Raw genomic sequence first — 248,175 nt, forward strand, 5'->3', positions numbered from 1 at the left:
AAAGCTGCCCCAATTGCAGAGATCGCTCCAAGTCTGAATTTGTCCAGCGTGGGCGCAGAGGCTGTGTACAGCACCTCACCCACTCAAGCCCCGGGTGAATTGAGTCTTATTCATTTGGTGAAACAAGAGATGTCCAGAATGGATTACTTCCCCTTCCCCCTGCAAGAAAACTGACCCATTTCCATGAGTAATTCCCTCTGCTAATTGCCAAGGAAAAGTCTGGTTACAGATACTTTGCATTTTTGACAGTTCAGAGGCTCCCCTAAACAAAGTTGTTGTTTTATGTTTTGTAATGGCTCATTTTCACATCTGGGGACATCAATCTAGTAACAGGCAAATTCCAGACTGGATGAAACTGTGGGAAGTTGCCATTTCTAATTAAGTTGCTGCTCCAGAAAAATGAATTTATCTTTACAGACGCACTAAGAAGAAGAAATCTTTATCTGCATCTTATAAAGGGTAGTATAGTCCCATGCCTCCGGTAAACTTCATCTGTACCGATGTCCACAGAGTTACATCCACTGACTTTAGCTGTGAATCTGGCCCTTTAAGTAGGGAACTGCTTGATGACTTGCAAGAGCCCTGAGTTATCTTTGGGATAAGGAGTGTCCCACTTTCATGGCTGTCAAAGTCCACCCAAGCCCTGATGTATTGATAAGTGAAGTGTTCAAAAATTATGGTCCCCGGGAGATGATCATTAACTTCTGAGAAATTCTGAACATAAATGTAGTTTATAAATAGTCACTTTCGGGCCTATGAACAATCCCAAGAGAAGATGCATTTCTCAGGTTCTTTTCCAGGTGCTAAAGAAATGGAGAGGATCAGATTTTCCAAGCCATATTCAAAACCCCTCTATGCTGTTATCTAAATCCCTTTGAGAATTGGCCTTTAAAAATGGCCTGCCTGTTCGTGTGTTGGGTGTCCTGATTTGGGGGCATCACCCTTGAGATACTATAGCTGAGGTCCAGCCCCTACGGCCTGGTTGTTTCTGTGCTTTAAAACCAGCAGCTGTCTAAAGATCAGGGGCTGGAGCATGCTTCCCCCTCCTCCCTGGGTTGCAGTCCCACTCCCTCTTGCTTGCTCGGTCTTCTTCCAGCTCATGATCCTGGTTGGTTAGCACATCAGCCTCAGCGTGAGGTGAGGGTAAGCACGGACTAGTCCATGGCCTGGCTATTAAGAAACCCCCCCTAGGAAATGGGAGATATGGGTTTGGGCCCCTTGAGATTAGGAGGGCTTGGCACCCAGGTCTCCCCCTTCTTTGACAACGTTTGAACCCCCAGGCTATTGGGGAAAAATGCCGTTCGCATCAATGCGGGGTGCTGTGTTTCCTATTGAACTCCACGCCGCTGCCCATGCAGTGCCTCCCCCTTGTGTCCTCGGGTTTTTAAGAGGGGACAAAGGTCCCCCCACACTACATGCTTTGGATTTCAAATGACGGCCTGTCCCTCACAGCCCTGAGTCAGGCACATGCGGTGCATGGAGGAGCACAAGTCAGACGCGCTCCCACACTCGGTGCTTCCGATCGGCTACTTGTAAATGCTTCGCAGCTGAGCACCGGGTTAATCTGGGATTACCCACAGGAGGCATCTAGGTTTTCCCAGTCATTTCATAGGAAGCCTCGGTGCCTCACCCTGTTAAATTGGATCATACGGCTGACAAAGGTGCCCACAAGGTTGATTTGCATCGCGTGCAAAACAACAGTTATTTTCAGATCTTAAAAGGAAAATGGGGTGAGCAACAGGGAGTCTGGTAGGCAGTTCTATACCAAATGCAGGCAAGGTTAGATTACCAGGGAAAGAATTAAATGCAATTATGATTCGATTCACCTCAGTCCCTTCAAAGAAAGGGACGCGGTGAAATCCCTAAAGAAATCAAAAGCAAACATCTCACTGACATCAGTATAACCCGGATTTCGTCCATAGCGCAGAGGCCTGAACACGGGCCTCTCATCTGAGGAACCAGGTGTTAGCGACTCTAGAACAGGAGAAAATCATAATCTGCTGCTTGCCATTCAAGCAGCCGCTGAACACAACGTTCCCTGCAAAAACAAGTTACTGCACCCTGAGCTGTCCTTCTGATTTACAACCATGTTGATTTGCACGCCCTGACTCAAAAGTCATATAGCATGACAATACTGTAGTAGTTCAAGGAAAAGAAGCCATAACCTTTTATATGTACCAGGATGATTAGATGTACATGACTTACTCTAATTTCTGTTTCTCATAAATCAAATGCTTAGAGCTGAGTAAGGGCACAGGATACATTTCACAATTTAAAAAAAACAACTACCTTCTGTCCAAATTTGTGATCTACCAGATCTGCCTGGTTTTAATGAATGCACTAGGGCAAGTTGTATATTCAGGTGAGTAGAAATTCAATATTATCTAAATCAAGTTGCGATATTTCTCCTGGATCCTAATTTGTCATCCTAAACTCAGTTTATTTATAGCTAACATTTCCAAATGTCATGCTCTGGGGGCAGGAACAATAATTGTATTGGCTATTAAGCATGGTCATAGGTACTGCAGTGTATAGAAGCTACTTATTAAACCTTGTGTTTTCACATGACAAACATTGTGGGGATGTCTCCTGCCCATTTCTCTTATTCCACCATACCAGTCTTTTCAATCCATCCTTGAGGTTGGTTAACTTACAATGTAGATCTCACTACGAGTCGCCATTGTCATTGTCACCATCATGTCCCCAACCCCGCTATTGCAGTCACAATTCAGGAAAACACAACAATTTCAAGAGGCACACTAAAGCATAAGCTTAACTTTATTTATCTGACATCAGTGGGATGTAAGCATGACAGAAAGGGAACGCCTTACTATTAATCCATGGCTAGGCATATTGTAGCCCCTTCAGAAAGACACCCAGCAGGGAGAGGTGAATTGTGGGGAATGAAATTGCTGACTGCCATCCCCATGTTCCTTAAACTGAAGCCTGAAAAAGCCTGGTCTCTTTTCCCCAACCTCTTGCCAAAAACTCTGTATTTCTGATATCGGCTAAGACCAGAATCAGGGCTGCAGAAATGCCAAGTACATGGCCCATCTGAGACATAAGCAAAACTACATGCTTTTGCTCTTAAAAGGCACAAGATTTTTTCAACCCAAGAGAGGTTCAAATAAACGTTCGAGACGAGACTTTCAGAACCACATAGGGAACCTAAAGAAACTGCAGTTAAGTTCCAGGAGGAACTGAGCATCCAAATCAGATGCTCAAAATGTAGGACTAAGTGCCCCAAGATTTACAGAAAACAATAATTTCCTAATGTTTCGTTAAAGCCTTCCATCACTTCCCACCCTTCCCTTTTAACAGGCGGTCTACTGAACAGCTCTCGGTTTTAGGGTATTTGAAATTGTCGGTCATGCCCTTTTCTGTTAATACTGAACATGTTGTAACTTATGTCTCATAATGTACCTTCTACCCCTTTTGCTAATAAAGAAAATAATGTTCCCTCCTATTGACATGAGAAGAACCACTGCACCTTGTTTGCGAATGCACAGAAAACTGTTTAATTTACAGCCACATCGGGGAAATAAACGATTCAAAAGCATGGAAATGGAAAGTTAAGTCTGACACTCGCACTTAAAGCCACTTCTTTTGCTCGAGCATTATGGGGCACATAGTACAGTAACGATGTACCAAGATCTGAGCTCCCTGCTTTATGGATAGGGGACCAGACCACCAGGTGATGTAAACAGGCATACTTCCATTTAAATCACCGGAGTTTATTGATTTATCCCAGTTAAGGATCTAGCCCTCCGAATGTCCAACTTAACTTTGAATTGCTGTTTTGGGTTACACGCCGTCAGGTTACAGTACAGAAGTGTACGAGGACTAATACACCTGGACTGTAAATGCCTTCACGTACACTTCAACTAGAGTAGAGTCAATGGCAGGAAGGCCGTGAAGCTGTTCAGCATATTTTAAAGACTGCGAGTGAGAGCTTCAGCTGATGTAAACTGGCATGGGACCAGTGGAGTCACTGGAGAGTGTCAGTTTATACCGGCTGAAATTCTGCCTCTAAGATTTTGATGTTTGCTACTATATACCATATAAACACTGGGCTTCAGAACAAAGATGTATATACTCCCAATTCCCGGTAATGAAATCAGCTACAGACTTCAAGTCTCAAACAAATGATTACTGGAAAAGTCTTCATTCTCTCCTCCTTTCAAGTGTGGCGTAACACAATTATATGCAACTAAAACGCATGCCTTCAGCTGTGTTTTCTTCAGACAAGACCAGACCCTGCAGTGGTGTACATCAGCATTGCTCCATAGCATTCACCGGGGTTGTCCCAGATGAGGCTATATGAGATTCCAGCCCATGTGAATGATTTGAGGGAAATTCTTGTGTGGCAGTACAACCATAGCCGTCTTGAAAAGTTTCCTCACAAAATGTTCCACGGAAGTGTCTTTGGCATCCTTTCAAACCTGCACAGTGTCTGAATGGGTCACATCGTATTTTTTTTTTCCATCTACATCATTTTAATGGATATATGAATTCTTTTTCATTAGATATTTTTAGACAAAAAAAAGGAACTGAGCAACATTATTGGCATCCCACTGAAACATAAATATATAAATTACATTTTATACACTTTTTTTTTTTTTTAAACGCAGACACATACATTCATGTGCATAACATTGTGAACAGTACACTTAGTGGAGAACAAGCACAGACAGGTTTAGTAAATGTATTTCCAGTTTTGGTGCTTAATGTAACACACTGAGAGAATGATCACAAAATAGAACTGTGACTAACGCTATCTTTGCATTAGCATCCAAAGCCAATAATGCCTGTTAGTTAAAATTGCTTTGTTTGGTTGAAACTGGACATAGCAATAGGAGGAGGTCGGGGGGGGGGGGAATGTTTGAACCATATCTAAAAGAAGTGGAAAAGTTTTTAAAAAATCTCTCTCTCTCTCTCTCTCGTTTTTTCCTTACATTTTAAAGCTCTGCAGTTCATTCACTTTTGGAGACATTTAAACTGGGTGGAAACATGATTCTCAAGCCATGCTCTTTTGTCATTACATACAAAGGAGAGAGAAATCTTTCATCTCTTTGGAGATGTTTCATAAAGTAAAAAGAATCCAGTAGTTTATTTTACATGTCCAATGTGATAATCGAAATAAAACAAAGGGCATATAATCTAAACCACTGGGGAAGGGCAGTGTTTTGGCCAAGAGGATAGCCAAGAATATCTGGCACAACACTTAATTTCCAAAGCAGCAGACAAGGATTTACCATTACAAGCCATGGGAAAGCTGAACAGTTAAATCCTTCAGCACTTTGCAAATGTAGGAACTGGTGCCTGGAGACTTTATCTGCCCTGCTATAGTTAAAATATATTTTGAAGATATTTGGGCTATTCTACTACAAAAATATGACCACAAAATGCTTTTTTTTTTTTTCCGCTTTTTTTTTTCTTTTTGTTTTTTTTTTTGGTTCAAGAAAACATAGCAGGCTTTCTCAGGTATATAAAACTGTTAATTTTAGATAAAAATACAAACTTCACCTTTACAAAAACACATATTTCTGTTGAATACACGTAAAGCATAACATTTTACCAAAAATAAAGAATTTTTAGGTTTTGTTCAAATATATGCAGCAAGGAATTTCCCATGCCACAATGACATTGTACAATGCGGATACAAGAAGAATTTTTGTACATTTCACACAGCTCCAACATGTGAAATAAACGTAGTTGTATACTGATAAGAATGACAATTGCTAACACAATATCACTATTAGGCAACTGGCATAACTTTCAAAGGGAAACAAAGGATGTTTGCATGGGTATCCTATGATTTGTTTAAGCACATTGCTTCTTTTTTTTTTTTTTAATGCTTTAAATTACAGGGCAGAGGGGGGCAGAGTGGGGAACATAAACCAAAAACGTCTAGAAAATTATGCATAGGTATACCATTTTTATTTTAATACATCTCATTAGTTTGCATCCCACTAGGAGAAAGACCATAATGTTTGTGTTCTGCTTACTGTTACACCAGTCTTCTATACGTGTTATCGGTAAATGTAGTCCAAGAGATAATAAAAAGCTAGGCAAAGAGTAAAAAGAAAGCTTAATAATCACTTTATGGTGTAAAAAAAATCCACTTAAGGCTCCCCAGAAGGTTTGTTGTTGTTGTTGTTGTTGTTGTTGTTCTTTTTTCTTATTTTTGTATAGACTTTAAAACACTACCAAGCAAGGATGTATTGTTTCTATAGTGTTTGCGTGGCATTTGATCACTTGATACATTCCTGCTTTTGTGTGTGTGTGTGCCTGAAGTCCATCAGTGTCCATCCATCTTCATCAAGAAAGCAGGCACATTTCTTGACATAAAGCACCGTTGACTGCTCTGACAGAAATCCACTATTCACTGAGATTTTTGTCATTTATTTGAGTACTTTTGGTATCCTCCATTCATTCAACTGTCTTTTTTTCTTTAGTTGTTCCTTGACTTTTCTCTTTTTTTTCCCGTTTTTTAGATAGGGAAGCTTCCTATTGTTTCACAGAGTGCTACAATACTTGCTTTGATGTCACATTAAACAAATGTACATTGTCTCTTTGTTCTCATTAAGTGTCCTTTAGAGCCAGTTTTTTTTTTCCACATGGGAGAACAAATAAAGTATACAGTCAATAAAGCACCATACATAGTAGGTTCAGGAATGTAACAAACCATGTACATCCATGTCCCAGAGAGAAGTTTGTTTGTTTTTCTAGCTTATTTTCACCTTACATCTGCAGGAGAGAAAAAAGATACAATAACTCCATGGTTAGAATCCAAGGGCCTATCCTCCAAGTAGATGTCTTCAAAAAAAAAACTATTCTGCATGAAGAGTCACTAACCTGGGACAAGAAGCTCTAAATGCTGTTTTGATTGAGTTTACATGCTCACTTTTAAAGATGAATTTTACAAAATCTGTGCTTCTATCATACTACTCCCAATAAATACCTGTTAATCTGAAACAGGATATCAAGTTTAGCATTCTTTAAAAATGATACATTGGTATAAATGAAATCGGACATTGGGAGTTCAAGTGCAAAAAAAAATAAAAAGTGTAAAAGTGTTTCAATTAAATTCATCATCGCCCAGCAGTTAGGTACATTTACTGCAAAATCCAAATAATTCCCACTCAAAACATGAGAATCCGCTGCAAATGCTGTGGTTCATATGGCTTCCAGTATTTTAGAAAGGCAAAAGTCTGCATTCAATTTGGGAATTTTACAGCTGACATCACACTTTGCCGCTGTTGATCAAAGAATTTCAACCAAGCTTTAAAGTAAGAGCGGTTTTTTGTTCCGCACTGTGCACGTCATGAGTTTTGACGATATCCTGCTCTTGAGTCATTGTGATCATACATCCCTGGGAAGCCATCAGACCAATAAAGGTTCTTAGCTCTTTGGTACAAATAGTACAGGGCCTCATCACAAAAAACCGGGTGTCTTCCTGGGTTTTACTAAAGCAAGCAGCGATTCAGAACATTTCAGCACATGTATAATCAGGCCCAGTTCATGCCCCCAAAAAAGGTCGATGATCATGCATGTAATTAGATTTATCATACATATACTCAATGTTTTCACAACCGACTGCTTGGAACGCAAACCGTTTGCAACCTGACAATTCATTCATGCATTATTATGTGATGCTTTGAACCCAGGAATCAATAATAATGAAACAAAAGCAAAGGAAATGCAACTTGAGATTTTGGAAGTTTAGGCATTAGCACCCTCGGAAAAAAAAAGTAAAACAAAAAGCAAGAAAAGGAAGGAGCTCAAGAATGTAAGATGCTTATGGTGATGTGTAGCTTAAAGGGAAAATACCAGCAGGTAGAATTATTAAAGCCAATCATATCTAATCTCTTTGCAGCCTTGAGGTAGCAAGTGTCAAGATTTGGAATAGTGATTAAGTTGAAGTGATGGTATTTGATTAAGTTTTCCATTACTTGTGCTATTAGGGTGTTCAGCATATAGGTCCTACCTGATTATCAAATAGTTCCAGTAGTTTTTAGGTTGGTTTTAACTTTTTTCGTTTCCGTTTTTTACCTGTTTCCCTAGGCCTTCCTGTTAACATAAGGGCAGGGCTGGTAAAAAGCCCTAAGGTAATGCATTTTGTTGAAAACTGAAGTAATAAAAACTCAAGATGTTTATCTTTCAAAGCAAACTCATTATCCTTTGCATTAAAGGTATAACATTATAGCTGCTGATTTTGCAATGCTGTTTATCAAGGTTTAGATAGTAATTAGACAAAAACAAGCAACCAGTAATCCAAGATGGCCTTATAAGAGATTCGGCTATAACTACTGTTACAAGTGTGTCTTCAATATTGGCTCTTGACCCCTGCTTTTCCCATTGCCACCCTCTTGCTAATGCAAATGTTATTTTGCCTACAACTGTGGACGTAAGTAAATGATTTCTTCTGTTGTGACTATTCCCATCAGGAAGCTGGTTTTGAACTGTTCTCCCAGGGGGGTTTTTTCATACATGCAAAAAAAAAAATGCTGTAAACTTAAAATTTCACCTGCTTTGTCTCTGCCCAAGACGAACATTTGGGAAAACTGAATTTGATCAGATATGAGTTTCAGGTATGGGACATTAAACAATTTGCAAACCAGGGAAGATGCTGAGTTTTTATGTATGGATTAACAAGCAAAACAAACACATACAGCCTGGTTTATAAATTGCAGTTTAATGGGAACAGTTCCTAGTTTCTCTGCTTGTAGAGGATCATTTATAGGACCAGACACTTTCCCAGGGTTTCAGCAGCTTTGTGCCTATGGGGCAGCACAGGACACCAGAATCTGCCCTTATTTGCTGAGCTGTGTCTGCCACCACCATAGAGAAGCTTGCAGATGGCATGAAACAGCATTTCCAGCCCTGGTCAAGGGGGCGCCTGCACTCCCCTAGTTCTGAAAGTGGCAGGGTCCCTCGTGAGCTCACATAAGTTAAATCAAAACTCCTAGGCTACTCAAAGTTATCAGGGAGGGGATGCGACCTGGGCAGCTTGCATTGTAACCAGCTTCCTGAATACCTCTCACCCCTTGCGTTTAGCATATTTTAGCACAGGAGAGAATCCAGACAGTTTTTTATAAAAACCACACAGACAGCAAGTATTCTTCCCATGAAACCTTTTCCTATACCTAATGAAGCAGCTTTACGTTCAACGTGATGACTTAACAACAATCTCTGGAGCATATATAAAAGTGGGTACAGAAATGGCAGCAGAGTTAATGCTGTTGTCGGATTTCAAAATGCCTTTCTTTCGAACATACAAATTCTTTCTAAATAAAATTTTTGGTCACTTCAAACATGGCCTTCCCCCAAGGGAAATAAATTCCCAGGCTACCTTCCTCCATAAAGTCCAAAGTCACTTTTGGATAGAACTGATAGAAGTTACCAAAAAGCTACGCGGTGAAACCTTCCAGTTAGGCAAGGTTTCTACGTTATGCACCGTACGACTCCTTTAGAGGGCACACTAAGAAAACTGCTGCAGTTTAACCTTTTAATTCAAAATCTTTTATCCAATACATATCCTAGTTTAATTCCATACCTTCAATACACAGAGGAGTGTCAACTCAATAGGAGTTTTCTCTTTGAGTTCAATGAGTGTACATTTTGACCTACATTCTTTTACAGGCACAAGGGACAAGTATAAGTTTTCATCTGAAAAAAAAGCATACATGCATAAAAATAAAAGGAAGACATACCAGTTTCTTCTTCTCGATAATCTGAATTAGAATTTGATGATGTACAGGTGCATTCCATATGCTCTTCTAACCTCACCAGAACTTCTTTTAATTTTGGCTTTTTTCTAACATATTCCACTTTTGCCACCTATGAAAAATGATAGTGTATATTCTATTAACACATAACAGGATTGAAGATACACAGCTGAACATAGGTATTTTAATGCAGTCAGTCTCACTGAGATCTATAACAGACATTTTTAATCTTAGTAGAGAATTACCTATTTTAGTGCACAGAAAGTATCCTTTTCAATGAGTTTAGCAATTTTAAACAGACTAGGGTATCCCCGCCCCCCAAGAGGCAGAAGTACAACATCTCTGATACTGACTTCTCTCTCAGTTTGAAGTCACAAGCAATTCAGGGTTTTTCTAAGGCAAGGTACATTTTTCTGTACAGATCCAGACATCTCCCCATATTCTGAATTATCCGCTTCTAATATATTTCTCTCTCCACCACATTTTACTGATGCTGCATTGATTACCAACTGATTTGAAGACCAACACAAACAGTGATGTTGAAATCACCAGCAAATAATCAGAAATCTGAGGAAACAAATAGCTCCACAAATGGAAGCTGTTTTGAAACCCAAGATGTGAATGACATCTCAGTAAGGGACAGTCTTGATCCCAGAGAATTCCTGGAGTAACCTGGGACAACCTTCAAATGAACGAGAGCTCACTTAAATTTAAAGGACAATCCCCTACTTGGGGGGCAGTCATAAAGGAGATCAAAAGCTTTTAAAAAGTCTCTGTTGATATGATACCCACCACACTCAAAAAAGAGTCCCTGTCTAACAGGGAGCTAGCATCTGTGCAGAATGCATGTAATTTTACTAGTATTTGCACCGAAGGTCCAGACTGGTCTAGGTTTGAGTGAGCTATTGTGGTTAACCAGAGTTTAAGCCGATTGTGACAGAGTTTGGCTGGCTAGTATAGACCGTGACAGAATACCAACTAAGCAATGTTTTGATGTGAACTGGCATCAGTCACGTTGACAAACCCAACCTTCCTAGCACCCCACACAGCTACAGCTGAATTAACTCTAAGTGGAACTAAGATGAACAGGGCCGCTCTGGTTTGCACGTCTAATTTGCAATGATGTGACATCAAGTACTCCATTTGACAGTTGGGGGTTGTGTGGGTTGTCACATAAAACTGCGTAATTCTGATATTGCATTGCAGCGCACTCCGCTCCGACACACGCTGAATTACACGCTTACCTGCCTAACGATACTGGTCCCAATTTTTTGCCTATTATCTGCATTAGAACAAACTCTGGTTTTCTGCATATTGGCTAAGGGCATGCATGACTTCAGCGCACAGGAGCTCTGGACCCCGCCTACTTCGTGATGCAACTGTACTCTGCTTAACTGCATAACCGGTGAAACCGACTAGAAGCCGTCAATTGCAAGGCCTGCGCAACCCTGAACTGACTAGGTCCTGTCAATTTCAAGACAGCCATTAAAGGAACATGGCCCTCGGGGGAACAATGTAACAGCCCTTCATGTAATGCAAAACGCATGGAGCATGCTGTAGCTGTAGCTGTGGAGCATGGTTTATGATGAGTGAATACTCCCAGTAAATGCATAGTCTTTTCTCAGACCCAAGGTCTCACTGTATCTTACACAAAATAAAAAAAAGGAGTGTCTCTGGGTCAGTGGCACCTTGCACAATTAACATTATTGTGGGGTGCTGATATCTCACTGTCAGCCAAGCTCTTTAACAACATCACAGATGCGGTTGTTCAAAATTACCACAGTATTTACAGTCTGCACCAGACTCTTCTAGTAATGGTGTGCTGATGTCCTAATTGGGTTTCTAACACACCTACTAGCCTTGACATTGAGAAACCAGTCCTTCCAAACTACAAAAGCGTTCTTAAAAATGAACATGATGATTGAAGAAAGTTACATTTCCCAAGTCCCAGAAGCCTGGCTTCAGCTTTCTGAGGACACACTACCAGTGGCATCTGAATGAATGTGGCAGGAGCAAGATTAGTCCTGGCACCATTAAAGTCAATGGGACTTTTGCCATTGACTTCAAGGGAGCCAAGATTTCAAACTTACATTTCAGTCACTGTCTCTTTTGTCAACAAGACCTGGAGCCTATTTTGATTTGCTCAGTAAACAAAAGTTCTGCAGAGACAGATGCAGTAGCTAAAATATCCATATTAAAGACATTTTCCAAGGCTGTCAGACTTCCATACAGATTTAGAGCTGGCTGCAACATGTAAAAATACTTTTACTGAAAGGTCAACCATGGGTCAAAGCAATATGCTTCAAAATCTTCTATCAGAGTCTAACTCCACCAAGGCTTTGAATGCAAAGATTTGAAAATGTATGGTACATTTGAGTCATCCAGCATCAAAGGATGACTAATCCTCACAATTTACAATAACAAACAGTGATTAGGTTCTCCATAACCAGAGACACAGAAAGAGACCCAGCAATCACGAAAGAGCTTTGATATCTGCCATGCTTATTCCAATTGTTGGAATTAACTGGCAGCATTGAAAATTACATGCAACCAGAATAAACTATAATCAAACTCTTTTTTAGTCCTTCCCTGATCTTTTTTTCCTCCAAAAAGACATAACTATATATACACCCCTTCCACTATTGACTTTATATTACATGCACTGAAGAATATAAGTGGAGATATTTAAAGACTAGGAACATAGGAAAGCAGGGCTGCAAGGGATCTCATGAGCCTGTTCCAGTGCTTGACCACCTTCATACTCACAAAGTTGTTCTTAATCTCCAACCTAAATTTCCTGTGCTGATGTCTGAGACCACTGCCCCTGGATCTGTCTCCTACAGCCACAGAAAAAAGCCCATCTCTTTCCTCTCTCTAATTGCCCTTCAGGTACTTGAAGACTTATCAAATGCCCCCTCGGTCTTCTCTTCTACAGCCTAAATAATCGAGCTTTTTCAGCCTTTCCTCACAAATCTGGCTTCCCAGGTCTCTCATCATTTCTGTTGCTTTCCACTGGATTCTTTCCAACCTGTCCACATCTGTTTTTATGGACACACTACTCCAGGTGAGGCCCCACCAGTCCTGAGCACAGCAGAAGACTCAGTTCTTTTGATTTATAAGAGACACTTCTATTAATGCAACACAGTAACCTGTTGGGGGGTTTTTGTGCAAGAACACATTGCTGACCCATATTCAGCTTATGGTCCACTATAATAGATGATAACCTACTTCACTGACCATTCACAATGTGAGGCTTTCACTGAAGTACATCTGTAAATTTAAACAGACCCCTCACTTCATTCCCTCTTCCTGCCTCAGGCAATACCAGTTACAAGAATGAAGATTAATAAGATGCTGTAAACATTCATTTTTGCAAGTTAAAGCAACGCAGAATACAATTAAATTGCAAAGCCTGTGTCATCTCATAACACCTGCTGCCACCATGGGATCTATAATTAATGCTAACTCAAACTGATAAAGGCTCAGCGCCAGATTTGCAGCTGGTGTAAATTGACAGCCATGCCAACATAAGAGAATATGGCCCTAGATTAGCATCTTTTGGCTTCATATTTTCATCATTTCCTCCATCCCCCTCATCCTGCCATGGTGTTTAACATTCTCCTTGGAGCAACAAGTTAATCACATACTATTGCGCACTACCCAGTGTTTTGAAGTGGTTAGCCATAAGCAAACCACTCATTCCACATGATCCCCTTTAACCTTTGTTCAGTGCAACAAAAACCAAGAGCCTTGATAAAAAAAATTAAAAAAAATCAAGGAAATATTATTTTATCTAAGGGGGAGATCACTTCTATTTGTGCCTTTGAAAATCTATCCATGGTATAATAAACCACATCCTATGACTTGGGGTACAGTGTTTCTGTCCCTATGATCTTTGATCACACACCTGTTGTATCAATGGGTGCTGTGTAGCAGTTATAAATATTTGGTCTGGTGGAAACATACGTGTGATATTGCCAGGCCCAAGATGAAGGAAGTGCTTTAGGTTATTCAGAAGTATTACTAATGAATGGCAGTAATGGCTTTTCTGCACAGAGTCTGAGCTTGGAAACCCTGAAAGCATGTGAGCATAAAAATAACATTAATTCTGGTCAGAAACTTACAGGAAAGTCCCCATCATGGAAGACCACTTTTATACCAATTGCATGTAGGCATGAAAAACTCAGAGCTTGCCCAAATTAGGATGTGGATTAGAAATGGAACGACTAAACCAGGCATCTCTGCTCCACTTCAAAATACATTAGCAATGGAGGAAAGGAATGAGGCTCTGGACTTTGGCAACCCTAAAGGACGCAATTATGAGGTGAAGATAAAAAGACAAGATGGGGTATAAAACTGGGATCTTTATAGACAAGAAGTCACCTGGGATCAAACTACAGCGGAGGCAAAGTGTGTTTGCCTACAACAGCTAAAAAACTCCATGGCACATGAATTCCCTGATGGGATGAAGGCAAAGAAAGATACAGAACAGGATAGAAGATGGCCAGGAGAGAACACCAGGGAGAAGGGAAGTAATAGATAAAAGGAGTTACTACAAGATGCAATGCATGCAAAGAAGATGGAAGTGTGCATTCATTCCCTTCATTGCTCATAAAAGCTATTTACATTGACCATTTTCTGATTTGTAGAAGGGCTAGTCAATATGTTGGGGAGGGAGTGTGCTTAAATCAGAAAAACGGCCTCTTCAAAAAAGAAACAAGTCATTAAAAAATCTTTGCATTTTTCTGATTTTTCAAAAATTTTTTAAGACTTGTTCAGCCGATTTTTTTGTAAAACAGTTACCAAAATAGCTTGTTTGCTAACATGATAATCTAGTAATTTTAGGGAACGGAAATAAAATGTTATAACCATTCTGTAAGTGATACAATTTCACCAAAAATGAAAGATGCAAGTCTCTCTCAAACACCAAAAACTGGAAAGCATGGTTTTTTTATATCATGAATTTTACCTGGATTGGTGCAAATTTTCAGACCCACGTGCGTATTGCTTTGTTCTACTATCCCAGCAGTGTTCCTTATCTTGGAGGGGACAAGGATGCATCGCTTTCTTATAAGCGTATAAAAATAAACATAGTTCTTACTGCCCATCCACTACCTTGTGATGTGTTGGAAACAATGAGACTATGAAAAAGGGAATCAGTAACCTGGTTGTACTCAAGCTCTTGCTACATTTAACACTTACTAAAGAAAAAATCAGAGAACTTCACTCAGCCCCAAACAGCAATCCAAGTAAAAGGTATGGCTATGGATGATTAATTATTATGCAATTTAATTTCATTTGCTTTGGCCCTGTAAAGGAGGCTATAGGTCAGGTGTGGTCATGACAAAGGATCCTGGGAAATGTAGTCCCCTGGGGGATCCTGGGACTTGCATGCTGCTGGGAATGATGGGAAGGCATCCCAGGGCATATAAGGAGCAGCCTTAAGCAAGCAGAAGCTAGAAAACAGATGGGGTGAATGGGAGGGGGTTGCTGCTGCAGCAAGAGGAGCAAAGAAACAGGCCTGGAAGGGTTTGTGGTTAAGAAGTTAGGAGGAAGCCTAAAGAAATGCAGGAAGGAACCCAGGGAAGTAACAAGCACGTGAAGGGAAAGACCTAGAGCAGTGACTGGAAACCAGGGTGCCGTGCATTGTTAGCCCTGAGGTGTGCAAACGCGATTCACAGAATAAACTCAGAGATTTCAAATAGGAATCTACAGTGTTAAAAATATTTTGACTTGTTGTGCCCTTTCTGAGCTCTTTACAACTCAGAAGAATAGCTCTATTATTTTTCTGTAGTCAAAACATGAGTGACAACTAAGAGCAGGCATTTTCTCGACATCAGGAGGAGAGCCTGCAGCCTAACTGCTGATGTGGAGAACTGAGTAGTGCTGAGTGTTTGTAGCTCCTGTGCTTGCTTAAGATACGTGTGCTGAGGTGTCCAGAAGGACAAACCATGGACCAGGGAAGGAGTCATTGAGGAAGTGAAACTAAGGCAGGGATAATGAAATGATAAAAACCTGTGAGTCAGCAAGAAGTGTTTTTGTGGGTGGGTATGAACATACCGGTGTCCCTAGGCAGTGACATGTTCCCCTAAGTAGTACTTAGCAGTCCAGGTAAAATGTTCATAATTCATACAGAGGAGCCACTGTAACATGGTGTGGGGAAAGCAAGATACAGAAACCAAGTGAGGTCTTCAGGTGTGGATGTGTCGAGTTACTGCTGTAGGGACTAAGCAGCGATAGACTCTTGTAGGTGCCCGAGACAGAGCGGTGAGAGCGGCTGTCATTGTGATGGGCCTAGTTTTATCTGGGCTCTGAGAAACCCCCTTCAGGTGTTAGCCCTTTTGCCTTGACCTTCCCGGTGTGACCTTCTCCAGTGTCTCCATTTGCAGGCTGGACCCTGAGCTCGGCTGTGTTTGCCCAGTGTGTCTGAGTTTGGGTACCTGCGATCCTTCTCCTTGGGGTTCCCGTAGTCGGACAGCCATTCTTTAACAGGAGGAAAAGAGGATTTCAAAACCATTGCCTCTGTCTGTCCCTCTTACCCACAGGCTTATCACTCCTTCACTATAACCCAGGAAGGCCTGATGTCCTTCAGACATCTCATCAAGTCCTGGTGCCCCAGTCTGGTTTCCTCCAAACAACTGCCTTGGTGCTTTCCATCTGCCTTCATATCTCTGAGAAGTAGCTTATCCTTGGGCTACTCTTTCCCTTCCTGCCTGTTTTTGGGGGGGTTTTTTCATGCCTCCCTATTAAATGAAAACTGAATGTTTTTGGAGTAAACATCCTGATCAATGCAGTGTTTAGAAATCACAACAGAGCAGTCTCATGCCCATCTCGGATATGACGAGTGGAGCGGGATCGTGGAAAAGTAAGTGGAACGATGCTACTATTGTTCCACAGCGTGAAAAGGAGGGTTGTTTTTCCTGATGTCCCTGGCACTAAGATCAGCTGCTTAGGGTTGGCTCTGCAGATAGGACTTCCTCTATAATGTTCACCAGATCCGTTCTCGTAGCTAGGAGGACACAGCCTGAGTGGGGGAATGACCAGGTGCTTCTCATGACTATTATTAACTACATTAGCAATAGTCAGGAGAAGCAATTGCAATCAAAGGGATACATCAGGTCCATGATATGCAAGATGGAGAGAGCATTTAACATATTTCTGGGATTAGGGTAAAACTAATGGGACCTCTCATCTTTACCAGTTCCAGAGGTACCAGACACAGTCAAGGGAAATACTGCCACAGACAAACCACAGCCCCACACCGCTCCTCAGGCACAGCTCGGGAAGATGAGCTGCTTTGCCACAGGGATCCCCCAAGACCCTATTCCATTCGCGCTGTGGACTGAGCAATTGGCTTTTGCCTTCTGGCTTAGAGTTTGCAACCTAAAAATGACACATGGATTTGATAGCAAAAACCTGCCAACCTTTCAAGTCCGAGTCAATGACTGGGTTCTTCCATATTGTGGTATAACGGTATAAGTACGGGCCATAAGACCACGAGCGTCACCAGCGAAGGGAACTTTCAAGCAACCATTTCATTTGAATCAAAGACAAGTTATTTTATGCTAGGTACAAATAGACTGTTTGCTGAAAGCAGCTTGCTTTATAATCTGGGATTATAAAACATTCATAGACATTAGGGCTGAAAGGGACCTTGTAAGATCATCGGGTCCAGCCGCCTGCCCCAGGGGCAGGAAGACAGCAGGGGTCAAAGGACCCCAGCAAGATAAACATCCAGATGTTTCTTAAAAGTGTCCAGAGTAGGTGCTTGCACCACCTCTGGAGGGAGTCTATTCCAGACCTTGGGGGCTCGCACAGTAAAGAAGTTTTTCCTTATGTCCAGTCTAAAATGGCCTTCCAGCAGTTCATGACCCTTGGACCTTGTCATCCCATGGGGCGCTCTAGTGAACAGGCATTCCCCACGATCCTGATGCACACCCCAGATGTATTTATAGGCTGCCACCACGTCCCCCCGAGCCCTCGCTTCCCCAGGCTGAAGAGTCCCATGGCTCTCAGCCTGTCTTCATAAGGCCTCTTCTCCTGCCCTCTGATCATGCGCGTAGCTCTCCCCCGGACTCTTTCCAGGGGACATGTGTCCAGCGTAGGTGTTCTGTTGTCATACAGGCAACAGTGCTTCTCACACCCTTTCTCTCCCTGACCTGCCTCTTACAGGGCCCTGTGTAGTGGTGCCGTGGTAAACTTGCTACCCTCCACAGCAGGGGTTCAAGACCCTGGTCTGGCTTGGTTGTGTCCCCTTCCCTAATCTGCCTGTTAGAGAAGGAACTTACCATGGTCTTTCATCAAACCCAGACTAAAGGGCCATATGGCAAATATTAAAGCCATCAGCTGCAGGAGCACCCCAAGTGCAATAGGAGCCTGCATCACCTTTTTGAGAAGGCGCAGCTTATGCCCTGCTATACTGATGCTGTGCAAGGTCAACTGGTTCATACAAGGGTGGACAAAGGTCATAGCACCCAATTAGCCCCCTAGCTAGCATCACCAGAAGCACTGGCTAAGAGCTCCAGCTCAGCCCTGCTGCCTGGTGCACTTGTGATCTGATCCGAGGCTCGCTGGAGTTTGCAGGAGTCTTTCCATTGGGTTCAACAGTCTTTGCATCGAGATCAAGAGGAAAGGGATGTCCCTGACCCTGTACCCACCTGCACTGCGGCTACATTAGGTCCTCCACATTCTACTGCTAACTTTTGATATTTGGGTAAGATATCACGGTGTCCGCGGCGGCCCCCAGGGGTGTCCAGAACCATCCTCTGCTTTGCCTTGTTAGATGACATGCCTGCAAACCCACTGCCTGACTTTTCTGGGCAGACATGTTGGCAGTGTGAATAGGCTATGCTATGATCTCACCACCCTGTAAATTAAAAGAGGGTGGGCGGGGGGGAAGCCTTTTCAATGTTAATCAAAAGAGAGCTTTTATATAGTCTGACATGATGGAAAAACCAAGAGCACTCCAATGCATTCCAGGAATATCCCAGACGGCCCCTCAGACCAATTCCTCCTACCTTTCCTGTGACCCTCACACTGGGCTTGCTCAAGCATCACACACACACATGCACACACGCACACAAAGTCATTCAGCTCTCAATGTGTTCTTGCCAAAAGGCTCATAAAACAATTAATTATATCAAAGGCTACAAGAGGATCTGACTCTGAAGGAAATAAATATGGATTTTGTTCAAGGATCTCTGGTGTGATGGCAGGGTCAGCCTGCAACCTCTACAATAAGCATCCTGTTCCTGTTTGACCTCTTGTCCTTTCTATTTAATTACTGTCCGGAGCAGGGGAACTGTCTTGAAGTTTTCTGAACCACTGGCCGATGGGCGTATCTGTCACTGGCACTTACGCAGCCCTAGAAATCAACTTCTCAGATGATCGTCTTTATAGTTTGCATGCTAATAAATGAGTGCAAGTCCAAAAAGGCCACTGCTGTACCACTGAATGAGATGCCAAGTTACATGGGGGCAGCAAGACGGGTAACATCCGACAGTAACACGAAAACATCCTAACAGAAGCATCAAATTCTGCCACTGGCTTAAGATCCTATGCAAGAGGAGAGTGGCTGTAGCAAATGCCACTCAACTTCTTCCGCACCCTGTATATTGGAAAGGCAAAAGACAAGAGCCAGGCTGTGGTGTAGACAAGCTACTTGGAGTGCTCATCAGGCAGCACACTTCTTTGTTGAGCATTTGCATTTACATTACTATCCCTTTGCACCAAATTAATGCATTAGCGGAAGAATCTGAGCCTACAAAGCTAGTGGAAGCAGGACTAGGCCCACAGATCATAGCACTGGGCTTGCTAGTGGTGGTGTTTTACTCCTGGTTCAGGAGGTAGTTTCATTTTAGGCCACTATTTTAAATGACTTACATTGATCACTGGGCTGACAACCAGCTGGAGAAATTTAACAGCCCCATGTTTTTCTTTTTCTAACTTAATTATGTCTGCAACCTGTTTCAGGATCCACAAGTGAATAGCATGCAAGTGTAATCGGGTAATTATTTTTGGAAAAGCTGAGAAAATCTCTTCAGATATCTGCCATCTTATCAGAGCCGGAAGGGTTTTTCAGCCATTAAGAAAATAAATAAAACTGCCCACATTTTTGGGTGTGTTCAGATACCTTTTAACTGGCACAGACATCACACTTTGCATTTGGAAGGCATGTCGGTTAAATAAATGAGTCTGCAGCACCTCTTAAGACTCCTCAGCAAGATACAGTGCCTGCTACAGTCCGTTCATTTTACTGGGCAAATTCACTTAGAAGGATGTTTATTAAAAATAGAAGTCAACTTTAATATTTGCAAGAAATGGGGCCAACAGGTTAATAATGGGGCCAATAAATGGGATTCTGTTGTCCCTTATACTGGTGCAAATCTACTGACTTAATCAGGTCCCCTGCTTTACACCGATATGAAAGCAACATGCCTATAATAAATACTTCATGAAATATTTAATGGAAAACTGTGGCAACGAGAAAAGCATTTTGCCTAATGAGTTAGAGCATGATGCCCTCGAGTCTCTTGCCCCCAGAGATAAGATCATTTGAAACACATTTTTTTCAGCTCAAAAGTGTTATGTTGTCACATATAAAAGCCCCAGTTTTAAGCTGCATAATATTAATTAAGGAAATAATATTCTGTACAGTGGATTGTACAATCCCATGCCCCTTGAGTCGGCCTCTCTTCTGAAATGCTAGTTCTGTGCTGTGACAGATCCTGGGAAAGCTCCAATGAGAACTATTTTTGCTAAGATTTTTTTTTTTTTTTGGTTAAAAACCACCCAAAAACAAAATGGTGTCCACGACAATCAACTCTACAAGCAATATTTTCTGTTAAACAGATATGAAGAAAAGTATCTGCTAATAGCAGAGGAGAACATATTGGATTGACTGTCTGAAGCACCAATCTTCTTACAGCAAGAGATGCCCTCTGCACCTGTGCAGTCACCATGTCCTCACCTTGACACTTCTGTGATGTATCCGTGATGGCTGGCATTTCACACTGCTGGTGTTGCAACAGCCAGTGCAACGTTTCACCTCCACGCATGGTGGCCATATCAGGAAATTGGCAGAGGTGGGATCAATCTGACTCCGAGGTATCTCGTATATAACAGTTCTTGTTTTGCAGACAGCAGGGATGGCTTCCTCTACAAACACAAGAATTCACACCTCCAGGTGAACAGCTGCTCTCGCTTTAGAGCACAGATACTTTTGCTATGAACATATGAGAATGCATCCCAACCAGGTGGCCTGCTTTAATGATCAACCTTGGTGCTGGGCTTGGGGAGGCTGCCACCATTGACTTCCTATCATACTGAGCACGTTACCCCAGGGTAAAGCCTGAGCGGCTCTACACAACCAGACCACGAAATAGGGACCTACCGGCTCAAGTTCCCATGCAGTTCAGAGCATCCGCAATTAAATGGAAAGTCTTGGCTATTAAAAAGTGGCAGTAGGCAAGGGCAGTCTGAAACCTTCCCATTGCTGTACCAGTTCCCGAGCAATAGGGATTGGTCTGTTTTGCAGAATCTGGGCCGTAACCGGCATGTATACATCATGCAACCGCACACAAATTGTCTCTATGACTTCTATGATAAACCTGATTTATGAAGCAATCTTTCAGTCCCGCGGCTTCAGCTCCAGTAACTGCCAAAAGTTAAGATACCTCCTTTGTCCATCATCACAAGTGTCATCGTTTCTCAATAAAGCTGATGAACCGGTACACAAGTGGATGTGAACAAACCATTGGAAAAGTAAGAGCTAACCAGCTACTCCGTTCTGTGTTCAGCTAAGTTCGTCATTCTGCCAGATCTCAATCTACAGCGGCTAACTACTTCCTGAGAAAGGAGAAGTGCTGAGAGACAAGTGTACATTTCAGACTCTCCCGGGCTCAGAGTCTCAGCTCTATCTATTTGCTGTGCACTGAGCAATGGGCTGCACAACAGCACACTAAAAGCCTCGTTGCAGTTCACTAGCTACTCTCTGAAGAGTCTAGGTGTCTCTTGCACCCTGGGGAGCGCAAAGGTAGGACTTCTTGAGAAGTGAGATTCTCAACTGCAGGACAAGAGGGTCCAGGAAGAAAATATTTTGTTTCTTTCATGGCAGTCCCTACTGGGCAATCTGGGCAGCAAGACGTTCTCTGAAGGCAGCATGGTTTTTTACCCTTCTATTGAAGAAGCTATAACAGTTGGGGTCTGGTGAGGAAGGGAAGGAGTCAATGCTTGTACCTCTTCACTATCTTCAGGAGAAGTCTAAGGCAAAGGAAAGGTAGCTTGCTTTGAACCTGTAGCTTGAAAGCCTAGAATCCCATCTGCAGTTGGCTTGATTTTGGACACGTTCCATTTTGGTGAGCAAGACACTTCCAAACATCTCTGTAGAGTGGGTGGGTATGACAACAACGGAGGATTTTTCTTCTTGGTCTCCAACGTTGCTGTTAGCCTATGATAATAGAGGGCCTGATACTGCAAGGTATTTGGCAATTCCTACAAGCTGTTGAGCACACTCAGTTCCCATTGACTTTTAATGTGAAGAATCCAGCACCTTGCGGAAACGGGTGCCAAGTGCAGCAGACTGTTTCTAAACCACTGTTCTCTAGAGGCAGTCAGGGCGACAGGTGCGCGTGCCAATTTGCACTGCAAATCCAGGTGGACAGCATGTACTGTGCTATATATTGCATGTGGTCTCAGTCTAGAGTTAAAGTATGCTGACTCCAAATTACCTACAGCACATAAGAATATGTAGAGTTTCACAGATAACTAGAACAGTCAAGCAAGTTGAATCTAATCAGATGCAACAAGAGCTGTTTGCATAAAAATTCCATTTTCAAGGGAATTAACACCTGTTTCACTTTCCCTCTGTAAATTAGCATAGATTCCACTTGACATGCAGGTTTCTGTTTTGACTCCATCATTATTAGGGGAAAAGAATGCCTTGTAAACATGCCTGGCCCTCTATGTGGCAATGGAAATTAATGTCAAAGCACTTTGCTCTCTCGATCTTTTGGATAAACTGTTTTTGAAATAAAAAGTCAAGCTGTTTCCTTTTTCTAGAGCTTCTGTACTGAAAACTCCACCAACTGTTGTTGTTTTTTTTTCTAAAGCCAGTTGCTGTAGTTGTTCCCGACACTATGAATTATACATTGAACGTTGCCACATTTGCTAATAAGGGTCTGGCTTCTAACATGTCACAACTGGAAGGTGAATGTAAACCATTTATTCATGCATGTCTCTCTAGGATGGATTACCAACCAGAAAGTGATTCAGATGCAACAAGTGATGAGGTCAATAGAAAAAGCAGAAACTATACACGGTCTTTTCCTTTGGATATATTAGTTTTTCACAACAGTGCCCTACATGACTGACCGAAGGAGCCCCCATTATCCGGGTCTATAAGGACAACTAGCATGTTCTTACCGATACTTCTTTTTCTGCGAACAGGTACAGGGCGATTCTCTTGCGCATGTTTTGCTGCGTGAACGCTATGAGACCTCAAATTTGTTTCTGAAACTTCGTCATATCCTACAGCGGGGAACAAAATATTAAATCTTAACTGTGCCGTCAGTACGACAGTCTCTTTTATTCTGCTCCACAAACGTGAGGATAACGCTGTGTCATACACACACTCTGAACCAACTCCTGCCTTTAATTACAATCCCATTAACTCATGCCAATAGAGCTGCCAAGACATACGTCAGGGCAGAATTTCATATGCAATTTTGCTTATGAAGCAACATAATCTTATATTCAAACCTTCATTTTATTGAAAAAAGTAAATCTTGTACGTTGCATGGGAAAGCTGACCCTGAAGCGAAACAGTTGCATTGTTCTTATGAAAGGCCTCAAAAACTTTTTCAAGCTGAAGGTCAGTGTAGAAATAAGAACAACATTTCAGTTCAGCTACACAGATAAATGTTTGCTTAAAAGTTACTCCTAGAGCCCTGGCAGAATATGCCACTGTACGTCTACAATGCTGACTGCACCGCCATAAGCCCCATAGTAAAATTACCACGTCTATAAACACGCTCTTGTCTGGCTTACGGGAAAGTGCATGGGCTAAGCTGAGAACAAACAGTAACTAGCCTGAGTTTCCTTTTAGTCTCTGCTGCAGAACAAATCCCTAGTGAAGTATCCTAACCTTTGGAGGGGCATCTGAAGCTACTGCAGACTCTGGGACTGCATCCAGGCTTGTCTTGTTCCCTAAATAAGCCTACCACATGGGTTCAAGGGCCATGAGAAAAAGCATAGATGGAAAACTTGGCATTTCGTTTATCATAAAAAAACACGAGAACGCCTGCTCTGCTGTTTGGTTTTGTTAAGCGAATCACTCCCGGTCAGGTCACATGCAGCGGGCTTTGGAAAGCTCTCTTGAGCACACACTGCAAGTGGGGGGGGCGGGAAGGCATAAACAAAATACAGACTGAAAGGGAACTAGATCCCAACACTTCAAAGCTCAGCTCCCAGCGCTCCACTTCTTGCAGTGCCCTCTGTGTCGTAACGGGATGTTTTATAGATTTTTACGGATGGCTCCCAGGAAAAATGCAACGTGCATAAATATGCCGAAGCATGGCACAGGCAAATCGGCTGCACTTTCTGCTTGCTAAGAGTATGCAACGGTCTGCCATCTCCCACGGGTCTGCAGTCCTTTCTGCTTCCGCGTTTCGGGATGCATCCAGACGACAGTGGGACCTGTTTAACACTTGGCTATGTGAGCAGTTACGACTCGCACACGGCTGCTCTACAAATAAACCAACTCCCTCCCCGCCCGTCTGAGGAATCACACTCAGCTCAGCACCTGCCTGCCACTTCGGGTGCAGGGCGAGACAGAAACCCAGAGGCCAGGTGCTGACTTAGAAGAACCACATGCTCTTGGGGATGTAATTTCCCACCTGCCTTGCCCTTTTAAATGGCATTGCCTTTAAAAGCAGAAAAAAGATTCTGCAGATAGTCCAAATGCAACCTCCAATGCACATTTCACTATAGCCAATCCTGCCTGTTTTCTGAATCAGGGGGACAGGTCCTTGCCTGCTGTTCTCAGCCTTGGAGTCTGTCTGTCTGTCTAGGAATTTGTGTCCCCTATCTAAGCACCTTGCAATACTGAATGGATTTTATCCTCGCAACACTCCTTCCCAGTGAAAAAATCCTAACCTCGTTTTATAGACAGGAAACTGGCGGATTGGGTAAAGGAAGTGACTGACCCCAAATGACCTCAGATGTTGGGACTAAGCTAGGAATTCGGCTTGGGTCGCCTGACTCCCACTCTGGTGCCACCAGGCCATCCCTCCCAGCCTAAGTCAATTAGGTTAAGCTGATTTTCAGCACCCCCCCTGCCTGTCAGTGGACCCTCAAGAGCTCTGCAGAATCCAACCCTTATCGCCGATCTCCCTTGCAGAGCCTTAGTCTGTGCTACTCCTCTTGACTTCAAGCAATACACTGGTTTTCAAAGAAAGCGACACAAACTTTGCTCAGGCCAAGAGCTTGAGTGCAGGTACGCCTGCTTACCTGCAAACCGTGTCTGTAAGGCTGCAAAACTGATAATCTGAGCCTCACTTCTTGGTGGGGGGCAGCTGCCTGGGCTGAAAAGAGCAATCAGTCCTGATACCCTGAGTCACAGGAGCTGATTGATGGTGAATTGGCTACCTAAGCAAAACCCCCACAGAAGATAACTGATTTCAGGTTCTATGAAGGAAGTAAGATTGAGGAAAGTAACCTGATACTGAATTAACAAGGAGCAATGGTCTTAAGCTGCAGCAAGAGAAGTTTAGATTTGATATTAGGAAAAAACTCCCATGAGGAGGGTGGTGGAGCACTGGAACAGGTTACCCAGAGAGGTGGTGGACTCTCCATCCGTGGAGGTTGTTAAGACCCAGCTAGACAACACTTTGGTGGGATGATCTAGTTGGGGCTGGTCCTGCTTGGAGCAGGGGGTTGGACTACATGTGACCTCCTGAGGTCCCTTCCCACCCCAGTTTTCTGTGATTCTGCCACCCATCTCTTTAAACCAGGTGCATGAATGACACATGCCCCCGGAGGCTGGGGAGGCACAGTGACCGCCCACAAGTGGTGATGGCGAGCACTGACCAGCAATCAGCGACCACCCACAAACGTCACCGGCAGTGGCCAGAGGCAATTGGTGACTACCCACAAATGCCGCCAGTGAGCGGTGACCGCCCGCAGGCACCACCGGCACATCTCCTGGGGGTGCACCGCCAATCTCAGGGGGTGCACGTGCACCCCCTACGCATTGCCAATGACCAGGTGCTTGAGACTCCTTTAGCCTTACTGCAGCATCATGTTCTAAGCAAAACAGGCCAGGACCAAGGTGCCACTTGCAAGAAAAGTGCAGGGCTCCACGCTTTAAGGATGTTGGGAAGACAGAGTGTCCAGAGGTAGGCAAGAGCAATGATAAAGCGGGGGCAGGCAAGTCAAATGAAGGAAGGTTGAGGGAACTAAGTATGTTTGGCTTGGAGGAAAAGGTGATTAAGGGGAGACATGACCACAGTCTGCAAATATCCGAAAGCTTTCCATAGACAGGGAGGACACTTTCTGTCCTGCTGCAGAGGGCTGAATGAGAAGCAGTGGCTTTAAACTGTGGCCAAGCAGATTTCAATCAGATATCAGGGAAAACGTCCCTGCTGCTAGAACAGTGAGGCAGCGGAACAGCCTGCCCCGAGAAGCTGTGCTGTCTCCTTCGCTGGAGGTGTCTAAAAAGGCTGGATGAGCCTGGGCCACGGATGATTTGGAAGCAGTATTCCTGCATTCGTCCGGGGTTGAGCCAAAAGACCACCGAGCTGCCTTTGGTGTACTGAGACAGATCACAGAGAATCATGAGACGGGCAGGCCATTATTTCACTAGCCCCTGACCTATCGGATGCGATGCCATAAGAGTTGCTAAGAAGAGAATCGCCATGTTTCTCTGTCCTCCTAGGAGAAGGGACTGTAACATAAGCTCCAAAAAAAAAAAAGCACTATGAAACGTGGGTATAAGTTCCGTCAATGACTCAACATCATCAGTGTCTTTTCATAGGCATGTGTGTATTGTAAGATCACTTTTGCAGTGCTGCAAGCACTTGGCCCCATCCTGTATCCATTTCGGAACTTGGAACTTATTCCTTTGCCCGCTGAAGCCAATGGAAAAATTCTCAGCCCTTTACACAGGATGCTGGATCAAGCCCTGAAATCAATAGGAGCTTTGTCTGCAAAGGACTCACAGAATCTGACCCCAACTAGTCTTGAGTCCTTATTTATAACCAGAGGAAAAGATTTTTGACTGATTCAATGGAGAAAACAATGGTGCTTTAACAATCAGGAAAAAAAGAATCCTCCTGTTTGTTAAAGCAGTATGGAAACTAACACTGGATCTGCCAAAAGGTCTCCCAAACCAATGATGTCAGAAATTAAGACTATTTTCCCACTAGATATTAACCAACGGGGTAGAATTGAGGCTCTCCAAAAGAGGCAGTGCCCTCGACTCTCGGGACAGTCAGGTGGAGTTAATGGGTTCCACCACCTTACGGGGTCACTCCCTATGAGCAAACAAAGTTTTACAGGGAAAGGAACGATTCTCGGTTTATTGATGCTGAAAAAATGTGTGTCACTAAGTGACTGCTGAGGGCGCTGTGCTGAGCAAAATGAAGGCAGCTTTCTTCTTGGAGCTGGGATAGGTCATTTAATTAAAAAAAAAAATGTCTTCATGGCAGCTGATCAAGTAATTTCTCTTTAATCTTTTATGCCCTGATGCACTGACAACATTTCGATGATGGGTAGAAAAACTCTAGCAATTAGCCTTGGTCAGTCCATTAATGTGGCTGAAATAGTTCTTTTTGTCCAACTGGCATCCTTCCATGGAGGTCAGGGAGTAGCTCGCATACAACTCACAGAGCTCCTATGACACTGCCAATATGCGATTGCTGCTCTCCTAAAAAAAACTAGATGGAAAGTATCCTCAAAGAAAGACTACTGTTAGCTAGTTCTAACATTACTATGACATCATCTTCCCATGCAGTTGTTGCTCAGGAGGTACAGTCCCAAACATATGCGCTATATACTTCCATTCTGCCAACTGGGTGCCATTTTGATGTATATCCCAGACGTAGAGGTCCAAAATCCTGGGTATCCTGAACAGTTTACGAAATCCCCAATGCCTCTCTCTTTTCAGGAGTCGAAAATAGTATGCAATAGCCATTACAGTCTCTCTTACAAATCAGACAAGCTCAAGGCAACGTCAATCTGTTTGATCATTTTTCTAGCCAATGCAAAATGCTTGTAATATTCAGACTCAGAGATCAATGGCATTACATTTGAAAGCTTGGACCAACTGAAGATTTGAAATAGCACTGTGCAAGAGGTCCTTTTACCTATGTGTAACTGAGAAGAACAGCATTATAAAACTTTCTCAAGCCACATTTCTCGCATCATTTGGGGGGAAAAGGAAAAGAGCAAAATACAGAGGGCCGCATGTCAAAAGCCCACCTGCTTCGCTGCTTCCAGGTGGCCTAACAGAAGGTAACGCTTGCACCCTCATCCATTTTTAATTTGGGACATTATCCAAAGGCCAGTGAAGTCAACAGGAGAGTTTAGTGGATTAGCTTGTTTGTGTTTGAATGACCCAACACATCTGGAAAGAGCAGGAGTTGTGTTATTTTGCAATATACTGTGTATATTGCAAAGCTGCTTCTGCTGGTTCATAGGCAAAGGCTATTCAATTCACAAGTCTAAAGTGCTCCTCGTGGCGGCAGGACCAGAATGGCTTGGTTGGTGCTTTTGCTCCAAGTAAAACACACGCTGGCACGCATGTGCACAGGGAAGCAGCAGCCTTTCCAGTACAGGGGAAAGACTGTGCGATCGGGAGTCTCACTGTAGTCCAAGCAGCAGCAGGAGACAAGTCGAATATGTGATGAAGTGAACTCTACCTCCCACGGGACGGAAGGGAGGGGAAAATGCGGAGAGCAAGACCCGCTCCGCTAGCCAAGGAAATCTGAAAGGCAGCAAAAAGGAATTGCCTCTGTTTCAATGATTCATTCTCTTCACTGTTAGTAGTGAAGTCGTGGACTTTGAGTGCTAGAGCTGTTTACTTCCTGGGATCATGCCGGCTTTATATCTTAAATAGGTAAGGTCAGTCTTTTCTCTTTCACGCTGTGAAACTCCACTCAGATCCAATGGATTTATACCATTGCAACTTACAGGCCTGATCCTGTATCTGGCAGCACTCCTATTGCCCTCACTAGTTTGATTTTTGAGTAGGGAGTGCAGGATTGTGCTCTAAAAGAAGCAGCTTGGCCTGGATTTTCTCTATTGAATAAATTGATAAGCATCATGTTGGATGCTGGTTTTCTTTAAGTAATACACCAGATGGTCTGGGGGTGTGGTTTCTAATTTTATGAAGGGGGTTATCCATCATCCTTGCACTACAATATAGAGTCAAAATCTGTCAGGATGCAGGAGCTGCCCACCCCGACTTAACGAGACTTGGTTTGAAAGCATGTATATTTGCTTTGCTGCCAGCGACACACAGAAATCGGCTGCTCCTCCCTTTGCTTCCCACCAATTCTGCCCCACTTCTCAGGAAAAGCAGAGATTTGCTGCATGAATGATCCTACAAACTCTTGCTCGGAAGAGTAATCCACGGTACTTGAGTTCCCCCACTGAGTTTACGAGCCCTACTCACTCAGGAAAGGACTGGCACGAACATGCACTACAATGAGAAGTAGTAAAAACAACAAAAAATGGAAACGGTCTTGTACAAATCCGTTAAAACTGCAGTTGTCACCTAACAGATGCACTGCACTGCAAGAAAGGTAATCCTCCGCTTTCTGAAATATTTTCTTTGCAGCACTAGCTATCAGATATCTGATTTTTTTTCCTCTAGCTCGAGCTAATCTTACAATTCACTAAACAGGCCCAAGCCTTTACTGCCAAAGGAGACTAGCTGAATCCAGTTTTTTAATTGATTGTAGGTTTTTCTATATGGCAATAAGAAGTCAGGGGAGTACGGATTACTTCAGAAAGTAGAGCTTGCCAGACTGATATATTTAAACATAAATCGAGATAGTCAATGACTATGTTCCCAGTAGGGATCAATATTGGAACGACTACTTAGAAGAGGGCTTTGCAAGGACTACTCGCATAAGGAACATGGCAAGACTGGACCTTTCCACTGTTTTTTTAATTCTATAAAATAATCATTTTTCGCTTGCAGATTTTAAAGGACATTTGTTTCCTGCTTCTCTGCTTCCTTACTTCTGTTGCAGTAAAGGGGCAGAATGAAATAACGGTTTACCTCGTGGCAAATAGCAAACATGAACAAAATTCAGTTCGTTTCCTACAGTAATCTTCTCTGATCTGCCACCTTCTCTAATTTATTCAGCTGGCACACCATTACTTGTCAGTTTGCCTCTAGACATGGAACCGTGTGAACTTTTGCTTTCGTCGTAAGTGGTATTTGAAAATGAAGTGCTCGTTTGTTATGCTGAAGTATCCGGACATACTATATTCTGGGAGGTAAAAATACTGCCTCAAAGATACCGGAAATAGAGAACAGGGAAAATTCACCCGCCCTTATTTCCCCAGCAGCCAACATACAAATTTCGTGGGCCCTGGTGCACGTGCACGGTACAGACTGCAGTTTAGAGCAGGCTAATATGCATTACGCACATTCAATTCAGGGTTTTGTCCCTGCCTGAAAGCTTCCTTAATCCCAACTTCTGTTTCTAAAAGTATCAACCCAATGCAAATCAAGCTAGTAATTAGTAAGGAGCCTTTATGGCAAAGTACCCTGAAAGAGAGGAGCGGCTGAATTTTCACTGTAACGAGACACCAGTTACAACCTAATTACGTAAAAATTAAGAGCTCTCTCAGTAAGCTACGGTCCCCATACATGCCTGTTCACTAAAACTTCATCTAAAAAGACGGCAAGCGAGTCAATCAAGACTTGGTAGCACTGGCTGATAGTGATTTAAACAGCACATATTTCAGGGGGGGAAAAAATGCATAGCATAAGATCATATTTTTGTAAAGGAGATGCCCCATACCACTGTGAGCAAGTCTCCTTGCTTTTTCGCACAAAAGACACGGCTCTCCCAGAGATGCTGTTTCCTGCTTCCACAGACTAACAGAAGGGACCCTCAAAAGCAGAGGGCAGCAACCCAACCTTAAATGACAACCAGTCGCTGCTGCCATGATGCTGAGATCTTTATACCGCGGGGTAGCGCACTGGTGAAGCGCAGGTTCTCCCTCCATTGCTTTGCATGCTTAACCAGGCAGAAAATAACCTTGTGCTATTTTCCTTTGAATAAGGGCGGTATTTGTCGAGGGTAAGCACCCGAGGAAGGGTCCTGGTTAAGATCAGCGTGGACAGTTTATTTTCCTTTGAATAAACCCCAGGTCTTGGAAGAGACATGACTTCATTCATAAACATTGTTTCAAATATCTCAAATGCCTCCAGGACAGTAGTTCAGAGGGAGCCAGGCCCGGGGAAGAGCAACAAGAAAGGTTGGGGAAATTCTTCTGTGCTGGGAAATGAAGAGGGCTGGAGCTAGAAAGGTCAGGGAGTTAAAACTCAGAGACCATCTGCTCCCCCCTGAGCCTGAGCTTGTCTGGAGGGTGCTGGGGGGGGCACCCTGCTCGGGGCTAGATCCCGCAGCCCCGGCGACACGTGCGGAGCGGCGCGGCGCGGCCCCGGGTGCCAGCCGCGGTACCAGGCGAGGAAGGAAGGAAAGAGAATAATTTACCTACGGAATCAATCTCCAGGAGGCGCTGCAAGTCGCGGATGCTGTGGATCTCGCTGTGCGCCAGCCTCTCGATGAGCTCCTGGGGGATCTCAGCCTCCTTCAAACAGACCAGACACCCCGTCACGGTCCCGGGCCAGCACCTGCGGAGCCCCGGCCCCGCACGCCCGCCGCCCGCCCCGGAGTAAATGCACGCCCCCCCCGGCGGCACGTACCTCCGAGAAGGCGACGGCCAGGTAGGCACACCCGAGCAGCAAGGCGCCCGCCCAGGTCCTCATCGCGCGGCGGCGGCGGCGGCTCCAGCCGCGGCGGGGCTCAGCACCATGCCTCGGCGCCCGGGCGGCTGCGTTTGTACGGTCCCTAGTGCGGGCTGGTCCCGCCGCGTGCGGGCGGCGCCCGGGGGCAGCCCATCACCTGCGCGGCCGCCGGCGGCGAGACCTTCCGGGGGGGCCGGAGCCAGGCGGCCGCGTCTCCACCGCGCACCGGGCTGGGGGGGGTTGCTCCGGAGTGGAGTGGGAAATAATCCCGAGGAGGGGAATATAGCGGCGCCTCCCCCTGCGCCTCCCCCCGGCACGCCCGCCCGCCCTCCCCCGCGCGGCCGGCGCTCCCGGCCCGCCGCAAGCTGCGCGCCGCGCCGCGTCGCGGGGGGCTGGCTTCTTCCTGCGGCAGCGCGGGGCGGGAGCGGGAGCGGGAGCGGCCGCCGGGCCCGGCACCTCTGCGGCACGGCCGGGGGGGCGTCTGCGCAGATCAGGCCGCGACCTGAAGGCATCCACCTTGCCTCGCCGGCGGGGCACCGGGCATCGCCATGATCTGGGCGAGTCCCGGCCGGCCCGGGGGGGCGGGCACACACGCAGCCCAGGGCCGTCTCGGGCGGGGGGAGCGCTTGGTTTTTCTCTTTCCAACAAGTGCGATGGCGAGGTCCCGGGCACGAGGTGCGGCCGCCGCCTCCCCTCCAGACAAAGCGCCTCAATCGCGGGAGCGAAAGCAGCCAGCTCCGCGGCAAATCCGGGGGCATTTAAGTGGATTAACTGCGATAACACAAGCGAGGAGGGAGAACTCTCCTGCGGGGAGGACAATAGCCTGTAAATGCACAGCCAGGGAGCCTTAGCCTTTCATCTCCCAGCCCCGCATTTCAAAGGGGAAGGCTTGCGAGAAGCCCCGAAGGGCTTCACGAGCTCCCGGCTCGGGCAGGCGTCGGGGAAACAACCTGCGCTTTAATGGGCGCTTTGCAGTTGCAGCGAAGTTTCCCAGCGAAAGGCAGAGCGGGTTACTGCTCTCTCCCCTGTCACGCAGGCCTGCAGGGTGGTCTGGGGGAAGAGGGGAAGGAGCTGCAACGACCGGGGCTTTGAAGAGACCGGAGTGGAAGCCCCCGGGCAGGGTGCCCCGCTCCGAAGGGCCGCAGCTGCTGGCCGGGCAGAGGCGGGGCGGCTGGGTGGGTACCATCCCTCCTGGGGGGCCGGGCAGAGAAGGGGGATATCACACGGGCAAGGAAGTGGTGACTTCAGTCTGAAACCCTCTGACCTGTTCTAATCAGTCTCTGGGGTTAACCCCCCCCCCCACCACCACCCAAAAGGCACCTCTGGTCAAGGTTGCCATAGCAATAATAATAAAAAACAAAGATGCCCCGAAGAAGGTTATGCTGTTCCTGACAATACAAATCTCATTGAGTAATTATTCCTCCCACTCATTGGTGCATTGGCTAATGTTTATCTGGAAGCAGACTTGGCTGGCTACTCGGGGGTAACTCCTTCAAGGAGAGCCGGCTAGTCAAACCGACAGTCAGGACCATTTTCGCTGCTATCTCTTAAGAGGGAACCTTCGCTTGGTTTTGCCTCTACTTCGTTCTAGGAGGAACAGACTGCGTCGGCATGTTTTTTACATCTATCATTGCTGCCATCAGCTGGGCATCTCTCCTCTGGATCACGTTACACTTGGAGCAGTCTTTAACAGGAGACTGTTTATATCATTCCTTGCAAAATAGTTGATAATGAGGCAAACTATGTAAGAGTCCAAAGATCAGAGCGACTGAATTAAATTCACACCAAACTCCTGCCTATAGCTGTGTTCTCTGCGATGGTTTGTTTCCCTGCTTGCAAAACAAATGTTGTATTTGGAAAGCTTTCCCTATAAGATCCTTTTGTTTCACAGAGAAAAAAACTTCTACCAACACACCGGGATGCTTTCATATGACGAATGCCATGCAAGCGCAATAAACGGGATTGCGCGTCTGCCTGGTATCTCCCGTGCCGTATACAAGCGTATGAAACACTGGCTATTTATGCAATACCTGTATTCGCTTATACAAAGGAAGGAAGGCGAAGAAGTTTAAATATTGGAAGTTTAATCTTTTAGTTGGAAAGTTTAGGGAGAAAGACAAGACACTGGTGAATTAAGGAGAACACATTTGTGCCTGGGCAATTAAAAAGCTGCTGTATGTCCTTAAGCAAACATGAGCGTTATGGATGCTACTTGGGAATGAAGATCGTCTTGAGAGTGTGTATAACACCTTGCTCCATAAAGTCCTGGTTCATGCCTGGGCTCAGTACAAATAATAAAGTGAAATCATCCTTAGATAACAGCATCATTTGCCAAAGGAGCTGTAGGTGAAGTCCTAGGCCTACAGTGGCCCAAATTAGCACCTTTCCAGTCCAGCACCATTTGCAAGCATCCTTTTAGATCCGCTCCAGCTCAGCTGGCATAAACAAGGTTAGATCAGGCAGTATAATGGGACCAACTCAAGTTTCAAAAGAGTGGGCCCTAACATAGTGAGGGAGGGCAAGCAGCTGGGAAGGTGTCTGGAAAGGAGGTAGTCTCAGGGGACTGGGGGGGGCAGCAGGAAAAGCTGCAGTGGGTAGGAGGAGTGGGAAGGAAAGCATCGCTGGGGTCAGAAAAAGTTAGCAAGAGAAGAGAAAAACGAAGCCCTGGAGTCAGGGGAGGGGACCAGGCCAGTTTGACATGGTCCCTCCAATTGGCAGCCACTGTTCTCATAATCTGATTTGGATGCTGGCATTTCTGAGTCCCCGGCAGGCATTAACAAATGACTGCTAAGTGTCCAGTGCACGTCTCCGGGTTTGTAATGCAGTTTGCGTGAAACGGGATCCTGCAGAACTTTGCCGGGCGGTTGATTTCGGTTGGGGATTTGCTTCTTCCCTAACCACGTGACAGTGACTCCAAGCAGAATTCCCAGGTGCTTCCTTTTTGTGACTCGCCTGTTTGCTTTCCTGGGCCCTTGATCCTACCAAAGGCGGCTGGTACATAGCAGGTGCAAATGCCCGTGCAGCAGAAAGCATGGTAGTTCCAGGAATCAACTGCGCAAAGCGCTTTCAGGGACTGGCCTCTCATGCCTTTCAGTCACCAATATTAATGACAGGGTGAGAGAATCTGAAAAATTAAATCTAGGAAGTCACACCGGCGAGTGACTCTAAGCAAAGGGTACATTTTAAAAGACACTCATCCGCTTCTTCAAGGTCAGACGTCTTCCCTTTAACACTCACTTCTTTGGCCTGTATTTGTTCATGTCTCTACCTATGGGTTCGTAGCTTGTATCTTCCAAATCAGCACCTGTAGATTTTGGCCTGCAGAAATGAACTGCAGGTGGGGATCAGCTTATCATTTTGCCCTGTTAACTACCCGACTGGTATCTGCAGTCAGATAGAGAAAGGTACAAGCACACCCTATTTGTGAACTCACATGCGGACAAAAAAATCAATTATTACGTCTGGAAATAGCCATTCTTCTGCTCTCAGCCCTTCCTTTTGGATTCTTTTTTGGTTTTTTTCTTTCTTTTTTTGGCTCATTCAGTCTGAGCTAAGTAAGCTCTGTTCTCTTTATAATTTTTTGCACAGCTCCCCAGGTACGTTCCTAGGAAACTGGTACCTAGAACAATCATAGACACAAATCAATTAAAACGCTTTGGGTAGGTAAAGTGATCAGAAAGCAGTCCCTTGCCCTCCCCAGTAACCTGTGCAATGAGCAAATAGAGCAGCAGACCTGGAAAACCTGTTCCTGCTTGCTCTTTAAGGCAGAGCCTTTATGGAGACAGATTGCTGTCTTTTCCAATGGACTGGGATGAGTGTTGAGAGCCCGGTCCTGTTCCCATTAAAATCAGGGGGTGTTTTGGCGTAGACTTCAATATATACAAAATCACACCCTCCTTGCACAGAATCTCGGGGGCGGAGTTCATAGAAAGGGAATTAATAATAGATCAACATTTCCACCCTGCAGAAAGATTTAAGGCATTCTTACCAATGTTTTCCTTCATTTTCCCTCTAAGCTGCCCCTTAGACACTGGCTTCAGCAAGACAGCCTGAAATGAGGGGTGTTTGACCTTCACTATTTCTAAACTGGCTGGGAGGAGGCACGACAGGGTGACACAAAGTTCACCTTCAGGACAGAGCGTATGAACTGGCAGCGCTGCCAACCTGGATACCATGTTTAGGCATTAAACCAAGGCACTTGCATACCAGGAGAGAACGCTATTTAGTGGTATATTAAGCTGCTCCCTTCTCTCCTCCTCCGTGGAACAATGGAATGGCAGCAAGTCGCGATAATTTAGGCCTATCAAAGAGATCTGTTAAAAGTGGATGGTGCTTTGTCATTAATAGGCAGTGCATTTCGCCGCACGAGACGTGTGACAGCACCAACTCGGCTTAAGATGGACAATGTAGCTATATTTTGCTAACCACAATTTATACCCTGGAAAGACTCTTTGTTTTTTTTCCATGGTGATGAGAAGTATCTGGACAGTAGTACCTAAACATCCATGTCATGCTTCAGGGAATGTTTGTGCCTTGGAGAAAATGGGTGGTCAGTTGAAATCCCGTTCTGTACAAATAATCCACATTTGGGTAATCCTATTGCAAGATGATGGCCAGGATGGTCTGCAGGACCAGACCCTTCCACATTAGGGCAACCAGCTCTCTTAGTGGAAGTGGCTGACCTGTCCCGAGTTGTAGACACTTACCACGACTGCAAAATTACCGGATTGGATTTCTGCCCCTTTGTTCCACCGACACCAAGTTAAACCGCACTGAGATGGAGGGACACAGTGGTTAGCAGGACACAGTTATAAACACCAGTGCCTGGCCAACACTGGGAGGGTGGGCTTCACGCTACCATTCTGGGAGGACTTTTGTGATCTCTTATTAATGCACAAACTGATAGGCAGTTGGTGTAAATCAGTGGGGTTTCACAGAATTCGATGGAGCCGAGCTAGTTTGCTGTGGCTGAGAATCTAGCCCAAAGGCTCCAATCCAAACCCTTCCTGCACAAAATGCATTTATCTTTAACTAGCAGCGTGGTCTCATTGAACCCCTTTCTTCCCCACACCCTTTTTTTTTTTTTACATTCAGCTGTACATCTGCATATAGCTCCCAGCTCCTCCAGAAATTAACCTTCTCTGTAACCATCATCTGGTCTGCTTTGGAGACATTCTGGGCATGTCTACATGTGCGCTTTAATGTGCAGTAGCCTATTCTACTGCACGTTAAAGGATCACATCAAAACAGTGCTAATATGCAAATGCACAGTATAAATAGGTTACTGTGCATGAGCGTCATTAAAACAGAGTGCACTTTTGCTACTGTGCATTAGGGCAGCCTAATACAAATTTATGTGTACCTCATATTAGCGGTACTAAGCGTAATGTGCAGTAGCGGAAGCACATTAATGCATGTGTAGATGCACCCTCTGTCTCTTCATAGTTGCATAGTTGGTTGGGTTGGAAGGGACCTAATCAAATCATCTAGTCCGACTCCCTGCCATGGGCAGGAAAGGATGCTGGGGTCAAATGACCCCAGGTGGTGGGGTGGGTGTCAAGCCTCCTTTTGAAGACCCCCAGGGTAGGGGCGAGCACCACTTCCCTTGGAAGTTGGTTCTAGCTCCTAGCCGCCCTGACAGTGAAGTAGTGCCTCTTGAAGTCCAGCCTGAATCTACCCTCAGTCGACTTATGGCCGTTGTTCCTTGTTACCCCCCGGCAGTGCTCGGGGGAACAGGGTCTCTCCCATTGCCTGCTGGTCCGCCTTGGCAAGTTTATAGGGGGCCACCAGATCCCCTCTCAGCCTTCTCTTGTGGAGGCTGAACAGGTTCAGGTCCTGTAGCCTCTCCTCGTAGGGCCTGCCCTGCTGCCCCTGGATCATGCAAGTGGCCTCCTCTGGACCCTCTCCGTGTTGTCCACATCCCTCCTGAAGTGGGGCGCCCAGAACTGGACACAGTACTCCAGCTGCGGCCTGACCGGTGCCGCATAGAGGGGGAGGATCACCTCCTTGGACCTGCTTGAGATGCATCTGTGGATACATGAAAAAGTGCGGTTAGCCTTCCTGACTGGCTAGATTATATTTTGAGTTTTAAAAAAAAACACAAGCAAGGCTAAAGGAGTCAAAACATATTGTGTCATTAGTCCTATAGTTATCATAGTTAAATGTATGTTTCTTATTCAGAGCCGTAAAACAAAATTCGGCTTCTTGAGCATCTTGACAAGGCCTCCAACATTTCACTGTCAGTCATTTTTACACCTGAGTTAATGTTACTACACCTGAATTAAGACTTTATTTAGAGCTGAGAAGTCTGCAGGTCTGTGAAACACAAGAGAGAGGTTACCAGGAATGGCTAACAGACAATAATGTTGCAGAAGAAAGGAGAGTTTAAATAGTGGAACATCAAGACCATTACAAAAGGAAAGAGGGCCCTTAGCACCTGTGAAGTGGAGAGAGATTAGCAGGAATCGGGGATAATAAGCAGTGCGGTCAAATGACTCTCAGTGCTGCCTGAATAGAAATGCTGCTCCTCCTCCCAGGGAGTTGGTTTTAAAGTTTGGGTGAAGCATGAATCAAAGGGGAGGAGGGTGCAATTGCACCACTGCAAGCCCCGCTTCCCTCCCCCACCTCGGATTTGCCCCTGGGCCTTTGCACTCTCTAGACTACCCACACTTCCATTTTGCAGAGAACTGAATATTCTTGCTGAGTGCTGTTTCTCTCCTTGCTCCCCTGCTCAGGGGGTGGAAGGTACCTGTCAATTAAGTAAGCAGGAGCATGGTTGAAATGTGAGCTATAAAAAGGGAGAGAGATGCTCTTACTCTGACTTTCCCCAAAAATGGATTCTGTATTTTGTGCAAAAGATAAGCCACAGCAGGATCCTGTGGGTTCTGTACAACGCTGCATTCGTTTGCCTTTAAATGGCTGATATTTAGCTAGAGGATCCTGCCTTCAGTATTAGCTACTTGAACTGCCTTCCTATTGGAAATCAATGCACAGTGCTGTGTAAAAACCAATGCTAGAGGATATGGCCCTTTAAGCATTGTCTGTATTTAACTGTAGTATGCTCTTTCATGCAGCTGAGTGCTTTTCAGAAATAGCAAGTCATTCTGGAAAGGGAGAGAATGATAAATAATGCTGCTGTTCATGCAACTTGAGTTCTTGCATGGCACTGAAGGAGGCAAGTAAAGTGATAACTCTGCAAGGTAGAGGGGAAGAAGTCTAAGAGCAAAGATGTGATGAAAGCTAAGATGCTAGTCATCTTGAGCTAAAAGAGAAAGTGATCTTCAAAGAGAAAAGTTAAGGTATCAAGAAGAAAGCAAAGAGACAAGGGTTAAAGGGAAAAAAAAACCCTGCTCTGTATTTCTGCCAACCACCTAGGACAGTGGTGGGCAATTATTTGGGCTGTTGAGCCACCTAATGAGTTTGGGTGGCCTGTCAAGGGCGGCACCTGTCTCTTCCCCCACCCCACCCCATCCTCTCCTGGGGCTGTGATGAGCGTAAAAGCCTGAACCCTCAACTTTTACCGCACCCCACCTTCTGCCCACCCAGAGTCCACCCTCCTGTATCTTTAGCGTACCCTGTCTGGACTTAGCACCTACCAGCCATGTCTGCAGCTGCCCAAAACATGGTCATAGCTGCGGGCTATGACCAACACAGAAGCCTGAGCCTGCCTGCAGCTGTAGCTCACCCTGCCCCTCCACCCTGCACTCCTGAAGCCCTGACGCAGCCACATTTGGATAGCTATGGATGCAACAGGTTTACGCTTCCATGCTGGTGGCAGCCCCAGTCCAGAGAGAGAGTGCCTGGCATGCTGGACGCAGCCCCGGCTGCCCAGCACCACATGGCTACCAGAGCCTCTGCCTGCCCACAGGCTGGATCTGTTCATTTGGCAGGCACCCACCCACAGGCCATATTTTGCCCACCTCTGACCTAGGACCACATCCTTATTCTGGCTGTGTGTCCATACAGGGGAGTTAAGGGACATAAAGCCCCTTCGTTTCCTGCATTAGTTGCCCGCGGTGCAATAGAAGGAAGAAGCACGAGGAGTTTGCCAGTTCTCAGACCATGTGCAATGTCAGTCGGTGAGGTGCACAGAGCTGTAGGGCTGGCCAGCAGAGCTGAGGCTGCGCAGAGCAGGAAGTATGACACACCTGGGAAGAAAGTGTCACTACTTACTTTCCCAATGGAGCATGCAAGAAGCAGGGGGCGCATCTACACGTGACGCTGCGTTGCTGTAGCAACATGCTATAGCAAAGTAGCATCCGCAGGCAAAAACTGTGATGCTGCAGCTACGTCGCCATAGCAACTCCCCCGTAGCAACTATGTCACACTCCCCTGTTATAGCGCATCACTACGGAGACATGCTGCCTAAAAATAACCGTACATGGCACAGTACGGGTTGTTACTGCGCTGTCTTTTGGAACTTGCAAAAGGAAACGTACTAAATGACGGTGCAGTAACAGTGACGCCATAGCGGCACGGGTGGCCTTGCCCAGGGGGAAAACCCTTAAATCACACTCTGTTTCTAGGGCAGCAGCACACATGTGATCCCTTCCTATGGCTGGATTGCAAGGTGCTCTAACCTAGTTTTTAATCTGTAGACACCTATGTTGTCCTGCTTGTATATGAAATGTCTCAGCGCTTTGAGGTGACGAGCCATTAATTGTGATGCACACCAGTTTTATTGGTATGATATCTGCAACGGGAAAATGACAGCATAGTATTAACCTTCTTTTCCCCTCCATCAGTCAGAAAGGGAGTTGAATGCAGTCCTATTGCTCCCTTGGTTTCTATGGTCAGGTATTCTGCCATGACACTTTGGCTTGTATCGGCAGCGCCTGTGGGATTCCAAAACGGTCTCCTGTCCACGTTCTAGCCAGGCCCAGTGTTGCTTAACTTCCAAAAATCAGACAAGTTCAGGCGCATTCAGTCCAGCACCTCTGCATAGCATCCTGTTATGTGCTCCAAAAGATGCCCAATAGCAAAATCTCCTGGGCTTATTCTTCTTTCCCATGACCTCACTGCCATTAGCCCAAGTTTACCCCAGCACAAGCAAGGAGCCCTTGGTTATCTGTCCTACAGTGTCAGAATCCCTCTCAATATTTTGCCTAGAACAGGGAGAGAGCAGAGAATATTTAGAGGTCTACTTCTAAGCCCGTTAACTTCATTTGTACCCTTCATGCATGTAACTCTCATTAAGGTAAACAGGAACGACATGTGGTGAGTTGATGGAGCAATAGACACCCTACTAAATACTGCAGTCATGTGAGCCATATGCACCTTTCCTGGGACATCATGCCAAACTGCAGATGGTTTTTACATTGGGCCTTATATTAACACAAGGTAGGCCGTCTCTCCCTGCATCTCCTGCATTAATGGTCATATGGTACATAACGGTGAGTGTAGTTTGTGAAGCTAAATACTGTGAGCAACAGACCAGCTACCACGTGTACCAATTGCAGCTGACTAGCTGCACATCGGTTCAGTTTATAGCTCCCATTCTTCTCTTCCACTCATTTCCCATTCTGTTTCTTCCTTTTTGTTACCTTCTCTCAAAGCATTTTTAAATTTGTCCGTCATCATTTGTCTTCCTTGCTCACCACTCCCAAATTTTGATAAACCTATTTGTCTTCTCTGCCGTTTTCTCCACCTCTTTCCGGCCTCAGTTCATTCCTGTGAGTGCCATTTGAGTTGAAGCCTGCCAACTCAAACAACTCCAGTATACCCAACAGCACTTGGCGGAAACCAGTAGCTGCATGTCTGTTCTGGATTCCTAGAGTGAAATGAGATCTGCTCATTGGAAACCAATCTTACCTGCTTCTCTTTTCTCAGAGATGCCAGTCAACCATCAGCTCTGGTCATGCCAATCTTTTGACAACCAACTTGACCATTCAGCTTCCTAATGAATGCTGTTCAGCTCAAGAGCTTTCACCCGTGGTATTTGTGTCGAATCCTGGGGATCAAATGGGAGGACTGCTGGACCAGCGCAAGCATCCTCCATGAGGCTGCATCCCCCAGCATTGAAGCCTTGCTCTTGAGAAATCAACTCCAATAGACAGACCACTGCATCCGGCTGTCCAAGAACCACCTCCCTTGCCAGATCCTCTTTTCACATCTCTCCGTTGGCCAACGGTCAAAGGGCGGCCAAGGGAAACGGTACAAAGACACACTCAGTGTCACCCTCAAACATGGAGACAATGACACCAACGGCAGGCAGGAACAAACTACTGACCGTTCAGTGTGGTGCCACCTTGTCCACCAAGGCCGCACCACTTCGAGGCCCAACGGCTCGTTGCTGAGGTAGAACGGCAACAGTGGAGGAAGGAGAAGGAGACCAACCCAGGGCTGCAAATCCCACTCCCCCACGCAACGACATGCCTCCATTGCTGAAGAACGTGTGTTTCCAGAATTGGGCTCCTCAGTCACCTGAGGACCCACCAAGCCTGATGGACGTCATCCTTGACGCCGAGAGACTGCTGACGACGGATGCTGTTCAGAAGTGCTACTGTGACACTGTGGGAAGAGGGGCAAAACTAAATCTGCTGTTATAGGCTGGCAGCCAAATCCCTTACTCGTGGCTTTGATCACTTGCCTCTTGACTCTTATGGTGTCATGTCCTCCTGTGGTCTCCTGATTCCCTGAAGGAGAGGGCAACAAAATGTTCAGCTCAAAGTCAGTCCCCAGCGTAGCTCCGCTTCAGAAAGGATGTTAATCACATGCCTGATGTCAGGCATATGAATAGGTCTATTGACTTCAGTGGGGTGAGACTAGTCCTGTTCCTAAAATGAGGCATATGTTTAAGTACCTGGCTCAGCTGGGACCTGTATTATCACACCCCCTGAATGTCACTCTCACTATCTCACAATCACATTTACCCTCACAGTTTACATTTACCTAACAGTTACCCTCCAGGTTTCCAAACGTGTGTGTGAACTCTCTCTAGCCTGTCTCTGAACTCATAACCACATATTCCCCAGTTGCTCACTGTATTCCCCCAGATCTGGGTCTCGCCCTGCAGTGGGGAGTTTGCTATTTCACTTCTGCTTTCCATCTCGTTCTAAGTCCCTGAGTCATCCCCTCACTCTCTTGCTAGGACAGGCTCCCCATATCACTTCTTGTTGGGGTTTTTTTTTATATATTGTGATTTCATAACTCAGAAGTGGCTGCAAATTTCATTTGTAAAGCCATTACTTCACAACAGGGCCTCATCACTTTCGGCAGAGAAAAGATAAAGTAAAATGGTTGAGATGAGGGACCAGATGGCTCGAGAGACTGGTAATAAGATAGAGAGTCTTGTCCCTCTACGTCACTGCTTCAAAAAGCAGCTCTGCTCTGCAGCGAACTCTGTGGTCTCGATCCAATTTCTAGTGTACATGTGTTAATGGCAGAAAAACCACCCCTATAAAATAACACCTGTTTTGGGCTGAGGGGCCAAAGACTAAAGGTCACAAATTCCCTGCTCAGCCCTAGTGGTGGTCTCCCCAAAGACCACCGAAGAGCAGTACCAGGGTAGAGCTCATGGGCAGAGGCGATGTGGAGACAGACATTCACAGTGCCACTGTCTATTCTGTGCATGCTCTGTGGTAGGGGAAATTCAATTTTCCAGTGCTGTCAGGCTGGCCAGCTTCTGCATTTCACTTTTTTCCAAGTTAACCTTCTCAGCCATTTTTTGAAGCAGGCCAGCAGCTAATTCTCATTCCGGCTGTACATCTACGTCCTCCAAGGATACGTCCCCATGAGTGCACACACGTGGTGCCCCGCTTTTTTCTGGTGTGGTTTTTTTTTTTTAACACTGGGATCTCCCAGTGTCAAAAAATAAACGCACCAGGAAAAGGCTGAGCAGTGCACATGGCTGCAGCGTGTGCTGCCTGAAACCAGAGCCCAGTCAGCCAAAGGCAGGCTCCAGCTGTCAGCCAGCCTCTGCATGCCTGGATCGCTGCCACTGTAGCCCCAGGAGGCCCCCAGGATCCCAGGTAAAACTGCTGGGGCCAACCCAGGTGCCCAGACCCCACCCAGGGCAACTTGCCATGCACCAGAGTGTGTATGCAGGGGTGTTCTCCACGGACAACTAGCAGCGGCACAAATATGGACCACTGCTATTTGTCCCCAGGGATATGCACATTCCCACTCGTGGGGATGCGCCCCAAGGAACTAACTTTGATCCCACTGAAACCAGTGTAAGGGCCTGCTTAAAGCCCTACTGACATCTATGTAGAGCCTTTCCATTGACTTTGATAGGTTTGCAGCGGCCTAAATTCCACTGAAGTCGGTGGAGTTACCCTACCATAAAACAAGCGCGTGGTGAGAATTTGCCCCTGTGTTCAGGATCAGAGGCAGCAGTGGATCCAAAGTTACAACTTACAGAGGTAAATCCTCACTCCCATAGAAGGTTTGTCTTTCTGAGCTCAGTAAATTAGCTGTGACTTGAGAAGGAAGATCCAGACATGAGTGAAAGGTCTCCATTAAACGGGTGACTAAAACATCTGTCATAGTCAATGCAAAACTGGAAACTTGGACTTCACCCTGAGGCTTGGCTTATTAAGTTTCTTTGTGTCAGCCGTACAGGATGTAACATCTCTCATCATGGAGGGTCCCTGCAGCACATAGGTACAGCTGAACACAAGGGCTTGTCAGTGATTTCCTCATTCAGTTCCTTAGCTGCCATTGCTCTTCCTTGAAGAATCAAGTCATATCCATTAACTCTTCCCATCACATTTTCCCCAGTCTTTCCCATTCCTTAAAGCGCTGTGCCTCATAGTGATCTCTTCTGCTGAGGAGTTGTCTTTTTGATGGAAGACTTGAAGGACTTGCTAGAAAGCCACCCCGGTGCTCTCTTACCCTCCTAAGGGCCATGTCTGCTCCTTGAGCTAGGAAGGCCAGATCAGATAACCTATTACCTTTGGGAGCATGCACAAATTCCTGTTACAGGTCCATTTCCTTCCCTTTGCGTTGCTCTTGATGCCCAAACAGGTTCCCTTAGCTCGATAACAGCCGTTACATACCCGCAGTTCCTTTTATTGCCTGAGAGTGTGTTCATGCCATCTATCATGTGAGAGCTTCAGATTGGGAGTTCTGCTCTTAGGAATTGTGCTGGGTTTATATGCATGTACCGGGCTGTGACTCCAAGCTGCCCTCGAGGTTACATCCACTCAGCGCTGCCCACACTTGCACAAAGTTAAATGAAACTTGAAGAAAATTTCTGCAAGGCAAAATGTCCTCCTCTCCGAGGCAGCTCTACAAGGGTGTGGGTTCCCAAAAACACCTTCAGGGCCTGGAAACAGACCCAAATAATTCAGCTTCATCCTCCCAGCCCAAGAGAGATCCGTGAACAAGCAGCTCACTTCCTTTGTGTCTCCTATCGTGAGGAAAGAGATACAGTATTTGCTGCCTCTCCGAGAACTCAACAGAAAGGGGGTCCCTGTTCTGCTCTCTATTATATTATAAAACCTGTGGGTCCCAGGCATTCACTGTTATCCTGGGACCACTTCTCCACTTCTTCTCCTGCTCATATTGTCTTTGTCAGTCTCCAAGTCCAGACTACCAAACAGAGAACAGGGCAGACTGGCTCACAAGTCTTCTTTTTCTGGTCTTGGAGCCAATATAACCTTTTGTAATCCCCTTTCCTTCTTTTGTGTGTGTGTACAGGTGTGTATATCTATAGATATAGGTAGATAGGTTTATATCTATCTATCTATCTATCTATATATATGCACATGCATATAGTGATGCATTCTTGCAATGAGAGTTGCATGGAAATCTGCATAAATGTATACCTATACATATATGTATACCTGTTTCATGTGTGTATGCACACACCTGTGTAGGTAAAGACATCATTTGCACTTGCCTTCACTTGATTTAGTATCCATCACATTGAAAGTTCAGCAAGTTTACTTGATCTCACTCTCCATCATTCATTCAGAACAAAGATAAGGGTTTTCATATGACCCCTGCCTCCTACCATCTCCCCAGCAGGCTGCACAGTTAACTTTTCTCTCCTGCTTAGTTTTCTATTTTAAACCCTATATTTTTATCGTTCCCATGTCCTGCCCTCAATTCTGAAAAATCAGACTTCCAGCTGCAGGCAAGGCTTTCTACAAGATCCAAATAAATTGTGTCACAAGTGCTGGTGTTATCAGCCTTTCCTATAGCTTCCATGTTTTGGCAGTTATTTTTGGATGATCCAGTCGCTTAAAGTGAGGCACAGCAAAGCAATGGTTAAAGAGCACTGTAGATCTCGTTTAAAAGCCTTCTAGACAGGTCCAGTTTTAGAAAGTTTTTAAGTGCTATTTTTTCTGTAGGGAAGGAGTAGAGATTTTTTTTAAGTGTTGTGAGAACAGGAATGTTTCTTTTTTAGCCAATTCCACATATTTTTGTTATAGGAGAAGATGTGGTCTGAGGGTTTTAGCAGAGGCTAAAACAGGGGAGGACTGGCTCTATTTTGGTAGTGTATCAAGTGCATAGGAAATAATCAAAAATGCTACATAAAAATGAGTTTAACAGCAGCTCGAGGGAAAGGCAGCTCCACAGCAAACACACTCATTACCTGAGCTGCTCTGAGTGGCAGGCGGCTGGGTGTAGATACACCAGTCTGATCCACATTATCTTGCTGGATGGAACGCATGCCTTTAATCGCGTTCTCCTGGGGACACAGCTTCCATTTGCAAATTTTTCTAACATTAAAAATGCAAAAGTTTTTGGCTCCTCCAGGTTGCTGCTGTACTGCTCACAACATCATACCATGTATCCTGTGTCACAGGTCAGCAGACCTGGCGCACATGGGACTCAGTTGGGGCTTGATCACAAGCCCTACAGAAGAGGCTGCCTGTGGCTGGCACTGTCTGTGTAGCAGGGTAAGTTCCCCTTGCTCCAGAAGAGAAGGAATCAGAACAGACTTTATCTAGCACAGATTCAAGCATGTCTTTACTTGGTCTGCTGTTTTGGCTGGAGCAGTGAGGTAGAGTTACTCTACTCCAGTCATTCCCAGTCACTCCACTTGCTAAGTCATTTTCTGCTTTCACCCCTTGCCCTGCTACCAACAGCACAGACCTCAAACCTGACCTGCTGGTGTGGCTACGGAGGCCAGCTGACAATCCCCACTCTCCTCCTCCAACAGCAATGAAGGTGGGATGGGAGACAACAGCAATTAAAACCAGTGGCCAGAAACCTTGCGACTGATCCATCAAACAGAAGGCAGAGTAGATTTGCACCTCATGGTCTAACCAAAGTTGATAGATGTATATAGCACAAGTTTTCACGGGCTGAAGTTCACTTTGCCAGATCCCCTGATCGAGCCAACCCAGAGGTTTATGTTTTGCCATGGTAGAAGTATAGTCCCTGCTTCCTGCGAATATTCTGCTGCTTCTTCCCCTTAGTTAGGGGGATCTATTCACTGAGCAGTGCAAGTATTGCCCCGCTCCTGCACAACTGGAGTCAGAGGTGCAACTGGGCAGGTCTGTGCCCAGGGAGGCAGTAGCTGCCAGCCTTGGTGACCTCTCCAGCAGAACAGCGGCTGCTAATTTTGTGCCCCCCACCACATCGGTGCTCAGGGCTGGTGGCCTGGTCATCCCCTCGTTGGCTTAGTTATGCTAATGGTGGGAGCGTTCCTGTTGAACAGCGCATTGAGATGCTCTGGCGTAGCTTTACTTTGTGATCCCTCCTTTTGACTCATTATATGCTGTGTAATAGTCTACAAAGCACCCAGTGATTCTGGTGAAAGCTAATTGGGAAATGTATTGTATTTTCGAATCACGTGTTTTTAACAAAGATTGTAGAGTCATAGAGAAGTCAGGCTGCAAGGGACCTCCACAGGTCATCTAGTCCAACCCCGTGCCAGAGGTTGGCATCCAATCATAGTCTAAACTCTACATAAGACTACCCTCAACCCTGACACAACATAGACCTACCATCCTAACTTGCCCACAGATAAACCAGGGAAAGCACAGCAGCCAATGTCCTACTTCTATAAAATGTTTTCAATATACACTCAAGAGGTCCCAGGTAGAGGGACCCCCACTACAGAGGAAGACAAAACCCCCACTGTCCATACCAATCTACCATGGGGTAAAATTCATTCCTGGCCCCAAATATGGTGATCAGTCTGACCCTAAGCAGAGAGGCAAGACTCTCTAGCCAGGAACCTCTGGCTTTGCTCCTAGCAGGAGAATTGGTACACCCCAGTTGAAGTCCGCGGCGTAGCCGTAGCCAACACCCAGTGTATCTGAGGCGGCTTAAAAGCACCCTGACACATATAGAAGAAAAAAAGGGCAGGGAGCAAAAAGCAAAGCCCGGGAGCATGGGAAATACCCATGATCGAAAATAGGCATAGCTACGCCTAGTAGTCACCCCCCAACAGTGGCTGTCCACTCTCCTCTGGAACACCTCCAGTGATGGAGAGTCCGTCCACAACGTCCCTAGGCAGTCTGCTCCACTGCCTGTTCTCACAAGGAAGAAGCATATCCAGCTAGCCAATCTAAATTTACTTTGCTGCAACTTCAAGCCACTGGTCTGCATCCTCCTCTCTGCAGCAGGAGAGAAAAGTTGCTTTCCCTCTTCCTTATGGCAACCCTTCAAGTATTTGAGTACCCTCTTAAGCGCTTTTTCTGCAAACAGAACATACCTAGCTCCTTCAGCCTCTCCTCCTATGACTTGCCTTCCAAGTCCTTAATCATCTTTGTTGCCTCCTCTGGACCCTCTCTAACTTCTCTACATCCTTTTAAAAATGTGGAGCTCAGAGCTGCACACTGTACTTCAGATGAGGCCTAACCAGGGCCAAGTAGAGAGGCACTATCACTTTCCATGTCTTTCTATGACTCTATTGATGCAGCCCAAATCCACGTTTGCCTTTTGTGTGGCTGCATTACACTGCAGGCTCATAGACTCCCAAATCTTTTTCCATAGAGCTCCCATCCAGCCAGGCATCCCCCATTTTGTATCTGTGCTTTTGATTATTCCTCCCAGGATGCAGCAGCTTGCAGTTGTCCTCGTCGAACGGCATCCTGTTAGCTGTAGCCCAATTTTCCAATCTGTCGATATCCTTCTGAATTGTGCTCGCATCCTCCAATGTGTTCACAGTCCTTCTCAGTTAAATGTCATCTGTAAACTTGCTCAAGAAGCTCTTTATGCCAGCGTGCAGCCCATTAATAAGCGCGTTGAACAGCACCGGGCCCAGGACAGACCCCTGTGGGACTCCACTCAAAACCTCCTGCCATTCTGACAAGGACCCATTAATAATTACCCTTTGTTTACAGCCATTGGGCCAGTTTCTCCAATTTGTTCATGGGAAGGTCATGTGGGGCTTGTCAAAAGCCTTGCTGAAGTCCAAATTCTTTATATCCACAGCATTCTCTTCATCCATCCAAGCAGTTATTTTGTCAAAAAAGGATATCAGGTTTGTTTAACATGATTTGTTTTTCATAAATCCATTCTGGCTGCTTGTGATCAGCTGTTCCTCTTCCAGCTGATTGCAAATGGCTCCACCACTCTCCCTGCTGCCTTGGCTGAGCCCCGTGACCTGCGATGCTGGCTTCACTGCACAGGACACGGGCATGTGAGCCCTGTGTGCTGGAGCCAGCTGGGGGGCTCCGCCTGCTGCTGCTGATGGTGGCAGGGGCTCTACTCAATGGAAGGGGTGCTTGTATGGGGGGCCCACACACACCTCAGCATACACACGCACCTACACCCATCAACACAGACATACCCAGCTACCCTCCCACTCCACACACCCCACAACCCCCCACACATCCACAGCACCCCAGAAACCCCATACCCCCACACCCCCACATCCACACACCCCACCTACTCCTCCACACCCCACTTACACACACACTGCCACATCCTCCCCCACACCCCATATACACACACACCCACAGCCCCCACAATCCCCATTCCTACCCACCCACACCCACAAAACCCCACACATACCCCCATCCTCCCCCATACCACACATACCCAGATACCCACAGCCCCCCACAAACCCAATACCCACTCACCCATACCCCTGCCACACACCCTTCTACACCTCCCCCACAATATACAAGAGTAAGACTTCATTTTGAGCTATTATGCAATCACCTCTATACATTGGCGATGTATAGAGGGTGCACACGGGTGCACATGCATCCCCTGAGCATGGCAGTGCACCCCCTATGAAAAGGCGCTGTAGGCAGTTGCTGCTCACCACCTCCCCGCTTGCTGCCAACACTGCCAGTAGTGTCTAAGTGCAGTCAGTGATTGCCATTGGCTGCTGCCAACACTGCTGGAGCTCACTGCTCACCACTGCCGCATTGCCACTGCCATTGCTGCTGCACTCCCACCCCCACCAGCACCGCTGTGCCCCCTGAGCCCTCAGAGGCTCGCGTCATTCATGGCTCTTTATACACTACATGAACACACAAATCAGGAGAAAAATATTTTTTGAAATAAAATTAAAATATGACATTGTAGATGTTTGATTTTTAGTATATAATTTAGTTTTTTTCAGGTTCCAAGATGGCAACCCCTCCCCCTCCCAAAAGGAGTATTTCTGGGGGGCAAGGGGAGGAACTTACAGTTGCAAAGGTCAGGGGTTAGGGGTGGGATTCCAATCCCAAAACAGCGACCAGGGTGTGGGGCACCTGTAAAGGGGCAGGACTACCCTTGATGCCCTTGACAGCTCACCCAAACTTGTTAAGCAGCCCTCCAGCCAAAATAATTGCCCACCTCTGCCTGAAATGCTCCCAGCCCTCCTGGACACACCTTTATCCTTCAATCTATCTTCCCATGACACCGTGCCTATTTAGCTCCTTGAGTTGGATGAAATCTGCCTTTATGAAATCTAGTGTCCTAATTTTGCTGACCTCATACTTTCTCTGACTCAGGATCTGGAATTCTAGCATATCGTGATCACCTCCTCCCAAGTTACTCATCACTTCCACATCCTCCACCAGTTCTTCCCTGTTGGTCAGGATGAGATTCAAGATAGACAATCCCTTGTTGTATCCTCCACTTTCTGGAAGAGAAAGTTGTCTTCCGCACAAGTTAAGAACTGGCTGGACATTTTACATTTGGCTGAAAAATTTTTGCCTGGAAAATTGAAGCCTCCCATCAGTACCATCCATGAGTGACTGGTGCCTCCTGAATCTCGGGGGGGCACCCGCGGAAGTCCCAGATGGCGGCAGCCCTGTCGAGGGGGGGCAAGAGCCCTGCTGACAATATCAGTGTCGGCCGTCCGGGGGGGTACTGACCCAATCGAGGGAGGCGTGTGCACCCCCATGCACCCTCTACCAGTTGCCTGTGGTACCATCCCATAGTTTTTGGATTGATTTTTCACCTGCTTGAAGAGTGACTTCCTGATTAGGTGGCCTATAATAAGCCTCTGCCATTGTACTGGTGTCATGTCTTTCTCCTTTCATCTTCACCCAAATGCAGTCTGCATTGCTGTCGTCTGCCTCCTGAACTAGGGAACGAGTGTATGTGTTTTTGACATACACCACCGCCTTTTCTCCCAACCCTGTCCTGTCCCACCAGGTCTCGGTGATGCCAGTCAGATTGTAGCTCTTTTCACAGGCTGCGGCTTCCAACTCATCTTGTTTACTCCCCATACTGCTCTCATTTGTATACATGCATCAGATGTATTTTGCATTTTGACCTCCTCACTTCATTTCTTTGTGTCACGTTTTGCAGTCCTGTAGCTCTCTGGCCCTTTCCCAGAATTCAGCTGCTTTTTTAAGTCCTTTCCCCTCTGGACTGCATTCTCTGTTGCTGGAGGGTTTTGATCACCATCCCTTATGAAACCTAGTTTAAAGCCCTCCTTACTAGGGTGGCCAGACAACACCCAAAAATACTCTTCCCCATTCTTGACAGATGGATCCCATCTCTTGATAGCAGCCTTCCTCCCAAGAACATCTGCCCATTGTTGAAGAAGGTGAAGCCTCCACTGTCTCAGCCATGAGTCATGGGATCATGGGAAAGTAGGGCTGGGAGGGAACGCACAAAGTCATTTAGTTCAGGCCCTGCCCACAACTTCTCTAGGTAGCCTGTTCCAATGCCTGATCATCTTCATAGTCAATCACAAGGTTTCTTTGGTTCATAACAAACTTCTGTAGTTTTTCAGGTTCTAATTGAAAATCTTATACCTGGTTTGTTGGTGGGGGGGTTCCTTTGTTTTTTTGTTTTAAAGTCAGATTTTAAAACCCAACATTTGTGATTACCAAAACCCGAAAATTGTCAATTGAAAGGTGGGGGGCGGGAGTTCTCCCAAAAACTTTCACCAAAATTGGCAATTTTTCTCACTACATTTTCCATCTAGGCAAAAGGGCGTTTTTGTACTGAAAAACAAATGTTGCTGAAAATTTTTGCATCAGCTCTTTCTATCATAGTAGAAGGTCTGAGGAGAAATTAGTTTCTCATGGCTTATAATCTGTATTCACAGCAGTGAAGAGGAAAGGCCTAAGGAGAAGCCTTGGAGGTATATGAGATCTTTAAAGGAGCTGCTTGACTCCAGTTTGAGATACAAATGGAGTCAAAAAGCAGAAACCAGGGGCCACGTTCAGTGAGGATCTGACGTCTTTGAAAATCAGTGGAGTTTGAAGCTAAAATGGAACCTGGCCCTAGAGGATCCAATGTGAAGGAGCAGATTAGCTTGTTGGAAACTCAGGCTGAGTGAAATATGGAAATTAATTGATTGCTAATACTAGCGATTAAATCATGAGTCAGTTGTAGAGGAAGGTGGACACATTTCTGAAGAGCTCAGGCTAGAGCCATTAACTAGATTTATGGGGCTAAGGTGATGAGATAGAGGTCGATTAGTAACCTTTACAATCATCAAGGCAGACCAAATATGCTCTGCAATCTTCCCCTAGCCCTTCAGCGTGTGCATGTACTGTTTGAGAAAACAAGGCCCTTTCTGTCCCGGCAGACGCAGAAGCAATCAAATAGCGTTGCCTAAGAGGGAAATGCCAAAACATAAAGAGATAATTGAAACATTCAGGTTAGCAATAAAAGGGGAGAAAGGCAATAAAGTTTTGACAACACAGACTATTTAAAGAGGGCATTTCTAGCACTGTTGGAAAAGGCTTCATGGGGTTCTTTCGGCTAAAAGGGCAGGACACCTTGTTTTAATTTTTATCCTGGATGCTGGCATTCATCCAGTCCTACATGCTCACCGAGGTTTGTTGTCATAGTGTATAGGACTCAAGTGGTAAACCTTCCTTATTGCCAAGGGTTGAGTCTTTACTCTTTATGTAATCTAAAGTTGGGTTCAGAATAGTAATGGTTACTCACTGCATACAAACGTACAAGGTCTAGCTACATGTAGGCTGCTGCTCTGGTTTAGGCAATAAAAGACAGGCCCCTTAAGGCTCACCCAATGCCTAGTAATCAGTAGTTACCTACTGAGACGCCGACTTACTGGTAAATTTAACAAACACAAACTCAATGATCGACAATATCCCACATCAACTCCATCATGAACTTTGGGGAGACGATGTGAAAACTGGTTATGCTTCTATATGTAGGCAAAATGCACGAGCAGAAGAGCCAAGAAAAATCCACTTAGGCATTTTGAGGCAGCTCGCCCATTATACAAGAAAAGACCACTGGAAAAAGCATAAGCAGGATTTTCAGAAACGTTTGCCATTAGCCTAACTCTGCTCCCACTGATGTAAGTGGGTGTTTTGGAAAATCCCACCCTAAATGTCACACTGAAAGAATCTCACATTTTCCAACATCGCACAAAGGAAGGAATTCAGTGCTTTGGATCTGCGTATCCCTCAGCAACAAGACCTCAGGAACGGCTTAAGCAGAGTTGATCCTAAGGAGAGGAATGGACTACAGTACTTTCTTTCTTGAAGTGACTTTTCACCCCTGTCGTCTACGACTCTGTACGAGGTTGTTCTTCGTGGTATGTTTGTCACTATAGGCAGCATTTTCACACTGATGCTCATGCTGATGCTCAGACACTTTTGTCCATATTTAGGCCTAATTCTTTTGTGTGGCCCCGCTCCCATCACATCTGAGAATGCGGCCGATGTTATTACTCAGAGCCTGATGCCGGGATGACTTGTGGAGGGTCAGCAGTTGCTGGTGTGCGATGTGTGAGGACGGTTTCTCAATCACATCTCCTACTGAGATCATACCATTAGCCGGTGAGGGTTGTGAAAGGTTTCTGTGGAAGTCAGCTTGGCTCCTAGTGATCTCCAGCTTCAGACAGGGAGGGAAATTAATAAATAAAGCCAGGCACCAGCTATTCAGGCTGCAAGTAGGAGGTCTTCCCTCCACAACAAAGTTCACCTGTCCAGACAGGGGCTCTCCTGAACCACATCAAAGACTGAGGACCGCAATCATTTTCTTAAGGGCAAATCTCCTTTCAGGACTGCCAGGGAGGTTTCTGAGACCACCCACTGCCCCTGTGTTTGATTTACATCCTTCAGATGTCGAGAGGGTTTCAGCATGTTTGACCATAGGCAAAAATGGAGAGGAGTCTGGTTTTGTTCCCCTCTCTGTTAAAGGAAAAGGGCACGACCCTACACATCTTACTCAGGCAAAACTCCCGCGAAAGTTGGTGGGTCTTAGGCCTCCTTTTCAAGCATAGAAGATGCAATCTTAAGCTGGGCCATAAATACACAGAGGCAAATTATTTATAGGTAAGAAGCAGCGCACGCCCATGTGTCCATAAAACACTGTTCTCAACAAATTATTGTCACTGCTGTGGGGAGTCTGGGCTTTCTTACAGAGCCCAGAGCTGTGGGGTGCAGGCCTCCATGCATAATCCTAGCAAACTGGCAGTTTTAATGCCGCTGCGGTGATAGCCAGGGCTGCTACAAAGCACGACCCTTTTCTTTTCCACATAGTAGTAATTTTGCTGCACTTAGAAATGACTCCTGAATGTTTTAAGCTCCCAGCATGAACAAGAGTGCAGAACAGAGCAATCTCCTTTCCTCTTATGTTCAGGTGGACAAAATCTATTGCATGGCAGCTGGATGATCTGAACATGAATCACTGCCTCTGGAACCAAGGCCGCCCAAGCCTAATCGATCAAAGAGAACACAAACCACATCAGAAGTCAGTGAACAAATGAGTGTATTTGAGAAGACTCTGGAAAGCTCTTATGTTAAACAGATTGCCTCTTTAATAAGAGTATGAAAGTTTGCTAATTATACTCTGGGTGGCAAGGGCTGCTTTCCATCTGGGAAGATTTGTTTCACTTTTCTGAGCTTCCTAAAAGCTATTTGCATTGTAAACGAAGCATTCCTCTGATAGCCCCAGAGACACAACAGCCTCGGTGGAACAACTGGAAGCTGCTCGAGCCCCGCTTCGCCCTCGGAGAAGAAGCAGTACAAGGGAAAGGGGTAAGCAGTAAGCAAGCCTGCCTTGGACAAAGCCACTACAATCAAAGGTCCATGGCTTGCTGGCAGCTGCAAGTCCTCTGAATACTGCTGGGCCTTCACTGAGGGATGCCGGGGTGGACTCAGAGGCTGCCTTCTGCGCATTGGGAATAGAAGTGCAAGCTTTGCTCCCAACACCTCCTGCAGCTGACCTTGGTTCCTTGCGGCTCTCCCCACCCGCCGTACAGGGGCTGCAGATCAAGTGAGATTCAGCTCAGAAGTGTGTGTGGCAGTAAGAGAATTTGACTATGCGATCTTTTAACCCCCTCCACTCCTGAGACTGTCACGCAGGGATATTCCTCCCTCTCTCCAAGTCGGTCTAGTATTTGAAATAAAGCACAGGCAGGAACTTCCATAGAGAGAAGTTATAGGTATATGCAGTTCCCACCGAGGTCAACTTCAGGGTCTTAACCTTTCACCTCTGTAGAGCTGGAGGTTTGGTGAAAATCCGAAACTCATTGGAAAAGGCACCACTTTGCTACAAGGGTTTCTACATTTTCTTCCTTCTGAATACACATCTTGCCAATGACTGGATGAAACGCAGTCTGTCAGACTCCCAGGTTGGGGAAGTTCCTGAATACAGAATATTTCTTATTAAGTCCCCATCACTTTCACATCACTCACAAACTTTTTATGGATCGGAAGAAAACAGGTTTGAATGGGCAAAATCACATCCACCCACTAGCAAAATGTATGGCTGGCTGCTTTGACAGTCCTAAGGCTCAGTCCTGCCTCCTGGTGCCCTTGTCCTGTCATCATGCAAATGACCTGTCTGTAAAGCACAGCCCTGACATACAGGCACCGACGATGGAAACTCAGTAGCGTGCGCTGCTTGGCAAATTATTGGAGAGACCTGCGAACTAATAGTGCAGGGGTGAGGAAATGCAATGCTGGTAGCCAGTTGAGGGTCCTTGCTCTGTTTTGGTAGGTCAATGGATAAAAAAAAGGAGGAGCTAGGAAGTGACTGGTGCTTTCACACTGGTCACAGCATGACCCAAAGTACCGTGAGGATCAGAGACGGATCTATATGGACATTACAAATCTATGAGCTCTGAATCTGTTTAGCTGTTCTTCAGCTAAAAATAGTTCAAAGTGATGCTATCTGGCAATATCTTCCCCCTAGCTATATCAGATCTGATCTCTGGCCTGGAGGGCAGAAGGTATGAGTGAACTCCAGGCAAGCAAAATAACTAACTAAATAAAAAATAAATAGGTAATGTTGTAACAAAGCTTCTCAGAACGAATTTAAAACGGCAAGATGATCAGCCATGAGAACCTGCTAATTTCTTGCCACTAACTCTCAAGAAATAGACAGTCTTAAGAGATGTTGCTCAATGCGTCTGATTAGGAGAAAATAATCTGAACCAGCAGCAAGGCTCTGAGAGAGCAGTAATTTGGTGATTCTGCTTAGGAAACAGGTGGCATGATTTAGTGAAGCATTTTACTGATTGCGGATGAGATTTTCAAAAATACTTAATATTGGCCTAGCTGATCCCATCACAATTTAGGACGAGTGCCCACTGACATCAGTGAGAATACTTAAACTAATGCTTAAAAGTCACTGAAACTCACACACCGCATGCTTATCCCTAATGCTGCATATTACATGCATAGTTTGCATTGATACCATCATTCACTAACTTGAAGTTAAAGTTAAACCTATGGTTTAGGGTTGATTTTAAAAATGTGTGGTGATAATCCTAGTCATTTGTATTTGATACCAAGCAGGCAACTTTTTTCCTCTCTCAGTAACAGTGACTTGTGTTTCGGGCTGTTTACCGCGTTCCAACTGTCTTGCACTGCCGCACAATTCATCTGCCTAAATGTCATGCTTTCCTGAGGATACACTCCTTTCAGAAGGTTTTATATTACCCAATGTAGCAAATCACAAAGTAAAACCATTGTTGCAAATATCAGTTGAAGTTAATTTGAATATAATCCACGGTAAATATTTATGCACAATCGCAAAGTGGCTGGATTTGTTTACATTTTGAAAGCGCTGGCGAGGGGATTCTGTGCAGATTAACTGGCTAATCTGCGGTAATCTGCTTTGAGAGCAGTCGCATTTGAATATTCTTTCACTGAATCATTTCAATCCTACCTACTCAATGACTTCAAATATGACATGAATTCAAATACAAAAGGTTACTTACCCCATAAGCTGTAATAGGACATTGTTTGCCTTGGAGGAGAGCCATAAATCCCTTTATCTCTACTGTGAAGAACAGAGAGCAAGGATGCCTAGATGTAGTCAGAAACGTATATGCAGATGCCAGGCTCTTCTTTCTTTTGCCTGGTGGTGCTGTATGAACTGGAGAAAAACTGCTCGTGAATGAGGCATTTGCAACATAATATTCCATTCTAATTTCTTCCATCTTAATTTGCCTTTTGCTCGGGAAGTCCTACAACGACCCTCTCCACAGAGACGCCCTTGGGTTTGCCTTGGGGTCCTTATCTTTAGAGTTCCAAAAGTCTGGGCTATAGGGTGTTACGGTCTCACGTGTGCCATATGTGCACCATCAGTTTGGATCTAGTCTCAAGGAAATTTATAAAGGAGGAGAAAAAATAAGCTTTTGTATAACCAGGGCTGACACTGGGAGGTGTGGGGTCCCCTTAACATAGTGCAGGGCCCATTGGATCCCCACAAAGGCAGGGCATGGGCTGGGGTCTCTCCCGCATCTGGGGGGGGTCCTCTGTGCTCCTTCTGCAGCGCAAGGCAGAACCGTCAGCACCAGGTGGGCCCCATGGATGTGTGATGTGAAACCTGTGACGTCCCTGGTTTGGTAACATGCAATATTGCACGCTTTCAATCTGGAGGGATACAGAGAAACATGGTGCTTAATAATAGAAAGACTCCCACCAGTCCTTATGGGGTGCACATCAGAGGACCCATAGTTGTTGGGGTTTAGCATAAGCATGGGCTCAACTGGAGTTAAGCACAAGCTGGCTGCAGTCAGTCTCAAGTCCTATGAGTAACTACTCCCTGGCCGTGTCTCTATGAGACGCTGACTGCGCAGTCGTTACTGTGCGCTCCTTTAATACCTGTATAAAGCAGCTAAAGGACTGCGCAGTAGCTGGAGTTACTGCGCAGTCATGCTGAGGAACCGCAGTTTCGTGACACTGACTGCACGGTAGCTTGTGACTACTGGGCAGTAGCGTCGCAGCGTGCTTCCTGCCACGTGACGCTACTGCGCAGCAGTCGGCTACCGCGCAGTCAGTGTCTCACGTAGATGCAGCCCCTTACTCTGAAGACTGCAGCGGGAAAGGAACCTATTGTAGAGACCAGGCTGTTTTTGAGGAGACCTGGGTGTAAATGTGGACCTCATCTAGATGATTGCCAGCAAAGCTCACATTCATGGAGGGCGAGATTATCCTCTTATATCCTTACCTCCTCACTACCTTTAACCTTCTGCTTCTATACCCAGTACCTTGCACTGGGGCTATGCAGAATAAGTCCCAAACCAGCTGCCATATATATTTCAGTGAGGGCCTAATCCATATCTCCCAACCCAGCTCTGCTCCCTGGGCTCCAGGCTGGGAACTCTTCAGGGGATGAGAAGAAAAAAAATCCGGCCTCCTCTTAACACAAAAAACCCCCGCTCTGATACTTTCAGGATTCGGATCCTTCGGTCTGCTCTGCCTAATCACCTGCATTGCTCTTCAGCCGGCTCTTAGGCGTTGGCCTTTTCCATACCACTCTCTCTGAATGCTGGCACTTCATTTCAGCATGGGTCTCTGAATAATACACTCATCTCTGTGCCTTCCCTGACCCCATCCTCAAGGAAGCCTTCATTAGTTGAATGCAGTGGCTCAGCTCCAGCAGTCACAGCTGCTGTCACTGCTGCAATTCTTTAGCCTTGAGAAAAAGCATATACAATTTAATATGCTCCTGGCATCGCAGCTTTTCTGTAGCAGAGGAGGCAGACTGTTTATGGCTATTCTGATGGGGCAGCTTTTATCCAAGCACAGGTTCCGCTACATTTCGGCAGCCCTCACAAATATGCCTTTGTTGTGCCAGTTCTCATGCTCCGAAAGAGCTGATGGCAACTTTGATACTTCAAAAAAAAAAAATCCTCAGTTAATATTGTACTTTCTTACTTCATTAAGAGCTAATTCCTGGGCGCTGAGCCAAAAACTCAAGCAACAATGGAGGGTGCGGTGCTGGGTTGGCTATGTGTGTAGGACGCAAAACATCCTGCCATCTAATGGTAGATTATCCCCCGCTGGACCATCGGGACATGTGCTGGGCACATCTGACTACTCTTGTCAACAGCAGCAGCACGTGTGGGGCTGCTGGTGGTGGATATACTGGCAGCTGGTAGTAATCTGAAGTCTGCTAGGGAGCGGAGCCTCTACCTCTTTTCCCACATCCCCAGCCTTACCGGTTGCTTGGCAGGCTCATTAACACATACTCTGTTGCCGCTTGCCTGACTATTAGTTGACTATTAGTCCTAGATTATGCTGTAGGCAGGTGGAGGATGATAACAGGTATGGATTTGTGTATCAAGACTACAGCGAGTGAAAGAAAACTGCTTTTTGAATGAAGACCGCGAGTGTGCATCGGCACTCAGGTGAAATTGGAGGGGTGAAGCATCTAAGCTTCTCTTCCGTTACAAAACACTGCCCAGTTCAGTCGAGGAATAGTGGGGGGACACAGCAGATTTATGAAATAATGGAATGGCTTGATAAGGTCATCTATAGTCTACAAGCAATGCCCAGTCCTTAGCTTGGCAAGCAGCTAGGAGCTCTTGAGGATGAAGGGGAGAAGGTTCGCTTCATTCTTTAAGTGTGAGCCTGTTTTCTTCCTCCTCTAGGTGAGAATGAACGTGGCATTGCAACAGGAGTTAGCAAAAATCAGACTTCAGACAGGTTTGATCTGAGGACTGTGCCATTCTGTCTTTGGACCACAACTATGACTTAGAAGATAAAAAATGTAAGAAACCACTAGAAAGACAGCTAATCATCCAATTATCTTAAATGCATGGTCAGAACAGTCATTCCACAGGACACAGAAATTCCACACGTATGAAATACTGTAAAGCAGCTTTTGTGCCCAAATCTTGACAGATTCACTTCACCATTTTCCCAATTTATCTGGAAAATACATACTGCATGGTACTGTACGTCGTATTTCACTGCTATGCACCATGATGTCTTCCAGTTGAACAATCGCCATGCTTGTAGTCTAAGGGCAATACAAAAGTTCTTTCAAATAATAACAATACATTTGCTGTATAAAGAGGATAGGGAGTAGCCACTTCCCAGAAAGGCATTCAGCTTGATTTCCCTAGAGCCAGCAGCATGAACATCCATTGAGCCAGCTACAGCAGGCAGCAGTGAGAAAATCTCTATCTCATCATCAGTCTACACTTTCCATGTGTGCAAGTTCTTGCAAAAGACAGGAAACTGTTAGCACCCGTGAAGGACAATGTTAATACAATCATAAAGTCCTCTCAATGTTAGGCTGAATGGAATAATATTTGGTTTTTCTTTTTGCAAAGAAGGTACTTTTGCATTTCAACCAAAAGAGCCAGTGGAAAGCATAAATAATAAGGCAGCAGTCTAACAGCGCACTTACTAGAAATTATGTCGAAGCACGATGTCTGCCAATTCATTTAGTGTTGTTGGCCCGTGCAACAAAATGGCACGCTGTCGCTCCATGTTTGGATACGTTCTGCTCTGGGATATGAGCAGTCTTCCTGGGCAATGTGATTATTTATTTCCCCTGTGAAAATCCCTGTCTTTTTTTAAAAAGAGAAACCTGCAACTTTAGTTTAAACTTGAATAAGTCCAGGATTGTGGATTACTTGGGTTTCCATTTATATTGAATATTGAGTTTCCCTTGGTTCACCCATTTTTTTCAATTCTCTTCTCGTGATTTAAAACATGGCTGGGGAGGAGCTAGAGAATGGTGAGGACTATAAAACCAAAATCTATGCAGTTCTAGGTGACCCTGGCAGATCTGATGAAGCAGGCATGCTCTGCTTTGCTTTCCCAGGTTATAAGGTAGCATGCAGACTGCTAGCTCTAAAAAGTTGATTCCAGATTTTCAGATTCTGATCCTGGAGTCTGAACAAGCACAAAACATCCTCAGCTTTCCAAGAAATGCCAGATGGCTGCAGATGCCAGCTCTGTGACTAGCCAGCTTTTTCAGAAAAGGCCAGCTTGTCATGTAAGCCCTATGTTCCATATAAAACTCTACAGGAAGGAGATGTGCAACAGGCCTGGAGGTGGAGAGCTCAAGCAGATGCATTCCTGTGACTCCAACATTTTATAGCTGAATTCTCAAACATGTACACACACACACACACACACACACACACACACACACACACACACACGTACACACACACACACACACACACGTCCTTTCTTCCCTTCTTGAAAGCCCAGCAGGCATGCAGGTAACATCCTTGCGAGTTTGTGGGTGGGTGTGTATACTGCAGGTAGGGAAAAGGAATAGACAGATACAGGATTGCTAGGATCATAGATCAACAAAATGTGTCTGGGTGCTAAAGGTAGATACTGCTGTCCCTAAAGGAATAAGCTGACTGGTGAAAATATATACAAGAGGTGAGCTCATGTAAAACCAATTAGCTTGAATCAGATCAATGTACAGTGATCAATTCCTCCTACTACTCTTCTATCCAGCCCTTCACAATAGTAATTTAGTAAAGTAGTAATACAACCACTGAAATAAAACAATGGCAATAAGATCAATGGTTATTTTTAAAATGAATATCTTGGGTCTGCCTCTGTAGTTATAGCAAGAGATGATATTCTGTCTCTCTGATAGGATATGATAAATAAGCACAAGGAGGAAAACTCACCGCTGCAACAAGGAGATGAGCACAAGGTTTCCTGTACCACTGAAGAGCTCAATATAGGCCTTAGGTGATCTCAAGTGATGCTTTGCCCCTGTGCTAACACTTTCCATGGGGAGAAATTTCACCCTCTGCTTATTATACTTGTTGCAAACAAACCAGACAGAAAACTAATCAAACCTTCTTATTATCCTCAATAAATTCTAGTTTGTCTAGTTATGCACCCAGGGATTCTACAGTGTTAGACTCGGTTGGGGAGAAAAAAGAAACTGAAGATTGAAGGGGGTGGCACAGTTGTATGCTTTTAGCTGCCTCATCTGCAAATCTGTAGAAAGTAGCATAAACCTCTGAGTCTACATGCATAGGTCATATGGCGTCCATGGATGAAACCATGGTCAATCATATGTGTCTCTTAAAACAATTCTCAGGCTACAATTCATTCCATAAACCAACCTTCTTCTGCATGAACAGGGCTCCAGGCATGTTCTTCTGCATGAAACGGCTGTGGCACAATTAAACCCAACCGAAACAAGCACGCTGGGAGTGACAATGAGAAGTGGTCAGATACTCTTTGGAGGAGCGTGGGATAGTCATGCCATTCTGGAAGGACCTCAGAGAAAGTGGTCACTTTTGATTACTGCATGAAGTGAGTAATGCTCAGGAAAGACGAATCCTTACAGCCTGAATCATAGCAAAAGGGGAAAAATAACAGATTCCAAAAATGGAAAGCTGGACAGACTTAGACAAAGGAACCACCCAAGATTGCACTGCGTGGAGGATACCACAGAGCGATCTTGTTGAGTGACCGCAACTCCTGCAGCCTGCTCCAGGCATTAGTGGCAGGCTGGGAGAGGGACCATGGAGGCTATACAGGACACAAAGGACTTCAGTTATAGCGTTAGCAGTGTGGCAACTGAATGGCTGCTTCTCAACAAAAAACCAGGCCACAGGATCAGCACAAGGTGTCCTTTTATTTCATGGCCTTCTGATGGGTCTCTAAAACCAGTGAGAATGCTCACCTGCTCCAAGCTGCTTAAGCTGAATGGTGGTCTACATGACAACATGGAGGTACTAGGGGCTTCCACAGTGCCATGGTATCCTTAGACAGACAGAGAGATTAAGTAGATGGTTACATTTAAACACCAAAGGGTTTTTCTCCTTACAAGCTCCTCAGACAAAATATCTCAGTATCCATTTCTGAGGCACTGAAATTATTTTCCTCTCCCTTTCAGTCTCGTTCTTTTTAACAGAGCTTAAGTTTGTATTATAGTATTCAGATGTTTAAATAGAAAATGACTTCTGTTTTATCCTATTCCAGCTATTAATTCTCCTAATAATGACTGCCACTATTAATAAACCCACAAGCACCACATATAATGTAGAAGAATTTTATTCATACCATAATTCTGTTCCATCACCCATTTCAAATCTTACAATTATCTTTAAAATGTAATAGAATGCCACTTATTTCACTTAGAGCAAAAAAAGGATGATATTAAATGGTTCCGCTTCTCTTAGGATTGTTTTAAAACAGAACCATAATTTAAATGTGGTTTCTATGATCTTTAAAGATTTATAGTAAAGAATCTGCTCTGTGTGTGTGTGGGGTTAACTCTTTGAACAGCGAGATTAATACTCAGTGTTTTAGTAATGGTTAAACGTTTCCTGCATATTACACCAAACACTCTCAAGTTTTTACCAATACAGCAACTGAAATGCAATAGGTAAAACAACGTATAGGAGTGAATGGTACTCTTTTAAAATTCATTTTTAAAAATTACACAAGAAATACAAAAAACAGTTAAGCAAATAATAAGTTTTGCATATACATATATATAGTGGGTTTTTGTTTATATAAATGTTTTCCATAAAATTGCAAATTGCAAAATTAAATGTCTGAATAATCACATTTAAAAAATACATGCAGGAAGCATAACATAATCATAATAAATAATGGTCATAATAATAGATTACTAGGATCACTGAAAATATGATGAAATAAATTAAATGTTTTGAAATAATGAGAGGACCGGCTCATGAGATCAACAGGATCATGTATTTTCATAAGGACTGAAGTACTGAGACCCACCAGATGAGAACTGGTGGGAAAATAGAACCAAATCCAGAAGTTTCTGTTCAATTTGGTAAAAAGAGTCTACTCAACTTTTCCAGTCTTTGCTAAATTCAGTCTTAATTAATGCCTCTGATTTAACAATGATTATATCTGCTTCATTTATCTACATAATTTCAGTATGGAAGGGCATGGAAAGTTCTTCCTGTGTTCCAACAAGAAGATGCTGTGATGGAAATACGGGTTTGCCATAATCAACATGTGGAAATGACGTTTGTGGTTATAGCCATACAGAACTTTACTACTGTCATGGTGAAGAGTTTTCCTCCAGTGGGAAGTCAATTACTGAATTTTGTTCTCTTGGATGGTGACTCAGAAGACTAAGGACTAGCCCTACAAGAGGCTCCATCCAAAAGGACCCCTGTACCTGTATGGACCTATGGGGTGACCTACATAGATAGCTCACTGAAGCATCCTGGTCCCCTTACTTATGTAGTACAAGCCTTTTTGCAGACAGGCAACATAAGAAGCACACACAATTTAGTGATGGTTCAGTTTGAAGTGTGTATTTAGCTTTCAGAAAATCGTATTAATTATGAATTAAAGGGGCCATGTGTAAAATAATCATGTTGAATCACTGTTGAAAAGGCTAAGGCATTCTTTCATTCTTTCTCAAGCTGTGTGTATAATATCCATAAAAGCTGCTGAAGATTTCAGCCCAAGTGTACAACGCGATGCTTCATATGTCTGAGGACCTGATCCAAAGCCTGTTGATTCCAATGAAGAAGCTCCTATTGACTTCCATGGGTATTAGCTCAGCCTAGTTAAAAAGGCTAAACTCCTTTGGGAATTAATGGCTACACTTAAACACAGCAAGCCTTGGAGTTTTCACATCTGAAAAAAAACTGGATTAGAGAGCAGAGAGTTAGCCAGAATAATCCCTGGTGTAATTCTACTGACTCCAAGGTGCTTGCATCAGGGACAGATCTAGCTTAGGATACTGAAATCACAGAGTGATCAAAGCTCCTTGTTTTCCTTGTTACATTGGAATGATGAAAAGCTTTGCCTTCTCCCTTCAAATGTGCAACTGTCATTTATCATGTGGAGCTTTATAAACCTTTAGGCCATTAGCAGCGAAGGGTATATGAAACCACCAGGCTGAGGGATATAACCTCATTAAAAAAAAGTTTGACAAAAGATAGAAGGCGCTAACTTGAAAGAGAAAGAGCTACAATAAAGTGAGAAATGGAGATTCATGTGCATTTTAAATAGTTAAAAACACACTGTTAATATATTTCACCTGGCAACCTGTCGCCATCTTGCCTGTAAGCCGAAAGTCATGATTTATCAAGGCTCCTCAACGCTAGTCTCATTCCAACAGTTGTCTCCCTACTTTAATGATACAGAACATATGGATTTGTATCCAGTGCCTCGGACATAAACAGAAAAATACACATAAAATGCACACTTGTTGTTTCATCATCATAAAGCTATGGAGCTGCACAGATCAAATTTAAGTGCACAAGGTAGCACAAAGGCATGTTTCCAGTGGAATCATTTAGACAGTAAGAGAAATGAAACTGTTGTATCTCTGGATGTTTCTCTTGAGGATTTCGGAACAAGGACCAAGCACGCGTTCAAAGCGAGGACGATCCAGCTTTACGCACTTCAGCGGCCCACGTGCCACCACCGTTGCCGCCCGGGGCCGATTGAGCAGTAGCGCTATCTCCCCTAAAAACAGGAAGAAATACCATGTTAAGCCATTCTAAATAGCGTTGAAGCCTAACGCCTTCCTAATGTTTTAACCATTCTGGGCCCCTCTCTTCTTATTACCCCAGTGTAAATGTGGAACAACTAGGGAAGTTGTTCATTGGGGGGACTGCAGATTCTTATCCTGTTTGTCCCCATTGTCGTTTAAAACACAGAAAACTATTTCAGAAGGAGATCAGTTATGTTCTTCCACCTTCCCTTTGCGTGCTTTTTATGGAATCAAATTTTTCTTACCAAAATAATCTGATGGGCCAAGTCGTCCGACTTCTACGTATTCCTCATTATCCGACCTGCGCTGAAGAACAGAAGCTGTGCCCTAGAAAAGAGAAGTTGGAACGGTTTCATCATGGTGCTGAAATATGACATGCTATACATGTAAACTAAGAATCCAGAGTGTTTCCCTGTGCAGCGTATTAGCCATGTTCTTAGAACGGGAAATAACAGGATGAGGAGCTCAATCTGAGTTGAACAGAAGTAATCAAAAGGAAAAATCAATAGCTTGGCTGAATGCATTTTTACAAATATAGTTCATGTCAATGGGGCTGGGTCCCCCCTGACTGAAATCAAGAGCAGCAGGACTGGATCCTGCAATGCTGTCCTCACACACGACACCAACAATATACATAAATGTATCATTTATTCTTCAGAAATCATTGTAGGGTAAGCACAGGGCCCTCTGAAAGCTGCTGGCTTGACAGGCTTAGAGAGTACAATTCTCTCTCAATTCACAGAAACTTTTCTATCATAAGCAGCCAAAGGGAAAGTTTCCTAATCACTTCCTCAGCTCCACTGTAAAAAGTGCATCTCTAGCGATGAGAAGGGGTTCATCACACACTTTGTTCATCACTGGTTGTCTACTGAGACTGTCAATAAAGGGACCACTTAATGTAGCTATAGTAAAGAGATTTTCTATTATGCGACTTTGCGCACTAGAAATTAAATGAGGCCTCCCCAACATCCATCAAATTATAATCATTTGACCACTAATAGCCCAGAGCACAGATAAGCTAGCACTTTGAAAGGTGAAAATCTCTATAGCATGTTAACAAGCACTGAGGCATCCAATTATCCTAAAAACTACAAATCTGAATAAAAATTGGCCAAAGGTGAAACATTTCAAGTGGAAAATCTGCACCTGAAATGCCACAAAAATTCAGACGAGAAACTAGATTTAATCATACCAAATGGTTCTCTTGGGGCTCATCTGCATTATAGTTGTAGAATCGTAATTGCCACAGGCTTAAACATGACAAGTAAAACAGTTCCTTATCTATGTTACAATTACTGATTGCATTAATTAAAGCGTGTTAACATATGTTAAAACTCAATTGCACTCTTGGTATAGACCAGGTTCCAGTGAGGTGCTTAGCATAAAGGAATTCTCTTTCCCAGGGGAGATTTTCTATTGTTTTCAATGCACAGCCTAAAGTTCTCCAAGGTTATCTATGGCTGCAAGTCTTCTATTAATCTGTAAGGGCCATATATATGTATTTATTTTCAATTGATACGGAAACTATTTTTTTTAAACCTGATAAACGATTTGAAGAGATGTTATTTAAAACAGGTACAATATTGATTTTATAAAGGGCACTTCATGGAACAGGGCATTTTAAAACCAAGTCTTGTGCCATCCATAATAGGGGATGCCTCTTAAATCTGCATTTTCCATTCTTTCCAAGTAATCCACCAAAGACAACAATGGGGCTTACTGTAAGAGAGAGCAGGCATAAAGCTAGGTTTCCATCTCTCGAAAAATATTCTTTTGAGCCCAATCCTTCCCTCGCCTGGCCAGGCCTGGGAAAGTGGGGCTGGTCGGACAAGGGCATATCTTCTCCCAGAAGGATTGTAAGGCTGAGGAAGATCCCACAAGGCACCACCCAGCTCAACACATTTTACTGCTACCTACATTAACACCCTGAGAGCGTATTAGTGTGTAAAGCATTGTTGTAAATTGAAGTGCAGATACTTTCAAAACCATTTCCCCTAGGGAGCATGCTAATCAATGCAGAGCTCCTTCCTAGCTCTGCTAGCACCCTCTTAACTATCGGGCCAGGCACCTCTGATCTTGCTCTCCCTACACCACGGGTAGGATTTGAGCCTTGATTGTGCTATCTTCTGAGCACCCTCAATTTTATTGCCTTCATTGTGGGGGCTAAAGGCATTTTGCACCTTGCAGGACTGGACCTTAAGCCCTTGTGCCAGAGTGAAACAGAGCCTTATAAAATACATAACATAGCAGTTCAAATACAGACCTGAATAGAACGATAAGGCGAGTTAAAAGTCTTTGATTCCCTAGCCTGCAAAGGCACAGTCACAACAAATAGCAGCGGGATATTTAGCGTTAGGTTAAGATTATCAAAATTTACTTTCCTCTGAACAGGTGCTACATAGATAAAACTGTGTATGTGACATTTCCTTATTATTATATCAGGCCTCATTTCACAATGGTTTTCTTTTAGAAACACTGGCATGTTTTATGAAATGCTGGGCAACTCACTTGGTTAATTGGTAACTTTCACTTTTATACAGTATACAAATCAAAAGGCAAGGCTTGTTTCTGACCATATCAGGAACAAGAAACAAAATAAATATGGTTTCTGACATTACTACACAAGTCCCCGCACATGTTGCCGTGTCGCTCCAGTTTGCAAGTTATCATATCAATCTGTCACATGAAAAGTTGTTGTTTCTCTTGTTATCTCCCTATCAGGACCCTGTGCTTGACAGAGACTCCCAGAGAGCAGAAGACTGTCAACACGTCCTAGTTGGTCACTACAATTTACCATGCCACCGTATTGACTACATGCTTCACCCATATGTCGAGAAAGCATACGCTCCGAGGCTGAAGATATCGGTCTGCCGAAGTCAACAGCAAGATGCCTATTGGCTTCACAAGGGCCGGGATTTCACCCCGACGGGCTCCAGCGGTAGACAGAATTCACCCCACGATTCACCTGATTAAGGCCAAGTGACCTGAGCTAGACCGCTCAGAAGACTGGGCTCTGCATTGTTTTTAAACAAGCAACGCTTACGTTATTCACAGCCATGCACATAAACCTGTCTGCAGCAAACTGCGGAATACCCCCGGCAGTAACTAAGCAGGAGGCCTGAATATATGAAAATGATTTGGTGCTTGTCAGGTTTCCAGCAAGAATTCCTTATCCTTGATCTAACTAAATTGTTTAGCCAACACTGCCGTTTTCCAAGCCTTTCACGAAAAACCTGCAAGAGGTTGAAAGTGCAAAGAGCATGTGAGCGTGTACGGCAATAGTAGCACTTTAGTGCAATGCTGACAGCGATAGTTCACAAAACACACACCCATGCAAGCCACACGCTTCAGAGCAACACATACAGAGAAAGGGCTCTAATAACTAAGCATCACCCTCCCAGTAAACTCCAGCTCAGGCATAGCTTATAGGCCCAAGTCTGCCTGCCTTCAGCACCCACACGGCTGTGCAGGATACGCAGCATCAGGTCATGATAACTTCCAGCCTCTGTGCTCCTCCATCTCACCCAGCCCCTGGGTGAGGACCGCAAGCTCCCAGCCCCTCAGCTAGAGCGGCTGTCAGCAACTGAAGTCTCCGTTCTCTCTTCCAAAGCAATTTTTTCCCCAATTTTTATTGCAAATGAAAACCTTGGGGGTGGGGAGGGAATAAAAGTGGAGCATTGACCTTCCAGGTTCAAAAAAGAAGTAACCAACTCCCAGCTACTCATCCTGGGCAGGATTTCTCTGAGGCAATTACAATATCAAGCAAGACTGTTTTCATCTCTCCTAGTGCCACCTTTAAAGGGCCTCTTTTTTTATTGTTAGCATTTCTTGACAGGGTCCATATGATATAAGACTTCAATAAGTCAGAGTTTTCTGAAGCAATTTCTTCCACCGTTCCACTGCAGTCTGCCTTTTTAATCCAAGAAACACCGTGATATCTGTTGGAGAAGGACAGATGTGTCTGGCCTCCACAATAAACACTCAGCTTGGCAGGATAAAGCAATGCATATTCCAGATACATATTTTTCCACTCTTGTTTTAACAGTCACATGCACTCTTCCCGCTGCTCAGTGAGAACAGGTCTACGACCGAGTAACAAAAAGAAGTTTCCTGAACCCCTGACAACAGCACCCAGATGTAAGAACGGATTATACTGCAGAGCCTCAGAGCAAGTCACACACAGCGCAAGTACATCCTGGGGTATTGTCAGAGTGACCTTCCCAGGAAGGCAGCCCACACCACAGCACAAAGAAGGTGTTTATATTATCCATCCTTATCGCTTCAATGTTATGTTATGCATAAATATCCTAGTCTCTTTTGTCTCCAGGAACCCACGCTGTTCTGACCGAGAGGAGAAAGTCCATGTCTACCTGTTTGGTTGGCTTATGGAAGTACCTTTGCTATCTATAACATACTATTAATTAAGTTAATCATGCCCAAATGAGCTGGTTATTGCTCCCTGCCCCAACCCTAACCCTAACCCTAACCCTAACCTTCCCCCACAGCATTGCGTGGCCAGTCTGCATCCTAGTATGCTTTTCAGATCAATGCAGTGTAGTCACCAGTCAGGTCTCCGCGTGCGCTGCGCTCCGCCTTGCCAACTTTGACTCGCATGCAATACCCTCATCTGCACGAATCCCTGCCCTGGTCCCAGTCCTGTGCGGTAGGTGCACTTCCTCAGGAGAGTTCAAAGGTTGTGACCCCCTCAGCTCCCAAAAGCATTTGAGCACAGTGGGAAACACTTATTCCCTTGCCGTATGGCACTTGGCGCCCTTCAGTGTTGTTTAGGATACAAGACTGTCTTGGACACTGATAGTTATTTCAGTCTCCTCCACTGTGGAACAAAACCTGCAGAGCATCCACTGCAAACATTACAAGGGAGTTTGACACTGTTTAATAAATCAGTACACTGCGATGGTGCAAAGCTACGAGCAGACAAGCATGTCTTCTGGCCAGCAGAACTATGGCAGGGAAAGGATAAATCTTCAGGGGATCTGGGAATCTTCCTGTTCAGGTCCTGAGAGAGGTCCCGGTCTTCCCAGTAACCGATATCAATAACCTCCTCTCCTCTCCTCTCTTCCAAGTAAATACAGGCATCATCTTGCAAAGACAACAGGAGTAGCAGTTTGAAAAGCAATGTGCCATCACCTACTATCAGCCATCCTTACCCCACGCACCTGTTCGCTCCCTCTGCAACTGTTCGGTAGCAGCAGTGAGAAGTATTTTCTGAATGTCTTTCAGACGCATCACCCAACTGTTTTGTAAACATGTATGGCTGAGATACGGCACCATCGGTTTAGATGTAAAAATGAATGAAATGGTATTTAAATTAGCTCCCACCCCCCTCCAAAGCAATGCCCCTCTGAGAGGTGGTTTACTTTGCAGCTATCTGCTCATATAGGTGCTTAGACGTCCCACAAAGTTGGGCCATCTAGATCAAGGGATCCCTATTAACTTGCTGGGGCCAGATCCAGCACGTACTATATATATGCGAATCTCTGCATTCACACAAGCAATCCCTCTGGTTTGATCAGAACTATTTGCAATAGCAAAGTGCTTCACATATAAACAATGGCGCGTGTCTCCTGTTCCTATTGGGTTTGATTCAACGTCTGAAGTCTGTAAGCATCCTACAATCCTCTGTGGAATTGGTACTGCATCAACAATGGAGTTTACTGAAAATCACTAGGATTATTTTTTTTCTTCCAGATAAAGCTGAGGTATGATCCGGAGGACAAGAACAGTTCAAGACCAACTGTTTTGTTACACGTATGAAAGAGGGGACACAGATGAACTGTAATAAAGTTGGTCGTTCCAGGATGGGAAAAACAGTTAAGAATGTGTTGCGAGTTTTGTCGGGGTTCAGTCCTGGCCCCTGACTCAGTCTTGAGGAGGGTGAACTTCGCTCCACCTTCTTAAAACCCAGGTTGGATGCAAGGGAAGTGCAGGTAACAGAACCCACCGTGCACACCCTAACCCCACACCAGGCGGTGGCCGCCGGAGAAGACAGTCTGCCGCTTCTCTGCGCCTCTTGCATGGAAGCTCTAGGGTCGCTGGCTTTGCAGAAGCGTGGGCTCCTCACGATGCCTGGTCCATCACTGCCCTTCTTACCAGCCTATGCAGCGGGGGTATGGACATACTCTCATTGAAATCCCTAGGCATTTACTACAGTTAACTGGGTCAAGAGCTCAAGATTTGCCCCACCGGGAAAAAACCCTGTGCCCAGCAGCTTTTCCGTATCCCAGCCATGCTTGGCATATGTTCAGGAAGATGGGGAGGAAAGGCATTTTCCCCACTAGGGCAAGAAGCAGCTATAGGTCTCTCTATGGAGACTTCTCTGATGAAGTACTGTAGCTTCTTCAGTGTCTTACATTTCCTTGCAGGGTGGGGGATGGAAGCACTGACTGGGCAGGGAGCCAGCAAGGCAGGGCAGGGCATGGTTCCCGGTGATACATCTGTGTGACTTATATCTGACTGCTGTAAACTACAATGCCGAGTTTACTTTGGGAGAGTAAGGGGGAGGGAGGTTGCAAACTGGGATTTTCAAGTAACAAAAGCTGAGTTCAACATAAATTATAGTCACGGCTAACTGAATTTTATTAGATGGATCTGAATGGATTGGTGGCATACTGTCATTTTTTATAAGAGTCAAAACAATGGGGGGGGAGTTTAAAACAATTCCTACCCACGCCTTGCAGGGTTATGACAATGCAAATATCCTGTACTTGGAGGTGGTGATAGACCATACTGGGTCATATCACAGAAACTATTAACCTGCTATGGGATGGCATCTGGGAATAGGGGTCAAAGTCACGTCACTTTGGGGCAGATGTTGCAAATCCATCCTGCAAGCATCTTTACTCACACAGGTAAGGGATTGCAACACTGAGCCCTTTCACAAAAACATTCAGGCCATATCATATTGCCTGCCTTTGACAAAGAATATGGGCTTTACATATGCGATGTATGCCTAAAAAGTCCACTTTTTTCAGCCGAGTCAATGACAAATGCCCATGACGAGTGCTATTCTAAAAATGTACCCAGTTGCAATGTTTATTATTATGCGAATGATGTTCTCAGTGCAAAAAGTTGTGATGGCATAGCAAGCATAAGTAGGGCTTTAGCAAAACGTGAGACGAATATCAGCTCCATTGCATCCCGCCACCTACATTCATCTGGAAATGAGTATAAGACCTACTACTGCACTTGGCGGTGCATAACCTTTTTTTATAACTGTTTTTAATGTTCTGTCTCTTTCCCTTCCCCTCACCTCGCTAATACTGAATGGCCTGATTCACGGAAGAAGCTTCTGAATGGGATAGTCATCTCTTGTGAATTTAAGAGTCCCCCGTGAAGCATATTTCCACTTACTGATTACTAACAAGGACTGTAAGAGAGCAGACAATAGACCGCACAAGCAAGAAAGCTTAAGCTCATTTTTGTAATGATTTAACTACTTCAAGTAAGGATGTGGTTTTCAGTCAAAATTGTTACATTGGTAGAACCTGTATAGTGCATGCAATGATATCAGTATAAAAGGGTGCTGGATACCTCTGCAACTTGTTCACCTTCCCTTATAGAAATAAACTATTCCAGGGTAAGTGTCTTTATATGCTTCAGGTTAACTGAATTTGCATGAGACACATGTGACCCTTGAACTATATTGGTATATCAGAAAGGAAATTATGTGGGTTTAGATAAATCTTCAAGTAAGGGTTGCATCTCTGGCCTGACAATTCCTATCTCACTCGTGCCGTTGTCCTGAGACAACGTAGCTCTTTCATGCCCTGTTCGGAGACTCCTCAACCACCGAGACACAACAGGAGCCTGCACGGTCGGAGCTGAAACCTTAGGTTTTGAGCTGAAAGATGTAGTCTGCCTCTCTGCTACTGCTCTTGACTCTGAGCCCCTTGCTGTTTCACACTTTGCTAAACAACTCACTCCATAACTCACAACTTCACAAGGTAAGCCCCTGAGAGTCCTTTTTATGGTATTGCTATTAAATCTTTAAGTTACTATAAGCTACTGAACATTTACCAGTATGCTAGGAAGTAGCAGCAAAAACAACTGGAGATGTGCAAATAATAGTTCCTTCAAATCGCAAGTGAGTCAGTGTAAAGACACACATTGGTTTCAATGGAAGTAGGATTGGTCCTGAAACAACCAAAAATATTTACGACGCAGTATGTGGAAAGGATTTACCTAATCACACTTACTAATTCACAAAATGAAATGATTCCCCTTGCATCTCTAAGATTAAAGACATTCAGAAATGGTAACTCCAGTGCAAAAACATGCTAGAAATACGGACAGTCTGATTACTACAAGAGACCTACTGAGATTTATTAGCAAAGCTCTAGTTTAAAAAACAGTAGAGAGTCCATTATCCAGAAGTCAATTATCCAGAAAACAATTAACCAGAAGGGTTTCTATTAACAAAACTATCGGCCCGCAGTTGTGTTTTGCTTGTTGGTTAGACAACTGTGCGTTGTTTATTCACTAGTGCTTTGAGATTTTAAAATGTTATACAGAACCATATGTTTATTGCTTGTTATTAATATTTGCCGTACAGCACAGTAATTTAGGTATTTCACGTCATACTGTGATGTTTGGTTATCTGGAAAAACCTGATGATCTAGAATGACGGTGACACTAATTATTACGGATAACTAACTTTCTATACTAATGATAATTGAAATGAGTTCAGCTATTGAGCCACACAGTACACTCCAACAACTTTTGGTCCCATTTTGACCTACATAACCATCCTCACCGCTTGTCTGCTCTCATGATTACTTATGTCCACGAGAGCTATAGAAACAGGCCTTAGGTCTATATTAAAAAGGATTTTTAGAGCTATGTCCCTCGACATCATTCTCCTTTTCTTTCTCTGTTAACTGGAGATTATGGAGATTCTCCATATGCAGAAAAGGCCATATCTAAGCAGCAGTAGCAACTACTCCCATTTTGAAACACATTCTGCTATTTCATTCAGTAGGCACCTAAAGCATGAATGAAGTTTTGTAAATTAATAGACCTTACTCTGAGAGGAACTGATTCCCACTGATTTCAATGGGATTTAAAGGCATCCAGCACCTGGTAAGATTGAGTCCTAAAGATGCCGCTAGTTATCGAGCAAGCTCAGAAGATGACATTATAGTAATAATGGGAGCACTGTGCTTCCCATGCACTTGTCTTGCCAGCAAGAGGGATCAGAAAAGGCCTTTATATTATTAACACAATCACACTGCTATTACAGAAGTTCGGTAATGCTAACACTCGATATTCCCACTATCCAAACTCCTCAGAAACATGACTGCATACTACACTCTAGAGGGGACAAGAGAGAGCAAACTCTGCTACCTGACTGGCCCAAGTCCTAGAAATCAGCTCAACTGCTATGCCGGATGCTATCCAATATGCACTGCACTATGTGCCAGCAATGTCACACGTGCATACAATTATGATGTGTTTCTAAGCTCCCGCCACCGTAAGCTACAGTTATATACATTTAAAAGTTACATCCACTCCTTTTAGTGAGGGAGGAACAAAGCCATCCACTGCAAGCACCAGAACAGAGCATGGAGAGAGAGGTGCTTTTAAAAATGTCAATCAGCCATAAACCATGTGTGGCTCAGAACAGCAAAATAACTGAGCCCCACAGGGCACTTCCTAGGGATATACAAGAGGCCAGGGTTAAGGCCCAGACAGGACTACACCCAGCCAGCCATTAATCACCAGGAAATGCCTTTGCCTTGATCATTTACTATTTTAAACCATAGACATTCGAGAAGGAAAGACTTTTAGATCATTTCGTCCAACCCCTTGTCATAGACTCGAGGACAATCTTGCTCTGACAGCATTTCTGAGATTGAGTTTGCCTTAAACCGGCACTGAGTCCTGTCACTGAAACCAACAGCGCTTTGGTATTGACCGCAGTGGGAGCCGGAGCCGGGCCACAGAAGACAGAGCCCTAATGCAGTACAGAAGGAACGGCGCATGCTGCATCAATTCAAATGGGTCTAGAGACGGTGTAGAGATCTCTGGAATGGGGATGTGAAACTATAAACTAAGGAGTCTCTGCTCCATGGGTGATCTTCCCATTTCCAACCCTCACCATGGGGTAAGTTTCACACTAATGGAAGTGCGCTCAGGATCAGTGCCTCTAGGTGCATAGTCCACCGACTCTGAAATGTTATTTTAGAAGTATACCAGTTCGATTCAGATCGAGTGCAATACAGAGGGGCATGATACAGGTAGATCCACATGATGTAACTGCTCAGGGCTTCACCTAACACCAAAAAGCCACTAAGACGTGTCACAGAAGGAGGGCACCTCTCTGACTCTGAGCCAGCTGTGTGACAAGCTGCTACAAAGACTGTTTTAAGTTACATCCCCAAGTGACAGTGCAGCTAGAGACCACTAGGATACTGGAAGTTGTGCTCATGCTCCCTGCACTGGCTGCAAGGAGGGTAGCTGGCATCAGTACCAAGTTTCAGTCCTGGGAGGATCCTCTTATTCTAAGGTGTGATCATCTCTGCTGGTTCTGATGGTTTCATGCCCAGATTGTGTTGACAGCACAGTGCCAATCCAGGATCTGTGCCTACCTGTTTGGTTTTTTTCCACTTAGTTATAACTTTATTTTTTTTCAGTTATTTATTTTTCTTGCCAGCTCTGTAATCACGCTGGCAACAGAAAACTGCACTGTCCCAGAGGTATCTGGTAAAGGTACGTTAAGATGCAGTTTTTAAGGAATTGTCTACAAGATACTTGGCCTTGACTAATCAGTAGCTTCTGTGGGAAAACAACTGAATTAATATTCATCCTAATGGCAGATTTTAACGACAGTCTGTGCCAAGCACCATGGATTACTGCCAACAATGCACTGTTTTCCTCCTTCAGACATGTCAGCCTACAAGGCAATAAAAGTCACAAAGAAAAAAAAATGTTGCATTTTAAAGATTCTTTCCCTGTACAAAGCTAGCCTTTATCTTTACTCTCTCTGAAGCCAGGAAATGTCCACTGAGTCAACATAAAAGTGACTCTATAATGGGTTATTCATCAACTGTTCGTATTTGTGACTGACCTTAATAGTTATCATGTCTTGGGAGCAGACACGATTGAATGCTACCACCTACAGCACAGGCAATATTGAATGCAAAAGACAGAAAACAAGAAAACAGTTTTGAACCCCCCCTCTCACCCCACCACAACCTTCTTTCTGGTGAAAATCATTTTTAGCTGTTAATGTTGTTTTATGGCCCAATTACTCCTACCACCATCTGCTACTTTGTGAAAACATTCTGTAGATACTGAAGTACCCAGACCAAGCAAAAGCCTGAGACAGACATCATAATTAAAGTCTCATAGCTAATGCTGTGACCAGGGCTGGGTGAGCAGCTGCAGCCAGCAAGGGCAATAGTTTCCAAGCAACAAACAAACTGTAGATTTTGCTGTAGGAGTGGGATAAACACTTGCAGTGGGGCTTGCAGAGATCCTTCCCTGGGGAATTTAATTTTTCTTTGTAAATTCTTTGCATGGCTTTCCAATACTTTTTTGAACCTGGTGTAATGGAAAGAGACAGTTTTTGGGATCCAGAGAAAAGCAGCCCCCAAAATAATCTTTGCCTGCAGAATCCGGCAGAAAGAGCTTTGTACGTCCTAAGGCAATCTACACTATAAAGCAACTAGTTTTGCCCTAAGGGGCTGGCAGACTCTTACAGCCCATCTTTAGCTATCTCAATATCATCTTTATGGGCCCGGGATAAAAGGCATCCCTTTAAGGGATGGTTTTAAATGTATGTAGAGACATGGATGAGCTCCACCACAGACTGGCCCCCACCCCCTTCCCACCTGTTTGAACATTGTTTATAAAGGTGTATCTCCAATTCTTTTATCATTGATGTGTATGGAGGCAACACGGTGCGGTAAAAACAGAATTATTACTCCTGGGACCGCAATTATTATTCCTGGGACTTTAGTTTAAATGTAGATTTGAAGCACACTGGCCATGTTGACTAAATAGCTTGAGCCACAGTCTGTAAGCTACAGCTTCAATCCCAGAAGGCTTTACACACATCCTGAGAGGGTCCTGAAAGCCTTCAAAAGCAAACTATCTGATCTGGCCATCCTTACTCACAGTAAAGGGAACTTTATGACTTAGTGTGACTTGATCCCTCTGATTTCAGGGAGACGTCTTGTGTAATACAGCAATATCCTATAAGAGCATGAGTAACATACTCAAAAGTACTCAATGAGTAACATACTCAATAAACAGTTAGGCCAGGCATTAACTACACATAAAGTCAGGGCCATGCTGAAAATGAAGAGAAAATTATGACATATTTTATCTTTGTGAAAAACGAATGGTGTGTGCATACGGAGCTATCAGGGAAGGAATCTCCAACAACTAACATGGGATTTGCAATCTTTGCACCAGATTTTCCCCCAAGTTTTCTCAAAATATTTTCTGGAGTGCCTACAGCAAAGCTACTAGCATCGCAGTGTGTTGGTATTTCCAGTATACACCACAACTCTCTACAGATTTGATTATTGGATATTTTAAACACCAGAAATGAACTAAGAAAACATTAAGGCAAACATGGTGTCCTGTGTTTAGCGTATGCAAAAGAGTTTGCTCGTTAAGTCTTATGGAATATTTCAAATTCAATCTTCCAGTGCAATGCAGCTACTTTTTGTTTCATAGCTGCAAGAACTTGGTGATAAAGCAAGAATACCCTGTGGGGGACACAGATGCAGTGTAAAGGTTCCCATATATAACCCCCAGTGCTGGCAGAAGTCACATCTGCAAAGGTAAGTAAAAGCAACTAGGCTACCTCTGCACCGATTCCTAGCTGCCATTTTTGTTGTCTGGGACCATCTGTAACATGGGGATCATGGCACCTTTCCAGTTTGTTGTGAAGATCAACATAGTAAAGACTGAGAAATGCTCACAAAATACAGTAACAAGCTTCATAAAGACAGCCAAGCAGCTAACAAAATCTGTTAGTAAAAGTACTTCTTCATATTTATACACCTTTCATTTTAATATCCCATTTTGTCTCAGAGTTACCATACAATTACCGCTTGTGCTGGAGGCCCGGGATATACAGCAGCTTATGGAACTTAAATACAGCTGTCAGGATTTCTACCGCGCACCAACAATGAAATCTGAAACGTACTGACTTTCTGTAATAATCAAGCAATGTCCACACAATCGGCAGTTGTAGCAAATTATTAAGACAACCCATTCAGCACTGTTGCTCAGGTTTCAGATGGTTGCAGAATTCGCCCGACGTAACTGCACTGCGGTGGTCAACAGCACGGGAGGAGTGAGGAGAGGAGGCGGAAAGAGGGGAAGTCTGGAGGAAAAGCCAAAAGCTGTGGCAGCTGATAGGGAAGATTCAAGGCCTTTGTCTCTGGGCCTTCTGGCAGGACAGGAGAAGGAGCAGCCAGTGGCTTTAAACCAACCCCCTGGCACTTTCTTGCATAGGCCCCGGTTGAGGGAACACCCCTTTCTTTCTCTTGTTCACTGGGGGCAAATGATCCTGATAATGGGGATAATGGAGCTTGGTTGTCAATCAGACGGCTAGGTGGGGTACTCTGATGGCCTAAAACCGTGGACAGCTGGACTACGCAGAGCCTTCCAGCATACATAGTTGCATATTCAGATTCTGACCCAATATTCATGGAAACCAATGGAAAGATTCCCATTGACTTCAACAGGCCCTGGTTCACACCTGGTTTTGCTGGGTTGCACTGCAGAGCCCAGCAACACATTTTGGCACCTACTTAAATACAGGTCTCTTCAAGACAGCACCTAAGCTCCTGCCTAGCTTGAAGTGCTCCGACAGGACATATGACATAAAATTAAAATTAAGCATGTGCTTATGTGCTGTCTCAGCTAGGGATGGAACCTAACTGGGTCATACCAGATGGAAATAAAATCACCCCTTCCTGCGAGGGCCCGTCAAACAATTCCCTTGCTAAAAGTACCTAAAGCCCAAGAAATTCAGGCACGTAATGTTATTTTAATTCCTCTCATTTACTGTATTAGGTAGACTAGGAATTGGTGCACTGAAGAGCCCTTGACAAACACATTCAGTATCAACAAAGTCCGGGTGACACTAAGCAGTTCAGATTGCAGCCTTTGAAACTCCTTTTTGAGACAACATTCATCTTCCTAATTAATAATTAATCATACTATGTTTTTAAAGAGATTATCAGGTGTGATAGCAGAGTGTGCCTAAGGCAGTGACTTCATTAACCATACGGAAGAAGTTTACTTTGTAGTTCTCCTGCTTGTTGGAGGGGTATGTGCCAAAGGGGTCTCTCTCAGGTTAGAAAGTCAAAGAGCAACGATTTAAAGCAGGAAACAATTGGACCATTATTTTTCTTTTCTTTTTTAAACAGCTTTTCCCCCATAAATTTTCAGAAGCTTGTTTTGCAATAATACCCAAGGTTCCCTTTACAACACAAATGCCTAATCTTGAAAGAAAGTGGCCACTTTTAATCCTTACCTCTCATGGCTACACGCCACACTGGCACTTGTTACCATGGTGCAAATGGTTTACTAACACCCTTCTACCAAACTAGGATTTAAACAGGAAGAGACCAGCCCGCCCCCCCTTTCCCCGTAGTGTCAAGAATGTCCCGGCTGTTTTAGAAAAACACTGCTTTCACCCGACAGGCCTGTAATCTCAAGTGTGTTTTCAGCAATCACAATGCTTTGCAACGGTTCCCTGCTCAGATTGCAGCATCAAACAATAGGCCTGATTTTAAAAAGTTGAAGTCAACAAGGTGATCGTTACAAATGTTTTGAAATGAACTGTCCAAGCAGAGCTCTGAGTATCCATGTGAATTAATTTCCACCAAGCAGAGGCCTGTCTGTCTTCATTCTAAAATGTCTTTTTTCTTTAGACAAGTAATTGCTGCTAATTCTTACAACTGCACCATTTTCTCGCGTGTCTGGTGATAGCAAGAATAAACATATAAAAATGCTTTAGACTAGACCCTATTCCATCTCCTGGGTGTCTAAATGAATCTAAGATTATACCTATAGCCCAGTGGCTGTGCTGGCCTAGCAAGGATGTTCCTCAACATGCCTCTCCCACCTGTTCCCAGCCATGTACCCCTTCCAAGTATCTTTGCAGACACTGGTCTCCAGCATGTTGGAGAGCAGTCACTGGGATGATCCCAGAGCAACTTCACTGGTATGTTTTACATGTCTGAAGCTCTGTGAGAAGGATGTGGACAGGGAGTGCTCAGAAATATGATGCTGGGATACGCTGCCACCATGCTGCAGACACACCCTGAGCACATCCCAACGAGTGCACACATACAGTACGGTGCCTCAAACCCATTTGAGGTGCCGCAAACTGCACATGGTGCATATGCACCCATTCACCATGCTGCTAATTTGCATCGTGGAGATATTTTTTTTAACTGAGAGATCCCGGGGTAAAAAAACCTGCCACTAAAACAAGCAGTACCTTGCACATGCCAGCAGCGTGCACTGCCAGAAACTGGAGCCTAGCAGGCCAGTCACACTCTGGCTGGCAGCCAGGCTCCAAGGGGCCAGCTCAGCACTGCTGTTGTCTCACGAAGTCCTCAGGACCCCAGGTAAGGCTGCTGGGTTCAGCACATGCACTGTCCCCAGCACCCCCTACCCCACCTACGTTACTCTGCTGCATGCCAGAGGACATGACACCAGAGGCAAGTATGTAACGCTGCTGTTTGTCCCACAGAAAATTCACACCCCTGGATGTACATACTCATGGGGATGGGGCTTATGTGTCTAAGTGCAATCCTATTCTACCCTGCTCAAGTGCCTAGAAAACTCCTAGCATGTCTACTTTTACAATGCACCTTCATTTTAGTCTTAGTGAAAAAGGATGACATTCAGGCGCTCAAATGTAAGTTCTACTTAAATACCTAGCAAGTGTAACAGAATCTGTCTCTTAGTATGTATAGAGCATATTTCATGTGAGGCTTTCACTCAACACTGGATAGTATTGTTCAAATTCTTATCCCCATTACTGATGAGAGAACTGTAATTAAAATGTTGCCTTTTTAGTGAATCGACAGTAGAGGTAAGCACAGAATCCTAAATCCAGATGTTGCGACTTCTTTTCTACCCACTAAGACAATTCTGAGTAAGAGTAAGAACTCTAGCTCTAACCCAGTAATTTTCATCAGTAGATCTCAAAGTACTTTACAAAGGAGGTTTGTATCATGCTTGCTCTGGGTGTGTCTACACATGCGTTTGATGTGGGAACAGTTTACTCGTGAGTAAACTACTTGTGAGTAAATGCTCCTGGACAGGTGTCTACATGTGCAGGAAACTGGAAGCAGATTTGCTGCTAATGGCAGCAAATTGTTCCTGCTTCCTGGGACCCTGCAGTGGGCCCCTGATGCCAATGGGGAGAGCTCTAGGCTCCACCTGGGTGTTAGCCCAGCGGCTAGCAAGGAGCACTGGGCCTGTCTTCTGGCCAGGGCTTGGACATTGCACCCTGACCCCTGGAGGGGGGAGGTGGGGAAGGGGGCGGTTTCCTGCTGCCAGGGCAGGAAAATGTTCCCCTGCCCCAGCAGGAGTTAGCTCCTGGCCCTGGCTCCCTATTTAGAGGCAGGGGGCTTGGAACGAGCTGCAGGGGAGGGGCAGGTCACAGCACCCTGCCCTGATTCACCAGTGGGGCAGCTAGCAGCTAGCTCACTACTAGCTGCCTGAATGGCAGATCAGGACAGGGGGCTGGGACCTATCCGACCCCCATAACTCTTCCCAAGCCCCGTGCCTCGATCCCCTGATTGGGGCACGAGGCTGGGACCTGCCCCAACCAGATCATTTCCTGGCCCCGGCTCCGCAATCATGGGGTGAAGCTGGGGAGCCTGTTCCCCACTCAGCTCCACAATCGCAGAACTGGATGGGGAACAAGCTGAGGAACTGAGTGAGGAACAGGCTGAGAAACCTGTTCACTATCTAGCTCCATGCTCACAAAGCTAGGCAGGGAACAGGCTTCTCACCCCCTGCCAGCAGGGAGCTCTCAGTACCAGCTCTGCAGTCACAGGTCCAGTGCTGGGAGATCCTGGACCTGGTGTTGGGAGATAAGCAATTGCCAGCCTGGGGCACTCCCTGATCACAATGACAAAGCAGGGGGTTGGGAGATAAGGATCTCCCAGTCCCTGCTCCTCAATCACAATCTTGGAGCAGCGGGCTTGGAGCTCCCTGCTGCTGGGGACAGTCCCTAACAGGGCTCTGATGGCAGAGCCTGCCCTGGCAGCCGGCAGCTCCCAGGGCAGGGAGCAATCTCCCGTCCCCAGTGGCCAACTGATCCGAAGCAAAATTGCTCCCACTCAAGTGCCTACACGAGCACTACTGTGCAGTAAGAATCACAAGTAAATCTGCTACTTGCATTTGCAGGTAGCAAATTTACTCACAATTAACGAGGTTTACTGCACAGTAAGCATGTGCATGTGTAGACACACGCTGGTTATGCTACTGCACAGTAAAGCATCTAATAGAGATGCACCCTCTGGAACTAAACCCAAACATTTTTACAACAGAATGGTATTGTAGACTTCCATCCCATTTGACGCTGCCCATTACATATATATCTAATACAGTTTCCAGTTTTCCCTGAATTTTTTCCATTTTTATATCAAGCTGCCTGCCCTTGATGCTGGGCTTGTAGATGAGCTATATTTATTAGGATCTCATCCATATCATGCAGTTCCATGTCCTTGGTTTATGCCCAGCTATGCTTCAAAGTACTCAGCAGGGTTGGGGGGTAGTAAAAAGCCCATACAAAAAGCTTCAGTAAGTTGTCCAGCCTGACTCCAGCTTGGCAGTACTCTCAACTTTTTACTTCTCTTGCTGCCTCCTTTTTCCTTTGAGCGTGTGTTTCTTAAGCTGCTCCAAGCTTTGCAGGCAACCATGGGTAGATGGCAGCAGTTCAGTTACCAATCAGCCATGGTCAGCTCTCAAATGAACTGATATTGGATGCCTCACTGAGCATTCTCAGTGGAGTTCCATGACATAAGTCCATGCCATATATGGTGCTTAGTAATAAGTAAATCCAAAGGATCTGACATGGGGAAGGGTGGGAGCTGAGAAGCCCAGCATGGCACTTCCCAGCTGTGGAGCCCACCTTTTCTGCCAGCTGAATCAGACAGCTTTCTTCTGGCCCCATTTGGGGCTGGATTCACAGTGTATGAAAACTACTTCCTCTGTTACTACTACGGTCTATTAACTTTCGCAGTAGCCTGGATGGCAGACAATGATAGCCATTCTTTCCTCCTTGTATCCTAGCCCTGATCCTGAACCAACTAAGATTAATGGCAAAACACTCATTGAATTCAAGGGGAGGAGAACCAGGCCCCATTTGAATAACATTTTATTTAAGATGTTTTCCCAATTCTTTAACTTGGCAAAACCCACATGCCTGTGCAGGTTACCAGTTTAAGAGGCAGCTGAAAATATTTGCTTTATCTGAAGTCAGATGAATAAAACCTCCCTAGTGCTGGGTACACAGTGTAGCAGTGTAAGATATCCCTACAAATTTATTTGTTAGAAACTGTACATCTGTTATGATTTATGCTTGCCAAACTATAATTCTTTATGGCAACAATTGTTGCATGGTGCTTAAACTTTTTCACCTCTGTGCCAGGAATCTCATATGGGATAATTCCGTGACCTTGGAATCCAGCAGATACATTCCACATCTGTCTAGTCTGGGAAAGCCAGAGTTTGTTGTGTGAAAAGCATAATGAGAAACAAGATCTGGAAATGTCTGAAAATACAGAAACTTCAGGGGATTTGTACTTTTTTTACTAAATCGTTTCAATCTAGTTGTAAATAAATTTAGGACTAGCGGTTAATCTTTCCTTAAGGATGTTTACCATTGTTTGTTGTATTCTAAATGAGGGAGTATGGTCTGAAAATTTTTACAAAATATTCACCTTTTTTCATAGCAATTAAATATTAAAATTATATTTCCAAAAATGCTGATGGAGCCTGTTGGTTGTAGATTTAAATGGAAAATGATGCGGCCATGTAATACAAGCAGTGCAGTCACTACATGTTCAAGATGAAAACAAAGTTAGCTGTCCTGGTATTGTTGGAGACATACTTCTACCATTATATTTAAAATAAAGAAAACAACCCACCACCCTGTTCTGCTTCCCATATGTAAATGTGGTTAATGATACCTCTCCTGCCTACAGTACATGTGGCTCTGGGCATTTTAAATACCATGGTTTCAAATTTTGTTTCTGGTAAGTGCCATTGGGAGAAGTGGGCCCTGTTCTGCTAGGCATGGGTCAGGTTTCTCATCTCAGCTGTGACTTTCATTCACTCTGAGCATGTATACATGTGTATTTACGTGCGCCTAAATTTAATGTGCCTTTGCTTAAGGCTCATTAAAGCGATTTAGGCAGGTGTCTACACGTGGACAATTTAGGTGTGAATAGCTAAGTCACATTAGCTCACGTGCAGACATGCTAATGTCCGTTAACACAACATGTGTCCATTGACACACTCTGAGTTAATGTGCATTAGCGTGTCTACACATGCGTTAAAGCAACTTAGCTATTTGCACCTAAATTTGATACCTGCTTTATACAGGTGTGAAAGAGGATAAGAGAGAGAGTAAGACGACCAGCATCTGGGAGACATCCAGATGCTTCTGGAGTAGCCTGAGGCTCCAGGCTGGTGGGGAGAATGCCGGGGAAAGTATTTCCGGCCCCAGATAGGGACATAGTGGCAGCAGTGTGCAGCGGAGAGAGCAGGCTGAGCAGTTCCCAGGCAGGGAGCAGCCAGCCACTGAAGCAAAGCAGCTAGCCCCAAAGGGCACGGAGCTCGGAAGAGCACCAATTACAGGAACCAGCAACCACTGGACCAGGGAGCAATGCTTGCAGACAAATGAGTGGAGACACAACAACTCTCAGGTCAGAGGAATCCTGGCTGGAAAAAGACTGGCTAGAAAAACCCAAAGCTGGGACACTATTAGCTTCTCAAGGGTTAGGGTCTGACCCAGAGGTCAGAGCTCAGCTTGGGGCAGATCCCTACACCCTGGCTTTGTAGCATACTGAAAGAAGAGGTGCTATCAGCAGCCCCAGAGTAGTTATTTCAGATCCCTGACCAAGGACTAAGGGTCACCAGAGCTTAGTTGAACTGAGGTAAGGAAGTCTCAAGCAGCAGGAATAAGGCCTGTGAAGCCCATGGCCCAAAAGGACCCCTGGTGGGAAGGGCATGTTTTGATGATATTGACGTAAGGCATTAGTAGATCCACGAAGGGCCAGCAGGGGACTGCATGCTTAGGGGCAATCAACATGGGTTCATCAGTGGCAGGTCCTGTCAGACCAATCTGGTGGCCTTTTACAATCAGATCACCAAATCATTAGATGCAGGGGTAGCAGTGGACATCGTCTTCCTGGACTTCCGGAAGGCTTTTGACACCGTCTCTCACCCCGTTCTCATTAAGAAACTGGGTGACTGCGGAGTCGACACCCACACAGTCAAATGGGTCGCCAACTGGCTGGAGGGCCGCACCCAGAGGGTGGTGGTGGATGGGTCCTTCTCAACCTGGAAGGACATGGGCAGTGGGGTTCTGCAGGGCTCGGTCCTCAGGCCTGCACTGTTCAACATCTTCATCAGTGACTTGGACGAGGGGGTAAAAAGCACCCTGTTCAAATCTGTTGACAACACTAAGATGTGGGGGGATGTGGGCACACTAGAAGGAAGCAATGGGCTACAATCGGACCTAGACAGGTTACAAGGGTGGGAGGATGAGAATAGGATGGGATTCAACACAGATAAGTGCAAGGTGATGCACCTGGGGAGGAACAACCGGCACCATACCTACAGGTTGGGGAACTCCCCTCTTGTCAGCACGGAGGCAGAAAAGGATCTTGGAGTCGTCATTGACTCCAAGATGAACATGGGCCGGCAGTGTGGGGAGGCAGTCAGGAAGGCCAACTGTACCTTGTCATGCATCCACAGATGCATCTCGAGCAGGTCCAAAGAGGTGATCCTCCCCCTCTATGCGGCACTGGTCAGGCCGCAGCTGGAGTACTGCGTCCAGTTCTGGGCGCCGCACTTCAAGAGGGATGTGGACAACATGGAGAGGGTCCAGAGGAGGGCCACTCGTATGATCAGGGGGCAGCAGAGCAGGCCCTATGAGGAGAGGCTACGGGACCTGAACCTGTTCAGCCTCCAAAAGAGAAGGCTGAGGGGGGATCTAGTGGCCTGTTATAAACTAGTTAGGGGGGGATCAGCAGGCATTGGGAGAGTCCCTGTTCCCCTGAGCACTGCCAGGAGTGACCAGGAATAGCGGTCACAAGCTGACAGAGGGTAGGTTTAGGCTAGATATCAGGAGGCGCTACTTCACAGTCAGGGCGGCTAGGATCTGGAACCAAATTCCAAGAGAAATGGTGCAGGCTCCTACCCTGGGGTTTTTTAAGAGGAGGTTAGATGAACACCTTGCTGGGGTCGTTTGACCCCAGTACTCTTTCCTGCCATGGCAGGGGGTCAGACCAGATGATCTACTCAGGTCCCTTCCAACCCTAGAAACTATGAAACTAGATACTGATCTCTGTTTTGAGTACCAAGTCAATTCAGTCAAGCAGCTGTGGATTACTGACTGTTCGGAGACCAAAAAGGGGTCACCCCGGTAAATCCCCTACTACAATGGCTGCTTAGGACAGTATGCATTATTAGGGTCATCTGGTAGTTTCAACAATGTTCATCCTTGTCTGAGACAGGACATGTCCAGGGTAGAGTACAGGGGAGGCTTGGAGCCCCACAAAGAGAACAGGGTAAGGGATCTAAAAGGTCGTCTGCATAGAACTGCCTCCTAAAAGATTTTACATCAAACTCATGGTGGGCAAAAAATACAACACTCCAAAGGCGAACTGAATGGCCGAACCTAGGTCCCGACCTTGTCAACACCAGTAGGTCGGCAATCCCTGGGGAGGGGTCATAAGCCATACAACACCTACAGCTGGCACAGCAGGTATCAAATTTAGGCTCAAATAGCCTGAAATCACCATTTTTAAGGTGCATTAAGGGCACACGTGTGTGGATATACACCCTTAATGCACTTTAAAAATGGCAATTTTAGGTTAAGCCCACTTAAAAGAGGCACATGTAGACACACCCTCTATAACTGTGTGCAATGAGTCACTTGAACCCCACGTTGATCTAAGGACAGTCATTTACAACTCATTTGTATAATGCTTAACACAAGAGCCCCCAACAGCTTGAAGCTTTTAGGTCCTACCTAAACATCCATGATTAATAACGCACCTCAGTTCCCACTCCAGTAAAGTTTGGGTAGATAATGATGGGCTGTTTCCTAGCACTCCTTTTCCCAAGATCTCACAGCCATTTACTAAGAAGGATAAGCTTTATTCCTGCTTACAATATAACAAGAGCTTGTCTTACTTTTGTCACATACATGTAATCTCACTGGCCAATGAGAGTGCACAAGTATAAATAAGGACAGAAATGGACCTTGTGTCTTCCCTGTTGAAATGGGTGTGACAAATATGCCAGTGAAAAAAAGACCAAGGCCTTGTTCTGGAAAAGTACCATGGTGCCTCATTATTCCATTTGTATTCAGAAATACCCTTAGAGATGGGATCCCTGATAACATTAAGGAGCCTAAATGTGTTCTTAGTATCGCATAATATAGATAGCACTGCATCACCAAGATGCTTTCCTGAATGCGGGCCCAACTGTTGAAAGTGCCATGAAACAAACCAAAAAAAAGCCTGAAGATTAACAGCTGCAATTCAACAAGAGTGAATGAACAATGGAAGAGCCAGAACACCATCAACAGAACAAGAACATTACTGATGGATATAAATCCTGTAGATATAGCCTAACTAGAGAACACCATATTTTCTTGTATACAACATGCTCCGGAAAATAATATATACCTGGTTTTTAGAAGGCAGAATGCAGAAAAAAAGATTTTTTTTCCCGGAGTTAGGGCTACCTATAGCAGAGACAGAGCCTAATCTTCAGCTGAATCATCCTCCCTTTCCTAATAAACTAAAGCTAAAATCCTACCTAATGCTGAAGACTGGTCTCCATGGGTATATCTATGATTCTAAAAACAGCTAAAGTGTCTCCAAGGCTGTGAAATAGGAAGAAAGAGATGAGGGACAGCAGCAAAATTGCCCTAAGAAAGACTGCTGGAACATCAAGACCATTAAAAAAGAGAGAATGGTTGTTAACAACTTTGTGAAGTGAAGAACATTGAGGCATTAAGTGAACTGACTGCCTCAGCTGCCTGAATAGTAATGCAGCAGCTGCTGCCCTTTGAAGCAGGAATCAAAGCAGGTTGCTTCTACTGTGGGCAGAAAATCAGCTTCTTGTTTAATAGTTGCACCCCAATACCAGGTGGTGATCTGGGGGGGGAAAAGTGTATGTAGTTTGCAACAAAATATGGTACTATTCTCGGTTAAATTTGTAGCAGGCTTTCAGATTTTCCTGCAGAGTGAAAATTTGATTGCACCACTATTGGTAGTGGGACTTAAGCACTGCTGAATATATATGTTTCATCAGGCATAGTAGCACCAGTCAGTTACCATTCCTGGGGCACGTCTACATGTGCCCCTAAACTGCACAATTGTTACTGCACAGTAATTTAGTACTTACTAAATCAAGTACTTACTGAAGTAAGTACTAAACAACTGCGTAGTAACCACTGTTGCTTCACAGTCCTGGCAGCATACAGGTCACTTCTGACCCCAACTGTTCGTTGCTACTGTGCAGTAGTGTCAGCATCACAGTTCGTCCTCACCAATGCTACATCACCATAGCAACAAGCTACGTCGCCATACCTCATTGCTATGGCAACATATCGTTTCTCATAGATGCACCCATGGAGTATGTTGGCTTTTCCATCTGAAGAGCCAACATACTTGGAATGCTAGCACATCAAAACCATACTAGAGAATGAAACATGGCTGATGAATTCAGTGGGTTAACAAAAACCACAATGCTAATTATTTAAAATGCAAGTATTAGGGTGAGAGAACTGGGAAATGTTGTACAATATGAGCCTGCCTTTTGGGACTTAAGTCTCTGAAAAAGAAAGCCCCTATTATTTCAAAGGCTCAGTGGCTACTGCCTTTTCTAAGGTATGCCATGTGTACCTATGATGCATAATAATAAGGAATTAATATCAGGTCCAAAATTGCTGTGAATGGTTGAAACTGCTATATCTCATGCTCAGGTGGCTCCATTTCAGCAGCAGGTAAAATGATCCCTGGATTAATAGCACACAAATCAACTGGTAACATTCGCAGTGTGCTTTGAGATAAAAGTCCACGTACATAAAAAATCCTGTAATTTTTTGGATATAAGTAACAACAAACCAGCCAAGCCGCTTTCAATCAAAGTTTGAAAACTATTTTTTTCCTCATAGTTCTGATCACAGCTCCTGAAGAAAAGTTTTGTATCTAAGCCCAAAATCCCTGTAAAATGAAGGTGAGAACAAAGAGCGAACCATCTCAGAAGAAGCAAGTATGCATGTTACAGTTGTATATGAAATAACTAGTGCAACACTTTCATTTTTGAATGCACAAAAAACCAGAGGTGGCTTCCAAAGGAAAAAACATGTAGACTTTGAGGAGGGCATGGATGAATCAACGGAGGGAGTGATGAAGAGAGATAAGTATACAGCACTAATACTTTACTACTCATTCAAGTCGTAGCAGCTGTTCAGTAAAGAGAAGGAAAATAAAGACCTTTGGTGATTCTTAAGCACGCTGCCAATTTTCCACATGGGATCTGATGGCTCAGGAAATCAGTTTACGCTGTATAGCCCCGTGGAGCTACAGAAATGTTAGTAAGACTTGCTGGAATGTACATGCTGCCATTCTAAAAAGAAACTGAGTTCTTGCTGTTCTTTATTAGGTAAAAATAAGTTCCCTGACAAATTTCTGTCCCCAGCCCTTTTTTTTTTATCCACGGCTGTTGTTCAGCCTTGTCTTTTGGGCGTAATTAATGTCACTTAGCTACTGATTTGACATGCAAGTGCTATTGACACTGACAATTTGGCAGGCACCATAAGAGAAGTCAGATTGAAAACTGGGCCCACAATGACATGAGTTCTTCTGCACCCTCATATAAACCCCGCACAGCATTTCATACACAGTATCCTGCTTATGAGTCAAATACTGGCCCTCTTGCACACAGGCACCTGCCCCAAAATCCACAAGTACCCAAAACTCCTGCTTCCAGATCTGTGAAGCTGGATTTTCTTATATAGTAAGAATATAGTCACATCCTAAACTTGCTTTGCTATCTTTAGTACAATCCTCTCCAAAATCTTTCTGCAGTTATCTCCTCAAAATAGAAGTAGTGAGAGGAAGACAGAGAGAGAGAGAGAGAGAGAGAGACAGAGACAGTATATCAAAATATTTCTTTCAGGAGAGCATGGAAGAACATCTGTTTGCTCGGAAGGCAAAAGAGAGAAAAAGTAGCTGAAAAGGAAGTATCAGATGATTTCCCAAAGGATGTCAGTATTTTCAACCACCTTATTAGTCTGCCAGTCCATGTGAGAAAGTGTTTCAGCCCTTCAGATTTGGTTTTGGACAAAGTAAAGGAATAAGTGACCGTGATCACCTGTCCTACTTTCTGGTCTGTCTCCCTGACCAATCGTGGTGCCCTCGATTACCTCCTCCCCAACTTAGATCTCAAGCTGTCACTTCTCTCAAACGAATCACGTGATTCTGCTACTTAGACCAGGCCTTGGGCTGCAGCCTCCAGGCATGAACTGGAGGCCCAAGTCTGATCAGTGCCTGCAGTTCCCTCTAAGAGAGATGCCCAGCGGTAACCAGTGACCAGACTGCTTTCTTAAAGCCAACTATGTTTTATTTAGAACGGAAGCATTCCAGAGAAAATTATCTTAAACAAATACACATCTATTTATATATACCTGCCTATCTTTCTCTTACCACTCCATGGAAAGCTCCTCCTGTTTCAGACCACTCCTGCCAGACCTTCTGTCATACTTCCTCCTACACTTCCTCTCTCAGTCCTTTTCAACATTTAGGGTAAGCTTTGAGCTGTAGGGTTCCCAGCTTTGGCAAAGCAGCTGTGTAACTTTGGGGTTTGGAGATGAGAAGTCATCTTTATAGCTAACAGCTCACCCTTTATAACATTCTCTCCAAAATGTTTGTTGGAAGGTGGCTGGTTGTGTTTTAAAGAGATCTTAGTGACGGCGCAGGAACAACCCACCCCAGTGTGCAAAAAGAATAGCAAATATGGCAGGCAACCAGGTTGGCTTAGCAGAGAACTCTTCAATAAGCTTAAAGACAAAAAGGAAGCTTACAGGAAGTGAAAGCTTGGACAGATGACTAGGGAGGAGTATAAGAATATTGCTCGGGCATGCAGGGATGAAATCACGAAGGCCAGTACCTTAGCATAGGAAGGTCTAAAATCCAAATACAGCTATACAATAACTCTCCTCACTGACCAGGTTGCAGATAGTAATTGTGAAATTATTTCATGTTGGTATTCTTAGGTTATTACACAGCTGCTCCAGATCTGCAACTACAAAGCCAGTGACCCTAGTTCTCATCATCGCTGCACCTGGCATAACTCTGCAGCTTTTAGTGGTTATTCCAGCTTTATGATGGAATAACTGAGATTAAATTTGGCCCTGCTTTTTTCTATACAGTAGCATGATCATTCCCACACAAAGGAAAATTCTATCTTGAGGCCAGACTTACCTCTGTAATGATGAAAAAGTCATCACCTGGCTCCCCCTGCACCACGATTTTTTCTCCGTCTTCAAACTGGACAGGTTCTAAAGCATCCGCTACTGTCAGTCGTTCCCATTTGTCCAGCGATTCTAAAATAGTGAAGATCATAGATATCTATGGTTAAAATATCTACCTTCGCCACAAGATTTGTGCCTAACACAAGGGCTCTGATACTTCTGCTGGTGTTTTAAAAGAAATAGTAGATAGAAAAATAAAAACAAATGCTGCTGGCTTGCTTGCTTTCATCCATGCATTCTTCCTGAGCCTTTCCTCAGGACACATGAGGATATTTAATATCTGTGTGATTACTAATGGCCAAGATACAATAAATCATAAAAAAAGTTGTAAAAGATGGTTATGGCTGCCCAATTCTGTGGTGTGGTCTGTGCTACCTCTGACCCTGCAGTGAATCAGAGCAGCCTGGGACTTGTTTTAAGATCCCCTTGCTGTAGATGAGCCCCACATATTGGCTTAAGAACAAGTAGGATGGAGATCCCCTTTCTTCTGATTTAGCTGCCAGCACCAGACTGGGCATGACGTTTGGTACAAGGGTAACCCCTGATATCTTAACATAATGTGGGAGCTAGTCCCTGCTGGGGGGCTTTGTAGGGGGTTAGTTATAGCCTCCTTCTTCACCAGTTCAAATGAGCCGCTGTGAGATGAAAATTTGGTTCACGGGTGATATTACTCTCCCATTTAAGCCAATGACAAACTCACATCACTATGAATGGTAGCAGGATTGGGCTCCTAGGTACTATATCAAGATTACAACCCAATACTGGAAGCAATTTTGACCAATGGGAAAGATCTCTTATTCACCTCGGCTTGACTAAAATTGTTCTACATCCTCAAAGCAAAATTTGCCAGTAAAACATTAAAATGGCTTATAACGCAACGTTATTCATTCATGCTAATTAGAGTTAGTAGGGTCATAGTCTGAATTACTTGAAGTCATACCTGCTAAGGTCTGGACTGAATCTGGCCTAGTCTTGATAAATTCTACCAGACACTATTTAGAAATATTATAGAAAAGACAGTTTTGTTGCTGTCCTTGATCATTTCAAATGAAATAAAGTGAGACCTGAATCAGAGGTATGCATTGGGTCTAATAAAATCATGTGGCCAAAATAGTTGTCAATACTTTGGAGATACCTGGCACTTGTAACTCTTAGTATTTTTAAGTAATACATTTCCTCATCCTTGTGTGAAAAATAATGGTTCCATTTCTTTCTGCCATGGTCACTTAATAATACACTTTTCCAGAACATTTATAGCCTTTATTATGAAAACATCAGTTTAAGCCCTTTTAAAAAAATAATGCTCGTATGATATTCAAAAAGTGTACTTACTGCTTGATTACAAGTATGCATAAAACCCTTTTGTAAAGAGTGGAAGAACTGGCTTTCTGATTTAAAAAAAAGGAATTCAGTAATTAACAAAGAAAAGAAAGAGTCCTTTAAACTTTTTCTTCAGTTGGCTTTATGAAAAATTCAAAGCTAATTGTAGCTCTAGTCACGAAGTCTCTCTCTTGTCTAAAGGGACTGTACTACTACAAATGCATTATTTAATGTTACCCACAAATCAAAAGTTTACAGAGGCACTGAAACTCTTTACAGCTCTTTCAGTTCCAGAGTTATACTCAAACATGCAGCTAAAGCAGATTTTAGGCAAATTTTATAATCTCTAAATATTTTTAATCAAATTATCATTTTATATTTCAACAGTCTGAGAGGAAAGAATTCAAAGTCATAATTTGCTCATCTCTTGCTCTATGTACCAAAACAGCTACTCATAATCTAAATAAACTTGAATGCAAATGATGAGGGCTATTTTTCTTTTTTTTAAACATTGCTTCTAAAATGTCATAGATGACTAGTTAGAGCAAGTACTCAAACCTGGAAAAGTTATATTTAAAATCCAAGCTAAGTGTTTACTTCAAGAAATTACTGAGTTCTGACCAGATTAAGGTAGAAGATTGGGTTGATTTGTTGGTGCTCTTAGCCGAGATTACTAAAATAACTGCTGAGTTTGCCAGCTGTCACTTACTGTTTAGATACATGAAATATTCTTAGACATTTCAGCTAAATCCTCAACACTCCCACAATAATGCATTATGTTGCTTACTGACTTTTTGAATTTATAAAAGAAAAAGTTCCAAAACCTGAAGTTTCTACTTAGTCCTTCCTAGGGTAAAATGCATATTGTAATCCCAAACACATTTCAAGAAGTGGCTGACTGAAGTCAATGGGAGGTTTGTGAAGCGCTGGCGCACTTCGGGTACACTGCCAACCTCCATCCTTAAGAGAATTCATCGTTCAATAATGTCACTCTGAAATTGATTTTTAATGTCTTCTTGATATAATTGTACCTCATTAATGCAGGTGCAGGGCTTATTTGCTTGGAACATTTATCTAATTTGGCATAATTTGTACTGTTAATTGAAGAAGATTTAAGTTGGTTAATGAAGAAGGGTACTTTTGCATTCTGCTGTGGAAGAGGTGAAAACTATATAGTTAAGTGAATGATTTACCTGACCTTATTCTAAGAATATAAGTGTAATTTCTTGCAAATTTCTGGCATGAGATCTATTGAAAAGTTCAAGTACGTTTTCAAAAAGTGTTCCTTCTTTTCAAGTTTCTGAGAGATAGCTAAAATGGCAGAAGAATAACTAAATGCACAAACATCAAAGTTTTAAATAGAAATCATGATGAGTTTTACTGAATTATACAATATATTGATTTAACTTTCTTAAAAAAGTAGCCATAGATGGACTTCAAGGACCTGATGTGTTTTCTACAGAATTGACATTTCATTTTACCATCTGTTAGACTCTAAAACCATTGTCCTTATTAGAAGTTTTTATTCTCCTAATGGTGATAAACTGGACAGACATTAGAGATTTGCTGTTTGTCCTACTGAAGGCCATTGAGAACACGTCCATATTTCGTGGCTATCATATTAATCAAAGGGAAACAAAATCCTATGGCAAGAAGCTAAACAGATGTTTTAAGAATGTGAGACAGAGGCTATAAAAGACATGGAAGAAAAAAGTTCGACCCATTTAGATTCCTGGTGTTAGTTTGCTAGCCCACATAAATACATATACAGGACTACATCGTTCTTGTAAGAAGTTTCTCACCTGTTAGCTGGAAGGACTTTATGACACATTCATATTACTACACTCCTTCCTCAACTGCCCACATGTGACATTTACTGCAACTTTATTTAGCAGAAAGTCACTTGCATTTGTCTATAAATTTTTCCAGGAATGACTTTACCCATCAAGCTTTGGTCTACAGTTAGGATTAAAAAAATGAGTCCTAGTGCAAGCCCTTTCAATTTCCTCCAAGCCTGATTCTAGCTGGAGATGCTATTTTGAGGCCTTTTTGACCACTGCAGTTTTCATCATCTCATGCAAGACCAAAATGTATAGCGACAGCACATGTAACAAAGAAACTAGCATTGAAGCCCAAAAGGCAACAGACCCAAAATGGAGACCTTGCTCAGGAATTCTTCATACATCTTCCGTTTTCTCAGCGTGCTACCCTGTTATTAGAGAGAGAAGATTATATTACACAGAGTACTTTTGTGGCTTGTTCCTATACCTGTTCTTTCTGATTTCTCTTCGCCTGAATTGTAAACACAGCCAGCATAAACAGCCTAGGGCTTCCTCATAAAGTCTCTGACTAAGTGGTATTCCTGATAAGTAAAGGCAGCAGGTATCAGATTCATCCCAGGTGTCATTCCGCTCACTTCAGTGTAGCTACTGGATGCCAAGGATGAATTTAATTCATTCTTTTCAGCTACTAACTTTACAACTGAAACATTTATCAATTATCCGTTAGGCCTACAAACAGTGGGGTTATCATCAAAATATGGAGAAAAACCCACTATAGATACAGTTGGACCTCCTTGCTCAGACTTCCCCTGGCTTCAGTGGAGCTCAGCAAGGGTCCATCTGCATGCATCTGATTGTAGGATTTCCAGAGTGTCAGACCTGGTATAAACATCATTCTCTTCAGTTATGGACTGTTGAAGGCAGGGGGGATATGCTGTTTTGTGTATTGCGGAGTATTTTATGATTTAAACAGCTTGGAGAAAAGACTACCCACCCTTACTATGTGGCTGTACAGACACTACTACAATAATGTTCCAGCCTCATTAGAGACCATACAGCCAATGGTAATATAAATATACATAATTATTATTCGTGAAAAAAGTTATGATAAGAAAGTATTTTCTCTGGTTAGAAAGTATTTAAATATACCCATCCTTGATTAGTATTTTCAAAATATCAGAATAGGATTCAGACACTACGAAGACCATGCAAGACGCATTGCATCCATACTGCTCTTTGCATAAGAAAAGAGGTCCTACTTTGGAAAACTTTTCCAACCCCACAAAAGTCATCTCCCCTCCATCCTCAACCCTTACCGCATAGCTGTAAGTGATTTAAACCGTTCTATTCCTGGTAACCAAGAGAAACAAAGGAAAAGCTTATTCTTGCTACTGTTACATACATGCTTGGTTGACAAATATTCACTATGCAGAGCTGTACAAAAGGCAAAGATCTCAGGAGAGGAAGCTCTACATAGCCACGCCTGGGAAGACAGACCCTTGATGGGGGATGACATGATGATCTTTGTCAGAAAGGGGAAATGCAGGCCACATTTACTCACAGCCTGGGCGGATAAGTCAAAAACAAATATTAGTGTTTGCTGTAGAAAAAGCCACTTGTCTTGTTCTTTCAGCAGGATAGAGTGTTGATAAGTGCAGAGAAGAGAGAAGGAAACGGGCAATATTGAAAAAACAAGGGGAAAGAAGGGAATTTTTACTCCCAAAACATTCAACATGGAAGAATATATAAATTTGGGAAAGAGGAAACAGGGTATCCCTATGCAGTTGTATAAATAGATAGATTTTCTTTTCTTCCCCCAAACGTACTGTTCACTAGGGGGTTGAGCCAAAGCCAATGAAATCAATGGGAGTTTTTCCACTGAATTCAGCAGGCTTTGAATCAGGCCTCAAAATAACATCTACGGCAACAGCTGCCAACATCTTCTTTCTTCACCTGATGCAGCACTGGAAAATGACCACCAGAGTCAGTGCTGGCTAAAGTAACTTTCCTGAAGGGTTCACTCTATATAGAACTATAGCAGCACCATGAGTTTTGCTCTGGTTGCCATCCTTTCCCAAGTGGTCTTTGCACCGGAGCAGAAACAGCAGCAGCCACCCAGATTTCCTCTCTGAGTCGTCCTAATTTTCTAATCTGGTGAAAACACTTTGCCTGCTAGGATCTTCCGTTGTCTGTTGGGTTAGTACTGGTAACCCTCGTCTGACCTCTCCATCTGACAAACCAGGTTCTCAACCTCAATGGCCCCTAGAGCACTGGAAATGCCAAAAGGAAAAAACAAACTTCAAACGGAGGAGTTTCTGCAAGCTATGCCAAGCCCTGACAGCTCACTATGAGACAATGAATGGAAAACTGGATATTGTGCAGTTATTGCTCTCCTCCCTACAATCCAGAGTGGAAACTAGACCAGCAAAATTGACAGCTTTGGAAAACCAGATTGGTGGTTTAGTTCAACAGGCTAGGGCATGTAGAGACAGATGTGGAAAATGCTTTAAAATTACTGTGGACGCAGATGAATTTTAAGAAGCAGTAATCAGGAGCCATAAGCACTGCCTTGACCACAGCCTTTTGAGTATTTAGAGAACTAGACAAGAGCTAGAAAGGTAACAAACTCTGAGCATCTTGGTTGACACTGGGGAGACAGAGCCCATCACTTCCTACACAGTAAATGGGTGTGTTTAAGCTTGATTTTGCAAGACACTAACCAATGCACTATTATATAATTCTCAGCCAAAGCCTGCCATAAGGGAATAATAGAAGTGTGAAGAACTAAATAAAAGTTGCTGGTGTTATTTTTTATTATTTGCAATGCAATAGCTCCCAATGGCCTCAATGAGGACCAGCACTTTGTCATAATAGGCAATGTAAGCATATACACATTGTGGGAAACAGTCCCTATTTCAAAGATCCTATAGTTTGATTAGACACCACAAGCATAGATAAGAGAGGAAATAAAGGAGACCTGTACTGCCCAAGATTACATATAAAGCCAGTGGGAGAGTTAGGAATGGAGATAGCAGTTTTCTTGACTCCCACTGCAGCGCCCTATCCATTACACCAGGGACAGCACTTATCAAAGGAAGAGAAAAGTTTAATTCTGGCAATGCAAATAAGGTGACTTCCCACAGACTCCGACCTAAAAGCACAGGAAGGGAGAAAGACTGCTGGAGATATAAAAGATGCCAAGGTTGCCAGCTGCCAAGGTATTAAAGAGACTGCCCCGTTCTACAATACAGCTTGTAATACCAGTAATAGCTTACAGCCTCAACAAAGCTGCACACCCAGTAAACATGATCATAATATTTTTCTAGTGTGAACAGGGCCTAGCTCACATGGTTAAGAAGAAAACTATGAGCCAAATATGAGCTGATGTCCACCTGAGCCTGCAGACAACATCAAATTAAATAAATGGAACAGTTCTTGCCTCTTAGTGCTAAGTGAGGTGTTAACCTTGAAATCTGATGCCATGGGCTAAGTACAGACAGACAAAAAAGCTAGAGGCTGAACTGATTCAGTCTTCGCAGGTTAGTCTAACATGCAAAGATTGAATCAATAAGCAAATGAACAAACATTCACTTTTGATACAGGAAATGCAGCCATGTGCCTGCAGTGGCTCAAGCCAGAAGCTGGGGGGCACTAGAGCCCGGCTCTCTGGATAGCCAGCATGGGCTGCATGTTTACTTCCTCTTCCTGCTGTCTCCCAGGTCTCTGGGATTTGCAGTCCACAATCATAGCAGCAGGACTCTACAGGGTTGCTCATCACCTCTTCTTCCTGCTTCCAGGTGCCTCTGGGATTTGTAGTCCACAGTCACAGCCAGCACTTACTAAGCCAGCAAGGCAGGTCAGCTCTGTACTCGGGGAAAGTGAGGTGAGTTTAACCCCCCTCCCTGGCCCCAGACCTCAGCCAAGGTTTGCCTGGGGAGGTGGGGGAGGGAGCAGTGAGCCAGCAAGCCAGCCCTTACTGCTCTGGCTAGGGAACAGAGGGGTGACACCAGCCTTTTTCTCTGGAGCAGACAGCACAGCCCAGGACTGCAAAGCATGCTGAGATGCTGGGGGGACTCTGATTTAACTTTAACCAGGAAGGGGTCTGGGACAGAAGTTTCTCAAACTGGTTTGACCTAAATCAGTTAAGTCTGATATTACATTCAACCAGGTTTATCTTAAACCAGTTTCAGCCATTTTGGTTTATGTGCACTTAACTTCTGTTCTATTACAAGTTTAAAGCAGTTTCTGATCATTTAAACCAGTTTATGTGTAACTTCTGCCCCTAGCCATGGCGTTAAATATGGATTAGCTTCAATATAGCCAAGGACTATGGCTGAACAGTTCTTGTTCCGGGCTGTTTTAGAAACACAGTTAAAGCCTTCTCTGAGCAGTGCAGCCTGGAGGCATTATGCCTTGGAAGAGCTCTGATGGGAGTGTGCTGAAAGGATATACAAGAGTCAGTACTCCTCCCAGCTCTCTCTCTCCAGCAGAGTTGGATGAGGCCTTCACTGACAGCTTGAGCACTACAGGCAATGCAGCTGCCCATCACCCTTTGCAGTCTCATTACAGCTATCTCTGGTATGATGTCCCTTCCCTCGTGCTTCCTAGGCACCCACACAGGCGTAACTCAGCCCAGACTGTTGCTTGGTTAATGCTACTCCTGCCTTGTGAATGCCTCTAGGATAGAGCAGAGAGAGGGTGCTCTAGAAACAGCATTGCTACACTAAAATGCAAGCACTTTGTTATTCCCTCCTGCATTCTGATCACTAGTATCAACCTTTCCAGCACATGGAACATGGGGAAAAGGGAAATTTTTTACCCTGCTTCCCTTCCTGCCTTCAATCTCTGCCTCCAATCTTCTCATGTGCTCTCCCATCTGCTTTTTTAAAAGTGGCTCATTTATTATACTGCCTACCCCAACTAAGTGACAATGTTTCATAAGAGATAAGAGTTGCAAAACCTTGCAGAAAAACGGTGCAAGTCATCCGCAGAGATATTAAGAAAGTGATAGATAGACTTTCTCATAAAACCTTACCCAGAGAACTGGCTAGAATATAAACACTCTCATAATCCTTTGCACAAACCCTTCTGTTAGCTTCAGAAAAGTGTCAAGTGGAGTGCTGCACGGAAATGCTTTACGTCTGGGTCTTATATATGATCTTCACTAATGGTCTAGAAGAAGAGTTACTAACACATTAATGAAATCTGCAGGTTGGGATTTGTGAAAACCTGGAAAGATGGAGAAATAATACAAAGGGGCCTGGCAAGATTAGAAACAGGAGTAGAAAATTTAACAAAATGCGGTCCAGTTTGGAAAATACAGCTAAGAGATCTAAAGACAAATAATCCAAAGCACAAATATGCTGTGGGTGGGAGAAACCTGGAATATAGTAACACTGAAGGAAATTTATGGACCTTAGGTTAAAAAAAAGTTTGCAATGTGATACTGCAGCAAAAAAATGCAAGGCAATTTTGATCTGTCTTCACAAAGCCATCATCTCCCAGGGCAGGGAGATAACAGTCTTAATCTATACAGCTTTGGTGTAACTGCACCTGGAATTTTGTACTCCATCTGGGTATCTCATTTACCAGAAAGATACTGACAAACTGGAGGGAGTTCAGAAAATTACTGAAACCTTCAGGAAAGGCCTCTGAAGAAAGATTAATAGTTTAAATATGCATAGTTTTATTAAGCAAAAAATAAGAATATTTAAGGAGAGGGACTGATTATATTCTACAAATATTGGAGGAGAGAAGCTCTAGGAAGATACAGGATAATTTGGAACAGCACAAGGCAGCATAACTAGGAGTGATGGGAGGACATTAAGAAAGGAGTTATTTATGATCAGAAAATCTCCCTGATGTGAAGTTGATTAGCCTGAACAGTAAGTCCCCAAGAGAGGTGATGGATATCTGTCTGTGCAGAACACTTAAATCTGGGCTGGATAAAACCAATGATAAATACGCATGAGGGAATAATTCTGCACTGCCAAGGCGAATCTCTGCTTCCTCTGATCCTTTCAGTACTTCATTCTTTTCTGCTTCTCTTCTTTCTGCTTCTCTTTCCCCCACCCTCTAAATCTACCTTCTCTTGGTACCACTCAGTATGGGGAACAAGCTCAAATCATTTTGCCACCTCCAGCCTTAGCTTAAGCAGCATACAGGCTGTGAAAATGAAATGCTACAGAGATTGCAAACAAATCCCACTGGAGAGGGCTGGCCACTTTCCCACATACATTAGGGGAAAAAGGGGTGTTTTGTGCTCCAAACATGTTGTCTAGCTGCCCATCCTTCTCCTCCTGCTTTCTTCTATTCTCTCTCTCCTCTCTTCCAATCTGCAGTCTTTCTTCTCCCCTGCTCACCTCTTCACTTTGTCTCTCAGGCACCTTTTATTTCATTTCCCCCCCCCAGAGTACAGATGGGCTGGCCAGAGGTGATTGGGTAGCTCCTAAAGAGCCCACCTTAAATGAGGAGCTTTACAAATAGCTACCAAATGATAGAGCAAGACTCAGGTTTCAAATAAAAGAGTTAAGCTGGCAGGTATGCAGCTGGCAGGAGATGCCGGAATGACGTTCTGGACTGCTCCAGCTTAGCTTAATCCCTGTGTAAACCTGATATTGAATTATGCTTAAAATGTACATTCTTACCAGAGAATGAAAAAAAAAAGCACTGGAACAATGCATACTAGCCATGAAAACAAAATACTCTGCAAGACCCCAGTACTATATTGCACAGATATTAAATGGAATGTAGGCTTTGGGTTTGCTTTACATTTTGGCCACCATGCAATCTGCATTTTATGGAAATGTGCAGCAAATCTGACTTCATATTCCTGAGTGGTAACAGGCATTGTCAGAGAACAATGTTCTCTGATTCCAAGCCGTGTGAAAGTGTTGCTGGTAAAACCAGGTCAAAATAACACAAATAAAGTCAGACATTACAAGAGGGACTGACTAACCTTGGTTAGTCATTAGTTGCGTTCCAATATTATAGCTCGCTCGATATCATCAGGGCTGGTTTGTCATGCCACATGCAGAACCTGCCACATGCAGAACTCACCAAGGATGGCAGGACTAAGAGGCAAGTGGAGCTGGCAGACACTGAGGGCACAACTGCCAGATAGCCAGTGGAGTAGCCACTGACACTATGTCAGCGAGGCTGTGGCTGATTAAGCCAAATTTGTATATCCCAGCTATAGCTCCCCTATTACAACCCTCTGGGTCAAATGAGTCAGAGGGTGGGCTTGGCCCTTCATCTTTCTGAAAGGAGGTATGGCAATACCTTTTAAACAAATTTATACTTGAAGGATCGAATTGCCAGGTGAACGGATGGGATGTCATGGTACAGAGGCACCATCAGAAAATTGATACTAGGTTCCCTTTATCTTGGTATCTGTGACATTCCCTGTTTCTAGAATGAAACCTTGTGCAACCCCATGACGGTCTTCAACACAAGAGGCAAGAAAGTCAGCAGCTCAGCTGAGCTATATGAAAACCCTCACTATAGACTCCTTACCACCCTCACCAAAGGAGATATAAACATAAAAACAAAGATACCGTAAATGTGTTACAGAGGTAAAACACGTTGCAGACTCACAAGCAAGTTGCCTAAAGAGAAGGAACCCGTACAAAGGAAGATAACTGCCTGCTGCACAGAGGAGATTGAAATCAAATGTCAAGATGTAATGCTTTGTGAAGGACTGTAATGAATGCCATGCAATTTCTCTGTAAACCTTAACGAAGAGAATGGACCTAAGGTTTGCAATCATCACTGCTGATTTATGAACTAAGATTTGACTCTCAAAAACCAGGATACCAAAGCAGAAGCAAAGACATATGCAAAAATGCATCTGTTGTAATATAGCACTTTTCAGACAGTAATAAAATATCAGTAAATTAAACTAACAGATAAATGGGCTGTTTGCATTGTTAATACAGTACCAAGAAAAAACAGTTACATTTTAAGGCTACAGTAAGTCAGTAGGTAGTATTGAGATATTTAAGTGAAAAAAAATGGTAATGAGCAGAAATAATAGCTAGAATAAACTATGGGGGACAAAAAGCATCAACATGGAGGCCAAGAGGAGGAAAGAGACCCAGAGTCAAATTCCTAATGGGAAGATTAGACAGAAACATTTGTTTGAACAAAGCAGATCTGAAGGTCTCCACATGCAACTAAATGGATACAGCTTTAGCCAGTCAGCTTAAAGTCTAGAGACAGACATTACACATAAACTGGTTTAAGTGATCAGAAACTGGTCTAAACCTGTAACGGAACAGATGTTCAGTGCACATAAACTGGCTTGAAAATGGCTGAAACCAGTCTGAAATAAACCTGGTTGAATGTAATATCAGAGTTAACTGATTTGGGACAAACCGGTTTATGCAATGTCTGTTCCAGACCCCTTCCTGGTTTAAGTTAAATCAGAGTCCCCCAGCATGTTCGCTGGGCTGGGCTGGGCAAGGCTCTCTGCTCCAGAGAACTGGGCTGGTCACTTTCCCTCTTTTCCCTGGCAGCAGTTTTGGTTGAGACTGCAGGTACAGAGCATCTGCCTGGCTTCCTCCTGCTCCCCTCCCCTTCACCACTCCTTACTCAACCACAGATTCCCCCCTCCCCTCTGCCTTACACAGTCTCCTCTCAGTATTAGCTAGCATACCACATGCTGATTATGGCCCATGGTATGAGAGGACAAAGGCAAACAGGACAGTGCCGCTTAGGGCTTTTTCAAGCTAATTAACAGGTAGCTCCATTCCTTCTTTGGAACAAGTTATTTAAGAAGAGCTTGAACTAATGAGAGATCCTTTTGTTTTGCTGATTGGCTGATAAATGTTCCCTGCTGTGTAAATCCCTGCTGCCTCCCTCACTGACAAGCGGGGGGAGGGGGGGGGAAGAGGCTCCCTAATCAGAGCGTCCTGCTGGGGCCTGGCCATGTCCCTCCTCAGCTCAGCATTGTGGAAGGGAAGGGAGGGCTGCTCTAGCACCCCCTGGCTTCTAGTCTAAGCCACTGCAGGCCTACATTTTTTCAGTCCAGAGGGAATGTCTATACGGTTACAAACTGATTCAGTCTAGACAGGTTACACTAACCTGAAAAGATTGAACCAATTTAGGTTCAGGCTTTTTGAATGTTTGTCCCTAGCCCAAAAGTCGTCCTGAATCTAGCAGACTATTGGGCTAGTGTTGTGAAGTCACTGCAATTTATGTTGCCAGTGTCACATCAGGAATAGACATATGGAACCACTATAGTTAAATGGCTGTCAAAGTTTCCGTAAGTCTGACAGCTACTCCACAACTCCATGTGGTTGGAATGCAAGTTGAACTTCTCTGTAGATAATCTGGATGAAAGGAGTCATTCCCTCAAGCAGCAGAGGCTCCCTGCAGCTGCTAATATAGTCTGAAGGCTACTGTATTATTTATCTACATTATGCCATGGCAAGTGTGTAGCACTTGGGGGGAGAAGCAGGGATAGGAGATTGAATCCGGGCTCCACTGAGGTCAATCTGAATTTTCCCATTGCTTTGAGTGGGATCAGGATGTCATCCTGTTGTTCTGCCAAGAAGATTTTACACTGTAAGTATAAAGTATGCACACAGAAATATTCAGGGGATGGTACAGGAGAATAGTTGTACCTGACAACAATAATGGGTATGGGTGGCAGCTCAGGTGACTGATGGGGGGGCTCTTGAGGATTCTAGAATCTTAAATAATTATTGATACATTCTTATTTCTGATAGTGTCCCTAACTCAAAGTCCCAAGTTACTTCTGTTTTGTGCTCTTTGCCTTTATCTTTTATGAGCTTAATTCAGTCCCATACTGTTGTCTGAACGTGAACTTTGTTTTGTTTCAGAACTTTTAGCACTGGTATAACTCAAATAAAGAATATGAATGCTGTGAGAATGCTCACAGCTACCCAATGCTTACTAGGCCCTTACATTTAAAACTTACCATTAAAATGCGTCTGTAGCTGTCCCTGTCGATGCCCCAAAGTTTGAGATCTGTCTTGGCCTTGACGGTAGCAGCTCTTGGTGTTCCATAGATCAATGCAAGCTCCCCAAAGCTACCTCCTTCTCCAATGCTGGTAACCCATTCTCCATTTACATAAACCTAGCGGTGCACAAAAAGAGAAGGAGAAAAGAAATACTTTGGAAACTTATTTGTGGTTCTCCTTCTCCTGCCAGTTACCTAAAAACCCATTAATAATTTCCTTTCTAATGGTCAATGCTGGGAGGCACAAAAAGAAGATAATAGTCTAACAGTTTCCTTGCTCAGTCACAAAAGAGGGCAACAACCTGCTTTGTGAACAGAATGTCAAGTTTTCTTGCTTTAGCACAATGACTGTATTTACTCTCTGAATTTTCAGCTCCTGTGGTTAATTGGCATCAGGTTTATTTCTTGTGTTCAGTGCTCACACAGTCCAAAAAGCAGAACTGTCACAACTTTGGCTTTCTATTAACACTGTCAAACTAGAATGGAAGGAGATTGGCCGATAAGTGTAACAAGGCTTGTTGGAAAACACCACAGCTGTGAACTGAAAAAAAAAATCAAAACAAGGAAAACATCTTCTGAAAAGGGAGATCTTTTTTTCTGCAAGCATGTTATCTCCAAACCTTAATTCAGGGAGTTATCAACTCTCCTTCTTCCCCACTCCCCCCAGTACACCTAGTTGTTACCAGATAGTTTGGATTCGATAAGCTGTAAATATAATTATCCTTCTGCTTCCCTTTATGCATCAGCTAGATGTGTATTCAGAAGATCTCATTGTTGAATTAACAACCATTACGACACTGCTTATACCAATAATATATATCAGAGCCATAACTCCTTCAGATAAAATTTCAAATCAAACCTTCTATAGATCATTATAAATCTGGATTAGTTAGCTAGGTAGACAGAGTGAGAGATGTTATATCATGCACTTACTGTACAGTATTTTGCTGGATGACGTATAATTTGGTGCAGAGGGTGTATGCCTAGTTTTACACACAATGTAAAACGTTTGCTGCAGTTGAGGGGCCTTCTGTGGATTCTCTACGCTGGGTTGAATTTCCCCCACTATGCACTGACAGTACAGCTTCTGAGGCATTATAATGCATGCTAAGAATATTATGAATTGTGTATTATGCAACTTGCATGCAGTCTTGTCACTATAAACTGCCACAATGGACCCTTTTTATTCCGTTAGGGTGTCAATGAGTTTAAAGCCTGGTAGACACTGCAGGCATACATCAAGTGAAGAATATATCCCAATGTATTATGAAGCAGTAACAATAGAAATCAATGAGAATGAATATTGTCTCTGTAACAGCTCTGCCAAGAAAAACATAGTAAAGTGAACATGTAATTATTCTATTTTTATAGGAAAAAAAGCAAAAATGAAAACCTAAAGTAACACATAACCTATTACAAACGATGATGTAAAGGAACTTCAAAAAATATATTAGCATCTCATATTAGCTAGGAATGAAAAAAAATCACATATTTGACACTGCCAAAATATATGTTTTTGGAAAAAAAATATATGCTTTTCTCTAAAACGTAAATAATTTTCAACTGATTTATTCTATACACACCTTTGTTGTGTGCTGAAAAGATCTATACTGAGCTATAGCACAAATCAATCCTAGTGTGTGTTGCCCGGTGACAATTTAAGGCCTGATCCAGCTCCCAGTGAGGTCAACAAGAGACTTTACATTGCCTTCACCAATAACTGATCAGGCCTACAGGGCATGGGACAGGTGAGCTGATGAAAAACTTTGAATAAATAAAAGTACTACAAGAGAGTTGTATAAGTACCCGTGCAAGTGCAAGTGCTGAGCAGCAGAGGAAGTGCCAATAGTATAGGCCTCTGTGTTCCTGGCACATCCCAGAAACCAAGAGACAGAAGCAAAGGGTAAAACTAAACCAAAACAGCCAAGCAGCAGCCATCCAGGCTGCCAAAAAAGGAATACAAACCACCAGATGAATTTCTGCCTTACTACAGGGAAATGTCCCGTCAAACAGTAGCAACATTTCCTATCAAGCTGCTACATAAACTATGAAAGGAAAACCAAACGGAGCACTGAGCAACTGCTAATTCTTCTCATGACGAGAAACTTAGACATGAGAGTGTTTTTAAAAAGGAATGAAAAATCCAAGTACTTTGCACACACAAAAAATCCCCAGCTTTAGACAGCTAAGTAGCATGGTGAATCTGGAGCACTCAGTCTGGCCAAAGTGGGAAAGGTAGATGAATAAAAATGAGGCACCTGCAAAATCTGGTAACTAAGTGGGAATAAATATTTAGAAAAAAAACCCAACAAAAAACCACCCTTGTAATATTTAATCATTGCAGAACTGGCCAGATTCATCTTCTGTTCCCTCTCACTGAAGCATTAGGAAAAGACAACCAGCTGAAAGTAGAATTATGCACTAGGTGCACCCCTGGTGGTTTGATCCAAAGAGGCGACCCATGTCCTCACTGAAGATCTGATCCAAAGCCCGCTGGAATCAATGGGAAAATTCACTGGATCTTGCCCTGAATACCAAATGACACTACATCCTTAGTTTGATGTGTATGATGGCTGGCTGCTGAAGAGAATTTGTGTTATTGCCTAAAAAGCACCATGCGGTAAAATGACTCGCTAATGCAAGAACTATTTCTTTAGGGCAGAAATGACAGATTTTGAATTATACATGGGAAATGTAGCATCCACAATTCTGAGCAGCAAGGTGTAACTTCTTGTTAAGTCAGTAAGTGCCATGTGGCTGCAAACCAGAGAAGAAATTAAGCTGGTGAAACTCAATGCACAGTGAAGGAAGTACTGACATATATAATAGCTGTACTGCTCATCCACTCCCAGCCATCCTTAATGTTGCGATCTCACTTGACAAGATTCAGCAAAACATGTTTGATGTGCAGCTTGTAAACAGTTTGTGAAAACAGTCACCCTCACCAAGCATATCAAATTTAAAGTATTCTGAAATAAAATCAAATCTTGGATCTGACGGCACTGTCTTTGGGAGCAGCACTCTCTTCTCCAATAAAAATACCTGGTGCCTCAATCTCTTGAAGACAAAACAGCATTAAGAGCACCTGCTGTATTTTAAGAGGAAATTATACTTCATTCTCCAGAGCTGGCCCAGATTAACAATAAACTTCTGCCTTCAAGATGCTGCTGAAATTCACTGATGATGTATGACATGGTCATCCTTTCTTTTAGCAAAGAGTTCAACCACATTAAGGGGTTCCCCTCCTCCCCCTCCACAAAATTTAGTTTAAAAAAAAGGAGGAAACTGGGAAAGCTCTTGCTGCAAGATATAAAATAAGGCCTGATTAGCAGGTCTGTGCTAAGCTTCGGTTGCTGATTCGATTCGGTGGAAATTTGGCCCAATTCGGTGGCCGAATCACCGAATCCAAATCGAATCAGGAGGCCCTTTAATCTCTCTGAATCAAATCAGAACCCTCCGAATCGATTCGGAGAGATTCAGAAAGATTTGGCAATTCAGACATAGACCCAGTTTTAAACAGATTTTTCTACATATCTCAAGGTACCAGGTAGCTCATGAACACTGAAATGCTGGGGTGGATGGAGCGTCCCAAGGGAGTGTGTGGGGGGGTCCCCAATGCGCTCAGCAGCAAACCTGGGAGTGGACCAGCACTTCCAGTCCACTTCCGCATCTGCCAGGGAGTGTGCAGGGAGGCCCCCCGTCTCTCCCCAGCTCAGCGGCTGGTGCCTCCTGGGTCTGGGGGGCACCTGGGGTCCCCCCGTGGCTGATCACCAAGCCAGCAGGGTGCAGGGCGGCCACCCGTGCGCATGGAGGCAGACCTGATAGTGGACTGGAAGTACTTCTGCTCCACTTCCAGGTTCACTGCTGAGCATGTGGGGGGAGTCCCCCCAATGCTCCTGTGGGCAAGCCATGCCTGGTACCTCAAGGTATGTAGAAAAAACATTTAAACCTGTGTCTATGGCTGAATCACTGATTCTCTGAATTGGCATCACATCTTCAGATTTGGATTCGTCCGAACTGAATTGGGACAGTGATCCAAATCAACGAATCAAATAACTGTCCCCAATTCGGGCCAAATCCAAATCGAATACAGCCTGTTTCGTACATCCCTACTGATTAGGTCCTTCTCTTTAGAAAACTGAAGTATGATGTGGCAGCAGTCCAAAATTTCTCCTTTTTCCCTTTCCCAAACTGCCTGAGGATCTGGCTCATGCATTTTTAAGTATGCATAAACCCTAACCCATGTAGACACTACAAACATTGTGGCTTGTTACTCGAACAGCTGATCCCAGCTGTATGACAGTAAGAACTTATTGCTTTCATGTAGCTGTAAAGGAATGCATAGCTACAGATGTCCAAGTATGAAAAGCAATCAGCCTGCTATATTCCAATGATCAAAGGCATTCTGGATTTCTATTGTTTTCCATCCCTTTGGTATGAACACTGCCATTTTTGTGGGCTAGAAAATCAGCAAATGAGTTAATTTTGTACTTTTTCCTTTAGGAGGCTAATGGGATGACTGTTTTGCTATTGTACCCATCTATTCCTTTTCTCACTGGCTGTGATATGCAGTGGGCACTAACTATGAAAGGCAAATCCAAGTGACGCCTCACATAATAAACAATACAGTAGGAAAGCATCAGCCTTTGCACCTTTTAGATCTCAAACTCCCCTTAGGTTCTGCCTTCAGTAATTCCAAAGCCCTGCATCTTGTTTGTAGAAGGCAGGCTGATATTTTTTCTCCCCAAGGTGGAAAGGAGGCTCATTACTTCTCTCAAAAGCTAGTTCTGTCTTTTCAGACGTTGGGACCATCTAAAAAATCCCCCAAAACTCCAAATGACATGTTGAAAATGAGAAAGCGGAGATTGTGCTCTATATATTTTTTTTAATTATTCACTGGAAAATACCAAGCTGTATTTGTAACAGGGGAACTATTAGTACTGGAGACATTTGAGGGGTCATAGGTATTTTTTAAATATACAGAAAGGATACTGAAGCTCTTCAGAAAAAAGCAACCTTAGATGATCTCATTAAACATCAGGGTTAATATAAAGTCCAACTAGTTCTTAACACCCAGTATCATTCATGCACTGGCTCTTTCATGGCTGCCGTTTATGGTGTTTTCTTTGCAGAAATAATTATGACCTTTAAAAACTATCCACTTTCCCCTAAAAAGAACAAAGAAGATGGTCTATTGCCTAAAATTGTTCCTTATACTTTTCCCTTACATTTGCTATAGAAGATACTCGAGTGTGATAAATAAGGAGGTTATAAAAGCACAAATACTCTCCAACTAGGCAGTTGGCAAGGTTTGTACTTGATCTTTCACTGTGGTGCATTTGGTTGCTGTTGCTTTACTAGAAGAAAACACCTGCTCATGATGGCATGGAGAGCTACAGTACTAAATAGAATAGGAAGTTGGGTTTTTTTAAAATACTGGTTTAAAAGGAAAGTTGGCAGTGCTTTTTTAAGTAAAAAATGTGAGGTTGTAAGATTAAAATAATAAACAGGAAGACATTTTTATATTTAGAAATATGGATTAGAGATTTTTGCAAGACAGACATACTTTAACAGGTACTTTCAACATCTTTACTGGAAACTATAATTTAAGCCTCACCAGATACTTTTTGGCACACATCCACCTTTCTCCAAATAGTAAAGCTTCCGGTAGACAATTGACTCCTGAGACTTAAAGCCTCAAGCCATTATCTACCTAGTAGAAAGTTTTTCTTTATACAGGGCCAGACTGGGAGTTAATGATCTTTCCTGAATAAGAGGCAATGCATTATTGTGCTGCTGCTGAAGCCCCTCCAGGAAGAGAGATTTCGGCTTGCTGAGTCTTCTTTCCAGTCTCATTGCTGCTGTGGTGAGGGAATAGTAACTGTGCCAGCCCCACACTGCCGTGGGCACTGGTGGCACAGACAAGGTCCTGCCATTGCCGTCTCTTCCTGTTTCCTCTCCTTTATGACTGCTGTGCAAGTGAGGAAGGCGGTACTTACCCTCCTCCGTCTCTTTACTACCTTGCAGGGCTAGAGATACCAGACCACAATACTGCGCACAGTAAATTACCTTGATCAACAACAGAGCACCACTACTGCCTAGTCTCTTCAGATCGATACGTTGCTTGACTAACGATGTGATTTCCCTGAAATTCAAGCAGCGGGAACAGAACCACTTCCTTAGATGTCTGCTTTTATTGCCTTAATGCTGCTAGTTTTATACTTAAATCATCAGCTCTGTCAAAGAAAGGATAATAAAAAGCCTCATGTGCTTGATATGAAACTTTCTCGGACAATCCCCCTGGCCCGTTGTTTGTTTCAAACTGGCAAATGTATTCATAAACTGCGTGATACTGCAATGTATTTTATTCCATCACAACACCTCCAGTGCTTATAGACAGAAAATATGCAGGTTTATAACACTGCTTATAAATTAAAGTTATTAATTTATCTCCTGGCAGGTGCAGAGGTGGGGATTATCCTTTTAATTTGGTCCTCATAAATTTTCAAAATTATCCATAGGGAGATTCATCATAATTCTTGGACTTATTAATTGGAGCCTCTTATTCTATCTTCACCCCTAATAAAAGGGAATTCTGTCCCTTTTATTCTACCTACATACTGCCTGTGATCTAATAAGTCTCTTTCCTCAAAAATCTGCAGATCATTTCTGCAAGTAATTTCTGGTATGGCTTGGTTTTCGTTTCCATGATGGAAACTGCTAGCTCAGTCACTGTGCTTCTTTCCGTTGGCATGGACAATCATGTGTCCTATCATTCTTTGACACGTTCAGAGCATATTGTTTCTTGGATCACAGGCTTGGGGTCACAGACCTATCTGTGCTTTGCAGACTCTGGAAACACAACTTCAGTGAGCCCAGCCAGGGGTCATAAACCTCACTGCATATACCCCATATCCACTGTCTACTCCTTGTTGCATAATTTCCACAAGAATGTTTCACCAGAACTCATTAATGATATTTTCCACCATTTTATGTGTTTTCCACTGCCCTCTGAGCCCAAAGCATACACCCTATGGTGCACAGAAGTTGTGTGTGAAGGAGGTGGGTCCTAGCCACCTCCAAAACTTGATCTCTCTTTGGAATAAAGGAACTCTGAAAGAACCAGGAAGAGAGGATGCCAATGGAGATGCAGCGACAAGACATTCAGAGAACCCCACTTCCGTGGCAGTCAGCAATTTAGTTTATTCCCTCAAAAAACTGCCACTATACTCTGCTAGCAAGGAACAATACATTCCTGAGTAAAAAGGAAGTATCAAGAGAGGTCTGCATGTGAGTGAGACAGAGACTGCAAAGCCTCCAAGCACAAAGGAAATTTTAGAAGTAAACTTTGACAGCAATGCAGGAGAAAACTGTTCACTGTGGCTTCACTTTAGCAAAACACTTAAGCATGTGCTTAAGTCTATCTCTGTTCAAGAAAGTTTTCATGCATTTTTCCACTGACGTCAATATGGTCAGCATGTCAAAGCAAGACAAGAATTGGGGCTGTAGGCCTGGGATAAACAATGTCTAAATGAACTCACTTCATTCCCATTTTCAAAAGTGACTTAGGAATGAATATAAGAGCCTGAGTCTCACCAACTCTCAATGTCCCTTTGCAGAAGCTTCACCAGCTCTCAAAACCTTCTGGTAATCTGCCTAGGATGAGTTTACCTGTACTCAGTAATCAGCCATTCATTCAAAATGCTCTTGGCACTTTAGTCCTACCCTGGGCCACATACAGTCATGATTTTGTTGAAGAAGGTGCATCACTCTCTCAGGAAACAAAAAGCCCCAACTTTGTGCAACAGAGTTGTTCTCTGTGTGGGGAGTCACTGAAGAAGCAAAAGCCATTTTGACTGACAGAAAATACTGCAAAAGGTGCCTTATGCTTCCAAGGAAGTGTCAGTAATTTTTGAAAGACTGCCCTCAGCTGCTAGTACTTAGATATCTGCTGCTGATCATGATGGTCCTAAAACAAAGCCCCTGAAGTCAATGAGTTTGGGGCCATGCCTGAAGTGAATCATTTAAAAATAAATTTTACCACGTTTCTATAAATATCGTACTTGTTATTTTCTGGCACTGCAGATGTGGCAGTGTTTGATAGGAACAGTGAGTCACATGGATTTCCTGAGAAGTAACTCCAGAGGCAGAGTGTGAGGTTTCTGAATTCCCAACAATACCAATTAGATGGTCTCCTGACACAAACAAAAGCCTAAAAAAAATGACTTTCACTAAAATAGCCACATGCCTGCTGCCTAGATTTAAAATAAATCACTGCCTTCTTTAAATAATCCAAGCAAAACTCATCTAGGAGTCTGCATAGCAACACTGCTAATGAGACAGCCTGTCCAATCTAACAACTGTTGAGAAGTAAGATGTGGCTCCCAAAGAATGCATTCGGATGAGAGGCCCATACTGATGAAAGTTGCAAAGGGGTCGGTTTTCATAACGCTCCCTAGGGTAAAACTGATAAAAGGTGCATAGTTTAGAAACTGGATTCAGTGTTTCTTCCCAGTTCTTCCTGATAAAACTTCAGCAAACTCTGGTAGGCACTTAAGAACTGATTGGATGCTTTTAAGATTCTGCTTTTTATTAATAAAGTCTGTTGTTTGGTTACACAGAGCTCATTTAAAAAGAAAATTAAGGAGCCTCAGATGGAACTGGAGGCCTGAGGCACTCTTTCAATTTGAGGAGAAATGCACAAGTACGAGGCTAGGTGATTAAAGGAAATATTTTCCTCCTAGTTCATATGGACCCTCAGGTACATTCCAGCATGGTGGCCTGCTCTGCCAAAGGCTGTACATGCACAGGTGTGGCTATTGCTCTATAGATAAAGTCATTCACTTGGTTTTGATCCCATATTCTCTGCTCTGAATGGACAAATAAATTTGGCTGTAAAATATACCATTTATTAAGCCAAAATGACTTAACTACAGCAAAAACTGACTAATGAAGAGACCAATCCCGGGAGGTGACAAGATCCTTCATTTCAGTGGCAGCAGACGCACGATCTCAGAAACGCGGATGGATCAAGCCACAGGCAAGTACCATAAGCACAAGTTTACTATGTAAACTTAAAAGCAGCGTTGTTGTAACAGCCTGGCTTAAAAACAGAAAGGAAAGAAACTGTTTCCAAATGGGAGGTTATTAAAACTTACATCCACTTCTCCTTGATCAATGACATAGAAGTTGTCTCCTTCGTCACCTGGAAACAAGAATATAAATGATGACTGTTTGCAGAACGCCTGCTGAGTGGTTACGCAAATAATTGCCAATCTCCATATTGGAGTTGAAGCATATTTGCACAGTTTGCACAGTTGATTATATAATAAGAGGATCATTTCCTTAAACGTCTGAGCCTATTTCCATTCATGAACAAAAATATTATGGAGTAATTATTTATAATTTGTCTCATAAATATGTTAGAGACATAAGCTCCCTCAGGTCCTGCTCAACTTGTCCAAAACTTGCAAGCAAGTTACCAAGCCTGTGGGCATGACACAATAAGGTGCTAAGCACGTGTAAGTCCCAGTGAACTATTTCCTTTTTTAATTATTCTGAGCCAAATTCTGCCAACCTTACTCAGATTGAGCAGTCCTTTACTTAGGGAGTAGCCCCACTGAAATCAGTGGGGATCCTTTTTAGTGATAGTATAATGGATGGTTTGTATCATAAACACACTAGGGAACTCGTGTCATGGACCAGGCCCTAAGCATGGTATGCATAATAAAAAAGGGTCTGCCTCGAAGAGCTTAAATCTAAATAAATACTTGGGCACTTGTGGAACAAGATCTCCTTCACGTAAGCAAGGATGATAACATCTCTAGCCCCATTATTTCCTGATATATCAGACAGTCATAAATTATATCTTAGGAAATTTGTAAAGAAAAAAAGGGTGAGAAATTACCTTGCTGAATGACGGTTTCTCCAGCAATGTGTGTAACTGGGAACATGGCATCAAATATATCACTACAAAAGAAAATAAACACACACATAACTGAGTCAAATCTATTCCTTACTTAGGCTAAAGCCCTGAAGTCATTAAGTTGCACTAATCCTTCATTAACAGATTTTGCAGGAAAAAAAGAGAAAAAATGTTGTTTGTGACAGTATGTGGAGTACCCAATTGGCAAAAAATTGAGAGAACTAGTTCTGAAAGAACTGTGATTAAAACCAAGTTAGATAGTGATTTAACACGCTCACCTAAAGGAACATCTAAAAATTATGCCTACTGATCCACTCTTCGCAGCATTTTTTAAGCCAGTTTATTCTCTATGTGGCCAGACGCATTTCAGAAGAATCCAGTATGTGTCAGTGAAAGCTGTTGGGGGCCTAAATGGGAGCTCAGAGTTCTTTTGAAAACTAGGCCCCAGGTTTACAAGCAAAATCTATTCCATAAAGCAGGATGCATTTGGAAGTGTAGATGATGCTAAACTAATGTAGCATAAGAGCTGGCAAGAAACAACTTTTACCTTGCAGAGATAAAGATACGAGGCCAAATTCTGATTTTAGTTACAGTCACAGTCTTTAGTGGATCTTACTGTGAGAAGAGAATTTGAATGATGCTATGGAAATGCTCTAGGGCCTTTGTACACACCACAAAATTGGCATTTAAAGAGGCTTAAAAGCCCTTCTGCATCACTTTAATGGCGTTGCTGCTTGCACGCTCAGTAGCATATTCCGCTTTAAATTACTTTGGTATGTAGCAAGATAAAACACCTCCGAGGTGCTTTGGTTTGCTACCTAACAAAGTGCAACAGTGCATGGGATGCTGGAAGCCTACATACTCAGGGCTTGGGGGGCCCTGCACAGCTCAGGGGCTGTGGGACCCAGCGGCAGCCTGTGCAGGCAGGTTCCACTGAAGAAAAAAGAAAAACAGGGGGCCTGATGGTTTTTTTTTTCTCCCTGGAGCCTGCCAGCCTGCCTGAGTTGTGCGGGAAGGTGCTTCTCTCCACAGCTGCAGTGTCCCCTGGGACCACTCTGGTCAGGTGCCAGCGGGCGGGTGCCACCTGGAGGGCTCTCGTGCAGCTCAGGGACCTCTTGGTCTGCCAGCAGCTCACCCTCCCCGCAAAGAGGCAGGTAAGGATTGGGCCTCCACCCTGGTGTACAGACCACAGGGGTTTAGTTTGGTTTGATTCTCCCTAAATTGAAGCAGTGTTTTAAAAAAATCCAGCGTTTCAATTTAGGGAGAATGAAACCAGATTAAACCCCTGTGGCATGTACAAGCAGCCCTAGTTACCCAAGTTCACTGTACCAATTAATAACTCTTGGACTTACCATGATCTTAAGGCAAGATTCTCACTGCCCTTACAAGGCCAGGCAGAAGACTCAGGGCCATAACCTTCCCTCCTCCCCATCACCTTAGGCAGCCTGCCCAGATCATCCCTTTGTAAGCTGGGGAAGAGGCAAGGCTCTACTGCTTCCCCTCCCTCCAGGGAGCTGGGAAAGATGGTGAGAGGCAGGGGCTGGGCAGAGCAGGGCTTTGCAACCCACTACTGCATCCATGTAAAGAGCTGAAGGGAATCGGTACCCACCACCAAAATGCGGAGCAAGAACAAATTGGGACTAGTCCTTCCTTGGACTTCTGGAGTTGTCCACATACATGTTGCTCATCATACACACAGTGAGATATAGTCTCAGTCTGGCCATAAATAAGATGAAGCAAATTCCTATCAACCATGAGTGCGTGAAAACAAGAAAGGAATTGAAATGTTTCATCAATAGCCAGAAGGTCAGCAACAAACCTGTATTAAATTTCAATCCCTTATATGGGTAATGCATGCTGTAAAATCCCATTATTAGCTTATTTCCTGTCCAATGGTTTCAGAATTTACTCAGGAAATGTTCACTCATAAGATCAAACTGGGCATCTCTTTCCTCTCCGGCAAGCAGAATGTTTCCACCGCTAGGGCTTAGATAGTGTGATATTGCCCAGTGTCAGGGCCAGTGTGGTGCTCTACAAGGCTAGGAGTGAAGGGATAGTCTTCATTTCTTGAAGTGCCAAACCACACCAGATGTTGTGTCCTCTGTGCCATCCATTAAGATGGTACAGACTGCCCCTGCCATTGCACCAGGACCACTCAGCAGGCTGATGCCCAGGACAAGCCCATAACACTGCCTTATCTCTGTCCAATTTCAGGAGACCTGTTCACCAAGCATACAAAGACTGTTCAGAAGGCCTAAGCTGATGGCTGTCCATAGCATGAACAGTGCAGAAATAGGACACTTCTTGGTCTCCCCATCAGGGGCACCCATGTATGAGTCTACAATAGACTGGTCTCTACAGTATGAACTGCATTCTCTGATCTTTTCAAACAACTCTGCCCAACAAAGTAGATTTAAATGGCCATAAATGGCCATGGTATATTCCCTCCAAACATAAGGCAACAGCTGGTGTAGGTTACAAAGCTGGCTCCTCTGCCAGCCACCCCCACCCCGATGATAATATGAGAGGACATGTGTGGCTGGAGCTGGCTGGAATGAGATAGAGCAAAGTCTCACTGTGCTCAGTCCTGCTTAGGAGCCACTACAAGTCAAAGCTGCTCCTCCATAGCTTTAGAGCCAGGATTTAATGGCCCCAATTTGCTTGCCTGTGCCCAGCATAAGTTCTCAGTGCCCTGTTCTGCAATGCACAGAGCAGACAGAGCAAACTCCCGGGAACTGAAGGCACTGTGCCCATCAGAGGAGCAGACCCAAAAAGATCAAGCAGCCAAAAATAGAAATGGGATTGTGAACACCAATAATCCAAAACAAAATGTGACTGTTCAAGCAAGTTTGGAACCTATTTTGGGCTAAATGCAGAGGAAATTACCAAGCCTTTTATCTCGGTTTTAAAGTTGTATTTTATTTAGAACTTAACAATTGACTGAACAAAGAGTGCTTGATTAATTATGTATAGCACTGCACCCTCTCTAAATGTTTCCTATCTGATTTCTGTAACACCTCTTTTATCAAAAAATGTTTTAAAACTCATCAGCTAACACATTCAGCTGAAAGGATTGCCAAAGGTGGAATGGAACAGACTATGTTCAGAAATAACAGTTTTGTACTACCAAACTCACACTGTACTGCCTAAGTGCAAAACAATATGTTGTATATTTTAATGCGATCTTCACTTTTATGACCAAATTTAATATTTAAGGGGAAGCTTAAAGAAAGACATGACTGTAGGCTATCAAAAATCAAGTAAATGGGGGTTGACATTGATTAATATTAATATATAGCTATACGAAGGTACAACTGATGCCCAAATTTAGGTGAGCAACAATTATGTGTAAGTGACAGAGAACAGGTATTTATGCATTTATCCTACTGTGGGACTATGGTTCTTAGTATAAGAAAATAAATTAAGATTTTCAAAAGTTATTAGCATTTTTTTTAAGATTTCCATTTTTGGACCCCTAGACCAAGTACAGACAGTCAAAAAGCCCAAGGCTGAATCATTTCAATCTTTGCAGGTTAGTCTAAGCTGCATCGACTGAACCGATAAGCAAGTAATCAGACATTGACTTTTTTCTGGAAATGCAGCCACCTGCCTACAGTGGCCCAGGCCAGAAGCAGAGGGGTACTAGAGTATGCCTTCCTCCCCAGCTTGGGTGAAGGCTAGACCACTCACCTTGAAAAGGGGGGAGGGGGCATTGCAGGGGAGGTGCAAAGCATCCTGGGATTCTGTAGGACTGTGAGTTAACTTAAATATGGAGAGATCTGGGACAGAAGTTCAATAAATTGATTTAACCTAAAGCAGTTAAGTCTAATATTACATCCATCCAGGTTTATCTTAAACTGGTTTTGGCCATTTTGAAAGCAGTTTATGTGCACTGATCTTCTGTTGTGTTACAGATTTGAACCAGCTTCCAGTCACTTGTACCAGTTTACATGTAATTTCAGTTCCTATTCCTAATGTGCAAAGCATTAAATAGACAGACATGGTTTTCAGAAATGCTGAATATCTACCCACCAAAAACCAGACTTCTTTAAAGTGTCCCACCTACAGGATTGGCTACCAACAACTAAAGCGCTTTGTGAATCTACCAGTCTTGTCACATGATTGCACCAGACCTGAACTTTAATTTAATTCAGGTTACTATGCAATCAGTGTTGACTTATTTTTTAATTTTGTATTCACAAAGTACAGAATAAATCAAAAAACAAATATGTAGTGCATACTATATGATTTTCAGAAAGAGTTTGAAAGTTTGGCCACAATCTTTTCAAGCTGGCATTGAAAATACAATAAGCAGACACATAAATAGTTTACCAGCATACATTTTTATGTTCTATATACAATTTCATGCTGGAAGACCTGTCCTTGCACTATGTGTAGAAAACGTATCTGGTTTTTAAAAAATAAATGAAGTAAAACAAGTGGAGCTCACTAATAGGATAATATAGTCAAGGCCCAAAATTTGACCTACTTTTTGCTGCAAGGTGTATAATGTTTATAAAACCGTTCCAAATAATCTTTTATCCATGAACAGAAGACAAACCTGCAAGTCCCAAGTGCTGCAAACAACCCTACCAGAAAAACCAGGTGTGTAGCAGAGGTAGATAAGAGGTGCTTGTATGATCAGGAAGTAAAATTTCTTGTTTCCAAAGCACTGTTATTTATATATAGGCCGAGGAAACAATTCCTCCAAACAAAAAAGATGGGCATAAAACCAGACAAATGTCATCAAGTTCATAAAGCCCCAACACAGTAACATAGTGATATAAAAAAGGGGGAAATCATTAGTTAGCTCTTAGCCCAAATGTCAAACCGCTATGATTTCATTTTCGTTGTTATCTTTCTATACAAAAGATCCCAAGTGTATTGTTGGGTGACCGCAGTGCTTTGCGGTTTCCGGGAGGTAGGACTGCATGTTGTCAGACAGATGCTACCAGGGAACTGGATCCAAAGACTCTGGTGCCTGCCAATTACCTTCCCTACACATGTTGCTTACAAGCTTCTGCCTTCCAACCCTACACCAAATATGGAACTACTGACCCCAAACATGTGGTTCTTTTCTAAATACTTGGTAACTTGCCCATCAAGTGGAAATATATGGTTCATGTGCATGGGGTGGACTGTTATGAGAAAGGACGATACGTAGCCTGATGGCTAAGGGAACTGCTCCTTTCTAAAGTGGCAATGCTTTGTGCGTCATGTTCATGGGCGTGTTATTCAGAGGATAGAGTGAAGACTCCAGGTGCTTTGGTTTTCAATAATGGAGGCCTAAATCTGGAGGTGAGAGGTGTAAGGAGGGCACCCTGTGCCTCTGGGCCTTGGCAGCTGCACTCGGGGAGCACCCTCAGCACAGCTGCCTCTGCTCCCTGGTAAATGTTCCTCTCAAAGTTTCTTAGCTGAAACTGTTTTTGATGTCAGTACTGACTCTCCTCAACCATCTCCTTTTGCTCTCCAGGAGCAAAGCCTCTGCCACATTCTGCAGCTCTTCCACAGCCTTCACTGATTACTTCTCCTGGGGAGATGGCTTCTCATTGCTACGGTAGCTGGAGCCAAACCAGCATTTGAGGGCACTGGCAGAAGTCATATTTTGTTGCACAATCGGCCCCTTGAAAGCACTCTACAGCTCTGTCCTAACAAGTGTACGGCTGCACAGCTCTTTAGAAGTGCCCAACTGCACAACAAATGAACCCTCGTTACATGAGGGTTCGGATGACAGCGCTCCAAAGCAAAGCACCTTCATTAACTTCTGTCAGTGAGTCCTGGGAGCAGAGCTGGGCTGCTGCCCCGATGCTGTCTTCAGGATGGAAGGGGGGAAAGGGGTGGAGGGAGCTCCATCTGGGGTTTGCCCACCTGCACTGGAGGGTGCAGCAGGTGGAGTGAAGGGGGGCTCCATGTGGGGGGCTCCAATCCACCCGCCCCACCCTGCAGCACAGGCAGACAAGCCCCAGACAGATCTCCCTCTCCTCCCTTCAAACCCCTTCTCATTCTGAAGACAGCACCAGAGCTGGGAAGGGGGGGTGAGGATGAGACTAGGGGAAAGAGGCTGCAGACACGCAGCCAGCTTCAAACCAGAGCTCCATCTCCCAGCCCCCTGGACCTCAAAATGAGTATCTGCTGGGTCGGGGGGGATCACTGTAATTCATAGATTCATAAACGTTAAATGTTAGGGTCAGAAGGGACCTCAAGTCTGACCCCCTGCTCTGGGCATGAAAGAGCAGTGGGGTCACATGACCCCAGCTATGTGCTTGTCCAGTCTCCTCTTGAAGACCCCCAGGGTAGGGGAGAGCACCATCTCCCTTGGAAGCCCATTCCAGATTTTGGCAACCCTTACTGTGAAGAAGTTCTTTCTAATGTCCAACCTAAATCTCCTCTCCGTCAACATGTGGCCCTTGTTCCTTGTTACTCCAGGGGTGCTCTAGTAAATAGAGCATCTCCTATTCCCTGCTGCCCTCCCCTGATGAATTTATAGGCAGCCACAAGATCACCTCTCAGCCTTCTCTTGCGAAGGCTGAAGAGATCTAGGTCCCTCAGTATCTTCTCATAGGACCTTGCCTGCAGGCCTCTGACCATACAAGTGGCCTCCTCTGGACCCTCTCAAGATTTTCTGCATCCTTCTTGAAGTGTGGTGCCCAAAACTGGACACAGTACTCCACCTATGGCCTGATCAGTGCCGCATCACCTCCCAGGACCTGTTCATCATGCATCTGTTAATGCATGATAAAGTGTAGTTAGCCATCACATTGACGACTCATGTTCATCTTGGAATCAACTATGACTCCAAGATCCCTTTTTGCTGCTGTACTGCTGACAGGGTCATCCCCCAGCCTGTAAGTGTGTAGATGGTTCATTTTGCCCAGGTGCAGCACTTTGCATTTGTCTTTGTTGAACTGCATCCTATTTCGTTCTACCTATTTTTCCAATCTGTCCAGATCCGCCTGGATCCATTCCCTACCCTCTGGTGTGTTAACCTTTGCCCCATAATTTGGTATCATCTGCGAACTTGGACAGGGTGCTCTCCATGCCCTCATCCTGATGAAGACATTGAAGAGCACCAGTCCAAGGACCGAGCCTTGAGGGACCCCACTGCCCGCATCTTTCTAGGTCAATAATGACCCATCCACCACCACTCTCTGGGTGCGACCCCCTACACCAGTTTGCCACCCACCTGACCGTGTAATCATGTGCATCACAGCCTGTCAGTTTATTTACGAGAACAGAATGAGATACCGTAATGAAGGCCTTCTTAAAGTCTAGGTAGATGACATCTACCTCGACTCCTGCATCTAAGCATTTTGTGACCTGGTCATAAAAAGAAACAAGGTTAGTTAGGAAGGATCTACCTGCAATGAACCCATGCTGATTTCCTTTCAGCATTATTTCCCCTGCAGGGCTCCCCCAAATGTGATCCTTAATGATAGTTTCACCTCCATCCTTGGGAAAACTCTGGAAAAAAACTGGCCTATAGTTTCCTGCTTCCTCCCTCCTCCCCTTCTTGAAAAAAGGCCACATTGGCCTTTTTCCAGTCCTCTGGGACCTGACCAGAGCACCTGACCAGACCACCAATTCATGGTGCCGCCTATAAAGTGCCATGAGTTACAGCGGGGAGTGCACATCTGTCAGTGCCATGAGTAAGAAGACTTTGAGGCAGTAGTTTTTGACTTGGCACCATTGTGGGACCATATGTAACTTTGTCCTTCAACTCTATAAAGAAACACCAGCAGGATTCAGACACCAATAATAATCTCTGCAGGGAATTCTGCATATTTAATTTTGGGTAATTTTCTGATAATATACTTTAAACCAAAAAAAAAAAAGAAAGAAAAGAGAGCTGCACAAAATGCACATAACATGAAGCTCAGGTAACTAGTCCAACATAAAGCCAGGGAATATGTTTAGACATGAAATCTCTATCTATTCAATCAAAAATACCATCTGTCTTCTCAGGGAATATCAAAATTTAAAGGATTTTTAAAAGGTCACAGATATCAAAGGCTCACAGCAAGTTTTAACATGAAGACTGTTTTCTAAAGGCACTACAAGAAGATTGCAACTAAAATCATATCTGAAGCTAAGGGGCCAAATTCTTTGTTGACTTCCACCTATATTTATTTGCACCTGTGCAAATTCTGTACTGTCGGCAAACTCCATTGAAGTGAAGGCAACTGCACCCATTCATAGCAACAGAGAATTTGACTCAGTGAAAGCAAAGTAATGGCAAATGTTCCCTCATTTTGATGTGGTAGGTGTTCATCCCCTGGTTGCCCAATATAATTATTAGACAAAGAACAAAAAAGTAGGCAGGGAGATGTAAGAGGGTCTGTCTTGTGAGAAAGAGTGAGTAGAAAAATTAAATACCTCATTTGCTACTATAATGACACTACTGGGCTCAACAGAGAAAGTGAGAAAAAAAATGAGGCAAACTGTAGGTAATACAGTCTTTGCCGACGGACATCTGAGGACAAGTTTGTTACAACAAAGTGAGAGAAGAGGGATTACAAATACTTTCAGAACCAGACCATGGTAATGGCCAAAATAGGGAAACTATGTGAGACAATTTATCAGGTTCAAAATCAGATTTCTTTGCAATCCTTGCTGTGCTGAATGGATTGCAGGAAAAGAAAATGAGACAGATAAAAAGCATACGTGTTAGTCGCTTCTTTGACACAAATGGAAAATCCTTGTTATAGCTGCAGGTGATAATTTGTCAAACTTCAATCAAAATGATTTCATTGTGCAGGCAAACACAGAAAGCATTCCATGTGTGTGTGATACTACCTTTTCTTCCTTTGTTACCTCTTTACCGGAAAAAAAAATCAATATTGTTGGGAGTAGGTTTGACAAATATGTAACTTATCTGGCATAATGCCACAAAACCAGTACAACACTTTCTCAGAGTAAGACTTCTAAAAACCAGGATCTCTTCATATTAAGAGGACTGTACTGTGTTAAGCCTCTCTTATTTGCATACACTGAAAAGTTGAGCAAACATATTCAATAGTAAGCAAGTCACAATAGCAACCCTACTTTTCAAAAGCATTCTGTGCTCCTATTCCCTTGCATCCAGATAATAAAGGTTTTTTGTTTATGTGCTTTTAGAGTTTTTTCCCCATGTATATTTAATTTCCTTAAAAGATAAACATTGTATCTCTAACAACCATCCTTGTTCTTTTCGCTAGTAGTACAGAAGGCAGAATTTAAAACAGAAGTGCTGGGTTCATATAATCCAGGTGTGCATAGAAACTTGGAAGCAAATAAAAAATGTTGTAGTCCTTGCCCTGCACAGCATCTAAATGTAAGACTCGCATTTCTGCTTTTCCTGAAATATGTTGCATATGGTTTTTGACAAACAGTATCAACAATAAACACTGAATATTGCTATTATTTATGGAAAGTAGCTAGTACAAACAGTGGTTTACACTCTAACACAGGGGTTTTCAACCTTAAGGAGTACCCTTCTGGGTACACTACTGGTGGAGTGAAGGGGGTGGCGATGGCCATACGCAGAGAAGGGGTAGGCCTGCTTGCATGTGGTGATGCAGGGTGGCGGATGGCAGCAGCAGCCACCCAGTGTAAGCTCCACCCCCGACCCCTTTCCATGGCCAGGAGGCATCTGCGCAGCCCACAGAGGGGACCTGCTGCCCTCGTCCCCCTTCCCTCCCAGGTCCTGCTCCTAGGAGGTGGTGGCATGGGGTAGTGGGTGGGCAGCACTCTGTCCCCGCCTGCCTCTGCGTACCCCCTAGCCCCTTTCCAAGTACCCCTGGGGGTATGCATACCCCCAGTTGACAACCACTGCTCTAACAGATGGACAAGTCACTTCCGAAAAGTGTTTAAACCTTAAAGGCCATATCCCCCAAGATCTTTATTCAACCATATAGTCATAAAGGGCTGCAACAAAGTAAGGGCTGCAAGACTGAACCCTAACTGAATATCTTATGCAGATGGTTGCATAAATAAATTTTGCCAGGAGTGAACTTTTTCTTTAGGAGAACAGCAAAAACCATAATAACAAGTATGAAACACTATTAAAAACTGAGTGTTTCATTGCCCTGTTACAGCTGCAAATGTTTATTATTTCAACAAATAAACACATTAATTTTATTTTAACAATCAGATAAGTCTTTGAAATCTAACACAAGCCACTCCCTAGACGGCAGGCAAAAGCTAAAGTCCGTGTCTAATTCCATAGCATTTGTTCACTCATGAAATTCAAGTCCACATAACTCATTTGGATATAAAATGGTAAGAAATAAAAGCATGACGACCCCTTTTATTTTTGTGAAATCTTCAGATTTTAATGTTTTTAAAATCCTTTTTACAATGGGTTTATTAATTATTGCATTGAATTAACTAAATTAAACTCAACAGCCCTGATTCTCAGTTACACTAATAGACTGAGTTACACCCCCTTTTCATTGTGAAAATGACACAGAGTGGGCATACATAAATTTACGCTATCATGTAGGGTTCTTTTTGTGGCTGGAGTGGCAGCAAAGGAAAATAATACAAATGAGAATCCGGTCTAGCACGTTCTATAAAACCTGGCAATGTACCTATTTGCCATTATATATCCATCACCCACCTCCACGTCTGGCCTGCCTAAACCCCACATCTTCTCCTAGTGGAAATCCTACATTGCATAGCCTGAGACCATCAACCCTGCACATGGGGAGGGTCCCTTCCTTGGATGGACTTTCACAGATTCATAGATTATAGAGCTGGAAGGGACCCAATGGATCATCATGTCCGACTCCCTGCCCCTGGCAGGAAAGAGGACCGAGGTCAGGCGACCCCAGCCAGGTGACTGTCAAGCTTCCTCCTGAAGACCTCCAAGTTAGGTGATAGCACCACCTCTCTTGGAAGCCCATTCCAGATTCTGGCCACCCTTATTGTAAAAAATCGCTTCCTAATGTCTAACCAAAATCTACTCTCCACTAGTTTGCACCCATTATTCCTAGTTACTGTCCTCCCCTAATAAATTTATAGGACTTAAGGGGGTCTAAATGGCTCTAACTGGTTCTCAGCTTTTTTGGACTTGACACCCACTCCATAACTTTTGTGAACTGGCTCCAACCCCATTTCAAAAACTAATTTATATATTACTGTGCTTACCTCCTGGCGGAGGAGCCAGGCCAGTGAGGGATTGGCCACTAAGCCTACGCTTATCTACTTATTTCCTCATGCCCCACTTATCTCCTCCCACCTCGTGGCACCCTTCAAAGGATCTGCCTGCAGTCCAGGGTGCCACAGCATCCTGGTTGAGAATCACTGGTCTAAATGGCTAAAAATACAGTAAAGTCACAAGCCAACACTGTTACAGTCTGACAAATTCTTTTTCCTAAGGTATGGACACAGAAACAACCTACTATGGAATAAAAAGGGGGGAGAGGTTTACCATGCAACACACTACCACTGGCACAGTTCTACCTCACCATAATCCAAGATGCAATAACTAAGCTTTAAATGAAAGAAGGGCAAGTTACTATGAGAAGACTTTCAGTTACAACAGGACAGGATACGCGCCAGCACATAGGCAGTTAACATAGAGCAGCTGACACATGGTAAAATCCTGTTCCCTTTTGAAGCAGGTTGAGGGGAAAAAAAATCACGATTTCCCAAATTTTCTTGGAATGGGAAAAACATTTGCCATGGGTACTATACAGAATCACAGGGACTGATGGAGATACCAGTATTGATTGAAGTTACATACTGTAAGAATGCAACATTGCTGCTTTTTAGCTGCAGGCATATTATACTAGAGCTTGTATTTAGAGAAGGCTCCCAACACATTATTATTAGAGACATAGAAGGGCATTGTAACAAAGTCAAAGCCACTGTTTGTGTGCATCAGCATTCAGTAATTGACCTGGAGAAATGTTATCAGAATGAAAAATCGTGTACTTTAAACCAAGTGGACCAAATTCATCTCTAGTTTTACTAGAATGAGGTCAATAGTTTTGACTTAACCAAAGATTAATATGTTCCCATGAGTCATCTGTATGTATGGGACAGGGGGGTTTAGATTTGACATCCACCATGCATTTCTTAAATTCCTTGTTTCTTTGTCAACCCAACTAGAAATAAATGCTCGGTACTGTGATAAAAAAAAATAATATTTAGATTCAATATCTAATGAAAAAACTGCTTCAGAAATAGGACAGAAAGACAATATAAAAATACAATAGCCTCCTGAGGGCAAATCTCTTTTATACTTAATATAAAACATAGTTTCACTGATGGTAAGCAGCAACCATAAGAGAGTTACCATATTTGTACAATTTATTCTTCATTTACTTTTTAAGCATATTCACTCTTCAATTCCAAGCTCCCTCTTCTGGACTGTACCAATGAAGTCGGTGGAGCTACTATTCATCCTATGTAGTTCAGTACTCAAATGGTACAGCTAAACCCGCTTATTAATAGCATACTTATGGATGGCTAAATGGCTAATGTCATTTTGCCAATTTCATTCCATTACTGTGCTTAAAAATTTTTGAAAAAATATTCAAACATCCTGTGATTTAATATATTCCCAACGTTTTGCAATTCAAGTTTTAAGTACACACTGTACTACTAGCCACTTACATAAACTAAATAGTCCACATGATAAAAAAGCAATAGGAATCTGAGACGTTATTTTAAATAATTAATCGGGAGAAATTATACTTTACCTGGATATTAATATTCCTGTACTATGTACATTTCCTTTGTATTTATGGCATGGGTTATAAAAGATATATAGCTAGAACTCATTCGATCGCTGCTTCTGTTTTGTTAACACTTCCCTTTTCTGAGCCAGACAGCTTGACATTAGGCTACTGCAAGACTAACTAACTAAATACAGAGTTTAAATTCAATTTTCTCTCATTTTCTGTTTGCAGGTTCATATAACATTCCTATGATAGTTATTAATGATAGGTGTTATCATTCATGCAGTATTACCACCAGAGTGCTTGGCTTTGTCAACAAGTAAAGGGAATTATACATCTGTATAATAAGATCTCTCTGTACAGCAAAGGCATTATGCGGCATGTCTCATGCCCGTCAGAGTAAAGCATGCTGTAACTGATCAGCCAGTGTTTGACATGAATTTCCCTTTGCTGACAAGCATATCGCATATGGCTGCAACCAACTCCCACATTTTGTTTTGTGAATTTCCCGTCTGCTGTGTTCCACCACACCTGGAGATAGCAAACTGCTGAGTACAATAAACACAGTTTGCAACCTCCACTGGTAGCTGGGATTCAATTTAAATTATGCTTGGATCAAATAACAAAATTAAACCATCTGATAAAAGTTATCTATCATATCTGTCAATGTTTTTGTCTTTAAAATTGGATGAGTCTAATTTATCTGTTGGTATGAGAAGCCTGAGTCCTTTTATGACTGGCGCAAAACCACATGATCCCAACCACTTGATTTCATATTTACATATACAACATAGGTTGCAGATGTATGCAAGCTCATTCGCTCACACATTTTTCTTAGGTTTTCCCAACAGTTCCTTACTGTTCCCCTTCAGTCCCCCCCATTCATAGGACTCTGAGGACAGATTATTTTGCTATCAGAAAATGAACCAGAGATCCATTTTTTAAAGATGGTAAATACATCTTTGGAGAAGGAAGGTTATTTTGTTGTGTTTTTCTGCAATATCAACTTTTGAGTTAAAAAGCTCTCCTTTAGGAGGCTCTAGTAATTCAATGATATAGGAAACATTAATGAGATCAGACGATAAGTGTAATTTTTTGTCAGGGGATCAGTCTTCAAAAAGATTGGGGTTTGTTTGTTAAGCACACAGCAGCTGCAGAACACAGGCCAATCCACTTTATAGCATGCAACTGTAAAGAGCTCCTGGCATCATTCATCCTGAGTATGCATATAAATTCAGACACAGAGCATGTTACTTTGTTCCACCATCCTTAGTCACTTTCTGTCAGAATCTTCCCTAACCACTAAAATGCACATCAAAGAAATCTTAGACATCCAATAATATGATGGGAAGAACGCTTGCCACTTCTAACCTTAGAGCTCTGATTTACAATGATTTTGTGGTGTTTTAAAAATCTGCCTATTAAACATGTCAATTCTCTAATTGTGCTGTTTCGACATCCTGCTTTACACATTAAAGAATAAAACATGCTCATATTGTAGATTGTGTCTTTTGTATGTTTCCACCGATCAACGGAGCTGGAATTATTCCGATTCAGATTTCTACAGTGCCTTTAAGTCTCCAATACGCTGGACTTCTATTAACGTTGCTGGGAGAAGGGGTAGGAAGCAGGGAAACAATACTACATATGTCTTACCAAGCATTTGTAGGACATTTGGAGAAATGGCATATGGAGAACTCTTGAAGGTCATTCAGTACACTAATATTATCAATATGGTAATGTTTAAGCTGACAGCGAGAATGATTTGATACCTATTATGAAGAGCTAACACCTTCTTGCCTCTCTTTGCTAACTATGTGTCCTTCTTCATGCAGTTATCAGATTTACAGCAATTTAAATAGCAGGCAGAGTGGTATTTTATTGGGTTAAAAAAGACTAAAAATGGATGCAAATAAATTGCAAAAACCTGCAGAAATGTGTTATCATTCAATTCATGTTGTTTCCCCACAACTAAAAACCATCCCAGTTCATAGATTTCTGTTTAATTTGGCCTCTGGCATGACAGAAAGGAATTTTTCCCCATTTACACAACTCTATGAATCAAACGTTGACAACAGTAAGCTGCTCTTCAATCTGACTTAAAGGTATGCATCACAGAAAAATAGCCAAGTGCTGTGCTTGCTCTATCAGGCCTCACACACATGCCAGCTATAATATGGCCTGTAGCATACAAATCCCTCTTAAAAGTTAACTTAGGGAGAAAAAAAATGCTTAACAAGTCCTTCCCCCAACAACATGATATAATGCTGAGCCAAATTATCTCAACAGAAACACAGCTTTGACATTTATCTCTGAATAAACTGCAACAATGGAAAAAAATCACCCAGGATAATTCCCTCTACCAGGACCCTAAATCCAAACTAGTTACATTACTACAGACTGATTAAGCAAAGCTTAAAATACTGTGTCTGCCAAATAAATAGGGGACTTGTAAACACTAAGGTAAAGAAAAAAATGCTGAGAATAGATTTTTGTCCATTGTTTAAGTAGGAGGGAGTGATCACTGATTTAAATGCTCATTTTTTAAAGTGGAAGTCAACAGATTTCATTTGTGCCACAATGAAATTCCAGAATATAATAAAGTAATGCAAGATACATTTCTATCTTTAAAATAAATCCTGTTTAAAACAAATCCAACTGAGGCAAATAAAGAGGAAAAGAAAACAGCAAACTCTTTCTAGTTGGTTCCCCACAAATAATAGCCATATAAAGCCATATTCCTTGGTCTATGCTTTTCAGGGATCAGAGTTCCCTATAGCATAACATAGTGAAAACAGTGAACCAGAGGAGCCAGACCCTGAAAACCTTCAGAATGGAGAACCTAAACCTTACATTCATACTTTCAATGGGGCTGCAAAAGGTTTTACCCTCCATACCTTTATTTTGGTGATTACTTCACATCAGTGCTGTAAGGACAAATCTGTAACAGTTAGGTGGTAAAGGTGGTTAGACGGGATGTCTTAGTTTCTTCCAGTCCAAAGGTTACCACAGAGATTACTCATACGAGGAATCTAGCAAGTCTTAAGAGGAAGGCATTTGTGCCTGTCTTTAAGAAAAGAACCAGATGTCAAAGTAACCACTATGCTCCAGTAATAGACAAGTACAAGATGATTTAATAGTCATTTCGATAGTATTGTACTTGGGGTATTTTGCTACCTGTTGCGTACAGGACCACAAGTTCAAATGCCAAGAAAGTTCCCCTTTCAAAAAAGTACTGTATATTCCCCACATTAACCGAAAAGAGATCGCAGATTGTATAAGAAATACTGAAAGGAATAAACCTACCTAAAAAATGAAGCACCCTTGTGCCAACAGATTTACAAGATTAAGTTGTCTTAAAGAATAAACTAATACATATAAAGGTCACCAAAATATATTAATAATGACATGGAACACTAAACAGATACTGACTTCTGTTAAGGTGAACCTCAAGAGGTATTCACCTAAGAGGTAAACTGTGAGAGAGATAAATCCAAGGTCAATATTTACCGCCAAGAACAATCACCAGCAATTATGCCTGATGGCCAGTGAAACACAAAGTCAATTTTTATGCACTAATGTATGCATTCTTACTTTATGAAAAAGCTTACTGAATTCTTCCTTTTGGTTCTGAATTTCTAATACGTAACTCTTGTAATGAAAGGAGCAGTTTCAGAAAAACCTGATGATCACTGATAAGCTAATACGGGATGGAGTCAATTGTATATGTGAGCATTACTGACCTCTGTGGTCAACAGCACTGATTCATCACATGACTGTCTTCATTCACTGAGACAGCGTAGATTTTTCTATAGCACAAAGGATGGACAGACCCCTAACTCGGTGGGCATAACTGGGTGTTTCGTTCCAATTTCTGCTCCAGAAGAATCCTCCCAGGTTTTTTCCCCTGTTTGTAAAGCCAATAAATGCATGCCTTTTAAAAGATTTTTTTTGTTAGATAAGTTACCTGTAGCTCACAGGAATAAAGGCAGCTGGAGATTTGTTCTATACTTTACATTATATATACATTGAGAGGCTCTTGGTGTTTACAATGAAAACTGAAAAACTCCTAGGAATCAAAGAAAAGCTATTGAGTGATTACTAGCTTTACTTTCGTTCCATTGGAAAACAAAAAGCAAACTGACCGAGCTGTATTCCAGGTTTATGCTATAGCAAAACTCCATGGAAAGCAAAACATTCACTGATGCCTTATGCTGCCTTTGGATTTGTGTTTTAATTTTTTTTTTCAAATTAGCTGGAAAGCCAAATTAAATATATTATTTGGTCCGGTCTTGCAAATCCTCGCTCATTCATCAGGACTTCAGAATATGTTTATCCCCATTCATTCAACAGGACTTAATATGTTTAAGAACTTTCCTGAATAGAGATGAATTTAAGCACATGCTCAAGCACTTGCTGAAATGGACCCTATTAGTGATGTATTTTAAGATGTAATTTATGTTTATGTGTAATTGCCCAGCTACAAAAAACAGCCCAATTTCTTGTACAGGAACGAGGAGAAAAACTTAAGAGCTTTAGCTTTTGATCCTGCAAAAAACTATAATATATGGTTGCACCGAGCTTTTTCCCTTTTACTGCTCAGCTCCTAGAGGATAAGTGCAGATTCAGACCTTCATGAATATTTTGAGAGGTCTTCGTTAGAGAGGTATTTCCCATTTTACTGGGGTCTTACAAATTTGGTATATGTGGCTTGAGAACAAACGATGATTGTGTTTCCAGGAACCAAAATAAATGAATAAATGAACTGAAAGAAATTAATAAATGAATGAAGAAATAAAAGGGCAATGTGACCTTTGGAGTCATACCCATGTCTTCCCTAAAGTAGAAAAGCAAATAAATTTAACAGGAGTGCTGACAACAGTAGACCCTCGTCCTCAAAACAGTATACAAGATCTAAGCAGAAAGGAAGCAGGCAACAGGGTGTATTTGCAGGATGTGATTAGAGCCGACAGAGCCTAATTTATTAAGATGGGAGATGGCGTTTCATTTGTTGACTTTTTAGGTCAAATGTTAAAACCTTCTGCAAATAAGGTAGTAGATATGCTACAACTGAACCTACTGGTTTGGGGGGAAGGTGGGCTCCTACTGCTGGGAAAAACCTCATGAGAAAAAAAAATTATAATCCTCATTTTACCTTTCCCTCTGGCTCTTCATTTGCAAACTACAGCAATCTTAAAAAACTTCAGACATCAGTAGACTTGGAGTATGTAACACTAAGGTTATCTAACTGAACCTATATACGAGTGTGTATTCAGGGAAGGGGTAGTTTATGCATCACCTCTGGGATTTGTCTCTGCGCTGAAACTGTTAAATAAAGCACAATGTAGTTAAAACAGTCAAGTATCATTCATCTACCAGTCCAACAACTGTAAGGGGAGGTTACAGAGTCCTACTTACAGTATTGAATTTGCAGGAAGGAAGAACAATTAGTACTGCTGGACAGGAAAAGGCCTGTTAACACTGTTACCTTTAACTTAATCTTTAATCTACTTCTATGCCCCCAGGTTGTCACCAGACCTATTAATCACCTCCTCTCTCTCATAGGTTGCCACAAGCACATTAATACTATTTGTCTTAATGGCTTCACATATGTCACTGGTTTTCTGTGATTTGAATGAGGGACTTCTGCCTCAATGTCCTGTTCACTTGGATGGAACAGAGCAGTCATGTTTTTACATTACTTTTCTGGGCTCTGGGCTCATTGGCCTCAAGGGACCACAACACTGTTGACTTCTGGGGAGAGGGCTGTACAATGATCAGTGGCACAGGCTGGTTCCCAGCATTTTAATCACTTATGAAATCTCACTGACATGAACAGTTTCTAGAGGTCAATTTTATCACCCCTCCTGGCAACTCCAAGATGTTCACTATGGCTGTGCTCTTCAACAGAATTTAGTTCCACCACCCCACCCCCACAAAAAAAGATGGCAATTTGAAGCCTTATAAAAGATAGGATCAAACTATATGGTAAATCATGAGCCTTTTGGCTTTGGGCTAATAGCATGCATAGTTTGTACTATATATAAGTGCTGGTGAGTAAGGGGTCAGGGGCGCTGGAGGAAGGGGGGGGGGGACTCCCAACGGCTCCGCCCACTTCCCCAGCCTCCATGATCCCTGCCATGGCCAGGCTCTCCCCCTGCCAGCCCCCACAAAGCCCCTGACCCCTGCTGCAGCCGGCCCTTCCCCCAGCCAGCCCCCCTGAGGCCCTGGCCAGCCTCATCCCCCCAAGCACCCCCCTTCTTTACCTCCCCCCACCCATACTTTAAAAAAAAAAACAAAAAAACCCCCAGCACTTACCAGCAGCTCCAACTGCCATCGGGCTGCCTGGGGCCCCTTCTCACGCACTGCGGGGCAGGGTGACAGCCCCAGCGGCCCCAGCCTGGGCCCTCTTGCCCCCCCCAGTTGTACTGTGCTGCCCGGGGGGCTCTGCCAGGAGGCCCCGGGCCCCCCACGCCTGCTTCTATGGTAAGCAGAGGCTTTTTTTCCCCATTTTTTTTCTGTTCTTTTTCTGGGTTGAAAGTGACAGTGCCTGGGGTTGTGGAGGTAGCCTTGGGGGCCTGAGGGTGCAAGTTGGGGGTGCGGCTGGGTGGGGCACCCATCGGAGGGTCTGGGGGAGCGAGGGGTGGGGCTGGATGGGGCAGCTATTGGGGGCTGCAGCAGCTGGTGGTGGATGGGGCCAGATGGGGCAGCAATTGAGGGGCTGGGGTGGGACATATGGGCCTTGTGGGGGGGGGTAGTAGCCCCATCGGTGGTTATTTGGCCCCCTGTTAGGGGGCCGGACCTCCTGTTGGGGGGGGCTGAACCTTTTGTTAGGGGGCTGAACCCTTTGTGTGGGAGATGAACCCCGTTGGGGGGGGTGTAGCCCTTGCATGGGGGCTGAACCCTCTGTTGGTGGCCAAAGCCCTTGTGTGGGGGCCATTGTCCTGTGGGAGGGCAGCAAAATATGTGTTCATGAATTCATGAAACCTTATGTATTTAGAGTTCACTTCATTATTATGATAAGAGACTTGCTTTAGCACTGTAGATATATCAATAAAACATTGCCCAACTGATCGCTGTCTCTGTCTCACTCACTCTCTCTTTTTATAGTGGTCTTTTGTTTTACTTGTGGAGGAACATGGATTTGGGGGTATTTTAGAGAGTGACTATGGGATTTTTTTTTATCAGGGATTTTTCAGTTTTCCAATAGGGAACACCAGAATTTCTGCTAGAGAGGCCAGTGGCAGCACCCTGCCTGCTCAGAGCTGGCACCTTGGACCCAGTTGGCTGTGGCTGACCTCCTGTCCAAATGGGCCCAGGAGGACATGATTTGACAGTTCATCAGAACATCTTCCAGGTGATAGCTGCCCAGATGGCCGGGCAGGAGGCACAAATGGCAGCAGTGCCACACAAAGGCCAACCCTGCAACCACAGTCCACTGGCAGCTGCCCCAGAGAGGCAGATGCCTCTACTGGCTCTGCAGTCCCCATCCGAGTCTGAAAGGTGCACAGCAGGTCACAGTCAGGCAGCAGTCCCCACTGCCAGACTGCTGCAATGGGTAGAGGATGCAGGGAACTCTCAGGGCTGCTTCAGCAGTCCAGTTGGCACAGGGGGTAGTGTCCCCAGGTACCAATTGGCTGGGCCCCAGAAGCTCCTGAGAGCTACTAGCCTTGAGCTACTTGCCAGGGCAGCTTTTTATACTGCTGGGGACAGCACAGGTGCTGGCCCCAGGCTGTAGCTCCCCCTGGCTGAAGATCTGGGAAGAGCCAGGCAGGGTTATCTTGCCCCATGTGGCACAATTTGCTCCACAACAAAGTGCATGTCCAAGCACAGGTGCTGAAGTAAAAAGCCCCAGCTCAAATTTGCACTGTTTCTATTTGAGCTGCTGTAAATGCACGTTCTTGTATATGTGGACTTGCCCATAGTGGGTAAAAGTCTGGATGAGAAAAGAACTATTGAAGCTAATGAACAATGTTTGCAAAGCAGCAAGTATGTATAAACAGGTCAGGAATAAATTCAGGATGGAAGTTAGAAGGTTTTTAACCTTCTAACAAAATTCCACAACATCCTCCCAATAGTGGGGACAAAACAGAAGTGAATTTAAGATGGAGCTTGTTTTAAAATGGAGTTAATGAAAGGGATTATCTGGCATGGTTGTTTGGAATAGCAGGTGACTGGACTACATGACCCTGGCTATCCCTTTTAGTCCTGTGTCCCTAAAAGATAAGAAAAGAAATGTTCCCTAACAGGACAAAGCTGAATGAAGCAAGTGCAAGATCCCCACAAAGGAAGATGCACTGATTTATAAGAGCCCACTTTTGAAACTGAGACCAAGGAGCTGGAAACCTCATCAGACTTGCTCCTCTCAACTTTAAAAGACATGAGGCAATGCCAGGGACTCTAAACAATAATGTCTTGCTTTTATAAACAACCTTTAGCATCACTCGATATAAAACAGAAACTTGGACACTCTCTTCTGAGCGTGCCTATTGGATTGGCATCACTGCTTTCCTCCTGGCTCAAATGGAGTGTCATGAGGTCAGGAATGAAACATATCGTTCTTCAAAAACAATCTTCCATTTTGCCTGGGTAGCTTTCAACATCCACCTCCTATGCCTGACATCTGTTTAATTTTGTCTGGTTTAGCAATGTTCTGAACATCCTCTAGCAATTCTCCACATCTAAAAATCAGATTTTTATGACCCATCTTACCAGATGGCTTACATGGGATTGCAACATCTCAGGAGATATGTGATGTTCAGTCTCCTTGGCACATACCTGGGTAATACCAGATGTGCTGGTACATACCAGAAAGAAATAATTCCATGTGACTGCAGACTGCCTTTCTCATCATTTCCTCAGCGTCCTTCTCTAGACCTTCACCTGGGTATCTCTGCATATCATCTGCCCTTGACTGTCATTCAGAATGCAGCAGTACCCACACGGCTCTAGGCATACTTTACCCAGCAATGAAGACACAACCCACACCCTAAGAAACATGCTACATGGGTAGGAAAGAAGCCTAAAGATGTGATAACAGCTGGAGAAAATCAATGACCTTCCTGCTACTTCTGGACAAGGAAGAATGTCTAAAACCAAATTTCCACTGTCAGAAGTATATCTTTTGGATTTATCCCCTCTCCTCTCGTTTTTGGGAGTCAGCACAACTTGGGGGTGGCCCACTACCCTCTTGGATGGTGTCTGATGCTATTTACTTCAAACACAGAATGCAATGATATCATAGGGCATAGGCACCACAGGGCCTTGCTATCCCAAAATGTGATCCAGATAACTAATACAGGTTAAAGCTCTGATTCTCAACCAAGGTGGCAGGGTCCCTTGCGATGTTGGAAAGTTTTTCAAAGGGTGCTAGGAGATGTGGAGCTCAGGCTTCTCCCTGCCGGGCCCCGACTCCTTGGCCTCTCTATAATAAATAATTTAGTGTTTGGGATGGGGTGCTGTCAATTCACAAAAGTTGTGGAGGGGTGCCTTGTGTTAAATGAGAGGTACCTTGGATTTCTAAACGGTTGAGAACCACTGGGCTCTGCACTACACAAGACCTAAGTGGAAGGGACTGTGTGGTGGGGCAGGGGAGGAGAAACCATCAGTGGTGTAAGGGAATGGCAGAAGGTAGCAGGAGCTATGTAGGAGCCTCCCCATCCCCTTCTTTAACCAACTTTAGAGATAGGTAAAAGATACGAGCATGGATGAAGGCAGTGTAATTATTTTAGCCTAAACATTTCACCTATCCCTTAAATATGGTCACAAGACTCTAGATGTTTGGCTTATTGTTTTACAGTTAAAATCTGAACCATCTCCAACTGTGTAGGCTGTTAAAGAAAATGCATAAACCAGCAATCCTGCAAACTCCTTCGGAACATATTCACTGCCAGGTTTTTGTGTAGCTGTTATACTAATCAGTGTCTTAGAAAATTAAAATGCCCAATGATTAAACTTCTTCCAAGCTTAGCAGCTAAATAAGAAATGCTTTGTGAGTCACTTCTCATCTCTCTGCCTCAGTTTCTTTATCTACTTACATCCCAGTGCTTTGTAATCTGCTGAAGGAAAGTGTTAGCAATGTATATGCACATACTATGGTCACAATTAAAAATGTGAATGGGTGCCAACCTGTTAGTGAACATCAGGGTTCGGTGGCATCACAATCACTCTCCTAAAATTTCTACCCCAAATGGAAAAAAATGTTGCAAGATCAGCTGTTCTCAAAAATATAGCTTTTCTGAAGAGCTTTTGGATGGATCTGAACTCGAACAGTTTTCCATAACTTGGCTTGGAACCAAAACCCAAAGGACAGGCTCATATTTATATCTGATCAAAACTGAAAAGCGTTCCTATAGTCAAATTCAGCTCATCCCTGCAAGCACCTGGTGGTATATATGTGAGTGAATTCAATGCACTGTAGCATGAGGATGTCATGAATGGATTATATGTTTGCCCATGTAAAATTTTACCCACACACTCGTCTATAGAAGACAGGAAGAACGAATACTTGTGGACAACAAGGTTCCTATCAACATGATATTGGGTTGGGTAAGTGACTTAGACGTAACAAGCCAGGGATAAATCGTGCAGTTTACGCCAATTAGAGATGCAACTGGTACAGCTCTGCTGACCGCATTTCACTATTTTTTTTTTACCACGTCTCACTACTGCATCATGCCCATATGTCATGGACTTGCAAAAAGCAAAACTGCTTTAGATTGATTTTTTAAATACCTTTTTACAAACTCTCTGTTTTTTTTATGCCCCTTTATTGCAAAGCTGGAACCTCTTGTAATCATAGAGCTAAAGCAGAGACAGAAAAAAAATAATAAATTCATTTTACAAAGATCCCCAAATCACCCAAAATAGCTTTTCAATTATTACATCTTGCTTTTACAGTCCAATATCTTGGTCTAAGGGAAATTAGGAACATGTGGAAATTAAACCCCAAAAAACTCATGTGGATACAAGATTTTAAGTTGGTCCTGATGAAGTCACAAAAGGTAAAAAAAGGCTAAAGATCACGTTGACTTGCCCACATTACACATATACAATATTTTATGAAAGTTTATTGCAAGTATAAAATGTGATCAAATTTAAAATTGTTGCTGGAGCCTGAGCAGACTAGTCATTGTTTTGTGAATTCAGTGGTTTTTACAACAGCCATCCAAAGAGCAAAATTTAATTCTTTTCTACCACTTGGTCTAAGGGATTCAAACTATGCCTGGTTAATTTTCTAGTTAATTTTCTACAGCTGCTTTACCACTTTTCCATGTAGTGCCAAGTATGCAGTCGAATCAATACAGATGCCTCCTCCCACTCACAGAGTTCTACTAAGGTCTGCTGAGCTTCATACAGGTGTGCTCCAAGTGCAGGATTGGACCTGCACTTTGTTCTTTTATCCTACCAATTGGCCTCACCAGGGATCTGGGTTTTCCATTCGCCATGGAAAATGCAGATGTTCTCCTTTAACAGAGAAAACTGCAGGTTTTCCCCTTCAGGAGAGAAAAATGTGGGACACCTGCAGGCTGGCAGAGTTGCAGCCTGCAAAGGGGCCGATTTGAGCTGGGGGGAGCAGGACACAACGGGCACCATGTGAGTGCGTGCACACACACACGGCCAGCAGTAGAGCCAGGCAGCGGTGGAGAGCAGCTTACACAGTTGCTTGAAGGTAACTTGCAGGGAGGGGAGGAAAACTGAGGCCCCCATGGTGAGCAAGGAAATTGGGGCAGGGCAGGTGTGCGGAGCACTGCCCAGTCAGGGTAGTACGTGGGGCGTGGGACTGGAGCAGGAATGCATGGCTGCAGGGTGGCTAGGGAGCAGGATGGAGGCATGGAGGCGAGGGCAGCAGGGGGCCAGCTCCCCGCTGCTGTGCGCACTCTCAGGGAGGGGGTTGGAGGAGGGAGACTTGGCCCCCACATTTGTGCACAGAACAGGGGTGGATGTGGGCTGTCCACTGTGAACTCAGGGCTCCCCACCCTGCTGCCCTTTCCCCTGGGGGCACAGCAGGGTGGAAAGGCTCAGTGCTGCTGCCACTGCTTGGCATTCCACACCAGCTGCACTGCCATGGCAAGGCACCCCCTGCCCTCCCACCACCAGCAAGGGGCACAACTCTGCACCGCTGCCCCTGCTGCTGCAGGGGGCTGGTGCAGGGGCAGAGGGGCAGGAGCAGACTGTTACCAGGAGCAGCAAATCTGCTGCCAAATCCCTGCACATGTAGACAGGGATGTCTACATGTGCAGTTATGCGTGCCTAAACTTAGTGCGCCTTTGTTTAAGGCACATTAAGGCGATTTAGGCACACGGCTACATGGAGACACGCTAATGCGCATTAAGGTGCCTTAAATTTAGGCTTGCATAGCTAAGTCGCATTAGTCCACATGTAGCCGTGCTAATGCACATTAACACAGTGTGCATCCACTTATACACATGTGATTAATATGCATTAAGCGTCTACAAGGGGACTAATGCAACTTAGCTAATTGCACCTAAATTTGGTACTTGCTTTAAGCAGGTATCAAATTTAGGTGGGATTAACCTACAATCGCCATTTTTAAGGCATATCAGGGGTGCATATGTGTGAACACACATCCTTAATGTACCTTAAAATGGCGATTTTGGGCTAATCCCATATAAAAGTGCCACATGTAGACAAGCCCTTTCAGTATCATAGTTAGCCAAAGATGAGACAGCTCAGGAATGTTCAAGTTCAACATTGTTTGAAAGAACCTAGACAACTACAGGGAAAAAGAGGGCATCCAGTATGGTGAATGTTATATCTTCTGGGCTCATTCCACTACAACAAAATCTCTCCATTGAGAAATGTTTAATGCACCAGTCATTATGAGGTCCTAAAGCCTAGTCCTTGTAGTCTGTAGTGTTCTATTGCACTGAATTCCCTACATATTGCTGAATGCTCACTGGTTCAGGCCTTAAGCAATGAATAACAACTAAAGGTTGTATAATCTTGCCTGAAGGGCCTCAAATCTCTACACATTCCAGGCATTTTCTTACATGTAAAAAGAAGTCACCTGTGTCACATGTTTTTCTCAATAATTTGTATTCCAGGAGGCAGGAGGAGGAGCCAAGGAGATTAAAAACACTATATGTGCTATTGAACATGTTAATGGAGTCTTCCCAACCCTACCAGCCATTCCCTTTGTAATTGTTTTAATTTACATTCTTTATATAGTACCAACTGTGCATAAAACAATCTCACAACCCATGGATAAATGTAACAGATACTGATTCTGAACTCAGTTAAGACTGGTATGAATCACAAGTTAAGTCAACAGAGTTAAACCAGTATAACACTGATGCAAATAAGAGTTCCTATGCCTGCTTTCAAGAGCATATCAGATACAAAGGATGACATGGCAGATCTAAATTTTATTTCACGGTGAGGATGGATTATACAGAGTTCATTTTGGAAAGATGTTACAGAAAGTTTTATGTATGGCAATTCTGCTGTGCACTACTAACCACCTAATAACTATGGTTAACTGCCTACGTTCATCATGATATTAATTTTCCTGTACTTTCCTTTTGCACTTATTCTTGCAACTGGAATATTTCTAGTCAACACAAAGTTGTATCAACAAAAAGAGGAAAACTAGGTTATGCATATACCCTAATTATTTTTGATGGAAGTGTATTTTAATGTTTTCATATTCTTTAGCAAGCTAGACGTAATAGAATATAGTCTATAATGCTACAGCATAACAAGTTTAACTCAGTTAGTTGAGATAAAAAAAGACTTAGTTCATATTCTGGAGCCAACCCAGTGGCCAGGTATATGAAAGAGAGATAGTCATTTGGTCAACTATAAGGTCTGAGAGCTTATTGACTGTGAATAAAAGAAAAGACTGGATGAAAATTTCTACATCCCATTACATCAACTTAAAGGTTTCTAAGACATTTCAGGTTATAATGTGGCAACTGTGCAGTTCTGCCATAAACAGTGTATAAGTGTAATTCCCTATATACTGTGAGATACCGTGCTTCAGACACACATACACTGTTGTGCTGCTCTAGTAGGTACATGGAAAGCTGGAACTGCACTTTGCATCAGTCCTTAGGTTAGCCAAGATTATATTGTACTTTTAATATAGAGCAGATTTAACACATAATGTAAAGTGGATGTAATTTACAAGCATATATTAGGCCTGGTTTCAACTCCATTGACATTTACGCAATTTTAGATCAGAATCAAGCCCACTGATAATCTTTCACCCTCTAAATCCATACTGAATTGCAAGAGGAATCATAGGCCTTTCAAGTCAATTATAGCATGTCACATTAAATAAATACCAGCACAGATCTTCAACATTTCTACTGAGAAAAGCTATCAGAATCCCATACTTTCCTTGTATTGGTTTACTCATCCCATGACATTACACAGAACTTTAACCTGTAAATGAAAATTTGTTTTTATTCATTAACATATGGACTTTTACTTTTACATAACTTTCTATTTTAAGTAATTGGTGCATCACTGGCAATCAGGATGTTAGCTGTAGGGGGAGGTTGCTGATTATATTTTCTGTTATGTACTTCCTCTGTATAACCTTGAACACAGTGACCCCAGGTGGCAGGTACCATGATGGTCATTGATCTTGAGTAAAACCATCACACTCTCTTAAAAGGCTGAAAACGTCCAATTCTCCAACTGACTCCCAATTCTCCAACTGACCGGTTCTCAACCTGTGCCTTGTAATCATCCTTCCTGCACTGTGAAATTGGACATAAATTTCAATTCCAACTAAATGGAAGACAGTTCTCAGGAAAAAGTAGTCAGTCCTGGTATAATAAAGGATGAGAACTGCTAACCTAATTTATGTGCCAAAGCTGGTCTAACAATATAAATTATAGTCTGGCCTGTATACAACTATGATTACTTCTCAATGCTGCAGAAAATGAACATTGTCCATTTGGCCGATCTGTCCCTGCTAAGTTAATTATTTTCTGTCATGAGTGGGAATTGCACAGAAATAATAATAGCCAGAGCTCATCATGTTTAGACCATGGAAAGTGTATCATTTTTTAACAGAATTACTACTAAAAAATCTTGTGATAAAAGTTTATAACTAGGTATAGCAATGACAGAGGGAGCAAGGATAAAACTCCTAAAAGCAGCAAAATGACTGACAAAGCTATAATCTAGTTTTATAGGACTCTAGGGGGATGTCTACACTGAAACTTGCAGTGTCATGCACAGATATCAGATCTACATTTAAGAAAGCTAGCTTACATACCAGATACAGCACAGAACTCAGTGCAGGCTAATGTAGCCTGGCTTCACTAGCTAAAACAACCTTTGAATAAGAAAGAATAGCAGTACCAATGCCAAACTACCTTATAGTTATATCACTGAACAGCGCTAAGAGCGTTCTGTTCTGAAAAATCCTATCTGGCCACTGCCAGAGGGTGTCACTACGACACTAGTCAAAAGTGGCAAAATAAGTAAGAGTGGTAAATAAGAAGTGTTCTCTGGAAGCAATCAGCTTTAAATAAACGCTGGACGAATTGTTCATCATTGGAACTGCAGGCATTAAGAATATGGTTGTGACATTTAAGAACAATATAGTTTTGTCTTTTCTTTTTCTCACTGTATCTCTTCTGTTCTAATCCAATTTATAAAGCTATTGGAAAGAAAAAAAAGCAGCTGTACCTATTAGAGCTGTTTGCAGAATCTCCATTGTTCCCACACAATTAAACCTTGTTTTCCCTGAAAGCATCATTTGAATATGAAACTACTCTTCTAAATATAAATCTTTCACACTCATAATACATGTATTCAACAGGCAATTGTTTTAATAGGAAGTAGCTGCACAGAAATCTAAACTTTGTAACACAATGCTGTACAGCCCAGGTATTAAGAACAAGCTATATTAAACAAATCAAAATGAAATCCAAATTTCAAGTGCTGGATCTGGCTAAAATCCAAACCATAACAAGAAGGGGAGAGCAGCAAAGCATAAGCAAAGAGAGCAGCAAATGAAAGCCCTGAGAAGTCAGTACATGGATCTTGTATCTTCAATTCTCCAAAGGTTTGATACATCAGAATTTAAAATGCAAAGCACAAGGAGGATGCTAAAGTACACCTGACAGTTTAAATTAATCATCTTTTTAAACCCAACTTTAATTATCACCTAAATATGCTAATGAGCAGTATAACCAGTCTACTCTGATATTGCTTAGCATGCTCAAGACAATGTTGACTAAATCATTGTAATATCTACAAAAAACAGATTTGTTTTATCCCTGGCTGATTGTCCCAGGCTTTGACTAGGGAGGTGGCATTGGTGGGGGTAGGGCGCTACACCAGACACATCTTGAATAGCAATTAACTCCAATTAGCCCTGCTTGTGGGGAAAAGGGGAGGATGGAATAAAATCTCTATACTTAACATGGGTACTTCACAGGTACTTAAAGTGGGACAATGGGTTTGTAATATGAGATGCCAGAATAAAAGGCTTTGTCCCAGGAGAAATTCAGCCTTAAGAGATTCAATTCAGTCTTGGATATAAGAATTCAGACCTGAAACACAGGAAGAATACAAAAAACTAGAAACTCTTGGTTCCAAAATGATACCTTGTGTTAGACCAACTGGAAAATGGCAAGAAAACTGTCCTTTTCTGCAAGCTTTCGGCATCAAAGTCCCTTCGTCAGGCTCTGGGGAAACTGTAAATGGTACAAGATGGTAAAAAAGCCCCATAGGTAGGAAATAAACTTCATTTTTGCACATGACAAAGAATGACACTGTCAGCCTCGCAGGAAAGAAAGTACGCAGAGGAGGAGGGATCATAGTCCAGATACCATAACATATTGCTTAGTCAACTGAACAGTTTTATTCAACCTACATTTTTAGCCCAGCACCCTTGTATTAAAGAGAACAGCCTATCCCTCATTGTTTCATAGAGAAGTTTTGACTGTGAAAACCTGATCCTGCAAGGTGTGTGAACTTTCTGAGAGCACTTCAAAAAATCAAGCCTAGCCCACAAACAATTTAAGAGTGATGTAGCAATAGTTAAAAGGTGTTAAAATATTCTATGAAAGAACAAAAATAAGAAAAAATGATGATACAAGCAATACTGCTGGGGAACAGCAAGTGAACCTGGGCCCCAACATTATTTAAAATCTTGCTTCTGGTAAAAGAAAAAGTCCACGTGCTGAACATAATGTTGGAACAAAAAGCTTGAACAAAGCAAACAATTATCAAAGGAACAAAAGTTCACTGTGCTGATGAAATTATCATCAAGAACTAGGAGAGTTACAATGTTACAGTAGTAGAATAAAGCAGTCAAAACCTTCAGTGTGGGAGATCCAAGCTGGCTATTGTGGGAGTTATTAGGATGTTTTCAAAAGCCATATTCTGCTCCCAGACTTGCAAGGGCAGCTCCCATTGACTTTGTTTTGGGTCTGGACCACATGTTGTCAAGTGGGGAAACAGAAAAGAAATAACAATGAACACTTCAAACACAAGGATAAAGAGCTTTTGCCTGTAAAAAAAAATGGCACTTAATGCCTGAAAGTTTGTTCAACATCTTTCCCAGATGTTCCAATAGAAGAAATCACTAAAAACTTTGCCTCTAGTTAAAAAGAAGAAAATTAATCTGGAAAACATAAGCAGAATGTAGTTTTAATATGGTTTCCCTCTTACTGGGCGCATCTACAAATGCACTTCAATGCCTATTTTAATCCTCATTAAAGCATCACAAAAAACCTGTGCTCTTTGGCTAATGTGCATTAAAACAGGTTAACGCACCTTTTTCTACTACTATGCAATAGAGGACACCTCCACATGAGCGCGGGGGCTGCTCCGACATGCTGGAATTCCAGTGCGTCAGAGCAGACTCGATTAACCGAGCTTGCTGTAGTGTGGCAATTGCCGTGCCCCAGCAGCCACCTACACCTCGTGTATCAGCCTCCCCGCATTTAAAAATGGCGGTGGGGATGCGGTTTAAAGCTCATTAAATGCACTTGAGTGCAAGCACCCCCACAGCCATTTCTAAGTGCCGGGACACAGATATACAAGACACAGCACCACTTTAATTAGAGCAACTCTTGGGACTGCTCTAATTAAAGTGCCACCCCCCAGAGCATGTGTAAAAGTGCCCTGAGGCACTAGATTTAATGTGCACCCACTCTTTAGCTTTCTTACGTTCGTAAAGCAAATACATTAGACATGAATAACAAAGCAGTGGGAACTTGGAGTGGAAGATGGCCCTTAGAGCAGGGGTTGGCAATCTACAGCTCATGGGCCAAATCTGGTCTGTAGAGACATTTGATCCAGCCTGCAGACTTGGGGCTTTAGTGGTGTTTGGCAGAAGGGGACTTCACTAGCAATTGCTTTCCCATGCTGCTTACAGGAGAAACACCAGATGTAGTTGCTTTCCCCATCCTACTGTCAAAAGCAGCTGTGGTAGCCGGTTTCTAGTGCCTTTGACCCAAAGTGGGTCACATCAGCCCACGGCCGAAAAAGATTGCTCACACTGCCTTAGAGAGTTACGTTGGTCTTGTACTTAAAGTGCTGTACTGGAATATCCAAGTAGGCCTCGTAGTAATAAAAATACAGTCCATTCAAGGCATTTTAGACTACCTGAGTGGTACAGAGTGGCATTAAACAAGAATCAGGCCTCTGGATCTGCACCCTCATGTGCCACAGACTCCCATGTTCTCCTCCACTTCTGCATTTGTAAAATCATTATGATTATATCTGCTTTCCGTGCAAGCAGTGTCTTTAGATTTGAGGCACTGCTTGAAAAATGTTAAATGTCAATTTGAGCACATAGTTAAATTGAGCAGTTAAATCTGAGCACATACTTTAAGAAGCCATCCAAGATTGAATCCTAAACATTCAAAAAGCGTAAGCCAGGCCCCCCCAAGAAACATGAGATTGCCATTATCTCTACACGCGTTTTCAATTGTTATTAAACCTAAGGAGTAGAAACTTGCTTCTTTTATAAAGGAAAAAAATTCTTGGGCAGTTATCTACCATCAGAAGCTAGGGATTTAAGAAAAACACAAAATATCAGAAGACAAATGATAACTTTGAAGGAATTGGCAACAGTGGACCCCCAATCTTGAGTTCAAGTGATGGAAAAACAGCTACATCCTAGTTATATTTTTCCAAGCGTTAATAACACATTTATTAAATTCACTGTTTTTCCAGTTTGAATTTGCTCAGCTTCATCTACCAACCTTTGGACCCCTTCTGCCTTTGTCTATTAGATAAGAGAGACCTTAGATATCTGACCTGCTCCTTGAGCAGGTACTTCTAGACCATGATAAAGTCACCCTTAACCTACCTGGATGAGCTGAATGTATTTAACCCCACACTGGCAGGATTATTACATTTAAAACATTTTATTTTTCTATTTTATGTGCCACACAGGAATCCAAGTAATTGCTATCCAATGCAAACTTGAACTGCCAAAAGCATGTTTTAATAGTGTTTGAAAACAAGACATTGGATAAATATAAAAACTCAAATTAGTCTCAAGTACAGAAAAATTTTAAAGGATTACCCCTCTTAGATTTTTTATGGGGAAAGCAAGCAAAACAATTTGAAAACTAAACTTTGCATTCTCCCTTTTGTTTAAAGAAAGGAAATAAAAAAATAGTCTGATAGCACCAAAGGGTTAAAGTATTCTGTTTCAGGCAGTCTGAATATCTGAATTTAGCAGCTGACAGTGCATGGTGTGTCACTCTTACAGCTGTTCCAGTTGATTCAAAGAGCATCTTTGTCTCCTGAAATCTTAGCAACTATTACTTTTTTCCAAGGACAATGATAGACCAGCTGTTACCTCACAAGATGCAATGTATTCAGGTCAAGCTCTTTAGTAATAATCAGCTTGTGAAACAATAACTAAATCACTGTTTGGGTTTTCAGGGGGTTTTCCATTAAAACAGTCCTCACAGCATAGCAGTCAAATACCTTACCCTGAACTGCCAAGACAGAAACGTCATATGGTCATGAAATGAGAAAGTTCATGATCCTAAAGCAAGCAGGAAACCACCAGTCTTCAGAAAAGCAGACTTAGGCTTGTCTCCCATAGGATCTTGCCTACTAATTTTCCAAGTTTAAGGTCAGCACGATCGGCCATGGGGGACCTCCCCCTCCTCTGTTGGCAAAAGTGACCACAGGAGAGCCCCCTCCCCAGACACTGACTGGTCACCGGGGGGGGGGGGGGGCATATGCCTTCCCCCGACTAAGGTGGCACCAGTCGCCCATGATAAAAGGTAACACAAAAGCATTCTGAAAGTATATTAAAAGTAAGAAGACCAAGGAAAGTTTAAGTCCCATTCTGAACAAAGGGAGAACTCTAATAATGGATGATGTGGAGAAAACCAAACTGTTTAAGGTCTTTTCTACTTCAGTTTTCACCAGAAAAGGTCAACTGCCAGATAACAAGCAGCGTTAGCAGCATGAGGAACAACTAAATCAGCTGGGAATAAGAAAAGAACAGGTAAGAGATTACTTAGATAAGCTGGATGCTTTCAGATCAGCAGGCCAGAGGAGAGTCATCCTAGAGCGCTCAAGGAATCTACTATCTTTGAGACTTCACGGAGATCAGGCAAAGTCCCAGATGACCTCATCCCTTCTCTGAGACGACTTAGGCATGGGTGTCCCTGCCTCGAGTAAGGGGTTAAACTAGATGACTTCCTGGCCCATGTCCAGACATGCAGGCATGTGTGGTTTGAGGCACCACAAACCTCTGTGTGGTGTCACAAACTGCACACGTGGAATGTTAACCAATTTGCGGTGGAGAGGCAAAATTTGCTACTGGGATTTCCCAGTACTGAAAAAAAGCGCTGGGGGAGAAAAGCCGTGCAGAGCACAGGAAAACAGTATGCGCTGGAACAAATGGAGGTTTGGTCTTCCAGTGAGACACTCTGGCTGCTGGCCAAAGCATCTCTACTGCTCGATTTGTGCCCCTGCTGCTCTAGCACACGGGAAGCCAGGAGGAGCTGGGCAAAGGCAGTTTGCCCAAAGTGGGACAATGTGTCCCACAACAAAGCACATGTGCAGGGGAGCACAACTGCAAGCGCACACCCCTGCACATCTGGACATGGCCCTGAGGTTCTTTCCAGCCCTGGAATGCTTCTGTGGTTGCTAAACTGGATCTTCCATTCCTAAAGTAATTTCCAATCCATTAGTATTATAGTTCTTTTTCTCCCTGCCTTATTAAGTCAGGGAGACATTTTTTTTTTTTTTTTTTTACAAGATTGCATTGCAAAGCAGACATCTTTCAGTAATGCAAATTTATATGCCTAAATGTCAAAATCTAAGACTGGGATTTTCACAAGAACTTAAGGGAGTTACATGTCCAAATCCCACAATATTTCAATCAATTCAGATGGTTAATTCTCTTAAATCCTTTGAAAAGCCCAGGCTAAATGTACAACTATGCATCTCAAACACACAGATGATCTTTCCATCCTGGCACAGGTGAAAGTCCCTCTGGAAGAAATCTGGCTTAGAAAAGCCTGAAGAATCAGTCCCCAAAACAAGAATTATTACAGTGAGAGTGTCTGTTGACAATTTACGTATGCCCCTTCTTAAGGCAAAAAGACAACACTTTAAGGAGCTTTAGGTGAAATAAACCATTGTTCTTCCATGCACAGAGACAAATTGCCATTCCCAACAAGCTTTCAGACACTTTGATGCAAAAGATGAAGACAAAATACTGGCAGACAGAAGACTGGATAGTCCTTTATTCAACCTTTATATTCAATTGTATACCCCTAAATATCAAGTAATAAGTTTATGGTATTATTACTAGTTAATTGCAAGTAGTGTACAAAGGCACAGTAACATACACTGCAGTAGTAGAGATATTTCACAGCAGGGAGACAGTGGCTTTTTATTTTAATGTAAAATACATATTCAAAGACAATCATCCTTGACTGCGAGGGACTGCCGAAGGAGAAGATTTTTTTAAATAAAATACCATTGTACAGCAGCTGCAATGTGCCAAGCTTAGGCTAAGGATTTCATCCTATGAATGCATGAATGTTATGTCCCAGCCTACTTTCTCTAATCAATTAGATGGCTAACAGGTAAAGTACTGCGCTGCTTGAACTGCTTATGCAAAAATCTTACTTGAGCATGTGGTAGACTACCTTCTACTAAATCACTAAGGTAAAAATTGATACATAATTTAAATTTAAAACTGACATGGCACCAGCTGTAGTTGTAAGGAAGTCTCCAAGTCTGCTATACAGTGGCTATGTCTACACAAGATCCTGACTGCACAGTTGTTACTTGTGTACACAAGTACTAAAGACCATGCGGTCTCCGGAGTTACTGCACAGTAGCATCGCCAAACAGCTTGTAGGTAACACTGACTGAGCAGTACCTCATTACTACTGCGCAGCAGCATCGCATCACACTTTGTGCCACGTGATGCTATTGCACAGTAGGAACAAGATACTGTGCAGTCAGCGTCTCATCTAGTGTTCAGTTAAACAAAGGTTTTAAGAAAACTGAAAACTTGTCTTTAGCAAATGAAAGCTTGAATATATCATAAGTCAGAAGTATAACCTGTCCTACGGGACCAAAAAACTGCTATCACAAAAAGACTTTCCTTGTACACATTCTGTGTGGAGTTAAGATTGCTGTACAGTGCACTGAAATTAAAACGAACATAATCTCTTGAAGGCTTCTAAGAGAGGGACTTCGGATAACAACCCTAGAGATTGCTGCCTCTGTACATGACGCTCATTCAAGTTTGATTAAAGACAATACTTTGCAGGTTACCAAGATGGATGCGACTCAAAATAAATTCAGCCTTTAATCCTTGAATGGGGAATTGGAGAATTTATTTTCCAAGTGGCTGGGAATTCCACTCAATTTCATTTCCATTTTGGTTGCCAGAAAGTTGCTGTTTCCAAATTCCACAGCTTTTCTTAGAATAAGAATTGGCAGCTCCAATTCGGCAAGATGCTTATGCACATGCTTTAATATAAGCACGTGAATAGTTCATTTGGTGTCAATGACAAGTCAGTGGAACTATTCTAGGGCTTAAATGTAAGCACATACTTAAGCATATACTAAACTAGCATGCCGAAACAGAATTTATAAAGCAAAAAGGGAAACTGGATTTTCTGAGGGTTAGTGTTGGTATTTTATTTGGACAATTCCTTGGCATTACTCAAAAGAAAGAAAAATGCTGTTTAGTTTACAAGAGGTCAGTTTGAGTATTTCCTTCACCTTTCTTGGCAGGTGGAATTCAAAGGATACGCTTGCAGTCACGTAAAGAAGCAAACATCCTTTCCTTATCTAAAAAAAAAAAGAATCATGAAAAATGAAATTCCTCCCCAAAGTCAGAATGCTTCAACACTGTACACTTTAGACTAGAACATGTTACATTTGACCATGAATGTAAGTGCCATGTCTTTAAGTTCAGGTTTTCTCTGCATGTCACTGTTCTTCTGTTAAAAGAAAAAGGGTATATGATTTCAGTGTCCTTAACAGAACATCCCACAGTGAACTGCCTTCTTGTATTAAACAGGGTTGTAGCCAGTGCAGTAACATAGGCAAGCTTTACTGTACAGTAGACAATGGCTCCGTGTCAGCTTTCATAGTTTAACTTTAAAAAATGGAATCATGGGAGCTGAAATCGTTGCAATAAGGTATAAGAGCTGGAATATTCTAGATTAATTTGAGATCCATAACTAAAACTGCAGTCACACCAAACGTGTGAGATCGAGTAATACCTCTCCAAATATAAAATTTGGGGATGTATGTTTTTATTTTTTCCACCTCTCCCCAGTCAGTGGATTGTCTCCCAAGGCACTCAGAAAATGCATGTTACCACATGCCATTATAGGATGCAACCTGCTCACCCCATGGCACAAGTTCTGCTCTTCAACCTGCAGCAAAGAGGAGCAGGTCTACAGGGCTGCCTTCCTATCACGGATCCTCACTGACACACCGTTCATCCCAAAGGAGTCAGTAGGGAAGCAAACCCTGCCATTCTGAGGGAAGCAGTATCATCCAGTATATAAAGCCCTAGATTAAGAGTCACTAGACCTGGTCTTGTGATTGATTCTGCCACTGATCTATTATTGGGCACTTCACCTCTCTGAGCTTCTCTTTCACTTCTAATCCTTTGGTGGGCTTGTTTTATAGTGTACGCTCTTTGAAACAAGGGCTGTAGCCCACTATTGTGTCCATACAGTATCTAGCACAAAGTGCTATCTGAGCAGTACAGTAGCACAAATAACAGTAACAAACCTTTCTGGTCTCTCTGCAGGCTAGCAAGCAAGGGAAAGCGTATACCATTTCTGCCTATTGAGCACATGTAGAAAAGCCAGGCAGAATCTGCAATGTGTTTGCTTTTAACAAAGGAGTCAAGTTGCAAATGCAATGAGCCTACAGGGTGCATAATGAATACATCAGAGCCGGGGTGTCCTGTTCCTTGAGTATCTTGCTTCTGAATGGTGCCTGTCTTAGGTTTCTTCCACACAAACAAGGCATTCTAGCTGGGCTGGGGCCAGTATTTTAATAAAACATGATATTATAGCAGTAAGTAATGGCCTTGAAATCCACTAATCACCAGAGGTTCAACAAATATTTGTATGTGGCAGCACCAGGACAACTAAGAACAAGTAGTTATGACAAAATCCATTTCTCAAGATGGAGCATGTCCATTCCAGGTCACATATTCAAACCCATGCTCCTGAGCATGCATGCCTGGCACTGCAAAGCCTGCCTAGGAGCACCTGCATGGCAGCTTCCAGCCACATAGCAGTCTCAGTACGGATGGGACTGTCACCCACATTTGCCAGTTGGATTGCTGGGGGCATGACAGAGGGTCTTACTTGAACCACCCTAGGTCTGTGGTATGTAGGACTTTTCTGCATCCCTCCCAAGCTCCTGTGCAGAATGGTTCTCCACCATTATGAGAAAGCATGAAACCATATACTGTCAGAGCAGATATAGAGGTTTATTTACTGTTTGCTAGTGGTTATTTTCTGTGACTATCAGAGAGTCTGGTGCTTTATTTAAAGCCCTGGGTGCAATTTCTTGACTCTGCCCTCTTTAGAAAGTATTCACACACCAATGCTTTGTATAAGCAAACCAATTTATTAATGAATGAAGTACTAAACAGAATTGTTCTGGAAAGCACTGCAGGCATTCCAGCTGCTTGTGCACAAAGAGCAACAGTGCAAATGTGTGCCATTAACTGAAGTGGAAGCTGTCCAGACTCACTGGTAGTGAAATGGGATGTCAGGTGTGCGTAGCAGGTTGGCTAGCAAAAGCTTGCAGCAGCCTGTACCCTCCTGGCTATAGAAGCCTGCAGGTGGGCAGGGACTACAGCCCAGCTACAGGTAGCAAAGTCTGATTACAGGCTGCCTAGGAAACTGGATCAGCTGAGGCAAATAATTAACTGACTCCCAGGCAGCTAAAAGGGCTCCCAAGGAAGGGAGTTGGGGGAGGGGGGTGTTCTGTGATAAACAAAGATGGGACTGCAAGGGCTAGAGTGAGACAGAGGATTGCTTGGTAGTGGCTGCAACACTGGTCCAGGAGCTCTCAGCGGCTGGCAAGAGACTCAGAGCTTCAAAACTGGGAGCAGCAGGACCACTTCTGGGGAACTAAGGTTGAGACAACCTGGGAAGCAAGCCTGCAGTGTGGTGATCACAGCAGGGAGCAGGAGGCACCTTCCCAGGAACTACAGAGGACTCTGGGCTGTGAGTATGCCCTATTTGGCCTTTGCTAAGTTGAGTATTGACTTGTGGTGAAAAGGTTTCCTGTGAGGCACTGGGCCCAGGAAATAAGGCACTCTGTATAGTTAAAAGACTGTTTGAGCTAATTAACCCTGAACCTGCTACAGAGTGTATCTGATGTCTGCCCCAGGATGTACAGGTTACAGAGACATACTAGAAAACAGCAAATGGGGAACACCTAGACCTTCTAGTAAATGAAAGTCTAGGTCAGAGCCCACCCAGCCACTGAAATGTCCAGTAGCTAAATTGGCTGCAAAATATGTTGGCAAGGAGTGGGGGCTGCAGGTACTGGTGACTATGCTAGAGTTGGTGTTGCATGATACAGCTCCTGTTTCTGCTCTAAGTCCTGCTCTGTTATCCTCTAGTTGTGCTTGAGGTTCTGTAACTACTTCCCTTCCTCTTGGCTTTCCCTCCATCTTTCTCCTACATGGGTAGTCTAGGTTTCCTTCTGTCAGGACCCCCTCGGCCTCTTCCCTCTTGCCACACTGATTCCAGGTACTATCTCCAGTCCAGGAGAAGCTGAAAATCCTGCTGAAGAAAAGAAAGAGCCAGTCATTTTGGAAAAGGAAAGAATCCTTTTTCCCCCCTGTAACAGTCTGCACCATGGCATTTCTACAGATTGATACTTTTCTCACCTTGGCATGCTGTGAGTCCTCTTTACACAGTGCACTCTTACAGCTTGAGTTAGCCATGTTGCCAGGTTAGAAACTAAAGTCATCAGACCAGAGACCTGTTACCAGACTTGTTTTAATATTATTTCAGTCATGGAGTGCCCTCAAAGATGTTAAGAAAGGGACAATGCTAGTAGTGGTGTAATACCATGTCTGTCTACTGGTGACAGAGTAACAAAGACTGACAGATATGCAAAAATATGCACCTATGCTCGTGAAATCTTCAATTTCAGCTTTGACTTTTTTTTTTTCTCTCTCCTCTTTAATGAGTTCAAACCTTGGGCAACATGGGTTATGGAGAAAGAAGAGTGGGGGAAAAATAGGATGCCTCTTGCCCACAACTGAGACTAAAGCTATCCCATCACATGATGCATGGACAGAATCTTATTGGTTACAAACCAGAAACTTCTCCCACTTAGGCTGCAACTTTCCCAACAACAACAAAGATGGTGGGTGCCACTCACCTGGATATGGGTCCAACTCTTCCAGCTCTGCCTTTCAATGCGGTTTCCTTGGTCCATCCCTGAAGAGATCTCAAGATATCTCCAGTCAAAAAGTCTATTCCAGGCCCTGTCCTAGCAATATGGCCTTTTTCTGGTGTCCATTCTTCTGACTCCTACCCCTTTCTTTGGAAATCTTCTCTGATGCTGTTTAAGTTACCTGTGGCCTCAGTCTAAAATTTAGACCATTCCTGGGTATTTAAGGCAGTGAAAAACTTTGACAAGACAAAAAGACCTAGTCAAATTTGTCAGCAGAGCAAATGAACAGGGTGTTGTCCCTACCTCTAGTTATCATTTATGACTTGTAACAGAAACCCCTGCCCTGGACAGCTGTCTGCTTGATTCTATCTCCATCAGCTTCTTTGGGATGCTTATACCAGAGGCCAACCAGAAACCTGGTTTTCCCCTCTGGCCAGCTAAATCAAGCTGGGACAGCATCTGCAGAGGCTGTTTGAGCTGAAACCGCAGAAAATGGAATAAAGGCGTAAATGTCAACCAAATGTATATAAGCCAGAAGGTAGCTTTCAGTGCAAAAGAGGGGAGAGGGAAGTGAGTGGATAGAAGAGCAGTAACACACAAATCTCAGGAACTGCAGGACAGCAGTGGAGGACTTTCCAAACAAGCTCATCTGCGCAAGCTAAACAACATCCTCATGCAAAGTGGGCAGATTGGAGGCCATTCTAGAGTGAGACCCAGGTTTGACTATAACCCCCAGTTGTGACAATGAGACCAGATCCAAAGTCTGAGGCTTTCTGAGCAAAGGCTAAAATAGCAGAGTTAGTCTACAGTGCAAACATACCCCTGGTCTCCATGTGTCAGCAGCAACTCACTACTCTTAATTTATCATTCGCACACACAAAAATACAGTTGTCTCTCTTTCTCCCCTTAGCTCTCAAAGAGGTAAGATAAATCCACCTATTACTAAAATTTGCTGAAAAGTCAACTCTAGTATGTTTGCTAATCTGTTACTGCCATAAATGGAATTCAGTTTTCATTATTTATTAAAAGACTGTATAAACAATGTGCATTCTGTTGGGTTGGTTGGTTTTTTTGGTCAATTCAAAGAAAATTCCATAATGGATCTATGGGACCTTTATGCACGAGAGACTTTCTATCCAAGATGTACATAATAAGCCAGATCCTTGGCTAAGGATGAGGTACACAAAGCATAAGTTGTGTGTGTGGCTTAAAGCCATCTGTTCCTTGGAGCTTGCGGTAGCTTCTAATCATGACTAGCACTCTCATGCCAAGGGAGAACCAGGGTGAAATTCAACCTTCAATGAAACTGATGGGCATTTTGCCATTGACTTCAACAGGGTCATGATTTCACCTTTGGATGTGAACCTGCTGTCATCCAAGTCACTGGAAACTGACCCAGTGGTACAGGATTGAGCTCTTAGTCCCCTCCCAGGTAAAGCTCTCTATTCAGCACTTCAGATAAGCAGAAACATTTGTCAATACCTCTGAGAAATCAGCCCTTGGGCCAGTTCTACATCATGCCTTGTCTGGGAAGGGAGGCTACCACAGACCATCCAAAATAATGCCCTGACTATAAATTTGAACAGTACTATCTTGGATCCCACTGCGGCATACCGCTGAGCACATGGCTAACTTGCTGCATGTGTAATAAACATACATGTAGGATGTTTTCCAACACGCTATCATAACTCATGGCTTGATACTGTACACAGAAGGCACGTCTACATGTGTGATTAATGCACATGAATAAACTCCAGAGATTATTGTTCTGGAGTTTTTTGGTCCCAGGCATACCATTTGAATGTGCATCTGGAAGCAAAAAACCCCAAGGCATATTGCTCCAGAGTTTATTCATGTGCAGCACTTGGAGCCCACTCAGAGCAACCTGGGCCAGCTGACCCAGGGGGTCAGCGGCCCAACCTAGAGCTGCTCCGATTGGGCTCCACATACTGTGGAGGAGCTAGCTAAGGAACAAGAGTGCCTTACTGTGGGACTAGCCAACAGGCACCCCCTGTGCTGAAGTGCCCTCATGCCTCAGCCAGCTGATCTGCAGCACATGGAACCAAGTCAGACCAGCCTGGGGCTGACAGGCTGATGCCCCCAGGTCCACTGCCAGCCTGGACTGCTCCAATCATGCTCCACATGCTGCGGAGGGGCTGGCTGGGGCACAAGGTTACTTCAGTGTAGGGGCTGCCTGCTGGCTAGCCTGGCACTGAAGCACCCCTATGCCCCAGCCACCCCTGTCATTGCCTACACATCCACTGTGGTGCACAAAACAATGCCACCACAGAGTAGTACTTGCATTTAACCGGACTACCCTGCAGCAGCATTTATTAATCTATTATAACCTAATAGAGCCACACATCTAGACAGTGACATTTTACTGCGGAGCCAGTTAGATGGCTCCGCAGCAAATGTCTCATGCAGACACACACAGAGACCTCTACAGCTACTGGGCAATGAATGCTCCTAGATCTCCTAGCCCCAGAGCAGGTTAAAACAAAGGTTACTCCGAGCTGATTCACTCAAGAAAGATGAGTACAAGAGGCCATGCCTCTCTTTTTTTTTCCCTTTTCTGACAGAGGAGGGTTGACAACCAAAGTGAAACAATGGGTGCAGACAGAAGTGCAGCTTCCAGTTGTAACTTGGAACATTTTCGGCAAAGCTTTCTGATTTACACGGTTATCCCACACCTAACAAATTCACTGTTGGTTCCAGGCTGGGCTGTCTGATTTCAGAATGGGAGGGAGGAAAGACAGTGAAGGGAACTCATTCTTGGGGCTCCTCAGCCAGTGCTAAAGGGTGGGGTGGGTAAATTGGAGCCCCCAACCCAGGAGGGAGGGGTTCAATACACCTAACCCACCCTCTAGTGGAGGCTAAAAAATCCCCAGACTGAACTTCCTCCACTCCCTTCCCCCCTCCATTCTGAAAACAGCGACAGGCTGGGAGCTCCGCAGACACAAGTTACAGAAGATGCTATCGTTTGTTTACACATCTTCATCTGATACTTCATGCAATGGTCAGATTTTCATCCGACCGGTCATTTTTAAGCTGTCTGCAGCTGTGCATTTGTGTTTAGTCATGGCTATAAACTGCTTTCTGTGGCCAGATCAGGCAAAAATTGTCACTTATCCAGTGCTCCCAGACTGGGAGGAGCTGCTACAGGAGAATAAACCACTACAGCAGAGTACATGAAGTACTCCCCTTTTCCCCCACTCCTTCAAAGAAGACAGAATGCAAGGATCCCCAGACAGAGCCAGACACCATTGCTTTTCCTGAGCTGTATGTCTGCATCAGTAAGATGCAAATTGGCATCAATGAGGGTAGCATATTTTGGCTTGCTTACTTCTCACCACTTGACAAGATGAGACTGGACTAAAGCAACAACATACAACGTCAAGAGTGAATGCATTGAGATTCAAAGACCAAACAGTCTCTTTGTATGCTACATCCTAGCTGGCGAAAGCATGATGCATACATCTTTCTAAGAGCTTCACTTGCTTTTGATGTGCATGATAGCTTGTTCTGCTTACTATGAGGCTCGATTGTGGCATGCAGGTGCTGCCTTCAGAAGAGGGGTGGTGAAGAGCTAAGTGCTGCAATAGGAACAGCGCTAAGGGAAAATCTCTCCTGGAGTTGCACCAGGTGCGCCATGGCTTGGAGAGGGGGCCATGTGGTCTCCATATTTGTTGGTAATTTGCTCCCAAGAGCGCATAAGGAAATGGTAAGCCCTGGTCTCCTTAGACTAGAGCAACAGATTGTCTCTAGCTCTCATGTGGACTGCACAAGAGAGGTGAAGCACCCCCTGTACAATTTCCCCACATGCACATATCTGTACACGGGCAGTGGATGGTTTAGCTCATAGAATTAAATGAGACCTAAGGAATGGTGTGGAGAGGTTGTGGCCATCACTTGCAACCCTAAATACTGAGTTAGAGCATGAAAAACTAAACACTCCTTTCCTGTTTGTTTTTTGGGTTTTTTAGGGGGGTTTTGGTTTGGTTTTTTTCCCCCTCTTTGCTGAAATATCCTTGGAATATCCCTTTACTTCTCCAGTCAGTTTACACCTGACAGTGAAAATACATTTCCATTGCTTGCATATTTTAATAGGTTTCTGGCATGCCCTAGATTTACAGTAGAACTATATTGGATTTCTGTCATGTGTGTGGGAAAGAGAATATATAGGAAATTCATGACCTCCTAATTACTCTGAGAAGTTGCACCCTAATGGGATGTCCTGATAATTAGACTATTCAACTGCCTGTGACAATGGTTAATTTATGCCTGGTACAAGTAAGAATTTGTTCTTAAGAATGTAGTTAATTCCAAACATGAGTTGTTCTACTGATGGAGCACAGTGCCGTTGCCACAATGCTGCTCAAGATCCTGGTGTAGACAAGGTCTTAGTTTCTAACCAACCATATGAGTGGTATGGGGAACTGGTCATAACCCAGATATGTGATGAGAGAAATGTCAATACCAACAGTCTGTTCTAGGCTGAAATACAAGATGTTTCAGGTTTTATAGACGTTTTGCTTTCAGTCCAGGTAATGTAGTCCCCTAATTCAAAAAGTACCTCATACCTTCTTTCATTGTCATCAAGATGAGCAAAGAGTACGTTCTTGGAGATGGCCTTGGCCAAAGCAGTCATCGTTTTATAGTCCTTTGGAATAACCTAGGAGTGAGAAGAAGAAACAAAGAAAGTTATAGCTCTGGCCTTGTTTCGTTGTTGGGTTTTTCTGTTTAAAAGGCTGCATTAATCAGTGATATAGGCAGTGTTTTGGGGGGTTTTTTTAAATGCTGAGTCAAATTTAGAATTTCATGTAAAACCACCAAGAAAAGAAGACATTTCTATTTTGACAATGTAGCGATAAGAATAAACATTCCTCATATAAAAAACAGAACAGAAATACAGGGGAGGAAAAAACCTTTAAATGTCCTTATAAAATACAAGGGAAAAAAATCAGCAGGAACAAGAAACTGCAGGCTTCCTTCACATTTCATTTATTTTTAATAGATTTAAGAAAATACTTTCCAAAGTCCTCTACAGGGTAGCATACAAACTAATCTATCTTTAAAATTATGAATCAATGCACTCTTTCAGCTTCAAAAATTAAAAAAAAATCTATTTTTTTTTATTATTATAGGAAATGTCCTGATAATGGGCAAAACCTGATGATAGAAAGAATTCCTGCTTTATTTTCAATAGTATATATGCTCATATCTAGGATTTTTTAAATAATTTTGTATGCAAAAAACAACCATTTCCACAAACAGTAAAATTAAGTAAAAGAAATTAAGGCAAAGGGTAGTATTTTGGAGAATTTTAAAATATAAGCGCAACGGGAAGAACTATCTACATTTCTGCAGAAATTGCACAAGACAAAAAGCTGATCTTGATTTGATATTAAAGTCTGAAGTATGAGAAGTAAAGCACCTGGCAATATTTTGTAGTGTCTTCATAACAGAATGGTCCTTGTGATATAAGAGGGGAAGGCAGAGACTCTCTGCCCAAGAAAGAGCCACCAACACTCAGGAGGGAATGGACACAGCTGAGAGGAAGAAGTCTATATAAAAGGTCCTTTCAGAAATGGCAGGGGTTAAATATGTGAGAAGAGGAGAGAGAGTCCTCTAAAGTTCCTCTCGATTCCCCCACACCAAAAAAGAGTTGGGTATCTATTTGTTTAGTTTTAAATCTCTGATCCTCCCAAGAGGGCTAAGGAGACTAATGATTTTATTTTTTATTTATTTATTTATTTATTTTTTTAAAGAAAAATGCCCGATGAATTGGAGAATAAATCTTAGCTGGGGAGGGGTCTTTACATTTTGGCAGAGGGAAGACATTCTCTTGCTGTGTTAAAGGGTTGTTTCCTGTCATTTGTCTCCCCATGGCAAAGGAAGGGTCCTGACTTGTCCAGGTGGCCCTACTGCCCACCCAGGAACAGAAAGGCTGTCTGTCTCAAGTGGATGAACAGCTGCATGGGCATACCCGATTGCTGAGTGTCAAATGAAGAACTGACCTAGATCTGTCATACAATTCAGCCCTTGAACCGCCAACAAGCAGACAGTATCTTTACAAACACAACGTATTTTGAAAGCATGAAGCTCTGATTTGACTTTATATATGCATAGAATCACAGAAGAATTGGGCTAGAAGGGATCTCAGGAGGTCACCTAGTCTAATCCCCGGTTGGAGGCAGGATCATCCCTGTCTAAACCATCCCAGGCAAATGTTTATCTAAACTGGATTTCAACCTCCAACCTCCTTTTAATAAGCAATATGTTCCAGAGCTTAACCACCCACACACCGAGAGGTTTGTCTATTATCCAAACAAAACCTTCCTGGCTACAACTTAAGCCCATTATTGTTGCCCTGTTCCTTAAATACACAGACAACAGTTGAACACCATCCTCTTTATTACAAACCTGTTTTGTATTTGATGTATTTGTATTTAGCCTGCAAGTGCCACTCTAACGTGAAAGCGGCAAGGCAGAGCCTCGAACGTGGGATGAGGTGGCTTATGTGCAATAGAAACAAAAAGAAAATGGAAAAGAGGTCCTCAAAGCTTTGCTGGTAGCCAGAGAAGAAAAGGTTGGTTGTGACAGGGAGAACTGTATCATTGCCTCTTTCAAGAAAACACTTTTTGATTTCCACTTAGTGAACTGAGTCACCTGTATCGTGAGATGCCTGCAGTCAGTTAGTGATCAAATCTTAGGGAATAGCTTTTTCTTTCTTTCTTTATAGAAATAAAGCAACAAAATAACACTTCATCTGAATCTTTCTTTGTGTGGCACCATAGCCATGTTTACAAGAAAAACTGCAAAACATAAGCCTTTCTACGCTAATTTTCTCCCATGCTCGCTAAGTCCTTGATTTCAGGCTCTTGAGTTTATCTTTCTTGGCCACTGTCTTAAAACCTGAGTTCCCAACAGTCTAAGGCCAATATTGGTCTTGCTTTAAAAATATTTGTCTTCTCAGTTTTTCCTGGTATTCCCTCAGTGTAGGTGGTTCTTCCAAATAAACCTCTGTGATATTAAGGCAGTCATTTGCTGATTGTTGAAGGGGGAGAAAAAAGCAGTCAAATGCAGCTCTTAAGGCTAGTACTCTATTCCTTTGCATTCCTAACAAGTTAGTGGTCTAAGAAAATATCCCTTGGATTATTATTTAAATCCAATCTCCTTTTAAGAAATTAAAATCATAATAGCACTAGTCATAGAATGCACAGAAAATGATCTGTGCTGCTGCTGCTTCTGGCTTTGAACCAGTTACTGCCTACCAAGGCCATATTGACATCATGGCTGATGGAAAGAAGCAAACGAAGTTGTTAATTTCAGGTTCCATTAGGAAGATAAGAAAATAATCCAAAGAAATATGGAGGTACATTTCCATTGGGTTTCTTTGTTGTTGTTGTTTTTTTGTTCCCCCACCCTCCAGGAGAGTTTGGCTGGGCCCATAATGAGCAGAGATAAATGCTGTTTTCTCTTAAAAGTTTCTAAAGGAGACATTAAGAAGTGTAGAAAATGGAAAATTAAGTAGTTCAAAGTGCCTTTTAAACTACCATATAAATGGTTTTTAAACAATGCAATGCATTAATAGTTTGACTATAGTGTTTTTAGAGCGTGCTGGATAGTTGCCAGTACTATCTGACTTAGACTGGGAGAGTGCTCCTCCCTGATTGGCTTTAGGCAGAAAGTTCCCCCAGGTGTCTGCTTCTCAGGAGGGAAGACTCAGCAGTAATCAGGGAGCTTATATCATAAGCAGATGACAAAGATCATATATGATCTTAAGGGGGAGGGGAGAGAGAACCCTGTCAGAAGTAACAATTGACAAAATGCATTTGCTTGACATTAAACCATCTCTTTTGGAAGCTATTTTGACACTGAAGCAGGAGCTCTTACACTCCCCCTGCTGCTGAGGGTATTTGTTAGCCTACAGTTAGTAAAGAAAGAAAATGCTTCAGTGAGACAACTGGGTTTGGAGCATGTACAAAAATGGACTGTCCCAAGCGCTGGCATTAACCAAGGGGTCTCACATGTGTAAACTGGCATTCCAGGGGCAAGCCAGCAAGGGCACCAGGCAGATGGAAACATCCTCTAGGGATACCCTTGCAGGATGGAAGACTTGTACTTGGTTGTTAATCAGTTTAAATCCAGAGACTGGAAAATGTCACTAGTGCAGAGTTGAGGCTGCCCTGTGGTATCTCCTGCCCTCCTGGAATTCAAAGTTCAGCAAAACTCAGACTCCAGAAGAGACAGTGTGAAGGCACTAATCACACAACATTAACTCTGCCCCCAGTGAATCTGGCACGAGAATTATCTGCATGCCCTCCAGCTGCCTTCACTGTTAGGTGTAACAGTATTCTGCAGGCAGAGAAATTAGCTGGAGCTGCTTGCAGGAGAGATTAGCTAGAGCTGCTTGGCGGTTGTGATTATATGATCCCAACTTCCCACTTGCTTCTCTATGGACTTTCAAACAACACCCAAACTCAAACTCTCTATTGTTCAACATGCACCAAATGGAACAAGACCCTGCCTACATAACAGATGCAAAACCTGCTGACATGTCTACTGGCCCCATAATCAATACACACTCTAGCAAAACCAAAATCCTTTTATAAAGAAATCACTGTCATTTATAAAATGGAGTTAAACAAAAGCCATTGCTTTACCTGTATTTAGTCTAGGCTGTATCTACTTCTTTTCCAGACTTGAAGGGTATTTTGTGCTCAAAAACTGGACCTCTACTAGCATGGATGTATTCAGGATTTACCAAAGGGGGGTGCGACACAGCTCCTCGGACCCTTGGGGATACGAGTGAGGCACCGTTGGAGCTTCCATATCCACACTAGACACTAGGGAGCTGGCCAGGGAGCAGGTGCACAAAAGGGGGGATCCACCCTCTGCTATCCACCCTCTGCTGACACTGCTACCACTGTCCCCAGCTGACCTGGGGGTGGGAGGCACCAGAGTCCCTCCTTGCCCAGCTCCAGCCAGGGGAACTCAGGGAGAGGTGGTGTGGGAAGTCAGGCTTAGCCGGGAACAACATGGATGGCATAAAGTTTTCTCCTTCCAGTCTTTGCTCCCTGCTCTTCCCACACTGGCTAGGAGCAGGCATGTTGGTTGGAGGAATTTGTGCACCCCCACCACTGTCCACAGCTCGGCTCCCCACACAGCTGCTTCCCCTGGGGTGGCAGGAGCAGCTTTGGGGTTCCCCCCCATACCTCTGTCAGCTCCGGACAGCAGTGACAGCATTAGAAGGGGGGTGCATCTGCACCAATGCACCCCCTGGATCCACCCGTCTACTGGAAAAGGTCCAGCTGGACCTTCATACCTCTACTGTTGGTTCAGTAAGCGATATTATCAAACAAAACTTCTTTGCCATTGTAATATGAGTGAAGGGCTTGTGAAATAATAGCAGTTCTTTCTGTGGATAAGCATTTGACTGTAAAATGGAGTGCTGGAAGCTTTTCTTCAGTGCAGTTCCAAGACCGAACACTCAATGAAATTCTGCCTTGTGGAGGTCTTGTTTAATTAATTTGACGTGGCCTATCTGACTAGGTTACTACTTCAGCCCTACATAATCTGAGGTACCTCCATTGGAAATCTCCTCACTGAACTGATGCATATAGCAGAATTGGTGGGACAATATATATTTTTCTTTCTGTGAAAGCTCTGCAGGACAAGGATCTCTTCATTTCATGAGGCTGTATATTGATGTGCACAACTATGGCACTCTGATATAGTGGCAGGAAGAGAGTTTAAGAGCATGACAGGGCAAAAGCCTCACACTGTTAATGGCAATGTGCTTGGGATTTTCCAATGAAGTTTAGGTTCATTTAAACTGCTTTGCTGGAAAGAGCCTGTTAAGTTAAATTATGGGTTTCCCCAGGTTGAATGGCTTTTTGTTCCATAGTGAAGTTTTAGAGAGTCCAAGTATTTTACAGCACATTAAAATATAGCCTGCAGACTTCCACAGGAGAGGTAACTTTGCTTTTTTTTTTTTTTTTTTTTAAAGGACCGGATTCTGATCTGAGTTACTCCAGAGCAGATTGAACTCCATGCTGTAGTGGAGTTGTTGTTTTAAGCCAGAAGTTGTCTAACTCTTGTCTACTTTGTAGTTTCTCCTCCTCTTACTGCTGTATATCAGAGGTGTCAAACTCGCTTTGTGTTCCAGGCAGGCTGGATTCAAACTGTGTGGCTCCTTGAGGACCAGACCCAGGCCGAGACATGAGAAAGCTGTGGCAGCAGCAGCAGCTTCAGCTCAGACCCAGAACACACAGCAGTAGCAGCTCCAGCTTGAACCTGGAGCATGCAGTAGCAGTACCAGCCTCTTCCATATGCCCCGTATTGGACACATGCATGCCCCATGCTGCGTGCCACAGTGGCAGCTCTGGCTCCAGCACTGCATACATGGCAGGGGCTAGAAGCCAGGGAGGTAGGGATGCTGCAGTGTGCACAGGCAAAGCAGCTGGAGAGCAACTAGAAATATGTCAGCCCTCTCTCACCCTCCTAACACTGATTCCAATGTCCACTGAGGCCTGAAGACCCCAGATTCCCTAGAAGGGTACTTTCCCCAGCTCTGCTGATAGTCCAATAGGCCAAAAAGAGCAGCTCTATCAACTAAATCCAACCCATGGGCCATATGTTTGACATCCCTGCTGTATATTACAGGTAACTCCCAAAGCGGACTCTCTAGCAGAGGGTTGTGACATCCAAGGAGACCTCCTCCACTATAACCAGCTTCCTCACTCACCTTTGATTTTTTTCCAAACCTTGTTCATTGGTAACCTTCTAGTTCTTCTCATGTTTACTCTTGACCACTGCTTCACGATTCCTCAGAGGAAGTGGCTATACAAAATGACCCAACCCGTTCAAATTACATTTTCAGAATAAAATGCAAACAAGTCACATCATGAATTGTTTAGAATCAAATAGGTGGCAACAGGTTACCTTTCTAACATAAGAAACAGCATCTTCCTCAGTGTACACCTCAGCACTGACACCACCCCTTCTACGGCGAGCTTTTACCACTGGGTTTGGAGGAGGTGGAGAAATCTCATCATCATGAGAATCAGACTGGGAATTGGACTTCTGCCGAGCCAGTATTTGTTTGCATTCTTCCTGTAAATAGAAAAGATGACAATGATGCATTGCCCCCATAACTATGCAGCTATTATCAAGAATAAAACCTGATTTGCTCCTCTCTGGTGACTTCCAGCCATCTATCCCTTTCTACACCTGTATGAAGGTATTTTTATTGTGCGTTTGTGGGTGCACTGGTGAAGGAAAATTTTAAGTATGAAATGATGAATAGCAGGAAGGATCAAGAGCAGACAGACATAATCTGTAAAATATGCAATAAAGTTCTGCAATACCAGACTCAGCTCTCTCTTACATACTTCTTCAGCAATGCATCTTGGACACCAAGAGATAATAGATTAACTATCGTTTCCCCTAACTAATCTATAGACTCTATGAACTGCCAAGTTTAAGATACTCATGGGGTAGCAGGGAGAGGAACTGACTTTGGCCCACCTGTGTCACTTAAAGTGTTTTGAAAAGCCACACATCTGCAAGAAGCTTTGCAAGTGTTTACGACCATCTGAGTGCAACAAAGACGCCAGCTGACCTTGCTCAAGAGTTTGCAAATCCTGGCAAACCTACTCACTTTGGGTTTACAAGAGCATAAGCAACCCCCTTGAAGTAAATGTAGTTCCATCCATGCAAGTGAGTTCTAAACTGGGTCCTGCAGGACACTGAGAAATGATTGCTAGCTCAGCATCAGCAGGCCAACAGTGAGGCTGAGCTCTAAATCCCACACTCCCAGAATACAGAATGAGAATAAGAAGAGGGAATCCCTGTGGAGGGAATGAGGGCGAAAGGAAAAATAGTATAGAAAACCTACAAGTAGGACAGTCATGAGAGTTGTTTGGCTTTTTATCACGATGTACTGAACTGTTTAGATTCCCTAGAACTGAACTCAACAGAGCTACTTATAAGTCTTCACAGTAGGACCCAGAGACCCGATAAAGTCAGTGTCTCCCACCACAGCAGGGATCAATAACAAACTCCAGCCCCTGGCCTTGGCGATTCTTCTCTAATTTAAGACACGATTTAACAAGTGTACGTAATAAACGGAGGGAGCGGAGGAGGGAGGATGAGGGTATCATGTGGCTAATTACCATCTTAGCCAGTTGGCTTTATTGACATAGGAAATGAGTTATGGTTACCTCATGAGTTATGACACCAGAGAAGTGTGCTATGTTTTTCAAAAAATCTGTCCCGTTTTACTGGCACGTGCCCACAGTTTTAAAGCTTGTAAGAAAAACAGATGATTAATATATAGTTTTTGCCATTGATGTTTTTGACTGACTGACAAATCCAGCTATGTCACTTGTCACTTCTGGTCTTTTTCTATTCACTTTGTCTGCTCTCACTGACAGCACTCCCTTTCTGCAACGAAAAAAAAACCTTCCCAATGCCCACCCCCTTATCCCATCCCATCCTCCCCCCCCACCCATGTTGCCAGTGGCTAAGTTAAGTAACAAATTAGTATTTCTCATCCTGCATAAGCCAAAGTGACATATCCTATCTTTTTTGTCAAATGCAATCTTTAGGGTCCTGTGGCTTAGAAAACCATTCTGGAGACCAGTGGAGAAATATAATGTATAGCCTGACGAAAGGCTTGTTTCTGCAAGCTGCTAAGCTATCCTGTGAAATGTCAAGCTCCTTCTATTATTACTCTTTCTTTATTTATGTATTTATTACTTGGGAATTACCAAATACCGCAAACTGGAACCCAATTGTGCTCAGTACTGTACAAATACAAAATAAAACTGACCTTGCAGGAGTATTCAGCTCATTGTGAAATAAAGAGCTCCATGCTACTAAAACGTCTCACTTTCAGTTCAAAATATTAAGAATGCGAAACATCAAGTATATCTAGCCTAGTTTTCTTTGCACTCTTGGAAGTATGAGCCCTACAAAAATAGTCTCACCAATTTCCTCCCCACAATGCAAGCTGCAGGTAACTGGCTGCACCCAGCCCCTTAGGTCTAAGCATGCACTGACACCAATGTCCAAAACAGGCACACTGATAATTGCAGTTAATACTGGCTTACTAACATCAGACAGATAACTATCTGCAGAATTTCAAATATCAGTAATCCACCCCAGATTTTTAACTCCAGAATTTCTCCCGTAGTATAGTAGTCTGTTCACATAGAACTACTCTTTTATTCAGCCACATCTCAATGCAATTCCTTCAGATACTAGACTGCAAAAAGCTAAAAACCCATATGCATTCTAAAATAATATTCTGAATAGTGAAGACCTTATTAAGTATAATCAAAAACATGCTACTAAAGCTACAAATACAAAATTACATCATACTATTTTGCACATATAACTCTTTATACAAAACATAAATAGCTACAGAAAATAGTCTGCAACATACTGATAGCGTACACATACTTTACTTTTTAAATATATACCCTACCACAGGCTTTTGCAGAGAATTAATAATACCTCCTCTGCTCCAATACAGTTTTATAAAAAGTGAAAAGCTCAAGGAGTAAAATAATATCACAATTCACACACCGCTCAAACCCCTTTTAAAATAAAAATACATTAAAGAATGATAAAAGTAAGTTACCATATGGTTCATTTTATAAAGAAGTCTCTTTGCTACAAACTCTCTTTATACAAACAGCCGACAGTTGACTGGTTTTTCCATATGCTGCTATTTGTACTCTAGATATGATTTCCATTACTGAACTCGGGAGTGCCTTTTGAAAACAAAAGCATACACTGTGTCCCGGGCTGTGCTCTCAAAAAGCCATCTTCCATATATCCTAGGGTAAACACTGCAGAAACAGAGGAAATATTTTGGAGGAAGAATAGACTCTCTTAAGATTAGTTCTTCAAACATCATCAGATCTAGCTGGATGCGAATGCTTGTGCAGAACTCACTTTCCAGTAAACACCTCACTATTCTTTTGTCGTCATGACAACAAGCGATCTCACTCTCCGCTGGAATGGCACGGGTAATTCACAACCGCAGAGAAACCGTATTTCCCGATTCAGTTGACAAGGACACGCTACTGAGAAAACAGGCACATGGATGAGCCCGTTGCATAATATCTCGTAATATCTGATCAGATCCAATCCCGAGTATATTCTTTTCTCTTTTTATGATCCTAACTGTCCTGGACTCAGGGCAGCTACTCTTGTTTTACATTACCACGAAAGAAGACTTGGGCGTAAAATCTCTACATTTATCACTACAGTAATGTCACATCTATACACCCAAAAGTTACAAACCTATGTCGGTATCTTACAATGATGCAGGCTACTGTATACCAAAAGAGTCTCATCCTGCTGCTAACAAATCAGTCTGGGACTAATCAATGACCACTAAAATTGGGGTTGTCCTAAGAAGTCTCCCCAGTCATTTCGGGGGGACTGGGACTGTGAACTTGGAGCACTCTAGAGGACTCCACTGGATGGGGAACAAGGGCCAAAAATTAGAAAAAAGAACAAAAAAGTTCACATGTGCCTGGAATGTGCCTGAAAAAAAAAACAACCCCAGATACAAGGATGTCTGCATGTGACTTTGGTTACAGAACTTGCACTTGGAAAGTCTGGAGTGTGATGCGCAGGAATTTAGCATGCTGACCTCAAAAAGCACTGGGTCATTTGACCCCAGTACTTTTTCCTGCCAAGGCAGGGAGTCAGACTTGATGATCTGTTCAGGTCCCTTCTGACCCTACAAACTATGAAACTATGAATTTCGTTCCTTAATTAGTGTTTTCATAAGGCTGGAGCCTAAACATTGCAAGCGATGTGGTCACCATGCCGAACGAGTTTCTAAGTTAGCCCCTTCCTTTTGTACAACAGTACAAGAGTATGTTTCCTGACCCATATGCTCTCTCTTCTCGGAGCTGGTGTACTTCCAAAGAGAAATTCATTTGCAGCAGTTCCTCTTCCTATCCCTGCTTTCCTGCCCTGTTACTGTCTGAGGAAGACAAAGAGCTGGAGCACTTCTCAGGGCTCCAAATTGTTGTACAGCTTTACAACAACACTGTAGGAAGGCGTAAAAGCAAAGTCAGCCATTAGGTATCACTGAACGCCCTCCACTCTGCTCCTGACAACTTATTCATTGCGTCCTATAATCAAAACCGAAGATGCACTCTCACTGAAATACTGTCTTTTATTTACAAGCTAACTTTTCGTAAAAGCCTCCTGTTGAACAACCCTAGAGATGATATTTATTCCACAGAAAAGTTATAGCATTGTTAATGATGGAGCAGCCTTCCTTATACCGACCACAGGAAATCACTTCTGGAAAGAGAAAATAATTTAGTTTTCATTACTGTCCACTCATGGCAGGAGACGACACGGAGATTTATAAAGATTAAAACTCCAAGGATTTATTAGATCAAACCTTGCTTGAAGGGCAGGACTGACTAATTCCCAGCTCACCAAAGTCAATGGGAGATGAGGAGTTCTCTCCCGCTATTACTCCAACTTCACAGAGTTTTTCACATCTCCGCAACCTCCTCAGGGGCGTCCCACTGCCGTCTCCATTGCAACAGGGAGAACCTAAGCTTCTCATCATCCCTTCCAGTCCTTTCATCGTCATCCTGGATGACTCCACCGCCTAACCCATCATACAGGTTTCTAACCTCAGTGTAATCTTAAACTACTGCTCCACCTCCGTCCGTGATGTCAAATGCTGTCCTTCCTTCTTCTATGGTATCTCTAAAATATTTCTTTTAGTATCCATCCTTTCCAACAATGCCCTTATCCATTTCTTAAGTATTTGCTGCTTTGGGTTTTACAATGACCTCTTCCCTGGCCACTTTCCAACTCCTAACTTCCAATCTAGGCAAAAATACTGTTACCAAAAACTCCTTCTTTTTATCTGTGGCTCTGATGACATCACGCTCATTTTTTTTTAATTCTTTCACTTGCTTCCTTTTACCTCTTACTATCCCATTAAAATGTCTTGTCTTCTTTCAATGCCTTGCAAAATCTCAGTCCTTTACCACCTCTGACCTATACTGCATATAATGTACTGTATATATTAATCTAGTACATCATATATATTTAACTGCATATACCTAGGCGTGGCAGACTATGACTTCTTTAATCAGTAAACCTTGATAAACATTGATTTCACCTCACACTCACAGACCGACAAAAAAAATTTTCACCATTAATAATCAAAATGTATAAAAAGCAGACGTAAGAAAAATGATGGCTGATAGAGAACTATGCTGACTGTAGTTTAGACTGCAGCTTCCAGAAACCCCAGGGGACCGGGAGCAAAGGAAGAGGAAGTGACAAAGCAGACAAGGGAGCCATGGGTGAGTAGAGCCAGGGCCTGATGGCAGCTCTACCGCTTAGCTGAGTGCAGTCCTATAGTAGTTACGTTTGTCATGAATAAATTATCTGCCCCCCAACACCCTTAATTTCATGCAATCCCATATACTTTACCATGAACTAGGAAAGCTATGTTATAAACTACAGAACATATTTCCAGTGCTTACATGTCCATGTAAACCAAACAGAGGGAAGACTAGCCACAGATCAGGGGCAGGCAATTATTTCGGGCAGAGTTTTGGCAAGCCATCAAGGGCCACCTGACAGGCAGCCGGGGGCAGATAAATATTAATTTTCTAAATTTTTTAGGGGCCCCACAGGCCACATTTTGACCACCCCTGCCATAGATTTTGCTTTTTCAAATGCTAGCCAAGTCACAGCTTTTGTATTTACATCTGGTATCCGAGATGAAAATCACTGCAAATATATTTTGCTGTGCTCTTCAACAGCATTCAGGCTACTGGGCAAATTTTCTGAGCTTTGCTACAAATCATTGGCTGTACAATGCCAAATCCACAGCTGTTTCCTTATTACCCTACTTTTTACTGGACAGAATCTTAATGCACAAATAACTCCCACTGAACTCACTGGGCTTACTCACACAGGAAGGACAGCAGCAAAAATTAGCCCTTAGAGCATAGAAATAAACAACTAGTCATTCTGATTCATCACACTGAAGCCTCAAAGCCTCCAACTTGTGATGTTGCTCCTCAGCCTGTTTATCCATGTTCCATGACACCTCGGTGATCTCCAATGAAGTGCTGTCATTTAGCACTTTCTAAATGACAGAGGCACCAGAAAGATGCGTTTCTGATCTGGTGGCTCTGTGCAAATTGAACTGGCATCCTGAAAACTCAACTGCTAAATTTCCTTGCTCGTCTTTTTCTGACTGCAAAGTAGCAAATGATACTGCTTAAAAGAGAAGGGTAATAAATGGGGAATTGAAAGAAGAAGAATGATGTCTAGAAATGAAAAGTTAAGTCACTGGTATTATTTACTGGCAACTCATCAAGCCGTAAAATCAAAGTCTTGTTTTTCATGTACTGTAGATAATGCCAAGTGAAAAAGTAATTAAAAAAAGAAATGACTGACTGGGCAAGTGGGGAAGTTAAGAACACCTTGTGTTACTCAAACTGTGTTCAGTTTTGTCCTGCCTTCTCTCCTTCGCGTCATGGAGCAGGTGGACTGGGGTTAACTGGACTTGTAGATGAAGTGAAGTCTAAGGCTAGGGAGAGACAGTAAAAAAGCTGGAGGCTGAACTGATCCAGTCTTTGCAGGTCAGTCTAACCTGCGCAGATTGAACCAAGAAACAAGTGAACAGACATTCACGTTTGACTCCAGAAATGCAGCCACATGCCTGTAGTGGCTCAAGCCAGAAGCCAGGGGGTGCCAGAACGAGCCCTCAGCTGGAGAGAAACTAAACTGAGGGAAGGGGCATGGCCAGGCCCTGGCAGGCCTGAGTACAATTGGGGAGGGGTTTAAACCCCAACCCTGGCCTGCAGAGACCCCAGCTGTGGTCTGCCTGGAGGGGGAGGGGGGAAGCAGCCCTCATCGGGGTCCCCCCACGCACTCACTGGCTGGCAGCAAGAGCTGGGGTGGGGCCAGACCCCAGTAGCCTGGGGGGGTTTAGTCCCCCCATTGCAGGGTGGGTGGTAGACACCAATAGGCTCTGCTCGTTCACCTGGGACTGCAGCAGCTAGACACCAGTAGCCTGAGAGGATGGGGGAAATTTAATGCCCCCATTGCAGCCAGCAGTGGCACAGGGACCAACACAGCTCCCTGGGCCAAGTCCCTCCAAGGAGCAGCCAGCCGGCCATAAGGAAAGAACAGGGAGCGGGGATGTGACCTGGCTGCGGAGGTGGGGAAGCCAGGGCTAGTTACAGAGCCTGACTCACTGCTGCCTCCTGCTCTGTGGCAGCATGGCCTGGGCTAGGGCAGCTATAGGGGGTGGGGATCAGCACCCACCGCCTCCTGCCTCCAGCCCCATGTGAGGGCAATGGTTTGCAGAACAGCTGCAACTGCAGCGCAGCTCTCCACCCCCACCTTCTCCCAGTGGCAGTGGCAGAGCAAACCATCATGGAACGCAGAGGTGAAGCACTTGTCACCCACCACCCGCTTGTGGTGGCACCAGGCACCTGGGGTGGGCTGCTGCGAGCCAACGGCATGGGCAGCAGCAGGGAAAGACAATGGACCGCCACAGCCTGGTCCAGCCCAGTCTGGCCCTCCCCACAGCCCAGGGGTGTAGGCAGTAACTGGCCCACGGCAGCCCACCCCCACCCTCCTGCTGGCAGCGGCACAGCAAACCATCACAGTGGGCAGGTGAGGCACCTGTCACCTGCTGCCCGCTCACAACAGTGCTGGGCATTCGGGGCAGGCTGCCACAGGCCAGTCACTCCTCACTCCCCTGGGCCGCGGGGCCAGGCTGGACTGGACTGTACTCCTAGGCCGCAGGGCTGGGCTGGATCAGACTGGGCTGTGATAGTCTATTGCCTCCCCCCACCGCTACCCACACCCCTGACCTGCAGGAGCCCACCCAAAGCGCCCAGCACCACCACAAACAAGTAGCGGGTGATAGGTGCTTCACCTCCACCTGCCACGATAGCTCACTCCACTGCCACTGGGAGAGGTAGGGGTCAGAGAGCCACACTGCAGCTGCAACCCACCTGCAAACTGTGGCCCCCCACAGGGCTCAAGGTGGGAAGTGGCAGGTGCTGACTCCCGCACCCTGGGGACACCTTAGCCCAGGCCATGCTACTATAGCAGGAAGCAGCGGGGAGTCAGGCTCTGTAACGAACCACAGCTCCCCTGCCCCTTGCAACCAGGTCACATCCCCCTCCTCCCTATGGCCAGCTAGCCACTCCTCAGAGGGACTCAGCCCAGGCTGCTATGTCGGTGCCCATACCACTGCTGCCTGCAATGGGAGGATTACCTCCCCCCACCCCACCGCTTCCCCTCAGGCTACTGGCGCCTGGCCTCAGCGGCCCCAGGTATATGGCCGCAAGTGCACAAATGGAGCCTATTGGTGCCTGCACTGCCCCCTCTCCCCACCCACCTCCACTTCCGCTCAGGCTACCAGGGTCTGGTCCCACCCTGCTCCTGCCACTGGAGCAGCAAGGGGAGTGGAAGGCTGGAGATGCTTGGCAAGGGCTACTTCCCCCTTGCCAGGCAGACCTGGCAACGCTCCAGAACAGGGTTTCCCACCCCCACATCTTTCTCAGCCAGCCGGAGCAGCAATAGCGTTCCAGTTAGGGAGGAGAGGGACACGGCCAACACTGCTTGGCTGGAAAAGACAGTCCAGCCAAGGGCTGCAGAGCATGCTGGGATGCTGGAGGACTCTGATTTAACTTAAACCAGGAAGGGGTCTGGGACACAAGTTCCATTAATTGGTTTAACCTTAATCAATTAAATCTGATACTACATTCAGCCCAGTTTATCGTGAACTGGTTTCAGCTATTTTTAAATTGGTTTATGTGCACTGAACTCATGTGCTGTTACAGGTTTAAACCAGTTTCTGATCACTTAAATTGGTTTGTGTGTGACTTCTGTCCTAAGAAAGGATTTAGAGCAGCAAGGTGTGAAGTAAGGTAGACTGGAAACATAAATGAAGGAAAGGAGACATAATGATAGGGGAGGGATCAGAAAACAAAGAGGGTAATTCAAAAAGAGAGTTGGGTATTCTAAAGGGAATTGGGGGTTGAATCAAAAGAGTCCAGAGCATGCAGAGAGAGAGATGGGAAAGCAGGGAAGAGCAGAGCAGACTCATTCACAACCAATTTTTATCAATATTTTTATTAATATTTACCCTGAAAGATTGCAAGTTATGATCACAAGAGTCTGCTATAAGGCTGCAAGCTATTTAGCTCACAAGCTTTTGTGGTAAACTTTTCTTTAAAAATACCTACTCAAACCTGCCAAAGCTTACAAAATGGATGGCATGTATCTTCAGGATTTTTCTTTTGAAATCAAGATTTATTTTATTTTTTAAAGAAACATGATGGCCAGTAAGCCTTCTCAGCTTGCAATGCCGATAGCTGAGCAGTGTTCCTGTAGACTTGATAGAGGTAGGAAGGGAATCACAAGTACTCAGCTTGGACTTCATAGTGTGGCTTGGCAGCACCTCCTCCATATCTTTTACTCTTTTCCTCTTACCTTACCTCATATTTTACACATCTATCCCCTCCACTTTCCTCCAACTTTACTTAAAAGCAGATGGCAGTGCCTATTTCATTAAAAAAACAAACCTGGAAGCAGATTCATGCTACTACTCTGGCACTTGGGGTGCCTGCCATTTTAAGAGGTCACTGGCAGGTGAGGGTCAGGGCCAATTATGGAGCCAGCTAACCCAGGGAGCCTACAGGTGAGCCTAGTCCTGATGAGGGGAGTCACCTGATTGGTGGAGGGCTGGGCTTAGGCAGGGTATAAACCCAGATCCTGAGAGTAGGGCTGGCAGTAACATCTTGACATCTGGTGGAGAGACACTGCCTCTTCCATTCAGGTGCAGCACCTGAGTGCCAGCAAGAAGAATAACATCTGGAGGTTTGGGTAGGAACTAAGGGGATGGAGGAGGTTCCTGGGGACCCAGTGTGTGGTCTGGAGCCCTCAGAAGTAGGGCAGTTGGATGCCTTTGGGTCTATTGAAGTGCCAGGTGAGATCTGAGAGAGGGGCTGAGTAGTTAAGAGACCTATTGAAGGATCTGGCTGAACCCAGTGAGTGACTATTGAGGGGTCCAGATGAGCCCAGAGAAGAAAGGAGCTACGGAAGACCTATGGAGGGTTCCAGGTGAGCTCAGAGAGAGTGAGTGACTAATGGAGGGGCCCAAGAGGGCGGGCAGACAGACAGAGAAGAGAGGGCTGACAGCCAAAGGACTGACCCTGGGACTCTCAACTGGCCTGTGTGGGGCCAGGGCCCAGGAGGGGCTCAAGGTTGCAATTAACCACAGCAGAGACTGCTGGAGCTGGAAGAGTCTGAAGTTCTCAGTTGGCCTGAGGCAGGGTCAAGGCCCAGGAGAGGCCAAAGGCCCTTGTGTGGCCACAACCAAGAGGAAGAGGTCAAAGAGCATGCCACCCAAAATGGTGATGGCTGATGCTAGGGCATCCAAGGAGGAGGGATCAACAAAAGGGGTCTGAGAGCCAGGGGGCAGAAATGGAGGGCCCACAGGCTGGCAGCCCAGGAGGGATGTAGGGTATCCAGGGGGAGCCCAGTAAGGGATGAGTAAGATCAGGAAGGCCTGAACACACTGGTTCTGGGTAAGACCTGAAATTGCACCCTACTGGGGCTGGTTAGTGTTGGGGCTACCTGTGGCAGAGCAGCCACTATGAAATGCCACACATGAGCCAACCCAGGGAAAGGCAAGTATGGGGCACCAGAGAGACTTGGCTCCCATTGCCTTGTGGGTTATCCTGTGGAGGGGGAAGGCTAGGGGAGCACGTCCTGACAGAAAAGCACTGAGCAGGGAGACCAAGGCCATGGGGGTCCAGAGCCCCAAAGAGACACCAGTGAAGACCAAGACCATGCAGGTGCGGGGCCCAGAAAGGGACCAGGGAAGAGTAGGACTGCAAGGGGCCAGGAAAAAGTGGGACCAGGAGGGTATAGCAGCCCAAATAGGGGGCCAAGAATAGTTGAGACTGGACGGGTCTGAGGGCCTGGAGAGCAGTAGTGAAAATCAAGGACCAGAAGGCTCCAGGATGAGAGAACAAGGGGATGGGAGCCCAGGGAGTGATTGTGTGAGACCAAGGGCTCTGAGGGCCCATAGAGGGACTGGAGAAGAGGCTTCGGGGTCTGGCAACCCAAGAGGGAAATTGAGGGGTTGGGCAGACCAGGAAGGGGCTGTGCAGAGAGACCAAAGGGTCTGAGGGCCCAGAGTGAGGCTGAGGCGCCAAGGGATCAGAAGGTCCAGAGAAGGGCTGCATAAGCAACTGGTAGACCATCAATGACGATGTCATATACAAGGCTTGGGGCATGGTGTAGGAGTGGAACAGAGCCACACAATTTTGTCCATAAGGCCTTGGCCACAATCCTGGTGGTCACTGTAACAAGACCAGGGCACCCCCCCTCATTGTTTAGAACCATTAACAACAAGGCGTGGAGGACAAGAACAGGGCAGACTGCTTGTAGAGCAGGATGCAAGAAATTTTTTTTGGTCTCCAGGGACTTACAGCCACCCCTGGCGATGGTACCCTATGACAACTACTTTTTGCTGCTGTGCTCACCCTTGCATATGTGCTTTTATGTCGGGCAAGCTGCCCTTTCTCTGCTTCTCCCAGCTCCTGGTGTGCTAGAGAAGCCAAGGCAGAACTAAAGGAGGGGATATGCTCCGGCCAGCAGCCAGAGGATCTCTCTAGAAGACTGAGCCTCCATGTTTGCCAGCACACATTCCTGTGGCATGTGCCATGCCACCTTTTTCGTGAGGGATTTTTTTGCTACTGAGATTTCTGTGCAACACATTTTAACATGCCGGGCACGCAGTATGTGCCACTGCGAAGAGGTCTGTAGTGTACAAAGGCTGCACATGCCTGAAGGCCTGGATCCAGCCATGCACTTCACTTAGAGTGATTATTATGGATAGATTGAGACGTATTCAACAGCCACATCCAGACTTCCCTGAAAGTATCTGTTATACTAAAAGAGAATAAGTAATTTAGGAAGTCTAGTAGTACCCTTGAGTAAAAGAGCAACAGCAGCCCTTCTTAAAAGTTTTCAGTGGGTCTCAGGATGCTTAGACCAACAAAATGACAACAATCAGACATACCCTAATTTTTTCCACCCCCCTGTCTCACAGAAGAAAGGTGTGGAATCTTTTGGTTGTCTGTACCTAACAGTTTGACTGAAATGAAAAGGAAATATTGTGTCGTCAAAACCATCTATCAAAAACAAAACAACTTAAGAAGGCAACAGATAAGCCACAAACAGCTGGAGGAATCAGTGTAGTCACTGTAGAATTAGTGCAGAATTAGGCCAGTGCTGAACTCTTGAAAATCCCATCCTCCATCAGTTTCTTATCTCAGCTAGAACCTGTGTGGATGCTCTCAACTGAAAATCAAGGCAGTGAATTGGCATGAAGACTGAACTGCCTGACATCTCCATTAGGAATTTTTCAGTATTCTACAGCAATGATGCAACTACAGTAGTATTTCTAGATGGACAAATACAAACACAAATAGGACACAGAAGTTATCACTGAGATTTCTACCCCCAACAGCAAAATGTCCATGCTCTATCTATTACTACAATTTATGCTGAACCTACAAATACGGAAGTGGTTTCAATCTGTAGACATGCACCTTGAGCTAATCACTGAAGATGAGCTATGGATGTTTACAGTACTACTTCTGTCTTTTCAGTGGATATCTAGAAGAGGTCTGTCTCCAAGACTGTTAATTGAACACAGTTATGGAGTACTTGGGACATCTGGGGAATCTGCATACTTCTGTTCCTCCCACAAGTTTTGTTGTACTCTCTTCAGTCTCAGCTTCCACTAACAAACTCACTAATTAAAAAGTAAAGCTTCCAGTTCCTCTGAGGCAAAAATAGCTATCTCAGTCCAAATCAGAGGCCTTACTGAGTCTGCCATGAGACAGACTGTAATAATAGCACCAAAAGAGGTGTGAACTTGCTCTATAAATCTTAAGCATGCATGGTATGTTTGCGTTTAATTGGTCATAAGCAGGCTATGAGCCAAGAAGAACTGAATTGAAAAGGTTTAATCTGAATATGAGGTCTCTTCCTGGAAAAGGAAGTAATGTCATGGTTATTGTCAAAATCAAGGGAGGTTTCTCAACTGATGCTTGTATGGGTTTAATGTTTATTAGGTAGAACTTTGCATCACTTAGAAATGAGTCAGTAGTTAAACAGATAAAAGGGCTGGGGGGGGGGGCGGTTCCATTCTGCAAATAATAGATACTGCCACATAGATTCCTAACTCAAGAGTGGTTACCAAGCTAGATGATACATCCACTCAGGTTTCCACAGAGGTAAAATATTATCCAATCAGTACTCTGATGGCACTGTAAGTGCCACTGATTAGATATAGATTGTTGCCATGTTGGTCTAAAGACATAGGCAGACAAGGTTCTTTGGATAAATCTGATCTCTTCTTTTTGACCAACTAAAATAGTTGGAAAAATTCTTCTTTGTAAGCTTTCAGGTACAAACACCCTACCTACATCAGGCTGAGGAAGCGTCTGCAGTTGGCCTGTGCTCTTCCTGGGTAGAAGATCCACTTGGTCTGTGCTCTGTTCCACCCAGGAAGAGCACAGACCAACTGCAAGTACTTCCTCAGCCTGATGAAGGGTGTTTGTACCTGAAAGCTTGCAAATTTTAGTTGGTCTAATAAAAGATAGTTGAAAAAATTCTTCTTTGCAAGCTTTCAGGTACAGTATTAAAGCTATCTTGAGAGAATAAGTCTTATTTAGTTTAGAATGCAGGAAGCTTAATAGTCATCTTGATTTTATCTGGCAATGACTTCTGTGCGTCTGCTCTGGCTCCTGTAAAAGTTCCATCTACTGCTGTTGTCTACTAGCCCCATAATTGGCTGAAAATCTTGTTTAGAGGTAAGAGTTGCAGAGGAGAGTGGGTGAGACACTTAAGTAGCTCTGAATTTCTGAGTCTTCTATCAAGATAATATTGTAATAGCAGTGCTACAGGACAGAGTGCATTCTAGCAATATTCTGGCCTTTTTTAATAGGATGGTAAGGCTTATTTTTCTTTTTCTTAAAGAAAATGCCTTACAGCTTCTTATCCTTAGTCATGCCTGAAGATTTTACAGAAAATGACTGGTGTAGATTCAGACATCAAACTCTAATCAAGTGCAGGAAGTATTGCTTTGTTATCCTCTTAGACTAATGGGCCCAACCTTGCTAAAAAGTGCTTTTTTGTCATTGATGGGATTGTCTGTCCAGTAGCGTCTACAACCCAAGACAACATACTATGCCTGATTACTTCAGTGCATTATGTTGTCTTGAGTTTACTCTGTACTTGAAGAGATGTATAATTAACATAATAAATCAAATCATATCTTTCGTTTTCCTAATGTAATTCCATGGAAGTCAATAGCTCAATTCTCTCAAGAATTACTTTGGAACCGTGGGTTTATCTTTACATGTTTTCTGTGAGTTCCAGTTTTCAAAGTGTTTGAAAAAATGCCTTGTACATCTTCCCAAAATTGTTCCAGTGAACTTCTAAAGAGATGTCCTGGCATTTAAGTCCACTGCATTATCTAGGGAAACAAGATGTTCTTTGTCTTTAGAAAGTGGTCCAAAACACTCACTTCCCTGAAAACAACAACAAAAATTGTTTCAGTGGGCTGGCTCTCTAGCTCTCCATATGGAAGGGTAAAATGCTGTATAATCAGTCCTATGAGGTGCTAGCATACAGCATGCTAACACCCATACGAGCCACACCCATATTACTGTGCATATACCAAACTCATATGACCTGCCTGTCTTGGCAAACAACTGTAACAGGCAATTGCTGGATTCAAAAATCAACAAGCAGGATGTGTAAAAAGTGTATTAAGTATAAACATCTGGCATAACAGTACCAGATATAGTAGATATGAAAAAACAGGATAAAAATGTGTCAAAGTACTTCCAGCTCTTCTTTTACAAATTATAAAGCATTCCTACACAAACTGGTCAAATGCAAGATTCACCAGCTTTGCACATAAGTCCCTATTCTCTAGTGGGGGGACATGGTGCCTTTCACTGACTTCACGAGGGTCCCATCTGGGTACACAAGTGTACTGGGACAGACTGCATTGCAGGGTTATGGGGCATTATATTGCTAGAAGTGTATAGGGCCTTAAACCCCTTCAGGTTTCTACTCCCTCTGGCAACACAGCTGCATGGAAGGGAACAAATGTATGCTGCTGGCCCTCTGAGTTCAGGGAGCTGAGCATGTTTGGGAAGGCAGCTCTTCCTGGGTACCGATTCCTCCTGTCAATTCAACAAAGATGGCCTAATCAGACTTGTCCTACATGAGAAGTACACCTCCATGACATATGAACCCATTTCCTCTCAGGGAAGTTTTGGGAAACAGCTAGTTATGGGAGCCATGCTTGCATAGCAAAAAGAATTTGGAAGCTGTAAGTTTCCACGAATGTCCCTAAATCTCTAGATTTTGGGGGCTGAACCCCTTGACTGTTCCCTACAGGTTAGGGCACATACTACCTTCTCTCACCGTTAGCATGAAACTGAACTGAAGTCCACATCCCAGGTGGGCCTCCCACCTAAAAGATGATCTAGCCCCTAATCCCATTTGGGTTCTAGAGCGGGGGAAAGTTTTCATTGCTTTGTATGGCAACAAATTGTTTGCATCCTCCCCAGTATTCTACTATGAACGACCATCTATCAGTCTCTCCAGAAATATGGTAGAAATAAGGAAGCTCTAACAACTGTTTTCCAGGGAGCCCTTGGGGAGAACCAGGAGTAACAGCCACAAACTCCTGGAAGACCGTTTCAGGCTCAACATTAGGAAAAACTTCTTCACACTTACTGTGGAATAGGCTCCTTCCAGAGGTGATGCAATCACCTGTCCTGGAAATCTTCAAGAGGAGACTGGAAAACATCTTGCTGGAGTCACCTGACCCTGTCTTTCCTCCCTGGTGCAGCAGGCTGGACCCAAAGATCTTCCAAGGTCTCTTCCAGCCTTACAATCTATGAATCTAATTCTCTGCTACTGCACTAAAAATGAAACATACTACTAGCCCTGGAAATAATTATAAATGTGCCACAATAGTACATGTTATTTCAGTATTTTAAATTAGCAATTTACTGCCATCTTCTCACTGGCCAGGTCTACATGAACAACGGACTGAGCAGTCATTTAGTACTTGCATAATCAAGTACTAAATGACTGCACAGTAACCGGCGTTATTGCACAGTAGCATCCCCGCACATTGTTCTCTGACACTACTGCACAGTAGTTCATTACTACTGCAGCGTAGCATCATGCCACAGTTATTGCCCCCAAATGCTACTGTGCATAGTAGCTCATTGCTACTGCACAGTAGTGTCTTGTGTTGATGCGCCCCCTGGCCAGGAGACCTAAAGGCAGGTTTCATCACTTGCAGATAGAGCTTGGCTTTCAAAAGTTTACATTATGGTGTTTTGAGACGTGGCGTTTTATTTGTGATCTGGGTACAAAACTCATAGATTCACATATTTTAGGGTTGGAAGGGACCTATTAGATCAAGGAGTCTGACCCCCTGCCCTGGGCAGAAAAGAGTGCTGGGTTCAAATGACCCCAGCCAGGTGTTTGTCACAAACATAACTCATAATCCTTGTCCTTGTTATACAACTTTGCCTGTCCTTTAAGACATCTTTACAGTGATAAGATGTCCCCATCATTATACATATAGTTTAGTTTTGTTTGGTTTTTTTTAAATAGACATTCAAGTTTGGGGTACAGCATCTTATGCAAACAGTACAGTATATCTACAGACACAGAAAAGACTTACAATCACTAATCTATACAGTGCATATATAGCAAACACTACATCAGCAGTATATGCAGTAATTGATTACTACTTTTCTTGCTCTATTTTTTTTAAACTTTAAACCCCAAATTAGACTTTTATAATTAAAAAAAAAAATCACTTTAAACAAAGTTGCAACTTCAGGAAAATTAGACCTTTATCCTACCAAGATCTCCACATTTACTTTTAGCATGCAGGTGGTCTAGTTAGGATCTCGTGTTTAAATTTAAACAAGTGCAAAAGTCTTTTTGGGATTGAAGATTTCTGTTGTTAAGGACTTAGGGCATGTCCCCATGAGCGCAAATGTGCAATCTGCTGTGCCTCAAAGCTGTGTGAGGTGCCACAAACCATATGCGGCGCACGTGCACCCCTGCACCTGTAGTACGGTGCACCCCTGCAGCACAGTGTGGTTTTTTGACACTGGGAGATCCTGGCATCAAAAAAACTGCTGCTAAAAAAAGCATCACAGCACACATGACAGCAGTCCACACCCCCAGAAACCAAAGCCTGGCTGGCCAGAGCCATGCTTTGGCTGCTGATCAGGCTCTGGCCCAGGAAGCCAGGTAAAGCTGCTGGGGCCAGCCAAGGTGCTGGCCCCAGCCTCCCCTACCCCATCTGGGTCCCTTTGCCATGCACCAGCATACATGTGTAGGGGCATTCCCATGGACAAATAGCAAATGGCACAAATGTATACCACTGTTATTTTGTTCTCACATGAAATGCACACCCCTGCACGTGCACACTGGTGGGGGCGCGCTCTTAAAGTCTAATTCTCCCTCTTGCATCTGTCTGGAAGCTCTGTCACCAAAGAGGAAGTTCTACAGGCTCTTCTTCCATCTTGTTCCAAGGAAGCCCCCAACAAGCCTCAGTGAGGTCCCAGATGAACAGCAAGGCTGTTTTTCCCTCCACACTGTGAACACTACCGTGCACTGCAGTGGTGTCCCTATGAGCATGCTTCTGCAGAAGGAGCTTGCACAGTCCAGTACAGGCAGGGATCGGTGAAGCCAAGTGGCAGATTGGCTCCTGCCAATCTTCCAGTATCTGCACAGAACTTGGGAGCTGTCACAGTTAGAAACATAATAGGGACAGGCCAAAGACAACCCTCTCATACTGAAATGAGAAATTGCTCCCCAGTATAGGGTCAGCTCATGGAGGGGAACATGGGCCGTAACACTACCAATGTTTGTAACTCTATGAGTCACTTCCAGGAGAAAGCATATTAGTCCGTGTAGCACACTGACAATTTGGAACCCTTATCACAGGCAAAAGCATGCTGCAAAATTGCCTATATTACACCGTCTGTCTACAAACAAAGGTTTTTCTTTTAGAGCTTTTTAAAATGGTAACCAACTAGAAACACAGCATGCCAGGAAAAAGTGTACCCAAAGAACTGAGACTTTAAGACCAGCCTTTGCGTTCATGCACTTGGAAAGTGAACATAAGAAGCCCAATCACTGACCTTTTCTAATTTTTCAAAGTGTTCTCGCAGGAACTTCATGGGCCGGTCGGGTTTTGCAATGCAGAGGTTTACGATACATTCTTTCAGGATCTGCTGGATGTTATGTTTCTGAACATAGAGCTCGCATCCCTTCAGGCTCTCATCTTCTTCCCCAGTGCAGGAGGAAGCAGCAGCAGCAGCAGCAGCCATCTTCAGGCTTGTAAACAGAAAACAAACCTAGGTGAGAAAATGGTGCAATAAACAATTTCGAAGAGCCTTCCCCAGGTTTTGTCAAAGACACCGGACAGTATGGAAACAAGGCATACATCTCCTCTCTCCCCATCCGGCCCATTTTAATATCCTGGCACTTTTCAGCATGAAATCGGGCCATCCGATGCCCATCGGGAACTATCAAAAGAGCCTTTTCAGGATCAGACGCTGAAAACAAATCGAAGGAGCGATCAGAGGAGCTCCAGAGATGCTCAGGGCCGGCTAGGCAGAAAGACGCACGAGCTGCCCCGCTCCGAGCCCCTCGACACCTGTCAGAGGGCCAATCTCGTGCCCGCCCCTTCGGGGTACAGAAGCACGACAATGGGGGGACCCGCGCTATCACCTCCCCGGAAGGCAGGCAGGATGGCCGGGGGGGCCGCGGGATGGCCCAGGGGCCACACAAAAAGCTGCCCCTCGGTGTCTGCCTCTGCACTGTGCCTGAGGGGGCCGGGGGGCCGATGGCGAGGAGGGAGTGAGGCTGCTGGCTGCGGGGAGGGGCGATGCTGTCCCCGGGGAAGCGCGGCCTGTCCCTGCGGGATGCAGCTGGCGCCGGGCCAGGCGCGGATCCCCGCGGAGCATCCCCCAGGGCCGGGCCCGCACGTACCTGTCGGCGGGGCCCAGACGCTGGTTGCCGGGGGCCGCCGCTGCCCTGCTCCGGCCGCCGCCGCCGCCGCCGCAGGAAGTACCGGCGCTGTCACTCACGCGCAGGCCCCGCCCCCGCCGCCCTGGCGCCACGGGGGTCCGGCTCGCAGGGCCTGGTGCGCCCAGCAGCCTCGCCTGTGGGTGAGCAGCGGCCTGGGTGGCAAGAGGAGCCTGGCAGCACTTCGTGGCGGCCCAGTGCAGCCCCAGCCGCCCTCTGTGAGCCGCTGGGCACTGTTCAGCGCTGGCCTGCAAGCAAAACAGGCTCAGTACCCCAGAGTTTGTCCTCTCCACCTTGTGCGACATCGGCGGTTCTCAACCGGGTGCCACGGGATTCAGAGATTTCAAGGGTGGGAAGGGATAATCGCCTATGTGACGCCGCCTACCTGCAAACAAAGGTCTTCCGTTTCGAGGATTTTTAAACAGTCACTAGCAACGCAGCATGCCTGGAAAGAGTGTACCCAAAGAACTGAGACTTTAAGACCATACTTGGAAAGTGAAAATAAGAAGCCAAATTGTTGACCGTTTCTAATTTTTAGTGTTCCTGGAGGAAAAGCATGGGCCGGGCCGGTTTTGCAAGGCCAGGGTTTACAATACAAACCTATGAGGTCATTGAGTCCAGCTCCTTGCTCTGGGCAGGAAAGAGCACTGGGGTTAAGTGACTGTTGGGTACATCAGGGCCATGACGTTTTTAACAGCTTGTGGGAAGAGGATGTTTTTCACGCTGTGGATACCTTTTGAAACCTCGGGGCTTGTCTCACGAATCTAAAGAAGTTAAGTAACTCCAGCCAGGTGCTTCTCTAGATTTGTGCGACAAGCGCTGAGATTTCAAAAGGTATCCACAGCGTGAAAAACATCCTGACCCATCTTTGCAACAGAAAATTTGCTCTGTTATTTTTCCATGGTCCAAACACAAGTGAGGAAGGAGAGCTGGCGTTTTCCAACGGGTGCCTCCAGTCTCACGAGGTTGAGAACCACTCAGCAACACCATTCAACATAGGTTCTTATGTGTCCCTCCCATCCGACCTGACCACCTGCTCAAAGTGCATTGACACCACTAATATTTAGTAGGGTTGCCATGTTAGTCATGAGGAATAAGGGAATATTTGAACATTTGGTGTAACATCTTTTATTGCATGAATGACATATTGGGAGAGGTGTTAAACCAGCTTTTCGGGCACAAAATACCATTCCTCAGGTCAGACCAAACAAATCCTGCTTCTCCCATGGCTAATATCAATGATATGGTACCATATTAATTTAAATATTAGATTCATAGACATTAGGGCTGGAAGGGACTTCGCAAGATCATCAGTTCCAGCCCCTTGCCCAAAGGGCAGGAAGTCAGCAGGGGTCAGAAGATGACCCTGGCTATACGGTGATCCCCAAATAATTAGATTCTATATATGGAAAACTTACAAATCTTATATAAATTTCCAGATACTGAATCTAATTATTGGAGGTTTGCCTTGAATGTGTCCTTCTTTCACTTCTTTAACAGGGATAATAAAGCTGGGGGGGGTCAAGTAGCCCTTTGCCATCTGCCCCCGCAATGTTGTCCCCCTCCAGCCCCTTCTCCTTTCTAGCAGACCCTGCTCTCCTGAGCACATGAAAGTGAGGAACAAAACTGAGTTTGAACTAAATGTAGCTGTGGTTATTTCCATATAGTGCACAGTCTTAGGTCATCCAAAATTGATGCATTTTTTTACTTTTTTTATACTGCTGCAAGTTCTAGCACAGGTACTCCATAAACACACGTGTAAGTAATGTCGTGTCACCTACTTATATACAACACAATTGGAGAGGACTATAAATATAAATACAAATAAATAAAAATAAATATAAAAATATATATAAAGTTATATATATATAGTATCCCACATGAGCATTTCTACACACACCTTAAAACACATTTAAAACCCATACACCTATTACAATGCTGCACCCACAACCCTCTGCTCCTGCATACCTGTCTGCAGTCTTTTCTGTAACACAGTCTCTTAGTTTTCACACCACTGTTGGGATTTGCTATAAACCCAGAGGCCAAAGACTCATGATTTACAATACAGTTCCTTGGGCTGGACCCCAGAAGAGTCAACAGCATTTCAAGCTATGGTGACCCCACAGCTCAGGACTGTTCAGTATGTTTGCACTCCAGAGACACCCATGTGCTAATTAGCCCCCACTCATAACTTCAACAGGGTTTTCTTGCTATGAGCCCTGGGATCCTCCAAGAATTTCTATGCAGATAAAGCACAGGGCAAACTGGTCTGGCTCCACCTCATGGGGGGCCAGGCCACACTAATCATATGTGACAGGCTGAGAGTGGGGGTGACAGAGGGATATTGGGTGAACTGTTTGGGACCCATTTTGTTGATGTTTGCCAGACATTTAAGGCTGGTGAAGGAGTCACTGGCAATGGGAAAGAAAGGTGTAGTTAAGTTCAGCTGTGGGAGTATAGAGGAAGTAAAAATTTATACAATGCAGTGGCTCACTATGACCAGGAAAAAAGTTGCTAGTGAGGAGATCTGCACTCAGTGATACTACCATATATCCTATTTGCCTGGCAAGAGAGAAACCACCAGGAAGTGGTTTATTTTTGCTTAAAGAAAACACCATGTATCTGGGTCCAAGAAGGCAGTTTTACTTAAGCCCTCTCAGGCATAATTGTTTTTCTGGCATGGTTTAGTACCCACTGAGGTGCTGCGGATTAATGCTGTTTTATGGAAATGGGAGGCTCCTTCCTAGCTTGCTCCTGCAGCCATACGGCTGAGGGCAGGCAAAACTTAGGGGCATCTGAACCCCAAGCCTCTGGGCTTGGGCCTGCGCATAGGATATCTGTCAAAAGACATTGGAAATATCTGAAGCCCCTGGTGGGGATGGAGGATGTTTGCCGATTGTAGGGCCACTTATGGTTCTGGACTGACTCATGGATTTGGACTGGATTTGGCTGATTCGGCTTGGAACACGACAAATTTCTTTAAAATAAGAATTAAAAAGAAAGTTTTATTTTTGCTTAGGTGGTTTTTCTTACCTGAAAGAGAAGATCCCCTTCTTCTTAACCTTGAATGACTTGGAAAAGATAGACGGTGAAGACCTGTCCTTTACAGGAACCCCTGCAAGAGTCTACAGATGCCTCCAAATTCAGAGCATCTGAAGCCCCAGAATGGAGAGTCTGGGAGACAGAGCCCTTGCCAGTGCTAAAAAAAAAAGGTGGTAGGTTCCCATCAGCACCTTGGTCTTCATGCTAAGATCTAACATTACTGGCACCACAGGGATGGTGTCAGGGCTGGGTCTGGCCTTCCTGGTGCCGGCTCAGTATTGCAGTACCTCCAGGCCCAGTGCTAGTTCCATGGAAAGGGACTCCTGCCTGTTTTTTTTTTTTAGGGACAAAAAAGGGTTCCCATCAGTATGTTTGCCATGTATGGGCCGTGTGTTTTATAGTCATGCTCAATGTTGGCTGCATGCAAGCAACTTCAGGGTTACTTTCCATGACTGAATACATGCTGCTTTCAACTGCAATTCAAAGATAGACGATGCACAATGCAGTTTTCAGGGCTTCTTATTCTAAGATTCCCCATAGCACAGATCTGGTGAATTTCAGGGCATATAACCTGTTCTCTCCAGTTCTTATGGGAGTGTAGGGAGAAATACAGTTAATTAGGGATTAAAAAAAAAAGGGGGGGAGGTTAGCCACAACCCACTAACAGTGGTTTGTCTAGGCTAGATGCCAGAAAATAATGTTAACCACATGCTAATTAAATATATGAGCTAATTTGTTTTCTAATGCACTTCATTCTTCCAGAGTATGGAACATACTCTCACTAGTCATGGGATAAAAGAGTAATAATAAGATAACTCAAGGATCAGTCCTAGGACATATATAGCGTAGGTAGTACTAAGGTAGACTATCAAGAACTTTGGGGTCCTAACCAAGCACTGCTGTAAAACAAATTCAGCATTGGCAACTGCACAGTAATTTGAAAAGAAAAATATGAACTCCCTGTACAAATGGATGGCACTGTGGATACAACAGTCTGATAACTGTCCAAAGCATCATAAAAGTAAACCAAATGTAGGCTGCATAAAGAACAAGCTATAAACCAATACTAAAAATAACAAAATGCTGTTATGGGAAATGATGCCACATTCTCACTGGGATTGTTATAGATCAGGGGTGGCCATTCTATCCAGCCCGCGGGGCCCCTCAAAAATTAAAAAAATTAATATTTATCTGCCCTGGGCTGCCTGTCATGCAGCCCTTGATGGCTTGCCAAAACTCAGTAAGCGGCTCTCTGCCCAGCATAACTGCCTGCCCCTGTTATAGAGTTTGGGTCAAAAGGGACCTCAGCAGATCATCGAGTCCGTCCCCCTGCCTAGGCAGGAAAGAGTGCTGGGGTCAGATGACCCCAGCCAGATGCTTATCCAGCCTTCTCTTAAAGACCCCCAAGGCAGGGGAGAGCACCACCTCCCTTGGAAGCCCATTCCAAATTTTGTCCCCCCTTACCGTGAAGAAGTTTTTCCTGGTATCTAGCCTAAATCTGCTCTCTGTCAGTTTGTGACCATTGTTCCTCATTATCCCAAGAGGCACCCTGGTGAACAGAGCATCTCCGAACCCTTGCTGTGTCCCCCTAATGAATTTGTAGATGGCCACAAGATTGCCTCTCAAAGTGATGATTATGTTCTGTTCTAAGCACTCCATCGCAGGAAAGGCAAAAAGGTGAATCAGAGGGCCGATAAAATAATGAATGAAATTAAAAGATTTCCATATAATAAGAAATGAAAGAGATTGGGACTGTTTAAAGGAAGGACAGTAAGGTGGTATATGATTGATAGAGGTATATAAAATAATGGAAAAATAAGACCTGTTTCCTATTAAGAATGCATTCTCTTTTCCAGTGCAAAGCCTCAGGACTAAAAAGAGGCCATACGCTTGCTTGAACTCAATGTAAATAAGGCTCATTAACTACAAGAACAGTGTGTGCTAAGCTTTTCATACTTTGTTAAGGCCTGTTCCTTTGTTTCTTCAAGGCCTAATGCCCCTAATACCAGCTTTGAAATCGATAGGACATAGTTCAGCACTGCTTTAGAAGCCTTGTAACTGAGGGCTCCCTATCAATTATGCAGTTAAATGAACTATGGAAATAAACAGTAGAGCCGAGAGCTCCCATGCGCTGAAGCAATGTGTGTCCTTCACAGGAATGTCCATAACCAGAGTTTGTTACAAATCAGGACTGGCATTGCTTATGAGATTCTCATGTGAGAGAGTGATAAAACCTTAGTGAAGTCAAGATTCTGCCTCCCACAAGCCTTTCTATCCAACACTGCATTCCTCCAGGCTCCAAGCAGTTTGCTATTCTGACACTGTGGCAGGGGAAAACAAGAGAGAGAGAGAGATTAAGTACTTTGCCCAAGGTCACACAGAAGGTCAGCAACCAGCAAACAGGGCAGGAGGGGATCCTTAGCTGTGAATTGCTGTACCATGTTACAGAAAAAGCCTTCAACCTCCACTTAGGTCACCTTGATAAATCCAGTTGTAGAACTGGGTCCAACAGATAGCGAGCGGACCACTTTACATTCTGCATCATCTGGATCAAGGTCACTGCCCATCAGTGTTTCTATGGAAATCTGAAAGTTCATCTGGGGTCTTTTTCGCAGCCACTGTAGCCTTTCAGGAGATGGGATTGTCCCAGAAACAGCAAGCAGGAACAATGAAATGCAGTTACTTTGGGGATCAGTATCAATATGGTAAGCAGTAGAGCAGAGCTTTCATTTTTTAATTCCTCTGGATGCTTATCTTTAGGGGACTGCTGCCTCACAATTTATTCAAGCTACAGAATCATATATGTGTCTCATTGTGTTCAATTCTGTCAGATTAGTAGCAAAATATGGCACAAAGCACTTCCTTTATTGACTTCACATAGGAGACAGGACGGCAAGGTCCTAAATCAATCATCCGTGGTTTCTCAGTGTTTTAGTGTTCCTGACAACTCCCTGAAATAGGAGTTTTGTTTCAAATGTGAAAAATCTGACAAGAGCAGCCTGACAAGAGCTTGTTTTTGCAAACCAGGCTAGTGGCATGTCCCAGAAACCAGCCAGCTGCCTTCAGCTTCAGGGCTGGGATCAGTAGCTCAGAAATTTCAGGGCTGTCAATAGAGGCCCGGGGCTGTGTCCTGCTGTTTTCTCCCTGGAAGGCTGAGCCCCAAGTTCATGGCAGCACCAGGATAGTCCCCAGAGCTGCACTGACTCCATTGCAAGGCTACATTGCAACCCTGTGTCAGAGCCAGGCATTAAACACAAGAGCCTGGCTCCCTGCTTTAACCATGAGTCCCATCTGCCTGTCCAGCACTGTCAGGTCTTAAATATGAAATTATCATATTGGAAGCTCAAAATTATCGTACTTGCTGAAAAGCTATTTTACACTGAAAAAATACACAAATAAGCCTGCAAATAAGTCATCTTATTTACTTTATACTGCTCACTGCAAGTCACCAGTGAGCAACTGAGAACTGGGTCATCAAAGCTGAAGCATTTTTACAGTTTGAGGCAATTAAGAAAGTGGTGGCAACAAACCCAAAATGCTTTGACTGCTAAGGCAGTTTTCCCAGGGGCAGGGGATGGCTGCTTTTCTGGCATGGGGTAATGTATAGATAACCTTCCACTTTCATTTCCAGTTGGAAGTAAGTTTTATGCCTACTTTATGGAAATGGGAGACTCCTCCCCAGCTTGCTCCTGCAGCCATGCAGCTGAGGGAAGTGAAACTTGGGGGCATCCAAACGCCAAGCCTCTGGGCTTAGGCCTGCACCTAGGATGATTTGAAAACATCTGAAGCCCTGTGTGGGGGTGGAGGATGTTTGCCGGTAGTATGGCCCCTTATGGTTCTTGAATGACTCCTGGATTTGGAATTGATTTGGCTGATTTGGCTTAGAACATAAAAAATTTTCCTTAAAAAAAAAAAAAAAAAAGTCAGTTAAGACTTCCTGAGAGTGACTTGGGTTTTGCCTGTACTGCATTAAATTAGCTACTCAAACATTATCGTGCATTTTGAAAAATTTTTGAAAGAGAATTTTTTTTGTTGCAACTGTCTAGTTGATCTAGAGCAAAAGCTGTTATCCAGCACCCATGGGGAATGAAGGATGTTGGATAAGCAAATGTGCCGGTTACCTGAGAGGCATCTTTGCCTGGTTGGGCAAAGATGCTCCTCCCGCTGCATCTGGTGCATCAGTGTACTGGCAGATAGGCACCACGCCGCCCTTCCCCTGGTGTCTGCGCCAGGAAGAGGGGCTCTACACAGGCTGCTTTGCCCCGAGCTGTGGCCTAAAGCAGGACTCAGCAAAACTGGGAGTCCCACTTCTGGTTCACTTTCGCCGCATCAACCAGCATGCTGGTTAATGAAATGCTGGATAACACGGGTTTTACTGTAATAAAGGTATCGCCTCTCGCACACTGACTACATTTTGAACACGGTTACAGGTTTCCCTCACTTTACGTGGGTTCTGTATGTGCAAATTCACTCTTATGCGATGACCCTTTTTATACCTACCATTTGGTATATGCGAGGTAAATTCGCTCTTATTTGATTGGTGAGGTAGAAGCCCACAGTCACCTGCTTTGTGCACTGCATTGTGGGAGTGACACACACTAAAATATAGTCTCCTCTGTGATTCTGTGCTCATCGCTTGTTGTCTGCAACACGTGCTTCTGTAGTTGCCATCCCCATGATGGTGCCCTGTGCTTGTGCGTACTGTTTGCTGTTGGTGAGTACCAAAATTGTCTTGTAAAAGTGGTAGAAATGAGTCTGGAGGTCAGTACAGTTGAGGTCTTGGAATGCATCCTTATTTGTTACATTGTAAAGTGGGTTCCCTTTATGCAAATTCAAGTTATGTACTGTTTTCCAGGAATGCATGTACAGCGAGGGAAATCTGTACTGTTATTGACCATCCATTGTGCAAGGGCTGAAATGAGTGTACAAATAGGAGGATGATTTTTTTTTTAATTAATAGAAAGCATATTCCAAAGCACCATAGATATCCCATTTCGGGATCACAGAAACATAAACTTACAAGCATAAACATAAGAATCAAACAGGATCATGATTTTTTTTCTTAATATAGAAACAACTTAAAACCTATCAAATTCATAACAAACCTTCAAAGTAACATCAATACCTCATCTCAGGTTCCCCCCCGCAAAAAAAGAAAACGCACACAAAAGGAAACCACCAAAGTACACACATAAACAAGCTTCAATTAACACAAGTCTCCCAGCTCAGGTTTACAATGCACTCCACGTATTATTCTGTATCACTCTACAAATTCCACCCCATTTACCATGACATATTTGCACCCTGATCAAACACAATTGAGATTCTTTTTTTTTAAATTAAACATGGAAACAACTTAAAAACCATTAAGCTCATGATAAACCTTCCAAGTCATAGCCCATCTTGGGCTTCCAACAAACCCCACGCACCATAAAGCACATCCCAATGCACAAATAAAACCAACTTCAATAAACACAAGTCTCCCATTTGGGGTTCACAATGCAATCAGTATTTCATCCCATATCACTTTACATGTTCCATCCCATTTACTATAATATATTTGCACCCCAATCAAACAGCATCATGATTTTATTTATTTAATATCAATTAATAAAAGTTATGTTTTAATATCAAAGAGGATCACAATTTTTTATTAATAAAGTACAGAATATCAACTAATCTGCACACAATCTCAAATTATCAAATTAAATCAACACAGCCATCACCTACCCCATCAAATAATTTACATAAGCATAAACACAATCATTTTGTATCTCCCTTCACAACAGATTTCTTTCAAACTCATATTCTCATCATTTCATTTACACCACCTTCCATTAATTTTTTTCCAAACACATATTTCCTTCCACTAAACAAAAGCAAAATACCTTTATATATCATATTTCCACCCTCTTATTTAATTGACCACCAATTTCTTTTCCCTATTTACAATCCGTGCCTCTCTAACTTTCTAATTTATTAAACCAACTCATTGTGATATCAACCAACTTTATTGACAGCCCTGCCTGTCCGTGGCCGTGCTGCCAATAAAGCTGGTTGCATGTTGACGCTGCCGTAAAGCAGGCGCGCCCCGCTGTAAAAAGCGGCGGCGTCCCTAGCAACGGGCTTCCTTCGCGACGGCAGCATGGCGGAGGGCGAGCCGCGCGGGGCCGCCGAGGTGTCCGCGGCGCTGGGCCGGCACCTGAGCCGCCTGCAGGAGCCGAGCAGGGAGGCGCGGCTGCGGGCGCTGAAAGCCATCGGGGCCGAGCTGCAGGAGCGGCCGGTGCTGCCGGAGGTGTTCGCGGGGCAGCTGCTGCGGCCGCTGGCGCGGGTCGTGGCCGCGGACCCGGCCGAGCGCTGCCGGGAGCTGGCGCTGCAGCTCGCCCAGCAGGGCCTGAGCCAGGGCGCGGACGCCGCGGCGGCGCTGCCCGAGCTGCTGCCGGCCGTGGCACAGCGCCTGTGTCCGGCGGGCGGGCAGGGCCGGGAGCCGTGCGAGGAGCTGCGCCTGGCGCTGGTGCAGCTCGTGGGGCTGCTGGTGGAGCGCGGCCGCGGCGCCGGTCTGGCCCCGTATCTGCCCGACCTGGTGCGCGTGCTGCAGGCCGCCCTGCTCGACCCCTACCCCGAGGTGAAGCGCGAGGCCTGCTGCTGTGCCACCACCTGTGCCCACGCCCTACCAGGTACGGCTGAGCTGTGGGGGGAGGGAGAGAAGGGGGACAGGGAGGCACAGGGCAGAGCTGTATGGGGTGCGGAGGAGTCCTGGATCCTGCTCTGCACAGGGACGGATGCTTGCCATCCGCTCGACATCCGCTCGTCGTTGTACGAGGGCAGCAGGGCAGTTGTCCTCTGTTGATACAAAACTGCATGCCTTTGCATTCTCTGTTTTTTCTCTTGAAGAAGATCCCACAGTCGCAAGACTGTTTTAGGCTGGACACGAGGAAAATGTCAAAGTGGCAGCATCCCTAGCAATGGGCCTCCTCTCTCTCTTCAAGAGAAAAATAGAGGATGTAAAGGCATCACGTTTCATATTCATAGAAGACAGAGGACAACGGGACTGTCCTCTATGATGGCCGCCCGAGCATCAAGGCGCTTTGAAGAGAAAAGCAGAGGACGTAAAGGCGTCGGGTTTCGTATCAATAGAGGGCGGAGGAGCAGAAAACCGGACTGTCCTCCGTGATGGCTGCCATGCTTGAGGGGTGCTCTGCCTCCAAACTACAACCTCTGACGTGGGAATATGCATGGGTTGGAAAAATCGGCCTACTGGATTGAACCCACCAGCCGGATCCCGCCCGCAGCCAGACCTGGTAGTGTCCATCTGGCCTGCTGGATGAAACAGTTGGGCACTATTGATTCCTTCTAAATTCTTCATTTCTTAGGTGTTAACAATCTCCTCTCCTTTTTTTAATGGGCTTTAAGGCTTCCCTTAATCAAGCTAGTTTTTGTTCTGCAGTGGTGCTGTCTGTGAGCTGTTCTCTCAGGCCTTTTTTTTAACTCTAGACAAAAACATTGACTCAGGTGTGGAAATGCTACCTCAGCTGATAGATTTCATAGACATTAGAGCTGAAAGGGACCTCATAAGGTCATTGGGACCTGCCCAAAAGGCAGGAAGTCAGCTAAGGTCAAAGGATCTCAGCCCAGATAAGCATCCAAATGTTTCTTAAGTGTCTAGAGTTAGATGCTTGCATCACTTCTGGGAGGTGTCATACAGTAAATGAGTTTTTTTTCCTCATGTCCAGCCTAAAATGGTCTTGCAGGCATTTGTGACCGTTGGACCTTGTCATCCCTTGTGGTGCTCTGGTGAACAGGCATTCTCCAAGATCCCGATGCAAGGCCCTTATGTACTTATAGGTTGCTACCAAGTCACCCCTGAGCCTGCTCTTCTCCAGGCTGATGAGTCCCATAGCTTGCAGCCTCTTTCTTAATAAGGCCTGTCTTCTTGCTCTCTGATCATGTGCATGGCTCTCCTCTGGACTACTGACTCTCAGTGAAGCACTATCAAGATGCTCAGGAAGAGTAGATTTAGTTTTATGAATCAGCGAGATGTCCATTTAATTCTAACAACTATGGGGCTAGTGAGACAACATCTTTGATTATTTTTGCATAGTGCGTTGTGTTTATATACATAATAAGAGATAGCAAACAAAGGCACATTCAAATAAAAGGTTTTTTTGTTTTGTTTTTTCCCCCCCTTTGATCTTAAAGTGAATAATATAGCTCTAGGCCTCTCACTTATTAGTACAGCTTCTAGTTTCTTTTTAACTGGAGAAAAATATATTGGGTGCAGGGGTGCATGTGGGATGATGCATAATCCTTTTCCAGTCCTAAATCTGCCCATGCAAGAAGGTGTCTAGTTTGGAGGATTATGGAGGTGCTAAGGGGGCTAGCGGGCCTGAGAAGAGGGTAGCTGACATGCTGCCCTTCCATCCGAATGCACGGTCCCAATGAAAGCCATGTGCTGCATAGACATAGTGGGATAAATACAGTAGCTATACAGTAAGAGGGAAAATATGTGAGTCTGTGCTGGCTGTACATATGAGCAAAGGTCAATGGAGCTTCCTCTCTCTTTCTGTTCTCCACAGAACACTTTCACATGGAGTCAGAGTTGCTGATAAAACCCTTAATGCAAACCATTTCACACCAGCACTTCAGAGTTCGTGTGGCCGTAATTCGGGCCACAGGAGCAGTGATACAGTTTGGCAATGGGAAGTCTGTGGATGACGTGCTCTCTCACCTAACCCAAAGACTCTTTGATGAAATCCCGCAGGTAATGTTCTTTCCTTTTAGGCAGTTTTCCCCGTTTGTTTTTCTAATTCTTCCCTACGTGTCACAAAGCTGTGACAACATGCGATGTGTTGTGTTACCCTTTTAGGTTCGGCAGGAAGTTACCACTGTCATTGGAGAATGGCTGTTGCACTTGCGAGATAGATATTCTTACTTTCACAAGCTGATTCCTGTGTTACTCGGCAGCTTTACTGATGAGATGCCTGAGAACAGGTCAGTGGAACATAACATGCATTTTTCCATGCATTTTTTATATCCGTGGAGGGCAAAATGTGGCCCCTGATTGTCCCTGTAGTGTTCCATGTGGAGCCAAGACCTGCTTGTGCCTAATGACCCAGCCCCAGCTCTGGCCCCAGTCCTAGCCTGGGTGCACAGCTTCCCAGTGGGACTGATCACAGGGCAGCTGCCAGGGTACCGCTTGGCTCTTCCTGCCTCTAGTAGCTCCTCCTTCTGCCCCTGCTGCATTGTTCTGGGCAGCCGGTAGCGTGGTGTGGGGAAACAACAGTGACCATGGGGGGTCATGCCAACCACCACACAGCCACCCCGATATCTTCTGAAAGGTTTTGTGTTCAGTCCTGGATAGTTCACCAAAACTCCATTAAGTGGCCCACCAGCCAAACTAATTTCCCACCCCTGTGCTATATGAAAGTAGCTCTGCTCTTTCAAGTAACTTGAAGATGTTCAGGAAAAAGTCCTCATCTTTTATTTAGTAACCAACTTATCTTTACACACAGCTTTTATGTAACTAAAGAAAAAGTTGAATGTTGCATTCAACTATATGCTGTTATTAAAAGATTAGAATACAAGAGGCATTATTTTTGTCAAAATGTTTTTCCCTGGCTTGTTATGATATTTTATAGAATGTAATGTTAATTAAACCAAAATAAATGTCTCTTGCTCTCTAGTTTATATAAGTGTAATTATCTGTGGCTATTCAAAGATGCTTTTCATTTGATTAGAGGCAGGTGGTTTCCTCTCCAGCAGCCTGTTCTTAAAATTCTTTCACTGTGGATGTATTTTAGTCACAGTAGCTAAAGCACTTTGATTTTACACTGTAGGAAATTGGCTCTGAGTTACTGGAAGAGGGTAGGCTCACAGTGGGAGAAGGAAAATGAAGAAGACCTTAAGGATAAACTTGACTTCGGTGTTGCACCATCTCATTATCCTGAAGGAGGTAAGTATTGTAGGAAGCATAGAGAAAATGAAACAGCTGGCTCAGGATTTTTTTAATAATGATATGTGTAGGTAAAAGGTAGTGGTAGAGAAAGGGAAGAGAAAGAAGTGAAAAATAAATGCTTAAAGTCAGACAGTTGTTTGTGTGCGAGATCTCAGGACCAATCCATATGTATGTGTTTGTTCCAGTAGGATTTTCAAAAGCGTTCAGTGTTGGACCTTTATTGACCAAAATGAATGCTTTTGAAAATCCCATTTTAAAGTTATCTATACACTATGCATTGTGTGACTTGACGTTCTAGAGACTGTACAGGAAAGTTTCACAAGCTTACTATGGAATATCTCTTATTGTTATCACAGTGTAATATATCCATCTGAAATTAAAATGCAAACAAAAAATGTTATGTTCATTTGGCTAGCATTCCTAGTTTATGCAGATTTTAATAAAGAAGCTGAAATGCTTACCTCTTTGTGTAGTGATACAGTTCTCATGATTGTGAATAGATCTGATTTGTTTCTATTCTTTATTTTACTGAATTCTTTCTTTTACTGTAACAGTACATCAAGTGTTCCTACCATTGTAATGCATGTCTGCATAGCCAAACTTCTGTTTAGTAGCCAGTGTATCTGCTAAAATTAAACTAATAACTCCAGAGAAGGTATGAGAACACATAGCAATTGGATACAGTATTCAGCTTTCCAGGTTACTCAGAACATTGACTTCTTCCAGCATTGATTCAATTTCTCTACTGTTGTCCTAGGCCAGGGGTGCTCAGTCCCTTGCCCATGAAGCTGTACCATCCAGCCTGCAGAGCTCCTCTTGGCTCTGAAAATTTGATGGCCGGGGAACAGCGACAGCTTTCCAAGTTCTTGTACCTGTGGGGAGCCTTGTGGGCCAAATAGTGTGGTCCTGCATGCTAGGTCAGACATGTGGGGCTGGATGTGGATGCCACTTCCATTCAGCCAACCTGCAGGGTCAAAGATTTGAGCACCACTGTGCTGAGCTACGTGAATCCCTGGATCAAAATCGGTGTCCATTTCATTTATTTAACATAACTTCTTGAATTTTATTGCATGGGCCAGATTTGAGGTCAAGGGGAAGTAGTTTTCCAATTTGGGAATTGGTGGTGTACAGGCAGCCCTTGACTTAAGACTTTTTGAGTTGTGACAAACGTCGCTTACGTTTATAAATTGACACCCTGTTTTGAAATTCCGACGTGGGTTTCATCTTTACCACGGTCGATACAGCATGCAGCTGGTAAGTGGCAGAAGGGGTATGGGGGTAAGTGGAAGATCAATGCCTGCCATGGTGAGGGAGGGGCTGGGGCTGGGACCAGGGCTGGGGCAAGCACTGCCCAGCTGGGACCAGGCAGTGTGGCAGCAACTCCTGATGTTGTGCATTGCTTGTCTGGCAGCTCAACCAGCGGTTCCTGCCACTGGTCTGGGTGGGCATGGGGTGGTACATGCCCCCGGAGCTGTGCAGGGTGAGGCGTTCAGCTCTGGGATTGCACTCTGGGTGGGCTGTGGGGGCTACAGCAAATTTTCAGGTGGCTGCAGCCCCCCCAAAACCCCCGCTGTGCTGCCCACCCCACTCTGACCTGGGGGCACACTGCCCTCCCACCTGTCCCCAACCCCATGCCCTCCCGCTGCTCGCCTAGCTGGGATATGATGGGCATGGGGCAGAGCTGCTACACTGCCTCTGGACATGTGGTACGCAGCAGCAGGAGCCACCCCCCACCCTCCCCGTGCCCCCCAGATGAGCCACGGATTCGGGGGCATGGAGGAGGCATGTGTCCCCAGATGGGGGCAGGGCAGGGGCTACGGGGAGGCTGCAGCTACCTGAAAATTCTCTGTAGCCCCTGCTGCCTGCCTGGAGAGCAGCCCTGACCCTGCCCACCCCACCCTGTACAGATCCAGGGGCACACGTCCTCCCCCCCCCCCCCCATGCCCTCCTGGACCAGTGGTGGGAACTGCTGGTCGAGCCACCAGACAAGCAGCATGCAGTGGTGGGAGCCACCACCTCCCCCTCCCTGTGCCTGCCCAGCCAGCCCCAATCCCAGCCCTGCCCTAGTCCCTCACTGTGGGGGGCATTGATCTGCCCCCCACACACACAGACACGCACACACCTTCTCTTCCCCTTCCACCACTTAACAGCTGCACACAGGATCAACTGTTGTAAAGGAACCAATCTCCCAGTTGTAACGCTGTTCCTATGGGGAAATTGAGTCCGAGTTACGACATTTTGACTTAAGATGTGGTTTTCAGGAACCAGCTGCATTGTTAAGACTGAGGACTGCCTGTAACATATTTCAATTAAAGTTGACCTAATAATTAAAGATGCATCTAGGTTAGCCCTCCAGCTTGTAGCTAATTCACCCAGGGTAAATAACTGAAAAGTATACAAGAAGAGAGAAAAAATTCACAAAACACACAGATTGCTGCATTTGAGCATTTCTAGTCTTCTGAGTCTCCAGGAAAGAGTGTTCATTTAAGTGGTCACTGAATGTTACTTAAATTAGCTTCTAGGAAAAAAATGGGTGTGTCGTCTTCGTGGACAAACTGTCCTTCTCTCTCCCTGGTATCATAACCTTATTATTTATTTATTCATTTGCATTAAATTCTGTAAAAAAGAATGCAGAGAAGCACTAATTCAGCCTGCAAAATTCCCATTTCTTTTCTGCATTTCTGCCCCATTATATTATCTCCTGGCTTCTTGCCTTTCTTTGCTGCTGTTCAGCTGTAATTGGCTACCTTCATCAGTGTCTTAATCCTAGAATCTTTTTTCCTATTCCCTATATTTACTTTACTGAGAAGTTAAGACCTCTCCCTTCCCTGAGGTGGATTTTGGAGCAGGAGGAGTCTCAGTTGTTGAAAATACTTCAGAGTTCTTTTATTCTACTTGTACTTTCTACTTGGTCCCTGTGGTGAAAGCATTCATACAATCTCAAAACACAGAGGCAGGATCTAGAAATGGAAATGAGAATATAGAAGTCCATTTTATTATCAAATTTAAAACGAACAATGCCCAAATTGTATGGAGCCACATACATTTGCAAATTGTGGTTGAGAATTACTTATACTTTCAGAAAATGTGGGACTATGGTCATAACATAAAGCTAAGCTCATTCTTGGCACATGCAAGAGCCAGACTGTACAATGGCCGGGACTGCTGGCTAAAATTAATTCATAATTTGAGGTAGACAGTTCCATTCATTTCTAAAATAACAGTGTAATTCTAAAACCCAGTTTCACTTTTCCATTACTATTTTCTTCTACTAAAGTAATAATTTATTGTGTTTAAAATGAGTAAATATAAAATCCATTCACTTTTTGCAGTTCGCTGGCTTTTTATGTACTGCTGCTCCAATTCTGTCGAGGGGTATGCAGTTTTAGAAGGGACAACTTAGAAAAAAAAAAAAAGGAAGGTAAAATCAAGGCTTCCACTCAACTAATTGCCCATAGTATCAGCCTGTGGGGGAGGTCTTGATTATCTGGTCTGGAGCCAACTGGTATTGTAATAGATTTGATATAAGTGATATCAGTGGAGTCTCAGAATGGTGATTTTTGACGGAAGGAGACGGAAATTAGCATACGCATAAATAGTTTGGTAGAGTATCCATACTTCGTTTCTGGAAGCATAGGCCAGACCAATAGAGTTAACAAGTGGGCCTTGTTGTCTGCTGTTAAAAGTGTACTTTGTTGAGCCTTCACTGTTGGGTAGAGGGGAAAAAAAAAAAGGACATAAGCTTTTAAAAACAATCATTTGTTGACCAATAGTTCATAGTAAGTCTCTCCTTCTAAAATAATTTTGACTATCAATACAAAAGTCACATTTTACTTCAGACATTTAGATTTGCCTTCAGTAACTTCAGTGTTTGTGAGTTACTGGATTGTAAATTTGGAGAGTAAAGTTTGTCCACAGAATTGGTAGCAGGCTACAAGCTTTCTAACCCCACGTGGTCTGTAGAGAACGTCAATACATCTCAGTGTTGTATAGGATTACATGAGTTGGTTGCTTGCAACATCAGGGGACTGGACTTTGACCCAGGATGTCTCTTCCAGACCCATGTTCCTGTATGATTAGATGTGCCTCCATATTCTTGCATCTCTAAGATTAAAATTCAGATTCTTTGGGTGGCAGATTTTCCTGTAACCTTGGAAGTCATATTCATCAGGCTGGGTCAAAGTCTGCTCTGTTACTACAAATAAATGTAGGTGATGAGGAATTTAGTAGGACTAGATGTTGATACCCTTATTCCCCTCATTCTGAAGGTAGTCCTGTTGACTTTTCTGGCACTTTACATATGTACATGTAGTGCCGGGGAAGCTATTGTAATCTGGCCCAAAATAAATGAAGAAGATGGTATGGAATTTATTGCTATAAGCCCATCACTTACTTTCATGTGTTGGTTTGTATCTAATTATTTAAGCCATTTTTTCCACTAATGCCAAGCGCATTGTATAGGAAAGTGAATAAAAACTCCACATTGATGAATACATGAAATAATGATTTTGTAATCTCGCCACTCAGCAGTGGGCTACACATTAGGCAGAGGCTGTATAGTAAGCAGCAGAAGGGAAGCTAAGGAGACACTGAAATGTGCTGGGTCACATGCTACCTCCCAGGCTGGTGCAAGCATAACAGTAAGCTCTTTAGAAAAGCAGAGTTCATTGCCCCACACTGTGCTGCACTACTTTCTATTTGGGAGGTGTTGCCCACAAAGCAAAGTTGTCCTGTCTGGGGTGGTATAGGCATGCCCTTTGGATCTTTCCTGAACAGCGAGCTAGAGACTCAGCTTAGATGACTTTCAGACATTTCATGGAAGAAGGGCTTTGCTTTTAAAATTATATAAAACGTCCAAGTAGATACTCTGGGTAAAGTCTGTCACTATGTGGAGTAAAGGGAAGCACTCAGAGTTGATATAGTATAGTGTAGCAGAGCACTATAACACTGTATTGTTTACAGAGGGCTCTTAAAGCTTGGTTCCTGTCTTGGGTTCATAAAGTGAACGTTTAAAAACATGCATATGGGTGTTGGCAAGACAGAGGATTAAAATGGGTCACTTCTTTATTTCTATCCTCATATTTAACTGAACAAAAAGCTCTTGTGGTGGGAAAGAACAAGTTCATGCTTGACTGGTCCCCACCTGACAATCACATCACAGAATCCCCAGCAGCAAAATCCTGTCTGTGACAGTGGGTTCCGGAGTCCTTTCTCCTTTGAAATGATATTTTTGTTAAAATTGTTTTACTTGGTAATGCTCGAGTGAGAGGGGAAGCACTTCATAATGGTGACTGATTTGACAGAACTGTTTGGTTTTGCAGACAGTTAAGGTGATCTGTTCTTTTTATTTTTTCCCTGTCCTGTGATGTAAGTTCTAATATTTGCTTAGGGGCATGTAGCTGGTAAAGAATGTTTTTGCTTCCATGGGATGGAAGAGCCATTTGTCATGAGTTAATCTTATTAATAGATGTTCAACCTCATGAATTTTGTATAATTGTCTATCCTTCATTGTTTGCCTTTGCCAAGACAGTGATAATTGTTTTATGTTTCATTTTTGGTTTTGTGTTTGGTTTGTTGTTTTGTTTTGTTTTTTTGGGGGGGGGGGCTTTAAATAAATGCTTTCTGCTATGAAGATCAGGAGAGAGATTTAGCTGTCTTCAAGAATGCTGTAGCTGGTATTCCAAACATAAAAGAGCACTTTGAAGCAGCCCTGGGAATTGTCAAGTAGTGCTATAGTTTATCTGTATTCAAAGGGAACAGAAGGATGGGAAGCGGGAGTCAGCTATATATTCATTAATCTTAAAAACCGAGCAGGAGAACAACACGAACTGCTTCCCACCTGCTACACTAACTTTTCAACCTGGTAGTACATTACTCTGGTATCATAGCCTTATAATTTATTCGTTCATTTGCATTACAGCAGTGGCTGGGGCCCTAACTGAGCTCTGAGCCCCATTGTGTTAGGAACTTCCTCACTTTGCATTTATAAAGCTTCTTTCTCAAAAAGGTTATAATGTTAAGAGAGAAGATGGACAAAGACTGGTTGAAAAGCTGTATAGTTGTTCCCATTTTACAAAGGGGGAGCTGAGATGCAGAGCTTAAATGATCTAAGAAGTCTCTGTTGAAGATCAGCTTTCCTTACAAATCCGGAAGAGGGGTCTACCACAAGCCTGAAAGATGTTGTATGTAGTTCTGAAAGGTTGCTTCTCTTTTGTATTAAAAACACATGCTTTCTCTGTCAGCCTTGTCCTTGAGTTCCCATTCTGAGGCTACACTGTGCATTGCAACACCATATGTCATCATCAGCACCCCATTACCCTCCTTTACAACTATTCTGCTACCCTCCTTCCATATACTCTGAAGTCAGAAAGGAAACCATAGTCATGACAGCACATCCTGTCTAATGGGGAAAAAGAAGACACACTGGTACCTCTTGTCTCTTTTTTTTTTTTTTTTTTTTTTTTTTTTTTTTGAAGGGTCTGCATTCAGTTCTTCTCTTGCATGTTTTCTTGTAACAACAGTCACATTTTGCATGGGCCTTGACTTTTGGAAATTACTGTATGTTACCTAGAAAATGTTCCAGTGAAAACATCTTCCATGTTCATGGCTGAAATGAGTTTCTAGAGTTTGGTATTTTTTTTTCCTCCTCTGCCTTCCTTTTAACATTAGGTTCCTTTCCCTGAGAACTTAAATATAAGTAAAAGTGAAGTGGCTACTTTTTTTTTTTTTAAACTTCAAAAGCATTAAAAGCATAGCAGTTCATCTCTTTAGTCAGTCTCAGGAAGATGCCCATGCAGTAGGCCCCTTTACACTACTCCATTCTTTTGATACCCTAGCAGCTTTTTCTTGAGGAATCTGTGGATTTCCTAAGAAATGTTCCTATTCTAAAAAAACAAGTGAGGTGATAATCACGGGTGTTCTGCTCAGTGCAAACCCTCCAATACCACCAAATCTGCACTGAGGAGCATACCTGTGATTATCACCTCACAAATCTCAAAAGGGCTTTCATTCAACAAGGACGGTCGTCCAGAGAGAAAGATAGAAAGATCACACTTTTGAAAGAGTCAGCCATATAGTACATGAAGAACTACTGCAGTACAGAAAGAAAACCCCCATAAATCGCACGTTACTAGTTATGACGGTCCTCCCTGGAACCTTTATGGAAAATCCTTGAACAGTTGCAACCTCTATTAGAAAAAGACCCAGTTCTTAAAGAGCTCTTCCAGGAACCATGCATCCTAGTCTTTAACCAAGCACCGAACCTTGCCAACCTCATCAACAGAAGCAAACTTCCAGTGGCCCACAATGCACCAAATGGATCCAGGCCATGCCATGACAAGAAATGTAAAACCTGCCAATATATCTCCATCACCCCCACAAAATAACTACACCCCACAACAGAGTCATCAACATTCCTGGATCTTACACCTGGACTTCCAGAAATGCCCTGATGGAAAATAAGTAGGAGAAACCAAGCTACAGCTGCATACCAGAATGATTGCATGCACACCAAAAATCTGAGATGAGAATACCCAATTACCTGTGAGGGCACATTTCTTGCAAGACAACCACTCTCTCTCCAATCTCTCAGCTCTAATCCTCAAAGGGAATTTACAAAACACCTTTCGCAGACCAGCGTACAAACTTTACTTTATCAACCTAAAGGATACAAAAAATCATGGACTAGAAAATCATGTGCCATAAATTGTTGCATTTATGGCACATTATAGCCTGCCTAACATCTGATGCCTCTGGTAACTTTTCTACTATTTACCAGCTATAGCTTATCACCAGATCTGTATTCCCCTTTCCCTTACCACCACTTGTTTCCTACCCACTGACTGCATCAATTTGTGCTTTTACTGACTGGCATTCTCACATACTGGCCTCTGGCTTCTATTCTATTCCATCCAGGAAGACACAGAACAACTGCAGGTGCTTCCTCAGCCTGAAGAAGGGTGTTTGTACCCAAAGTCTTGCAGTGAAGAATTTTACAACTATTTTAGTTGGTCGGATTTACCCCAAGAATCTTGTCTGCCTATATTCTGAGATCAACACGGCTACAACTTATACCCTTATTCTAGGAAGTACTTTTGGAGGCCTCACAGAGGAACCACACCAGACTCTTGAATCAAATCAAATTTTGCCCAGACGTTAAAGATTTCATTTCTTATGATGTTACTTTGGAGATCCTACACCAGTTTTAGTATCTTTCCAAGTGCTGTCTGTGCTAGAACAAAGATGTGTTGCCATGCAGATTTGAGGTTTAATGAAGATCTGTGTTCACACACAGGTACTAAGAACAGATCACTGTTCAATATTGAGATCATCTTCTTAGAAGCATAGAACCAGAAAGGATTCCTCAAGGCCGCCAAATCCAATCCCTTCCACTTGCTGGCAACAGTTTACTCAAGGAATCCCCAAAGTTACCACTTTGGGGAAAGGGACAAAACCAAAATCACCAGGAATGACCCACATGTGCCATTGATAAAAGCAGGAGAGAGAAGCGTACTGTCAATCACTTGCTAGAAAAATTGGTTAATCTACTTTCAGAGGATCCTTAATGCTGTCTCTTGCACCTTCCCTGGTTTCCTCTTCTGTAACGTACCCACCTAGACAATGTTCAGAAGAGATGCTGATGGTGCCCTCTTCTATAAAAAATGAACATGTATATTTGGAGATATGTCTCATAGTTAGGAGTCTAAAATCTTTGGGGGACTAACCAACTTTTGTGGGTTGATCATGGCCGAATGTTTTCTTTCTATGGTCATTACACAGTGGCCCTGCCCCTGATTTGGAGAGGCTCCTGGGGGAAGGAGGGACAAGAGGGTGGCTGCCATCTTGTCTGTTGCCTTTCATGCTGCCCCAGCAGCTGACACCATCTCCTGACAGCAGGGACTGTTGGCTCCCACTGCCAAGCCAGCATTTTATTTTTATTAAGTTTTTTTTTTTTTTTTAGGATAATCCTGGATGTTGCCGTTTCCGCAAAAACCACAAAACTGAGATTTAAGTAACTCCCTACTCAGTAATAGTCCCGTGAGCAAAATTGCAGTGGAAACCCCAATGCTTAGCAGTTCTGGTCCTTTTACCATGAAAATGAAAATATATTAAAGGAAGGCGCCTCAGTCCAGTATAGTATTTTATAAGTCATTTACATTTTTTAAATAATTATATGCATCATGTTGTCGTACTTGCTTCTAATGGAATTTTTTATGGGTAGGAAAGAGAACCACTTAATCAGCCAGTCACTGTTACAAATTCATAGGAAGTAACATGCTTCACAAGGCTGGGGAAGACCATAACTGTGCCCAGGTGTATTGCCTTTTCATGGATCTTGACTGCTAATGTTCTACCATTAAATCTTCAGTGCAATTATCTACATACAATTGCTGACTGGTCTAAGGAAATGACCTGGTGATTTTGTACTCGGGTCCTAAGTTAATTATTTTAAGATGCAACTTCCAGAGACTTATTTTTTACTGTCAAATTGCACCTGATAGTAACTAGTTGTACAGGATGAAAAAGAGAAAAGATTGATCATCCACTGGGTCTTACGCTTATAACAATGCCTTTGATTACTGTGAAGAATGAAGGTGTCTCATCACATCTTCTGTATTTGTCTGTATGTGAATGGCTATTGTGCACTCTTTTCTTTATACCTTACTTTTTAAAAATTGTGATGATGTATTTTTGACACTTTTTCCTCTTTTTATTCCCTCTTCAAATCATTTTTTTTAAAGATCTAGTATATTGAATGATTCATTATAAATCTATATTTCAACATCCAGAAATTCCTTCTTTTTGTTGTGAGCTATTGTACACTTTGCTTAACAGTCCCTTTCTACTTGGGAGCTAATGAACCTGACACCTCAGCACCCTTGTGCTTTGATCTCATGATGACAGATATTGCAGGTCAGAGAAAAAGTGGAGGCTGCTCTAGTACTCTGCTTTTCTAACAATTGAATGGCTTTCCATTGAGCAATAGCAATCATTGCCTTAGGACACAGGTGTAGACAGTTATAGCAAGGGGGGGAAGTATTTGACAGCAGGTAGCTACAGGAATAACATGTCTGCATGTGAACATCTGAAATGAAGGAACTGTTGAAAAAGAATGGGGAGAATTCTTAACAAATATTCTGCCTCAGGTCAAATAGGATGCCACTCCATGCTTGTCTTCTCAAGCTGATTTCTCTGTTTGACCTTTTGCTATTCATTGTCAATTTTCATAATCCCAAGTGCTCTCTTCCATAGATAAAAGAGGCAGTAATGAGTGTCTTAATGTTTTAAAGATTTTCACTTTAGGAAGGTACCTCATAGGCATTTATTCTTTGAACGTTGTTTAGTTTAAGCTGCTTTTTTATTTGTAGCCATTCAGGCAGATAAGGGAAAATATCCTGAGATAATTAAAGAATTTGCTTTCTGGGAGTTTTCAGGAAAGAATAATATATCAGCAGGTAAGGAATAAGTAGGCACGTTGCCCAGCTCCTTCTCTGCTGTGGCACCTCGGCATAAATAATTTTTGTTTTTAACACCTGTATAAACATCATAAATGGTGTTGTTGCAAACATTTTTATGGCAGATGACTTTTCCTTCCCTCACATGATGTAAATATATACAGATTTAATAATATAATGTCGTGCTTCTTCCAAAAAGTGCAAAAAAGCGTGCTGCCAAAGAAGTTTACGCTTGAATGTATCGCCATAGTCCACACTGTAAGGTTCTGGGTTAGCTATGCGGGGACCAAACCCCTTTACTTACCTACTGTCTGACTCTGAACAAGTTGCTTCTCTGGCCATCAGGTTCTCCCCAGCCTGTGTAAAATAAGGATAATGATAATTTACACCCTTTTCTGAAAAGGGTTTGAATGAAATATTAGTATTTTGGTGCACGTTAATGCACACACCAACCCAGCATTTTTTTTTCTTACTCGGGTGTTTTGTTTTTTTCCATGAATGAGACACATTCCTTGCATCTCCCAGTTCTGTTGGGATCATGAGGAGTAAGATATTTCTTTTCCTCACTTGTTTTTCAAGGTGTTCCAGTATTTTTTACAATGCTGTCAATTTTTCAAAAGTATGTCAGCTTCCTGTTCCAGGACCTTTTTTTTCTGGCTTCTACATCTAGTGTTTTGAGTTGTTATTCTTGGCTGTTAACCTGTCTTTCCAATTTTTAGAAATTTCTTGATCCAATTTTAGTCTTTTCCTTTAGTGGACATGAAAGACATTTGGCTCGTTGGTTGCACTTGTGTCTCTAATGCTATTTCAAAGCCATATTGCTGCTCGCTGTCTCAAATTATGCTTGAGCGAGGAAACCACAAAGCTTGTATTCAGAAGTCTAGCTTGTCTTGTTTTTCTTCTTTGTTTTGTTCTTGTTTTATTTTGTTTTGATGTTTAAAATGGGATTTCTGCTTCTCCGTTATAATAGCAGCAACAGGAAAGTGGTTATTGTTTTGATTTGCTTTTATTATTGTACACTTTGAGTTTGACAGCTCGCATTTTGGATAATTATTTTCTTAACTTCTCTGCCTGTGTTGTAAAAGCATGTACACTCAATTGAAGTTTTCCAAGCATACGTAAATAAATTTGCAAATAACTGCGTTGAGCTCTGTGCAACATGTATTAAAGTCAGTTTCTCATTGCAGCAGAACAGATGCTGAAATTTCCTTCTGTTTTTTCCTTAGTGGTTCGTCCAGTATTGGGATGTCGAGAGCTTGTTACCAGAAACCTCTCCAAAATTCTTCCTGGTCTCTGTCATGATATGACAGACTGGGTTGAAGGCACAAGAATAAAATCATCTGAGCTTCTGTATATATTATTGCTTCATGCAGAGGATCACATTACACAGCACATGGAGCTATTACTTAGAACCTTGTACCGTGTGTGTTCAGATGAAGAAAACGATGTGGTTAGAAATGTAAGTTTGCCTATTTAAATATCTGTAATACTCTAGAGGAAGATCCCATCTTGAATAGTCTTGAATATGTTTTATGATAGGATCCTTGGCTTCTGTTCCCTCCTGAAGTCCAAGGGAGTACTCAGAATTGGGTCTTAGTTCTAAAACAGCAATTTGTATTATACATGAGGAAAAACCCAGCCCACGGTTTCTTTTCCTTCTCATTTCATAGATTTCATAAACATTAGGGCTGGAAGGGACCTTGGAAGATCATCGAGTCCAGCCCCCTGCCTGAGGGGCAGGAAGTCAGCTGGGGTCATAGGATCCCAGCAAGATAAGCATCCAAATTTGCTCTTGAAGGTGTTCAATGTAGGTGCTTGAACCACCTCCAATGGCAGGCTATTCCAGACCTTGGGGGCTCAGACAGTAAAGAAATTCTTCCTTATGTCCAGCCTGAAACAGTCTTACAGTAGTTTATAACCATTCAACCTGGTCATCCCTTGGGGCGCTCTGGTGAACAAACATTCCCCCACAAACTGGTGGTCACGCCTGATAAACTTTATAGGTGGCCATCAGATCACCCCTGAGCCTGCGCTTTTCCAGGCTAAAGAGCCCCATAGCTCTCAGCCTGTTGTCGTAAGGTCTGTTTTCCTGACCTCTGATCATGCGTGTGGCTCTTCTCTGGACTGTCTCAAGCTTCTCCACATCCTTTTTGAATTGTGGGGCCCAAAACTGGACGCAGTAACTCCAGCTGTGGCCTCCCCAAGGCCGAGTACAAAGGGAGAATGATGTCCTGGGATTTACTTGAGAAACATCTATGGATGTAAGCCAGCGTTTTGCTTGTTTTACTAGCCACAGTGTCACATTGAAGGCTCGTGTTCATCTTGTGGTCAATGATGACCCCCAAGTCTTTCTTCCGTAGTGCTAGCCAGCATAGCACTGATGAGCCTATAAGGATGCTGCAGGTTTTTCCTCCCAAGGTGGAGAACCTTACATTTTTCTGCATTAAACACCATCAGGTTCTCATTCACCCATTTGCTGAGCCTGTCTAAGTCAGCCTGGATCACTCTCCTGTCTTCTGGTGTGGATGCTTTGCCCCAGAGTTTGGTGTCATCGGCGAACTTGGCCAGTCTGCTTCTGACTCTGATGTCCACATCATTAATGAAGATGTTGAACAATACGGGTCCAAGGACTGAGCTTTGGGGGACCCCACTGGTCACAGGGCACCATGATAATTAACATCCATCAATTACCACGCTCTGGGTCTGACCACGGAGCCAGTTCTTCAGCCAGCGGATTGTGGTGGACCCAAGGCCACAATTGGCCAGTTTTTCCAAGAGGTGATCATGGGATACCAGATCCTTTTTTGAAGCCAAGATATATGACATCAAACTCTTCTCCCTTGTCCAGGTGATAGGTCACCTGGTCATAGATTGGTCAAGCAAGACCCACCCACAACAAACCCGTGCTGGCTGTCCCTCAGAATGTTTGCTCCTTGCAGGACCGGACCAGTCCAGAATAATCCTCCTTGGAGGTGGATCCCATCCTCCATCCTTTGTAGGCCTTTCTTTTTAGCCTCAGGAGGTCTGCTAGATCCCTAGGGAGCCAGAGGGACAGCTGTGCCCTCTTGCTGCCTTTCATCCAAGATAGAATAGACTTAGCTTGTGCATGGAAGATCGCTCCCTTGCGGAGCAGCCACTCTTCCTGAACTCCCCTCCCCTGGGGTCATGGTCCCTTAGGGCCTCACTGACAAGCCTCCTGAGCTTGTCAAAGTTGGCTTTCCTGAAGTCGAGGACTTCCGTGTTGCTGACTGACTTGCCAGCTTTACAGTGGATGGTGAAAGTGATCAGCTCGTGGTCGGTGTCACCCAGCTTCCCATCGATCACTAGGTTGCCGATTAGGTCATCCCCAGTAGGCAGTACCAGGTCGAGCAGCGCTTTACCTCTCATTGGCCCACAGACTTCTTGAGTCAGGTAGAGGTCATCCACACATGATAGGAAGCTTTGCAACCACTCAGATTTTGCTGAGTGACCCTCCCACAAGATGTCTGGGTAGCTGAAGTCACCCATGACAACCGTGGTCCTGGAGCACGCGGCCTCAGCCAGTTCCCAGGTGAACTCCTGGTCAAGCTCTTGACTTTGGGTGGGAGGTCTGTAGTAGACTCCCACTGTTGTGTCCCCTGTGGTGTGTTCCCCACGGATTTTAACCCAGAGGGTCTCCAGTCGTCCACCCTGGTCGCCAAGATCAGCTTGCAGGGACATGTAGCTTTCCTTAACATAGAGCTAGACCCCTGCCCCTTTTATCTACACAATCCCTCCTGTACAGGTTATAACCATCTATACCCATGGTCCAGTCATGGGTGGAGTCCCACCAGGTCGTAATTATTTGCATTAAGCAGGAGGATGAGTTTCTTCTGCTTATTTCTTTTAAGGCAACTCAAAATCGTGAGTTTCTCTTTCCCCAACGAATAATAATAATCAAAATCTCTACAAGTTCATAGAACTTTCAAATGCATTCCTTTTACAGTGTGTTTCAGAGAGAACTGTACAGAGATGCTGCTTGTTGTTCTGTTTTCTGAACTCAGTGGACATTTTTCCTGAGTAAAGACCATGGGCTCAAACTCAGTAGTTTTTAAATATTCTTCTGGGCAGTACTAAATATCTGTAGATGTAGACGTATTTTAGTCTGACTGGTGTGAAGACCAATGATGAAATTGTTCAAATATTTTTAACCTCATATGCCAACCAAGTGAAGCATTAACAGCCTCCTAAAAATCATAAGCAGCAGATTAAAGTGTAAATGCCTTGGGGCAGCAAATTCCATTTAAAAATATGTGCAGTTCATGCCCTTTCTAGTTAACTTCACTACATATTCCAACCATAATAGTGAGGTATGTTTATTCCACATAATATCCATAATCAGTGTTCAGAACATCAGTTTTACTAGTAAAATGCTTTGTTTCTGTAAGTTTTCATAGTGTTTGCAGAAGGATATTAGGTAGATTTATTTAAACCAATCCTTTAAAATACATGTTTTTTTATTGATTGCTGGCAGCAGAAAAAGTGCTGATAAATGGTCAGATGGTCATGGCTGTATTTACAAGGTAATTAAACCAAATCTATCAAAGGATACATAGGCCAGCTTTCTTTTTATCATGTTAGGAAATAAATCTCATACCTTTTAACATCTTCGTATTGTCAGGAGGACTACGTGGATAACAGCTCTTAAAAACAAAAATTTCCAATTGTTATTACTCTGGAAAAGTGGTTCAGTGGATTTCACTTAGACTGAATGCAGATGTTATGACGTTCCAATTCAAGCTTCTGTATGGATTGGTACCATCACTTACACTATACATAGACTCTGGATTTCATTTGTGATATGGCTTCTCTGCACCACCCCCTCTCTGATTCTTATTCTTGGTTCTCCCCCAAGTTCGTACTACCTGCATCCTCCTAGTTTCCAGATCTGGTCTCTCTCCAGTCCCTCCCAATTCTAGTCCAAACATCTAGTCTGCTGCCACACTACTTCGTGCTGAGATTGCTGAGCTTGTGAGCAGAGTCACAATCTCAGCTCTCTGCCCTTACGGTACCAATGCCTTGCATATTAGGGGAAATCAAGCATTTGGAGGTGTTATATTTCAGGTTCCTGATCCATTGTAGTTACTTAAGGATCCATATGTGCAGAAGAACTAGCTCAAATGGTAGAGAACCCGCTCAGCATGCAAAAGATAGCAGGATTGATGCCTATGTGCCTTTTTGGAGAAGAGTAGATAAAGAGGGGACATGGTTGCAGTTTTCAAATATATGGAAGGCTGACATGAAGAAGATGGAGAACGGTAGTTTTTGTTTGTCACAGGGAGCAGAACACAAGGCAGAGTGTTTAAACTGTGGTAAGCTGATTTAGGCAAAGATTCGTGACTGTAAGAGAAGTAGAACAAGCCACCTAGGGGAAGTTTTCAAGAAGCTGGATAGGCATTGTTTGGGAAGTTTTAGGACTAGTGATTCCTGCAGTGGTTCAGGGGGTTGGACTAGAAAGAACTTGGAGGTCCCTTCCAAGCCTCTGATCTATGGAAAAGTAAGAAGAAATAGCTCAGGTGTCCTAGTCTGATTTCTTACCCTGAGTTTGCTTCCATGAATAGAGTTTGCTTCCATGAATATAGTTTCACAGTTAAGGATGTTGGATAGCCATCTAGCTTTTGTTTCCTCCTATTAATATATTTGTCTCCTTTTGGTTCCTCCCAGATTTTTCCTTAAATCCTTTTTAACAGCAGATCTCTAGATTTTATCTAATTTTACCTTCTGTCTACATTTAACACACAGTCAGTTACACTGGAGAAATATGTATCTCCTTCATGACATGATCTCCACAGAAAATGCACTGTGGTATCTTCTGTCCTGCCATGTGGTAACAGAACTGTTTTTTCCAAGCAGTGGGTCATTGTAGGAGTGTATCTGTTGCTCTAGAACGGTATAAAGGCCTCAACTCTCAGCTCCCCCATGACTTTTTTCCCCCTGCTATATGGAGTGGCTATCAAGCTTCATTCTCTCTTTAGAGATTTGTCTTCCTAACTTTTTGTTCAATAGTGTTTACATTTTTTCCCTTCCTTCTTGTATTTGGACTCTGCTAGATTTCCTTCTCCTTGTCAGGATCAGGACTGTGGGGATACTACCAGATGGGGAGGATGGGTAGGATGCAGTTTTCCCAGTATGCAAGGGACAATCTAATAATTGACAGTCCTTGAATTCACCTGGCTGAAACATCTGGCCACTACCATGGAGAATAGTGAGCTAGATGCATCTTTGGTCTTGATGGTGTTTCCTGAGGACACATGACAGGCCACAAAAGCAACAAGCAGGCCATACAGGGTTGTTAAACTCATGAGTATCCTGTACGATGCATAGCAGTTGGCAGCCATGGTGGCTCCAGGAATCAGAGACTGAAAGCAGCAGGCTCTGCTTCCATGGCAATGCACAGTGTTGTCACCAGGCTCCCACCTACACTCTACTTCTCAGCATGCCAGAGAGTAATACCAAGCTGTTTCTCCAAAACAATCTGGAGAAGAGCGAGTACAACAAAAATGGATTATTTCTTATATATATGGAAAAAGATGGTGGGGATGGCTGAAATCCTGTTTCAAAACTGGGCGGGGGGGGAGGAACCTGAACCAGTACATCTGTGACATCTGGTCACACTAAGCTGGTGACTGTTGCATCAAAAGTTATGTATTTCATTTCAGTGCATGGCAACTTTCTCATGGACTTTTCAGTCTGATACTGAGAGGAGTGTTTGCATGCCTCATTATGAGCTTTGTGAACACGTCAAGAATTTTTTTTCATGCATATAATGATTACTGAGTAAGCTGAAAAGGCCTACAAGGCAATTGCTGAAGCATCTGAAAGACAGCTGGAATCGTAAAAAGGAGGGCCGTGATGCATTGAATGGTCTCTGTGTTTTCCAAATAATCCTCAAGTTGTACTTATTCCTTGTTACAGTGTGTGAAAGCAGCAAAGTTGATTGGAACATTTGTCAGTCCAAAGGTGTCCTTGACGTTAATCCTGTCAGCTCTCAAGAAGACACCTATGTCTTCTCACCTTATGATCCTAGCTTCAGTGATTCGAGGCAGCACAAGACAAGTCCTGGAGCCTCATTTGGTTGATCTTGCCAATACACTCTCACAAACTGAAATCAGTCAGCGATCTGAAGAGGTAAGAAATGAAGAATTCAAAACGGGACATAAGCTACTCCAGAATTTAAGACCTAGTATATGTACCTAAACCCCCAAATTCCTTGTTGTACCTCCTTTAAAATAGAGTATTATTCTCACACTGAACTTCCAAACTGCCAGAGCTGCTGAGATAGTTTTCAAAACTGAATAAAGTGACATGTCCCCTTGCCTACCTTAGAGAGACTACTCAAAACAATAGTGACTTTACTGCACTGGGTAGTTCATACTGCAATGGTTTATTTATGCCTGTGTTAATTGTTATAACTTACTGAAATATCGATGTTCTGATTAACATTGAAACTTCAAGTTTTCCCTACTAGGACTAATTTCTGCCCTTTGATCCATGCATTTAGTTGCATGGAATCTGCTTGCATTTATGCAAAGGCAGGATTTAGTCTTTGTTTTGAGAATGCCTTTTGTACAGAATCCATACAACGGTATGTACTTTGACCTTTCCTAACCCTGCAGTTGGTTAAAATGACTGTCCCCCCACTTTTCTTGGAGAGCAGTTATTGGCAAGTTATGTTTCAAGTGGAAAAGGTGTTCCCTTTTTATGTTCTTTTTTAAATATTGTTATTTCTTGTTTTAAAAGTAAATGATTGGGTATTTTTTCATAAGAATTTAAGGAGCCCTTTTTGCAAAGCTTTAGGATGTACAGTGCTTAGGTTTGGTTTGTGCTTCTTTTATCTTACAGATCCAGGAAGAAAACACTTCCGATGTCCTTAAATTGCTTGTAAATGCCACATAACTAGTGGTCACTACACAGGCTGTCCATGAAATCAACCTGAAAATCATTTTTACTGTAGCAGTTCGAGGTGTCTTGTATGCCTTTAAAGGAAATGATGTACAAACGCATATTAATTTCAAGATATTCTATATTTTTTTTTCCTTGGTATATTTCCTAATCTGTTACATACGGAAGAACTAACAGAAGCAAAGATGTGATTGTTCGCTTGCTGAAGGAACCGTGTTGTTAAGACCTCTCAGCTTTCAGAACTTTACAGCAATGTGAAGACCTAATAATTGAAACTTGGGAAATCTAGCTTTATACCCCTTTCCTCTGTTTTAGGATCTGGATGATGTTTTGTTTTGTGTAGAAGAAAAGCTCACCTGTCTACCGAGTTTTCCCTTAATTAAAAATCTACCCCTGCTGTTACAAGCAGGAGTTTGAAATGTTAGCTCTCTGACTTAAAGCAATCATTTGGAGATGTGCTATTGACTGGCATCTTGTCTCCAAAACACTCTTTTGAGCCCCTCATCAGATTCTGACCTCTCTTTTAAGAAGGTTATTCCTGTGTGTAGACTGAACCAACTATTAGAGGGGTTTGTGTAATTCTCTTTTAGAGCCAAAGAAAGATATACTTTTGAAGGTCTTTTCTATAGTTCTAGCTGGACTGTGCTTCAGAGAGGCATAGAAATCCATTATGCATAGGGACTTGCACCAGTGCAGGCACCACCACCTCCAGGCTCTTCAGAGAATGTTTCTATGGGAACAGATCTGAAAAACTGCAATGTGGTCTTTTAAAAATCAATGCTGTCTGGTCTTGTATAGACGCATGCTTATTAGAGCTGTGCAAAATTTCGCCAGTTGTTTGAATTCGACACTGTTTCGACTAATTTCGAGCTCAAAACAGCGAAATCAAATCGAAATGAAGGACTTCAAAACAGCCTTGAAACAAAATGAGGCTAGTCGAAATGTTTCGAATCTTTCGAAATGTTTCAAGTTTCAAAGCCAGCAGCGAGAGACGGGAGAACCAGAGCTGTGCTCCCAGCACCATCTGGGAGCGCAACCCTGGCTCTCCCTGTCTCCTGCTGCCGGAAGCCAATAACAACGCAGAGGAAGGGAACTGAGACTGGGCTCAGTTCCCCTCCCCAGCACTGCGATCCAGCAGGCGTGGAGAGTCAGCCCAGCTGGGCTCACTCCCACCCTACCCCCTCTGCGCCCGATCACAGCACGTGGGGGGTGGAGAGCGAGCCCAGCTGGGCTGCTGCTCCCCCCTCCCCCCCCGATCTAGTGCTGGGGATGGGGAGTGAACTCAGCTGGGCTGACTTCTCACCCCCAGTGAAACATCAAAACAGCCTTTCAGTTTCGATGGAACAGAATAGCTGTTTCGAATCGAAATGAAATTTAAAACAGAATGCTGTTCCATAGAACCGTCAAAACTGAAGGCGAAATGGAATGGTGCCGTTTTGCACAGCCATAATGCTAATCTGTAGAGAAGTCTTTAATGGAGTTCCATAGTCTTAGTTCTTGAGAAGTTATCCTGCCCTGTTTATAGTGCAAGAATGCTACACAAAAAGCACTAGCTAAAAATTGGCCCTGTCCATCAGATAAATACCATTTTTGTGTGAAAAGTATTCTTAAATTTCATCTGCATCTGAGAAGTGGAGCTAGCCAGTTGTAAGACAGTGGCCTCTTCCACTGGTAACATTAAACCTACAAAATTATGAAATTTATGCCTACTGTTTTCTGTTGTGCTTAGTTAAAAACTTTGCAAACTGACAAGGATATTGAGTGAGGTTCAGGACTTATTAAAGTCAGAACTTCCACAGACTTCAGTTGGGCTGGGACTTCACCCATTCATTTGCAATAAGCTGGATAACCTGGCTATGATAAAACCACAGTTTCAGGGTTTCTATGCTTCTGTAATATTGTCTCTCAGTGTTATATGATGTTCAGGTTCTGAACACTACTTGGAAGTAACGTAGCACCTATATTACAAGTTAAAAAGTTCCACTTCAGGAACTTGGAAGTATAGAAATTTCCCCCCAAGTATCTTAATATATTTTTATCCACAATACAGCAATCATTTTAGAAATGGGAAGAGGACCATATTTATTAGTTATCTATATCTATAAAATAGTTATTTATAAACAGTAAATATAATCCTCTTCCCATCTTAGTGAGGAAAAACAGGCAAATGGCACAGGAGAAAGTGTGTCAACTTGTTGCTCCACAAAAACGCAAAATAAGTCATTATAAATTGGGGTTAACATGGAGCATGTTTTGAACCAGAAATATGTATCCAGTTTAGCAGGGTACACAACATTTTTTATTTTTTCCTGTTGCTTGTTAATCTGTCTTCTGTCTTTTAAAGCGTTCGTAGACTGAAAGAAGGGATGTCTACTGATTCCTAACGAAATATATATATTCTGTTTCTCTGTTGTAGGTCTTATATGTCGAACAGTTGCTTGGCTGTGTACAAGCACTGACTGAATGCTGCCAGGAAGACTGTAAAGAGATTAGTTTTCAGCTTATGAAAGTTTTGGTGACAATCATGGCAATACCTCATCTGGAACATCTTCATGAAAAGGTGGTGTCATCTGAACAATGCCATTCACAAAAATCCTGATTTATTTTTTTTTACTCTTGGTAATATTTGTCTCAGTGATGCTTCTATCAGTCTCTCTGCTCTCATGCTTTAACATTAGGTCTCTCAACTCAGAGCAGTAAAGATTAAAGAATTTGAAGTGATGCAGTCTCTGTGGGTGGAGAGAGAATGCCATAAGCTCTCTCTGTCTGTTTATTCTTTTCCCATAAATGAAGTCCCATTTTAAAGCATGTAGGTCCAGCTTCTTAACTGGCATAAATCATAACTCAATTAAAAATCTGATTCATACCTGCTGATAAATTGGACCGCATCACTGTTGTCTTATAAATTTATTCTATATTCATCCGATTGCTTTGTTATTGTAAGAGAGAAAAATGTGTGAGCCAATTATTTGAGTATAGGAGTGGGAACCTTAGAATTGCTTAGTCTTAATTGCAGTTCTGATTTGGATTCCATCTTTGGTCTCAAGTAAGCCATTAAATCTCCCTGTCCCTATATACCTCTGCAGAGCTTCTGTGAAGGTTACTTAGTGCTGTGGAACCACTGTGAAGAATCGAGAGAACCATATAAAAGTATCATTATTATTCACCAGTAAACAGCCGTACATCAGACAACTCTATGGTGTTCTGTACCATTGTTACTTCTTGATTCTCTTGCAAGACAATCCTCATATCTGCTGTGCTGTTCTTCCAAGTTCCTTTTTAAAATTAAGGCCTAAGTAGTAATTATTGGAAATAATGTACTGACTCATAGAGTGTCCTTCGTCCCAGTATCTCAAATTTGTTTCTCAAATATTAGTTAAAGCTTTACATCAGCTTTGTAAGGAAGATGTTACAAAGCCAGGAAGTATTATACTTTTTAAAGATCAAATACTTATTTTAGAGAGTGAAAGTTAATGAGTCTGAATATTATATAAGATAGAAAATCTTTTAATTTTAGATGTCATAAATCAGGCATCCACAAGCTAGGAACATCACCTCATGTGCTCTTTCCATTTGAAATTACTGTCATCTAACGTTCAAAAGACATAAAAAATAGCCTCTCTGATTTTCCCTTCTCATCTAAAACCTTCTCAAAGATGTAAAGTCTCTAGGAACAAATTTTCCCCAACTTTGTTCATCAAAAGCCAACATTTCTCTGTAATATGCTTTGGACAGGTCAGCTCATGGCATTTTGTTAGCTGATCCGGAGCTTCACATTCAGATAATGTTGTATTGTGTGCAGCTAAAGATAATTGGAACAGCTTGATTGACCCATTGGTTTTTCTGTTGGGCTAAAAAAGAATTTCAGGCAATCTGACCTGATTCTTTGTGCAATACTGGTTCTGTATAAAGTCCTACTAATTTATATAAACAAGTAGTGAGGAAATTGTTGTGTTGTCACCCTTGCAAAGGAAAAAGAATTGAGTAAAGGAAGACTTGCCTGTACCAGTTGGTCACGATAGCCTATCATCTTCATACCCTCCCACAAGACAATAGCTACAGACTCTTTATATGTACAGAACATGCGACTAGTCCAGAGAGCCCTTACAGGAGCTACTTCTATTTTTCAGCATCAGGGATTCTGTTTTGACAAAGGGAGCAGGAATCTTTCTTTAAAGTTGTTCTCCTTAAGTAAATCAATTTATCTTAAAGAAATTACAAAACTCAAATGTAGGAGTTGGGATAAAGGGCTCCTCCAAACGGAAAAAGAAAATCCTGAGGCGGACTTCAGATCTAAGTTCTAAGATGCACCTCCCTGGACCGGGGAGCATGATGGAGTGTGTGCATCCTGGGTTGTCCCCAGATCTGATACTTTTCTCACACCCTTCAAAGGACAAGCTAAACAGATAAGTGCTGGCTCAGTCTTATGCCTGCCTATCTGATCCTCCAGCCCCTTTGCGAAGAGGTGAACACACTATGGCTGTTTGCAGACATTAAAAAAAAAAAAAAAAAAAGCAAAGTGGGGCTTTTTTTTAGCATTTGCTTTAGAACTCGGCGTGTTCCCACGCTGAACCAGCGCATGCCCAAAAAAGGCAACACATTAGTTGGACCGCTTACCCAACATCTGTGCTTTAGTGGGGCTTTTTTGGCACTTTTATCTAATAGCTGATTGAATTAGCTTTAGATAAAAGCACCCCCCCCCCCCCACTGGAGCACCTGTTATATATAGACTCTGCGGAGCTGGGTTGAAGTAACACACTGCTCCTTCTGGTAAAGCTTGGTTTGGTTTGGTATCTGCAAGCAGTTGTATAATATATAAATTAGCTTTTTAAATTGGGTGCCACTCAATGCACAAAAGTTATAGAAGGGGGGTGCCTTGAGAGTCCAGTGAGGGTTTGCCTCAAATCCAAAAAGGTTGAGAACAACTGCCCTAGGTATTGATTAGAAAAGAGACATTTCATAGCGAACCATCCCTGTAAAGGCTGAAAGCAGACCATTCACAGATAGTTTAAGGCAGACAATCTTACTAAGTGGCCATATTTAATCATGCAGTTTTCTGAAACTGGTCCCAAATTCTTTCCTACGGACTAGATGAACTACTAGCCCCTGCAAAGTGACAATTTCCAAAAGGATTCTTATGTTCTTAGGCAAACCTTGCAGTGCTTTTACACTAGTTGACCTTTTCACCTCTCATCAGAATCAAAGGTTTAAATGATGTTGGTTGTTCTTTAAAATCAGGAGCAACATCTGTAGATACCATGATAATAGTTGGGCCTTTTGTCTAACCATTATCTCACCTCCTTAATTCTCTCTTCCCTCCTCTTCCCCAAACTAAATATCAGATAAATCAGCAGGCCATCTTTGTGCAGTATAACTCCTTGGTGGCCTACCCAAGCCTGCTTTTCAACTGGCTTCTTGAATTTGATAACTCTTCTACTTCCTCTTCTATTGCTTCAAGGCATGATAATCCAGAGGCCTGTTTTTACTAGTATTTATGGCCTCACATACTGGCTCTCTCCAAAGAGGCATACTCTTTGAAAAGTATTCAGAAAGAGGGGAAATGAAACAGAGCTGAGACCAAGTGTATCAGGTTGCAAGGAGTTTTTCTTGAGCTGAAAGCCTTGTTTTGTGAAGAACTTGTGGGAGACCTCCTTATAGCCTTGTGTTGAATGAGTAAGTCCTCAACCCAAACTACCCATGTTACTCATACTTGCTTCTTTGGCTACAGAATGGATTATAATGAGGCAAAACCCAGTTTCAAAACCTTTCAAATCCACAGTACTAGACAAAGGAGTTTACTAAAGCTGAATCCGGGTTCTTAAATAAGACAAAATCTCTACAAGAATATTACATGTTTTGGATGTTCCTGCATTTAAGAATTATTTTTACAGTTGACGTTCCTTTGGATGAAAATCTATGTTCTCATTAGCTTTTCTTGCAGCAAGTTAGATAGGGAATCTGGCAATGAGATTATATAGTTCCAGTCTTTCAAATCTGTCACTAAGACAAATAAAGTCTGCTTTTTCAGTTCCAGAGTTTCCTAACTCCCAACAATTTCAAAGTAATTTTGAAGCCCTCAACACTTCTGAAAACCAGGCTAGAGATACTTTACATTCATATCAAGAATTTATTCTTGATATCCATGCGGTTTGCATAGCTGCAAGTGTCCTTTCTTTAGCTTTAATCTGCTTCACATTTACAAGGAGAAGCACTGCTTATGCTTTGTGAATTAACTAAGAATGTTAATATATTTTTCTTTCTTTCTTTGGAAACTTCACTTAAGTATGCTTTAGTTCATCTACTACTTTGTATCCAAGGTGCCATGCGATCCATATAACTTCCAAAATCATAACATTCTAATTAAATTAGTTTTAAATCTATAGAAAACAATTTACATTTAGTTTTGTAAGTGGAAGTTTGATAGTTTGATCCTGAATTAACAATTTGTCTCAAAACTTCTTGAATATATACACAAATGACCTAAATGTTGTATTACTAAATCCATGTTCAGACAATTAAGTAAAGGCACAAGTCATAGAGATTAGGGGTGCACCGATAAAGATTTTTTGGTCCGATGCCAATGGCCAATTACTGACCAGCATTATCGGTCCATACTGATCCGATTGCCGATATGTATCCTGGCAGCTTGGAGAGCAGTATCTGGCCGGTAAGTCTGTTGGGGAAAGGGGCGTGGGGGAGGCGGATTGAGGCCCCATGGTGAGGGAGGGTAGGGCTGGGGCAGGAGCTGCCCAGCCAAGGTAGGGCAGGGTGCAGGATGGAGTGGGGAGGAGCAGGGTGGCTCCAGCCACTGCACGTACCCCTGGGGAAGCAGATCTGTGTGCAGGGCAAGGGCGGGCTCCTGCTGTACGGTCAGGGCTGGGGACTACACCAGGCTCTTCCTGGCAGCTGCGCTCGGGCAGGCAGTGATGGCCCTGGGAGTGGGGGGCTATGGTGAATTTTGGGGTAGCTATTGCTCCCCTCCCCTGTAACTTCCCTCCTAGTGCTACTGCCGCTGCCTTGCCTGGCTCCTGCCTGGCCTAAGAGCAGCTGCCAGGGAGAGCCTGGTGCAGTTCCTGAGCCTGAAGCAGCAGCCCACCCTTGCCCTGTGTGTAAATCCAGGGGGCACATGCCCCCCCCATGCTTCCACAGAGGTGCATGCAGTGGCTGGAACCACTCTCTGCCCCCCCGGACGAGGCACCAGCTCCATCCCACATTCTGCCTTTGCTGAGCAGCCCCTGCCCCTGCTCCACTCCCTCCTTCACCGTGGGGGGCCTCCATCTGCCCCTTCCCTCCACAAACTTACCAGCCAGATGCTGCTCTCCAAGTTGCTGGGCTGTACTCCTGGCTGCGCATGCAAATGGCATTTATCCATGACATGATCGGCCACATCAGCCAAAGAATGCCGATTGCTGATAATGTCAATTTTTCTTTTATCGGTGCCAGTATGATACAGATTGATACATCAGTCGGTGCACCTGTAACAGAGATAAAGGAGATCACAGTGGATGACCCAGCAGTGCTGCTCTGAATGTGAGAGAATTGTGCACTCTTAATATACTAGTGATTCTAGTCCTATGCTGAACAATCAAAATAAATGCTAATGTCTTTACTGTCTACCTGTCCTTTAGAAAATAGAGTAAGACCACCAACTGGGCACTTGGATATCATGGTAAGCGCACAGTTTATAAGCCTAGATGGACAGAATTTTTATCAGCCACTAGATGGCAAGTATTTTAGGCACTGCTGAGTTGAACTTGTCCAGATTTGAAGGCTTTATGTTCCACTATCAATTTCTTGAACTATCTAGTCTATCAAGCAGGTTTATTTTCATCGGTGGCATGAGAGTAAATCAGTATTTATACTTCAAGTCTCTGTCTCAAGAATGTAAAGTCAGTACTTTGATTACATAGGCTGGATGTCTTCTAGTGCTGACTAACGTGGGACAAGTCTTGCTAGGGTTAAAATACTTTTGGACATGAAGACTAGCCCCCCTGCCAGTCTTTTTAATCATGACCCCACAGTGAGATGTGTAGCTAACCTGTGAGTCTCAGTGCAGATCTGTTTGTTTATGGATTTAATGTGTTACTAGTGCAAATGGAAGTGTTCAGCATGTTGTAAACCACCTGTGAACAATGTTCCCATTGTGTCTTTTACTTACAATGGCATTTTTTATGCCTTTTTATCTGTTGGAACTCTTGACGGTGTTGATGGCATGGCCATCCTAGTCAGAAATGTATAAAAATCAATTTTTAACAGCATTCTGGTTAAGTTTAATATTTTAGCTTTTTTTCTTTGTTTTCAAACAGGTAGAGGAGACTATGTCCTCATTAGCTGAGGTACAGCGTTTGAATGGCTTTCTTGATCTCTACAAACAGCATATAGTCCAGCTTATGGAATGGGTATCTCTGTCTCATGATAATTGGACCTGCTATTCTCCAGAATTACTACAGTTAGATATCATTGCCATTCACTCAGGTATGACTTGTAATGTCATGGCATCTCCCAGGATTTTTAATTTGACAGATGCCGTAGATTCTGACCATTCTGTGTTCTGCAGTATAAAATAGAGACACTTGAGAAGCAGGATAAATTAGCCCACACAGAGCTCTTTGCAGACGGTTTCCAGCACACAGCTCATTTCTAGCTCGCTTAGATCTAGGCCAGGTATCTCAACATTACACTGAAGTCTGCTCTATTGACATACCTTCCCTTAGTCATAATGGCAATCTGTTGGTAAAAGAGCTTAATAAAATAGTTCTGTGGCATAGCTGTTATTCAAGTACTGATGTAACTGGAATTTGAACTCAGGTTTGAAATGGCATTGAAAAGAAGAGAATGGACTTTATGTAGAGGAAGAAGAATTAGTTAAGGGGTTTCTCCTTCTCCCAGGGCCAGTGCTACATATAAGATAAGGCCTTCTCTGTCATGATTCATCTATCTATACACTTATGGTCTACAAGTCCACTTCTGCTGGGACCAACACCCCAGCCTACTTCCCCCGTGCTGTATGTATCTAGTAAAACTCACCCTGGACCTGTAGGGACAAGTGCCCTTTTATCATCCTGATTTTTTTAACCTTTTAGTTCATGTTACCCTAATCTCCCTTCATCTCCAGATGTGCTTCAAGAAGCCTGAGTTCTTTACTTTACTTTTGTTCAGAGATGAACTCCAGTAAAAATTCTGGCGACTCAGAGGAGAAAAAAAAACTATCTAATGCAAGTGCTGAAAGGTTAGCATGACTGCAATATCCTCCCTTCTTTTCCATGATTGGGAATATCTAGACATTTGTCTATATTCTACTTAATGCAAAGTAAATCATAAAATGTCTGGATAAACATTTTGGCGTTTCCCTATAGTGATGACATGTTGTTGTCTGGTACAGCAACTCCTTATAGTGCTATTCTCATTTTCTTTTCATTTCTACACATAATGTTTCTTTTAATCAATTCAACTAGACATACTCATTTCCAGTTACCGATTTTTTTTTTTATTTGAATTTATGTTGAAATAAGTGGTTCAGATTAGTTTGTTTGTTCGTCTATTTAACTTACTGTTATCAAAATATGATATATAGCGTTGCTTTAAAAATACTTCAGATTCTCCATAGAGCAGTGCCTCTTGGATAATTGTTATAACAATACGGTCTTATTTATTGGCACGAAAATTTAGCAAGCTGTATTTTAGGCCCTGCATTATCTAAGTCTAGACAGCAGAAATTACTATTTTGTTCCAAGTTTAAGACAATGAATTTCCAGATATTTAATGATGTTAAACTTCCCTTGGAACATGAATACTTTGACTGGTCTGTCTTCATATGGCATAAATGGCAGAATGCTGTTGTGGAAATTTAACGGTTTCATTGGAAGAGGAAAGAAGCACAAAAGTTTTTAAACGTGACTTACAAAATGAAAAGAATTTGCTTGTTTCGTGACCTAGAGATGGTCTGGAATGGTTCTTTTAAAGCAGGGGTTGTCAACCGGGGGTATGCGTACCTCTGGGGGTACTTAGAACGGCCCCAGGGGGTATGCACAGTGGCTCAGGGAAGCGGTGCGTGGGAGCAGCATGGAGTGGTGAAGGGCAGCAGTGAACTCCCTGCCCCAGCTGTTAATGTGGACATTCACCAGTCTGCGCCGCCGCCACCGCGTGCTGCTTCCCCACCCCCTGCCACCACCATTCACCACTCCGCATCGCTGCTACACGCCACGAACTTCACATCCGGCCCGCCGTCAGCACCCTCCTACCCGGGTCTGAAAGGGAGTGCACTCCAGAAGTCCTTAAAAAAGGTTGAAAACCCCTGTTTTAAAAGATTATTTTTGCATTTGTTTTCTTTAGAAATATCAGAGTATTGTCAAGTCTGCTTTTGCTGAAGGATTTCCTGAATGACTAGTTTTATTGGAATGAACACCACAGCAAAATAAAACCTGAGCAGCTGCAAAATGGAAGTGGCTTGTAGTCGGGTTGTTTAAAATCTTTTAAATAAGTTTACTGTCATTGACGTCTTAGCCACAGTTTTTGTTTGATCCAGACACTCTTGCCCTTTTAGATAAGAGAGCTTTCACTGCAGTTCTCTAGTCCTTCCAAAACAGAGGGTAAGATATTAATCATAGAAAATTAGAGTTGAAAGAGACCTCAGAAGGTCATCTAGTCCAACACCCTGCTCAAAGCAGGACCGACCATCCCCAACTAGATCATCCCAGCCAAAGCTTGGTCCAGCCAGATCTTAAAATCTCCAAGGATGGTGCAAGTCTGAGCTTTAACACACTCACAAACGAATGAAAATAAAAAGCTTAGAACCTTTCAGGTCTTTCTAAAGAAGCAACAAAAGCTCAAACATTTTCCCCCTTTTGGCAATATCCCCTTTAAAAATACTGAGTTAAATTGTGGTTATGTATTGTTTGGAATGAAGAAGAGATTAGTGTTTTGGTGTCCTGTTAATAAACAGAAAACATAACGTGAAAAAGATGAATATTCATTTCAGATCGAATTGCTTCGATTTTTAAATTTACATGACTATTTTGAAAAATGTCTAAGCCTTGGCCTTACAAACAAGCCCTTTTATACACATTTCAGAAACAGGCAATATTTAGAATGTTCTCTTAGTTACTGCAAGGGAGGCCCGAGAAGGAGACCAAAGGGCACCTGTACACATGCTGGATGTCTGCTCCATTGCATGTTAATTACCACGCTCCAGCAATTGCCGTGTCACGTGTATTCAGTGACCCCGCAGTTTAAAATGGCAGCAGGGGTGCTTTAACAAAAACGTTAGTTAAAGTGCCCCCACCACCAATTTGAAGTGCGCAGCACTGAATACATGTGACACTGCGGGTGCTTTAATTAGAGCAGCTCTCAGAACTGCTTTAATTAAAGTGCTTCCTCCTGCCACCTGGATCATGTGTAAAGATGCCCAAAGCCTCTAGCCTGCTCTGTCTGGATTGATTTCAAGGATTCAGTGGGCAGTTTGTCATTGACTTGGGATTCAAAATTTGGCTACTTATCTCAGGCTCCAAGAACAAACCAGCGATCAGGATTTGTTGCCCTGGACTTCGGTCTGTTCATGAGGATCCCCCACCACTTAAAGCTATATAATAGGAAAGTTTTCAGCTGTGCTTTCAGGCACAGTTCACTGGAAGCTTTGACAGGTTCCAGGCTTCTTAAAACAAACCCACTTGTGAACCAATGTATTTCTAATACATTAGATTATACTTCTTCAGAACAAAGTAGAGCACCAGCCTTTTGATTACAGAGTTGAAGGGTTTCTTCCATAGCCGTCCTTCAGCTATGAAGTCCCACCCCCTGATAGGTAGTATGTACTGGCATAGAGTATGTCTGTACTGCACGTTGCAGTCTAAGCTAGTTCTGAAGGAGCTTCGTAGTTCCTTGCCATCCTGACTTAACTCCTGACACTTAGGTTGAAGCATATCTATGCTGCATTTTGCAGTGTTCATATCCATGATTATTTTGAATGTCAATTTAGCTCTTGCTGGACTTGTATGAGAAATATTTAAACATTATTTACTGCATTAATACTAAACAGTAATTGGTACAAGTCTGAAACAGGATATCAATGTTTATTTTCTAGGTCCTGTCATTGGCAAAGTTCTTCCTGATTTTATTCTCATCCTAAAGACATGTCTTCAGCCAACCAAAGACCCACAGATGCGTTTAAAGCTTTTTACTATTTTATCCCAGATGCTTGAGAGAGCAAATGAAACCATCAACTCTGAGGGGTAGGTACAGTTGTGATTTCACAGCTGCTGTTTAAACAATACTATATCATTCCAAAATTATGTTCATGGTGGTTAATTAACCTTTCTAATTGTGTAAATATGGGGGAGAGGGGAACTTCAAATCCTGAAGTAGAGGTCTCAAATACTTTTTTTTTTTTCCTGAACCCTGCTCAAAAGCGGTCTACACGGCACAGTAGTAAAATAAATAAATAAATAAAAATGCCTAGCCTGTGTTGTTTGTAGCGGTTCCACCATGATGAGTTGTACCGGTAATGATGCAATGGTGGAAGGTTTTCAAAAAACTTGCTGGATTAAAAACACTTAGCATTTCTGTGAAAGTTAAATTAGGAAATTTAGGAAAGAAATGGTATTTATTTAGCTGACTGCTACATAAATCATGAGTCTTTGTATCCAGATAAAAATTTGCAACTGAGCAACAGAAAGATTTATCATCTACTTTATTTTAAAAAACAATTTCTAATACAGTATTGAAAAAGGGTTGAACTATATCCTCAGCAAGGAGTTATGACTCTTGAATGGCTAATGTTGTTTTGTCCTCTTGTGTATTTTTCTCTCTATCACTTACAACATTTTTAATGCCTTTATAGTGAATGTCCACATCCTGCAATGGAATCTACTAACGGGGGAACCCTGATGTTCACACAGGGTCCCACTGAAGTCCATGAGAGTTTGCTTGATTTGAGAGTGCTTTCTAGCAGATGCAATTGTCGGATCAGGGCCAAAGCGTATAATTAAGATGGCAGCTGATAAAGCCCTCCTTTTGTAACTGAAGGATTGCATGCCATATTTCTAATATGTGCTTACAGTATACTTTCAGAATATTCAAGGGTCAGCCCTAAATAATCCTGTTGAAGTCAATGGGATTACTTGTTTGATTAAGGACCTCTCACATGAGTGGTACATAGATGGTTAGGCCTTAAGTTTGTAAGTCTTTGTCGTACCCTAAAAGGAAGGGAAAAAGGCCATTTGGAAAGGACTTTTGCTGCTCTGAGATGAGCCCATGTGCTGTAAACTGATGCATTTTTTTTCTCTGAACTGCATGGTCTAATTTAGAATCCAAGCTCCTTGGGAGCAAGACTGCCTTCTGGTGTGCTTTGTAGCATTTGGAGCACTTTGGATTAATAATGCATTGTAGATTAAATGCTGAAGGCACTGAGCTTGCATTCTGAACTTGAATCCAAAACCATTTACAAAACAAAGTGATTTTAATTACTGACCTACTGAAACTGACTTATGTGGGACTCATTTTTAGTGTGTATACATGTTGTATATAAAATAAATTGCATATCTTTAAAGTGGTACAATAGAAACAGAGAAATGAGACTAACCTAAACTTCCCCCATACTCTAATGTGTAAAGTAATTGATACCTAAATAAAGCGAGGATAAGATTTAATGATGTACATCTGTAAAATGGGGATAATGGTTTTAACCAATTTTGTAAAGCTTTTTGATATCTACCGATTATAATGACTGGATATGAGCTAGGTATTCTTGTAATTATGTGCGTGGAACCATGTTACACTTATTTTAAAAACAAGTGATGGCAAATTCTTAACTGAGGGAATTGTATAAAAAGGGGAAAATTTCACTGCATGAAACTGGCTCACCTTTGGCCAATGCAGATACGCATATGAAATTCCATTATTTTATAAAATGTATTCTTTTTATTATACAAACAACAATGAAAATGCTGTATGTAATGCATGAGGAAGTAGTTATCTGATACTCTCAGTTTAGAAGTAACAGTAACATTCTTGTGTCTGAGTGCCTGTCTTCTACAAAAAGATGTTCCCCTTCTTTTAGTCGCATAATAGCATTCGTTATCTAGAAGTAATTTGCTTTTGTTTTTCTTAAACAGTTTAATAGTTCAGATTGAGAGCTTTCAATGGACCTTGTTAAACATCTCTCCTATAGCCATCTCCTTGCTTTGTCTTACCGTGTGTCAGTATTTTACTTGATTTGCCTCACTTATACCGAATACAAGGCATTTTTTACAATGATTTTTCCCAGGGAACATGGCATTATAGACAGCACAAAGTCTGGAATCTGCCGTTTTACATCTTGACAGATATTTCTTTAGCCTTTAAAGAAGGTCTTACTAAAAACACAAAAAAGCAAGCCAGGGTCACTTAGTACAGACCACCTTGGAACTAAAAGGAAGATTGAAAGGATAATGATCAGCATTTAGGGCTTTTCTGGAAACTTTCATACAGGAAATGACCATTTTCTTTTCAGAAACACAATTAAGTGCCTCAAAATATTCACTTTTGAAACTTTAATTCCAAGTCTCATTTCCAAAGTGTAATTTGTTTGGAGGGGCTGCATGTCTCTTGTTTATTACTTATTCATAAGTGCCACCTGCTGGCTAAGAAGCAGGAATGGGAACATAATCGCACATGTCTCTGATTGGTATTATAGACTGAAACAGTTAAAAAAAAAACCAAAAAAAAAAAAAAACCAAAGCCAAGCCGAGTGTGTGTATTTGTCATATAGAATATAGTTTTCCATTTTTGTGTATAGGGAATAAACACCTGGCTCGCTCTCACTAGCAAAGCAGACTATTTACATCTTCTCATTCATATTCCAGTAAGATTATACCCAGAAGATAAACCTGTTCTCATAATGGCTTTGTATCCAGCAAGGGTAGGTGGCAGTAGTTACATCCCTGAGGCACAACAATCACTACCAGTTCTTACAACCTTGACAGAGCCATTGATGAAATCTTTCCCATGGCTTTTTTTTTTAAAGCTGTTTGGGGACTAGGGCTCAGCACCAGTGTACACACTGAGTACCTCCAGATGCATGTTATGTCTTTGTAGGACCCACTTATTTCACACAGAGGGACTCTTGGAGAGGTCAGCAGCAGTTTTTTCTCTTTTTGTTGCAGGAAGGCATTCTCAAAAGGCTGGTTTCCAAAATCTTTACCCTTTTTCTCATTTTATTATAAATATTGCTTGAGCTAGAGCACATGTGACTATCACCTGCTGCAAGTAGTCTAGCTTTACAGAATTATTTAGTGCTGTAGCAGCTCATTCAATAGAAGAGGCAGAAGACAGAGTTAATCTTTATCGTAATCAAAGATATTGTGAGTTTCCATATTTGCAACCCAGTGCCAGCGAGACAAATGCAGTGTGTGTGTATGACATGCCATGTACCACCATAAACATGATCAACGTTCCTACCATCAAGAACAAATTTGCACTGATGCTGGTGCCACAAGAAAATCTGACTGAGCTCACATCCTTGAGGGAGATGGCTTCTGAGCTAAAGGGAAGCTGAATTATTCCAGGTCTCATCAAAGCAATTGTTCTTTTCATGTTATATAAGACCCTTCAGTGGAGCAAACACTAATGGATCATTGCAGCATTCATGTCAGGTGGTCTTATGTTATCTCCCCCTTATAGGTGGATAAAGTGAGACATAGGGGAAGGTAAGTGGTTTGCAAAGATAACACGGCAAGTTATTGGCAGACTGAAATGGGTGGGGAGTCTGGAACCCCTTTTTCCTGAATGTTAGCTATGTGTGCTTGAAGCCCAAATACTTAGCTGGAAGTAGATAAGTAATGAAATGCTGCAATGAAATGTGTAATTATATTATTCATAATGTTATGCTGTGGTCTTTTTAGTCTATCTATTCTGCTCCCAAGAATGAAAAATTCTCTTTTTTGGCCTGTCAATCTCATCACCACTTTCTCATGAACCTTTATTTGCTTTCTTATTTCTGGCTTTAGGCAGTTTCTAAGCTACCTTGAGATCGTGATAAAAGACATGTTGGCTCCTAATCTGCACTGGCATGCTGGAAGAACAGCAGCTGCTATCCGTACCACAGCTATATCATGCCTTTGGGCTCTTATTTATAGTGAAATGCTTTCACCAAAAGAGGTAAACTCCCCCTTCACCATCACATGTATGAGGTTGAAAACCATCAGGAGGACAGAGTAAACACAAACTTACCCTTTAAAAAGAATGTCCTTCAAATGTGTAATGCTTTTCACTGGTCTTTTGATGGATCTCATTGTTAAATTTATAGTAACTTAAAATGCAAGGAGACAAGTAAATAACAGAGATGGCCAGGGGGGTGGGGAGGGAATTATGTCCTAACTTAGGGCTGAATCTTGCAAGCACTAGGCATTCGACACAGTTCTCACTATTGTGAAGTGTAGTGGGGCTTTGTGCAGGCTTGAGTCTGTTACTGTGTGCAGCATAAGAACCATAGATAGTAAGCCTTAAAGCCGGGACTGCTAACAAGATTGGACCTGTAACTGATCCTTCCACAGCAGCACCACTATTAGCAATACATACTTTCACTGTACCATGGCAAAGGAAAACTGCAGTCTACCTTGGAGCCCACAGGTCCATCAGGAAGAGAGCTAAACAAAAGAGCCGGGGGGCAGAGGCTAGAATTGGGTGCAAGAACTAAATGGGAGGAAAAGCTAGGCACCTTGGGATGTTTGAAAGGTGTTGGCAAAATGACCACTTGCGTTGATAATGCTGTTGTCTTCCACAGTGTTTAGGAGGTGATCAGCTGCATTATGGGTGTCTATACGCATGCAATGAGGCTGCTCTGACGCACTGTAATTACAGTGCGGAGCAGACAGTCATAGACGTTAGGGTTGGTAGGGACCTCGGAAGATCATCAAGTCCAGCCCCTTGATTAATTGAATCTGCTAGGGCCGTGATAATTACTGCTGTGGTTATTACTGCACTCTAGCATCACATGTATCAGCATCCCTGGGCTGAAAAATGGTGGCAGGGGCACTTTAACTAAAGCTCAAACAAGCTTTAGTTAAAGTGCCCCTGCTGCCATTTTTCAGCCTGGAGGTGCTGAAACATGTGACCCTTTAGGCGTTTTAATTAGAGCAGCTCTCAGAGCCGCTGTGATTAAAACCCCACCCCTCTGCCCCACCAGAGCACGACTATAAACACCCTATGATACTTGACATTTCAGCAGGTAGCAGTCCCTTCCTGTGACAGCCACATCAGAAATACCCCAGTGCTCATGCCTAGGGCTATGTTCTCATCACAGTCGCATGCATTTAAACTCAGTAAAGTTCCTCCAGGTGCATGCTCATCTAAACTGAGATTTAGAAACATCAACAATAGAAAGAGGGGATGAAAGAAAGAAAAAAGAAAGAAAGTTTTATGTAGATCTGGTTGGCCTCTCTTTGGGCCATATTATGTTTTGTTTTGGGGTTTTTTCTTATGTATTTCATGTTGTTATGACAATATCCATGGTACAGGTCACATAGAAAATATTGTGGGGCAACATTAGCTTGGAGACTGCAGGAGTATCGCTTCCTCATCCCGCTTATATTTGTTTACATTTAACAAAACTTTTTTCATATATAAACAACTGACATTAAACATGTTATTAGAATTACGTTTTGGTTTTTTTCCTCTGATTAAGCTCTGATTCAGCAGTGTGTTTAAGCATAAGTTTAACCTCTTGAGTCACACTGACTTCAAAGAAACTACACAGGTTCTTAAATTAAGTCACGTGCTTAATATTTTGCTTAATCAGAACTGTGGTATTTTTCCACACTGATATACAATAACAAATATACACATTAAAACCACAAAAATGTGAGAGTCAGCAGTGGGCGTGCCATTTTATTAGAAGCCCTTAAATGCTTCCATTTAGATCATGAGTGCCATCTATTGGTGTGCCAATGTCATTTTTAGCTCCAAAATTCTGGAAATCTTAGCAAAATGTTTAAAAAGAACAAAAAGAATCAAGTCACCTGAGAGCAAGTTAAACTCTTCCTGTTTAAACTAGATTTGCCAGATGTGTTTCCAAAAGTTCTCATCAATTAACTGACCCAACAGCCTATGTTTGAGGGAAATAATAACAACACATAACCACCACAAATGAAGGAGTCTTATGTGTAACCACAGCTAAGAATTTGCTTTTTTTAAATAAACCATCAGGATTTCAGACAGACTTAGCAAATTAAGATAACCAATTAGTACTCTGACTTCTGGTGGTTTGTTTGTTTTATTGCAGGTGCATCAAGTAGAAGATGCATTGATGACTCAGGTAATTGCCACAATGGATGAAGATTCTAAAATTACCCGATTAACGGCTTGCCGTATTGTCAACAGTTTTTTAAGTGTCTGTGGGAAGGAGTTTGGTCCAGATAAACTCAATACCACTTATCCTGGTATGATTTGCTTTTGTATTTGTATCCTGGTACAATTTGTATTGTCTGCAAATACTTTTCAAATTTAAAGTAATATTTTCAAATGTTCTGCTGTTATGGAGATGTAAGCAACTCCATAGCTAAAGTTGCCTTTGCAGGGTTTTAGTGTTTTTGATGGTGAAAATTAGTTGGTTGTTGCATTAAGCACATCAGTCTTGGCCCTTGGATCTTTTATGCAATTTGCACGGCCATTTTCGGCCTTGCTGATGCTAGGAATGTTGAAAGCAGTAATATAAAGGAGTAGGTATCTATTTCATTATCTAGTCCAAATCCTATGCATAGAGCCAGCATGAGGTCTAAGTTAAGTGAAATAGATACAAGTAGCACATAGTTCACCCAGAGTGAGTACTGTATTTAGTTGAATCCAAGATGAGGTTTTTTTCCATTCAACACGGAGGGGAGCCTTGTCTTGGATTTGAGTACAAGGTGAGGCAGCAGGTGGCTGATACAGCTCTGGCTCTGGTCCTGACCTGGGCTCTGCCTACGGCCACTGCCACCACCCTGCTGCCTGTGTCCCCTGTCCCCCTCCACTGCCCCACCTTCACGATTGCATACATACTTAAAATGGGATTACTGGAAGTGTGTAAAGTTAAGTCAATGGAACTCTGTAGTGTGTGCAAAGGTAAAACATGCACCGTTTTTTGCAGAATCAGTGCCTTCAGTATCATAGCTGGTCTTAGCCTTGTGGACAGTGAAGGATATCAAGCTAAATAAATAGTGCTCTTGTAAGTTTGTCCACTAGATGGAACTTCACTCTATATTATCCCCTTCTCCAGGCTTGCCTGCTTCTCTGCTGCATCTGTTCCCAAGTAAGGCTGTAAAAATAGTACACATTTTAACTGCAGGGACGATGGAACAAAAATGCATTATACAAACAGTAGCTACACTGTACTCCTTGCTTCTGCTGTTCAAACTGGTGCTGACAGGATACCATTACAATATTATAATTAGGCTTCATTTCTAGGAGTAATGTTCTAGATTAGCAGTCCTCAGTCTTGGCCTGTGGGCCAGAGCCAGCCCATGAAGCTATGTTGTCCAGCTTGTGGGTCTCCCCACACATCAGGGAAGCCAGTGAGGGATGATAATGTTAAATTGTCACTTCCCCACTGTCAGATTCCCAGACCAGTGGAGAGCCTTGCAGGCAAAGTGATGTGGCCCTGTATGCTAGATCACACTGGCATGCAGCATAACACCAATGAGAAGTGTTGGGCAGCCCACAGCAAGGTCCAGCATGCAGTGTGTCAAGCCAGTGTGCAGTCTAACTCAACATACCAACCTCACATGGGATCAGACCTTCATACCGCCCCTGAGTTTGTGGGGCCAGAGGTTGAGCACCATGGTTCTAGATTAGAAAATCATGTAGGTATGAAAGCCAAAGAGATATTGATGGTGTGCGTTTGTATTAAGACTTAGTTATCACGCAACAGCATACAGTCAAGTGCAATTTGTTATCTATCTGCAGATTTTATATATTACCTATGAGCATAGCATATTTAGGTTGAGCAGTCTGTGTTGGGTAAGAGGAAAGATTGGTTTAAATATGTATAAAACCAAATGAGCCTTTCAAGCAGGGACTCTGATCATTAGTGTAATAGGCACGTAGTACAGCAGGAACTTAACAAGATAAGATTCTCACATTAGAGGTGTAAGTAATCATTGCAGTCACTAACCAAGCATCAGAAGATGTCCTCTTCACATCCTACTCAGTTTTAGCACCATACATATTCAGATGATCTCTAGTGCAAAGTGTTTTAACTGTATAATATTGGGTAAAAACTTAAATATGTAACAGAAATTCTCTGCTGAAATGAAACTGTAATGGTTCAAGTTTTAAAGTCCCATCTGTGTTTTTTGTAATGCTTTAGTAAATATTAGGAATATGTTTATAGATTTGATGTTAGGAAAAATTCAATTAAATCCAAGTCATTTCATAAATGCCTTAACTCATTTTATTCAGTGTAACTGAACTTCACATTTTAAAGCACAGTCCAATAATATTTTAAGTTTATGTTTGGGTTAGAAAAACATTTGTTTGGAAGATTTTAGACCAAGATGATCCTGCCTTGAGCAAAGTGTTGGACTAGATGATCTCCTGAGGCCCCTTTTCAGCCCTATTTTATTATTATTTTATAATGAATGCTTATTAGGTAAATTTATAGTTAATGTAGTGCAGCTCATAAAAGCTAACAAAAGCAATGTTATGAACATAATAATAACTGTTGTGCTTTAATAATTATGAAATGCATTTTATTTTAAAATTATTTTTAATTTAAAAGAACAAGATATTGTTTCAAGTTTTAATTTTTATGATTTTTGCCTTGTTTGTCTTATTTCACTATGCAAACCTTTCTTTTTAGAAATCTTAAAGCGGCTAGATGATGTTTCACATGATGTCCGACTGGCAGCTGCTGAGACCTTAATTAGCTGGTTCAAATGCATAGGAGACGGTGATGGGAAAAGTGTACTTAAAAGCAATATTGAGTTTCTTTACCGAGAATTACTGATTCATTTGGATGACCCTGATCAAAACATCCAACAGGCAGTCTTAGGTAAGATTTTAAATGGTCTGTAATTTTAAGACTGTTTTTTCAGATAAAAACATGAAGTACAGTTGTAACTCTTCTATAAAAATAGTGCATACAGCTGGGGACTAGGTCTAGTGCATAAGAATTAATAGAAGTTTCTCTATGGATTTCAGCTGGCACAGGACCAGGCCTTTATTTGAATAATGTAGCAAATTAGAGAGATAAATTTAGCATATGTGAGCAAAGCCATCAGTGTTTTTGATCTATCTAGAGATTAGATAAATTAAGGGGTTGTAAGTCACTCCCTCAGATCTGGCAGTAGTTATGAGTCACTGCAAGATACTATCATGCAATAGCTTGTTTAAAAGCCTCTGTCAAATAATTGATAGTTTCAGTCCATGTTCAAACAGGCTAATATCAGTAGTGCAAATACAAACAAAAGGAGAAGAGCAAAATGATTATGAGAACTTACTCTCTCTCATTGATTACGTCCGCTCAGGTCAGATTTCAGGCAGTTTGATAGAGGATGGGGTAGAGGAGGACAGAGTATTTCATAATTAATTATAAAACTGTGTTCTTCTTCACAGAAGTTTTAAAAGAAGGAAGTGATTTATGTCCTGATTTGCTTGTGAAAGAGATTGAAGTAGTTGTACATAAACATCGAACTCCAGTCTACTGCAATCAACTTCTACAGCACATTCAGTCAAGAAGGAAATAGGGTATTTGAGCCAATGTCAGCACTGTTTCTAGAGCACCCAGCATCCAGTTTACATGAGCTGGAATTGCCATGTTTTAATCTGTACAATAAAATGGGCTGAGTGATAAAGGTCATGATCTTTTGTAAATTTAATTACCTTCTGTAAAAGTTAAATTGACAATTCTACACCTCAGGTTGCTGTTCCAGCCACCCTTTACATATTTTAAAATTAATTCAGTAATATAAAATATTTGGGATACAAGCTATCTGTAAATTTATTTGACAATGCTGACAGTTGAGAGAGCTTCCTTATTTAAACAAACTAATTTCTTTATAATGGATGCTTAACCCTAAACCTAGACTATTTTAATATAGTTCTGCTAAGTGTTAGCCATATTATAAAGCAGATTAAGGATTATGTTTGACAGATGTTTTGCATTGTTACAAAATATAGTTGGATCAGCAGTATGTCTATTTTTGTATTATAATTTGCAATTTTTATTGTTATAATTAACAGAGTAGTGCCTTGGAATGCAAACAAAAATGTTGTATTCCAACAGTGTGTTGAGTTAATCTGGTTTTAGTTAACAGATTTTTTTTTAAGATTTCTTTTAGCATCTTGTGTCTTTCTGAATTTACAGAATTTTGAACTCTTTAATAAAACTTCATTTACAGTATCCTCTCTATTCCTGTCTGTGAATTATAAAAGAGCAGTGTTTATTTTCCATGATTTGAAATCAAGATAAAGTTGAAAGATCACAGAAAACCAGGTCCATCATTTCTAAAAAGTCCCTGCTGTTGACTGAATGTTTTAGTCTCTTCATCCAATGGCTTGGCTTACATGCACCAACTTTGTATGTTTGCACTGGCCTTACAGAACAGAGGTGTCCTTATTACTGATATTTTGGAATAGATTGGAAGGAGAGACTGGGAAGGAAGCAGTGGGTAGCATGAAGACTACAAAGATTAGAAAAGCTTGTGTGTGGACGCATACACTTTTCACCTACTATAAACAAGGAAAGTGTTAGCAGGGAGGTCTTCAGAGCAAGGATAAAATTCAGGGGTGTCAAAGTCATCTGGCCCTCTAGCTTCACAGGCCAGACAAGTGATGTGGGTACAGTCCATGGACCGGATGAATGGTGTGTGGCCAGTAGGGTTGTGTGAAAGGCACTGTTCCGTTCCAACTTCAGTTTCGAGGTTGTATTGAATATAATTTCAAGTCGAAACAGCCTCACTATTTTGCTTGGTCGAAACAGTGAGGCTGTTTTGACGCTGTTTCCACCATTTCACTGGACCATGGGGCTGCGGAAAGGAACTCGGCCAAGATGGTGAGCCCAGGAACTCACCATCCCCCCACTAGATCAGGCTGGGGGCAGGGAAGCAGCCCAGCTGGGCTGCCTCGCCATCCCGCCCCCACTCTAGATTGCGCCAGGGGTTGGGGGAAGCTCAGCTGGGCTGACTCCCTGCCCCCTGCTGGATCCTGAGCCAGAGATGGGGAGTCAGCCCAGCTGGACTGACTTCCCATCCCCAGCACTCAGTTGAAACGTTTCGACTAGCCTGGTTTTGTTTTGAGGCTATTTTGACACCTTTGTTTCATTTAGATTTTGCTGTTTCAACCTTGAAATGAGTCGAAACAGTGTCGAAACGAAACAGCCGTCAAAATTTTGCACGGCACTAGCAGGCAGCCCCCAGGCTGGATCGTGCCCACGGACTACTGCCTCTGCCATGCACCCCCCGCCCCCAACCCCCGTATATCAGATCCAGCACACATTCACCCCAATTGTTTGGGACTGCTATACACAGCACCTGCCCCAGAGTGGCTGTGGGGGACAGAGGGACCCCGTGTGCAGGGTGTCCTTGATGGTCAGGGTGGGCACCATGTACAGTGCAAGTCCATGGCTGGCCAAAATGAGCATCATGTACAATGCATGTCATGGGCCCTGTTTGTGGGCCGGCGTGCACCATGTGTGGCATGTGGGTCAACTGCAGACCCAGCAGCAGCACCAGGGGCTAGATAATGGGCCTCCACAGGCCTTATCTTTGACACCCCTGATAGTCTGTTGATTTTAGTGGCTTTGACTTAGGCCCAGAGAAAGGAAATAGCATATGGCTGAGGAAATACCCTATAAGGAAGTTGAAATGTTGTTGGCCCATGATGGTCCACTAAATATAAAAGAAGTTGGAAGAACTGTTAGACAATCTTTCAGGCGCGTACTCCCCTTCTTCAGGTCTTGCAACTCTGGTTGGTTTAAGGAACATGAAATTTTCTTGTTTTCTGTCCTCCTAGGCCAGGGGTGGCCAACCTGCAGCTCCGGAGCCTCAGGTTGCCCCTGCCCCATCCCAAGTTTTTGATATCATTTTAAGTAGGAATGTAGTTAGGTTATAAAGAAATAAAACTAAGGTCTAATAATAATTACATAAGGAAATATCAGAGAAACAATTGAAAGAAATCCTTGCTAAAACAGACAAGTTGACTCATATTCTTAACTAAAAGCTAAACTTTTATATTCTTGTTACATGCATAAAAACCGGGTAAATAAAATTTGCAGATTCATGAACTCCCCATATGAAAGATCCTTCTGCATGTGAAAATATAGTAGGTCCCTTTGGCTGTAAAAATAACAAAACAGAGAAGGTTGGTTGGTTGGGGTGGGATGACTTGCCACAATGTAAAGAACAGTATCTCAGTCACCCAAATTACTTGGCAGCCTTTCCCCCAAAATGATGTCATTCTCAGCTGAAATTGCATGCGTTTTCTAGCACTTGCCCTATGTATTTCCTGCTTCCTGCTCTACTCAAGTGTTTACGAAAGCAAATGTGCAAACTTGGCGTCTAGGTAAGAGAAGGTTTTAATTCCAATTGGTTTCTGTCAGTCGGCATTCACTTCTGGAACCTATCCTTGAGATCCATCAGATTTACAGCTGTATCTTCCAAGAGCAAGGCTGATAATGATTAGCTGTTATTCTTCCGGATGCCACTGCCAAGTATTATTCTGTTGTGAACACCATTGCCCACCTCTCTTCCTATTTACATGGTGCTGTAAATGAACATTGAGCTGTACAAAGAGGAAGATGTATCAGATGAAATCCTATCTTGAAAAGCTCGGTTGGTACATGAGTCGGATGCACTGTAGAGTGGTGACTGGATTTTGTAGAAGAGGGTTATCAAATGTTCTTCAGAGGCAGAAAGGGAAAATATGAGATGGATGGGGTGGCATGAAAGGCAGCGAAGATAATGCAAATAGTATTCTAATCATCATGCTAATTTCATTACAAAGAAGACATCTCTAAAAAGGATTTGTAACATAATAAAAAGCCATCTTTAACAGCCTTAAATAGTTATATGAGCACATGAAATTTCTGTACCAAACCCAATCTGCAAAAAAGCCAAGGAAATGGTGAACTGCAGGACAGTCGACTCCTGTGATACGACACAAAGTTTTGTTCCTAAGACACTGGGCCAGATACAAAGTTCTTTTTGTAATATAGAAGGTAATTTTCCTATTATCTCTTCTGATCAGTGTAGGCAGCCCTCACCTAGTGATGGGCACATCTGCCGTTGTCTCTTTTTGCAGTGCTATTAGAAGACCTGTGCTAAAGGATCTGTGGACGTGGATTGACAAATACGTTTAAAAAAATTAAGTGGCATCCATTTCTCTAATGGGCTGTGATCTCTTGTAAATATTCACTGGCTGTACGAAGTAGAATTTGATGAGACTTTAAAGCAGGGGCAGGTAAAGTCTGGACTCCATTTCCCAGCAGCCTCTGCCCACATTGCTGCAGCCAGTTTCCATGGAGACCTCAAGGACTGTGGAGCCATGACAGAGTAGGGCCAGGGTTTCCATGGTGACCGGGCCAGGGTAGTGCTGGCAGGATATGTAGCAGGACAAGAAGCTGCTCCAAACCTGGGATCTGGCAGCAGTGACAGCTTGGTGAGCTGGGGCAGAGCTGCCTGCATGCCCCAGCAACAGATCGCAGCTCTGCCCCAGCTCCAGCTCCAGACCGCACTGTCACTGCTGTAAGATCCCAGCCCTGGCCCTGGAAGAGCTTCCCACCCTGGGGAATGGAGTCCAGATCCACCGTTATGCCACCCCTGCATTAAAATGAGTAAAACAACCTAACCAGACCTTGAGACTCCAGTAGTATACGCCCCAGTGGTACAGGTTCCTAGTTACTGGGAATACTCCAGCCAGTACTAACATGTCACATGTGTGTCCTGAAATGTTATTCCCACTACATCCCTTAAAATGTGGTCCTTATAGTACTTACCCCTGACTCTGACTTCATGTGGACTTCGGATATTTTTAATGACTTGTTACGGGCATGCCAGAAGGTGATCGTGAAATGCGGTTTCAGACAGGCAATTCCATCAAACACAGACCTAGTTCAACTCTCATGGAACCAGTCCCCAAAATGGAAAAAAAAAAAACTTGGTCTTATTAAATATAAATGTAATTCATTAAAACTTATGGGAACATCTGAATATGGCTGTTCTGACTGGTTGATCAGCAAGTCTCATCTCACACAAAAATAACCCCGGTGCAAGCAAAACAAATTAATTAAATACCCTAGAGACTGAGTAAAATTCTGGAAATTTTAGCATTGACTTCAACAGAGCTAGGATTTCACTCAAAGAATCTTTCAGTGGGCTTTGTTATAGGGAAGTGAGCAACTTGTAGCCAATCCGAAGGACAGCACATGGAAGCTGGTCTTCTTGGACTCCAATGGCTATCTACAAAGAGTCTTACCCCCTCAGGTTAATTTGCAGTGATACAGAAAGTATGGAGGTAAATTAAGGAGTGGCAAATGAAATTCAAATTTATTATTAGGGAGCTGAAAAATTAGTTTACAGGCTAACGAGATGAATTCCCCAGGGCAGCTCAGGAATAGCAGTATCCTTGCTGAAGCAGCAAATGACAGCTACGGGGACCATAGCTGCTTTGCCGACCTCCGTTGCAGGTAATCAGTTTATCTTGCTTATCCCCTGTAAGTCAGGACGCTGACAAGGTCCAACAGCACTAAGGTGTTCTGCGTGCCGTTTTAACGGATGACATGAGCACAGGGGATGGAGCAACATGAACTTTGGCTGACTTCACTGCTGACACACAATCCTGCCAAGTGAATCCTGTCCTGCGGTGTGAAGAAACACAATTCTTGGGGGTATCACTTGCCACACTTCAGACTGTTGGGGCTGAAATTTAAAAAACTGGGTGTACCTTATTTGTGTATTCTGGTTTTTGCATCCTGCAGCTTGACGGAGAGAGCTTAATTATCAACCTCACTTTTTTGTATTGCTGCAATATTTAAGAAGCAAACAACATCAGAGTGGTTATTCAGTTTAAAGTGGTTTCTCGTCGAACTTACAAAAAATCATATGTATATAGACGGGCTTCTTTTGACAAAATCCTTCATCTTAGAGTAAATTTGACTTCATGTCCTAGAAACACAGGGCTCTACTGGCACAACTGAGCGGTGGAAGCAAAGTCAGCTTCCTCCGCTATCTGCTCTCACCAGACCTGAGGGCCACAACAGTCCTCAGGATGTGCTCCAGCAGCTTTGATAGCTGGAACACAAGCCCAGTCCCAGAGCTCGGTACACCCTGACTAGACCCAGGTGATAGAGTGCGATAATATGAGCTATCTCTAGGGACACAGGGAATCAGGTGAAAGAATCGTGGATTAGCCAAAAGCCTCATTCCACAAGGGTACAAGCCCCAAGACAGAAAAGGGGCCCATCAGGGAAGGACAGGGAATCAAGATTTTGTCTCACTTCTGCACCGCGAGTTATTCCAGCTTTGTACCATCAAGAGGTTTGCAAAGGATTTGAGCTGGTCCTGGATAGCTGATGCCCTTTAAAAGATACTCCAGAGCAACGTTTCTCAACCTGTGGGTCACGACCCAAACATGGGTCGCAAGAATATATGAAAGGGTTGTGAACAAACTAAAAATGGATCAAGGTACTTAAAAAATGGATTCTCCTTTAAAGAAGAAAAATGTGGGAAACCGTGGCTTTCCCCTTGCAGCCTGCAAGGGGCTGCTTGTCCCCCACCATCCTGCCCCACAAACTGGGGGGCTGTGGGTGGGGAGCAGTAGGTCTGGAGCAAGGGGCACCAAATCATGACTGGCCATTGATGTTTGCAAATGGATCCTGGTACAAAAAAAGGTTGAGATCCGCTGCTCCAAAGTACCCTTCCCCACTAAGCAGAAAAAAGCAGGTACCATGCTGGTGCGGAGAGAAAGGGCCGATAAATGACTTTCTGACCGGTTCCCAGCTGCCAGAGACAGAAAGCGGCACCTATTAATGTCTCATTCTGCCTTTGCTTAAACTAGATGTTACCTTCAGAGCCTTAGTACAATCATTTTAGCAATTAAAAAAAAAAAAAGCCCAACTAGCGGCAGGGCAGGTTTTTCAACAAACAGGCTAAATTCATGTCTGAATTGACCTAAATGGAGTTTATGATGAATCTGGCGCCTGTCATAAAATTAGCAACCTACTTCATTTCTGCAGGAGGAATTATTTGCCTGTTTCTATACAACAAGCACATTCTGAGCCTAGGAACTACTTAGGATGGAAAAAACCAGCGTCTGTTGCTACTCTTCTTTAACATTTATGTATTTATTACCCGGTCTCTCTCCAGCATGATGAGTCATTTCCCTTAAGCACATAAGTAAATACCAGTTTTGGCTTAATTACATATTTCCTCAAGAGATGCGAGCGAGGCGCTTCATTTTTCTGATTGTTTACTTCCACTTCGACGGCCTCTGAAGAACCGCTCTGATCTCTGCGCGTAAATACTAGATTTGCCAAGATGCCCCTAAGAAAGCTGTTTGGATGTTCGCTTAAATACACATTTGAAAAGACGAAAGACTGTGAAGCTGAGGCGCAAATACAGATTTGGCCCTCGGTGCTCGTGCTCCCCTGTACTGGAGCAGCAGGGCGTGTTGTATACCCGGCTCCAGCCTTGAAACAGGGCCAGGAGCAAGCCCGATTTGCATGCAGGTGGCAATGACTCATCTCTGCAAGTTTAATTGGGAAAAAGAGCCCCCCTGCCCACCCATTGGGACCCAACATTTGCATCCAGGTGCAAGCGGTGGCCTTAGGGTTGTTGGGATCACAACCTTAGGGTTGTTTTGCCACTTCCTGGCAAAAACTTTACCTCCCCAAAAATTGGGGGGCTCCCTAAAGCGTGTCGCCCCCTCACTACTGTCAGTTGGGTGCCGTGGGCAGCACTTTAAAGGAGAGGCATAGAGGGGAAAGGGAGGAAGAAAAAGGGGGAAAGATGAGGCTTTAAGCTGCTAGGGAGAAGAGACACGATGAGGATGACACCTGGGTGCTAGACACAGCGTTTCACTCCGAGATCGCGGTTCCGCGCCTTTTATGCCCATTTGACAGAGGGGTAAACTGAGGTGCTCGGGGAGGGGGAGCCGTCAGTCAGCGGGGCGGGGCCGGCAGCGGAGGGGGCGGGGCCTAGGGGCGAGGCCGGCGGCGAGGGGGCGGGGCCGAGCTCCGCCCGCTCCAGGTAACGGCGCCGCTGAGGGCGCGGGCCGGGGGCAGGGGCAGGGAAAGGGCGGTGCCGCGGCTCCACAGCCGCCGCTGCGGGAGCGAGGAGCGCTCGGGGGTTTCGTACGGTCGCCACAAGGCGGAGGAGGAGCTGGCGGGCCCCCGGGGGGTCTCACCCGAGCCGCCTGTCAAGCCCCTGGGGGCTCCGGAGCGTGAGGAGAGGGGCAGGCCCAGGCGCTCGCCGCCCACTACCGCGAGCAGCCCGGCCCAGCAGGCAGTGAAAGGGGGGTGCTGGGCTCCATGCGCACAAGCTTAAGGGCTGCCTCCAGCCTGGTGAGGCCAGAAAGGTCGAGGACCATTACATTAATCTACTGCTCCTTGTGCTGTGTTGGGGGCTGGTAGGTGGAAACCTGCATCACGCTCTTTTTCAGTGGTGGCCTTATGCTGGTCGACCTGAGAGAGGGTGCTGAGCGGGGGTGTACAACACTAGACAGAGAAACTGGAAAGTGCACCCTGCGGCCTCATCCAAGGGAGTGGGGGGATGTGCGGTGTGTGAACATGAAAACGTGCGCCATGCTGCAAGTTGGCAGTGCAGCAGGATTTGGTACCAGGATTTCTGCAGCACAGCATACACACAACAAGCCTGTGCCAGAGGCCGGGCCATCTGGAGCAATGCTCTGGCTGCCCCGGCTGCCTGGTACAGGTGCTGGCCGCGGCCTCCAGCGCTCGGGCCGAGCCAGGCACGGGCGGTTTGCCCATTATGGGACAATTTGACCTGCAACAAGCTGCACAAGCAAGGGTGTGCGCTGAGGCACTTTGTGCTACTGCCAGTGCATGCCCCTGCCCCTCCAGACACAGCCTGTGAGGTCAAATTTAATTTTTTTAGGTCCGGAAAGGAACCTACGCCACTGTAAGTGAATGTATGTGGTCAGCATCTGATGAATTGTTCCAGGACCAGGACAGACCTCCTATCTGCTCCATTAGTTTCAATGCAAAGTTCAACCAAAATGTAACCATCTTTCATCAGGTGATTTCCCAAGAATAGCAGTAGTGTAAAAGGAAAAAGTAACCAGGACCTGGCCTAATAAAAGGGATGTTTTTGTTTGTCCCTGGGTAGCTGACTAATGTTAATTATCCCAAGCCAAGAACATTGTGAAGACAAAATCCAGTGTCTTCCATGTGTTGGGGGTGTTGGTCTAAGCACGCAGGCAGACATGGTTCTTTGGGTAAATCCAATGTCTTTTATTAGACCAACTCGATAGTTGGAAAAAATTCTTCTTTGCAAGCTTTTGGGCACAAACACCCTTTGTCAGGCTGAGGAAGCGTATTGTCTTAACTGTGTTTTATCTACAAATAGCTTGAGTTCATTTTAGGATTTAAAAAAAAAAATACAAAAAACCTTTCTCTTGTTCTTAAGCCATAGCTGGTAACCCCTGTGTCCTAGTCAAGCCCCAATGCAGGTAACTACATCCTGCTTATGTAAACCATTCCTTAAAGCCTTGGTTGGATGCAGTACATGTTCACTACAAAGACTCCACAGTTTCATCAAAATAAATTATCAATACCCTGTATGCAAGTTCTGCTTCATGTCTCTATCTTTCTCTCTTTAAGGAGGAGAAGGAGCATGCTTTTTACTTTGCAATACACTGAAAAGGTGCAAAGTGCTGATGCTTCTTCAGCGTCAGAGGTCAAACCTTTTTTTTCAAGCTAACTTTTCAGGAACAGGAAGCGCAATCTTTCCAAGACTTTTTGTTGTTTCACTTCTGCAGTCAGCTACAGAAGGTGAAAGTTAAAATAGTTGGGCTTCAAGCATGTTTCATACTTTGAGACATACTGCCAAAATAAAGGTCTGGCGTTGCCCCGATGGGGGATGGACTCTTGTGCAAGGCCCCATTGATGTCAGCAGAGTCCTGTGTACCTGTCTGTGGGGACTTGCACATTTTAGGATCTAAGGGAGTAACCTAAGGCTTTGGCTGTGACTTGGATCAGTTTTCAGAAGTTAGCCTCTCCTCCCCAGGACGGGTGGAGCAGGGAGGGGGAGGTGGCATGTCTTCTATCCCAGTTTTTAAGTCAATAACAAGGAGTGTCCCGGGTGCTTTAGGACAGCTTGAGCACAGCTCTTGTTAGGAATGTGTACTGCCTAGCTTGATTTCTGTTTTGTTTTGTTTTAACTTTTCTGCAAATGAAGCTGGCAAAAGTGAGGGAAGGGCTGGTTTATAAAGAACAGCCATCATGCAAATCAAATTGAAGTATATCATTCAATAAATACACAAATCCATTGTACTGTTGTGGTTTAGAGGTATTTAATATTTCTGTTGGGCAGAAATTAATAAGGCACCTT

General features: G+C 43.5%; 3 protein-coding genes and 1 long non-coding RNA gene across 12 annotated transcripts; 2 read left to right on the forward strand and 2 right to left on the reverse strand.

Moving 5' to 3' along the window:
* Window positions 1-5,810: 5,810 nt before the first annotated feature.
* Window positions 5,811-32,742, reverse strand: PDGFA (platelet derived growth factor subunit A). 5 transcript variants are annotated; one of them, XM_090024736.1, is made up of 8 exons: window positions 31,678-32,360; window positions 31,466-31,562; window positions 23,154-23,258; window positions 20,701-20,888; window positions 9,717-9,843; window positions 7,991-8,073; window positions 6,859-6,972; window positions 5,811-6,750 (listed from the first exon to the last, which is right to left on the reverse strand). In XM_090024736.1, the coding sequence occupies exons 1-6, from the start codon at window positions 31,738-31,740 to the stop codon at window positions 8,018-8,020; spliced, it is 636 nt and encodes a 211-aa protein (XP_089880862.1). In that variant the 5' UTR covers window positions 31,741-32,360; the 3' UTR covers window positions 5,811-6,750; window positions 6,859-6,972; window positions 7,991-8,017. The 5 variants fall into 5 exon arrangements, with proteins under 5 accessions (XP_089880862.1, XP_089880864.1, XP_089880863.1 ...); XM_090024738.1 differs by lacking the exon at window positions 7,991-8,073 and having other exon boundaries at window positions 31,678-32,298; XM_090024737.1 differs by lacking the exons at window positions 6,859-6,972; window positions 7,991-8,073 and having other exon boundaries at window positions 31,678-32,282.
* On the forward strand, window positions 23,265-73,339 carry LOC149854984 (uncharacterized). 4 transcript variants are annotated; one of them, XR_016438798.1, is made up of 4 exons: window positions 23,265-28,845; window positions 62,375-62,549; window positions 69,779-69,987; window positions 71,443-73,339. It is a non-coding gene; the product is annotated as an uncharacterized LOC149854984 (long non-coding RNA). The 4 variants fall into 4 exon arrangements; XR_016438797.1 differs by lacking the exon at window positions 23,265-28,845 and adding an exon at window positions 31,568-31,698; XR_016438799.1 differs by lacking the exon at window positions 62,375-62,549.
* PRKAR1B (protein kinase cAMP-dependent type I regulatory subunit beta) lies at window positions 62,854-185,373 on the reverse strand. 2 transcript variants are annotated; one of them, XM_090024732.1, is made up of 11 exons: window positions 185,258-185,373; window positions 184,405-184,600; window positions 166,037-166,207; window positions 159,670-159,761; window positions 115,518-115,579; window positions 114,769-114,815; window positions 105,569-105,727; window positions 95,993-96,053; window positions 92,475-92,596; window positions 65,979-66,060; window positions 62,854-65,705 (listed from the first exon to the last, which is right to left on the reverse strand). In XM_090024732.1, the coding sequence occupies exons 2-11, from the start codon at window positions 184,591-184,593 to the stop codon at window positions 65,533-65,535; spliced, it is 1,158 nt and encodes a 385-aa protein (XP_089880858.1). In that variant the 5' UTR covers window positions 184,594-184,600; window positions 185,258-185,373; the 3' UTR covers window positions 62,854-65,532. The 2 variants fall into 2 exon arrangements, with proteins under 2 accessions (XP_089880858.1, XP_089880857.1); XM_090024731.1 differs by having other exon boundaries at window positions 184,405-184,620; window positions 185,258-185,359.
* Window positions 185,374-194,474: 9,101 nt separating this feature from the next.
* DNAAF5 (dynein axonemal assembly factor 5) lies at window positions 194,475-239,006 on the forward strand. The gene is made up of 13 exons (XM_090024414.1): window positions 194,475-195,012; window positions 196,912-197,096; window positions 197,202-197,326; window positions 198,172-198,287; window positions 209,971-210,203; window positions 215,678-215,890; window positions 219,081-219,224; window positions 224,971-225,139; window positions 228,744-228,891; window positions 232,645-232,795; window positions 234,918-235,074; window positions 237,471-237,662; window positions 238,226-239,006. The coding sequence occupies exons 1-13, from the start codon at window positions 194,481-194,483 to the stop codon at window positions 238,354-238,356; spliced, it is 2,496 nt and encodes an 831-aa protein (XP_089880540.1). The 5' UTR covers window positions 194,475-194,480; the 3' UTR covers window positions 238,357-239,006.
* Window positions 239,007-248,175: the final 9,169 nt, after the last annotated feature.

Source organism: Crocodylus siamensis, chromosome 12 (genome assembly GCF_052110815.1).
Source record: "Crocodylus siamensis isolate JL-2025a chromosome 12, ASM5211081v1, whole genome shotgun sequence".
Classification (NCBI taxonomy): domain Eukaryota; kingdom Metazoa; phylum Chordata; order Crocodylia; family Crocodylidae; genus Crocodylus; species Crocodylus siamensis.

Bases quoted from the DNA above. Each gene is read 5' to 3' on its own strand.
- PRKAR1B (XM_090024732.1), bottom strand. From the start codon at position 184,593: ATGGCTGCTGCTGCTGCTGCTGCTTCCTCCTGCACTGGGGAAGAAGAT. The intron at 159,762-166,036 runs GTAACCTGTTGC...TCTCACTCCTAG, and splicing joins CTGTTTCTTATGTTAGAAAG to GTTATTCCAAAGGACTATAA. The intron at 92,597-95,992 runs GTCTGTTGCCTT...TCACTATTTTAG, and splicing joins GAGCAAGGTCTCCATTTTGG to AATCGCTGGACAAATGGGAA.
- PDGFA (XM_090024734.1), bottom strand. From the start codon at position 32,477: ATGCCCCCGGATTTGCCGCGGAGCTGGCTGCTTTCGCTCCCGCGATTG.
- DNAAF5 (XM_090024414.1), top strand. From the start codon at position 194,481: ATGGCGGAGGGCGAGCCGCGCGGGGCCGCCGAGGTGTCCGCGGCGCTG. The intron at 215,891-219,080 runs GTAAGAAATGAA...TCTCTGTTGTAG, and splicing joins TCAGTCAGCGATCTGAAGAG to GTCTTATATGTCGAACAGTT. The intron at 235,075-237,470 runs GTATGATTTGCT...CTTTCTTTTTAG, and splicing joins ACTCAATACCACTTATCCTG to AAATCTTAAAGCGGCTAGAT.